The 273,661-nt window shown below is 55.2% G+C and overlaps 10 protein-coding genes across 28 annotated transcripts; 4 read left to right on the top strand and 6 right to left on the bottom strand.

Annotated features, from left to right (window-relative positions):
- Positions 1-2,182: 2,182 nt before the first annotated feature.
- On the top strand, positions 2,183-26,125 carry ONECUT3 (one cut homeobox 3). Its single transcript, XM_063358178.1, has 2 exons — positions 2,183-3,247; positions 25,745-26,125. Exons 1-2 carry the CDS (start codon positions 2,218-2,220, stop codon positions 26,035-26,037), a joined length of 1,323 nt encoding a protein of 440 aa, XP_063214248.1. The 5' UTR covers positions 2,183-2,217; the 3' UTR covers positions 26,038-26,125.
- Positions 26,126-35,966: 9,841 nt separating this feature from the next.
- Positions 35,967-59,882, bottom strand: ATP8B3 (ATPase phospholipid transporting 8B3). The gene is made up of 31 exons (XM_063358413.1): positions 59,683-59,882; positions 59,189-59,267; positions 58,789-58,905; positions 53,869-53,943; positions 53,398-53,452; positions 53,155-53,246; positions 52,492-52,605; positions 51,847-51,945; positions 51,314-51,375; positions 50,636-50,708; positions 50,461-50,531; positions 49,842-49,924; positions 49,116-49,274; positions 48,502-48,590; positions 46,053-46,246; positions 45,137-45,345; positions 44,716-44,897; positions 43,220-43,376; positions 42,618-42,806; positions 42,060-42,172; positions 41,504-41,668; positions 41,111-41,222; positions 40,715-40,790; positions 40,116-40,257; positions 39,391-39,658; positions 38,678-38,901; positions 37,998-38,081; positions 37,460-37,699; positions 37,112-37,250; positions 36,881-37,011; positions 35,967-36,203 (listed from the first exon to the last, which is right to left on the bottom strand). The coding sequence occupies exons 1-31, from the start codon at positions 59,880-59,882 to the stop codon at positions 35,967-35,969; spliced, it is 4,230 nt and encodes a 1,409-aa protein (XP_063214483.1).
- A 4,235-nt stretch (positions 59,883-64,117) lies between these two features.
- On the bottom strand, positions 64,118-107,314 carry REXO1 (RNA exonuclease 1 homolog). Of its 2 annotated transcripts, XM_063357849.1 has the most exons (16): positions 106,985-107,314; positions 90,676-92,453; positions 86,840-86,941; positions 84,250-84,442; positions 83,418-83,581; positions 81,370-81,507; positions 80,263-80,386; positions 79,055-79,168; positions 77,738-77,875; positions 75,631-75,744; positions 74,897-74,970; positions 71,272-71,382; positions 70,782-70,897; positions 70,461-70,599; positions 67,811-67,931; positions 64,118-67,074 (listed from the first exon to the last, which is right to left on the bottom strand). In XM_063357849.1, the coding sequence occupies exons 1-16, from the start codon at positions 107,160-107,162 to the stop codon at positions 66,986-66,988; spliced, it is 3,693 nt and encodes a 1,230-aa protein (XP_063213919.1). In that variant the 5' UTR covers positions 107,163-107,314; the 3' UTR covers positions 64,118-66,985. The 2 variants fall into 2 exon arrangements, 1 of the variants encoding a protein (XP_063213919.1); XR_010073914.1 differs by lacking the exons at positions 64,118-67,074; positions 67,811-67,931; positions 70,461-70,599; positions 74,897-74,970.
- A 7,916-nt stretch (positions 107,315-115,230) lies between these two features.
- On the bottom strand, positions 115,231-123,042 carry ABHD17A (abhydrolase domain containing 17A, depalmitoylase). Of its 2 annotated transcripts, none has more exons than XM_063358309.1 (5): positions 122,923-123,042; positions 120,006-120,475; positions 118,007-118,201; positions 117,135-117,314; positions 115,231-116,211 (listed from the first exon to the last, which is right to left on the bottom strand). In XM_063358309.1, exons 2-5 carry the CDS (start codon positions 120,317-120,319, stop codon positions 115,986-115,988), a joined length of 915 nt encoding a protein of 304 aa, XP_063214379.1. In that variant the 5' UTR covers positions 120,320-120,475; positions 122,923-123,042; the 3' UTR covers positions 115,231-115,985. The 2 variants fall into 2 exon arrangements, with proteins under 2 accessions (XP_063214379.1, XP_063214377.1); XM_063358307.1 differs by having other exon boundaries at positions 120,006-120,505.
- A 531-nt stretch (positions 123,043-123,573) lies between these two features.
- On the bottom strand, positions 123,574-134,374 carry LOC134526401 (AN1-type zinc finger protein 5-like). Of its 3 annotated transcripts, none has more exons than XM_063358249.1 (7): positions 134,238-134,374; positions 133,703-133,848; positions 132,282-132,455; positions 130,733-130,826; positions 129,883-130,001; positions 128,071-128,181; positions 123,574-126,211 (listed from the first exon to the last, which is right to left on the bottom strand). In XM_063358249.1, the coding sequence occupies exons 3-7, from the start codon at positions 132,430-132,432 to the stop codon at positions 126,063-126,065; spliced, it is 624 nt and encodes a 207-aa protein (XP_063214319.1). In that variant the 5' UTR covers positions 132,433-132,455; positions 133,703-133,848; positions 134,238-134,374; the 3' UTR covers positions 123,574-126,062. The 3 variants fall into 3 exon arrangements, with proteins under 3 accessions (XP_063214319.1, XP_063214317.1, XP_063214316.1); XM_063358247.1 differs by having other exon boundaries at positions 133,535-133,848; XM_063358246.1 differs by lacking the exons at positions 133,703-133,848; positions 134,238-134,374 and adding an exon at positions 131,669-131,846 and having other exon boundaries at positions 132,282-132,419.
- Positions 134,375-150,002: 15,628 nt separating this feature from the next.
- LOC134526387 (nuclear receptor ROR-beta-like) lies at positions 150,003-166,565 on the top strand. 3 transcript variants are annotated; one of them, XM_063358220.1, is made up of 10 exons: positions 150,003-150,194; positions 157,627-157,712; positions 157,813-157,954; positions 158,306-158,719; positions 160,049-160,170; positions 160,499-160,631; positions 161,662-161,769; positions 162,083-162,193; positions 162,560-162,672; positions 163,218-166,565. In XM_063358220.1, the coding sequence occupies exons 1-10, from the start codon at positions 150,188-150,190 to the stop codon at positions 163,377-163,379; spliced, it is 1,398 nt and encodes a 465-aa protein (XP_063214290.1). In that variant the 5' UTR covers positions 150,003-150,187; the 3' UTR covers positions 163,380-166,565. The 3 variants fall into 3 exon arrangements, with proteins under 3 accessions (XP_063214290.1, XP_063214291.1, XP_063214289.1); XM_063358221.1 differs by lacking the exon at positions 150,003-150,194 and adding an exon at positions 153,125-153,137; XM_063358219.1 differs by lacking the exon at positions 150,003-150,194 and having other exon boundaries at positions 157,572-157,712.
- A 7-nt stretch (positions 166,566-166,572) lies between these two features.
- On the bottom strand, positions 166,573-170,357 carry LOC134526389 (uncharacterized). Of its 2 annotated transcripts, XR_010073953.1 has the most exons (4): positions 170,190-170,357; positions 169,123-169,274; positions 167,427-167,501; positions 166,838-167,298 (listed from the first exon to the last, which is right to left on the bottom strand). XR_010073953.1 is itself a non-coding variant. In XM_063358222.1 (3 exons), the coding sequence occupies exons 1-3, from the start codon at positions 169,555-169,557 to the stop codon at positions 167,176-167,178; spliced, it is 633 nt and encodes a 210-aa protein (XP_063214292.1). In that variant the 5' UTR covers positions 169,558-170,357; the 3' UTR covers positions 166,573-167,175. The 2 variants fall into 2 exon arrangements, 1 of the variants encoding a protein (XP_063214292.1); XM_063358222.1 differs by having other exon boundaries at positions 166,573-167,298; positions 169,123-170,357.
- A 150-nt stretch (positions 170,358-170,507) lies between these two features.
- Positions 170,508-192,513, top strand: SCAMP4 (secretory carrier membrane protein 4). Of its 8 annotated transcripts, none has more exons than XM_063357803.1 (8): positions 170,508-170,596; positions 176,160-176,227; positions 176,666-176,721; positions 179,514-179,642; positions 182,623-182,779; positions 187,349-187,450; positions 188,404-188,521; positions 189,254-192,513. In XM_063357803.1, exons 3-8 carry the CDS (start codon positions 176,715-176,717, stop codon positions 189,428-189,430), a joined length of 690 nt encoding a protein of 229 aa, XP_063213873.1. In that variant the 5' UTR covers positions 170,508-170,596; positions 176,160-176,227; positions 176,666-176,714; the 3' UTR covers positions 189,431-192,513. The 8 variants fall into 8 exon arrangements, with proteins under 8 accessions (XP_063213873.1, XP_063213881.1, XP_063213874.1 ...); XM_063357804.1 differs by having other exon boundaries at positions 170,528-170,596; positions 176,157-176,227; XM_063357806.1 differs by having other exon boundaries at positions 170,551-170,605; positions 176,157-176,227.
- Positions 192,514-195,560: 3,047 nt separating this feature from the next.
- Positions 195,561-242,636, top strand: CSNK1G2 (casein kinase 1 gamma 2). 4 transcript variants are annotated; one of them, XM_063357711.1, is made up of 14 exons: positions 195,561-195,758; positions 219,086-219,477; positions 225,299-225,795; positions 233,550-233,590; positions 234,134-234,203; positions 234,630-234,778; positions 235,270-235,504; positions 235,726-235,811; positions 236,258-236,342; positions 236,449-236,597; positions 237,080-237,166; positions 238,919-239,023; positions 240,755-240,861; positions 241,411-242,636. In XM_063357711.1, exons 3-14 carry the CDS (start codon positions 225,609-225,611, stop codon positions 241,463-241,465), a joined length of 1,356 nt encoding a protein of 451 aa, XP_063213781.1. In that variant the 5' UTR covers positions 195,561-195,758; positions 219,086-219,477; positions 225,299-225,608; the 3' UTR covers positions 241,466-242,636. The 4 variants fall into 4 exon arrangements, with proteins under 4 accessions (XP_063213781.1, XP_063213780.1, XP_063213783.1 ...); XM_063357710.1 differs by lacking the exon at positions 219,086-219,477; XM_063357712.1 differs by lacking the exons at positions 195,561-195,758; positions 219,086-219,477 and adding an exon at positions 195,940-195,957.
- Positions 242,637-244,993: 2,357 nt separating this feature from the next.
- BTBD2 (BTB domain containing 2) lies at positions 244,994-269,827 on the bottom strand. Of its 2 annotated transcripts, none has more exons than XM_063358427.1 (9): positions 269,206-269,827; positions 262,966-263,085; positions 259,574-259,730; positions 255,824-255,929; positions 254,830-255,027; positions 251,431-251,623; positions 249,665-249,752; positions 248,461-248,607; positions 244,994-247,907 (listed from the first exon to the last, which is right to left on the bottom strand). In XM_063358427.1, exons 1-9 carry the CDS (start codon positions 269,805-269,807, stop codon positions 247,746-247,748), a joined length of 1,773 nt encoding a protein of 590 aa, XP_063214497.1. In that variant the 5' UTR covers positions 269,808-269,827; the 3' UTR covers positions 244,994-247,745. The 2 variants fall into 2 exon arrangements, 1 of the variants encoding a protein (XP_063214497.1); XR_010073988.1 differs by having other exon boundaries at positions 247,768-247,907; positions 251,475-251,623.
- Positions 269,828-273,661: the final 3,834 nt, after the last annotated feature.

A 273,661-nucleotide genomic window follows, 5' to 3' on the forward strand; every position in this document is an offset into this window, starting at 1 on the left:
GGATGGGTTGGAATGGGAGGGATGGGATGGGACAGATGGGTTGTGGTGGACTGGGTTTGGATGGGCGGGATGGATGGGATGGGGTGGATGGCGTGGGAATGGATGGGTTGGGTTAGATGCACTGAGTTTGGATGGGCTGTTAGTTTTGCTTGAATTATTCACTGCGAAGCCGGGTGGCGGGTGACACCCTCAGCACCGGCTCGCGGCTCCCCCCGCTCCGAGAGAGCGGGGACCCTCTGTGCCGCGGCTGCTGCCCCGCACCCGGCGCCTCTCGGCCGTGGGCCCGGCGGGAGCCCGGCAGGGCCGGGGAACCGAGCAGCTCACGGGAGGCCGGCGGGGCCCACCCGCGGGAAACGATGGATTGGATTTTTATTTTTCCGGTGTGTTCAATAAAATTTGGGAAACGGGCGCGGCCCGGCCTGGAGCACCGGGCACAGCCGGGAAACGCCGGAGCCGCTCCAGCGGGGGCTGCCCCGGACCCGACGCCCCTCGTCGGGGGGATCCCGGCCCGGTGCGGCGGGGCCGGGGGCGGCTGGAAACGCGTCTGGGAAGGACACCGAATCCCAGCCCGTCCGGTGGCCTAAACCCGGCTCTGCGGTGTATGAAGGCACGGACTCCGGCTGTGATGAGCACGAAATCGTTTATTGCTTCTCAGGCCTCGGCTTTTATACCCGAGCTCTAAAACTTTCCATGCAGCTGCTAGGCAAGTAAATGCATATTTCAGATCACTAACCCGGCCGCCTTATTCAGTTCCCACCAAGATAAGCACGCGAAGCTGTTTTCTTGTTCCACGTTTATATTGAACCAGTTCCTCTTCGTTCCATCTGTATCGATATCTGCGCTCCTGTTTCTGTGTGCTCTGCTCACCGTGTCCTTGGCCGTACGCAGGCCTCTGCTCGTAGATCTGCCACACGGCTCGTGTCGTCTCTTCATCCTCTCTTCCTCCCCTTTCCCTTTCCTTTTCCGTTCTCCCTTCCCATTTTACATTTCCCTTTCCATTTTCCCTTTCCATTTTGCCATTCCCTTTGCATTTTCCCTTTCCCTTTCCATTTTGCCATTCCCTTTGCATTTTCCCTTTCCATTTTCCATTTTCCCTTTCCCTTTCTCTTTGCCTTTCCCCTGCCCATTTTCCCTTTCCCTTTACCCATTTCCCCTTCTCCACCACCGCTGCCCAGGGCCCTGCAGCACAGCGCCGGGAGCCGCCTGTCCCTGTCACCCCCTCCCGCCCCCCCTCGTGCCAAGGCGACCCCCCCCCCCATCTCCCGATAGCCCCCGCTGCCCGGGAACGGGAGGCAGTGCCCACCGGGGGGTGGGAGGGGGGGGCATTCTGGGGAGACGCGTGGGGAAATACGGGTGTGTGGGAACAGGAGGGTTTGGGGGGGACAGGGAGGAGGTCCGGGGGGTGTTGGGGGGCGCTGGGGACAGGCACATCCGGGGGTGGGGGGGTGGGGGCAGCCAGGTGTGTGCGCGGGGGGGTTGGGGTCAGCCAGATGTGCGGGGCACAGGTGGGCGCCGTCGCGCAGCGCTGCCAGATGCGCGCTGGGTGGAGGGGGTCACCTCGGTGCGGGGGAGGTCACTCCGTTGCTGGGGGGGTGGTGGTGACACCCGGTCCGGGGGGGGTCACCTCGGTGCGAGGAGACCACCCCAGTGGGGGGGTGTCACACCCCGGCGGCGGTTGGGGGTGCCGGCTGTTCTCCGCGCTCCCCCCGCCTCCTGTGTGTCCCCCCCTGCCCGCACCGGGGGGGGGGGGGGGGGGGGGGGGCGGCGCGGCTCGGTTCTGCGGGGGGGGGAGGGGGGGCGGGGCAGCGCTGACGTCACGCCGCGGCCCAGAGCGAGGCTGCCGGGAGCCGGCGGCCGAGGCGCGCCGCAGCCGCCCCGAGCGCACGCACAGCACCGCACCGCACCGCGCACCGCTCCGCTCCGCTCCGCACCCGGCCCCGCTCCCCGCTCCCCGCCGCAGCGTACCCGGGCGGGCTGGGGCGGGCGGGCGCGGCGCACGATGCTGGCCTGACCGCGGGGTGCGGGAGATCGATCCCCCGAGCGCGGAGTCTGAATTAATCCGGGCAGCCGGCGCGGGGAGGGAGGGAGGGAGGGAGGGAGGAAGGGGGGGCGGTGGAGGAGGAGGAGGAGGAGGAGGAGGCGGCGGCGGCGGCGGCGGGAGGGGGGAGGAAGGCAGCCAGCGAGCGGGCGAAGCAGCGGCAGAGCCCGGCGGCCACCATGGAGCTGGCGATGGAGAACCTGGGCAGCCTGCACGGCGTCCCGCACTCGCAGCCCGCCGAGCTGCTGAGCCCGGCTCACGGGCGACAAGGCTCGCACCGCAACCTGGTACCGCACGGCCGGCCCGCCATGGTCTCGGGCATGGCCTCCATCCTGGAGGGGGGCGACTACCGCGCCGAGCACAGCCTGGCCGCCCCGCTGCACCCCGCCATGAGCATGTCCTGCGAGTCCCCCTCCGGCATGAGCCTCAGCAGCACCTACACCACGCTGACCCCCCTGCAGCACCTGCCGCCCATCTCCACCGTCTCGGAGAAGTTCCACCACCCGCACCACCACCACCACCACCACCACCCGCACCAGCGCCTGGCCGGCAACGTGAGCGGCAGCTTCACCCTCATGCGCGACGAGCGGAGCCTGGCCTCCATGGGCAACCTCTACAGCCACTACCCCAAGGACATGCCGGCCATGGGGCAGCCCCTCTCGCCGCTGCCCAACGGGCTGGGCAGCCTGCACAACGCCCAGCAGCCGCTGACCCCCTACGGCCCCGGGGGCCACTTGCCCAACGAGAAGATGCTCTCGCCCAACGGCTTCGATTCGCACGCCGCGATGCTGTCCCGGGGCGAGGAGCACTTGGCGCGGGGCTTGGCGGCCCCCAGCTCGGCCATGATGCCGCCGCTCAACGGGATGCACCCGCACGGCCACCCGCACGCCCAGCCCGGTGGCTCCCTCCTCGGCGAGCGGGAACGCCAGGCCTCGGCCACCGGTTCCCAACCCGGTGGCTCCGGGCAGGTGGAGGAGATCAACACCAAGGAGGTGGCCCAGCGGATCACGGCCGAGCTGAAGCGTTACAGCATCCCGCAGGCGATCTTCGCCCAGAGGATCTTGTGCCGCTCCCAGGGGACCCTCTCGGACCTGCTGCGGAACCCCAAGCCTTGGAGTAAGCTCAAGTCGGGCCGGGAGACTTTCCGGAGGATGTGGAAATGGTTGCAGGAGCCGGAATTTCAGAGGATGTCGGCGCTCAGGCTGGCAGGTAGGTAGGGCACGGCAAGGTCTGCTGCCACGGCCCCGTACCTCCGGCCGGGGGGGGCGGGGGGGGGGCCAGGGGGGGCTGCTAACGGGGAGCCATCGTGGGGCGGGTGTTACCGAGCCGATCTGAAGCCTTCAGATGAAAGGGAATGAAGGAAATCGTATTTAAGGGGAATTGTGTCTAAGGCGAATCATATTTAAGGCGAATCATATTTAAGGCGAATTATATTTTAGGCGAATTATATTTAAGGTGAATTATATTCAAAGGGATTCCCCCCCTACCCGGGCCTGGTCCTGCCAGCGGGAGAGGAGGGATCGCGGGAGCCGGGAGTTGCCCGCCGCTCCCCGCCGCTCCCCGCCGCCGGTTCGGCCGCCGCTAGTCCCGGCGGTGATTTCCCCACCGAACCGGCCCCTCGTCCCACCCGGGCGGACCCCGGAGAGCCGCCGGCATCCCCCGGCCCACGCTCCCGGCCGTCCGTGGGTGCGGGCTGAGCCGCGGCCGGTGGCGGAGCTCCTTCGCCGTCCGCTCGGCCCCGCCGCTCGGTACCGGCGCCGCGCTCGGGAGAAGCACCGGTTCGCCCCCGCCGGGAACTCGCTGTGGAGCCGGGGAGGGGCGGGCAGCGCCGGGGCTGCGCTCCGCTCCCTCCGGGGCACCGGGAGAAAGAGGGATCCCCCAACCCGTTGCCCCGGTTCCCGAGCTGAGTGGGGGCCGGCTGCCGCCCCGCAGCACCGCGGGTGCGGAGCGCAGCGGTGGCTCGTTCGGCCTCAGGCCGAGGGTTTGGTGGAAAGAAGCGGTTTTCCTGCGCTGTGGTGGGGAGGGAGGGGCGGGCGGGGGTCGCGGCTCCCCGCTCCTCCGCGCTGCGCGGAGCCTCCGCGGGGGAAAGGGCCGAGGGGTCAGCGCCGGGCGGGGACGTGCCCGGCCCGACCCGCCACCCCCCGGCTCCCGGAACCTCTCCGGCCCTTCCTTCCCCCGGCTCCTCCGCGCCGGCCCTCCGCGGGGTGAAAAACACGCGTGTATAATTTATTTTTTTCTAAATAAATCCGAGCTCCCCGTGGGGCCGGGCAGAGTCCGGGCCGCCGGGCGCTCGGCACGGCGAGGAACCCGCCGTTATTTATGGAGGAGAGCAGCGTTCATATGTATTTAGTGTAATTCAGTTGCTCTTTAATTAGGGCAGGGTAGTGGCATCTTTTAGTTCCAGTCGATGCCCTATTGAAAAGCAGTTAATAGAATGCAAATTGTTCCTGGCTTTACAAGGTTCTGGTAAATAAAGATTTAAACACTGCCGCGATCGGCCGTTTAATGCCCCCGCTGTTCGGGCTAATTGAGCAGCGGGTGGCTGGTTTCCGACTCGCCAAAATTTGAAATAATAACCGTGATGGTGATGATAAAAACGCAGCCGCGGCTGGGGGAGCTCGGGGCGGTCCCTGCCCGCGGCCCGGCCCGGGCTCTGTCCCCGCTGCCACCGCTCCGCTCCTCCCGCCGCCTCGGGGGAGCTTCGTTCTCCCCAAAATGTTTTTTTTTTTTTTTTTTACTCCCCAGCGCCGACTTTCCCGCGGCCCCAGGGGCGCCTTGGGAGCATTATTTACGGAAATTAAACCCCAGATTTTCTGGGTTTCTGGGTTTAATTCTTTGCGAAGACAGGGGGAAAAAAAAAAAAAAACAACAACAAAAAAACCAAACAAAAAAAAAACAGGGAAAAACCACACCAAAACAACAAACCACCATAAATGCGCCCGCGTTCAGCCCCGGTTCCCCACTCGGGACCGGGCCGGGGCCGCCCCACGCCGCCCGTGGTGGTGGATCCGCCAGGCCCTGGCCCCGGTGTGGGGGACCCTCCCCCCTTTCCCCGCGGCCTCCCCCGGCCCGGCCGCTTTTTTCCCGGCCCGGCTGCCGCCCCACAGGGACCCGCTTTCGTTTCTCTCCCCTGGCTGTTTCCTCCACCCGGGCCAGGGCGTGGGGGCAGGTTGAAGATCCGCCCCCGCCCCCCGCCCCGGCTGCCCCCGAGAAACGGGGATCTACGAGAGGGGGTCGCACTGGGCGGGGGGGGGGGGCGGGCCGTGCCCGGCTCCTCGGTGGAGGCAGGCGATTCCCCCCGACACAGCCCGGGGCCGCCCGTCGAACCTACTCGTCCTTTCAGGCCCCCCCGGGCTGGGGGGCTGGAAGAGACCGGAGGGCTGTGACCCCCCTCGGCAAGCAGGGAAGGGATCCCTTCCCCGCCTGGGCAGCGAGTGCTTTTTTTTCCCTCCCAGTTCAAGCCAAAAAAACGAGTGTTAAACGTGGAGCACGTCCGGGGCGAGGGCTGGGGCTGGTCCTGGTCCCTGTCCCGATCTCGGTGCCGGTGCCGGTCCCCCTCGGCTGCAGGAGCCCGTCTGATGGATTAGTCCGAGTCAGTAAATCGCGGATCAATAAACACGCCGGGCCCCTATAAATGGCAATTGCCGCTTTTCTCCTCTTTCCACTCCAGTTCCCCCTCTCGCCGCCCCGTCCGCAGATGAACCATTAATTATTCAGCCGGGACCCGGCCAGCGCCACAGCCGGGGGGGGCTGCAGTTCCCTCCGGCTCCGTTCCCCCCGTGGGGCTCCGCAAAATAAGGGGGTCCCACGGGGGAACATCTGGGCAGCAGCTGGCGATGCCCGGCCCATCCCCTCGGGCCATCTATCTCTGCGACCCGCTGTCACGGCCGCAGTCCGTGTCCCCCCCCCTCCAGATACAGCTCTACAAACTTCGTGAACCCCCTCACGAAGCCCCACGGGTGGCGGGGAGCCCCCACCGTAGTACCGTTGCGGGTCCCCGCACGACGGAGCGGGGCTCCGAGCCCTCCCCCGTGAACCCTCCACACGCCATCCTGGTCCCTTGGTGCCCTGGGGGCGAAAAAGGCATCGGCTTCGTTCTCGTGGGATCGTGGGGGAAGCGCCCCCGTCCCCGCGTGTCCGCGCAGGACGGTGGGTGACCCCCCAGCGTGAGTGTCCCTGGGTGCCCTCCCACCACGCGTGTCTGTGGGTGCGCTCCCGCCCTGTCGCTGCCCCCGCCAGTGGAAACCCCCTCACTGCCACGGATTTATCCCGACACTCAGGACCAGAAAATTCTCTCGCGATTATTTCTCGGGAGGGCGACAGCGTCGTTGTGTCCCTTTGGCGACACGGCGGCTCCCGCCTCCCTTCGTCCGTAACTCGAACCGGGCTGATTCCTCCTCCCGTGCTTTTCCCGGGACGCCCTTGGGCCGCGGGCGCGGTGTGAGGCCGGCCCGGAGGAACGGGCTCCGCGGGAACCCGGGGTCGGCTCTTTCTGCCCCAAAGTGTTTCCCGTGGTGCGGAGACGGGCACCGCGGCCGCGCTGGGCAGCGCTCCCCCAGCGCGTCCCTTTCCTTCGCCTGCTTTTACATTTTCTTTTCCCTTTCCCTCTCTCACCGTTCTTTTCCTTTTTCCTTTAGCCTTTTCTCCCTCCGTTTTTCGTTTTCCCCTTTCCTTTTTTTTGTTTTCGTTTTCACCTTTCCTTTCCTTTCCTTTCCTTTCCTTTCCTTTCCTTTCCTTTCCTTTCCTTTCCTTTCCTTTCCTTTCCTTTCCTTTCCTTTCCTTTCCTTTCCTTTCCTTTCCTTTCCTTTCCTTTCCTTTCCTTTCCTTTCCTTTCCTTTCCTTTCCTTTCCTTTCCTTTCCTTTCCTTTCCCTTCCTTTCCTTTCTCCTTTCCTTTCTCTTTTCTTTTCTTTTCTTTTCTTTTCTTTTCTTTTCTTTTCTTTTCTTTTCTTTTCTTTTCTTTTCTTTTCTTTTCTTTTCTTTTCTTTTCTTTTCTTTTCTTTTCTTTTCTTTTCTTTTCTTTTCTTTTCTTTTTTCTTTCTTTTCCTTTCCTTTCTTTCCTTTCCTTTCTTTTCTTTCCCATTATTTTTCTTTCCATGCTTTTCTTTTTCTTCCCTCTCCTCCTCGGACTTTCTCTCCCGATCAAATCTCCGCCGTAGCGCGAACGGTCATTATAAAAAAAAAAACAAACAAAAAACCCCCAACAAACCAAAAAACAAAACCACCCCAAAACTACGAGCACGATCGCAGCACGATCGCGGGACTGGGCCAAGGCAAATAATTAATGCCGCTAATTAAAACTTCCAACTAAGACACAGAATGGCCGGAATCAGGGACAAGATTGCGCTGCGTAAAAACTAGGGAAACATAATTTTTTTAATTTTTTTTTTCACGAATTTTGTTTCAATTTCAGCCTCTTTCAAACGACTTTTGCCCAACGACGGCTCCTCTCGGGCACCGGCCGCGGCTCCGGCCCGGAAGAGCGGCGGAAAATCGCGGCCGGTTTCGCCGCTTTCGATCCGCGCGTGTCCGCGGGGCGACGGGGAAACGGCGCCTCGGCGGCGGGGGAGGTTTGTAGGTTGGGGGGAGAATTATTTCGCCACCGTAAAATGTGGGAAAAAGAGAATTTGGGGCTGCGGGCGCCCAGCGCTTCCCCCTCGGCACGGGCGAGATTCCCACTCGGGAAAATACAAAGAAAGCGAGAGAGAAAGGAGGGAAACGCGTTTTCCCCGTTGGAAAAAAAAATATAATTTTTTTTTCTTAATTTTCTTAAATTTTCTTTTAAATTTTCTTATTTTTTCTTTAATTATTTTTTTCCTTTTTTTTCTTAAATTATTATTTTCTTTTATATATATATATTAATGTGGTTTTTTTAGCATGTTAATAACAGGAAACTTCTCCGCCGGCGCGTAGCCGCCCGCCTGGAGCAGCCACCGCCGGCTCCGCGGGGGCGGCCGCTCCGCGCCCCGCTCCGCGCCCGCCGCCCTTATCAGCCTCGCTCCGCCCGCGGCTGTTTTTCTGTTTGCTCCTAATCTGCGCCTCAGAAGGGGCCCATAAACCGCCCGTCGGTTAAATATTAAATGGGGTTTTTCCCCCCCCCGCCCCCGCCCCCGGGAGGAAACAACCCCCGTCTCGCTGCGGGGCGGCAGCTCCGGCTACAACCCACGCGTGGCCGTGGGGTCCTGCCCCCCACCCCCCTCCCACCCCCAGACCCCCCCTCCCCGGGAGCTCCCCTTATCCCCTGCTCCCCCCGAGCCCACCGCGGAGCCAGCGCCGGGGGCCAAACCCTGCACCTTTCTTGCCGCCTCCATATTTTTAGGTGCACGTTTTGGGTGGGTTTCGGTTGGTTTTATTCTTTTTCTGGGCATACAACGTGGGGGTGATATTTTTTTTTTTTATTTTTTTTTTCTCTGTCCTGTCAATCGCCACTGAAACCATAAGGGAGAGATAACAGAGAAGAGAAAACTCTCGGAGTGACCTTTGAATCAATTTGAAAAACCTCATTTAACTGATAAGTCTTGAAAGGCCCAGAACTAATTTGAAAATACATCTATTAAAATCTCATTGCCGCTGCCCGGGAGCTGCTGGGAAGGGTGTGCGAGGCGACTTCCCGGGGTCGGGGGAGCCGGGAGAGCAGGTTTAAGCCCTGGTCAACAAAGAGATTGCGGAGCCACCTGCAAAATGATGGGGCTTAAACCAGAAGAGAAAATAAGAATATTAAAAGAAAATTGGTCTTTCTTCCCCAGCTGGTGGGGAAAGGGGAGATTTACAGCATTTTCCTGCCATAACCAGCGCGGAGTCTGGATTGCAGACAGAATATTGGATTTTTTTTTTTTTTTTTTTTTTTCCTTCTCCAGAAAACAAATCCAATATTTTCTCATTCTGCTCAGATGCGGTTGCGGGGCTGGGGAGCCTGCGCCGGGGGGGGAGAAGGCGGCCGTGTCCCCCCCCCGCCACCACCAAAGAGCGTCCGTGGGGGAGGCTCTGCCTGCGCTCCCATCGCGGGGGGTTCTGCCCGGCTTCCTCGGTACCGGGGAGTGAATCCCAAAACCGGGGACAAAGGGGGGCTGCCAGAGCAGAGGGAGGGGAGGGATGGGGGAGAGCAGAGGCAGGGCCCAGGTGCCGGTTTTCCTGCCCTAGGAGTGTCCACCCCGGGCATGGCATCTCGTCCCCCCCACCTTGGCATCCCCCCGGCATCGCCTGGCTGCGGAGGAACCAGATACTCCCCTATGGAAAACCTTGGGGGTCCTCATGCGAAGCCTTTGCAGGACTCACGGCAGGGTGGCGGTGGCCAACTTGCAACAGCAAGAAAAAAATAAGAGGAAAAATTAAAAATAAAAAAAACAACCCAAACCCCAAACCACCGCAGCCTGGCTCGAAAGGGCTGGGGCTTTGCAGCTCACGGGGGGGGATTTGGGGACCCAGCCTGTCCCCCTGCTCCAGACCTTGGGGTGCAGTTTGGGATGCCGTTGCCTTCGGACTGGCTGTTTCCCAGTGGGAATCGCTGCCTCCCCGGCCGTGGCAGAAGCCGGACCTGTCACCTTCCAGCCCCAGCACCTTGTTGGCTGGGGAGGAGGGAAGAGTTTTCCCCCTTGTTGCCTGATTCCCTGAGGTTTCACAGAAAAGCTTGGGCAGAGGGAGCCCGGCACCCCCGAGTACGGACGGGGACATCAGGCAGCTTCGATCTGCCCTCTCCCCACGTCCACTCACCTTCCCTTTTTGGAGCTGAACCGAGATGCACAAATCCTGTGGCTCAGCATCGAGCTGAGGCTTCAATCAACCCGGGATGTGTCCCATAGACTCGGGATGTGTCCCATAAACTCGGGATGTGTCCCACCAACCCGGGATGGATGCGTCCAACCAACCCGGGATGTGCTCATGGCCATTGCCCTGCTCCCGCGCAGCACCAGTGGTGCTGACCCCAGCCCCCGGCTTTGAAAACTGGGCGAAAAAGGGAAGTTGGAGTCCCAGATTTTCTCCTCCAGCCCAATCATCTGCAGCCAAAAGCGATGCTGGGTGGATGCATCGGGAGCGATGCTGTGCCGGAGCGGCGAGGGGCTGGCGAGGAGCCGGCAGCAGGTTTTGGCAGCTGAGTGCCTTTATTGCTGGCTCCGCGCAGGACCGTGGCCATCGAGTAGCAAGGTTTTGCTGATGAAACGAAAATGCAAAAATCTCGTTAATACCTCAAACGATACAGAGCATCTCCAGCAAGATTTAAGCCAAGGCGGGGTTGGACAGGCAAAACGGATGATGGATTTTAAAAACGTTTGGGGGTTGTTAAAAATAGCGCAAGAAAAGGCAAAGTGGCCTCCTCCGGTGCCGGCAAGAGGAGCCAGGACATTTGAAAAAATAAAGACCCAGTACTAAAATTGAGACACGTTTGCGCAGGCATGGGTAGGATTTCAAGAATGACCTGAATAACTTTATCTTAACATATATATATACACATATATATACATATATATATATATGCGCACCATCTCCTCCCGGGGGTTTTGCCCCTGAGCTCTGCACTGCAGGACCTTGTCGCTCCAACCATGGTTTCCTCCATGCAGAGGACTCGGCGTCACCGTGAGCTGATTTTGGGGAGCTTGGAGGGGAGGATTTTGCTTCTTGGCCTCTCTCCTGGGGAGTGGCAGATGCCACCACCACTGTGTTGGACAATGTCCCTGTCAGGAGAGCTGGAGCCACCATCCTGTTCTGTATCGCTGTGATTCTCCCTCTTCTTTCTCTCTTCCCAAATCCAAGAGATAAACATCCCTTCAGGATCCGGGAAACCTCCTTTCCCCCTGGCAGGCTCGGGGGCACCCCGGCTCTGCCCATCTCGGGAGAAGGAGCCAGAAAATCCCCGTGCGGTAGCCTGCGCTGGGGAAAGCCGGGGCTGTTTGTGGGAAAGCACTGGCTGGGACCGGCCGTCGGCTCCTTGCTTGCAGAGCAGAGAGGAAAAACCCGACATCTTGACCAAAAAAAAAAAAAAAACAAAACCCCGAAGGAAAAGCAAATTGCAGCTTTTTCTTCTGCTGGTGGCACGGGCGGCGGCGGCCGACCCAGCTCTGCTGAGGCCAGGGCTCGGCAGGAGGGGCAGCAGGGGGCTGCTGGTCTCCCACCATTGTGGGAGGAGAATTGAGGTCTCCTGCTGTTGACACGGAGCGAGGGAGCCCTAAATATTGGGGCCTGCGGGGGGGGTCGGGGTGTGCTGGGAGGGCTCAGTGCGCCGCATGGCTCCGCAGGGCACAGCCGGGAACAGGACGCAGCAGGTTTGGCTGGCAGGGACTCTTTAAAAACTAAAAATGGGCCAAAATCAGTGGAAAATCAGCAGCCTTCAAAGGTGTCCCCAAGGAGTCCCTGCAGTGGTGCCCGGTGCGGGGACGGCGCAGCCCAGGGAAGCCGAGAGCCATGGCAAGGCTGGCTCTGGCCATGGGAAATGTCCCAAAGCCTCGTGTCCCTTCCCCATGCCAAGTGCCACTGCGTGGCTGAAGGGACACGAGTGGTGACTTGGCCGTGGGTTGGCAGGTTGAGCATCTGCGAATCCCTCCGTGCCTCAGTTTCCCCGTGTGTAAGGGTGGGGGTGGCAGTACTTTTACAGAGGGTATGAAGAGGCCAGTGCCGGGTTATCAAAGCCGGGAAACTCGGTGATGCCACGAGAAAAGCCAAACCTTTAAGCCGGGAGATGAGCTCCGGAGCCCGATGGCCCTTTGTGGGAGTTGCGCTGCCCTCGGCCGATAAAGAGCAGGTGACGAGCAAAGTCTCTCCATTAGGGATGAAATTGCGAACGCATCGGGAGCTGCTGACGGGCGATGCTATCGGGGGCTGACAGAGATATCAACGGCTCGGCTCTGCTGCCGGCAAAGGCTGCTCCCGCTGCAGAGCACCGCAGACCCCAGCGCTCAGCGCCTGTCGCGGGGCCGGGGGGCGCAGCAGTGTGTGACAATGACCCCGCAAGCAGCATCCCATTCCCCACCTGTGGCAGGCCCCTGGAGATCTGGCCATATTTTGTATTTTTTCCCATCTTTCGAGGGTCCCTGCTCTTCCCCGGACCCAGCATCCCCCAAGGTGGTTGTTTGGTGGATGGACCAGCAGGATCCAGGGCAGCATTTGGCCCAGTTTGTCTCAAATGTGATGCTACAAAAATCACAGGGGTCGCCACCGCGGTGGTTTGTGCTTCCGAAGCCCCCCTGGGATGGAGGGGGGTCCCTTCCCCACCTGCCTCCCATATTGCAGGGGGCGAGGAGGAGGAGGGAGGGTGGGATGGTGGCACTGTGCTGACGGGCTTCGGAGTCACCCGGAGGGACCCAAGGCTTCTGGAAATGGATCCGCGGATCAATGCCCCACCTTTAGTTCCCTTTTTGGGGCCAAACTTCAGGATTCTGATGACATTTCTCACGCAGAAGGCAGGGAACTGCTACCCTGATGTTCCCAGGGGGGTTCCTGCCAGCCCCCCCCCCCCCCCCCGAAAAGCCCCTCAGGCCGCCAGAAGCGGGACCACGCTTCGTTCAGGGCATTTAATTTGCTTTCTGTGGGGTGTTTAGGGTGAGGGGGGTGTTGGCACCTGCCTCCGCGTTGCGGCCGGTTTCAGTCTGGGTGGGTCAGAAACGGGGCGAAAGGAGACGAGTCAGAGAGGGGGCGAAGGGGGGGGCTGTCGTCGGGTGCTTTGCAAACCAAAAGAAAAAAAAAAAAAAAAAACAACCAGAAATTGTCAAATAAGTCATCCAAATCGGGGCATTGATTCAAAATAACGCCGATTTCAAACCAACCTGCTTTTCCCGGAGAAAATTTGAAAGCGCATCCCCGAAACTGAAACGGCCTTTTCCGCCCCAAATTGGTGATCCCCAGCCCTTCCTCTGCCTTCACCACCTCCAAGAAAAACCCCAAATTTTATTTCTTTGGTGTTTTGGCGCCGTCGCGAGGCAGGTGCCCGGAGGTGGAGGAGGATCGGCCCCGCGCTCGGTGCGAGAAGATGCTGCTTGATGGATACAGGCAGAGCCGGGATCTTCAGCCCCGGGATGACATTACAGCCCCGTCCTCTCCCCTGCAAAAGGGACCTCGGGGGGGGGACATTTGGTGAATCGGGGGGCTCAGACATCCCCCTCGGCCTCCTGCTCGGGAGCTTTTCTAGTGGCGTTTATGGAGGGTTTAGACTTTCTCTGGATGAGGATTTCATTCCGCCCGTCGCTCTGATGCTCCTGAAGGTGCCGGAGCCCAGACCAGGTGCTTGGGGGGTGCTGACACTGGGAGGGGGCGACCCCCCAGGCAGTGTCACTGTCACCTGGCACAGACCCCCCCTTGGCTGTCTCCTGTTCTGCAAAACCAGGAGGAAATGGACACGAAAGGAAAGGGGGACGGAATGCGGGGAAACAAAGGGGCTGCTGGGCTCTGGGCTTGGATGGAGCCGTGACAGCAGCTGGGATCCTCGCGCTCCGCTCCTTCCCAGCCCTCTTCTCTTTCTTCTTCTCTTTATCTTTTTCTTTTTTTAAAAAAAATTTTTTCTTCTTTTTTCTTGTTACTTTTTTCTTTTTCTCATTTTCTTTTCTTAGTTTTCGTTTTCTTCTTTTTTCTTTCACCACTTCTTTTTTCTTTTTCTTTTTCTTTTTTCTTTTTCTTTTTCTTTTTCTTTTTCTTTTTCTTTTTCTTTTTCTTTTTCTTTTTCTTTTTCTTTTTCTTTTTCTTTTCCTTTTTCTTTTCCTTTTTCTTTTCCTTTTTCTTTTCCTTTTTCTTTTCCTTTTCCTTTTTCTTTTCCTTTTTCTTTTCCTTTTTCTTTTTCTTTTCCTTTTTCTTTTCCTTTTTCTTTTCCTTTTTCTTTTTCTTTTCCTTTTCCTTTTCCTTTTCCTTTTCCTTTTCCTTTTTCTTTTTCTTTTCCTTTTCCTTTTTCTTTTCCTTTTCCTTTTTCTTTTCCTTTTTCTTTTCCTTTTTCTTTTTCTTTTCCTTTTTCTTTTTCTTTTCCTATTCCTTTTTCTTTTTTCTTTTCCTATTCCTTTTTCTTTCTTCTTTCTTCTCCTTCTCCTCTTTCTTCTTCCTTTTTTCGCTTTTTCTTCTCCTTTTCCTCCTTTTTCTTTTCCTCCTCTTCCTCTTCGTCTCCCTCTTCGTCTCCCTCTCCCCCTTCCTCTTTCCCTTTTCCCCTTTCCCTTTTTTCTTTCTCCTTTCTTCTCCCCCCCCCACCCCCACTTTCTTTCTTGGCCCATGTTGCCCCCCCCCCAGCCCCTTTCCCAGCCAGAGGTGAAATTTGGCCAAGAGAAACCACCCCCTTTAACCACCCCCCCGGTTGCTGCCCCTCCAGCCATGCCATCACCTCTCAGTGGGAGAACAGCCCCGGGGACGGGGCAGAATCACCCTGGATTATATATCGGGATCAATTCCGCCCCCCCCCCCCCCCGCTTCGCCTCCCTCCCTTGCAAACCCGCCGGTCACGTAACCATCAAACTGATGTGCCAGCAATATCCAACGCGCGGTTAAAGCCACTCGTGGGACTTTCAATAAAATCGATCGGGCAGGATCAATGGGCTCTGCCAGCCCCATCCCCGCACACACGCACACACGCGGGGAGGGGGGGGGACAGGAAAAATACCCAGGACTGAGAAATGGGGGTGGTGGGAGCAGGGGCGGGGGGAGCTGATTATAAATCCATCCCATACTTGCCGTGATTAATTGCTGCTTTACCAGAAGGAACAGCGCTGCATGGGGGTCATTTTTAAAGGTAATGTTGAGGTGTGTGGGGGGGAAGTTTCTCCGCTGTGTTCGGATGGGAGGAAGCAAAAGCCCTTTTCCAGCCAGAGTTTCCCTCCTGGCAGGACGGGGTCGGAGAGGGGCAGGGAGCAGGACTGGGGGGACAGTGGCAGCGAGCACAGCCCAGGCTGGTCCTGTGTCGTGTCCCGTCCCCCCCCAAGCAGTGATTTGGAAGTTGGGAAGGGCCTTCCCCAGACACTCGGGAGCATCCCCGGCTGCTTCACAGCCATGGGGGGATGCTGAAGCCTGGCCAGCCGGGATCACCGGCGTGCCGGCACCGGGAGCCCATTATGTAGCATCTCCTGGCCCAGTTCCCAGGCAGGGAATGGCCTGGCATTCGTCACCCTTACCCAAAACCGCCCTCCCCGGCACGGCTGCCTGTGCCCGGGCAGCCCCTTCATCCCACGCCAGCAGCGAGGGCGTCCGGCGGGGCTCCTGCATCCTCCAGGGTCGTGGTCCCTGCCCTGCCCTCCCGGGGGGTGCCCGGCTCGAATTAAAACATCATCCATCGTTGCGGCGGCAGCGTGTAATCCCTGGCAGATCAGTGCAATTACTGCGGGAAATACCTTGGGAGCTGAACTAATAACGCCGGAGCGGTGTATTAAGAGTCAGTGGCTTAGCGCTGGCTGCAGCCGCCCCAGCCCCACACATGTTGGGGGGGATGAGCTGAGGCCCCCCCCCCCAGGGGGCAGCAGGTCGCGGGGGGGGTTTATGGCCTGGGTGGAGGGCAATGGGGCAGTGATGGGGCAGCGTGTGGGGCAGCAGTGGGGCAGTGATGCGACGGTGATGGGGGAGCGACAGGGCAGCAGCGGGACAGCAATGGGGCGGCCTGTGGGGTATCAATGGGGCAGTGATCGGGCACGGAAGGGGTGATGATGGGGCAGCGATGGGGCAGCCATGGGGCAGCTGTTGGGGCAGTTGTTGGGCAGCGATAGGGCACAAAGGGGTGATGATGGGGGAGCAGTGGGGCGGCAGTGGGGCAGTGATAAGCCACTATAGGGGTGATGATGGGGCAGTGGTGGGGCAGCCGTTGGGCAGTGATGGGGCAGCGATGGGGCACTACGGGGGTGCCGACGGGGCAGCCGTGGGGCAGGCGGAGGTTTCCCGCCGGGCGGTGCTACTCCTGCGGCCGCGGGGCTGCCCGGCCCCGTCCCCCCCCTCCCGGACACGAATGGACCGCTCCAGCCCGGCGCACCCTTCGTGCTCCGGAACGGCCCATAGCGCCGCGCGGGGAGGGGCGGGAACGGCCCTTGGCCCTCGCGGTGGGGGGGCGGCCGCAACGCTCCATTGGGCAGCGGCGGGGGGGGGCGGGGCGAGCTGTACCACTGCCCCGCCCCCGGTGGGGGGGAATGCGCTCGTCCATCCGCGGGGGGGCGCCAGCGCGGCGGGGACGATCCATTGTGGCTGTGGAGGAGGGGAGCGGAACAAACCATTCCCCGCCGCACGGGGGGGCACCGGGCGGGACCCGCGCTCCAAAATGGCGCCGGGGCTGAGGGGGTGGCGTCGGTGGTCTTGCACCTGGTCGGGCCAACCCCCAGCACAAACCCGGGGAGCGGCTGGAGAGCGGCCCTGAGGAGAAGGACTTGGGGGGTGTTGGTGGGGGAGAAGCTCCACACGCCCCGGCACCGTGCGCTGGCAGCCCAGAAACCCCCCGCAGCCTGGGCTGCATCCCCAGCAGCGTGGGCAGCAGGGCGAGGGGGGGATTCTGCCCCTCTGCTCCGCTCGGGGGAGACCCCCCTGCAGTGCTGCCTCCAGCGCTGGGGCACCGACAGCAGAAGGACACGGAGCTGTTGGAGCGGGGCCAGAGGAGGCCCCGGAGATGCTGGGAGGGCTGGAGCCCCTCTGCTGGGAGGACAGGCTGAGAGAGCTGGGGGGGTTCAGCCTGGAGAAGAGAAGGCTCCGCGGAGACCTTCCAGCCCCTTCCAGTCCCTAAAGGGGCTCCAGGAAAGCTGGGGAGGGACTCTGGAGCAGGGAGGGGAGCCATGGGACGAGGGGGAAGGGTTTGAAACTGGAAGAGGGGGGATTGAGATGAGATGTGAGGCAGAAATTGTTTGCTGTGAGGGGGGTGAGCCCCTGGCCCAGGTTGCCCAGAGAAGCTGTGGCTGCCCCATCCCTGGAGGGCTTCAAGGCCATGTTTGAGGAGCCTGGGCTGGTGGGAGATGTCCCTGCCCATGGCGGGGGGAGGTTGCAACTATGTAATTTTTAAGACCCCTTCCCAGCCAAACCATTCTGTGATTGTCTGGAATTGCCTCAGAGCAGTGGGGCCACCCCGAGCGGGGCCTGGTGGCAGGGAAGGGCTCACATCTGGAAGGTCCCTCCTGGGCTGCGCTGCTGGAGCTCAGGGGTAACCTGAGAGCAACCCGTGTCCCTGCTCAGGCCCTCCTGCTGCCTTCAGAGGGTCCCAAACCCTGGTGAAGCGAACCTCGAATGCCCCAGCCCGGAGGATTACAGATTTCCCTGTGTTCCACAGCACCGCACAGCAAGAGAGCCAGCAGCTGTCTGAGAATTGACTTGGCCAAACCCCGAGGGAGCTTCCCATCTCACACCCGATAAATCCACCTGAGACCAGATTTAATCAGGAAAGGCAGAAAACTGTTGGGTTTTTATCCCCCCATTGCTTTTCCGCTTTCTCCAGCCACTGTTCCTTGGCTGATAACGGCTCTGGGCCCTCTCTGGACACCATCCCTCCACTGAGAGCGTCTCGGGAGCAACGCGTGCTCCGATAAAATACACTTTATTGATTACTGAATTTGTGTATCAGTCATCCCCGCTCGGAGAGCCAGGTCTGGGAGCTGCTGAAGGCAGCAGGAGTTTGGCAGGAGGAGCCCGTCAGGAAGGGGCTGATGAGAGCCACTTAGCAGTAGCCCGTGCTGATGCCAAAGCGAGATCCTGGCGGCTCCTTTCCTGCGTGAAGGAGTGAGGATGGAGGAGGACTGTGCAGGACCCACAGCCGCGTGGGTGACAGGGATGTCACTTGTCCCAGATTCCTGGGGCAGGCTCCTTACCCGGCATTCTCCTTGTTGTGCTGGCACAAATTGAACCCCAAACTCCCTTTTTCCCCCCTGGATTCTGCATCTGGGGCTCTTGTGCCAAAAACGAGCATGAGCGAGTGTCGCTGACTCCAAGGAAAACTTATTTCAGGGACTTGAGGGTTTCCATCTGTCGTCCCCACGTCCTCCCTCTCTCCCAGAAGGCGATGACCTTCCCTTGCTGCTGCCATCCCTCGCGGCGCTGCTGGCTTCTGCCTGCCACCCTGCCGGACTCCCGCACTTCATTAGCACCAATTTGCTCGTGTCACACTAAGTGGCAGTGACTCGGGAGAAGAGTAGGGAGAACGGAGCAGCCGGGAAGACTCCGGGCACCTCTGCCCGGCCTTGCCTCGCACCAGGCAGCTGGGCCGGCCCCGCACTGTGCCGGCAGCGTGAGCACTAAGCAGCTCCTGATGGCAGTGGTCTTCACTGGGACAATAAGAAACAAAGGGTCCAAAAAAAGGCCGAGAAAGGAAGGAGATGGGACAAACGGGGGAAGCAGCTTTGCCAGCAGATGTGATGGCAAAGCTGGGGGCTGAGCCCAGTTTATCCGGGCGCTGGGGAGAGCGGAGCAGGGCACCAGGTGTCCCTTTACAAAAGTCTCTGAAAAAGCAAGTGAGAAATCAAACCTCTGCGGAAAGGAGATGCTTTTAACAAAACCCCCATATTTTTAAGTCATCGGAAACTGGTTGTTTCTGCGTCCATGAGAGGGGTCTGATGCCGCCGGCTCAACCCAAGGCTGTCTGTGATGAGGCCAGTGGCAGCTTACCTGGAAAGGACAAGGACAAAAATAGGGCAAACGTGGAGGGATGGAGCCAGGCACACCTGCAGCTGCCACTGCTTCTTTGTGTCCCTTCACCCGCCCTCAGACCAGACCAGCTCGTCTGCTTCAGCGCTGGAAAAGCTGGAAATGCCACCCTGTGAAAAACCAGACAAAGCTTGAGAAGTGCAGGAGAGGCAAAGCCAGGCGTCCCACGGGGCTGGCGTTGCCGCTCTGCAGCAGGTTTGGGTGGCTCTGCTGGTCTCCTCCAGCCTCCACTGGTCCCAGCCCTCTCTCAGGAGGGACCCTCGTCACCAGAGCAGAGGACCGAGGACTTGGTGCTTTCATTTCCAGTCCCTTCCCTCCACCTGATGGCCTGCACTGCTCTGGAAGCCCCTGGGCTGTTGGGGAACGGGCCAGGGACGTTGGCTGGTGATGCCTCACAGCCCCGTGCAGGTCGATCGGAGCTGCCGGCTGGAACGAGTCACCGAAACCCTTCGCAAGGGAAGGAAAATGCAGCCGGCAACGCAGAGGCGAGCGCTTTGTCTCATCTCATCTCCTCATTTGCAGCATTCAGAGGAAGATTTAATTTGCTGGGGTTGGGGAAGCGTCTCACCCTGCAGCGCGCTGGCTGCAGACCAATGACCAGGGGCTGTCCCCGGCCTCGGGACTCATCCTCCGGCAGCTCCCAGGGACACCATCGGGGAAGCCTGTCCCCACCGAGGCAGGGCCACGTGTCACAGGGACACGCATGGGGCCGGGAGTTGTGCCCAGACTGTGTCACTCCGATCCAGCAGGCCCATGAGGCTGCAGCTCTCAGACACATCGCAGCTCCCAGCTGCATCCCTTGGCCTCTGGATGGATTCTGGAGCGTGTCCAGAGACGGGCACCGGAGCTGGTGCGGGGTCTGGAGCACAAGTGCTGTGAGGAGCGGCTGAGGGAGCTGGGGGGGTTCAGCCTGGAGAAGAGGAGGCTGAGGGGAGACCTTCTCGCTCTCTGCAACTGCCTGAAAGGAGGGGGCAGCCGGGGGGGGTCGGTCTCTTCTCCCAAGGAACAGGCGATGGGACAAGAGGAAACGGCCTCAAGTTGTACCAGGGGCGGTTTAGGATGGATATTAGGAAAAACTTCTTCCTCAAAAGTGTTATCAAGCATTGGACCAGGCTGCCCAGGGCAGTGGTGGAGTCGCCATCCCTGGAGGGATTGAAAAGCCGGGCAGACGTGGTGCTGAGGGACATGGGTCAGTGGTGGGTTTGGCGGTGTTGGGTTGATGGTTGGACTCGATGATCTGAAAGGTCCCTTCCAACCTTGATGATTCCATGATTCTATGATCCTATGCATGGTTTTCCAAAGCTGTGGGTTTCTAGAGTGGGGCAGTTTTTACTATGGCGTGTCGGATGCTGCAGGACCACAGCGGTGAAAACCCTGCAGGTTTTGGAGCCTGGAAGGTTGTTTTTTTTTTATCTCGTGCTGCTGCAGCCTGGGGGATCGCAGGGTCGCAGCGCTGCAGGGTGGCACTCGCAGGGATGTGCAGCGCGGGGCAGGCTCTGCCCCAGCCGCCGTGTGGTTGACGCTGCATCCCCTTTGCCTGTGCATTTGTTAGTTTTCAGGATCAAAGGGGGTTTCAGAAAAAAAAAAAAAAAAGGGCAAAAAGAAAGTTGGGGTTTGGTTTTTGAGCACTCTTTCTTCCTGCGTTGTACACTACTGACTCTCCTGTCGGCACTGAGTCTTCAGAGATCGAGAATAACTGAATTTCCCATGGAGAAGCCTATTTGTGACAAATTGTTTTGGGCTTTTTTCCTACAATGTAAAGGAATGTCAGACAAACCTCTCGCCGTTACTAAGTTGCCCCAGCTCCGAGCATCCCGGCCGGCCCAGCCACGGACCAAAGGGTTTCTGTTTTGCAGAAGCAGCACCCTGGTCTCTGGTCCAGACTCTGCTCCAGCTTTGGGGGAGCAGATGCCCCATCCCTGGAGGGGTTCAAGGCCAGGCTGGACGGGGCTTTGAACAACCTGCTCTAGTGGGAGGCGTCCCTGCCCAGGGCAGGGGGTGGCACTGGGTGATCTTTAAGATTGCTTCCAACCCAAACCATTCTATGGTTCTAATTCAGCTCAGGATCAGACACCGCTCTGTTCTGGGAGGTGCTGGGCTCGTCCCAGTTTGCTCAGAGCTGCAGCTCCTGAAACCTTCCGAAATATCCGGGCAGAGTCTGAACCAGCAACACCCATTGCACAACCCTCCACCCAGCCCTCCCCCCTTCTCTGTGAAAGAGGTTGAGATCCCTCTGCTCCGTCAAGGAGAGGGAGAGCCTGAGGCAGCCGAGGGGCTAGACCCATCCTCAGGGCGTGGAGAGAAGCCAGCTTTGCTCAGGGCCATTTCCCACCCGGTGCCCACCAGTGCCAGAGCCCGTCCCACCTCTGCACTTAAGAAACCTGTCCCAACCTGGCCGACCTTGTCCACGTCCTCCTCTCCATCCCTTCCTCCACCTCCCCTTGAGTCCCTAAACGCTCCTTGCTCCCCTTGCGCCGATGCGAGGCAGATTTGACAGGGAGAAAAAGAGAAAAGCCGGTGGGTTTTATTTTTTTCCCCCCTAACCTCGCTTACAGCCAGCATGCTGGCTCTGAAAGCCCCTGGCTGTCTTTTGTGATTTCAACAAATCACCAGCACTTAAGCAAAGTGGGCAGAAAATTACAGGTTGTATTGCAAGTGAATGGAGAGGGAGAGCACGCTGGGGCTGAGAAAACAGAGGTTTGCGGGTATAATAGAGAAACCAGTGTCTGGCAGGCTGCGGAAGCCTGCAAAGCCATCAGGTATTAGTTAAATGCTTCGTGGAGTTCACGCTGCGAGGCATAATCGCAGCTTCTGAACAGCAGCCATTTGATTGTCTCTATTATGTCCCTTTAGAAATGATTTGGGAGATATTTTGCTTTGAGCTGTCAAGGTTAAGTCAAGGAAAACGCGCTCCCTCTGACATAAGTCTCCAGGGAGGCAGAAACCCTCGGCAGAAATCCTCCGAGGGAAGCGGGTGGGATGCCTCTGCTTCCAGAGCTCTTTCCTCCTGCTTTTCCCCCCGAGGTTCCTCCTTCCCTTTGCTCCCTGTGGTTTTTCCACAGCCAGGTCAGCAACCTTAAGGATGAAATACTGCTAGGATTGTGTGCCCAGGGTCTGGAAGGACGGGGCTCTGTGCAATCACCCCGTCCCACTGCATCTGGCCTTGTCACTTCTGCACTCATTGGCTGGTTTCAGCCAAGCCTGGCAGAGCTGTGGTGGTCTCGGAGGTGCAGGAGTTGTGAAATCAGAGAACCACAGACTGCTTTGGGTTGGAAGGGACCCTAAAGCCCACCCAGTGGCACCTCCTGCCCTGGGCAGGGACACCTCCCACCAGCCCAGGTTGCTCCAAGCCCCGGCCAACCTGGCCTTGAACCCCTCCAGGGATGGGGCAGCCACAGCTTCTCTGGGCAACCTGGGCCAGGGGCTTGCACCTCCAGGGATGAGAATGAGCTGAGAGAATGGAGAGAGGAGAGAAAGACCCCCATTGTGCGTGAGCTCAACCCCTTCCTGGCCACCAGAGTATCCCCCCTGACCACGGGGGACCCCAATCCATCTCCCCCACTGTTGGTCCTGGTACCACCAGGGTCTCCTGTGCCCCAGGAGGAGCAAGACAAGCCAGGGAATAAATCCCATGCTTTTGAGGAGTGCTGGAGAGATAACGTAGAGGCAGGGGTGGAAGCACCCTGAAGTGTGTCCCCATCCCCACGGACCGTGGCCAGTCCCAGAGACCTTGGAGGGACGTGACCAAAGAACATCATTAAGCCAAGGGTGCGTAATTTGGAGCTCGTGACTTGGAAAAAAGGGATTTTGAAGCACAAAGAAAAACCCTCATCCTGTGCTGACCTGGGTGGGAGTCAGAGCTGTGCCCCTGGCTGCCTCCCCATCCCCGGCTCCCACTGCCTGCGGGGACACGGGGACGGCCACCGCCAGCCAGCCTGGGAAAGCAGCGCCCGGGGGATGGGGAATAGGAAAAAGATCCTCCTTTGGGGGGGTTGATGGCCGCCGTAAATAGATCTGACCAGCGTCACTATCGATTTCTGTTGTGCGGAGCTGTAATTAGATTGAACTGGGGAAGAGGGGTGTTGGGCTGCGTCAGCAGAAAAAGAAATTAATAAATAAACAAACGAGCACAGGAAATGTGGGATGTGGCCGCCACCAGCATCGCCTGCCAAAAATAATGCGGGGATCAAGGGGTGCGGAGCGGGGTGTCACCTCTGTCTAAGCAATACTCGGCGCTGGTTTTAATGCTGGATCACAGCTTTGCCAGCACGACCCGGATGGTGAGCATTTGCCTCGGAGCTTTGAGTTATTAATGGGTGACTGGTCTGTAATAATTACTCCTAAAAATAGGAGCGGCAGGAGCCGGGGCAGGGTTGGGGTTAAAAAGCTGAAACGTTGGGTCTTGGTCTGGCCGTGCAGCACTGTTGGTGGGAATGGGTGCCGAGAGGCAGGAGAGCAAGAGGACAGCCTGGATCCCAGGTTAAAGCTGGGTGAGCACGGCACCCGGCGCGTCCTGGGGGCGGGTCTGGATGTATTTGCACATACCCACACACATTTCTGTCTACCTGGTGTATATATGGTAGCGGGCTATAGTATAAGTGCCATCTGCGCAGAGCAAAAGCTGTGCTCGCAGGGAGCATGCGAGGTGCCCGCCATGGACACGGGGTCCCAATGGGGCCACCGGAACCGAGCATGCCAGGGGGACACGGGGGGGACACCGGGAGGGCACACGGTGGGTGGGCGAGGGGTCTGCAGGGTGAAGACGCGCTGCTCCGAATGTGCACGTATGGTGTGTGTGTGGGGGACTTTTTCTTTCTGTTCGTTGTTTGGTTTGGGGGGAGTTTGGGAGGGTCTTTTTTATTTTTTTTTTAAATTCATGTCTGGAAAAAAGTCACGTTTTCTATAAAGACTTTTTTTTTGTTTGTTTTTTTTTGCAAGCATCTGATGGTCATAGGGTAGGTTTCCACTAAACCATTCTCTGCTGGCTGTTTGAGTAAGGTACCCCTGGGACAGGGTCCCCCCCCCGGCACCACAGGCCTCAGACTGTCCCTTGTCCCTAAGGATGCTGGTTTGCAGCCAGACCTGCCCTGGGGGGGGAGAAGGGGAGGGGAAGGCTCTCCACTAACCATCTTTACCAGGGATTTTGGCTGAGTGCGGTTGGTTGTGCTGAGCTTGGTGCCTCCTGTCCCCTGCCCCAGGAGGAGCAGAACCGATGGTTCCCACCACCCGCATGGGGACAGGGCGAGGACCGAGCCCAACAGCCGGGGAAACAAGGCTAAATTTTTTGGATAAAGTGTCTGCTTCACTGAGCTCTAGATCTCCCCAGCTTTGGGTGGAAGGGGTGGAAATCATCCTTCTCTGTTAGTTCAAGGTGACGTAAAGAGCACCCATAGCGCAGGCCAGCTGAAGAAAAATCAGAGGAAGACCTTGCTTGTTCTCTAGTGAGGAAGAAATGACTTCAGACACCCTCCCGTTACTCCTAGGCTACGTAGCTTCCTACCCTTTACTCAGCCTGGCCGCGGAGGTGAGTTTGTGTAGCAGGAAGGTAGTGAGCCCAAGGGGAATACCTCCGTGGACCCAAGATGCAATCCGTGGACCCAAGATGCCATCCCATCGCTGCAGCAGCGGCTTTCAGCCCCGGCTTCTGGCCCCTCCAAGGTGCGTGCACCAGGTCGAAGAGGCTCCTGGGAGTGCCTGAGAGAAGCAAGCTGAAATCTGTCGTCCAGCAACAGTCCAACAGCAAATGACTCGGAGGACCTGTGCCCTCCCTGCAAAATCCTTTGGAAGATCATAGAATCATAGAATCATAGGGTTGGAAGGGACCTCTGGAGATCACCCAGTCCAACCCCCGGCCACAGCAGGGTCACCCAGAGCAGGTGGCACAGGAACGCGTCCAGGCGGGGTTGGAATGTCTCCAGAGACGGAGACTCCCCCACCTCTCTGGGCAGCCTGTGCCAGGGCTCTGCCACCCTCACAGCAAAGAAGTTCCTCCTTGTGTTTAGGTGGAACTTCCTGAGGAAGTTCCTGAGGCCACGTCTGGCCAAGTCCTGAGCAGCCAAGTGCCCGAGCACCCTGATCTGACCTTGACAGCTTCAAGGTCAGCCCTTTTTTGAGTAGGGACTAGACCAGCAGCCTCCACCAACCTCAGTTATCCTATAATTTTCTAGAAAAATGTCATAGCAAAGGGCACCTTTTCTCACCACTTCCACCAACAGTGCACTTGATATTCCTGTGATTAAAATTCATATATTTAACAAAAAGGTGTATACTCGCCTCCCTCCCTCCCTTGTGTGCAGCGTGGTTGTGTCACAGGGGCTTTCCTGCCCCCTGGCAGCCCCTCCCCGTGTGACAGCACCTCTGTGCTGGCCTTTGGCTCAAGCCAAACCCGTAGGGAAGGCTTTTAATTCGGCATTGGGTCAACCTGACACACGTGCTAAAGAATCCAGTAGCAGGGGCATGCCGAGGAGACTGAATTTTCTGGAGTTTCAGGTGGCTCCGGCTGTTCCACAGCCTCTGGAAGCAGGAAAAACTCTTCCCAGAGCAGGTGAAACCATGAATGGTCCTTCCAGGCTGTCTGCCATGGGACATGGTGGCTGCAGACCAGCCTTTTCATAACGTCCCTGTCCCCAGCTCTTCTCTGCATTTTGGAGCTGGCAGCTGGACGCAACGGCCAAGAGTCGCTGGTTCCCTGAGCCCTCCAGTGAGATCCACAGAGGTGATGAGGAGGTGAGGGAGACCACACCAGAGTGCAGCAAGGGAGGGAGGCTGACGGATGACCCCCAAAATTGAGGGATGGAGCAGGTCCCAATAGCCAGGCTGTGGGAGCAGAATCAGCCCGGGAGTTTTCTCGGTCTGGAGTTCCAGGGTCAGCTGGAGATGCTGAGACTCGGGCTTTTTCCTGGGCATCTGAGGAGGTGATGGGCTTCACCCAGGTTTTGCTCATACTGATGGCACAAGAGACTGTTGTCTCACAGACGCTCAGGAGGCACAGGGAGGAAGAGGAGGGCGGTAGCCTAGGGAGTGGTGGGCAACAAGCCAGCAGGTTTACTGGAGGGAAGGACCTGGTTTTTGGGAGGCAGCCAGGCAACCTACAAGCGGGCCAGGGTGGTGAGCACCAATTAATGGCCCTGTTCTCTCTTTTGAACATCTAGCTTGCAAACGCAAAGAGCAAGAGCAGCAGAAAGACCGGAGCCTGCAGCCCAAGAAGCAGCGGCTGGTCTTCACGGACCTCCAGCGCCGCACCCTGATTGCCATCTTCAAGGAGAACAAGCGCCCATCCAAGGAGATGCAGATGACCATCTCGCAGCAGCTGGGCTTGGAGCTCAACACCGTCAGCAACTTCTTCATGAACGCCCGCCGGCGGTGTATGAACCGCTGGCAGGAGGAGCCAGGCACCAACCCCGGAGTCCCCTCTTCTTCTACAAGCACTTTCTCCAAAGCATGATGTCCCCCAGCACTCCCTGCCCCTTCCCGGACATCCTCCTCATGACAAAGCCAACCCCAGACTCACACGCATGTCCCGAGCCAACTGGGGTGGGTGCTTTTGGATGCTGCGGGTCCATCAGTGTCCCAAACCCTCAGCCGGGCATCATCCCTGGACATGGGCCTCGTGCCGCATCCTGCTGCCACGTCCTCCCAGCTCGTGGAGCAGGGAAAGGGTTTGCAACTAGGTCAGCTCCGTCCCCGGGAGGGCTCGGAGGAATCCCGTGTGGAGTGAGGGATGACGTGGGATGGAGGGAGAGGGCAAGGTGCTGTTTGGGAGCATCCCTGGTCCACGGGGACCACAGAACCTTGTCTTCACCTGCCCAGCAGGGTCTCTGGGGAGAGGGGCATGCCCTGGCCCCCCCACCAACCTCAGTCTCTGCCACAGCCACCCTTACGGCTCCCGCAGTGGAGGGGTAAAGGTGGGGGAGATACAAGAAGTGGAGTCACGGGGCTGGGCTCTGGCACAACCCCACCGAACCAGGGCCGAACCCCCTGTGGTTCAAAGGGGGTTCCTGCTCCCCCCATGCCCGGAGGGTGACTGGGCTCTTGCCCAGGTCTCTGGCAGCTGGAGCTCCCCCCACTCCCTGAGGTGCAGCGGAGTTCCCCACGGCAGCCAGACCCTCTCTGCCATTGACACGTGGGCGTTTCTCTCCCTAGAAGGTTTTGAAAACCTGGTTGAGGGCATTCCTGTAGCCCCGGTCTCCTCCACAGGCATCTTCCTCCGACCCCCCCCCGCCTGGACACCCCCAAGAGCACCCCCAGCCCCCTCCTGCACACACGCACCCCGACCCACGAGAGCACCCGTCCCCGGATCCCTCCCAGAGAAACTCCATGGCAAAGGAGACGCCTCGCCGTGGCTGCCCGCCTCCATGCACCCGAGCATCCCCCAGCGCCACGGCCGGAGGGGGACCGCGGCTGCACCGCGTCGCCTGGCGCCCGAGCAGGTCAAAGAAGCACATTTAACTACAGAAATCGGGTATTTAATAATTGTTCGAAAGGAGACGGGAGGAGAGACTTGGAGCGAAGGATCTGATCTTTCCTGGTGACTGGCTCCACCATTCACCGCTGGATTTCTGGTTCACTTTGCGGTTGAGGAACGGACACAGACAAAACAGATTTGTTGGCTTTGTGTCTCGCCCCATCCACCCCTCGACATACACTATTGCCCCCTCCCGTCCTCCCTCTTCATCTCTGTTACCAAAGAAATTACAAAACCAAAAACGGAACAACCACAACAAAAAATTTCCCTCCTGGGAACCAACATCGGCGTACGGTGGGAAAAGAAAAATCCGAGGGATCTGGTGGCGAAATCCAGCCCTGGGTGTGAGAAGGGGGGAAACTCCCCGAGGAGATCGAAAGGGAAAAAAAAACAACCCCCTCCCAAAAAAGGAATAACAGCAGAAACCGCAACCAAACAAGCTCAACGCAAAGACCGGCAACTTACCAAAAAGACGACAGATTATTTTTTTTTTTTTTTTGTGCCAATTAACAACCTGCCTTAAAACGCAAATTTCTGGAGCAATGGTACTAGCTTCAAAACGATCGTTTCCTCCGAGCTCTCGATGGTGACTTGTGCCATATGAAAAAGCAATCACGAGGCCAAACCCTTACAATCAGCCCTCGTCCCAGCCGCTCCGCGGGCTCCTTGCCAGCCTGGGGTGTCCTCGGGAGGAGCAGGAGGTGCCACCGAGGCCAGGGGAGGGCTGGGAGAGGCTTGGGGACGGAAGGGGAGGCAAGGTCCCCTCCTTCCCCCACCACTTGGGGAAGAAAAAAAAAAAGAAAAAAAAAAGAAAAAAAAAAAGAAAAAAAATCCTCCAAAACCAACCGTCAACCAAAAAAACAAACAAAAAAAGGGACACTATTGAATTTATGCGGGTAAAATAGTACCATCTGTGTTCTAGCGCTATGGTTTCTTCGATTCACTTTACTTTGAGAGCGATCTGTTGTGTAACAGGAAGGCACCTTGTTGAAAAGAAGGAAAAAAGAAAGAAAAAAAAAAACCAAAAAAAAAAAAGTGTATGTGTTCACCAAAAAAAGAAAAACAACCAAAAAAGCACGCCACCCCCCCCCACCCCCCCCCCCCAAAAAAAAAAAAAGAGGAAAGAAAGGACAAAAGAATGAAAGAGAGAAAGAACGAACCCCTGCACACGAAGCCCTGACCGGCCGCGGCCGCCGGCGGGGTTAGAGGACGTCTTTAACCAAAGAGCTCCCGGGGTAGGTGGGCGGCGGAGGGGCTGGGGGTGTCACGCTGGACACGGTCACACCAAACGAAACCAGTTTCTTGCTGGGGAGAGAGGGAAGGAGCAGGAAGGGGCAGGTGCCGCAGCGTATTTTGCCAACCACAACCCCCAAAAACTAACGGCAAAGCGAATCTCATCCCCCCCAGGACCCCGCTCCCCGCCACTGATTTTTTTTCCCCTAACGTTGTTTCTTCTTGTCTTGTCGTGACGTGGTGACGATGGTGGTGGATTCCTGAACCCCATCGAGTAGTATTCAAGGGCTGAAAAGCCAGGAAGGGGGCCTTGGTTTGGGAAGCGAAAAAAAAACACACAGGAAAGAAAAAAAAAAAAAAAAAAGGGAAAAAAAGGAAAAGAAAGAAAAAGAAAAAAAAAAAAGAAAAGAAACAAAAAAGAGTAAATGCCACAGGCCCTCAAGGATGCAAAGACATTTCTAGTGAGAACCCGAGAATAAAGGCTACCTCACTTGAGTTTTCAATTTTTGTGATTTGAAAATCACGTCTGATACCAAAGATTTTGTTGCCTTGTCTGGTCTGTGCTGGAAACGCCACTTTCCCTGCTCCCCGCCGACGGGCCGGCCGAGAGCCCCCCATCCCGGCCGAGAGCCCCTCGCCAACCCCCCCCACCCCCGCCCCAGCCCAGCCCCGTCGTGTCCCCAGAGAGTGAGGGAGAAGGCAAGCGAGCGACTCCGGGATGGCAGCGTGGTAGATGAGTGCCTTTTTCTTGTACCAAAGGTGTGTGGCCATTTCTTTGCTCCTCTGCTTTGATCCTAAAGACTCACTATTACCTCAGCTCTCCAAAGGGACAGATTCTGGCAACTTGTAGTCTTTGGGTGTTAGGGTGAAGGAGAGAAACCCAACCCTTGTCCTAACTGAAGAGAAAGCATCCCCCTCGCCGCCCGCTGCGGGAAAGGTGCTGGTTCCCTGGCGTGTCCCCCCTCTCAGATGTCCCCGTGTCCCCCAACCTGGCGTGGTGCCCAGGGTCCCCCCATCCAGCCCGTCTTGCCCCAGGAGCACTGACCTGGTGTCTGGGTTCCTTCTCGTGGGGCGTCGCTCCCGGGGAAAGGCTTTGCTCCGTGTCCTCCGCCAGCCCAGCTCGGCGCTGGGACGCCGCGAGGTGAAGCCATGGGTTTCGTCACGGGGTGTTTCTTCCTCGCTCAGCTCAGACTCGGGCTTCGGTTTCCCTTTTTGGTAGCGCAGGGTGGGTTCGTGGCCTTTCTGTCTGGAAAGCCGAAGGTAGAGCAGTGGAAAGTCTCGCCTTGGGGTTTCTCCAAACCCTTCCTTTAGGGAACGGTTTGGAGCTGTGAAGCCTTTCAACAGGAACCCTTTCCATTCCCCAGAGGGGCATTTTTGGCTCATTGCGGGAGACGGGCGCAGCTGGGTCCTCTCCCTCCGCCGCCTGGCTTTAGCAAAAGGCGACGGGAGGACCCGCTGGAGAAGCTGCTCCTCTGCAGCCATCTCCAGAATGCCTAGTTTAGGAAAATCTTGGGTCGAATTGCACCTGCTTGGTTCAGGCTCCGGCCGAGGCGGCTCCTTTCGAGTTGGACTAAACTTGCCGGCCCTCCATCCCGCTGGGCAACCTGAGAGAGCAGGGCAGAGCATCCCCGACCCCATGGCTGCCCTGTCCCCCCAGCTCCCCCCACGCTACTGCCTTGGCCAGATCTTGCCCAACCCCGTGGCCGCGCCACCCCACTTCTACCTGACACCCACGTGGCTTGTGATACCAAAGACGTTCTCTATGCAGGAGAAAGCCTTCTTTTCCACCCAGCACAGACCTTACAAGCCTTTGACAATGTTCTCTGAAATACCTCAAAATATTTAATGTATAGTTTATGTGATAAAAAAAAAAAAAATTACTTAGCTAGTTTTTGGAATTTGTGACTTGAAGCTTTATACTGTTAAATTATAATTTTGCAGAAGACGGCATGTTCTTATTTCTTTGACGCGTTCAATGGGAGACATATTGAATGTTAAGGAAATGAAAGCTGGATAGTTTCACGATTTAAAAAAAAAAAAAGAGAGAGAAAGAGAGAGAGAAAGAGAGCGAGAAAGATTAAAAAAAGGACCCTTGGAGTTTACAGATTTCATATTTAAACAAGTCCTTTTAAAAAAAAAAAGAAAAAAAAAAGAAAAACTAATAATGATGACGATACCTTTGCGTTCAGATGTGTTACTTTTCTCTGAGTCATGTCGTACAAGAGTATTTATTATATGTGTTCTGTGTTCAAATGTAATTTAAAGAAGACAAAAAAAAAGACAAAAAAAAAAAGACAAGATGAGAATTTGATTTATGCATGAAAAAAATATACTCTTTCTTGAAGTAATGTAATAATTATTCGGGGAGGGGCGGTCGGGTGGGAGCGGGAGGGGACAAACTGTGCTTTTTTTGTCCACGAGTTTTTGGTTGCTGAGGACTTCTCTGCATGGATCACCTTTTGTTCCAACTCACACAACCACGGGAGAGTCGTTGTTTCCCCCCCTCGCTTTCTTCCTTTGTCTCTTTTCTTCCTTTCCTCACCCCGAAAAGGGGGCGGCAGCGGCGGGGGGGGTGGCAGGGGGCAGCTCCCAGGACCCCAGGGGAGGACGGGGCGCACGGCGCGGCCCCGTGCCCAGCAAACAGGGTAAGGGTATCTGGGGCGCGGGACCGCGGCGTGCGCACCCACCCGTCCTACCCCCTCGCCGTGCTTTGGGTTTGGTTTTGTTGGGGTTTTTGGGGGGGATTTTTTTTTGTTTTTTTTTTTCTTTTTTTGCTCTATCCAGCTCTGTGGGTCAAATCCCAAGTGCAGACGAGAGAAGGAGAGACAATCAGCCGCCACCACCAGAGCCGGCAAAGCCGCGGGGCTCCTCGTGTCCTCTGAGACAAGGGAAACGGCCCCCGGGCGCCCCAAACCTCCCCCCAGGGCTGAGACCTTTCCAGGTGATGCTCCAAAGTCCCTGTCCCTTGGGGTGACCTCACAGACCTGCCTCTGCCCTTACCCTGCATGGAAAGAGGCGCTGAAGATGGCGCTGGATCAACGCCCAACTGGACCCAGGGATGGACCGGAATGACCCATTTCTAAAGTTTTTCACCCCAAGGATGTGGTTTGGGTCATAGGCACCACCCCACACACAATGTCTGCCCCTGCCAGGCTTTCCAGTGCCACCCAGCCCGGCTCTCGCTCTGCACGGAGACACCCGCTCTGGTTGAAGGGGGCAGAAGAAGAAGAAGAAGAAGAAGAAGAAGAAGAAGAAGAAGAAGAAGAAGGAGGAGGAGGAGGAGGAGGAGGAGGGGGAGCAGGAGGAGTCCAGCCAGTGGAAGAAGTCCTGGAGGACCCCAACCCACCGGCAGGTCTCAGGGGACTTTGGAAGGTCTCCCTGCCTGCCCTAGACAGCCAGGGAGCTTTCTGCAAATGATCCCCACCTGAACGGGGCTGAATCCCCTGCTCCTTCCTCCCCCAGCTCCTCCTCCTCTCCTTGCTTAAAGACATGAGGAGACTAGCAGTAGGGAGTCATGTCTTTGGAGGTCAGGAAGATGATGGGGCCCTGGAGGCAGCAGTGGTACTGACTTCTTTCTGCTTCCCCACCATTATCAGAGAAATTACCTTAAAACGCTGATTCCTCAGCCCTCTCCAGCCACTTCACCACTCCATCCTTCGCCTCTGTCACTAGAGGTGGCCCCAAAGCTCATCCCACTGCGAGGAAAGAAACCTCAGCTTCTTCAGGCCCCACCAAAGTGATGCCCAAAGGCAATGTAGGTTTGTTTTTTTTTTTAATCTGCATCTCTTGCCTAATGTGGTGTCCCTGCAGCCTTCACCTTCTTCATGGCCAGCACTGAGATGCTCAGTACCACGTGGGATCCATGTGAGCCACTGACCGAGGACCTGGGTTTTGGGAAGAGATGGTATTTATTCCAGCAGCACCATTCACCTCCTAACCAACCCCCCTGCCCTCTGGGGAGCTCTGCAGCCCACCCTGTGTCCCATTTCCTCCAATGGGACCTTTTCCAGCAAGAGAAGCTTTGGTGCTTGGAGGCCAAGACCTGGTTTACATCCGCACGAAAGTCTCACCAGGCTTGAATGCAACCCATAGCCACAAGTCCTTGGGCCTTGCAGAGACCATCCAGTTTCCATCATGGGGCATGAACCAAGTGGCTTGGGAAACCCCGGAGAAGCCAAGAGCTGAGTGCCCTCCCCTGTCCTTCAGCCCACCAGGATGCCGGATCTGGCCGTCCCTGCTGCCCACACCAACGAAAACGCCTTGAGGAGCAACTTGCCATGATGCCAAAGATTTTTTTTTTTCCCTGCAGGTAATGACAATCCGAGCTCTGTCCTTAAGACAATTCTCTCGACCAAGGTTGCCCCCAAAGGGTGTTTTTGTGTTGTGGGGAGCAGGAGCAAACCCGGGGCCCCAGTGGCACCTCCAAGGGCGATGGAGAGCGGCCGGCCAGAGGGTGAAGAAGAGGACGGGACCTGGGATCTCCCACTGAGACCTGCTGGTTCAGCCTGGCCATCATGTCCTACTTCAGCTGTGAAAGTTTTCGGGGATTCGGGACATTTCATTACCCATGACGCCCCCCCAGGCACTGTGGTTCTACCTTGGGTGGAAGTTTTCCACTGATGGCTTTGGCGTTTGAGCTTTGACACCCTTCCGTTGGCAGCGTCGACCCGTCCCGCCGGGCGAGCAGGAGGAGCGTGTGCTCCCGGGGACGCCCGGATGGGTTTGAGCCATTGTCACCCCGCTACGGCACAGCCAGAGCCGGGCTTTTCCAGCTCTAACGATGGCTCCGCTGGTGGGATGTCGGCACAGAGCGGCCCAGGAGCTGGCGTTTCGCTCTGCTGAGAAATGGCTTTGCAAAAAAAAATAATAAAAATCAACATTTGTCCCTTTTCCGGAACATCCAAAATGTGTGTGGGGAAGACAATTGGCTCCTCGTTACCTCTCTCCCCCACCCACTTTGGGCACCGTGAAGATGCTGCTGGGCTGGGTTGGCCACCGCATGTCCCTGGCGTTAAACTGTCCCCTTTTCCCTTGTCTCAGAAGACACGCGCGGCGCTGGCAGCCGGCAGCGGGGCTGGACCTGCAGACGCTGCCCCGCCGAATCCGGTTCCTTTTGCGTCTTTCTTTGTTAGGGGTTTTTTAAAAAAGAGGAAATTAAAAAATGCAAAGAACAAAATTCATGTTTTGTGGGGTTTTTTTGTTGTGTTTTTTTTTTTTTTTTCTCCTTTTTCCCCTTAAATTTCTAAAGGAAAAAAAGGAAGTCAGACAGAATTAATCCCGGCCCTTGGGTTTGCCAGTCCAGCCACCTCCAGAAAACATTGCTCATTTTTCTGTATAGCAATAGGCGATGCTTGTCCTCGTCCCGGACGGTCCGAGGGCTGCATCTCTGAGTTTTGAAACGACTTTTTCCTTCTAATTAAACTGAAATTTTTTTTTTTTTTTTTTTTTTTTTGCTGCTGCTTCATTGTTACTCTCATGGGATAGATTTTACTCTACAGCGAAATGCAATTGTTACTCCTCTGTGTCTTGCAACTATATTTGTTTAAGCTATTTACAAGCGTTAAAAAAGAAAAAAAAAATAATTAAAAAAAAAAAGAGTCTTATGTGTCAGGCACTTTATCCAAACTGTGCTGTGTACTCTGGAGTTCGTTCCTTGTTCTTTGCAATGGCTCATGCAGGGGAAATTACCAGGAAACTTAACTCCAGCCTGTCAACAGGTTTTAAAAGAGAAAAAAAAAAAAAATTAATTAATCTCTATTTGTTCATCCTCTACTGGTCATGACTGTGTTGTATTTCTGCAGCTTTCTGTTTCTTCAATAAATTATTTTCTAGTCATTCACCCTGGCGTGCGTGTGTCCCGCAGCGATGCTGGTGGGGGGTTCTCGGGGCAGGGGGGGAGCAGCCCCGTTTCAACCACCTCAACTCGTCGCCCCAGACCTGGCCCGGGACATCGGGGGTTGGGGGGGGGATGTTTGGGGACCATGCCCAGGCAGCTGGGGAAGGTTTCTCCCCGCCCCGAGTTTTCCCCCTCGTAGCTGCCGGGCTGAGAGCTTTCCCAGATGAAGCCTCACATGATTTTATTTCTTGGCAACACCTGTCTTCTGGCCAGAGCCCAAAGAAAACACTTTAATTCTCACAAACTCGGTGCAGATGAGGCCAAAGCCCTTGTTAAACAAACCCATCAAGCTGCGCGTGCTGCAGGCAGGTCCAAACCCCCGTGGCGGATTTAATTATTTATCTTTTTACCTGAACATCTCATTCTACTGCGTGCTTTGCCATAGAACCACAGACTGGTTTGGGTGGGAAGGGACCTTAAAGCCCAACCAGTTCGACCCCCCCTGCCCTGGGCAGGGACACCTCCCACCAGCCGAGGTTGCTCCAAGCCCTGTCCAACCTGGCCTTGAACCCCTCCAGGGATGGGGCATGACAAGAGCATTGCAGGTGGCAAAGAGCTGGTGACGCACATGGAGGAACCGCAGGACATTTCTGTGCAGCTTTCTCCCTTGGTGGCGTAGCAGAGATTTACAGGAGAGGAGAGAAAAGCGAAAGTCCTTTTAATTAAAAAATGAAAACAGTAAAAAGGGTGATCCAGTCACCAGTCAGCTGTTGACACACAACTTCTCCAGCTGATGTCCCCAAAGCGCGGCTCTGCAGGACGTCTGCTCCCGTGCCTGCTGGGCAGAGGTGGTGCTCCTCACCCCCAGGCTTTGCCTTCCCCCCAGAAGTACTTTTCAGGGCTGTCCCCAAAGCTGGGGACATCAGTCCTGGGGGAGTGGGAGGTGGCTGCTGTGGAGATGGGGCATGGCACGTAGCAGCCGCCCCCACTGTGTGCAGGGGTGGCAGAGAGGGGGAGGTGGAGATGGCGGGGGGTGACGAGGGGAGGCTGCGAGAAGCCGGGCTGGTTTGGCTGTAGCAGAAAAACCCACAGGTAATCCATGATCCATAGACCCCCCCCTCCAGAAAATAGGGGGCATTTTAAAATTATGCCTTTAGAGCCTGATCTGTTGGGGCGACGCACGTGAAAGCCGTGGGGGCCAGATCCAGCCCCACGCAGGGACCGCGGGCAGCTCTGAGGGTAATGGGGGGGGTGTCTCGTTACTGCTGAGAAAGAGAAATGAGATGGGGGTCTTTGCGCAGCTGCTGCAGCTCGGACCCCGGTATGGGAGGCAGCGAGCAGGGGCGAGGGGCTGCGCCCACTACCCAGCCCTGCCGCTGGCCTTCCACCAGGGCGTTTAATTAATTCCGAGGGGGAATTAAATTAAAAAGGCAGGGCAGCAGTGTTTGGGGGTCCAGCCTGGAGCAGGATCAGCCCCGGGCAGGAGGGAGCCCCTGGCTCGGAGGGGGCTCAGCGGAGGGAAGGGTGCAGGGCAGGGGGTCGCAGGGCGAGGGGCCGAGTGTGGAGGCAGAGGGTGGCAGCTCTTCATGGCTCTACGGGCTCCCGCAAAGCCCACGCACGCACTGCAAGTGGGGAGACGGAGCCACTGGTGGGACATGGCCCGGAGCAGCAGCCCCCCCCCGGCTGGACCAGCCCCTCCGCAGCCACGGGAGCTGCCCAGGCTTCAAACCCATCCAAAACAGATTTTAAAAAAATGCCCATAAAGGAGGGAGCCAGCCAGTCCTGCGCCTTGACGGCACCTCCCCTGTCCTGGCGTGGTGGGACGTTGATGCCAGGGTAGCTACGCTGAGGGGCTGCGGGGGCAGGACAAATCTGGGGGTGTCTCTGGGCGCAGGAGAGCGGGGGCAGTGCTGCGGGTGGCCCCCGCACGCAGGCTGTCCCCACGCGTGATGAGGCCGGCGTAGCCTTCCTGGTGGGAGAAGGCGTAGCTGGAGCGGCGGCGGAAGGAGCCACGAGGGACGTGGGCACGTAGCTCCACCGAGGGCTCCGGCTCCCGCCTGGCCTTCAAGCAGATCTTCTGCAAGGAGATGGGGAGATGAGGGCTGTGGACACCTCCCAGGCAAGCCCTTGCCCCAAGGAGGGGACACACAAGGAGAGCGTGCCCTCCAATAAGACACAGTTTGGCTCCCAGCTCCGCCATGACCTGAGTTGATGTGATAGGATGCGTAACGTGGGGACTCGCAGGGGGGGGTCTTCAAAGCTCTCGGAGCTCTGTAGCACAACCACCACCCCTGCGCTCACCTAGGACCTCTTTGTACCACTGGCAAAGTATGACCCACCACCCAGATGGGGGTGAGCTCTACCAGGGCTGGGGTGGTACCAAGGCCTGCAGCAGACGCCAGGGCCTCCTAAGCGGCAGCTCCAGGGAGTCCTGGAGGGCAGTTCCTTGCCGCAGCCAAAAGCCGCCCCTCTCCAAGAGCTGGAGCAGGTCTCTTGCCTCAGGGCCTCCCATCGGGCCATGAACTGATTTGGGAAGAGGGCCTTGGAGCCAGACTTGGACACCAATGCCATGAGAGACCATCACCAGCTGAGCGGTACCTCCAAGGAGGGGTGACGTCCCACCGCTACAGCCCAGGCAGTGGGTTCCCTGGGGAACCTCACCCTTCCCATCACCAGCAGCGCCTTGGCCAGCCCCAGACATGGACGCTGGCAGGAGGCAGAGCCCTCCCCATGCCAGCCCCAGGCAGCCCTCACCTGCTGGATGGTGGTTTTGCCCACGATGGTGCGGTACAAGCGGATGGTGAGTGAGGGGATGGTGTTCACCACCAACGACAGCAGGACCACGAGCAGGATGTAGGGGTCAGTCAGGGCATTCTGGCTGGCATCTGCCAATGCAAGGTGGGAAACAGCTCGTATCACAAAGCCCAGGTTGGGCTCTCCTGGCTGGGGAAGGGAGAGACCATGGGAATGCCCGGGGCATCTCACCTGGGAAGTGGAAGATGGCAGGGGCTATCCTGAAGGCTTCAAAGCTTTGGGTCAGGAAGGAGAAGAGGCAGAAGAGCAGCAGGCTGGCTGTGACCATCAGGAAGGACAACGCTGTCCAGAACTTGGTGTCCAGGATGATCTGCAGGGGCAAGGGCAGAGCACACAGAGGCTGCGGGGACCTGTTTCCTTACAGCCACCCATCCCTAATTCCCCCCCTGCCCCAACAGAGATCATCCCCCAGCCACAAAGCTGCTGGGGATCGTGTCAGAGAGCCCAGGGCTGAGCCTGGCTGCAGTCCCTGAACATCTGCCCCAGGGCCAGCATGGGGGAGGACAGAGCAGCACTCACCTCCATGAGGACCGATAGCAATGCTGATGTGGCCACCGTGATGGCAAAGGACTCATAGTCGCCAACAGCCCTGCTGCCGATGCGGTCCTGGAAGGCCCAGAGTGCGATGTAGAAGCTGGCGAGCGACGTGCTGACCCCATGTAGGAGGGTGACGCTGAAAACGCGGTAGTTGAAGAGCTCGTCTTGCTGCCCGATCACATAGAGCTCAGGGAACTCCAGGCTCTTCTTGGCACTGACGTCCTACCGGGTGGACACCAAGCATCATCCTCCCCACCCACACCGGAAAGCAGGATTGGGCCCTCCCCCCCACCCAACACACCCTCTGGGAAAGCTGCAGCGAGTCCCTCCACCCGCTTGCTGTGGGGTGAGAGGGAACAGAGGCCCCCCAGGACTAGTGGTAACATCCAAATGCCCATTAAGCTGCTTGGTACCACAAAGAGCCACAGGAATGGGGTGCAACGGCCGCCGGGCTGATTCACCCCCGCCGAGGACGCAGCCTCCAGGCGCAGGGGCTGGATGCAGCCCGGTGAACCCGTACCTGCTCCAGAAGACCCATGGACAGCACGGGGTAGGTGGTGTAGAAAATGTTGTAGAGCGCGAGGAACCAGCCCTCGTAGAGAGGCTAGAAGGGAGAAGAGAGCAGCTGTGGGCTAAGCTGGGCTTTGGAAAAACTCCGAAAGGATACCCAGGCACCAGGGCATCCAAACACCCTCACTTGTGAGGGCACTCACGTCCAAACACTGGGGAAAGCCCCATGGACTTGCCCCAGGCTCTGCATCACCCATCGTTGTCTGCAGCGATGGGTGGGCTGTGGGGCAGTGCTGCAGACGGAGATGGGAAGCTGGAGCCACACGCTGGGGGTCCAGTCACACTGATGGCCCTGGGGATAAAAGCTCCCATTTGGGGCGAAACCAGCTTAATGCGCGTGGGATCTTTCCCTGAGTCTGTCCGAGACTGAGCTGCAGCTCACAAGGACGTCCCAAATCTCCCCAGGGTGCTTTTCCCAATCCAGCCAGGTGAAATAATCAGTTGCATCTCAGCCAGGCAGCCTCCCCCCGCAAAAAATCGGACAGCCCAGACCCAGGACAAGGGAGAAAGGAGAGCAGGGCGGTGATGTGGCCACACGCCCATCAGGCAGTACCAGCAGAGGGGTCACAGCACCCACGTGCAAACCTCCACGGGATGGATGCGACCACTGCTAACGGCAGCGTCCCTCACCTGAGCCGTGAATCCGCTGTGGAAAGCGAACCAGACCTGGGCCATAAGGCCGGCAAAGGTCTTGTAGAAGAAGTAGCGGAGGAACTTGCAGATGCGCAGATACGCCCAGCGGCCGTGGACGAGCAGGAGGCGCTGGAGGTACGAGAACTGCGCCAGGGCATAGTCGCTGCACTGCACGGCTTGCATGCCCTCCAGCCCGCTGATGCCCACACCGATGTCAGCGGCTGCGGGGGACAGGAGGGCGTGAAACGCAGGTGGTGGGGGGTTTGGGGACCCGGGTGCTTGATTTCCCAGTGGATTGCCCCAACACTGACGGGAAGAGGGCGAATCCACAGTGATGGGCAAAGGGAAGAAACTCCCTCCATCACGGCTGGGGGAGGGAGATGCTGGGCAAGGCTGGGCACACGAAGAGCACAGCCATGTGGTCAGGGCTGCTGGAGAGGGGCAGGGAGGCCTCTGCCAGCTGCCTGGGTTGGAGCTTGAAGTTTCATCAAGTTTCATCCCCGCTGCTAAAGCAAGTGGTCCCCCCTGCTCCTGGCCCAGGCTGGTCCCGGTCCTCTCGCTCCCCTCCCAGCACAGCAACGCGGGGAACTGGGCTGGGGGTTCCCCTCCCAGCTCCTCACCTCGAAGGACAGGATGATGGGCCACCACCACTCCCCAACAGTGGAACATGCCGGCCAAAACCCCACACTCCCGCCTGCCCTGAGCCTCACTTTTGATCATGTTAACATCGTTGGCCCCGTCCCCGATGGCCAGCGTGATGGCCTTCTTGTGCTTCTTCACCAGCTGCACGATGAGGGCTTTCTGCTTGGGGGTCACTCTGCAGCAGATCACCGCCTGGCAGCCGGTGGCCAAGTCCACGAAGGCCTTCTCCACCAGACTGCCCTGCTCCTGTGAGCCTGTAGCCCTGAAGCAGTCCAGCCGCCGCCACAGCCGCCCCTTCTTCTCCTTCAGCACCTCTCCCGTGTGGAGGATTTTGTCCTTAGGGGAGAGTACACGTGGTTGGGACCTCACCCATAGACTTCATAGCATGAGGGCCCCCATCTCCTCAACGATCCTCTTAAATCTTGTCAGTGCTACAAAAAAGTGACCCCAGTTTTCTCCAAGCTCATCACGCAGCAGGCACTGTGACCATGAGACCAGTTTGCCCCGGTGTGACCAGAAGAGCATGTGATTACCCACCAGCCTGCACCACCCCAAAAGACCAGTTGGGCAGGTTTGGTCAAATCCTCCAACATCAAATGATTGGTTCAAGCTTGTCCCCCTCTCCACTCTTCATTCCCTAGCCCAAAAATGGACTTTTCCCACCCCTTGGGCAGGAGGGGCATCACCTCCTCCACACGCTGGTGCCACCCAGGACTTTGATAGCACCAGGGCAGAAAGAGCCATCTGCCAGCCCAGGCAGGGAGCAGAGAAGAGCATCCAAGTGCCACCTTACCAGGAAGTCCCCGCTGATGATGAGAGCTCTCTTCTTGTTGCGCAAAGCCTCTGGGCGCTGCTGGGAGAGGTGGCCGCTGCACAGGGCTTCTCCACTGCTGCTGAGGTTGTTGTTGCTCACCCAGTAAGCCTCGAGGATCTCGCTGTGCGAGGAAGGGGTGGTTGGAGCCGAGCTGGGGACAGTGGGCACACTGCCTGGCTTCAGCTGAGACCTACAGTTGGCCACTGCCATCTCAAAGCCAGCTGCAGGGAGATGGGGCTGGTACCCAGTGGTGGGAACAGACGGGACAGAGAAGGAGCCTCAAGGACTCACTGATATAAAAAATCAGCCCCTGGCCCTGTGGTTTAGAGTCTGAAGACACGGCTTAAGCACTTTCTGGTCAAAGCCTGCCAAGGAAGAGACTGCTGTAGGGGGACAAACAGATGGGGAGGCCTGGAAGAGCATCAGCAGACGAGGGACACAGACATCCAGGCTGGGACCAGGAAGGAAAAGCGTCTCTGGCAGAGTTGAGCTCTGCCCACCCTGCACAGGTTCCTATGCCCTCGGGTGCCTTCAGTTGGGACAACAATGTCCTGAACCAGAAGGTCGCGATTCCTCACCTGATCTCCTTCTCCTCCAGGATCTCCATGTCATCCGTGAGCAGCTTGCACGCGTAGCCAATGTTCATTGCAGTCTCTGCAACACGCAGGTGTCAACGGCTGATGGCCACATGGTGCTTCCCCCCCATGCCAGGGCAGCCCCCAGCCCTCGGGTCCAAGAGCCCTCGGTGGGCAGCAGCTGCTGGGGGCTCTGCCCCAGCTCTGTGCCATCGCGCAGATGGCTTCCCCTGCTTCACCGCATGGGTGACATGATCTGTGGGACAGGCTATTATTTTATATTAAAGAGAAGATCACAACTTAGTTGTTGCCCACTCCCAGGGTCTGCTGTCTCTTCTCTGGTCTTGGTTAGGGAGAAGCTGAAATGTGTTGGTGGGATCTGGGGTTGCCTCCACTGACCTTGTTTGTCTCCTGTCAGCACCCACACTTTAATGTTGCCCAGTTTCAGCAGCTGGATGGTCTCAGGGACTCCATCTTGCAACTTGTCCTCAATAGCCGTGGCCCCAAGCAACTGGAAGGAGGGTGAGTGGGTGGCATGACATGGGGCAGGGCAAGATGCAGAGGTAGGAATTACCCCTGGATTCAACCAGGGGTCCTTGCCCATGGGTGGACATGACCTGACAGGTATCTAACCCAGTGTCTACTGGCATATCACAAAGTCACCCCAGGGCGGGAGGGAGCTGCACCTGCCCTCCCACCCAAGGGATGGGTGTTGGGTTGGACACTTCACCACCTCATCCCAGAGAGCCAAACCCCACACTTCTGTCCTTCTAAACGCCAGCTTCATCCCACCTGCAGGTTCTGCTCCATCTCCTCGTACAGCTTGTCCAGCTCCCGCGCGCGGTCCTGCAGCAGGACGCTGGCCTCGCGGTGCCTCCTGCCCCACACGCTGTACTCCACCTCGCTCACCTCCTTGCTGGCCAGGCATAAAGTCCTCAGTGTCTCCTGTGCAAAGCGCTGCAGAGATGAGACATCAGGTCTCCCTTCCCTCGACCAGGATGACTCTGATGGTGGACCAGGGTATCATGTCAGCCAGCCACAATGCTCCCACGGGCAGAACCAGAGAACCTCCAGGATCTGGGGGTCTCCTTCCGGGTGCTGACTCCCGCCCCCCTCCTACAGCATCCCCATGAGCAGCCTTGCAATGCTACTGGTCCATGCAGAACACCGAAGGTGGATTTGATGCCCTCTTAGCCCCTCTCCCATATGCAGGTGAGGCTCCTGGAGCAGAAGGAAGAAAGGAGGACCAAAATCCTGAAGCCTGAGGGAGAAAGAGCAGCGGAGGACTCCAGGACACCCAGCCCAACGCCAGCAGTAGGGACACCATCCCTTTCCGCCCCAGACTCACATCCAGCGCCATCTCGGTGAAGGTCTCGTTGGGCCCTCGGCTCTGCAGTCTCTCCAGGATGACCGTGTCAGCCCCCTTGGTGTAGAGCCGGATCCTGCCCTGGGGGTCTCGCACTGGGAGGGAAGGAAGGGAAGGACAGCTTAGGTACCTGGAGAGATGGCCCCCACTCATCATTGTCCCCATGCAATGGCCACGCTGCAGAAGGCACCACAAGGGACACCAGTGCTTTTCTACTCGCAGTCACAGGAAACACAGCAATGTCCCCAGATCTACACCACCACGAGGCAGGATCAGGCCTCAAGGACTGTCAGTTCCTCACACATCTCCTCTGAGCCCTTGATCTACTCGCTCTCTCTTGGCTGCTCAAACCCTTCTCAGCTCCCTTCACCAAGGTATTGGGGTGAGCAAAACTGCGGGGATGACCAGGACGAGCCCCAGGAGCCTCTGTGCCAGCTGTGGTCAATTGCAGACATCCTGGTGCCATCCGTTGTAGGGCTGAGTATGGAAGGGACGCTCTCTGTTCTTGTAGGGCCCCCAGAGACACCCCGTCCCACTCACCCAGGACAGACATTCTCTTGCGATCACTGGTGAAGTCCAGCATGGCCAGTACTTTGTACGTCGTCTTCACCCCCAGCTCACTGATGGTGATGGTGTCTTGCGTTCGGGCCAGAAAGACATACCCCAAGTTCCTGGCTGCCAACACCAGTGCTTCTTCGTCTGGTGAAGCTGCCTGATAAACCAGCTGGTCTGCAGAAGAGGAGGAGGAGTTAGACAAGGAGTCTCCCAGCCAAGCAACCCTTGGATGTCTGAAACACCCTGTTCTTTCCCAGCACCAACATTATCTATGGAGACCCTAAAGTCCAAGCCACCAGGCTAGAGAAACTCAGTCCTACTTGTCTCATCTCTTCTGCTCAAGTGCCCAGCCAGGGATGGATTATCCCCTCTGTGCTCCTGTTCCAGCTAATTAGCTTTAAAACAACCCCGAATGTACACATCCATGATGCTAGGACAGTGGTCCAAAGCATCCCTGGGCTCTCACACCACCTGCACCCCCACAGCAGAGCTTTGCTGGGCGAGATGGAAAAAGCCATCACAGCCTCAGTGCCTTGAGTGGCAGCTCGACCCCGCTCTGAGCACGTCAACCAGCGTGGCCAACCCACCGCCCTTCTCCTCCACCATGACAGTGTGGCAGAGGGCCAGCAGCCTCAGGAACTCCCTCAGCACGGGGTCGCTGTCCCGACGGGTGGCTTCCAGCAGCGTCGCGTCACAAAAGTCCAACTTCTCCTCGCCGTGGTGGCTCCAGGTCAACCCTGACCCCTGCAAGAGACACGGGCGGGCTGCAGGCACCCCAGAGAGAGACCGAGCACAGGGCTCTGCTCCGGGGGTGCCGCCAGGTCGCAATGCAGCCACCCTGTGCTGGCATGGCCCGAGCCCCGTCAGAGTGCGTGAGCCGAGCTCTGCGTTGGGGGTGAGTATAAAAAGGTTGGGAATCATAAAAAAAACCAAACCAAACAAACAAAAAAAAAACCACATAAAAAAATCAGAGCTGGACGATTTTATAAACCTGGTTCCCCTGTCCTTAACTGGCAGCTGAGAACTGGCAAACTCGCCAGCCCGAGGAAGCACACGCCTCTCTCTTAGCGCACGGGAGCCCGAGCTGTGCTCCCAGACAAAGGCTGGTCCTGCTGCCGGCAGAATCAATAACTGCTACGGCTTTGGCCCCGGCGAGGAGCAGCGTCCGGCCCCACGCCGCACGGGGGAGGGGAGTTACGCACCGATGGCTGCTTGTTGTCACGGCCTGTGCCAGCACCTGCCAAAATAAAAATAATTCAATTAATCGAGAGCCGGCGGGGGCGGGGGGGCGCATCGCTAGCAGGGGCTTCAAGTAGTTTCTCTAGAAGGGGCTGCTGCTTTTGCCAGCCAAAAGGCTGGCAAAAAGAGACAGGTTTCCAGTACCTGCTCGGTGTCAGCCATGAGCCAAGCTCTGTTAGGATGTCCAGGTCTGACTCATTTGACTCTTGGACTCTTCGGACTTTCCACACGTTTTTAATGTTAAAAATTCAGGACTAGCCCTCCCCCACGTTTCCTGGGAGACTCTGCAGTTCGCCAGAGACGGGCAGGATTGCGGCGATGCTGCTCTCACAGAGGTGCCGTACGGTACCTCAGGGTTAAATTGGGTTCATTCCTGCTTAAAAACTTTGCCAGGTATTTTTTTCTCCTCTTTGCTTTTGCCACTGTCCATTTGTCCCAAGTGCCGGATACTTATCTCGGGAAGAAGGAGCTCCGCGCTAAAGCTCTGGCCTGCCCCACTTGCTGAATTTCACTAATTAAGCACTGAGCTCAAAAAGCCAGCCGAGAGCTCGAGTAAATGTAGCAACAAGGAAAGGAATGGCTTGGCAATTCTCAGGTTTCTAAGGGGAAAACCAAGCAGAATCTTAAAAAAAAGAAAAAAAATAAAGAGCAATGACATGCATTCATTGTGAAGAAACAACATCAGGGAAAGGATAATTTCTTTGCCTCCTCCATAGGTCACAAGAAAATGACACAAAACGGAAAAGCAAAACCTCCTTTTTCTCTCCAACAACTTCATAGAAAATAAAAATCCATGGGCTTTACTGGCCCATCACACCATGGCCCCTCTGCCTGCCCTGGACACCTGGGCCAGCACCAGCTGATTACTCCAGATGGGCTCCACCTCACTCAGACCACGGGTTTGCCACGTGTTTGCTTTTGTATTGGGGAAGACCAAGCTGATCTCAGCCGAGTTTGGGGCCTGACACATCTCCCGAAAGGCAGGAGCGCATTTTAGGAGGCAGAACTGTGCCCTGACTCCATGCACTGGGAGCACAAGACAAATGTGACCGCAGGGGTGGTGGCCCCTGCAGAGCACCGATAACACGGGACATGAAAACAAGCTGAATTCCTAAAGGTTCTGCCTACACACTGGACCACCGAGATCAATCCATATGCCCCAAGCTTCCTAGCAAGCCAGGAGGAGTGGAAAGAACCAAAGTGGCCTGAATTCAAGGTCTACCTCGCTCGTGAGTCTCTGCAAACTTGCATCCAACAAAAGTTACCATAGATGGTCCCATTGATGCAGCATTTCTTGAAGCTCATAACATTTTGTGTCAAGGTGCCAGTCTTGTCTGAGAAGATATATTCGATCTGGCCAAGCTGATCGTTGAGGCTGGTGCTTCTGGCTTTTGCTGGAATGTCTTTGACAGCGTAATACATTTCCAGATCCCAGTTGATAAAAAAGCTGTTCACCAGATAGATGAATTCAAACCTAGGGAGTCCGATAGAAGAAAACTCACACCGGGGAAGGAGATGGCATTGCTCACATCCCAGGGGGTCTTGGGGATCTGACACGGGATGAAAGGGCAGAGGGGAACTCCCCACCTGGATCCTATTGCTCTGAGCTTGTGGCAACCAAGAGGCTTTTCATTGTTCGTGGCCAGTTTTGCAGAAGGCTCATCATACCAGACTGAGAGCCCACTGGGTCCCAGGCAACTGGGCTCCCCTTTGGAAAGCCGGCCCTTGATGACAAAATTCATAGATCTGGAGATTCAGCGAAGGGCCGAAAAATTTGGAAACCGCCTCTTCCAGCACAAATTGTGATTATTGCCCACTCACAGCGCCTCTGCCCTTCTCTTCCCCACCCTGCTGCTGCGCAGTGGGGAGAACACCACCTTCACCAGTCTCATCCTCGGCCTGCCCACCATTTCCCACCTCAGTACGTCAGTCTTTGCATCTCTTTTCTGGCTTTCCTCTGAGAAGATCTCAAAGCACATCATCAATGTCTGTAAGACATCTGCCCCATCCACCCTTACCCTCTCATGGCTAAGGGAACACACGGGAATGACTTGCTCAGGGTCACAGCTGGATCTTTTGTGCAGCCTCATTTTGTGGCCATAAACCAAGGTGTCAGCTGATGGCCAAGGACAGGGGGTGGGCTACTGATCTCTGATCACTTCCAAGCTCTGTTGTTCTTACGTTATATACATGGACATGGGTATGATGATGCTCAGGAGGATCGTGAAGCCCCAGAAGTTGAAGAAGGCCTGCTGGGCAGGAGTTGTGTGCTTGTAGAGAGCAGAGAGGTAGCTGTGCTTCTCCTGGAACATCTTGGCCCAGAACCCAGAGGCAATGGCGAGGCACAGTGATGTGACCAACAGCATCAGGAAGATCTGAGATGGGAAGCCAGGATGAGAATGTGCCATCACACAGAGCCCACCAGAATCTTTTCTACGACCAACCATTGCCCCTTCCAGACTGTTTGTCTCATTTAGCTGTAAGCTTGTGGAAAAGTGTCCTTGTGCCTGAAGTTGGTTCTCAGAGCTCAACCTGGATCAAGATGAAGGATTGCAGCACGTATTTCAGCTCAACACCTCCGCAACATACACACCAAACCCCAACTTTCCCGCCCTCCTAATTGCCTCAGACACCATCTCCCTGGACAAGGGTGTCCTGCAGCCTTCCTGATGAAGTGCCAAGAAACAGAGCAATGCTGGTGGACAGGCTGAGAGGTGATGACACTCAAACACCAGGAACAGGAGTAAGAGTCATCCAATTCCTTGTTATGCCCATGCTGTTTTGGTTCCCACAGAGGAAAAGCTCCTTGCGCCAGGGGAGGTTTAGGATGGATATTAGGAAAAATTTTTACACTGAAAGGGGTATCAAGCATTGGAAGAGGCTGCCCAGGGAAGTCGTGGAGTCACCATCCCTGGAGGTACTTAAAAGGTGGGTAGCCGTGGTGCTTAGAGAATCATAGAATCTTCATGGTTGGCAAAGACCTTTGAGATCATCGAGTTCAACCATACACACACAAAAACCCCCACCAACCTACAATCTCTGCCCTTCAGAGCATGCCCTGAAGTGCCACATCTAGATGTTTCTTAAACACCTCTAGGGATGGTGACTCAACCCCCTCCCTGGGCAGGCTGTTCCAGTGCCTGACCACTCTGTCAGTAAAGTCATTCTTCCTGATATCTAATCTAAACCTCCCCTGCCGCAGCTTCAGACCATTTCCTCTGGTCCTGTCATTATTCACCTGGGAGAAGAGCCCAACACCCACCTCTCTGCACCCTCCTTTCAGGGAGTTGTAGAGGGCAAGGAGGTCTCCCCTCAGCCTCCTCTTCTCCAAGCTGAACATGCCCAGCTCCCTCAGCCTCTCCTCACATGCCCTGGTCTCCAGACCCCTCCCCAGCCTGGTCGCTCTCCTCTGGACACGCTCCAGCACCTCAATGTCCCTCTTGTCCAGAGGGGCCCAGAACTGAACACAGCGCTCGAGGTGAGGCCTCACCAGCGCCGAGCACAGCGGCACCATCACTTCCCTGCTCCTGCTGGCCACGCTATTCCTGATACAAGCCAGGATGCTGTTGGCCTTCTTGGCCACCTGGGCACACTGCTGGCTCATGTTAAGCTGGCCATCCACCAGCACCCCCAGGTCCTGTTCTGCTGGGCAGCTTTCCGGCCACTCTGCCCCAAGCCTGTAGCGTCGCTTGGGGTTGTTGTGACCAAAAGTGCAGGACCCGGCACTTGGCCTTATTAAACCTCGTACAGTTGGCCTTGGCCCATGGATCCAGCCTGTCCAGAGCCCTCTGTAGAGCCTTCCTACCCTCAAGCAGATCAGCTCTCCCACCTAGTTTGGTGTCATCTGCAAATTTACTGAGGGCGCACTCAGTCCCCTCATCCAGATCATTGACAAAGATATTAAACAAAACTGGCCCCAAAACTGAGCCCTGAGGGACACCACTGGTGACCGGCTGCCAAGAGGATTTCACCCCATTAATCACAACTCTCTGGGCATGGCCATCCAGCCAGTTTTCAACCCAACAAAGAGTACACTTGTCTCTGCCATGATTCGCCAGCTTCTCCAGGAGAATGCTGTGGGGGACAGTGTCAAAGGCCTTGCCAAAGTCCAGATGAGAGATATGGTTTAGTGATGGTTTTTGTCAGTGTTAGGTTGATGGTTGGACTTGATGATCTGAAAGGTCCTTTCCAATCTTGGAAATTCTAAAGTACTAGATGAAAAATACTCCTCCTTTGTCCATCTACTCTGATGAGCCACAGCCTGCATGTCCCTCAGCACAAAATGTCTCCTTGGACCTGCACAGTTAAGGGTTAGTAAAGCAGGCCAGGAGGGATTGGAGCTCCTGAATCCTCCAGCTCCCTGGTCCAAGGGGCTGCTGTGCAGCTGAGGACTCAGAGCTGTCAGCATCCACAACCACCATGCAGACTGCTCCAGACCCAGCAACTGCCGCTTCCTGACAACATCACTTGGTATTTGCCCATTACATGTTAAACCCAAGATAATTTTGAGTAAAATATTGCAAGCTTAAGAAAATCAGCATCACCCAAGCAAGCAGCCTCTCAGAGAAGACCTGTGAGCAACCCCAGGAGGCCTGTGGACCAGGGCAGGAGGTGTTTGCACCACACTCACTATGATCACCAGCCGGTCCATCATGCGGTCCAGCTTGGTTTTCTTCCGCTTGATCTTTCCGCAGTTCCTCATAATTTTGGAATCAAATCCTGGATGAGAAACATTTTAGAAGTGAAAACGCAAGTCCACAGCACCCAGAAGGTTGACTTGCAGTTAAGTGATGCTGGCTTCCTCCATAACAACATCTCCCCACCTCTGAAGACTTCAGAGGATTGCATCCCTTGATCAGTGGTTAATTAAGCCATGGCTGCACACAAGGAAAAGCGCTGCTTACACCAGGTCGTACCCCTCCCCTCTACCCACAGCTACTCATGGCCAAGCTCTCAGCTGCACTGAGCCACAAAGTGCAAGAGGCCACAACGAGGAGTAGGTCCAGGACGTGATGCAGGTGAAATATAACCTGGGATGAGTAGAGGTTTGGTACCACCACGTCGTCTCCCTGCCAGCGAGCCCAACACCAGCAAAGCTTAGGACAAACTTCTAGGGGCTTGGTCACAGTGGTGGGTCCTCCCGCTTTGCATCAGCTGAGAATGGGACCTGCTGATGCCAGAAGCGCTTGGGCAGCTTAAAACCCCCGGGGACCTGGGTGTTTTCTGCCCTTCCTGGGCACTCACCTGCGTAGATAACCAAGCCGTAGCAAACGTCGGTGTTGCGAAGCTTGCAGCCTCGCAGCAAGATCCTTTCACTGTCAAGCGGGTAGGTCTCGCCCCTCCACTCCAGCGTGCCGGTGAAGCTGTGCATGCGGCTGTTGGGCTCCTCGCAGGTCACTCTCCCTTCAGCAGACGGCACCATTCAGGTGATGGCTTTGGGGTAAACGAGAGGACCTTCCTCTCCCCTCACCCCCCACGTCTGCCCCCTCCAAAAAGGGGTGCTGGGGGCTTCTTGGGGAGATTCAGGTTTTGTCAGGGCATCTCCAGGTCCAGCTCAGATATGAATGGCTCAAATTAAGGCTAAGTGGAGGGCCACCCTGCAGAGCTGGGAGGGCGCTCAGTCCAGGAACCGCCCTGGGCTGTAAAACTGGAGAAAGTAGAAACTCAGAGCCTCTGAGAGGGGAGTCTGCATCCTATGGAGGACCAAAGGGGAAAAAATCCAGGGTCTGAGTCAGGTTGGGGGGCCAAGCACTTGATTCCAGGACAGAGGGAAGGTGCACAACCTTGATGGACCCATCACAGAGCCGTTCTGCTGGGGAAGGGCCTCCACACAAGGTCTGTGGCTCCTTGCAGGCAGGAGCAAGTGCAACTCCTGTCGGACTGATGGCACTTGGTGCCTGAGAACTCCCAAGGTTGAACCCATCCCACCCCGGTGGGATGGCCACGTCCTTGCCTGTCCGGGAGACTCACCATCAAAGGCAGCCATGCTCTCCTCGCTCACCAGCTCCTGGTGGGTGACCAGAAGGGCTTGTCTGAACTTCAGGTTTGTTTCCCTGTGAACAAGAGCCAGGGAGGGAAAAATAAAACAACCCTGTGGGGTGATAGAGCTGTTGGACCCATGGGACAGAGACAGTCATTAGTTATCAGGTGATTACGAAAGTGGTGGCAATGAAAAGCGAGACAGAGACGCCTCCTGCCACACACTGAGCACTCATGCAGGGAGAGAGCCCTGGCCCGGAGACCCTGCCATTAAATCATCCCGCAGACCGTGGCGGGAAGGACGGGCAGCTGCTGTCCTCGGAGAGGAAGAGAGATGCCCGAGGTCACCAGTTGCTCTATGGAAGCCTCAAAAGTGTTTTTGGACTCCCGTTTTCAAGATTTGGGGCTCCAATCCCATTTCTGGGGTGTCTGTAAGTTTAGCTTTCAGAGGTTCCCCCAAATCCCATGGTTTCTGCTGGACTTGCAGCCCTCCCAGTTGCCTGACCTAATGGAGGGGGGGGCCTCAAGACTTGGAGGCTCCAGCCGTTGGCTGGGATGTCTCTGCCCCTCTCCTCCCACTGCAGCAGCGTTCCCCTGCCCCTCTCCTCACCCATCGATGTCGGCAGTCTCCACGTAGCACAGGCTGCTGGGCTCCGAGCTGCACAGCAAGAGCATGTCGGCCTTGAAGAGCAAAAAATGGGGAGAGAGCCCCCGGCTGAGCCCCTCCTCGCTGAAACTGCCCCCCGCCACCCCCGGCACGCAGCCAGCTCCGGGGCACCGCTCACCGGGACGAAGCTCTCCTTACGCAGGCGGACGATGTCCCCGACGCAGATGTCGCGCCATTTCTGCCAGCGGAAGCTGCAGGAGAATTAGGGGAGAAATTTTTATCCTCACGGAACAGGGGGAATGGGGGCCGCGGCTGTTTCTGTCCTCTGGGCCAGCCTGTGTCTGTCCCAGCTTCTTGCATGGGTTCTCCAGATTGTTGGTTCCTTTGCCACCATGGTGGCCTCCCATCTGCATGACCAAAGGACAGCTGAGCACTGAGGATGGCACAAGTACCCGTTTGTCACATCCATATCCCCCGTACCTACGGGTGGCAGGGACTTGCGGCCCCCTGGACACGGGTGGGAAATGTTGGTCCTTCCCAGTGTTTAGTAGGAATATGACTCCATGGGTTAGATATGAAGACCTGAGGAAATTCTGTGGCCTGAAAACCGTCCTCCCACAGTGTATCACAGCAAATCAGGGCTTTTTTTTAGCCTGTGACCAGGGTATGATCATCCCCACAAGGGAACGGCTGGACCAGCAGGAGATTTTGGGAGGTGATGGGAGTTTGCAGAGTCAGGGACGTTCCCACCAAAACCCTTCTCAGCTGCTATGCTCAAGGATGCTCAGCACTTCAGATGATCCATCATTCCACACAGGCCTGGAAAATACGGGTACAGCTTCCCAAAGCCCCTCACCTCTTCCCAGACAGGATTTCACATGGCCTGCTGTTGATGTTTCTGTCACTTTGGTGACGGCCCTGCACAGAGGAGAGACAAAAAGAGGCCAAAAGAAAGGGATGAGACATGCCAGACTGCCTTGTCCCGTGAAAAGAACCTTCTTAATGCCACAATCTGCCTCCTCAGCCCCAGGGCAAGATCTGCTTTCCGAAGCAATTGGAAGATGTATTCTGATGAATAAAGAGGCAAAATTCCCCCAAGGTATTTCTGGGGACCAACCTGGGAATACAGCCATTGGTCAAGATATTAAAGATGACAGAGATGGGGGGGTCTAGACCCCAAGGAAAGCAAGACCCCAAGGTCACATCCTTCCCAAGGGGAGATACAAAGTGTTTTGGACATGGTAGAGTTGATGGTACCTCAGGAACGACAAATGACAGCAGCTCCCAAGATTTTGGGTTCACCCCACAGCAAAGGGGCCCTTTCTGTTGATTGTCCCACCCAGGACCTACACCCAACACTCACAGCCTTTTCCTCCAACTCGTACTCACAATGTCATCAATCAGGTCTCGTAGACCCCGGATGGTGAGAAGGCAGCTCAGAGGGAAGAGCAGAGTGAACCAGGGCAGCGTGGAGATCTCAGGGAAGGTCTGGAGAAAGAGAATTTTAGACCACGGACACAATTTTCATCCCACCTCAGGGCACTTGAGGTGATTCCTTACTTCCGGCTCCCCTCCCCAGCCAGCACGTGAGGACCTAGTTGAAGATGTCCCTGCTCACTGCAGGGAGGTTGGACTAGATGACCTTTAAAGGTCCCTTCCAACCCAACACGTTCTATGATTCTATGATGGCAGGAGCCTGTCTTAAGACAAATCAAATCACCATCTCTGTCTACAGAGAACTGTTTTGTTGAATTTCCACCTCTTTTTAAAGCGGGTGTGTGAAATGCCTGTGAGTCCCTGAATTTGGAGGGTAGGAATTCTATTTTCAGGTGTGGTCTACATCCAAACCCAATCACTTTAAAGTAACCAGACTTAACATAGGATAAACCTTTCGGAGTTCACAAAAGACAATGAACACCACTGAAAAGCAGCATCCTTAACGCCACCTTAGACCAAAGTCCCCTGCTCCAAACACCAGACAACCCTCCTTTGCTAGACAGTCTCACACGCGCTTGCTCTTGGTGTCCATCTCACCTGTAGGAGGATGACAAAGACGAAGTAGACGTTGGCCATTCGGTGGAACTGCTCGTAGAGGTTTAGTGGCAGGAAGGTAAAGATGTTGTACTTGGCTGTCTTAATGGCATTGCCCTGCAAGAGAAAGGCAGCGGGAGCTCAGCCACATGAAATCAAGGATGCGTTTTGAAAATATCAAAAAAATCGGGTGTTTTTATGACTTTTCATTGCGTAAGAGATGACTTTAAAAATTTACCAAAGCCATAAGAAAAAAAAAAGATTTATTAGAGCAAAGGGCCATATAAAATTGAAACAAAATAATTTGCTTCTGATCATCTAAAGCATATGTAACGGACCCCCTCAGCTAGATGGTCATTATTTAGCTGTAAAAAAATAATGTGTTTTTGTTCAACCAAAACTTTTTCAAAAATCTTTCTTTTGATTTGACCATCAGACTAAAAAGTATCCTTCGTACAGTTCTGCTCCTTGTCTGACAGCTTCAGAAGGCACCTGGGGCACCAGGCAGGGAGCAGCCCTTCCTCTTCCCTGAGGATTATGTATGTGACGCTCCATCCTACTGGAACGTCTCTGCAGCTTCTCTGTCATGTCGCCCCCGACCACCGCCAGCTCAGGAATCAGGGGCTGGGTAAAGAAACGGCCCAGGGCTGGCCCAGGCTGACTCACCGCGTACTTCTTCTTCGTCAGACAGAAGGCAAATTTCTTCTTGAACTGCATGTGGTAGTTTCGGTTGTTGGCCCTCACCTCCCAGGTGAAAGCTGGAAAAGCAAGTGGATGTCCACCAGCTCTCGTTAGAGCCAGGCCCTGGCCACCAGCCTCTGGTCTCCAAGGACACAAGGACCAGTGATGGTGCCATTGGGCTCATGGTGACCCACTGCTGGCAAGGTGGGCTTTCCATCCTGCACCTACAGCTTGAGAGGAGCTGGAGGAACAAACTGGGACAGAGCTGGATCTTTGGGGTCCGCTGGGTCACAGAATGGACAGAGGACGCAGGAGGCCAGAAGCTTCCAGAGACTACTCCCAGAGACCGCTGCGCACACTTCCCCTCCCAGCCTCAGGCTAACCGTTTGGGCTCAGGTTTTGATTGAACAGTAAAATCAGGCCAGGTGAAGGATGACTCCTCCTTCTTTGCTATTCTGAAGGCTGGTCGTTCCTCTCCCGATTCGTTTTTTTGTTATCTCAGTGCAGATACCACCAAGCAAGGGACATCCTGGCCATGTTCCCCAACTGCTGCACCCCAGCTGACAGCCAATCCTTCCAGATCATTTCACCCCAAATCTGCTTCTTCCCCATCTCAAAACTCTGTCCCACAGTCAACTTTCTCATAAACTCTCTAAAAAAGGGGAAAAAAAACCCAAAACAGACTTATTGCTCACTGACCTGGCAGTTGCTTCTTTCCATGCAGGCAGCCCAAGGCTGGGTCTTGCGCAGCCATGCCAGCACCGCTGCCAGGATCTAGGGACAAGGACAACCAAAAGTATTTGCAACGCCGAGCAATGACAGTGTGATCCCACCGGGACGCTCCCACATCCCAAAGCTGGGCCCTCCACCTCTCCAGGGCAGGACAGCATGCAGAAGGGACACTTGTGAGCACAGCTGGGGATGAGTGTCTTCCCTGGAGCCACAAACTAACTTAGACCTTTTTAATACCCTGGAGATGTAAAAGCCCACATTGGCAGGAAGTCCTCTGTAGCCATCAGATCAGGGACGTCAGGCTGAATATTTGTCATCAGAAAATGTCTTTCTCCCTTTGGTGCCTGATGTTTTTTTCTCCACCTTTTGCGGGACCATCCACAGGTCAGATGTGAATTGAAATCCACTTCGCCCTGGCATTTTTGTCCAACAGTCACAGATTTGCCCTTTGCAGGTGCCTTACGCTACTCAAACCTTGCCCTGGGCGCTGGGGGTTGCCAGGACAGATCCCTTCTCAGTGTCCTCAGGGATGCTCAACGGCTTCGGCGTGGGTCATCTTTCAGACCCACCTTCGCCCAGTCCCAGCTGGCCATGACAACTAAAAGACATTCTTCCTCTCTGGGGAAGTTATGGGAAATCATTTGAAGTCATCAGCGAGGAACAGAAACTCTCCCCGTCCTGCCATCACACCCGAGCACCCGTCATGCCTAGAGAGCCGCCACCTTCATCAATGACAAGACTTCCCTTACGCTCAGTAGCTCAGTGACCTTCCCTGCAGGGATGTTAGGGAAGATTAATTAATGTTTGTGAAGCGCTTTGTGATCCTTACATGAAAGGAGTCAGTGAGGTATAAAGCATTAATTACCTTATTATTAAATAATCCCACACAGAAGTCTGTCCCTGCCATTATTTTTTATCTCACTCCTTTGATCACTTCTTTTTTCCCATTCTTTCACCAAAGTGTCTACTTCTCGCCCTACTGTTCCTCGTGGTACAAGGCAATTTCATACCGGTTTGCCCCGACACATGACGCTGCCCCGAGATGCTCACGGATGCCACCAGCCGGGCCAGAGCTGTCACCTCCTCCCAGGTCAAAGAGACCCTTGGCCGCTGCGTCCAAGAGCTTGCCCCCCAAAAAAGCTTTGACCCACAACATCGTCCGTCTTTACCACTGAGGACTCAGCATTTGTCACTGTAGTTGGGTCCTAAGTGTCACCCATGAAGTCAGCACATTTGGGGCCCCCCTGTATGTTCACAGCAGGGCTGAGAAGGAAAGAAGGGTGGCAGGGAGCTGCTGCGCGTGGTGGGACACTCGTGCTACATCCCACGGCTCCAGCTACTGTTTGTCCCACAGGTAAGAGGGAGGGGGAAGAGCAGGGGTACCCGGAAGGACGAGATTTCCTCCATCCCCAGCTGCACAGAAGCCCCTTGATGCCCAGACTGGCTGTTCCCACTTTGTTTGGGCAAAATGAGGTGGCAAAGGATTTCACACAGAGAAATGCAAATCTCCCATCTTCCTCCCTGCTGCGACCCCTCTCCTGTCCTCGGCTCAGTGAAGCCGTCACCTGGGACCAGCTTTCTCTGCAGACTGACAATTCTGGGCTGCATCTGGTTGCAGAGGGACAAGGAGGGGACACCAAACTGCCCTCCGTCTCCTGCTCCTGGCAGACACGTTTCCCAGCCCCCTCCCAACAGAGGGGTGGGCTCCCCCGGCCACACAGGGGTACCTGCTCCTCGTGGACCACAAATGGGCCAAGGGATATGGGCTAAATGGAGGTACCCGCACGGTAGGGAACATCCAACAGGAGACAAAATGAACGTCAGGGTATTCAGAATGGGGAAAACTGAGCCACCTGCTCCCATCCCTCTAACCCAGCCAGTGCCCCTTGGCTCGGAGCGGTGGAGGTAACCATCCCTGCCGTGACTCCATCCCCAGCACTGGGCCAGGGCACAGCAAGGTCCTCACCAGCCCATCCATCCTGCAGTCCCCAGCCATGGGCAGGCAGGGCAGAGCCAGGGAGGGCAGCCAGGGTCAACCCCGAGCCCAGATCTCCAGTCAGGCTTGTGATGATGAGGTAGGTCGAGATTCAAGCCAAGAACTCAACACGCAGGTCAAGATCAGGTCTGGTGACAAAGGCCGAGGTGAGACATGGTCCACTGGTTGCTGAGCAGGTCCACTGGGACAAGACAGCTCCAAGGCCAAGCCAGAAAGTCGGTCCATGGGTAGGGGGCTGGGGCCATGGCCAAGCTGGAGACAGACCCACCTACAGTAAAGCTTAGGCTAGGACTGAGCCCCATGGCCATGGGAAGGTGTGGGAGAGGTCCCATATGAGGCTGCTCGGGGCCGTTAATGCCCTCAGGGCCCCGACCCGGTCCTCAAAGCACCTTCTGACCTTGCTCCTCGTTCCAGGGCATTAATATTAAAGCTGAGGCCGACAGCGATGCGTGCCAAGATGTTTGCTTGAGCTCATTGCTTCCAAACCAGCTTCAATCAAAGGGTCGAAGCCCGCCCTGCCCTGAGTCTCCTCAGGATACACTGGAAGACCTTAGAGTTCTTTGTGGTCATCCTTTCAGAAGGTCCCCCTTACCCTCAAGATCTGGCCTGAAGTTGAATATCCATCAATCCCCGCTGCGCTTGGCGTCTCTCAGCCCCATTGTACCCAGTAACGACGGCCATTACCCCCTTGGTGCCACTCATCTGCTCCAAAGCACGATGCCAGGCAAAACCGCAGCTCATTAAGCACCTGCAGTTGGCAGATGCAGGACCCTCCGTGGAGCTGAGCCCTTGCCAGAGCCCAGGAGCAGGGGAAAAAAAAGGGGAAAAAAAGAGTGATTCAGAGCACTGGAGAAATCCTTCCAAGGAGGCATCCAAGAAACTTCAGTTCCAAGAAACTTCTCTACAAACCTCATGCGTTCGCCTTCGATAATTCGCAAAAAAAAAAATTGTACTTCGGATAGGCGGGAACAGGCTGGAGGCGGGTGCCAGGGCACCCTGCCAGCCCCAGCCGGGGGGGCGGGGGTAGGCGGCCAAACCCCACACTTGCCCCACCCCGGGGCTTCCTGGGGCCGAGAATGGGCCAGTGATGGCCAAAGGCACGGGCCATCCTCTGACTCCGCACCACATCTTAAACCAACAGTGATTTATTAACCTACGGGATGTTCCTCCAAGTCGATGCCTGGGATGAACCGGTCGGTCCACCCGGCCCAGCAGGGAACGTCCCGTCCCACCGGTCCCCGGCTGTAGAGCAGCCGTGCGCTGCTGCCAGGTGCTAACAAGACCCAAAGCGGGGCTTTCTCACCCCAAAAATGTAGTTTTAGGCTAGCAGAGGTTTGCATGGCCGAATGCAAATAGAGCGGTTTTAAGCAGGAACTGGCACCGCGCCACGAAGGCTTTGGCTGGGGTTAGTGAAACACGCGGAGATTTATGTCGGTCGCTGATCCCACCCGCTGCCACGGGGGTTTGTTCCTGAAATCTCCGGATAAATGGTGAGTTGTTGGTCAGTACAGGAATTAATGCCTTGGGCTCCCTGGGAGCTCCCAGCAGACCCGGCGCAGCCAGAGCCGGCGGCTGGGGGTTTCTGGTCACCTTTCTGCCCCTCCTGCACACAGAAAAGGTGGGGACGGGACCAGCCTGACCCCCACGTCCCCTGCCCGGGGCTGGTGGGCGCTGCTGCAAGCGGCCCTGTGAGCGCTGACGTTGTTTACCTGCTCGCAGCATCCCCGGGGACCGGTGCCCCGCCACCCTGAGGACCCCCCGCCACCGCCAACCCCCGGCCGCCACGGGCCCCGGTGTCGCCCCAGGCTGGGCCCGGCAGTGGCAGCCCTGGGTGACAGCGGGCGATGAGTGGGCAGCGGTTGGCGCCGGCTCATGGCTTCCTCCTGCCCTCGTCACGCCGGAAACGCCCCCGCACCCCAGCCGGGTGGGTCACGGCTCGTTCAAGCCTCTCGGGTGGGGGGGGTGTGTTTTTGGAGCCCAGCTCCAAGGACGTGCCCGGGGCCGCGAGTTTCCCTCCGCTCACCCTGTTTTTTTCCCACCCGTTTTGATGGCAGCCCGGGTGAAAAGGATTCCCCGTCCCCATCTCCTTTTGGAGAGCTTTTTAGCTTCTCCATGCCCAGCATCCAACCGCAGTGTTGCGAGAGGCGGGGGGGGGGCTCCCCCCACCTCCCTGGGGCCCACAGGGATGCAGCCCCCGGGAGAGCCCCCAGGGACCCACCCCACTCAGGGGGGGTCGGCACCCATGGGTGCCCTGAAGGGAAGGAGAGGATGAGGATGGCAGCTCCTGCTGCCCTGAGGAGGGGGACACCGTGCCACGCTCCCTGCCCCCCACCCCCCGCGCCGTGTCCCCGTACCTGCACCGATCCTGCCCGCAGCCGCCGAGCTCCTGCCCGCGCCGTGGCAAGCGGGACTGCTGCCACCCGTCCTGCCCCGGGCGGGGGCCGTGGGGACGGCCCGTGACACACCTCCGGCCCTGCCTGCGCCCGTCCTGGCGGCCTGCCGCTCCCTGCCTGCTGCCGGGGCGCCCTCCCTGCGCCCCCCCCGGCTCCCCTCCCTGCCTGGCAGCCGGCCACGGGCTCAAAACCGGCCCTGATTTATCGTCTCGCCGCGGCTCGGCTCGAAACAACCCGGAGCTGCTGCCGCAGGAGCCGTTCCCGTGGGATCTGCTGGGGAATGGGGACACGGTGTCACGGCCGGGGCGTCCCTGCCACTGTCCCGGTGGGCAGGCAGGTGGTCCCAGACTGGGACCGCAGGTGGGCATGAGCATCGCCGGGGCGGTGTTTAGGCAGAAAACAGGCAGATTTGGGCCGCACCGGCACTGAACTGGTTTCACTGGGGAGCGCTCGGTTTCCCCTCCCCAGAGCCGCCGGGATCAGGGGCTGAGGCTGTGCCTTGGAGATGGAGGAAGGTGGGAGCAGGGGCCAGCTGAGGAAGAGGAGGCCGAAGGCGCAAAGGAACCGCGCCGCCTCCAAGCACTCCCGAGGTGACAGCGGGGACTGCAAACCCAGCTGGGGACAGAGGCCACCTCGTTAGTGACGGCAGCTAACGAGACCAGAGCCAGCCTGGTGTCACCCAGCTCTCCCATCCCGCCCTGCACGCCGAGAGGCCCCACTGTAGTGGTCCTGCCTCAGCCACCATTAGATTAATTGCTCGCTGCAATTAACCACAGAAACCCGGAGGCAATTAACCAAGCGCTGGCCCAACAGTCCATAAAGAATTTACTACGCAGCCATGAATAACTCATTGGAGGTCCATAAACAAGGCGGTTGCGCTGTGTCCCCACGTCCCCACGGGGCGCTGGGTGACAGCGGCCAGCACCCGACCTGCGGTGGGGGCGGATTTGGGTGCATCCCCGTCCCAGGGGCTGCTCCTGAAAAGAGAGGGGAAAACCTCACGCAGGCCCTGGCCCAAGGGGCTGGTGCTGCGAGATAAAGCCAAATCAACGAGTTATGGGTAATTCTCACGCAAAGTTGGTGACCGGTGGCACGTGTTCATTATGAAATCAAAGCCGGCGGCCACCGAGAGGGGTTCAGCTGGAGGGGAGAGCCCTGGGTGGCAGCGGGCAGGACGGGAGGTTTCGGTTTGATGCTCTGAGCAAACGCCAGTGGGGAGAGCAGGCAGACACCGGGGCTTCTCCACCCTCGACCGCGGCGGGGTCCAGCCAGCCCCGCTGGCAGTGATTTTTTGGATTTTCCCATCCCCGGATTGTAACCGTTAACGTGAACACAACCCCTATCCCCAAACACAAGCGGGGTTTCTCCCTTCCTGCTCCCCGAGCCCATCACCTGCCTCTCGCGCCTGCACTGCCCCAGCAGCTCCTCCGCCACGGCAGCGAGCCCTGGCAGCTCCCAGCCCTGCAGCAGCAGTCGTGAAGAAACTCAGCGTTCCGGCCCTCGTCTGCCATCTTCTCCCCTCTGCCGCTCCCTCTGCCCCGCAGCACGTGCAGCGCCGGAGCCTCGTGAAGACGCTCGGACGAAGGTGGCATCGTCACCGCCGGGACGGGCCAGCGGCCACCAGGGCATGGCAGGGACACAGCCCGGCCCCAAACTTCCCCGTTCCCCCCGGCTTTCGCAGCCGCTCGCTGCTTCCGACAGCAGCGGGACAGATACGGAGGAAGGAAAAGGATTTCCACATCCCGCCCCGGCGTCCCCCCGACACGGACACGCGGCGGGTGGCTTTGGGCACCCAGGAACCGATAACGCTGGCCGAGACCGGCCGAGGTCACCCTGGCAACCACAGCCAGCCAAGATGACATTTTTACCAATCAATCGCCCCCTGCAATTAGCTGAACGCCCCCCCTCCCCCCAGTGCAATTAAGTGAGCACCGGGAGGCCGCGCACAGCCCTGTGCCAGGACAGAGGATGCTCCTCCGGGTGCCGCAATGACCGTCCCAGCGTGTCCCCTCTGCGGGCACAGGAGACCCCCGTGGGGCTGCCCCATGGCAGCGGCCGGGCCCTCCTGCGCTTGCAGGGAAGAGTTAAACCTCGGAGCCTGGTTTTTACCTTCGCCCGGGGACCGAGCAGCTCCAGGTGCCCCGTTCCAACCGGGCGAGCAGCTACAAAGCCCCGTTTGTTCGGAGAAAATAATAATAATTTAGAAGCCTTTCCCTGTGGGGCAGGGGTTGTTTCTCAGCCTGGGAACAGCCCCAGGTGCAGCCCCCGGCCTCGAGCCGGCACCTCCCCGGGTTCCCGTTAATGCTCCAATTTTTGGTCCTGGCTCGGCTGCTGGCAGACACGACGGTGATGGCCGTGATGGCGCGATGGACAGACAGTGCTGCCTCCGGTCAACGCTGCTGCCTCCCACGAGCCCCCGGACCAGAGCTGCGGTGCCCTCGGCACCTCCAATGCCCAAAAACTCACCCCCTCCCCCACAAAACCAGCACAACCAGTCTGCAGCCGCCCTCCTTCCTGCCCGGCACCCGCACCCTCCTCTTCCTCTTCCTCCTCCTCGGCTCCCGGCCACCCTGCAGCCACCCCAGGGCCAGGGGCCAGTGCTGGGGAGGAGACAGGGCTGGTCACCCAGTTTCTCAGCCACCGCCAGCCCCTGCTCCCCAGTCTGGCCAGTTTCCCTCTCTCACTGGTGGCGGGAGGATCCCGGTACCCACGGTGACATCGGTGTCACCCACCTCCCCCTGCTGCAGGTTTAGGGTTGGGAACAGGGACCCCCATGTCTGGGGAGTCCCACAGCCCCCCCCTGCACTGCAGGGCACTGTGGGGGTCCGGGGCCATGAGGGGGACATGGGCATCCCCTGCTGTCACCCTGGGGGAAACTGAGGCACGGGGCAGAGCAGCTGAGGACTGACCACGGGTCCGGACAGGGAAAAGGCTGGAGCGAGGAAGAGTGTGGAGGGAGCGGATGCGTGGGGGCCACCACGAGGTCCCTGTCCCCATCAACTGTGGCAGAAAGGGCCTCACACCACTGATGTCACCAGGTAAGGGGCTCTCCTGCCCTCACGCATGAGCCACGGGACCCCTGATATGTGATGGACACTTGCCCCCCTGCCTCAGCCCTGGCCCTCACATCCCTGGGGGGGTCCGGGCAAACCATGATAAAAAGCTTTTTAAAGAGAGGATCGATGACCGCGGTCTCCTCTGAGCCGTGCCGGGTGGCTCGGTGGCAGGGGGTGACATACAGACGCCCCGTGGATGCCCCTCCTCGGGGGATGATGCTGCAGGACAAGATGGGCCACAGCACAAACCCTGGCGGCATCTGCAAACATGGGGTTCCGTGTGATGAGCTGCCCAGTCTCAGGTGCAGAAGAGGGACACGTAATGACCCCCACGTAATGGCCCGACCGGGCCCCGGGCTGCCCAAGCCCTTGCAAAGGGGCAGATTCGGGGCCGAGGCTGCGTTGCTTCAGGTTTGGGAATTCCCTCCCTGCTTGGGAAAGGGAAGCTGGAGGCAGGAGGGAGCAGCAGCCGGCGCAGCAGAGACAGGAGCAGGGCAGGGCCCCCCCGTCCCCGCTGCCCCCGCGCAGGGCCAGAACGGGCTCCGACAGCGCCGTCAGGGACGCAGCGGGTCCCGCATCCATGACAGCTGGGAGGACGCAGCCAGCCCAGTGTCCCCGATTCACTGGTCAAGAGCTTCGACTGGGATGGAGGGGCCAGAGGCTGTTTCCACAGATCGATACGGGTACAGTGTGCGGGGATGGGAAAGGGGGGGGACAAAGTGGGGGGATTTGTGATGCACCGGCACCTCCGAACTCGCCCCTCTCCTTCTGCTGGGCTGGAAAAGGGGCCTTTTTTTTTTCCCTTTTTCACCTCCTCAGGCTTCAGCTCGCCCCAAAGGAGCTGCCTGCGCCCGGGCAGCCTCCGCGGGGGTTTCGGGAGGCGAGAGACCGGGGTTACGGGGGTCTCCCTGCTCGTTTCCTTCCCCAGATTCAGCTCCAGCATCCGAAAGCCAGGGTGGTGGCGGGGGGGGGGGACAGGCAGCGCCAAGCCCCGGGGCTCTGCTTTGACTCAGAGGTGAAGCACCCCAATGGGGCAAAGCTTTCAGAGAGCAGCAAAGCCCCTCACTGCGGTTTCTGTCGGCGATGCCCCGGCTCCGGCAGTGCCCAGTTTTCCAGGGCAAAAGGAGGGTCTCAGACCCCCAAGCCAGACATTGAACATGCACCTGCAGGACCGGTGTCCATCTGTCCATCCACGTGTCCATCCGTGCACCCGAGGCCGCGCTCACCTGCGACCAGGGCTAAAATGCTGCCGACCTTGCAGCGGTGACCTGCAGGAGGGGGACACGGCGGGACTGGAGGGACCAGCCACCCCGCAGGGGACCGATGGCACCCTGGGAGGTCACTGCTGGCGCTCAGCGCACCCAGAACCACGAAGGCCCATAAAGGTGGCTGAGAACACGGTTCAGCCGTGACTTTTATAGCATCCTAAGTAACCGCTGCCATCGCCAAGCCATCACCAGCATGTTAAATAAAACACATTGCCAGTGAGGTCATCTAATAGCCTATTATTTTTTTATTTGAACTTTTTACCTTCACCTCTTCCTCTGTGCTGAATCAGCTCCTTCGCTTGGCACTTTAATTCCTGCCCCATTTGCGAGATTGATACGGGCTCTCCCGGGGAGCCTGCTCAGGCGGCGGGAGGATGCTGAGGTGGGCGCTGGCGCTGCTGGGATCCTGCCCCAGCTCCGGGATGGAAACAAGAGGAGCCAGGACCTGCCCTGCTGCTGCCCAGAGTTCAGGGCACGCTGTGGGGGGAGAGAATCATGGAATCACAGACTGGTTTGTGTGGGAAGGGACCCTAAAGCCCACCCAGTGGCACCCCCTGCCCTGGGCAGGGACACCTCCCACCAGCCCAGGTTGCTCCAAGCCCCGTCCAACCTGGCCTTGAACCCCTCCAGGGATGGGGCAGCCACAGCTTCTCTGGGCAACCTGGGCCAGGGGCTCACCCCCCTCACACCAAACAATTTCTGCCTCACATCTCACCTCAATCTCCCCTCTTCCAGTTTCAAACCCTTCCCCCTCGTCCCGTGGCTCCCCTCCCTGCTCCAGAGTCCCTCCCCAGCTTTCCTGGAGCCCCTTTAGGGCCTGGAAGGGGCTGGAAGGTCTCCGCGGAGCCTTCTCTTCTCCAGGCTGAACCCCCCCAGCTCTCTCAGCCTGTCCTCCCAGCAGAGGGGCTCCAGCCCTCCCAGCATCTCCGGGGCCTCCTCTGGCCCCGCTCCAACAGCTCCGTGTCCTTCTGCTGTCGGTGCCCCAGCGCTGGAGGCAGCACTGCAGGGGGGTCTCCCCCGAGCGGAGCAGAGGGGCAGAATCCCCCCCTCGCCCCCCTGCCCACGCTGCTGGGGATGCAGCCCAGGCTGTGGGGGGTTTCTGGGCTGCCAGCGCACGGTGCCGGGGAGTGTGGAGCTTCTCCCCGCCACTGACACCCAAGAAGAAAGAGGTTTGCACTGAGCGAGGACACGGCCCACACCACCCCAGGCACCGCAGCCGTCACCTCATCTCGCACTCCCAGGGTGTTGGGTTGGATTTTTGCAGCCACCGAGTGGCACTGGGTTTGACCCCTTTCCTCCCGCTCCTGGGCTCGCCCTGGCAGGCTGGGAAGGCCAGGCCCCGCTGCAGAGCCACCCCGGGAGGACACAGAGGAAATAACAGCGGCTGCAAGTCGAGGGGATGCTCCGGGGGAGGCTGCCCAGGCCCTCCCCGCCTCCGGGATGGCTCCAGCACCCACTGTTTTCGACGCGGCCGCAGGCAGAGCAGACCCAGACTCAGGAGCATGCGTCTAGTCAACACTCTTTTATTAAAAACAATTACAAAAAAGTTACAGGTTACAATAGTTATGTACAACCCCAAAACCTCTTACCAACCACAAACCTCTGGTTTTACAGTGTTACGGGTCCCAGGGGGTGGAGGCGATTGCAGCCCGTGGGTCCGATGCTTGCTCTGACCCACACCGACAGCACGGGTGGAAGCGGTCCGTTCTCCCACCAAGACCCCACAAGACAGGCAGCCTCCCCCCAGAAAAACACCTCATTTTAAGGGGTCCCGGCCGAACCGTAGGGAAAGGAAGGGGGAATGGCCGTGGTCCCCTGGCCTGGCAGGACTCACGCCTGGAGGAATGCACCCTGCAGCCGTGTTCTGCTGTGCCCAAGCCCAGGCGCTGGGATGAAGCCATGCAACCAGCTCCCCAAGCAGGACACAGCACTCCGGGTCCACATTAGAAATGGGACGGCTTTTCCAGGGAAGGCAGCTGCTGTGGGAGAGGGCCGGGGAGCTGGAATTGCCTGTCGAGTAACAGGGGAACCCCGGGGCAAGAGCCAGCTTTGAAATCTAACGGTAGACACGGGTGGGCTGCTCCGGGTACGCTCCGTTGCTGCAGCCAGGGGTGAAGAGAAACGGGGGGATAAACAAGGGAAAGAGGCAGAAGCAAGAACAAACCTTCCCTCCCTGGTTAGGAAGCACTGAACTCTCTCTCCGTCTCTCCCACAGCCTGGGCAGGAACAGCACCGTTCCCTGCAGGCGACGGGAGAGGGGGACAGGACAGGGTGTCCCGAGGCTGCTTCACCTGGAAGCCCCACGGCAGGGAAGGAGGCGGCTGCAGCGCTTGGCAAAGGCGGGCTGCAAGGAGAGCGGGATGCGACGTACCCCACGGAGCGCTGGGGCCGGCAGGGAGCTGCGTGGCCTAAAATCTGGGGTAACGCTGGGAGCCCGTGCCACTGCCTGCCGGAGGCAACACAGAAGGGCTCAGCTATAACAGGAGCCTTCACAGTCCCCACTTCTCCTGGTGGCTTCAGGAGAGCCTGGCAGAGGTCTGGCGCTGGAAGCCACCTCCTCGCCTCTGAGGACAGCAGTGGGACGGGGACAGCCCCCCAGGGCTTGTGCTGTACCAGCACCCTCTGGCCCAGGCAGAGGGGCCCGAGCAGGACACCCCTGCCCGTGGCACACAGCCCAGTCCCACGTTCCCCACCACCATGCTGGGCACAGAGCGGGGACAGGTCACCAGGACATGCCGGGGGCGTCCCCAGACTCTGAGCCCAGCGCTGGCGGTGGGTTACAGAGGAGCGAGCCAGACCCAGCTCCGACAGGAACCAAAACGCAGCAGCTCCCCTGCCCCACTGCCACTGGAGCAACACAACCAGCCCGTGCCGGGGATGCGGGGCTGGCACCACCAGCACCGCGGGAAGCTGTGTCCGTCCCGCCTTGGGGGGGGCGAGGCGATCGCTGCTCTAACAAGGGGGCAAAGCTGCTGCCTGGACCTCAGCGAAGAGACCTCGTTTCTCAGGGGCTGTTTCCATCAGCTCTCTTGTTCCCCCGACAGCAAGGGAGCCTGGGCAGAGAGCGGCCACCAGAGCCACCCTGGCTGCCCGTGCTCCTGCCCCAGCCACCACCAGTGTGACAGGGACACTCCCGACATTGCTTTTGTCCAGGGCCCAGACAGACAGTAACTGGGTCTGTCAACGCGTAAACACCCAACGCGTAAACTAGTTTAAAATAGTAATTTCTGCCTATTGCTTTTGCTCTTGCCTGCATCAAGTCCCTGCCGCCAGGGACAGAGCGGTGGGGAGTCCCGCAGAGCGCCAGGGGCCACCCTTAGGCGCAATCTGAGCTGCACCTGGGTCCCCCCAAAAAACCTTGATCCCTACATACGAGCTTGCTGGAGACATGCTGGAAGCTCAGGGTGAGGGGATGGACAGCTTGTCCTAACCCGCAGAGACACAATGCCAGCTCTTCCCACTGTCCTCCCCTGGAAGGCTGCAATTTGCCGCTCGGCTCTGGGAGCCCAGCTCGTCCCAGTCCCGCTGTCCCTTGCCTCACCGCAGCTCCCTGAGGTCTGGGCAAGGACCGACATCGTGGTTTCCCCCTTTTGCAGAGGCTGCAGAACCAGGATGCCGGCCCTCACTGAAGAGATCACCTGGGTCGCAGCAGGCGGTAATTCCCCAACCCCATCTCATTCCTCTCCGACCTGCTGCTCCCACTACGTGCTCTCGGAGATGGCCTCCCTCTCCCGCAGCTCTGGCTTTCCCCTCTGCAGCAGAACTGCACTAGGATCTCCTCCCTGATGGCTTCAGCCTCCGCTCTGGCCACCCCTCGCTTGCCATTCACACACCAGCTCCGCAATCCACTCGCTCTACAGCTTCCTGCCCAACTTTCTGCCATTTCCCCCCCCATCGCCAAACTCTGCGGGAATCTACCAGCCTTGGAGGACAGAGGCAATTTAAGTTACATTTGGGGAAAAAAAAAAAAAAAAGAAAGAAAAAGATCTACCTTTAACTGAACCAGAAAGATCCTTCTGCACGTATCCAACCTACCTCTAAAAGCTTCTCCTAGGAGCCAAGAAGTTCTCTCTGGTTGCGCTACTCAAAACCACCTTGCCGTGCCTACAAGGCAAGTGTTGTACCACAGAATATCCCTCGGGTGGAGTCAAGAGGATCTGAGAGCCACTACCTGGCCACAGGGACCTGCAAGCAGTGAGCTGGTGCCGTTCAGCTGCGCCAGCAGCAGTCCTGAAGTCCCATAGATACCTGCGAGTGCCCGGGGAGCCTGGGGTAGCATGCTGCTGCGTACGGGTGGACAGTGTTACTCTGAGCATTTATTGCACTGCTTCAAAGAGGTGGAGGAGGAAGAGGAGAGAGAGAAAGCGCAAGTCATCGTTTCACTTTAGCATCTTCTTTGATCTTCCAGACCATCAGCTCCATGCAAGCTCTGGCATCCTCACTGGAGTCGTGCCCTTCCACTGGGGACAGAAAGACAAGGACGGCCGTTACCACCCGGGCCCCGGCAGCCCCTCTGCTGCAGGGCGGCTGCCCGCCCAGCACGACGCTCAGAGGAAGGCTTCCCGAGAGCAGCTCCTGCCTGACGCTGCTGGCCCTGCTGCTCACTGCCCTCTGCCACAGCAGCCACAGGTCCCTCGGTGATCACCGTGAACCACAATGATGGATTTTAAGTAGAATTTCCACCAAACACATTTTTTGCTGGACTTCAGCCCGATGCTGTTCCCTTGTTTAAATTAAGGGCTGAAGTCCTGCTAGCTTGAGGGCCTCAGGCTACGGAGCAGCTGGTTAGAGAGGCCTCCATTTCCCCAGCAGTATGTTTACACCGTACTCGAAGACGGAAAGGAACACGCCATGCTTCAAACAGGAAGGCCAATCTCAGTTTGCCAGAGAGAGAAGGGAGGGCATGGCATGGCCCTGACAGAGCTACCTCTGGCCTTCTCACACCACTTCTCTGGTCCCCACTTCGCACAGAGAGGGCAGAAGCAAGCGCTGCTGGCCCTCAGAGCAGGGTTCAGACTGAGACTGTCTGTGGCAGAGACTTCACGTGTTGGCCCCTTCACAGCTACTGCCAGACACTGTGCAGGGAGGAAAGATGAGGAGCAAGAGGAGGGGCCTTGGGGAAAGCAGGTCCAAGGAGCCCACCTCCAGGTGGGACAGGACACCAGACCCTCACTCTCAGCTCCTCCTTGCTCTCACCGTTGTCCTGGATGATGCGCTTGAGGTAGTCTGCCATCAGCGTCCGGAGAGCCCGTTTGTAAGGCAAACCCAGCCGGTGGGGAAAGACGATCGCAGTATCCACCACTGTGCCATGGATAAGCTGGAGGGAGGGAGCCAGAAAGGAAGGTAGTTATTTTCCCTCTCCCACAGGGACGGACACTCCTTAGGATTAACCACGCTAAAGCAATCTTCCGGTCAGGCTCTGTGTAATGCTATCACCAAGCTCCAACCCAACCAGTCTTGCAAGAGGCTCTGGCTGAATTAAAGGTGACTCTCCCTTAAAGTGCGTGTGCACGCTGGCTTCCCAAAGCTCTGCCAGCCAACATCCCTGCCCTCAAAGCCCCGCCTAACTGCACCTTCAAAGCAGCAGAAATTCAGGGTTAATTCGGTTTGTAAAACTCAAACTACAGGACAGGTGTTTCCGTAATCCCCTGGCCTGGAGAAGCTGGCACACCTCTGAGAGTGTCTTTCACAATGGGAAACTCAGCCGAGGAACCAGTTGACCCCACAAAGCTTCTAATAGCTTTTCAACTGCTTCTCAAGATGTGAACTCAAGCGGGAAGGATGTGCAAGTCAAAACTGTACCTAAGCCATCGTACGCCACGCTGCCTCTATGGAAAAGGCTTAACCTTCAAGGCGCAACCCACCCTGAAAACCTCCAGTCCGTCAGCAATGAGTCAACAGGAAGCTTTTAACCAGCACCGGCTTAACAGGGATGGAACGGGACAAGAAGATCTTGTGCTTCTGGGGATAAGGAACTACCCAGCGGATGGGGAGGCAGGCCCTGGCTGGTCCCATGTTCAGGTCAAAGTGCCTGGGCACACAGGAGAGGCAAGAGGCTTGCCGTCCTCCAGGTCTGAAGTGTCATCGTGCCGGAGGAACTGAAGCTGCTGATCAGGTCAACGTGCTGCCTACGCCGCACATCTGGCAGAGTCCATGAACACAGGGTAAGCTGTCTTCTTTTAAATACCCATTTTTTTTTACTCTCGGGCTAAAACAAGATTAATCCTCTGTTGCGAAGAATACATGTTCAGTGAGAGCTAAAGGAACACGGACGAAGGTTCTACAGGAGTAAAATGCAAGGTCTAAGAGATAAACCCGAATGCCTGACCAAAAGACGGCTCTGCAAGTCTTGACACAGGATGACTCAGGCAGGACCCTGATAATCCCATCTCATCTGCCTCAACTCTTCCTAGGCACCAGCTAATGTCGCGTGACAATCCGTAACTTCCTCATTAATAGTTTCATAGCCCAGCTCCGTGAATGCCTGAGAACAGCTGCAGTTTAACAGAAACAACCTGCTACGCTCTTGGGAGTATAAAACTGCCAACATTATGGATAATCCCTCGTAGGGCGCAGTCAAGTTTGGCACCCACCCAGGCACAATGATAATTACTTATGTAGATCAGGAAGACTGAGGAAACAGGATAATATAGCTTTAAATAAAAATTGAAATGCTATCACCATTTGGAGCTTGCCATGGCCATTAGCGAGATGTCGACTTTACTGCCAGAGCCTGCAGACGTTACAGCTTGACATGCCACTGCCTGTCACCCTCTGCTATATTGCTCTCGGGTTCGTTCTCTTGGCAGTGTCTGCGACACTAAGAGAAAATCATGCCTCTAAGAGGCCAACGCAGTCATCCTCTGCTGATAAAACTGTAAATAATTTTTTTATGATGATGATGAACTCCCTGAGAGGCTGGGATAAAGGGTGCCATGGAGAGGTAAAGCGCTTTGCAGGCATTAAAACCTCCTGCTTCCAAACCACCGCCGTGAGTTGGCAGACGCAGCTTCTTCATCGAAGGAGCTGCATGATAAAGAATGGCTGCAGGAAGTTCTGGGCTGTGAGCACCGACTAAAGACTGAGCTCCTGCCAGCCACACGCTTTCTTGGTGACCCTGGACAATGCCCTGGGGATCTACGTTCAGAGTGCAAGGGGAGAGGACAGCCCTCCCTCGCAGGAGAGCAGAGACGTGCAGCTCAGACTGATGAGGGCCAGGCAGGAAACAAGACAGCTGAAAGGTCAAAACAGCTTGATCAAAGTAACACCACAAATCACAGCAAACCAGGCAGAGAACCCCACTCACAGAAAACACACATCTTAACATTAGAAGAGAAAGCATGAGAATTATCTCCAGTGGCAGAGACAACCAAGAGGCTTTGCCTGTTTCTAAAATACCTACTGGGGACACCCAGAGGGCGCAGGGGACCCTGAGCCTCCCCTCTTCATGCCCTGACCCTGGCTGAGCACATCTTCAAGCCAGTCAAAGGAGGCTGACACCAAGCGAGGATTCTTGACCACATGGCAGGGATGAAAGGCCAATAATTTGAGATGTGTCCTTCCAACCAGCCCTGCTCTGTTCACCCTCCCCAGTCACCTCTAGAGATCTGTCACCCTGGGCAGCACCAGTCACTAAGAGCTGGGGTGACAGCACGAGTGACACACGCGACCCACACTCTTGCTCCTCCAACACAGTCAGCTTCTCACTGGCTCAGAGACAAGACGGATCTACTGTGTCCTCCTGCTTCTTGGAAATAAAGAGATCCTAAATTTAAAGGAGATGTGTAACACACACCAGGGTGGGAAAGAACCAGAGAGAGATGTACGTGCAAGACATGCAAGTTACCTTTAGTGCAAATAAGTCACTTTCCAAGCTGTGGCCTATCAATATGGTATCTGCACTGAACATGTTCAGTAGGACAGCTTGGACATCCCGCAGGGTGATACTAGTGTTCTCCAGGTCCTCTTCTGTCACACCTGAGAATCTGCAGAGCAAGAGCAGAAAGGAAGCCTTCCTTCGCTAAAGGAACACCTCAAGACCCCAAGCGTCTCAGCCATTAGGGAGCGGTGGTCAATGCAGGTTCAACAAGTGCTCCCAGCCATTCCCCCCAAGTTCCTGATTCTGAGCACAGACTCTGACCCAGGGAAGATCCTCCTCCATCCTTACCTGGTGTTATAGTCCACCACCTTGGAGTCTGGTTTGACGAAGGTGTCGTATACCACTTTCAGGTCAGAATTGATCACCGTTACTCTTGTCAGCTCCAGTCCTTGCTTGGTGTAGCACTGCAAGCAACAGAGCAGACGTGAAGACACATGCAAGCCCACCACGGCGTGGTATCAGTGGAGCCATTCACCAGAGTGCCGCAGCTCCCAAAATGCAGCACCTCTAGCGTAGCAAGGCCAGCCAGCAAACACTGCTCAATATCGGCCAGCTAGCTACAGGGTGCACGCAGTCCCCAAATGAAACAGGTGTTGCTAGAACTAATTAATAAGAGCTAATTTAAACGTATGGGACCAATATGATTTAGAGCCTGGAGCAGAAAGGAAAGAAGATGGTCGGGAAACAAAGCTTTCCTTCAGCCACTGGTATCACACCTTTGGTCTTCCCCAAAAAGCTTTATTTTGCTTCTGCGTTGCCCCTATCACTAGGGACCCACCATTTCACAGTCTAACGCGTAGATTCCAGGGTAGCCATCAGTCGTAGGCAGCTTCTCAAAAGTCTTCACAAAACCATCAAGGCTCTCCTTTCGCCCATCATGGACATGTTGCTTAAAGAAAAAAAAAAAAAAAGAAAGAAAGAGAGGGACAACAGTTTGTTGATGGTAGGAACAAGAATCCAAAAAGTCAACTTCAACAGAACCTCCCACTTAAACAAAAATAATTTTTTTTTTATCTTTTCTGAAGTTTAATAAGGTGTATGTTTTACCTACCAGTCGTTCTGGGAAGGTCACCGCAAGAGCAAACGTAGCCATGTACAACCCCAATTCCAAAGCCAGATCGGAGCTAGCGGCATCATACTGCCAGCTCCTGTTGGAGCAACACATCACACATCTGGGGACAAGTAGCTTTTAACTTTCAATTTGGAGCAGAATTACTCAGAAAGGGTCACAATGGGGTCTTATAACTCCAGCTGCTGGTTCCTGGTTTAGCTTGCGGCAGAGACATGCCCAGGTGCAGGATTCTAATCCCAGACATCCCTGTTTGCGCATTAGCACCAGGTGTGTCACAGCCCATAGACGGCATGAGAAACCAGGGTAATGAAGTACCAGCAAATGTCAACGTGTGCATACAAATAAAAGCCACTGTGTTCCAAAACCAGAGAGTTTGCAGACAAACAGGAGCTACTGCCTACCAGCACTCGAGGCAATAAACAGAGAGTATTTCCAACTGCTCTTCATTATCCCCAGATAAAGCTCTGGGGTCAAGAAGATCCAGCAGAGAAGAGCTCCCCGAGCCAGCAGGAAAACTCAGGGAGTCATTTCGCAAGTGGCTTAAGCCAATGCGAGACTAAGCCGCCGTTGCAACAGGGACTCCCACTCTCCTCTCCTCCCCAGCCACACATCCCACCCTACCTGGGTCAGCCTGGAACCCTTCTTTGCAGGGCGAGTTTTAAACTGGATGATCGCACTGATGCGGTTACCCGCAGCGCTGCGCCAGTGGGGAGGCAGGAACACGCAATCGAGGGCAAGGCAGAGACTGGGACTGCCCTTTTGCCCACTACCGTGGTTTTAGGTCAAACTAAACTGCCGTGCCACACCCAGAGGTGACACCCTCTCTCCCTTATTCCTCAGTAGGGTTTTTTGTTTTGTTTAAGTCTCGTCTATCCCCTAAACCTCAATGGATTTGCGCCCAATCGCAGCCGCCTGCGTACACCCTCCTTCATCGCGCTTCTCACAGATCTCACCCTGCAAGGAAGCGGACTGTACTTGTTCATCTGAGGACGGAAAGGCTGCAGAGACGAGGACCTGAGGCACTTGTAAAGCTGAAACCTGCAGGCAGAGGGATAACCAAAGCGAGGATTTGCACGTTTTCCTGCTCAGGTTATTACCGCAGGTGCAGCCAGAGTGCACAGAACTGCATCATTAGAGTCTAACGGGGCAGCTGGGCCAACACCGAGTCCAATCTCTTCCTGTACCCAGAGCCAGCACTGCTCAAAGGTGGCATGGTTTGTTGCTTCCTAGGAGCAGGAGGCCACACTTGTCCCTTCTGCATCTGACAGTTTTGCTACAGAAACAAGTACGGCAGATTACCAGGCCAACGGACAGTAAACGTTTTTCTCCCTTGCAGCTTGATCCCTTCCCTCCCTCTGGGATACAATATAACCGGGCAGTGAAGGAAAGAAAAAAAATAAATATAAATTGGGTGTTTTTCTAGACTAGATGCTCTGCAACTGCGCAATTCTCCCTTGCTGAGAGGCGGGCAGAAAAGTTGCTTCTGTTTTTCAGACCGGCAAAAGAAGCCGACTCGGTTATCACAAAGAAGAGCAGCTCCAGCCTCCTCCGCTCCCGGGGAGCAGTGGGTACGAGCACAGCTCCATCCTGCCATCTCCCGCCACGCCGGCCAACTGCAGCGGAATCCAGACAGGCACATGTCAAACGTATTTGGAAGGAAGACACAGACATGCTTTTCCAACCAGCTACGGATCTAGTTACTCCGAACAGCTTCTTATTACAAATATTTGCTGTTTTCAGTGCCCTCCTTCAAAGCTGAAAGATACCGTGCTCCCCAGCAGCGCAAACATCCCGATATCTCACTCCTGAGCGGGCCATGGACTCCAATCTGCCATCTACCAAAGGATGCCGTGAAACTCGCACGTTTGGATGAGAAAACCAAGAAAGCTGTTGTAGCAGCACAACAACCAGGAGGCTGACGCAAAAGGATGCCTGAGCCCTGAAGCACTGGTGGCACGCTTCATTGGGTAAGAGGCTATTAGAGAGATTGTATGTTTCTCAAAAGGCCATGAGGGTTTATGGTCTACAACAGCCACGCAAAAACATGCAGAGAAGTCGTGTTTTTACAGCCCCATCAATTTCTCTAGACTTCCCTGCTGGATGCTTTTTTGGAACACTGATTAAAAAGAGATCCTAATTTCACACATAAAAAGAAACAGGAGAAGCGGTGCCTGCCCGATCCCCTCCGCGCTTCAGGCTGCGCAGGGCAGCTTTCAGGGTGCCCATCCAGACAATACCTCCTGTTTTGACCAGCCTTGAATTTTGCCCCAGAATTCACTTCCTAGCTCTAGCTTTTGGTCTGAACAAGAACAAGAAGGGCACCCACCTCTCCAGAACCTACAGCCAGCCTCGCTGGCCCTGTATCGCTTGAGGTCTTTCAGACAGTGGGACAAGACGCCGCCTTTTAACAGATAAGCTCTGGGAGCCCCTTCCACTGGACATGAGCCTTTTAGATCCCCTCTCTCTTGGCTCTGCATCACACTCCTCCGCCCCGCAGGGCGGCCAGATATAAAAATGCCACTGAAACAAGAGACAAGGAGAATCCGCAGAGACCCAAAGAAAGGCAAAAGACAGATTGCTCCCTTCAGTCAATGGTTTGAGGACCAGTAATGCCAGGCTGGGAAGCCAACTCTCCCGTTGGCTAAGGGAAAAAAAAAAAAAAAAGAAAAAAAAAAAAAAGGCAAGCACCTGTGCAAAGCTATCCCAAACAGCGTTCAGCTCTATCAAAGTGCCAAAACTCCATTCCTGAGCAGGTTTTACATTCTGCTTTCCAGTGGTGGGATCCCTTCCCTGCCCCCTCACCCCAAGAGAAGTAATATTTATGAGTTACAACAGCCTCCTTGGGTAGATTCCTCCTCTTAATACAACAAAGATCATGCAATAAACGGAAAACTAAGAAAAGATTTGGTCTACAGCAGAAAGTGACCTTAGCACAGCCGTCTGGGAAAGGAAAAAATGGGAAAAAGGTTCTTACACACTGTTGCCAAGGCCCCGAGACTGCTTTTTAGAAGGAAATGCCTTATTTCTCACTTCCTCAATGTTTTCCTAAAGACGACTGCATCTGAGCTTTTGCTGGGCAGCTTAATCCATTGGCATTTGCTTAAAACAAATGAAACCACCTCACTTCAGACAGCCGAGTCTCCTCCTTCCTGCCAAACACTGCATTCTTCTACCTTTACAGAGCAAAACATATTTGAGAAGTACTTGTTTTTCCCCCTTAAGGAAAGCCACCACTCTTCTAAAGTGCTTAAGCAACGATTACACAGCCATCACCACTGCAAGCAAAGGACAAATGTCATTGAGAATAAAAAGGTGTTGCTCAATGTCTTACTTTAGCAACCTGGCAGCCTGGTGAACCCACAGCTCCTGAGCAGCAGCTGTAATGAGTTTCCCATCCACCTGGCACTGAAAGAACAAGAAAGAAGAGTCAAAGAGAAGAGTCCTGTTAACAAGAGACCTAAATTTTAGCTCTCACATGCAGAGATACCCTGGATGAGCACAGCAACAATAATGTGTCAAATAAAGGGGAAAAATAAGTACGGATTCGCACGCAGCAATCTAAAGAGTTTAAGTCTCAGCCAGACAAACTCCAGAAGCCACCTGGATGCTCTGATGGAGAACCACAGCAGAGCTCAAACTAGGTTAGTGTCTTGCTACCAATGAATTCAGCCAAGACCGGTAAACTCTCCTGGGCAGTGACAGACATCTAGTGCTCCCAAGTTAGCCTCCTAAAAAGACTGATTTCTTCAAAAGGCACAGGAAGGTTTGCTTTTTCTTTTTTTTTTTTTTTTTTTTGTAAACAAAGATGAACAACCTCTGCTCCAGCCCCAGCGTCACGTTTTTCAGGGCCGTTCCACTACTCACCAGCAGCTCTTTGCAAGACTATTTCAGCAGCAGCAGCAGCAGGGCCACCCAGTGACAAAACTAGGAACTGTCACAACCTGTGAGCACGACGAGCCCCAAAAGCCACAGAATATTCCACAGCACGTCAAACCCGAGGTAACCCCTGTGTTCGGAGCTAGAGCACAGCCAGCACATGACTAAGCCCTCTTTGACGCGATATACCTCTCTGCTTGCGTAGCCTTCCCCAGTGATGGACACACTCCTCTTTGCGAATGCAGTTTCCAGAGGCCGAGACCATGTACTCCGTGCCACAGCGACAACAAATCCGGCAGGAGGCTTTAAGAAAAGAGAGAAGCCAGAGTCACATCACTAGAAATCCTTCACCTGTTAAACTTGGCCAAAGCACAAGGAAATCAGAATCACTCAAGCCCCAAACACCGGTGAAACAACTTTTCCCGTTACAAAGGATTCCAAATGTGGTTTTAAACTCCCGTAAAGACGCAGCAACCCCTCTGAAAACACAGGCCTGTGGCATTTGCCCCCAAACACTTCTCACAGGCAAACATAAGACTCCCCACTGTTTTTGGTGTGCAACATTGGCTCTGACACAGTTCACATCAACATTTGCCACCCGTTTCTCCAGCCACAGCAAATTACGTTGTACTCTAACACAGTTATTTTAAGACACAGGATAAATAAGTCATTCATTGGACATCAGAGCTAATGAAGCCCCGTTTCCGGGGATCTGTGCCTTGACACTTCTAAATGACGTTCCCGTTCTTCCTGGGCACAGCTTTTCTGTACGGATTCTCCAGCATCTAAAGATGGCAACGTTTACAACAGCACATCCTGGCCCACCGCGGGGGCAGTTACGGACTTCTCGCTCCTGCCACCTCCGCTCGTACTGCTCACAATTCAGAGGAGAGAGATACAAAAAGCCACAATAAAGGAGTCAACTGCCATGCTTCTGATGTCCACCCAATTCCCCGTGTTCTAGTGCGAGCATTTAAGCTGCCAGCACATTCCCAGCTCTGCGTAACACCAGTCTGGACCATTTTTGTCCACTGACCACGGCTGCAGCATTGACAGACTAGCAACAGCTTTACTTAAATTAGAACAAATTCAAAGATCCTGCAACATCTGCAGGAAAATACAGAAACCGAATCAGGAACACGATCTCAGAATCGTATAAAGGAGCTGGCTGGTTCGCTGGAGAAAAGGGCTCTAACAAATACAGTACTTGACAGTGTTAATGCAAGAGAGCTTTCGTACAGGTTGCTTCAGCAACCACAGGACAAATGTAGACACAAGGTGTTAACACGGATGAGCACTTAACACACTTTAGCAAGCTCTCTCCCAAGAGATGCTCAAAGGAGCGTGGCACAGCACCTCAAAGTACACCCTAAGTATGTTTCACCCCTGCTGCACCACAGCCTGCTCTCACCAGCATCTGAGAAGCATAAATCCTGCTACAGGGATCCAGAAAATTCAGACAGAAGAGGCCCCCACCCCGTCCTGAGGAAACCTGGGCGATCGCTCTGTACAGTTGCAAAACGGACTTTGGGGAACTGCTTGGCCCAGAGCTCTCAAGAGACCAAGCAGAAAACTGTGCAATCCAAAGCGGCAAGGCAGGACCCACCGCAAAACCAGCCTGGCCCAATGCCGGTCCGTATCCCAACCATAACAGCAGCTCACATGCAGAGACACACAGACACACAGACACAAAATCCTTCCCCTGGAAGAGGGGAGCGACACCAGATGCTAAACAGGAGCTTCTCTCCAACAGATTCTCTTGCAACAGCAGCAGGCAGCCTCCAGGTTACTGCAATGAAGCTGGAGTCGAAACCTGTGCCCTCACTGACAAAACACGTGCCCTCACAGGGGTGGCCGAAGGCAGCTTGTCCCAGGAGAGGCAGCCTGACCCTTCTGTGATTCTAATTCATATTCTTTGGCAGCAATTAGAAACCTCCCTCAGCCTCACAGCCCCACATGCCACCAACTATAAACCTTGTGTCAAAAATAACTTTCTCCTGACACGCAGGCTGAAGAAATCCACCCCCTAGAAAGGCAGCGGACTCCTGCAGCCACGCTCCTCTCCTCCGCGACCGGCTGGCCTGCAGAGACAGAGTTCACAGCCAAGGAGACACACTGCAACAGGAGCTCCCGTTGTTGGCTTCACGCTTAAGCAGGAGCCTGTTGTTGGCTCATGCTGAGACCAAGAACATCTTTAGGCAAAAAGACTATTTGCAAGCAGGACAGGCGTCTCCATGTATCTAGTATCTAATGTATCTAGCAAACCTTGCAGAATGAAAGAGCCAGCAGAGCTTACAGTCAGATGTTTTCTTCTCCTCTGCAGTGAAGAGGACAGCGCGACCAGGCTTCTCCGGGTGAGGCATTGGGTAACCATTTTCCTTCAGCTGCTCCTCAGTCATGAGATACTCCTTCAGTCGCCGGTACAAGGCGGCTCCTGCACACAAAGACAACGCTGAAGCCAGATCACTTAAGTAGAGGCTGTTTCTCTCCCCGTTTTTTGCTTTATCAAGCCTCCTGGCAGAGACTCACACTGTTTTGAACTTGCTTCCACCGCCTTTGTTCAGGATCGGCGTGGAAATAGGTGTTGGGGCAGTATTTTTTTTAAACTCTCATCATTGGTGCATAAGCTGATTTTTAACCTCTTCGATAATCAGCATTAAGTTTGGAAAACACAACCGAAACACAATTCCTCCAAAGAGTCCATCCATCTTCAGGCCTTTCTGTTACCAATGTGAGACTTCTCCCATTTTAATGTTTTAAGTGCCTTAACCGATAATTTCTAACCCAGCCCAAAGAACACCCCTCAAAGGCCACCCACAGCTAGCTAAAAAATTCGTTATCCGAAGCTTTCTTCCTGCTGTTGATTTCAGGCTGTTCGTTTCATTTCACAGAATAATGATAACTTCTTGCACCCTGCTCAATATTTCTGCTTTCGCTGCTACGTTAAACCCTTCCAATATTGCTGTGTACCCTTTGATGTTGCTTAGCTGAGCTATACAGGCCCTTTTAAGCTTTCTCCATGTCAATTCCTTCTGCTCCGTGGCTTCCCCGTCTCTTCTCTGATCTTCTCAACAATTTGCCTACCTCTCTTGGCAACCAAAATACCCATAACCGATTTGAGCCAACACGAATAATGCTTGTGGCACAACCCTTTGGCTACAATGTGACCTTATTATGACATTCATAAAGGTGAAAACGAGCCCTGCAGAGAAGACGGAGATATTTGGAAGTTCGCCTTTTAATCTGACAGGCACATTGTCAAGTACTGCTTCAGGGCAAGAAAGTTAAAGTAAAATCCAGACAAAAATAAAAGACCAAAAGTCAGTAATACCCAAAACACAAGAGGCAGCTCCGAACGGTTACTGATGCTACATCAAAGCCACGCGGACCACATCAGAGAACTCACAGCCCAGAGCGGGGAAGCGAGGAAGGCGCTGATCATTCACCGAGCGACTCTGCCGCGCTGGGCTGCAGTTGGGTAATAACTCATAACACTGGCCCGCAGATAAATCACAGCACTTCACGCATCAGCAAGATCCTGCTCTCCCCAGTCAGAGCGTTACACCTCCAGCTATAATTTACGGGTTACGGCCTTGCAGGAGCAGGGTCTTACCTGTTAAATCCTCTGCTCTCAAGCTCCCTGACCGGTTTAGAGTAAAGCTTGTCTTAGCAGCAAGCTTCCCTCCCAGAACAGCTTCATGGGACACCACTTTCTTGTTACTTGTCTCTGCAGCGAGAAGAGGGGAGAAGCAAAACAAGACAGACATCAGGGACCCAGCTGAGTAAGAGTAAGTGACTCCGGTCCTAGAGTTCAGGCCACTACGTATCGGCAAAAGGAGAACTGCATTTATCCTCTTGAATTCTCGCTCTGCTCCAGAATTGGCACGTGTAAGGACGCAGACTAGCATTTTCGTTCCAGCACTATGGGGATCTTTCTGTTTGCACTCTCAGCCCACACCAACTTCTTTTAAGGGCAGCAAGGACATTTTTACAGTTCCCCTGTAAATTCTGGGAGCTCTACCTGCTTCCTCTGCACAGCAAACCCTCCTCCTGACCAAAAGCAAGAAAGGACTAAGCACAGAAGCAACTTGACCCAGTCACGTGCTGCGTGGTGGGCTCACCCACCCACAGTAAGCAGCTTTGCTGTTTAGCTCCCTGCAGACCAGACTCCCACATCGAATCTTTCAGCTTCCTTCAGAAAGGAGCTTCAGAGCTCTAGAATATCCTCAGCACACCAGACAATGGCAGATAGGTGCTTTTTACTAATCATTAACTGGCAGCCCTCTCCTAAAGGCCAGCCTCCCAAGTTCAGCCGCTCCGACTAATGGCCATGAAGGTAATGAAGACAGAGGGGAGAAAAGGGAAGAGACCAGGAAAAAAAAAATTCACAAGAACAGCACAAATTGATTGTTTAATGTACCCTCTCGAGAGCCAATAATGAAATGTCTTAACCCTCTTCGTTTCTCTCTTGAAGCTTAATGTGTGTAACAGATTTCTGCGGTGATGGACGAGTCTATCACTTTGAAGGCATCATGTGAAAGTTACTCCATTAGCGGGGCTTTTCATTTTAAAGAACTTGTGCTAAAAAAAAAAATCCATGTGGCATTATCTCCATTTAGGTTCAGACAGCCAACAAAGCATTGCAGGACTTGCCTCTTGAAGGCCCATTAAAGCTTGCCAGACTATAAAAAGCTAACTGGAGTTGTTTGCCTTTCAGCATAATGCTTCTGAGAAATGGGTCTGGTCTTTTCAACAAGTTCCTCTCCATGGCTTCTAATCCAAGCAGGGCTCCGATTAGTAAACCACAAACGTGGTACGTACTGTTCGTACTGGACGGGGAATTGGGCACTAGGCTTCGGAGCTTCTTTAAGGTGTTCACTGCCACATTCAGGTAGATGTTGCGACTGGTGCTACGTTCATAAGCCACCTTCTCTTCTGACAGAGCCTGCAAACAAGGCAATTCATTACTACATACTCTCTTTTCCACTACTTCTTTGGGAGAAAAGAAACGTTTGGCTCTTAAAAGTACAGAATCCAAGTGTGATAGCAAAAAAAAAAAACAAAAAAAAAAACAAAAATTGCCTGTCAAGGAATCGAGTAATAAAGTGGAACATGGCACAAATATATACTGGTTCTGGGGCCTGCTCTGGAGAGCAAGAGGGGAAAAAAAAATAATTGTATTTTAAACCAAGCGACGGAAGAAGCATTATCACGTGAAACCTTCCCCAACAGATTAACAAAGCAGTCTTGGGACTGCCTGGGCACGGCTGTTTTCCTCACTTCGGTGGCAGTGCAAGATCTTAACTGGCAAGAAAAGGAAGTCTGGGAAATGGTCACTCCTTGGATGCAACAGGAACATTCCCTCTAGGGAGCCGTGAAGGTGAAATTCCACAAAAGAAATCCTCATGGCATCTGTTTTAGTTACAAACCACACCACGCAATGTCCCATATTTACCCAACTAACGTTAACGGCGCAAGTCTTACCACAAAACACGTTACTTTTTAACTCTGCCTTTGGAAATCCTACTATACTATTTCCTGCTGCTAGAAAGCTCCTTAAAAGCCCCGCAGTTTGCAAGCAGCGAGTTTTACCAGTTATATCTATCTCAAACACTTACCTCTGCTGAACACTTAAGATTCCAGGAGGTGTTTGCTGCTATACCTGAGCAAAAGGCCCTTTTGTCCAGCTCCCCTAAGTCCCTCTTGTGGGGTTACTGAAAAGATTGTGCAAGCTTTCCGAATGCAGGGATTTGCTACTGGAAACCCCCACTGGAATTACACCTTCCATTGTCCAGTCTGGAATTACCGAATGCCAGTCTCCTCCACAGAATTGTATGGGGATGGGAGAGTTTTCCGGGTTTGCTGTGATTTTAGGAGGCTATTGTTCGCCGCGGACTCTATTCCTAAGAAGCAAGCACCAGTACAGACCTTGTCAAATGCTTCCTGGGAGGAGGAGCAGAATTTCAGGCACTCATCAATGAAGAGGTTGAGATATCTTTGACGAATGTTTGTTGGGACTTTAGCACCAAATTCTGTGGGAATAACAGGCCTCTGTAAGGTGGCGCTCTAGAGATGAGACAGAGAGAAAGAGGCTATTCAGGTTTAAGAAGTATGCTGCTTTGAGACTCTCACAGTTCCTGCTGTTATTAATAGCGGCATGACTTCCTTTCTGAAAACCTGCCCAAAGCTAAACATAACATGCATCATTTTTGGTACTAAAAATGCCACTTGAAGTTTTTGTGCCACCTTCAGTATTTGAATTGCTTCAAAAAACCAGCCATGGTTCATTATGCAACGCACCTGGCAGCCAAGGACTCCCGGGGGCATTACTCACAACACCACAGTCACACATACAAGCATTCCAGACCATGAAAATGATGACGTTTACATTAAGGGAGCCAAGATTAGGTTGGTACCAAGCGCCACGCTTGGAATTGCAGACGTGAACACATGACACCAGTTACGTGGACACCGGACACCGTTTTCTCTTCAGCGCTCCGGGTGGGACGAGAGAACGGGTGGCCCACTCCTGCCAGGCTGGTTGCCAGCTAAATCACCACGTTCACGGGACGGTTTCCACATTCGCTACATCGGATTCCTGTAACTTTACTGCACTGGGTTTTTTCTTCCTTTTTTAATGCCAATCATGATGCTCCTGAAAGGATTTCTCCCTTAAATTGAATTACATCTTCTTCATGCATAAAAACTGCGCATTGGACCAAGTTATGACCTACCACGGCAGTTTTCTATTTAACACCAGGTTTATCTGCCAAATCAACACAATTTGCCTCTTTTTCAGACAAGAAACTGTACGTTCACCTCTAAAGCAGCCAATTGTTTTTTGTCAGTCTTTCTCCATCCCACCCAAGAAGTATCCATAAACCAAACCATCTGCTGCAATAAAAGAGCTGTAATGAAGAGAGCTCTACAGAAGATATGGGCACGTCCAGCGGGGAGCGGCCAGTCCTGTCCCACTGGGAAGAGTGCTCACTTTCCTCGTGAAACTTCCGCTTTGATGCTCTGTTCAAGGGGATTTGGTCCCTTTCATTACATATATCTATTTTCTCAACCTCCGATATGATACCCTCAAGCACCTCTGTTAACACTGGTAAATATTTTATCCTTTCAGTTGTTTCTTTTATTTTTAAACAGCTTCAAGTTATACGTTACTACGGTGGCTTTTGGGGTGGGGAAAGGATGAAAATGACTTTTCGCTCCTCCAGAGATAATCAGCGCCTGTTATGACACATCTTGACACAAGATATCATCAATAAAGACATCTTTAATCAGGTCCTGGCATCAATCACATTCCTTGCCATCCGCTCCAGCAAACACCTTCTTATGCCATTCACGCGCTGCTACCCGAGGAACTCTGTTCTGAATATTCTCAGCGAGTAACACGTTCCCCAGTGCTCACGGGGAAAGGAGGGACTTCTATGCTAAGCAACTCACAGCACAACTACCCCAAGGCTGGGCAGGTATCCCAGGAAAAAAAAATAAAATTAAAAGAAGAAGAAAAAAAATAATTTGTTTTTTCCTCAAATATTAACAGCAGCATGAAGTTTAAATGATCACATTTTAACTGTACAGGTCACTGCGGGACATTCCTCGGTATGGCCCACAAAGGCCGTTAATCCAGCCATGCCTTCTGAAAACAAGGGGCTCGGAGTCCCTGACACAAACAGCTCCACACCAAGACCAGACAGCACAACGGAAGACTCAAACTGAAGATGCGGGATCGATATTCAAAGAGATCAGAGCAGCACTTAAGTATTTCTACCTTTTTAAGCTCCTACCCCTCAAGTGTTTAATTTTTTATACAGTGCTATCGAGGAAAACCACAGGAAGAAATAAACCCATTTAATCAACCTAATCAAAACGTCGCCCTTCAGAGAGCACTAAGTTTGGAGCAGCGTGGTTAAACAACACACCACCCGCGACGGGGAACGACCAGAGAGATTTCAAATTTCACTTACCTGTAAGGAGGGAACATGCGCTACCCTTTTCGGCACGATGGTGCTGGTGGTCTTCGAAGCCATCCCAGCTAAGGTGCAAGCCTTCAGAGACAGGGTGGGTGCTTCAGAGTCATTGGAAGGTGCGACGCTCCTGCCAGCAACCGCTGTCTTACTACTCACCAGGCCTGCAAGAAACAGAAAACACATTTAGGTAGAAATCCTACCACTGGGCTTCAAGTTGCCAGAATGAACTTTCTATAAAAGGCCTGCGCTGCAAGCTGTGATTTTTTTCAAATGGAAGCCTCCAAAGGAATACAAATTGGGTAATTTTACCACCTTCCAGGCACGGATGAAGGAACCTTCTGCCAGGAAACGTACCTAATTTCTGTTTGTTTGGGGGTAACTGAGTCAGCAGAGGTTAAAGAGGTAACCCTGTCAGCAACAACACACAAACTGCCCCTCACGTCAGCTCCGAGTCCTTCCAACTACAAAGGGATACCAATGAGTGTTAATTAGTACTTCCCTCCTGTTCGCACCACCTCTGAAGGCTTGAATGGAAGAGGGAACGAGCAACCACGCTCCAAGGAAGGAAGAGAAAAAGAACGGGCTGAAGCGAGTGCGGCTGGGTGAGACAGACGGGAGAACGCGGCTGTACGTCGCTTTTCAGAACACGATGTAATTTCTCAGGGGAAAAACATTCCACTGGTCACTATCAGTAAAGATTCAAGTCATGGCCAACGCTACACATCTCCTGATAGTTTCACAACTGCTCGGGAGAAGTTCAAAGAGAAGGCAGTGTCTTCTAACAGGGGGGAGGACAGGACAGGGACCACAGATAACGCTGCTGGCTTACTTTGTTTGGCTGCTGCGGAAAGGGCTACGTTTGGCACATGAGCAATCCTCCTCTTTTCTCCTGGCAAAGAAAGAGAGGCCTTTTGAACCAGCTGTGCCGCCTGCTGCTGAGCCAGCTGGATCCTCTGGTAACAGACCTCCTGAGCGGTGGGGGGACGGTACGGCCGGATTATGGGCTTGCTCGGGACCTCCGCCTGCACAGACAAAAAGGTTTTAGAGGCAGCACACTCGCCTGCTCAGTCCCTTCCCTCTGCCTTCCATTCACCCAAGAAAGGTCTCTTTCCTCAACCCCTCTCTGTCAGCAAATACAGGTTTTTGAGAGGAGAAGATCCCAACTGTCTTCCAGAACAAAATATTTAGAGTCACCCACCAAAAAACATGGCATCAATGATTCGCCCTGCGGCAAAGGCTCCCAGCACTTTGACGTGTTCCTAAATTGGTAGGTGGCATTTGAGCTGCCTGTTTAATGGCGCGCTGTTGCCCACCACTGTGCCTAAGCCACGCCGGGACTCCGTCAGTGCTCCCAGCTCTACAGTCCTGCGCCAGAAAACCACTCTGCCCCCGTGCTGCCTACTGCGTGCTGCTTCAGTTTATATCGCGATGGAAAAGTGACCAACTGTTCTCCATTCCCCTTCGCTACACAACGCAGAGTTTTACAGCTCTCCCTCTGTCTCTCCCACGCTGGAGAACCAGTGCCAGCGTTACAGCAGCTCCCCACCTCTCACAGCCTTGTGTCAGCTCTCTAGTTCCTGTAGCTACTTAAAAGTCTCACAAATACGTAGTTACGGGATTAGAACATTACATTAACTGAGCCCTGAATTTTAAACAGGCTCTGCCCCTGCCTCCTTCCGGAGGCATTCCACTGCTTCAGCCGCTGCTAGCCCAAACAAGTTACACGGGCATTTTCTTTGATGTTCAAATTTAGGTTGCAGGGAAGGAGCCAGAAATTATGTCAGCAAAGAGAAGTTTTCTAGCAGCAGAAGCACAAGAGAAGCAGCAGCAGTGCAAACTTCTCCGCCATACTTAGCAACCTTTGAAATCTGAGAAACAGGCCTTGCCTGCCGAAATCTCTTCAGAGGAGGGTGCGCTCGCACAGCCCGGGCGTAACCTGGCGTTTCTGAGACCGCAAATTGGGGGCAAGCTGGCACCTCCTGCATTCCTGGCCTCTGATGCTGACACCAGCTTCTGGATACCAACCTGAGCGCAGTCAGCCATTAAATGATAATTACAGACTTCCGAGCAGGACAGGACACTCATTTTCCGACTCACCTTCAATTCCTTTGGCCCACCATTTCCCCCGGCAACTAAAGTAGAACTCGGCTCCCTCCCCTTCTGCTTGCTCAGTCCCTGAGCTATAAATCACAAGCCAGGACTGAGCAAATATTCGACTTGGAGGGACAGGGCAAAGCACGAGCCTCAACTCTGCATGTAAAAGCAGCAGTTCAGGTCTTACGGCCCCCCCTGCGCGGAGCTGGCAGCAGCGCCGAGCCGCGATACCCCGGGGAAGGCACGTCCCGCTGCGTGCTGAAGGCGGCTGCCACTGAACACACCGGATCGGCTCTGTTTGCCCAGGCAATGGCTGCGCCAGGGCACGCATCTTTGGAAAAGCATTTTGGGATCAGCTGTCACATTAAGAAAACGCATTTAAGGATTTGTACATGTCTAAAAGGTGCCTATTTACAATAAATATTTGAGTTAATGAATTTCCAACCCATTTGCTTCAGCCTCTTATCTCTTCACTTTGGAAGAAAGGGCCCTTATCAAAACACGCGAACTGGCTGAAGATATGTAGTTAAATAAAATGCATTGTATTGACCTCAGGGCTTCAAGTTATTAAAAGCAAAGAAACCTTTTCTAGGCAGACAGGAAAGGAAGAACAATTAATTTGGACGGTAGCTCAAATCAGCACGTAAGTCTCCACTCTCACCCCGCTGGAACATAAAACTGACTAATCTGTGCCCAGCACCTGGAGGGAAACACATTAAACCCTCAGAGAAAACATGAATTAAAATCCCAGTGAGAAAAATAAAAAAATCAGATTGTCTTCCTTGCCTTTTTTTTTTTTCCCATTCTTCTCTGTATTTAAAGTGTTTTCACAACTGCGGAAGAAGAGTATCAAACAAGATACTGTTGATGTATTGGCTGATTCAGAACAGATACATGGTAATGGTTTTAAACATCTGACAAAATTCCTACAGCTTTTAGGTCCATGAGACAAAGAAAAGCACAATCAGACACAGACTGACTTCGCGTCCAGCTAATTTTCATCTAAGTGATTGGATGAAGCCGTACTGTAGAAAAACGAACAGCTCCATCAATCCCAGTGAGTTACGAGGGGCAGAATCCATTTCTCTTCCACAGCTTACCCGTGGTTTTATGAAAGTTTATTGTCTGCCATTTCTAGCAGACACCTCACCACGTTTTTCAGAAATCAGAAAGGGGAGGAAACAAACCTGACAGAGGGATTCCAGTGCCAACAACTCATACGCTACTGCCTGAACCTGGGTCTGCATCATTTTCCAGTGCTGTAACAGGACAGAAAATCCTCACTGCAAAGAAACTAAACTTTTGCTTCTAAAAGCTGCACTTACATTTCCTTGTTTGACAAGATGAGAGATCCTTCTTTTCTGGCCAGGAAACAAGGTAGTTAGATTATCTTCTGTCTTTTCTTCATTTCCTTCCTCTTTGGATAGCTGGAAAACAAAAGAACAAGCTTCCAAAATTGAATAGACTTGAAGATCCCTCTCAATAAGAAGGTCTGAAAAGTCTCCTTTCGGGTTAACAGAAAGTCCTCGCAAGTGAGAAGAAGATGTGGTCAGCAGCCGAATTACTAAAACAAACCTTGTTTTGAACCCAAGAGCCGCCAACGAAGCCAAGGAACAGCAGCATTACAGTTGCCACCCAGGGAGTCGCTCCACCAGCTGTGCCCTAGGCAGCACTGGCATGAGTCAGGCCAGCCCCTGCCCACCACCAGAGACCTGAACACCCTTCTCCCGCCAGCTGCTCACACACCTCACCTTTCGTGGCATTCGGAAAATCCAGGCGGTTTGGTTTGGGGGGTTGTTTTTGGGTTGTTTGGTTTTGGTTTGGTTTTTTTTTTTTTCCTAAGAAACTGGGAGCTGACTCATTTCTGGCCTTGTATAACGTGCTGCCAGAGCAGGTCCTGGAAACCTGCTCGATGCCAAACCACGGTGTCCCCAATCCCCGCGTTGGGACACGTTTCCCTGCCGTTTTATCCACAACCGTACCTGCAGAGAGACTGCAGTGACAGATCCCCCGGTGACACATTTGTATGGCCAGAGACCCAAGAGGAAATAGCAGCACCTCTCCAGCTAAAGCTACTTCCGAGCCAACACCTCAGACTTGCTCGCAGGGGCCGGGGGAACCACTTTAAAACCTTCTTTGAATTTGACCCGGCTGTTCATTTACACAAAACACAAGTTTATTTTTCAAAACTCTAGCTGCTCTCTAGTCAACCTTGCTTTCAGTTTTCCAACCCAGCCCCTGGCCAAGCTCTGAGCAGAGACGAGCCTGACGGTCCCTTAGAAACCCAGCAGCCGAGCTGAAGGCCGGATTTGGGGATGAGCCTCATCCCAGGTGGCGGAGGCTGAGCGTGTCCATCGCCACGAGGGCGCTCTGGGTGAGCACTTCCCACTGAATCGCTTCGCTCTCTAGGAACTCGGTAAATCTGTTACTCCAGTGACGTCCCTAATAAACTCTCACAAAGTGATCCTTCCTGGTGGAAAAGTCCCACAATGCCCACACATACCTTCCCTCCGGACTGGCACATTACTGAGACCAAACCACACGGGCTCCAGCTACAAAATTATTCTATAAACAAACAAAAAAACCTCCCAGTGACCAATCCCACCCGCCAGAAACGCAGCGGGGAAGCAGGCACCCACTTACAAACCCCCAGCTCCCAACGAAGGACCCCTCTGCTGCGACGCCTGTTCTTTCCTTTCCGAAACAGGGCAGAAATTAAATTTCAGGGCAGGGAACGAAGGTAAAGCACGCGCAAAGGAAAGACACGCGTCTGTTGACAGCCGAACATCGCCACTCCATGCCAGAATTAACTGTTTGCAGTGAGTAGCAGCCCCTGGTTCAGCACTTTCTGAATTCAGCCCATTTGGAATCATCCCGTAGTTGGAAAGCTCTAAACGGATCAGTATATCAGGGGGTTGGAACTAGATGATCCGTAAGTTCCCTTCCAACCTCAACCGCTCCATGATTCTATTTCCCACTATAGGTTGTGTGCCCTTGTACTATTTTCACTTAAAGCAGGCAATTTGAAGAAACAAAGCCAAAAATAAAGTGCCGATTCCTAGCTGGGAATTATATTAAATACTGAAGAAAGAACAGCTGAGTTTTAAACAAGCAAAATCAAGTAATGCTTAACAGTTCAGAAGAAAATCATTACGCTCAATTGTTTTATATAGTTTCTTCTACCAAGGCGTTTCATGAGTCTAAAAAGGTCTTTACTTGTCCGCAACACAGACCTCTCTCCGAACAGATCGGGGACATTATTGCAACGGAGAGTTCAGCAAAAAGCTTTAATAGCCCAGCTATTCTTTCCAAAAGATGAGCTCTCCTCCCCGCGCCGCAGATCCTGCCTCACTTTGTCCTCCACATACAGATGGGTCACCAAGGGAAGAATTTTGTTGACGGCCACTTCACCCGCCCGACTAACAAAAGCCTGAAAACCAGCACCCATTTCTGATGCCGTTTTTAGAATAAAAGCCAACAAACAATCACACCGGGTGAAAAGGCCTTTCCACCACGCGGTCGTGTGGTTCCTGCTGCACTCCCCTGCCCCTCCTTCAGATCGATAATCCCAACAGGGGTCTTGCTGTGTTCGAAGGGGTCTAACCTGGAACACACTGGAAGCCCTGATGGCGTCCCAGTATCTCTGTGACCTTTGGGATGCAGGATAGCTGCAGCTGATGCCACTCAGTAATTAATTCCTTGGATAGACACACTCAGCCTTCGGTACCCCCTGTCCCCCAGCACACAGAGGGCACCGGATTTTGTCACCTTGCCCCATTAAAGCCTCCCAGGTGATACAGCTGACTCAGCGATCCCAATACCTCCGCACTGCGCTCAGATGTGCCAGATGGGTAACGCCAGATAGAAGTTCGGGGTGTTTTCTCAACATTGCCAAATCAGTCATTGTCCTTTTTTTAAAGCTCTTCCCAATCCAAATCCCTGAACGCCTGCTCTGTGCACAGGCAAAATCATGCCAACAGAAAACCTGGCTGTGCTGGGATGGACAGCAAGGCATTGTCAATCCTGCCCATGCAACGGCAGCCACTGCCGGGATCCAGGGTTTGCTCCCGCTGCCCAGTTAAACTCAGACGTTGGAAGACAAAGGAGTTTTGTCTGCTCCTACTTCCCTGCCTCAGGGGCCGTCAGAGGATCGCTGCCAGCAGCTGCTTTCCAGCCTTTTACACTCATAGAATCACAGACTGGTTTGGGTGGGAAGGGACCTTAAAGCCCACCCAGTGCCACCCCCTGCCCTGGGCAGGGACACCTCCCACCAGCCCAGGTTGCTCCAAGCCCCGGCCAACCTGGCCTTGAACCCCTCCAGGGATGGGGCAGCCACAGCTTCTCTGGGCAACCTGGGCCAGGGGCTCACCCCCCTCACACCAAACAATTTCTGCCTCACATCTCATCTCAATCCCCCCTCTTCCAGTTCGAGCCACTCGCCCTGTTCTGTTTTAATCTTTGAAAACAAGGGCCTTGCACCCTCTGGGGACCACCTCACAGCCACTGGCACAAGCCTTTTTTTGTAAATGCTGTCTTTTTACCTTCTTATTCTGAAACCCTTTTTGCCTTTTGAAGAAATTTTACCCTCCATTTCTTATTTGGGCCACCTACAAGGTATCCAGAGATCCTCATAAAATATCTGCAGTGTGCATTTAAAATGGGAAACAGTAATCTGGGGAGTCTCTGAAGTGTCCAGTGCCAACTACATTGACTGACTTACGCCAACACATTGTCCTGGTTCTACCTGCCACTATGTTCCTTAAACTCTGCTGCAACAAAGCGGCATAACCCAGATTAGCAAACTTGGATTAGCTTTGAAATACCCACAACATACTCTCTCTGAAGCCTTTTCTCCAGCCATCCAGGCCACCATGGTTCTTAGGGCAGATGGAGACAGAAGTAACTGATAACCCTGAAAGATAAAGGCCTTCCAGACAAAAGGCAACTGAAACCTTACATTTCACAGCAGCTTTCAATTCAATGGGTAAACTCTTCAAACTCTTCAAAGCACTCAGTCATGACACGGACGAGAGTCTTCCAACACATGGAGTCTCCCTCCATAGCCCTCTTCAGCAACTTGGAATAAGCAACACCACTAAACTAAACCGGAATCCTCTCACATTTAGATATGCAAGAACCAACCCACCCAAACCAGCATTACCTGTTTCCCCAGCCTTCCCTTGTCTTCAGTTTTCACATCTGTAGATTCATTAAAAATCCTGAGACACTCTTCCATTGGGTCTGACTCAAAGTCCAAGTCTTTCTCAAGGATGGAATAATCAATGTCATCAGATGTTGAGGAAGACGATGACGACTTTGACAACTTAGAGCGCTTCACTTTCTTTGTCCCTTCATTTTCACTCTCAGAGTCTGAACCACAGTCATCACCGTCTGAATTCGAGCTCACGTCAAGAAACGTGGATGCCAAAGGCCGGCTTTTGTCATCATCATCCCCACTCTCATCGCCAAACAGGTCAACGTGACTCAAACTCCGCTGCTTCCGACTCTTCTTTGGATCTCCTTTTTCAGTAGAACTGACCTTTTCTTTCTTGCGTTCCAGTGCTGGAGTCTTGGTCCCTTTCTCTTTGTTTTTACGACCAGAGCTTTCCTTACCATTTTTCAAGTCAGTTGCTTTTAGTTTGGAGTCTTTCTTGCTGCTCCCCAGCTTCTCTGTACTAGAGCCTTTGATGGCATCCTCACTCTTGCTTTTCCCTGAACTACTGCTGGAGGACTTGGATTTTTCTTTTTTAAGCCCATCTACTTTTTCTGACTTTTGTTTTTCAGGTTTCTTTGAATTCCCATCAGTTTTTACTTTGACACTTTTATCTTTACAGTTTTTCTCATCATTCTTAGTTTTTAATTTTTCTTCTTTCTTGAGCCCTTTGTCTTTTTCTGTATTTTTACTTTTCTCCTTCTTGCCAACCTCACTGAGGCCAGGTGTTTTACTAACATCTGACTTCTTCCTTTTTGTTTTGTCTTTTGAGTCTTTGTTTTTATTTTCAATTTCCCGGTCATTCTTACCAGAACACAATTTTGCTGCTTTTGCATTCTTGTCTGGTAAGTTTTTGGCAAGATTTTTCTGCGAACTTGTAAGGTCCTCCGTGCCATATTGCGCTGCTGCTTCTTTGCTATCCCAGGAAGCAAAGTCATCCAGTTTGGTGCTCTGCTCTTTGTTGGATAACCTGTCACTTGATTCACTTTCAGAACCAGCTTTTGATTGTGAACTAACAGAAGTTGTCTTATAATCCGCATCGGTCTCATCTTCAGAGGACGAGAACCTGGCTTCATAGTCATCGGGTACTTCACAGAGCTTCTTTCGCGATGGAGAATAAGATTCCTCATAACTAGAGACCCTACCCCTTTTAGACCCCTTGGGCTCCTTTGTTGTGGCTTTGCTCAAAAGCCTGGCTGAGTAATTTGAAAGCGGGTCATATTCCAAGTCTGTAGAAGGCTTAGAGTCATCAATCACATATTTATTGTTAGTGACAGTGCTGCTGTATTTTTTATTCTGTACTATAGCCTTGGGGACATATTCCAGCGAGCTACCTTTACATCGGGAACTATCTAAAGTGTATTTACTTGACTGGCTAGCAGCAGCGAGAGGAGTAGGGTTGTAGTCTGAGTTATTATTAAAGTTGTAGCTACCTGGATTATATTCTAAGGAGGTCAATGAATCATTTTGCGTCCCAGCAGCTGACACGGGTGTATTTGAAATGAGCGAGGAGGCCTCTGAAGCACTGAGCTCCTTTGTCGTTTCTAGCAGCTCCTCATACTTTTTCTGCTCTCTCTCAACTTCGTTTTTGACTGCTTCAATGGCCTTGTTGACCAGTTCCAGCTCCAGAATACCAGGTGTCACATCCGTAATGTCAGCCAGAGCGCCATCCTCCGCCTCCAGCGAGGGCCTTGGAAGCTCTGGATTGTAGGGATCATAGCCCCGCTCTGTAAAAGAGGAGGAGAAAAATAATCAATTTAGGTAAATGTAACAGCAATTTAGGTAAAATTTTCTTTGGAGAAAAATTTTAAAAAGGTATTTTTACGGTCTGCTGTCTTCGAAACCCAATACTGAAAGACACTACCAAAAGTCATGCTCTCAGCACCACAGAATAGACGTCTGATACCAAAAGCCACCAGTGACATTCTCTGGTGTGTGGCTAGACTGGATTTTACAAACTACTCACAGGCCTTAAGGACTAAAGATCTATTAACAAAGGCCTTTTATTACTCATGGAAAAGCTCTATAAATTAAGTATTCTTCAGGGCACTAAAAATAATCACTGAATTAGGACCAAGAGGAACTGAGTATGCACAGCATATCTGCTTAATTCAATGAAGTGAGCAAGGGAGGAGAGAGGATTCCAGTATGAAGACTCTGGATTATGTTCTCATTTGTCGATGCCAATGCTCAAAACCTACTGAAAGCCACCAATATTCCTCAAAGCCCGGTATTTCTCATGGCAGCTGCAGGAAAACCAGTCTTGTTTGGATGGAAAAACTGCTAATAAGAAGGTGCAAAGGCAACACAACCCAACCCGCCCAGAACAGCCACCAAGAGAGGATCACTAAACGCCCAGAACCCCAACCTGACGTTTCTCTTTTCAGCCGACTCCCTTCGGTGGCCTCTCTTACGCAGGCGTTTCTAGGATGACGAGCAGAGGATACGCTTTGACCATGCTGCACGGCTCTTCCCACCACAGCTCCCCAGGACAGCTTTGGGTGAGTGACAGTCCACCCTATGGAACTGTATGGAAATGCCAAAGCAACCTCTCCATGGGAAAACTTGCAACTGGAGTCTGTTAAAGCTCGTCTTGTACCATTCATCTTGAAAAGGCCATGGGAGCAGTTATCGCAAGCATAAACGCTCTCTACTTCCTGCCACGGTATCCCAAACTCTCCCACCCACCTTTCCCAAGGCAGGGAAAAGGCCATCACTCCCGCACGTGTGCGGAATGACAGGCACCCAGCTTGCCAAAGAATAGGCAGGAAAAGAACCTCACCTCGAAAAATCAGAATAGTAATGGAGGAACCAGCGATAAAGATGCAAGCTAACAGAATTAGCAAGCTAACAGAAGTTAGGGACAAGGTAATGGCTGGTTTTTCGACTTTGAAGAGTCTTCAATCCTTGTTTTATCATAGTGTCTCTGGCTGCTGCTATTCCAGAGGAACTTTTTGTTCTTTGCTACAAGGACAGTAGTAAAACTGGCTTTCCAACATGAATACACAGAAGAACAAAACAGTAAGCAGAGAGATAAAAGACGGGGGGGGGGGGGAACCCAAACCCAACTCTCAGGTCTAACAGGGGTGAAAGAATTTCTTATAACAGCCAGAAATGAACTGCGTTTACAGGAGTCGTTTCCACCATTCTCACAAAATTGAGTTTTTTCTTGGGGGGTTTTGGGGGTCGTGGTGGTTTTTTTTGTTGTTTTGTTTTGTTGTTTTGTTTTTGAGAGAGGCTCCATGAATGCACAGCGCTCTCTGGTAATCAGAAAAGAACCCATCTAGCAGTTGGCAGAACGAACCTCCGAGCAAGCAGAGTTAACAGAGACTGGGTTAAAATAAAGGCAGTGGTTTCATAAAACACTTTTTACCCCCTTGGGCTTGCGCAGTTTTTTTCCAAACCAATTAGCTCCTGATTGAGGAGGGACTCCGGGCAATCGCAGCATGATGTCACTATCTTCCAAAGGACAGTCAGAGCTGAGCTCAGGATCAGAAATGTGGGGAAAAAAGAACACGGGGATATATTCCTATACCAAGCTCACCCTCCACCTATTGCAGTGTTTTATAACCAAGCCACAAAGAGGGTTTCCAAAACTAGTGTCTGCTCTTCCCCATCACGACACCCAGCACAGCTCACACCCTGCGGGAGAGAAGAGGCAGAAGGTGGCAAAGCAGAACATCTCAGCAGACGGTGTACACGGAACAGACCGATATCCCCAGCCCAGCTACAAAAAGAAACCACAAAGAAATGCAGGGAACAAGGGAAAAACAGGAACAAACCTGCAAGCAGCAGCAGCAGCAAGGCTACTACGTGTAAACAGATTAACAAAATAACGAGGTATAAATATTAGCCTAAAAACTGATAAAGAACAGAGCCCTCCATACCCACCACCTCATTTCCCACCACCACAGTGGTAGAGAAGGCCGGTGCAGTGATGTCTGGAAGGGTCAGCTATTACCCTCCAACTCAAGATGGAGACTTAAAATTTAGCCCAAGCATCGTCAGGGGGAGAGCTGACAGCCTGGTAGCCTGGGCAGAGATAAGTATTAGGTGGCCTATAAACAAACAGAGGTGAGAACACAGAGTCTGGATCTAAAGACTCGCCAAAATAATAAAAAAAACCCAAACCAACAAACACTACCACACCAAAAAAACCCAACCCAAACTACACGAAAGACATTTTGTCCATGCAGAAAAACAAACGATTTTAAATATATCAGGATACAGGGAAAGTAGAAGACAACCTAAGCACTGACCTGGTGTCTGACTCTCTGCTGTTCATCTACAGTATAAAGCTAATTTGCACATTTTCTTTCAATGGAATGATCAGATATAAAAATACATTATGATCTCTAAGAATGCCAGGAGGCTTTGAGATATCGTCATGAAAGAGCTCTTTTGTAGGTGTGTAGAGGCCTGATGGATTACCCAAGCGACGCTGATCAAAGGCTACCTTTGCCATGAAAGACACTTGTGTAAGTGGGCTCCGCGATACTCATCAGGAGCGTCACCTTTGGCCACGATGCATTTGCCGATACTGTAGTGGAAACGCCAGCAGAAGGGGATTTTTTTATATATATATATATATCTCTCTCTCTACACACGCACATACATACACACACACATTGTGTGAGCTGACGCAGGCAGGACACGGGAACAACCACAAAACCACAGATGAAATGCAAGGGGTAAATTTAATCTCGATACTTTACGAACCGGGGGATCCCCGAAGCAGCACCCGGGCAGAGGCACACAAGGGGGAACACAGGCACCATGGAGCAAGACAGTCCTTGCTACAGAGTTTTTCCTTGTCAGTGAGAGAGAGACCCAACCTGTTGTTGTCGCCAGTATTTGAGGGATTCAAGCAGGCATAGTTTTCCACCGTGCTTCGATCTCTCCAACAGCAGGGCAGGAATCTCAGGCACGTTCGATAAGGTGCCTCCAAGTCCATCACAGGCCTGCGTTATCTAAACACAGATGTTCTACTTGTCAAGCACATAAGACTAAACAACAGTTAGTGTGATATATGTGTTTTCCAACACCCCAGGTGCGAGTCACTTGAGCGTATTTACAATCCTCCTCACCAATCTTCCGCTATTTCCCCCCTATATATATACGCACATATATACACACAAGTTTTTAAAGTCAGAGAAATTAAATACGCTACCTGAAATCAGGCCACTTTTTCAGGTGTCTAATTGTACTCCCAGGTAGCAAGGAGAGGAAAGGGTCTGTGGGACAGCTGAGCCCCCTCCCAGGCAGGCATCCAGCTGCACCCACACCCCCCTTCTTACAACCTGGACGCAGGATTCAAAGGAGTTGTCTTCAGCTTTTCCATTTATTCCTCTGCATTTCAAACACTAACAGGAGTATCCCTGGTGTAAAGGAAGATTACTACAAGGTGAACTACGCTGGTTTTGCTGTTCTGATATACAAGACGCCTGCGGTATTTCTGCTGCAGGAAAACGAGCGAGAAGCACCATGCAGTGAAATAACTCTTTTTGGATGGATGTAAAATTGAGAGGCTACACTGTCCTTTGGGAATCATGAGATAATGAGACTTGAGATGACAACTCCTTACAGGATTGTGAACTAAACTGCTGTCAGGACACTCTTTAAAATGCAAACTATTTTAATAAATTAATGTACCTCAGACATATGCAATAATCCTTCTGAGACACAAAAACACAGTGTAACATCAACACTATACAAAACAAGTTATTAATAATTTACGTAGGACCTCAGGGAACAATTTATTTAACCTAGAACTACTTTACAATACACCAAGATGAGCTGCACTTACATCAGCCATTTTGGCACAGAGTACGTAGAAGCGTAAAAGAAGATTCTTCCAAAAAACCCCAAGGTTGATTGGGTTTTTTCCTAGTTACAGTCATGTTGGTTCTGGGAAATGAGGCCTCAGTTCTGAGGTGGAGCTGTTTTATTACAGAGCTTCTACAAGCCCGCGACTACTTGCCATGCACTGGTCCTTCTAGTTTGTGCGACAGGCAAAGGCAGTAAACAAAGGCTGACATTAAAGGAATAATGGGCGTACAAGGTCACCTGTTTGATGACAAAACTTATTTTACGGTGAATCATTCTGCAGAAAAAGATGTCTTTTTTCCCCCCAAGCACCCTACCAAAACACATACTTCAGATGCTTTAAATACAGAAAAGCCCGAATGTATGACGGGTACCAGTCGCTGTCAACCTGCAGGTTTTGGAAGGAGTCAAAGTCTGGGATACAGGTGGGACACAGATGACAACTACCTTCCTTCCAGATGTAACACAAAGCTGCTAAGCAGCAGCAGCTGCTGCTAAGCAAGAGGGAGGCAAAAATTAGAAACTTTCAAATTGACGGTAATTAGGATCTCAGAAGGGAAGGGTTTGCTGGGCAAGCTGCAAGGGACCAGCGCAAGCCAAAAGACGGCCAACGTTTTCAAGATCTGCCACTGCTGAAGTCACCCATTTTCCTGGGTCACCTGGAGCTGTCAACAAAAGGCACATTCATCGGGAGATGGGGAAGGTGAAAGCTGCTGGGAGACCTCTTCGTAGGAAGGAAAAAAAAAAAGGGGGGGGGGGGGCATTTTTATTTTAACGTCAGCAGAACGCCTTTGTTAGCTTAACAGCTTGCCCGTGTTTACAGTGCCAGTACTTAGTAAATGGACAACCTTTGCGATTACAGAAGAATTATCACCATTGGAAAATTATTTTAAGCTTTTCATTTAATGCTTCACAGAAGAGACGTCGGTTCTCAAGAACAAAATGTTTCCAAAAGGCTTTACCAGCAGCCTGAGTTTTGCTGCTCTGCAGAATTAAACAGCGCAAAAGAAATGGCAGTTTTTGGCACAGACCTCATTTGCAAGTACCCAAAGCAAATTTGTAACAATTAACAATAATATCCAACCACTTGGACATAATTAACACTGAGATTTAAAATAGTACATTTCAAATAATTATCCCGAGTAAATGGGTTAGGAGGGCAGGTAAGAGGAGGTAAGAGAAATGTTTCTTCAAGTTTAACCCTAGTCCTAATGATTATTTTTGCTCTTTCTCTTTTTAAATCATAACTTTAATTATTAAGTATTAAAGGCATAGATAAACTTGTGCTGGTCTAAGAACACCAGAGCAGCAAGGTTTGAGGTATTACAGCCAGTCTAGCCCACACTGGCCTCTCCCAGCGTACCCCGCTCCTTGCATTTATCACTGCACGAGAGGTATCTGATGCCACAACGTCGAGTACATCATGAACCAACACGGTCATTTCTTTAGTGGAAAAAAGGAAGCAAATATGAGAAAAGAAAGTCTTATATTAGCAAGTCTGAAAAAAGTTTGAACAGTCGTCCATCACACTGCAGTATTTTTAAACCTGCTGTGACAAAGCCTGCTCAAGGTCAGGCTACGGTTTCACCAGATGTTGGCAGCCCACGTAAGCGCTCGGTGCCACCGAAGGACCATCTCGGTGGGCTTGAACTTGAACAGGGGGTTCCCCGGAGCATGTCACAACCAGCACAGGGAGGGGTGGATCACACTGAGGGACAAGAGCATCCAGGACATCATCCTCGTACAAGCCATAAGCCATTTTCTCAGCTCAAGCTGCCCGACACTGCTGTCACGCTGTGGCCAGAGAGGAGACAGGGACCTGCCTGAGTGGGTTCAATCCTGCAAGGGAGCAGCTCCACCGTGGGCCAAGCCACCCCCCGGCAGGCAGCGACATCAGGGATTGACTCACTCAGGTAGGAAACTCCCTCTGACCAGAGAACATTAGGGCACAACCCTCAAAGCAGCTCAGAAAGCAACGTCCAGGGAAACAGTACGCACCTTGTTTAATTCAAGAAAAAACAACTTTTTACCCCTGGCACAGCAGAAGAGGCAGCTAAAAGGTTCTCAAGCCCGCTAAATACGGCAGCTACCCCCTCTTGATGGCCTCCCAGCCCGTCCTGGAGCGCAGCTGGGACCGCCACTGCTTCACACGACAACACTAGTTAAATCCGAGGATGCAAAAGCCAAAACTAGATGGTCTGGCCCATGCAAAAGCCATCATTTACATTCCTCTATTGCCACAGTGATTTACAGTCCCATCCGCGCTGGTGCGAGAACACCAGCGGCAGGCAACGAGCATCAGAGACGCATGAAGATCTGCGACTGACGTTTTCCTATAGGGAAATCGCACCATTGGCACATTTCTCCCATAACCAGGGAGGGAAGGTGGGAAAGATAACTGGTGTATTTGCCAGGAGAGGGGCAGAAAGCAAAGGCTGGCACCCCAAATGTCACAATTGCTCCCCAGGCTGCTACCCCAACCCCACAGCCTGTCATCGCGCAGGCTAGAAGGCGTCTCACCGTTTTAAAATCGATGATACATTAATCTGGGTATTCAATGTTTGGATTCTTTGGAGATCTTTCCATTCCCTCTCTCATTTTACTTTAAAGTTATTCCTCAATATACAAGAAAAGTTGAAATTCTGTTTGGGAAAAAAAAATAATAAAAAATTAACAGACATTTGTTTTTTCTGTTTCCAAGAAAAAGACAGACCAGAAAACATTTCCACATCTCCTGTATAAGTGCTAGGTAAAACTAAGCATCTGCTCCAAAACTTCATTAGTAGAGCACATCTTCATTTCAAAAAAGCAGAAGAAAAAAAAAAAAAAGAAACTATTTCAAGTATTCTAGTGTCTTCTTTTCTCTCTATTCAACTCCGCCTTGAAAACTTAGTTTGACCAGCACGGTGACAGGCAGTAACACTGCTCCTCACCCACCAGTCCCTTAATTTTCCAGCCTTTCTCCGGCTTGCTCAAGATAAGCTATCTTCTCAACACCTGTCTTATTTGTTTAACCATTTCAGGTGAAGAATTCCCATATAAGAAAAAAACCAAAAACCAACAGTATTTCAAATACAGGCAGAAACTGCAGACTTTGAAAAACAAAGTTAAAAACTAAAGAAAAGCACCTTTCAAGCTAAATTACATTTAAAAACTTCAGCTGTGGCTTATGAAGGACTGAAACCAAAACTTAAACTGGTTTTAAAACCTGTCTGGCTTTAGTTAACTCAAAAGCTGGAATTAATACTTTGCAGCTCCTTTACGACTCAGACACCTGCAGTTCCGCAGACTCTTCTAACCAGCAAACCCAACATACTCCCCAGTTCTCAGCCCGGATCTTCTCTTTAAGAAAAAGGCTAGATCTCACAGAGAAATTAAAAATCCGTGCGCAATTAAACCCTCCAAAGCAGAGCCGAGTTTTTTGCATAGTCCATATATTTCAGAGGCAGATGCAACCCTGAGGACCAAAGGCTCGCATTAAACGAACGGCTAACACGTGAAAGCCTCTCTGGAGAAGGCAATGCTCTCGCCTCTGCTTCTTCACGTACTGCAACCCACACAAAAACACAAGTTCGCTCCACAGCAAGTCAAAAACTTCAAAGAATTACCTGAGCTCCCCGCGGTTAATAAATATTGCAGATATTTGTTCATGCTGTACTTGAGGCTTTTAATATCTGCTTGGTACTGCTAAGACACTCCGGCAAAGCTTATGGCACGCCACCACTGACCATGTGCTGACACAGCACTTTCTGGGCTGCAGAGATAATTAGGGCAGGACTTACCAACCCAAAGTCCCGCCTTCACTCTCATTTACTCCCAAGTCAGACTGCGTTTTACTCGAGTGTCTGCGGGGGCTTTTTGCCTGGTTTCTTCTTTCCTAGCGCTACTGCCATCACCTTGGGGGATTTTTTTGACATTGTACTTTCCCCAACTGTACACATCGCTTTTTACTTGATTTGAGCGACCAAACTGGCGAGCACAGTGGTTTCCCAAACGGTGGGTGATCCGCAGGGTCACACGAAGAGGTCTCCCCGTCCCAGGAGCCCAAGGCAACTCCCCTTTTCCAGCCCCGCAGCCCACGCTCGGTGCCGGCAGGGCAGGGAGACAACCCGGCGCTGCCTGTCGCTGCCTGCCCACCGCCCAGCGCTGCCGCCTCGCCGGGATTACATGAGCTGACAACGCCATCCCGGCGCCTCTGAACCACCTTGCCCAGCCCGGGGAGAGCGGTTTGGGAATCCCAGGACTAGCGAATTGTGCTTTCCACTTCTCCAGCACTAACGCAGCACTGCGGCATTCAACTAGAGGAGAAAAAAATAAAATATCAGAGTAAGGCAAGATATTCCCAACGGGAGAGAGAAATCCTGGAAGAGCAAAGGGTTCCCGTGGTGGGTGGAGAAAAGCCCAGGGAGCTCTCAAACACTGGCACAACTCTAGTGCCTTCGACACCGAGGCAGGTCGCTGCACCTTTAGCCTTCAAAATCCTTCCGGCTCGAGAGAGATTTGCTCCCACCTCCTGATTTTCACACGTCTAACTGGAGCGAGGAAGAGCTGCCTGCAAGCCCAGGGCCGAGCCTCCCCACAGCCACACTCCTGCTTGCAGAAAGACCAAAAATCAGCAGTGCCCCGCCAGCCCACACTGAAATCCCGACACATAAAGCAGCTGCACCTGCCCACCCACAGGAAAACTGCTGTAACTGACAGTTTAGTTAAATGACACGAACTCCCTAACAGCTGGAAAGCTGTGACTTTGATTTACACGAGAAGACACATCCTGACCTTACTGTCAAGTGGGTTTTCTATTCTTCATTTCAAAACTCAGTTTAAAAAAAAAAAAAAAAAAATCCACCGGTGGCATTTTGGTAATTACTGTCCTAAACACAAATGTGGAGAAAAAAAAAAAAAAAGTAGTTTTAGCAATGCCCCCCCACACACAGTTCACGGACTAGAGCACCCAACACCAAACCACCCGATTTCTTCTCTCGGTGTAGAAATACCAAAGGCAGTTCATAAGTTTCCATTTCTGCTCAATTCAATCTCCCTGTAGCAAATACGATATTAAAAGCTCTTTCCTACAAGAAGCTGATCTTGCACAACATCAACTACAGGAAGGAAAAACATCTGTTAAAGGCTTTTTTTCATCCTTTCTACACATGGCGCGAACTGCACTGCGATGTAAGTAGTACAAATGCAAGCCCAGGCAGGGCAGAGGCTGCTCCCACCAAACACGGAGGGGTTTGATGCGCAGCAGCATGCCGCCTGAGGAACCTCAGCGGTGGAGAATGGCCTCAAGCCGAGCGAGATCCTACGGTCACGCATGGGCTGAGGATGATTAAAGCTAGGTTTTAACATTTGAAGAGACACTTTAGGTTTTACCAAGTATCATTTTGCACAGCGTTTCATATGCAAGTCACAGCCATCCCATGTGGTCGCTTTTCAGCTGAAGACTTGGAAGAAGGGCGAGGTGAAATGCCTTCCTGCAGCAGTGACAGGATCAATAGAGTTAAAGCTGGGGAGATAATAAGCCTGAGGATTTCTCCACACCTGACCTCCGCAAACAGGAGCCAAACAGTGTTAGAGCGGCTTACTTGTGGGCTGGGTACCATAAATCAGAGAGAGATGAAAATCCTCCATCGCTGGACGGTACCACACAAACCCATCCAAGTCACCTTTCGAAGATGCTATCTAGATCTGTCCTGCTTTGAGGTAAAACAGAACCAATTTTCTCATTTGTACTTTTACTTTTTAGCTGGGCCTCTTCTAACTGACTAAAGTCTGAAATTAACAGCATCTTGTTCAGAAACTGTTCACTCTCAGAGGGGTAAGACCTGATTGTACCAAGGAACGGTGCGCACAGAGGCTCTTGCTTACACTTATTGCTGTACCAACCAAGGGCAGCAAACTTCGCCGTTTGCCCCGTTAGAGGGTCGGAAGCGGAGAAGCGCAGAGGGGTCCCACCTGCAGGGAGGAGCAGACAGGACAGGGGACCCCAAACCGACCATCAGGGTATTCCATCCCATCTGCACCACGCTCGGTGTAAAAGCTGAGGGATCAAAGGGGCAAGGGGGCTCTGGCTCGTTCCTTCTTCAATGGCCGACGTCTGAGGAGGACCCTGTCTGTCCGTCTGCCTTTGATCCCGATCCCAGCATTCCTGACTTTAGTTCCGGAATTCAGCTCCCATCCTTCGCTGACTCCAGTCTGGGACTTTCCCTGTGTCTGCTGGTGACGCGATCGCCATCCTGGGAGCTGGATACAGTTTTGTATATATTGTATACTTTTTTTCTTTAATTTTTATTATTCTATTATTATTTACTATTTTCTTATTTATTATTATTTTCATTAAAGTAGCTTAGTTCTTCTTCTAAACTCATAAATCTCCTTATCTCTTCCTCTCCTCTCTGAGGACGGGGGTGGGGGGCATCTGTCGCTCTGATTGGCCAAGCCGGCCAAAACCACGACAAGATCTAACCTGCAAAGCCTTGCCCATCCAAACAGAAAATCCACACAGCAGGAAAACCGCTCCACAAGCTTTGGGCCAGACCAGAGAACTGCCGAGCAACTGTCAGCATGCACTGCTCCAGAATAAAGTATTTGAAGGCGGGGTGCTGAAAGCCTTGCTCTTCCCATCTCACGCTAACACAAGGATCAGAGCAGACAAAGAGGAACTCAGACCTCCAGACCTGGATGCAGCTTTCTGCTCTGGGTTCAAAAAACATCCACCTCTTAAGCATCTCCTGACAGCTACTATCAAACCCAGCAAACCAAAGAGCTGGTTTCCTTAAGACATTTATGAAGAGATGTATTACGCTTCTTTTATGTCTTTCAGCATACTAAGGACCTAGACTTTAAAGAGAGACCTATTTTTCTCCTCTACAGCTCTTGAAGAGATGCTTTTAGGACTGAAGGCAGTTCTCCCCTACTTACACAGCACGCTTTCAAAGCACTTCACGCGCATTCAATAACCTTTTCATCTGAAGCAGGTGGGTTTTAGCCATTTTGTAGATGGAAAAAGCACTTCAGTCAAGTCAGGATTAGAATTTGCAATCTCCAGATTCCCAGTCCTGCACAGGCTCATGTCCCATTTCTCAGCCCACCAACAGCACCGTGAAAATCCCACATCGGTGCATGCCTCCACCCCAGCACCTTCCTCAGCTTTCAGCCAGTACTGAATTTCCACAAGCCTCCAGGTAGTCACACTCTTTTACCACGCAGACAGATACCTGCGGTAAGAGACACCATGGGGGAAATCGATTCCGAAGTATCACACATTTCAGAACCCAGATCAAACGCGCCCTATGGACCAGAGGCATCACCCCAGTTCCCTCCTCACCCCACAAGTTTCTGTTTACTGAGCTGCTGTCAGAGGGGAAGCAAAGGGAACTGCAACACGCAAATAGCAGCGGACGGGGAAAACTCAGCCCCCCTGCTGCTGCTGACCCCCTAACAGGCATGGAGGCCTCTTCACCACTGTCTCCCAGTGGTTGGGACCATGAGAGCACTGTATGAAAAATAAGGGTCATCTACTACAAACATTTGAATGCTACACCCTCGGGAAGGCTGGGACAGTGAGGGGGGCAAAGAAAAGAGGAACAGTGCTACGTCCCACTAATTCCTCTTTTCACCTCCCCGCTGCTCCATCGGGCACATGTCCACAGCTTCCTCCCACCACGGCCTGGTAAGGCCAGCTCCACGCCTCAGTTTTTACCTACTTTCAAGGCTACAGAAGATCTGCTAAGAGTTTTGGGGTTACTGCCAGTCCCACAGTGATACAGAAACATCAAAGTCAACATCGGCATTGAATCAATATGTTTAGCAGGCTGATTCTTTAGATGTTATCCTTTTTTCTAGGCACTATCCCAGAAAACACAGATCTTGTTGCTCTTAGTGTAGGTACCCAACTGCTTTGGCAAAAAAATATTATGCTTTTAAAGCTTATTTATTGAGAGACATGATTAAATAGATCAAATATGCCCCAGCGCACTGTTAGAAGGCTACTTAAGAACAAGACAGGCAGTTTCACTGACAGGGAGCAACTCATGTTGGACCTGTTTTCAAGATGGTTGCCTGGTCGCTTGCTAAACTACTACACCCTCTAGCGTAAACCTTAAATACATCCTTCCAGGCTAGGCAAGCTTCAGACAGACAGAGGAAAAGACAGGAGCACTTCAACCTGAACCCTTCGGATGAAGCTAAGCCATAGATAGCACTGCTTAAAAAATAACTGCAAAAGCGTCTTCCGCTCCTATAGCGATCAGGCACCTCATGCAACCTCGCTGAAGTCCCTTCCAAAAGGCAGCGTTTTACAGCAGGCTCATCATTCATTTTCCATTCCTGAAACGAAATCAACGTAGAAAAAATGGCTGAAGTCCAACACTAAGCTGAGGCAGAATTTACAGATCCTTGGTTATGACAGCCGTGCCACACATGAGATGCCAAAGGTTTGGGAAAGAGGGCAGGAGCAGGCGCTGAGCCGGCTGGCGGGAGTGGGAGGCAGCGGGCTGGAAGTTAAGCCTCAGGATCCTGCTTCTTTTGCAAGCGGCAGACACTTCACACCAAGGAAAACTACACACGTGCTTACACCTTTTGTTTTACAAAAGACAGAGCTTCTCTAAGAGCCATAATACAGTAAGCAAACCGCTCTCACTCCCCAAAACACTATTTTTTTCTCCTGGGTCACTAATACAACCAAACCAGGCCTAACAAGATTAGTACTGGAATAATTTCTTTTTTGTCATTCACACTCAGCTCTTACATTAACGCTTTTCAGCCAGTATTAGAAGCTGCACAGACTTTCCAGGTGCACCAGTAAAACCAGGAGGTTTTACTAAAGACCAACATTCACTTCCCCATTTCGAAAATCGAAACCAGCACCAGCATTTATTTAGTACAGCCACAGCTGTTTCAGGTGGCCGACCAAAATGAGGAAATCTAGTCCCAAAACTGACACTCTACAGATATTTAAAGACAAACAGGAATTGTAGACTGAAAGATAACTATAATATCAAGCATCTAGCGGACCATCCTAAAGGGTTCTAGGGAGCTTTTCAAATTCAATCCAACATGGAAAGAGGCAAAGCTTTTGTCTTTCTAATATGGGATCTCTCTGCCCGTGCCAGCCCTGAGTAACATTCCTTTACTTTAAACTAAACCACAGTTGGGCTAAGTTGACTTGCTAACCAGGAGACATGAAAAATTAATCATCTTCCAAACTTGTGAATAACCCATGGTTAAGCAAGCACAGAAAAAACACAAGTTGTGCTTTATTTTGACAACTTTTGCTTCAGGTTGTTAGAGACCATACACACTATCAAGTGTACCTAACTGAAATAAAGCTTTAACAACAAGAAAACAAGCAGCATTCTACTAGGGAGAAGAATGAAGGTTTTTCTCTCAAAATAAAATAAGCAGATCAGCAAATAATGTAAGCATTACAACAGGTTCATCGCGTTTACGTAAGTAAAATGACAAGAGTTGCTGGAAGAACAGAGAACAATAGCTCAACATCTTTTTTTATAGCCAAGCTTCATTTGAGAAACCTGGCAGCGCTCCATGCCTTGACAAATTCCTCACTGGGAGGGGGCTCGGCTTATCTCAACCCCCCTGGCGACACCCCAGCAGCAGGACCTGCCCCCAGGACTGGACTAGGGAACACATCACCTCCAGCTCCCCAAACCCAAGCACTTCCTGAAGGGTTGTGACAGCACAGCAACTCCTCGCACAGGTCTGAAAGGCTGCCCTGACACCTCACCGCCAGTGAGCCAGGGTGCCTGGAGGGACAAAGGAAGGGATCAGAACAGAGCGGCCCTTCTGCAGGCTTGATCCCGGTGACGAGAGACAGGCTGTCTTCAGGCGATCAGACATGTTGGAAAGCTGCTCCCCACCACCCCTGTGTCAGATGGCAACTGTGGGATCCGACAGACGACGATGAGGAGGAGACACCCATCTCTCAGCCAGTGGGGCACAAACGGCCCTTCAGACCCTTCTTCGGAGGCAACAGAGGTGACAACCAAGGGCCCAGAGCTTGTGCAGGGCTGACCACAAGCAGACGCGACAGCTCAGAGGCAAGGGGGACCAACCTGCTTGGCCTGGATGATGCTGACAGACCCCCGTGGGGACATCCCACTGGAGAAGGGCTGGAGCGGGGGGGGCAACACCGGAGGGGGAACAATGGCGGGGGATGAGGGGCAGTACCTGAGCCCTGGGAGCAGGTGGGATTTACAGGAGTCGGAGGCAGACTCAGGCCCTGAAGGGTGGGCAGGCGTGAGAGGAGGAAGGACACAGGCCTGTCCTTGCAAGGGGGAGGACACGCGGCGGCTGGGGGCGGCAGAGCTGGGGCGGGGGGCGGCAGGGCCGGGAACAGCCACAGCCCGGGGAGGGAGAGAGACGGGGGAAGGAGGTACCGCGACCCGCCGGGCCGGGCCGACCGGGGCCGTACCTGCGCCGTGGCCGCCGGAGACTCCGCACCGCGCCGCCGCCGCCGCCGCCGCCGCCGCCGCCACCGGGGGGTGCCGGAAGTGGCAGTAGGGCCGGCGGCAGGGCGGGCCCCCGCCCGGCCCCCCGGCGTTGAGGAAGGGGCAGTCGATGCCGCGGAAGTAGCCGGTGGATCTCAGCATCCCGCCGGCTGCGGGGCGGGGAGCGGGGCCGGGGCGCGGAGGGAGACGGCGGGAGGGAGAAGAGGAGGCGCGGGCGGGCAGCCGGCGACACACTCCCACCTCACACCGCCGGCCCCGCCGCCATCTTGGAACCGCCAGGCCCGGCGGCGAGGCCCCCGCGAGGCCGCTGCCCGCACAGGGCTGCCCGCGGCGCGCCTGAGCCGAGCGCGGGGCGGGGCCGGGGGCGGGGCCAAGGGAGAGGGTGGGAGCGCGAGGAAAATGGCGGCCGCCCTGAGGCGGGTCTGAGCTGCTGCTGCGCTTCTCCCGGGGTGCCGGGGTCCGCCTGGCTTCTGCCCGGCGGCTGCAGGGACGAGGGCAGCGGTGTGCCCGCGGGAGGAGCCCGGCAAGGGCCTCTCCCTCAGGAAGGGAGCTGGGGTGGTCCTGGGGCTGGAGGTCAGTTGCCTGTCGTCCTCCCGGCGCCACTACTGGCATATGACGGGTTTGTAGGAGGTGCCGTCGAGAATATCTCGCACGTTCAGGTGGACCCGCTCCTCCCCAAAGTGGCCGCAGAGCGAGGGGAAGGAGCGTGCAGGCCCTGACTCTCGGGGACCCCAAAATCCAGCACCCAACCCCTGGGGACCCTCTCATCCAGCTCCCCGAGGCTGAGGGAGCTGGGGCTGTTCAGCCTGGAGAAAAGGAGGCTGAGGGGAGGCCTCGCTCTCTGGTTTTTGGTCTCTTCTCCCAGGGAACAGGCAATAGGACAAGAGGAAACGGCCTCAAGTTGCCCCAGGGGAGGTTTAGGATGGATATGAGGAAAAATATCTTCCTCCAAAAGGGTTGTCAAGCATTGGACCAGGCTGCCCAGGGCAGTGGTGGAGTCGCCATCCCTGGAGGGATTGAAAAGCCGGGCAGATGTGGTGCTGAGGGACACGGGTCAGTGGTGGGTTTGGCAGAGTTAGATTTACGGTTGGACTTGGTGATCCTGAGGGTCTTTTCCAACATAAGTGATTCCATCATTCCTTGTGCTGTGGACCGCCGTCCCCAGCGCAGCCTCAGCTTTCTGGAAAGCAGCAGACGCCAGCCAGGCTGTGGTGGAGGGACCCGAGGCAGAAATAGCTCACCTGAGGCCACACGGAGGAGGGAACTTGCTGTGTGCTGCTCCCCACCATGAAGCCCTCCCTTCTTTGCCCAGGCAATTGTCACACCCGCATTTACCAGTGGGGAAACTGAGGCACATGGTAAGAGCCATTTGTCTGTGACTGGAAGCTGGCCCTGCGGGGCTCGAGCAGGCAAGGGGTGTTCGCAGTGCCTGGGACGCTTCCCCTACCATGAGTTGGTAGGGGAGGGAGTCTCCTTCAGTAAATGAGGCTGTTTGGGGATGACAGTGAGCGATCAAGCCCTTTGAGGGCAAATCCCATTAAATGGGGCCAGAAGCCCCAGCCCAGAGAGGAGGGATGGTCCGGGAAAGCCTCATCACTGGTGAAAGGGAGATGGGAGAGAGGGTGGGAAGTGCTGGGGCAGTGCAGGGAGCCAGCTGGATGGTGGTGCGTGAGGAGTCGTCGTCCTTGGCCCCAAGGAAGGACAAAGGAGGGATCACAGAAGTCATGTTTCATAGTACTGTTTTTAAAAAAAAACAGCAACCAACCACTTTATTTTCAAATATGGCACTGCAGCAAGGCGAAGATTTTGCCTCCTCCCCACCCATCGCTCCCCGACGGTGTCCCAGTAGAGCGAGTCCAGGAGCTGAAGGTGTCAGGAGAGGAACCCACCACCGTGCCTGGCCAGTGCCCAGAGGAGCGAGCAGGAGACCGATGCCCCAGCACTGCTGAGGTTTGGGGGCAGCAGCTGCCAGCTGGGAAACCTGAATAATCCATAAAAAGCTTTTAAAAAGCAGGAAACACCAGGAGATCAACAGCCTTCCCTGTGGCAGAACCATGCCACCGACACGAGGTGCTATACAAGGTACCTGGGGAGGGCTCACGCCAAGCGTCCCCACACACGCTCCTGCCAGCCACCTCCTTGCCTCCCACCGGTGCTAGCAAAGCAAGTTATTCTTTCCCAGAAAAAAAAAAGGCATTTTTATGTGATAGATAAATCTATTTTATATATCTTCAGCAGTAATAGAGAGGACTCTGTAGAAAGACATATGCTGAATAACGTTATTTCCCTTCCTTATAATTCTCACCCCATGCTTACTCAACTCACAGGCTGGCAAAATGAAGTAAAATAATATACAATAAACCATGTGGAGGACCCTACGAGGAAAAACTGCCTGAAATTGATTCAGGCCAATCCTGGCTACGCTTCCGCTTCCCCCCGACATGGGAAGGGGCAGCCCAGTAAACTGGGATGCCCACTCGGCTCCCAGTTAGCAGCACTGGAAAAGGTCCTGAGGGTCGCTGCACACACTGAGGCAGCCCCACTGAGAACAGGGACCCCCAAATTCACCCATCCTGGTGGGTCTGACCCTGCCAAGGACCTGAACCCCCCACCAAAGCGTCCCAGATTGACTAATGGATCCCCAAGACTGACCTTAATCTCCCCCAAAAAAGCTCCTGACCCCTCTGCAGAGAAATGAGGGGATTTCCCTGATTGTCCTCGGGACACCGGGCTGATGCTCACTCTGCCTCCCGGCACAGTGGCGAAATGTCCAATTTAAGTTAAGGACGGGAACAACTTCAGGACAGGTTTTGGGTCCGTGGCAGGGTTGTCACAGCACCTTGGGTCCCCGTGTGGGCACGTCCCTCCGCTCCCCAGTTTGCTTCGCAGGGCAGGAGGTCCTGGGGTGGCTGGGGCTCAGAGGTGTCCCCAAAACATCACCCCCACCCACCAGCCCGGGCCCAGCCACAGGTGAAGCAGCTCCTGTGGGCAGTGGGTTCCTGCCGATCCCCACCCTGTGATAAACGTGTGGCTGGGTGAATTGGAATTGGTTTTTTTGGGGAAAAGAGCCAAAAAAAAAAGCGTCAGGGCAACCCGTAGCACAAACCCGGGCTGGGCAGAGAATGGCTGGAGAGCAGCCCCGAGAAGAAGGACTTGGGGGTGTCGGTGGGGGAGAAGCTTCACACGCCCCGGCACCGTGCGCTGGCAGCCCAGAAACCCCCCGCAGCCTGGGCTGCATCCCCAGCAGCGTGGGCAGCAGGGCGAGGGGGGGATTCTGCCCCTCTGCTCCGCTCTGTGAGACCCCCCTGCAGTGCTGCCTCCAGCGCTGGGGCACCGACAGCAGAAGGACACGGAGCTGTTGGAGCGGGGCTGGAGGAGGCCCCGGAGATGCTGGGAGGGCTGGAGCCCCTCTGCTGGGAGGACAGGCTGAGAGAGCTGGGGGGGTTCAGCCTGGAGAAGAGAAGGCTCCGCGGAGACCTTCCAGCCCCTGCCAGGCCCTAAAGGGGCTCCAGGAAAGCTGGGGAGGGGCTCTGGAGCAGGGAGGGGAGCCATGGGACGAGGGGGAAGGGTTTGAAACTGGAAGAGGGGAGATTGAGGTGAGATGTGAGGCAGAAATTGTTTGGTGTGAGGGGGGTGAGCCCCTGGCCCAGGTTGCCCAGAGAAGCTGTGGCTGCCCCGTCCCTGGAGGGGTTCAAGGCCAGGTTGGCCGGGGCTTGGAGCAACCTGGGCTGGTGGGAGGTGTCCCTGCCCAGGGCAGGGGGTGGCACTAGGTGGGCTTTAAGGTCCCTTACAACTCTAACTATTCCATGATTCTCTGATTCTATGAATAAGCCGGAGATGTGAGGTGGGAGCCTCCCACCTTGACAACCTTTGCTCTGTGCATCTTATTTTGCATCACCATAAAAAAGCACCCCCCTGGGCAAGTTTTTGCTCCCCACAGTGGAGGGGTTACAGCTTTTCTCTGCACCCACTTTCCCCTTTTCCCGGCACGTCCCTGGCACGAGGTGCCAGCCAGGAGTTTGGAAAGCTGGAGAAAGTCCCGGGGTGGTAGGAGAACGGGGGCTCCCCCTGAGCTGCTGAAACATCCGCACACAGGGTCGTCTCTTCGCAGGGTGCAGGGGGTGATACCCGTCCCGGGACTCCTGATTCCCTGTCCTGGTACCGCCCCACGTGTGTCCTGCCATGGTCCCTGTCCCTGTGGGAGACCCCTCCTGCCCCTGCTCCGCCATGGACAGGGGTGCTCTGTGACCCCCTGTCACCCCATTCCCATCCGGGGGCAACGGCCCAGCTGCTGCATCCCACGCTGCCCAGCACCAACCCTCTGGGTATCGCCCAGCCCGGGGAGGCTGCTCTGGACCCCCAAGGATGCTTCTGACCCCCCAGAGTGTTGCTCCAGCCCCACAGAAGTCCTCCCAGCCCCCCAGCGTCCTCTTGGCCCCCAAAGGGGAGACTCCAGCCCCCCGAGAGTGCTTCCTTCCCCAGGGGGATGCTCCAGCTCCCCAGAGTGTGGCTCCAGCCCCCCAAAGGTGCTCTCAGCCCCCCAAGGATGCTCCTTGGCCCCCCAAGGGGAGGTTCTGCCCCCCCAGGGGGACGTTCCAGCCCCCCAAGAGTGCTCCCAGCCCCCTCAGGACTCAGGCCCCAGGTGCGTGGTCCCGCGTGTGCTCTCCAGGCGTCGTCGCCGCAGGGCTGTGGCAGCCCGTGGGCCTCCCTTCACCATCCCAGCCTCCAGGCATCGCTCAGGCATAGGATGACAAAGGGAAGCTCACAGGGGGCAGGGGGCCGGGGCCCCGCAATCCTCCCGCCGAGCGCTCCTGCAGACGGGGGAGAGATGGCAGCCAGGAGGGGAGGGAAGGGGGCAGGAGCCCAGGGGACCCCCAGCCCGCGCCCCACCTGCAGCGGGTGAAACCCAGCCCGGGGACGCGCCCGGCGCTGCTTCTGCCGCCTGGGGACAGGCTGGGACATGGCGGGTGTGCAGGGTGCGAGCGGGGCTTTTTGGGGGGGTGCAGGTGGATGTGTGGGTTCACATGTGCAAACATGAGGGGGTGCGCATGTACACGCGTGTGGGGGTGTGCACATGGATGTGTGCAGCACAGGGCTGCCCAGGCCCATCCCGCGGTTGCCCACCCGCAGAGCCCAGGCCCAGGCGCCCTTCCTGGGACCCGACCCGGCACGGGGGGACCCCGGGGACCGCCGGGCACCCACCACCCTGGGTGTCTCCCTGCACCGTGCGCTCCCTGCTCCCCGTGCCGCAGTGCCACACTCGCCACCTCTCACTAGGGAAGTGCCGGCTGGTGTCAGAGCACGCTGGGATGCTGACAGCATCTGTGCTGCTCGAGGAGCAGACGGGCTCTGCGCCCCCAGACCTGCCGGCGTCCCTGTCCCCAGCTGTCCCCCGCTGGCCCCAGGTCACTGCCTCACTCACCTGGCAGGGCAGAGCCAGGGGCTGCTGCCAGCGCGTCCTCTCCTCATCCTCTCCTGTCCCCTTCCCTCCATCTTAGCCAGCGCCGTGCGGAGCCCCTCACCCTGGCATCCCTCCTCCGGTGCCCTCCCCTCTCCTCAGCCTGACCATGGATGGGATCCTTCCCCTCTGCCCTTTTATACCATCTTTGTTCATATGACAAGCACGTGAAAAACCAGAGCAGAGCTTGGAAAAAAGCCCCTTAAGACGCTTTAATTCAGTTTCCTGGATCCCATGACTGAGCTCGGCCTGTGAACGGGGTCTCATGACTGTGGCACGCAGGCCCTGGACATCAAAAGCCTCATTTATGCCCCAAAAGAGACGTAAACCCCTCTTGGCCAGTCACCTGGTGAGCCCGACGTCCCTCTTGCCCGGCCTTGGCCACAGCCCTGTCCGCACCGGCATCGCGCCTCTGCCGAGGGCTTGTCGCAGTGGGTATCCCGTCCTTTCTCCTGCGGGATGCCTGGGTGGCCGGTTGTCCCTTTCACCACCATTACACGCAGACACAGGCATGTACACACACGTACACACACGTACACCCCCACACAGACACCCCGCAGCCCAGCCGTGTGCCTGTGACTCCACAGCAACGGGAGCCGGAGCCGCCTGTGCCCCGGCTCATCTGTCTGAGGACTTCAAAACGACCAGGGGGACGCCTGTGCTGTGCCCCCTCTGCTGTGGCTGCGGGAGGGACTTTGGGGACACTATGAGGCTTGACTCTGCCTTTCCCCTCCTCCCCGCCCTGCTGAGACTGCGGTTTCAGCAGAGTACCCCCTCCAGGCGCCAAACCCCGTCCAGGTGCAGCCCCAACCCATCCCCTCCCGGTGCTCCCAAACCGTGGCACCGGCGGTGGGGCCACAAAGTGCCATCCCGGTGGCTTGTGGCCCAGTTTGGTCCCACTGGGGGGGGACGCTGCGCCCAGGACCTCTGGGGCAGGCCTGGCTCATGCCTTCTGGGGATCCTGCAGCTGGCGTATGGCTTGAAGCTGCTCCATCTCTCCCTCCTCGCTCCGGCTGCTCCTGCCCGGGGGAGGACACAGCCTGGGCCCTCTTGGGCCAGGAGCAGTGAAGGATCCAGACCCAAAAAGCCCCAACCCCTGATGGTGACAGATCACAGCCCTTCCCGGGTCACAGCTTCCCGTTACGGTGGCAGCAGCGGAGACGCCCGTCTCATCGGGATCCCACATACCCCAGCTGGGTCTAAATTTTGGGAAGCCGGCTGAACTTTCCTGACCTTTCACCTTCTTTTTTTTTTTAAATCAAGACACAGTAATGACAAACTCAAGCCACCCCGACATCCCCCTGAACCCAACCGCCATCCCTGAGACATCCTGCCGGCCACGCAGCTCGAAAGCATCCGCAGCTCAACAGGAAACAGGCAGCAGTAAGAGGATAAAAATACCCTTGGCGCAAACAAAACGTCTCTGTGTCGGGATTAGGGGCTGCTCCAGCCCCGTTAATCGGGGCCGGGAGAGGAGGGGAGCCGGGCTGGGTGACAGCGGGGGCTTTGGCTTCCAGCACACGTGTGAGATAAAGACTCTAAACCCGGCCGGCAGCTGCCTGCGGGGAGCTGGGGAAGGGAGGGGAGGGCTGGGGGGATGCTCGGGGAGAAGCCAGACATCCCGACCCCCAACCCCTGGAAAAGGGGCAAGACCACCCAGAGCCCCGACACCCAAATCCTCTTCCATCTCCTGCAGAGCCCCAGCCCCAAGGAAGCGTCCCCCCATCGCTGCGGAGGATCCTGCCCTGGTCCTGTGGGGATGCAAGGGATGTGTGGGGAGCAGGGGGTCCCATACCCTCCACCTCCCCCCCCCACCAGCTCCCAGCCCCAAACAATAGATGCATTTGAGTGCTCCGAGCGTGGGGCTGTGGCGAGGCCCCACCACGAGGCCCCTGAGCCCCCCCGAGAGCTGCGTAAGGAGATTATCACTCCTCACATGAGCGCGCCAGGGCCCTGCACTGGGGAGGAGGGGACACGAGGGTGACGGGGACACTGAGGGGGGAACCAGTGCCTGGGAACCCCATGGGGGTCCCTGTGGGCACGGGAAGGGGCAGAGTGGTGCTTTGCTGTTCAGGTTGGGGCGAGGGGTGCCCCGAGGGCAGGAAAACCCACAGGGGCTTTGAACAGCTCTTCCCAGGGCCATTTCAGAGCAGGCGCTGACCCAAAAAGCACAAACCCCAGCGCTCAGTGGGGTGCCCCCCGCGCCTGCCGCCCCGGCCAGCACACGCCAGGCACCGCAGCGGTGCCCCTGCAGACAGGGACAGGGCTGGGGGGCGGAGCGGGTCAAAATAAGATTTGGTCCCCCCCGGGGCGACCCTGCCTGCTTGGGACCATGCTGCAGGCCATGGGGACGTCCCCGGTCCCCCGCAGCACACCCAAGCCCCCCATGCCACCACTCGAGGGAGGCTGAGGCCATCCTCCACCTCTGGCCCCATGATCCCATGGGATCCTCAGTCAAATGGGACAGGGGTTGGCGGGGCAATGGGCCCCCGATGTCCCCCATGGCCCGATTTGAAGCGACAGACCTTTGCAGCCGTCCTGGGGGGACAATGGCTCCTTCCCCATCTGCTGGCACCTCAAGTCTACCCAGTCCCCAGCAGAGGGTGACAAGTGTTGGGGATCCGGCCAGGTACAATTCAGCCAAGGCATCGGCCAGCCGGGAAAGCTGAGGGGCTGAAACCCCCAGGGGCTGGGGCGGGTCCCCCCGGCGGGGTGACAGGGAGGCAGCCCCAGGGAAAGGGCGCACACGGCTAAAACGTTAAACCTCTGCTCTTTATTCAGTGCCTGGTTTCCTCGTCCCGTTTCCCGAGCGCACCGCGAGCAAGCGGTACGGAGGAGGTTTTCCAGGGGTGACCTGAATACAGGGAGCGCTCTGAGAAGGCAGAGCGGGGCCAGACCAGGAGGGGTGTGGGGCAGGGGGACACCTCCTCCACCCATCCCCAAACTCCCCCTGGGGACACAGCTCTGCCCCAGCCACGGGGCGAACACCAGGCACCCTGATGCCACCAGCGCCGACCCCGGGAAAGCTCCACTGAGGGCAGGAACTGCCACCTCCTCTCCTGCCCCACAGCGATGCCAGGGAGGGCCCCGGGCCCCCAGCCCCTCTCCAACTTGCCTTATTGCTATAGTCAGAGCAGCAGAGAGGCCAGGAGGAATTCAGGGATGCGCTGTTTTAGGAGAGGGGACGAGGACATGCCCGAAGCCAAGGATTTGCCATCAAGAGGGTGGGCTCTCGTCTTTCTGGGGAAGGGGAGGGAGGGAGCTGCCATCTCTTGCCAGCCCGGCTGGTGGTGCCAGCAGCGCCAGGGCTGCCACCGGGAGGGAGGAGAGTTGTGCTCGTGTCCAAGAGGAAACGCACCGTCCGCTCCGGGGCTTCCTGCCCTCTCCCGGGGCTGGAGCTGAGGCTGTACGAACTCATTGCACCTCCAGCAGCAGGGACTGGGGAAGGACACTGGGAAAACTGGAGACACAGGCAGAAACCCCCTGCCTGTCCCCCGACCCTGCAGCTAGTTGCGTTGGCTGGCCAGCTCCTGGGAGATGAATTTCCGAAGGCGCTCGAGGTACTGGCTGTAGAGTTCAATGTCATTGTGCCCGGCCCCGTCCACCCACAGCGGCTCCACAGCCTTGGGGCAGCGTTCAAAGAGCGCCAGGCCATGGGAGAAATCGATGACTTCGTCCTCCGTGCCGTGGATGATGAGGACGGGAGAGGTGATTTTGGAGATCTTCTCAATGCTGCCAAGAAGGTGGGTGGGGAAGAGGCAAGAGAGGGGGGGTAAGTACAAGGATCAAGGCACCCCCATTTCTCCTGCCCCCCAAAACACATCCCCTTCTGGAGAGGGACCAGGAAATGCTCTTTGAGCACAGTGGAGCATGGGGCACGGAGCTTCTGCCGAGGATGAGCTGCAGGACGCGATCACCCCTGGGCGTGACAGACAAGGACCAGACAGCGGTGACAACAGCCCCATGGGACCTAGGCAGGGCTGATGGAAACCGCTGCAGGACAGCGTGAGCCCAGGCCCTCCCCCCGTCGGGATGAGCCGTGCCAGGCTTTGAGGAGTGGAAGCACAGCCATTCTCAGCCCGGCCCCAAAGGCCACACGAGGCCATCGGGATGCAGAGCGTGGGCTGGTGGCTCCCGGTCACAGCTTCCGGCTTGGGGACGGTCCCTTGGGCCCCGCTGGCCTGGCTGCGAGGGAGAGGCGAAGCAAGAGCTCGTCCCACCTCAGGCATGAGGCTCCACGACTGCCTTTCTGTCCCACTGCCCCTGCCCTCTGCAGAGGGGAAGAAAAGCCCAAGAGATTACCCTTGGGGAACAGAGGGGTCCTGGGGACCTCCAGGGTTTGTGATACCTGACAAGGGGACAGTGGCACAGCCCCAAAGCTAATGGCCAAGATGCTGGGATAGAATGGCCAGGAGGTGATGCCACCGGGGGACGTGGGGTGGACACATGGCATGGCCCTCAAGAGGGGGCACAGGCAGGGTTACGATCCCCCGGTGGGGACCGAATGCGAGGCAAGAGGATGCCGATGGGCACGTTTCAGCCCATCATGGGAAAGAGGTCCACAGTTTTCACCACATCCCCTCTTCGTGGCCAGGGCTGGTCTGGGTGCTGCCCCTCCAGAGCTGACCCCTGTCCCTCCTCCCCAGGCCACTCACTTGGGGAAGGCATCGAACCAGTAGGTCTTCTTGGTCTCGGGGAAGGCAACTCTCATGCCAGAGGTGAGTGGGGAGTGGAGCACGATGGCAGCGCACTCGTAGCGGGAGGCCAGATCAACCGTGGGCACCGTGCCGATGCTTTGTCCATATAAAATAATGTTCTCCGGGCTGATTCCATACCTGGGAGAGGAGAGAGAACGTTAGCGCCCAAGCACCAGAGTCATATCGCCAGGAGATACAGCCCAGGGTGTCACCCTGCTCTGGCCACAGCACCTGGTAAGGTTTCTCAGGGTGGGGTGGGGGGGAATGGGGCTCTGTACCCCCTGCTTTCCCCCAGCTCCTCACGGCTGGGCCCAAAGCAGCTGCCCTGCACCCCCGTCAGGACCTGGCAGCAGCCGGGGCTGAGCTGCCAGGTGAGCTGGGGGGGTGTCAAGGCCCACCCTTGCCAGGAGCAGGGCTACAGAGGGGTTTGTGGACCCCGGATCGCAGCCGCATGGGGCAGCCCCCGGATCCTTGGGGCACACTGCGAGCTGGGCCTGGCTGCAGGCAGGGCAGAGGAGGCAGAGCCCATCATGGAGCTGCACCCTGAGCCTGGCCAGGGAAGCGGGGCTGAGCACAGCCAGGGGAGAGCCTGGGAACAGCAACATGGGGCGCGCAGCTTGTGCCAGCATCCCCAGGCAAGGTCATACCCCCGGCAGCATCCCTGCCCTCCAGGTCCCCCAGCTCGCTCCCCCTGCAGCTGTTTTCCGGCCACCCCTTCCCATTAGGAACAGCCCGGGTTCCCTCTCCGGGAGATTTCCTGTTTTCCAGACTGCCGGACCGCAGGGTTTTCCTGGACGTCCTCCCTTCCCCCTGCCTGGCGCCCCACTCACCGTGTCCGCAGCGCCTGCCATGCAGCGTCGATGTCGGAGTAGAGGTTCCTCTCCGAGGGCTTGCCCGTGCTCACGCCGTAGCCCGAGTAGTCGTAGGAGAAGATGTTGCAGTTGATGCGGGTGCCCAGCCCAACGTAGAAGCTGCTCATCTGCCCCAGGTCCACGGCGTTGCCGTGCGAGAAAAGCACTGTGTACCTGCAGTGCCGGGGAGAGACGGGCACAGCGGGTTAACGGGGGACTCTGCCACGGTGCCACCGCGCTGCCCGGCCCCGCCAGCGGCTCAGGGACAGATGTGCCTGGGCAACACCAGCCAGGACGGCCACTTTGGAGGCCAAAAGCCAAACGCCAGGACGTGAAGGGCCAACACCCCTCTGGCCACCAAGGAAGGTCCTCGTGACACCCCCGGTCCAACCCCAGAGGTACGCAGACCCTCCTCACCGCCCGGGGCTGGGGGCTCGCTCCCAGCAGAAACAGGCAGCCCAAAGGCAGGATGATTCTGTTCAAGCTTTTGAGTCTATTTTTGGTAAAAAGCTCAGGATTTGGGGCCGTTTGCCCAATGGGGATTTCAAGTAAGAATTCTGACAGTGGATTTTTCTCTCCCCTGAGTCTGGCAAGACACCAGACACTGGGAAGAGAAGTGAATTGTGGGAGTGACAAGGCACAAGAAATTTCCACCATAAGGGGAAAAACAATGTTAATCATAAAAATTAACACTAATAGCGCATTGATGGAAGCTTGGCTCTCTTCTGCCAGAGGGAAGGAGCAGGACCCGCTCCCTGCTGAGCCCCACAGTTGGTGCGAGAGCTCTGTGGCCAGGTCGAGCCTCCCCGTCCCAGCCTGGATGGTCCAAAAAGGCCCAGCAGGAAGGTGGTGGCACGACGAGCTGCGGGGAGGACAGATGGCAAGCAAGATGTCCTGGGGGATTTGGGAGGGCTGACACATGCAGGGATAGAGCAGACATCCCCACCGGTCCTCCTGTAACGCAGCTCTGCGACCCCTGCGAGAGCCATCTGCCCTCACCCCAAGCCCACCTGCTGGCTTCGAAGCCCTTGGCAAGCCGAGGGCAGATCGGGGCTGCGTTCCCCTGCACAGAGGTCTCTGCGGACGCCGTTCCTCGGAGGGCACGTTCTCCGGGTGCATGGGGCCAGGCGGGGTGCTGACGGCTGTGGGAGCTGGCCTCCCTCTGCACCCCAACCCCCGCGCCGTGCCACCGGCTCAGGGAGCAGCTGCCGAGCCCCCTCCCGTCCCTGTGCCATCCCCTGGTGCCAGCCACCAGTAGCCAGGAGGGGGTCTCCGTCCCGCACCCCGGGCTGTCCCTCTCCAGCTTCCCAGTTTGTGGACCCATGGGGGTGACCAGTAGCGGGTTGTGCCTCAACCCCTCCTGGCTTTTGCTCCCGTCGCTCTTCTTGAGGGATCAAACACACCTGTGAATTAGACTAAACGTGCAGACCCAGTTCACCGCAGGCGTCTCCTGGTTGGCCCAGGCTCTTGCCCATCCCCGTGGTCGCCACGGGGCTGGGGACAGAGGGTGAGCCGCTGGCACAGACCCCCCCCGACGCTCACCAAGAGCCTCGCACAGATGCTCCCTTCACAACTGGAGCTTTATGTCACCGGGACATCAGGTGACGTCAGGGTGACTGGTGTCATCAGGAGAGATATGGGTGACTGGTGACATCAGGGGAAATCTGCGGGACAGCCTAGGGAATCCCTACATCCCTGTAGCCTCCGGCTTTGCCTCCGCTCCCTGTTTAACCCCATTCCCAGCTGCAGCCACAAGCCAGACCGGTCCCGGGAGCCGAGCTCGCCCGCCCCACAGGATGCCTCCAACCCCTGTGGCGGCTCCTTCAGCAAGGCTGGGGCAAGGAGGTGGCACTGGGCTGAAGGAGAGGAGGGACAGGACGGCACTGTGCCCGCCAGCACTGCGCCAGCCCGACATCAGGCAGGCCAGGGTCAAACCACCAGCAGCAGCACCGGGCCGGCACGTCCACGGGCGACTCACCTGGCGCCTGGCACGCAGCGGACATACATGCAGCCAACGCGGTTCCCTCGGCTGCTTTTGGTGACAAAGACCTCAATGTTGTCCAGCTCCCGCTGGGAGTACTGGAAATCTGCCCGGTCCTTCAAGTGCAGCTTCCATCGCCCCGCGGCGCCGCCACGCAGGGAGCCGGTGCTGGTGCTGCCAACGGGCTCCGGCTCCGGGACCACGGCGTAGGTGGGCTCCGGGGGCAGGAAGGCCAGTTTGGCAGCGATGCGGCTGGGGCAGGGAGGGCAGCAGAAGAGGCAGCAGAGTTGGCTGATGGACAGCCCGTTCATGACGGCGGCGAGGGGGATCCAAATTGGGGAGAGGCCAGGAACAACGACGGCCCGGAGAGGCCCGGTCCTCAGCTGGCCATCAGCACGGTGGCCACCGGCAGTCCACCGCGGGCCGGGGTGGCCGCCATCCGTCCGTCTGTAGGCAGCAGTGGTGGCCTGCGGGCAGGTCAGGCAGCAGTGAGGGCCCTGCAACGGGCACCCCCCAGTCACACATGACCCATGGCTGGGGACACACATGCACCTCCCCGACACACTGAGGGGACACCGTGTGTCCCCCCCCAGCACACAGCCACCGCTCCCAGCCCCCACGTTCGCATGGAACCCACGCACTCCCCCGAAAACCAAACCTCCCTCCACACTTCCCAGCACCCCACCCCCACCCCCCACGCACCACAGCCCCACGCCGGGGAGGCGAGGGCGGCAGGCGCACAATCGCACACATACACACACTCCACAACAGCCGCACGCTCGGCGGTACAAAGGACACAGCCCCTCCAGGACCCCTCTAGACGCCGGCACAGGCGTGCAGCCGGAGTGCTGAGCTCCCAAAAAAAAAAAAGGGGGGAGTGGGGAGAAAAGGGGGGGGGGAAAAAACACAACTATTTTCTGCAAGTTTGGGCACAGGCTTGCGCTGAGGAATGTCAAACCAGCCCACACCCCGAGGAATTCGCTCCATCTGCTTCCGAAGGGCTGGGAAAGGGGAGGAAAGGGTGGAGGGGGGAGGCCTCCCGCCTGGCTGGGAGGGGAAGGCCGTGGCACCGGAATATGCCAAAATATTCAGAGTGAAGGGATGCCCCGTGCCCTGGCCCTGCCTCAGGCCCTGCGCTTCGGGGGCCGGGGCTGAATCCGGGTCCCCCTCTGGCTGGTGACCGTCCACAGCGGTGGCGGGGCTGGCGTGGCACCCAGCAGCCCCGTCCCTCCCGGGTTTGGCACCCGCGTGCCGGCGGGACCGTGGGCAGCTGCGGCGGCCGAGGGTGTCCGGCGGCCACAGACCTGCACGGGCACGTCGGGGCGTGGGTCCGCGCGGGCAGGGCTGCGGCCGCCGGCGGCGCAGGCGGCGGGTGTCACACTCACGCCATGTGTCACACTCACACCAGGTGTCACGCTTGCACCGGGCCGAACCCCGGCACTGGCCCGGGACACGGGCCCTGCCTGCCCTCGCCCCGCGGCCAGCACGGGGGCCGGATCCCCACATCCACCCTGACCCCCCCCAACACACCCCAGGGCCAGAGTGGGGGGATCCACACTGCACCCACTCACTGACCCGAGTGGGACCCCCCCCACACACACACACTGGCCCCTGTGGGACCCCCCCCACTGACCAGTGGGACTCCACACACACACTGACCAGTGTGGGCCCCCCCACTGACAGGCATGGGACCCCCCCACTCCCCCCACACTGACCAGCATGGGCCTCTCACCCCCCACAGGATGGTGTGGGGGGGTCCCCCAGGCACTTTGACCTGTGTGGGTCCTCCCCGACACTGACTGCTGTGGGGCTCCCCACCCCCACACGCACACTGACCCATGTGAGGCCCCCCCCCCCCCCACTGACCAGTGGGCCTCCCCCTCCCACTGACAGGCATGGGCCCCCCTCGACTGCTGTGGGACCCCCCCCCAGACACACATTGACACACATGGGACCCCCACTGACTGGTGTGAGCCTTTCATTCGCCACTGACAGGTGTGGGGGGGTCCCCCACACACCCCAACCCATCTGGGACACTCTCCCACTGACCAGCGTGGCCCTCTCCGCCCCCGCCCACCCCAACAGGCATGGGACCCCCCCACACCCTGGCCAGTGTGGCCCCCCCACTGACTGCTGTGGGCTCCCCCCTCCCCAACCACACACTGACCACTGGGACCCCCTCCATGATCACTGCGGGCCCCCACTCCCCCACTGACCGGTGTGGGCCTCCCCACATGCTGACGATTGCGGGACCGCCCCCCCCCGACCACTGTGGGCCTCCCACGCACATAGACGGTTATGGGACCCCCCCCCCCCACTGTGGGCCTCCCCACACACTGACCAGTATGGGACCCCTCCCAACCGACCCGCATGCCCCCACAGACACTGACCCGTGTGGGCCCCCTCCCCCACACAAAGCGCTGTAGAACCCCCCAGTTCACCCGTTTGGGCCCCCCCCCCCCCCGCCCCCGCCCCCACACTGACCTGCGTGGGTCCCCCACTGCCTGCTGCTGGCCTCCCCACACACTGACCGGTGTGGGACACCCCTCCCCCCGCGACTCACCCGCGTGTCCCCACACACACACAGACCCGTGAGGGCCCCCCCCACGACCGTTGTGAGCGCCCCCCCCGCCACCGACCCGGTTGGGCCCCCCCGCTGCCTGCTGCGGGCCTCCCCACACACTGACCCTTGTGGGGCCCTCCCGCAACTGCCCCGTGTGTCCCCACACACTGACCCGTGTGCCCCCCCCCCCGCCACTAACCAGTGTGGGTCCCCCCCCACGACCGCTCTGCCCCCCCCCACCAACGGCTGTGGGCCCCCCCCACTGACCTGTGCATGGTTCCCCCCCCCAGCACCCACTCGTGCCTCCCCCTCACTCTCACGCCGAGGTGACACCCCCCCCGCCCCCAGTACCTGGACATGCTCCGGTCCGGCCCCCACCGCCCCCCCCCCGCGCCCGGGGCTGCCGAAGGGACGGGCGGCCGGTGGGGTCCTCCGAGGCGGGGGCGGCGCTGCACTGCTTGGCCCCGCCCCTTCGCCTCCCGGAAGTGGCGCCAACGCCCCGCCCCCACGTTGCCAAGGGAACGGCGCGGCCTTCACCGGGGGCCGCCTCATCCCCCCCCCCAGCCTCAGGGCTGCCGGCGCCGAGGGACGGAGAGCGGGAACGAACCCCCGCACGGAGCTCACGCGTGGCCACGACCGCCCCCCCTTCATCCAGATGCCAAACCCTTAAAATGGACCCCGGGGTGTGTGGGGGCGGTTGAGCCCGGGCCTAGGCCCCGGTGGGACCATAGGCCCGGGCTCAACCCCGCCACCCATCCCGGCTTCACAAGCACCGTGGGGTCCCACTCCCGCCCTGAAAACGCGGGTGGAGATGGCAGCTCCCCCACCAAGAAGGAATTCTGGTCCCTCAGGAGTGCTGGATACGGCCCCAGGATGCCAGGTGCCAGCACCGGGCACCATTAGTTACCTAGCCGTGGGGAAACTGAGGCACAGAGCCCCACAGGAGCCCAGTGCTGAGACGCTGCGTGACACATGCGTGCCCGTAATGAACCATCCACAGCAGCCAAGCAAACTAGACTGTATTAATATTTACACTTCTGAAGAGGAAAAAAAAATAAAAGGGAAAAAGGTAGGTGGTGGAAAAGCAGGCGGCTGCCCCTTTTGGTTCCCGTTGCATCCGCGGGAGCCGATTTCCCTCCCCAGGGACTCGCGCCCTTCGTGTGAATGCAAGGCAAGGGGCAGTGGCAATTTCTCACAACTCTTCCCCTCCAGAGCGACGGCTCGTTCTCAGCCAAAACCTCAATGGCGAAATCCAGCCTCGCCATGCACCACCGGCACTGCACGTACGGCCCAGGTGCGTCCCAGCACTGAAACGTGCCACCACTCGCGTGCTCCGGACGTGACGCTTATATTGCCCAGAAGCACAAACCTGAGGAAAAGGCTGGCAGGACCCAGCCTCGCCTCTGCTCCGCGCTGCCAGGAGATTTGCATCATTTTTGGAGGTCCGAATCCTCCCAGCAACACCATATGATGATAGCTGCCGCAAGGCACACACCGCTTTGGCTGAAATCAGACAGGAAAACTAAAGCCTTCGGAACAATCCCCCTGCAATCACTGGGGCAGAATTGCCATAAACCAGGGAACAAACTCACACTTGGAAGGAGCTGCCGTGACTTCTCCTGGCTGCTGCTTCAGCCCCTGCAGCACCGCTCCCCGACGCCCTTATACGAGCTGATGCAGAGGGAAACGCTTCCAAAGCGTGGGATGGCCAGAAGTGGGGCAGAGGCCGCTGCTTTTCCCTCAGGACCTGTCCGTGTTTCTCTGTTTGCGAGACCGCCAGGAGCACCATGGCTGCAGCCCCACTCCTGGCGTTCCCAGAGAGGAGAATCCTCCCCGGCAAGGTGGGCACAGACCCTGCGTGGTGTGGAGGAGGCTTTCAGTGTGGGAGCCTCTGCCTGCCTTGCGCTGTGTACCTGAGCCCCGCGTTATCCTTTCTAACAGCCTCAGAGACCTCCACGTTTTTTCTGGAGTGCTCCCAAGCCTGGCATTTGGCTTTCCCTGCACCCCAAAGCCCTCCACGTGTGTGTGCACACCCCAGAGCACTCCAAGTGCCTTTTAGGGCACCCAAGCGCTTTCAGTGTACCCCAAAGCTCTCCTTTCACCTCCTCTTCTACCCCAGAGCCCTCCCTGAGTCTTCCAGAAACCCTGAGACCTCTATGAGTGTTTCAGAGGGCCCAGAGCCCTCCCAAGTGCCTCTCGCTGCTCCCCGGGGCTCTCCACAGGCCTTTCTGAAAGCCCTTGCCTGTGCTTATGGGCACCCCAGGATCCTCCTCCTGACTTTCCATGCACCCTGCAGCCCTCCATGTGCCTTTACCTGTGTCCCACATCCCTCTGTCCATCTTTTGGAGCGTTTTGCATCTGGCTCTGCCTCTCCTCCCATGGGGACAAGCAGGGAGACAGGAGAGCAGGGCAGCTGGGTGGGCTTCCCGAGCCAACGTGCTCACAGGGAGAAAAGCTGTCACCGAGTATCAGCGAGGCCCACGGGGGAGGAAGGGTCCCCGCCATCTGCCTGCATGCAGGGACAGGAAAGGAAGCGGAGGTTTGGCGATCTGAGCTTTGTGCACAACCCTGATGAGAAAGACTCGTGTAAGGCAGAAGGCAGGGAGTGGAGGGGAGAGGAGAGGCGCAGGCGCTGCTGTGTTACAACAAACCTCGCTTGGGAAGGGGCCAGCAGTTATTCAGGGGGTGTTGAAGCACAGGAGGCTGGTGCAAGGGTGTCCAGCCACATCCCTGGCCGCAGCAAGCCTGGCCGGCTCCCTCCCTGTGGCAAGAGGCAGCGAGTGGTACCTTCCTAAAGGCCTTGACCTGCGCCTGGAGCGTGTCTACATTGCTTCAAGCCACAAAATAACTTTACTGTGCTGGTGCCCTGCTGCCTAACCATCGCGGTGCTTCAACAACAGCGTCTCAAAGGGAGGGGTATTTGGGGCGTTAAAACTACAGAATCCTCTTTTCTGCATCTGAGACCAAACACCTCTCGGGAGCAGAGGGCAGCCTTGCTGCCGGGATTCCCCGGCTCCCGGTTTTACATCCGCCACAAAGAAATGGAAGGGCAGAGGGAACAAAGTCCAGCAGCAGCTGACAGGCTCCAGCCACGAGTCCTGGGTGGTTTCACAGGACTCGGAGCTGCTGGATGAAGGGAAAGGCTGCCTGGAAGAGCCTGGCTGCCCGCGCCACGCAAACTGCGCCGGCAGAAGACAAGTCCAAAGGTCTCAGCACTGGAGCAGCAGGGCAGGACAGTCCCTTTTCCCTTGGGAAGCTGGTCAAGAAGGGATCGGCTGGGCTGTGGCTGTCAGACAGGCAGGAAGGGAAAGAAGGAACAGCAAGTGTCTGCCAAGGAGGTGCGAGAAGTCCCTATGTCCGGGTGCTGGTTGCTGTGTGCTGTTGGAATCCCCATTGCACCACTGATGGGGCTGGGAGGAAGAGCAGGAAGGCTGGGAAGAAGGAGAGGAGCACCAGGCCACCTGTCTGCAGTTTGAGCGGCTCAGCCCCCTTCACAACTTCTGGATCTTCTCAGCGATAACGATGGGGTTCTCCTTACGAATCTTCTCGGCGGCTTCTGCCTTGTAGTCGTAGGGGCAGGCGTGCATGTCGGAGTACCGGTGAATGGCACAGAACAGGTTCCCGCAGCGGCAGTCGAAGCCTGAAGGGAGGAAGAGCAGAGAAACAAAGCTGCGTTAATCCCTGTCCAGCTGGACGGGAAGGCAGCAGGGCCCCCGCTCCTTCCTGCCAGGCCAGGAAACTCCACTAACACAGAAAAAGGGTCAGACAAGGGAGGGGGCCGCTGTCCCCGACAGGCGAAAGGGAGTGTCAGCGTGGGGGAAGACCATGGGTTGCTCTTCAGTTTCCCCAGGCTTAGCTGCTCCCGTGAGCACACGCATGCTCTGGGCAGCCCCAGCTGTCATGGCAGTGGGAAACGCTCCCACAGCAGCTGCTCTCCGCGCTCCCCGGGGACAAGGGACATGCTGGGGACCGCAGAGTGCCAGATTGGTAATCCAGACCAGGCTCCCCAGGCAGCGAGCAGGCAGCCTGAGCTGGAGCTCAGCCCTCCGAGCCAGGCTGGCTCCCCACGCGTCACACAGCAGCATCTGGACCGACCAGCAGTAAGCCAGCAAACAGCAAAACCTTCACCTCGTTAGGATCACTTTTGAGCTATTTAGGCTTCAAAATTCATCATTTAGCACTTCACTTGGAGACAATGCTGTTCAGAAGCGCAAGCTTATCACAGCACATGGGGAAACTGAGGCAGGGAGCAGGGAAGGGTTTTGCTGCAGGCCAACAGATCAGCTCCCATCACACTGGCAGTGAATCACGCCCTCCCCTTTCACACCTTTCCAACTACAGGCTGTAAAGACCACAAACACCTTGCTACAAGGTGCCAGTTTACTCTATTTGAGAAAACTCATTTTACCCTAAATGCCCTGAATTCACAGGAGTTCTCGGCAAGTTCACAGCAAGTTGATCCCCAAAGGAGACGAAAACTTCTCACAGTTTGAAGCTCTTAAGGAAACACCCATCCAGGAAAACAACCCTCCCTGCAGTTCTGAAGGCCAGGCACAGAGTACCCTGCCCAGTCCCAGGCTTATAAACCCACATTTCTTCTATGACAGCACCCTCAAATCTCCTGGCAAGCTCAGGCTCCACGGGGCCAGACACCGGGCAAACCTCCTGGGGGCCAGACTCTGACAAAGCAGCCTACATGCGACGAACACGGAAGCGTGTGTGCAGTCCCTGGCTGCTGGATGCACCAAGGAGGCTAAAGAAGCGAGCGCCTCGCTACAACAGCGTGACCTGCACAGCTCTGGAGTTAACTTTTTCCAGGGAAACACTAAACACCAGAGTCAATTTAGGGGAATGATGTTTTTATGAACAAACCACAGCCAAGCTAATTGCTTCACTTTCCAGGGGCAGTTTTCCCACTGATACCAGTCACCTGACACCACCTCAGTACCTCTCTCTCTTCAGCTTTACAGGCTGAACGCTGAGCACCGTCCCGCTCTCGGGAAGCTAAACGCAGAAGCCAAGCAACGTTAACAAATGGGACGAGTCTTGGAGTGGGATTTCCTAGTTTGGGTCTAACTCAGTTCATGTCACTATTATGAAAGCTTTACCACTGACTTGAACAGGAGCAGAATTAGATCCACAGCGAGCACTGCCTTTGCTTCTACAAGCAGCTTTTGCTGAGCAGGCAGAAATAACTTGAGAGGCACTGCTCCATCCAGTTCCGCGATCCTGCATCCAAGAGCTGGCAGGGACCCTGGCAGCGAGCGGCACATTCTCTGCCTCGGACAGCACTGCTGGCAGGTCGGAGCTCCCCTCCTACCTCCCCTGCAGCACCTGTCTTGCGGATGTAAAGAGACGTTTTGGAGGGTACTTCCAACCACTGACCCACACCAACCTCTGAACGCAGGCAGCATCACAGCACAAGGAGATCCGCCCGCAGGGCTACGAAACCAGACTACTTAAGCCACAGGCAAGCTTTCCCCACAGCCAGGGTCTTACCAGTTAGCCCTATCTTCTTCCGGCAAGTGAAGCAGCGATTCTTCTTCTGTTTGGGTTTTTCTGAAGCTGCCTTGCCCTCAGCTGTGTTCTGGGATATTTCAAGCAGGGTACCTGAAACAGACACAAGAGTTTTACTATACTTCTTGATAAACCAAGCGACACATTTGTTTTATTGCAGGAGTTTCTTGGTGCCCTGTGATTCTGGGCCTCTGCCAGACACCTCTGTGTGCACCTTGCCCTGGCCGACATCCCCCAGGCTGTGAGATTTGCCTTGTTCCACAGAGACCCACACCTCGCACAGCCTCATGTTTTCTCTCCGTTTCAAGTTCCTTAAGTCCAAGGCCCAGAAACACCAAGGAGATATTACGGTTTAGTTAAGGCACACATAAGGTAACGTGATGCCATTTAGCTCCGGCTGAGAAAAGGTAATAAGTAGAATTACCTGGTGCTTGCCATAGGTTAAGCATGCATCTGGATAGTCACTACAGCTTAGCTGATGTACAGTAACTCAACTGCACAGCTGAGCCTGGAGTTAATCTTCACAGGAAAAAAAAAAGTTAACCCCTTGTAAGTACTACTAATTATTTTTGCTGACTCTTATGTAAGTGTTCCTCATATGTAGGTCTCAGAACGCTTTACACAGATACTCATCGCTGCCTCTAATCTACCAAAAGGAAAACTGAGCTCTGAAAGCCAGATTGTTAAAGGTCACTGATGCTTAGCGGGATTTCCTACAGTACCCAAGCAGGCTAGAGAAGTCAACAGGAGGGAGGAGCTCCAGCTGCCAGCAGATACACACCTGCAGCGCACGCGGCTCTGAAAATCGGGCTAAGGAGACAGTCAGAGTCAGAGAGAGGACAGAGGAGGACTGTCAGACAGGAGGCAGAGGCAGCGACAGCTTTGTGGACCTGACCCTAAACAGCTTTCTAAATCAGAAGAAAGGGGCAGTCTCTCCCACCCCTCTCTTTCACCAAACAGTCTCTCACCTGGCTGTTAAAAATTGTCTCCTGGGCTTGCAGGCCAGGGATTACCAAATCCAAAATGCGCAGTCATGTGCGGTGACTACAGCCTGTTTTTTTAGCAACCAACAATTCAGGGTTATTTTTTTAGCTTTGAAGGCAAGCGAACTGTCAGTTGAACTAAAGGAGGGCGTCTCCAATGCAGTGTCACTTGGTTACGGCTCGGCTGCAACACAACAGCTCACCCTGTAACTCATCAACTGCAGGATGCACCCTGCTGGGCAACGACACCCGAGCTCCTCTATCACTTTGAGGTACCCACTTTGCAAACACAGCGACAGCAGTAACACTCCCCTCTGAGGGGCAGGTATGCCTCCCATCACACAGGACGACAACCATCAGGCCAGCAGCTGTCCCTGGGCACCATCACAAACACGTCTCTCTCTCCCCAGACTACACTGGATCCATCTCCTTTCCTCCCTCCAGAGATGGCAGGGAAATGCAGCCAACAACAGCCGTGCAGGAGACTGTGGGACGCTCCGGGCTTTCTGCCATTCGCTAGGATAGGCGTCATGGAAGATTATCCTCCTGCCAGCGAGTGAGGGCTGGCAGCTACTCAGCCCTCAACCCACAAAGCAATCTCTATCGGCCTGCCCTCAGGCACAGCATTTTCTCTCCTCCCTGTTTCAGAATCAGACAAACCGTTTTCTCCTCAGCTCTCCTGCTAGGTGTATCTTTACTGCTGGGAGGTAACAATCGTCCCCCGGAGTTAGTGGCCAGTATCGTACTTGCTGCTCCAACCGACTTGCGAGACCGGCGTCATTCAGACTTGCGCAAAGGCCAAACCATCTACCTGATGAGGAGGATGCTGCCGAGGCTTCTTCTGTCTTGATGAATTCTTCTGTCTCGCTGCTGTTTTCTTCTCTGGATATGCTCATGGCTGTCATCTGATGGGTCACAGGAGTTTGGGCGCTGGGAGCATTTGCAACAAACAAACAAACCACCCATAGATTAAACACAAGTATTTTCTTTTGATGAACAGTTATGTGGGAGAGATCTTCAGCCCATAAAGTTAATTTCATTATACCCAGAGGTAGCTCAGGAGTACAGCAGGCCAATTCCCCTTGAGATTTGGGATCAAAGTTCTTCATAGACATAAATGGAATGAATCCGTGATGATCTCAGTTTCCTTTTCCACCCAATTATATCGCAAAGCCAAGGCAACAGCCCATCCAAACAAGTCCAAGGACAGGGAAACAGAGTTATGAGTCAGGACTGTAATGCGATGGTAGAGCTCAATGCAGCACTATCTTCCTTCCCATCAAACGTGACCAAGGTCCCTAATCCTGCTGTCACAGCTCCCAGGCTGGATCATCACCAGATTCTTTCACTTAGTTGAAGCCCAGCAATTTTAGACAGCTCATGACAGACAAGGTGCGCTGGCTCCACGAGAACCAGGATGCCACTTAGTTTACTACAGGTTTTAATTTACTACCCACCCACTGGTACCTGACTCTACACAGTCACCATCATCAGGGACATCTCAGTCTTCCAGATAAACCAGGGTCACAACGAAGAGTGTTTGATGCAGCCCGATTTACAGATCCCCTTGGCCATACGAAGGATGAGAGCCTGCCCCTTGAGTCCCAGGGCTGGTTTTTAGCACAGCTCCAGATCCCCCACCCCATAGACTACGCCCCTACCTGGCTTTCGTGTCCTCAGGCGTGGAGTCTCCCTCTGCACGCTGCCCTGCAATTGAATCTGAAGCCATGGGGCTGCCGTTGGGACCACTGGGGGCTACAAAACAAGAACACAGACTTGGTAAACACTTGAAAATGTCAGCAAGTTCCTCGGGTGCTTGACAGCCAAGAAGAAAGCAGGATAAGCACTTTCAGCTCCCTACCAGGAGCTGGGAGGGTGCACTCTGGTCGGGATGGCTCCTAGATCCCCGTTCTTATACTCTCCCCTCCAAATTTGTGTGTAGGTCTCTGTGGGGACAACACATCATAGCTGGATGGACCTCACTGTGACCCAATGCAGCCATTCTTACAGGAGATCAGGAATGACTGATCTATGTTACCAGGATCGTAACACCCCTGCTCATCCTCCTGAGAGCTGCAGGCCTCGTTTACAGAGACCTGTTCAGCTCCCGGGATCTGCGAGCTCCCTTTTGAGGGATGCGGGTTTATTCGCAGGAGTTATTGTGCTGAATCCCTTCCATTACTGCGTGGTTTTTTTAACATCTGGTAAAATCTGACTTCGGTCACCCATGACACCTCCCTCCTTCTTTGCTTTCCCTTCTTTTCCTCAGCATCGCAAAGCAAACTCTGCATCGGCATAAATATTCTCCTGTCGGTATAAACAAAAGTGCTGCAGTTACCAACGTACCTTGAACTCAATGTTACTTTGCAGCTTCTCCAAGGTCTAAGAACCAGATCCTCATGTGCTGAAAGGAACTGGCTTTGATAGTGACATCTTAGTTTATTATGTCAGCTGAGGATCTAAGTCAGGGTCTTTAGAAAACCCCTTTGTCAGGACAGGCTGTGTTTCTAATATATATTTTAGGTGGGTAATTCAAGGAAAACCATTATTACACTCGGGAACAAAGCTGCGGAAGATCTCTAGAAGGCGTTTCTCACCAGTATAGCAAAGGCTGCACATGCGGCATCTGCACAAACTCTCAGCAAAAGAAAATCCTGCTAACGATGGAAAGAGCATCCTTTCTGTGCACCTAGCTGCCTCCCAGCTCGGTGCTATGTCAGCTCTGTTTAGCTGCAAGAAACAGACCTTTGATTTCATTGCTTTTAATTGTCAACCCTGTCAAGATAAAAAAAAAAAAAAAAATCATGCAAACCCAAAAGGCCAAATTCTTCCCAAATAAAATTTCATTTCAGGAATCTAGTGTGGTTCCCAGCAGTCAGCACCTAACTCAGGGAGCAGGTAATAGCTAAAAACCTGGGCCACTGTTAGTGCGAGTGAAGTTTTACAGCTTCCTGGAAGGTGCCGGCTGGGTCAGGGAAGTCAGTCATCTGGGACCGGGAAGACAACTGACCCCTCACAGGGAACAGAAACGTCCAAAGGCTCAGGGGTCTTTGATTTAGAGGCTTGGGTCTACACAAGAAGGGAAAGACAGGAGTTTTCCAGGAGGGAGTAAATGTGTCAGTACCAGTACCGTGCTCTATCCCAGTTGCCTAACACAGTTTGCATCCAGGCACCCATTTAAGAGAGATTTCATGGACAAAAATCCTCTACCTGGGGGGCTTATCCGGTCACTGCTCTGCTGTCTCTGCAGAAACTCCTTATAGCAAACGGAGCACATCCCGTTGGTGCGGGGGCTGCCATAAAATCCACAGCCCGTGGTACAGAGCAGAGGCACCTGGGTTTGGTTCGTCTCCTGAGCCATCCTCTCTCCTCCAAGGCACCAAGCTACAAACAGGAACCAAATGGAGACAGCTGTTAGGGCCAGAGCGCTCGCTCGTTGTCGGCTGCATCTGATCAGGAAGGAGCACAAAGGATCCCAAGGGAGGCCAAATCCTGCACGTGCACAACAACGCGATCTGGGTCCCTTCAGTGGGACGCAGGGCTCATAAGCAGCCGGGGGACCCGGGTCCTGGGGCCACCCAGGGCTCAGCTGCCAGGAGGAGGAAACATCAACAGGAGCCCCCGGTGTCCCCTCCTCGCACCACGAGGCTCCCTAAGCACCCAGTGAGGACACACATGCTACACCCCAGCGATCGTCTCACCAACGGTAACAAGAAGGGCCATCGCAGCGCCACTAATGACTCCTGCAAACACCGAAACAAAGCACACCACTCAAACAGCTAGCGTCCAGCCTTGTTAGTCACAGTTTGCACTTAGCAGCATTTTTTTTCATTTCAAGCCTGTTTTACTTTTTTAGTTCTCAGGAAGATGATGTAAGTGATGCAAAAAGAACTCACTGACTCTCAGTTTTGACCGACTCCTGTATTTCCTGACATATGCTGGCAGACAAAGGGAACGTTAGCATAGTTAGGCTGGATAAGGTTTCTTTCCAGCAGTAAGATGCGATTCTGGAACACCTTCCCAGGGGAAGCAGCAGGCACAGTGAAACCTACTTTTAAAATTAATCTTAATAACTTATCTCTGGATCACACGCAGTCACCTCCAGACCCGGGAAGTGGCCCCTTCCAGCCACACATGGTGTAGCATTTTCATGGTCAAACTGCACCACACCCCTTTAAACCAGAACCGTAAGCAGTAACTCCCGGCAACAACCAACACCAATTCAGATGTGTGTGATCAACGCAGCTGCAGCTGATCCAGCTTCGACAGAGGACAAGGGGAGAGGACGTTCAGGGGACTGCAGCGGGCACAGGTGGTTCCAGCTCAAAGACTGGGAGCACCACAAGCGATCCCCTTTGTGGGACGCACAAAGCATCCACCACTTCACAGACAAACTCTGCCGCTTTCTTTCATGCTCCTACAGGACTTGCTCCAATAAAACAAGAGGAACAAGAAATAATTACCCTCCCGAGAGCACTCCCGTGGGATGGAGGTGGATCAGCTCTGGTTTGTTCCTCCTTGTCCTCAGCTGGGCGATAGGAATCTCCACTCCGCACTCGGGGCTCCCCTTGCAGAGCTCAGGCTGGTGTTCCCATTACCAGATCAGAAATCCTTTCCCAGCCCAAACTGACCTCTCTGTTGGCACCAGCAGCCACAGGAGCCGCCTCCACGCTGGGCCCACTGGGAGCAGACCTGTCAGGCTGGATCCCTGCGGAGGGAACCGGATGGATGGTAGCCACCACAGATTTTCAGGAGTTGCTTCTGCTTTGGAGCGTCCCTGGAGAGAGAAGGCGACGGGTGCTGAGACTTGGGACCAGTTCAGCTCTCCCTTAGCCGGTAGCCCATGGGCAACCTGCAGCAGGAGCCGAGCGGCACACGCACAGCTTTACCCCAAAACCAGCTGGAATGAAGAACGGCGGGGGAACTGCACCGCTCCCTCCGCCCTAAGGCTAACCCACCGCCCGGCCAGGGCAGGCCACGGGCCGCCCGCCCGCCCCGCCACCCTTCGGCCGCGCTGCCCGCTGGAAGGCCGGCCTCGCCCCCCCCGCCGCGGCCGGGCCCCGCGCCCCGCCGGCGCTGGAAATCGAGGTCGAGGCTTTGCGGCCTAACGCGGCGGCGTCGGGCGGGCCCGGGCCGGGGCTCTGGGCCGCGCCGGGCCCCACTCACCAGCGGCGGAGGCAGGCAGGCGGGCGGGCGGCCGCCGGGCCGGGCCGGGCCGGGGCGGCCGCCGGGAGGCTCAGGCGGGCGGCGGACAGGGCGGGCTGCCGGGAAACATGGCGGGCGGTGCCGGCGGGACCGCGGCCCCCGAGCGCCCTCCCCCGGGGAGGGGGGGACGGGGGGGATGGGACGGGGACCCGCGGGCAGCCGGGGACGCAGGGGCCTGGCTATAGGGGCTGGGGTATAGATGCGGTGTAGGTGTGCCCCGGCCACAGGGGAGGGGGCTGTGACACCCCCAATATAGGGGCTGGGGTACAGGTGTGCCCCGGGTATAGGGGAAGGGCTGTGACCCCCCCCTAGCTATAGGGGCTGGTGTATAGGTGTGCCCCAGGTACGAGGGAGGGGGCTGTGACATCCCCCCCCATGTAGGGGCTGGCGTGCCCCAACTATAGGGGAGGGATTTGTGGTCCCCCTGGCTATATGGGCAGGGGTATAGGTGTGCCCCAGCTATAGGGGAGGTGGCTGAGCCTCCCCTATGGGTATAAGGGGTGGGACACGGCCAGGCCCTACTATAGAGAGGGGGATCTGGGAGACCCCGCTATAGGGGCTGGGACACAGTCGGACCCAGGCTATAGGAGACAGGGTGAGACCCCTGTCTCCCCAAGCTATAGGGGCTGGGACATAGATATTCCCTGACTACGGGGGGGAGCTGGGACCTTCCTCCCCGGCTGTAGGGGCTGAGACGTTGGCTGGACCCCAGCTATAGGGCAGAGGACTAGGGCCATCCCATCTATAGGTGCTGGTGGGAGAAGGTGGGCAGCGCTCTTCCCCCCCCAGCTACAGGGACCAGGGTTCAGCTGGATCTGCCCCAGCTGTAGGAGAGGGGCCGGGAATACACACACACACACACCCCCAGCTCTCAGGGCTGGGCTGTACCCCATCTATGGGGGCTAGCCGATTTATTCAAAGACAGTGGTACATCTTGGTGATGTACCTTGTGCATTTCTGTTGCAATACAGAATTAACTCAGAATTAATCGCCTGCAGCCCCAGACCCCGCTGACCTGGGACTCAGCCCTGTCACCCCAAACAGAGAGGGAGGCTGGGACGATTGGGGGTCTCCGTCTGGAAGGGCTTCCTGCCTGCAAACCCTTCCTGCTGCTCTTCTCTAAGCCATGGATGATGGGTTTTGATGTTTTGGTTGTTTTTTTTTTCAATCGAAGCTTTGCTCGGGTGTTGTTGTGACCCAACTTGTCACAGGGCCGTGCCCAGGATTGGTAGCCGTAGGGCTCCCGGGGAAGATCCCTGCAAGATAAAGTCCCCATTTCCCAGCCGTGCTGGGGCTGGAGAAACTCCTGGGAGCAAAATCTCCGGGAAGCCACAGTCAGGCTCTGCTCGGGTGTCTCCCCACCGTCTCCCTGGCCCTGGGGGCTTCTAAAAACTTTGTGCGTAAGCCCCTGGGCAGGCTGTCGATGCGGGGTTTCTGCTGGTCTTTGGCACAGACGAGGCTCTGCTCCTGCGGCACCTTTCGGGGCCGGGTCCGGCTGCGCAAAGGCATCCATTGGTGCGGTTTGAATTATTTGCAGAAATGGGAAATAAAGCCAGCTGAGGGGCTGGGCAGGTCGCTGCCCGGACACCCCCAGCTCCCCCAGCACCCCCGGCTCCCGTGGAGCCAGCACCGGCGGGGGCCGCACGCCGCGGGTCGTGGCCACCAGGTGGCACCAGGCTCCCACGGAAAGGTGGGCACACGCCGACCCACCCACCCCGCACCCAGGTGCCCCTCGCCCATGTACCCCTGCACCCCCCATGTACCCTCTCCCCCCCCCGGACACCCCTCGCTCGCCCAGCCCCACGCTGCAGCCAGCCCCGCAGAGCGGAGCGGGTCCCTCTCTGGCACTGGAGCCCACTTGGCTATTGAGGGTCACTTAGCTAACGAGGGTTACATAGCTAACAAGGGTCACTTGGCTATTGTGGACCAGGAGCCCTGGGGCCACCAGTACCAGCCCGGGGTGTCCCTGGTGCTCTCTGTGCATCCTTTGGCGCTGCCGTCCTGCTCTCCAGCCAAATCCCTTTGGCTTTACGGAGCCCAGTGGGGCGGGAGCGGGGTCGGGGCGGCTTTTTGGGGTGCAGAGCCCCCGGCAGCCCCAGCTGGGTGGGTGAAGCCCAGGGGCTGCTCTGCAAGGGCGGTTGTAAGGAGACCAGGAGCTGCCTGACTTTGCAGGCTCCGAGACCCTGGCTGCAGCTTGCCAGGGGAAAGAGGGCACGGGGCGAAGGTGGTGGTAGGGCACGGGGAGCAGGGCAGGCCGAGCTGCAGGGCTATAAATACACATTTTCCTGTGATGCTCCAGAAGAATTTTCAGAGCCAAAGCTGGAGGGAGTTCCTGGCTGATGCAATTTGGTTTTGGGTTTGTCCCTTCCCTGCTCCGCTCTCCCTTCATCCCCAGACCCGCTGCAGTCACCCACCGCTGTCGCTCCCACAGCACCGGCAGCATCGTTTCCATCTGCCCTTGAGCTGCGGTAGCAGAGAGGGGAGCTGCCTCCATCTCTGCCCGCTGCTGGGCTGCATCAGCCCTCTCCTAAGCAGCGCCGTCTCTGCCTGGGTTATCTAATGGCAATGGCAGAGCATTTAAATGTCACTCCACTAAAGGGAGCACGGTGTCCAGGGAGGGGAGGGGGACAGAGGACGGGAAAAACAGGAGCAAAACAGTATCGATTTCTAGCCAATTATCACTGTTATCAAAGCGGCGCAATTAAAGGATGAGGACACATTTCCAATATCCTGCCTGCCCCTCCGAGGCCAGATGCTGGTTCCTCAGCTCGGCCGAATGCACACATCTGCATGCACACAAGCACCGACCCTCCGCACATGCGTGCCCATGTATGCTTGTAGCACATGCGTGTGCATGCAAACGCACACGCGCAGCCACGCAGGCGTCCTCAGCTCGGCAGCGTCTGCTGAGCTTGTTTTCCCTGCAGAGTTAATCTCCCCAGCCCGCTCGGCCCCCTCGTTTTTCTGCGCAGCCAAGATGTGTCTCCATCTGGCTCTGGCTGAGCCCAGGGAGGGTGGAGGGCTCTGGGGATGGCCGGCAAAGCACTGCCCGGGGCTCTCGCCCGGAAAGGAGCCAGGAAGTTGGCCCGTTTCTCATCCTCAGGGTCCTCTGTCAAATGTTTTCTCAGCATGCACCCATCCTCCCCCCTGCTCTCCGCTGCCCCGGCAGGCAGGGGCTGGGTCCCACCCCGCTGCACCCCGGGCTCTCCCAGGCTGCCAGCTGGATGCTTGCCGTACAGGTATTGTGTTTCTTTTCCTCTTGCAGGATGAGCTTGGGGGTCACACAGCTCTGAATTACACTATTTACATCCTGCCGCTGGCCGATGACATTCGGGAACACCGAAGGTGCCAGCAGGGAGCAGACCCCCCGCTCAAAACGTGTGCCGAGGCCCAGTGCGGTAACGTGGGTTTCAGGCAGAGAATCTCCGCAGTGTGGGCCTTGGGATGTGGCTTTGCCTGCGGTTTCCAGCGTCGGGAGGGTCAGACGCCTCCACCCCGAGGAGGAAACCAAAGCCAGGATCAATCCCTGGTTGAGCAGACCCCAAATCTCCCCCCCCATCCCAGCCTCGCCCCCGGGGGCTGTGCTACCCGACGTTCAGAGGCACAGCTTGAGAGCAGCGTCTCCAGCAGCCCCCCCGGGAGATGCTCCTGGAGCCGTGGGGATCAAGGGGCGTCCAGGGGACCGAGGGCGTCCAGGCTCAGGTTGTAGTGCCTGGGAGGGAGTTTAAATGGAAAACCACGGAGGCTGACAGCAGCGGGAGCTCTGTGCTTCCCACTCAGCCGGCCACCCTCCTCCCGCACCTCGGGAGCCCCGTGCCGGCTCCTTCCCCAGGGCAAAAGCAGGACCTGAGCCCCATCGCCACCTCCCTCTGCCCCAGCACCCTGCTCTGGTCCAACCTTGCACAGCTAACACATTAACCCAGTGCTGCGCCAGCCCCCGGCCCCAGCGCCCCGCGCTCCCTGCCTGCGTGATACACATCTGGGGAAGAAGAGGTGGTGGTGGGGGTAAAATCCTTTTAATAGGCTCAGTGGGTTAGAAACCCCCTTGCAATTACCACCTTCTCCTTGTCCGGCACACACAAAGGACTCTCCGGGGCACTGGGCATGTTCCCGACAAACCCAATGCAGCCACAGGAGCCAGGAGGAAAGAACGGATGCGGGAGCCCTTTCAGATGTTGCTATTTGGTTGCAAACTGCTTAATTTCCTGAACAAAATGATATTTTTGTTGTTGTTGTTGTTTTGATGGAAGGACGGCACTTTTTTGGCATGGTACAATCCCAGGGCTATTCATCCGTCGCCACAGCAACGAGCTCCATCAATGGCCATCCGAGATTGCAGATGATTAGAGACAACATGTAAAAGGTGGAAGACGCTGGGCACCTCGCAAACCTCATCTTCCCAAATGACTTGAATTATCCTCATTATTTCTCCTCGGCCAATTCTCTCCCTGGTCCGCGGGAGACATCGCTGTTATATAAACATGGGAAGAGCGGAGTTATGAGAGTGGAGGAGAAGGGAATGGTCCCTTCTGGTGGGGACTGACCTGGAAAGCTCATGACATGGAGTACGAAACCTTTGAGATGTTCAGGGAGCTGCAAACCTCTTCTCGCACCCGGGACGGGTGTCGCTCAGGGCTGTGGAAGAGTGAGGCCGCGCTGCCATTGGGGCAGCGGGGAGCGCGGCTGAGCTTTGGGGTGGGGAGGCCATGTCCCCTGCTTGTCCCTGGTCCTGCAGGACCTCGCACTCTCCTGCGGCTCTGTCTTGAGTTGTGCTGCTCCTTCCCAGGGACACGGTGGGGTTGGTTTGCTCTTGGAGTGGTTCAGGGCCCGAGCCCATCATCATAACCTGTTTTGGGGGTAAACCAGAGGAAAACGGGTTGCCAGAGCCTGGTGAAGGCACGATGCGTCCTGTCAGAGGGACTTCCCACGGTAACGGTGTCCGCAGGGCTGCACCGAAGTCTGGCAGCCGTGAAACTTTAATGCCCACCTGCAATATTCATGGTGCTTTCGACGGTGAGGTGGGAACCGCACTGAACAGCCTGAATATTTCATGGGTGGCTCCACGCCAGGATTTCGGGGAGGGTTTCCTCTGCTGATGCCGCATCCCCACCCTGCTGCGAAGTCTGAGCCATCCGGTGTGGGAAAAGGGTGACGACACCCCAATTTGCAGCCAAAGAATCCCACAAAACTAATGCGGGAGCATTTGGGTCCCTGCCTGCAACAGGAGGAGCAGACGTGTCCTTCTGGGCATCTCTCTGCTCCTGGGGGGGAATGGGAGACCCCAGCAGCAGGGCTGGGGGTCTCCAGTGCGACTTCCCAAACTGCCTTTGGCGGATGCCCCCCACCCCATCTCCCAAAACATCATTTGGGTGGTCTGGACTGGCCACCCCCCCCCACCCCCCGCCTAGGAGCTGGCCTGTCCTGGGGCCACTGTGAGGGATGGGGACCACAGCCATCCCCAGTCCTGTCCTCCCCAACCATCACAGGGCTGTCCCCCACGCTGGAAGTCTCCCCCAGGGGCATGTGGTGGCACAAGAGGTGACGGCTGCCAGGGTGGCTGGGATCCAGGTCAGCTCTACGGTGGTGCATCCCTGCCATGATCCGGGGCGCTCGCAGCTGGCGTTATGCGGGATCCTGATCCGAGCCGAGTCAGACCAGCTGGGCGCGAGGTCCCCAGACCCCGCAGCCATCCCGTGACATGGCAGTGATGGGGGAGGTGACGGTGAGGACGTGCTGCTCTGGCACAGCCCCCTCTCCTCCAGCCCCCTTGGCCAGAGACCTTCCCCGAGCAGCTCCCTGCCTGCTCTCCTGCAGCTGCGGGGGCTGCTGGGGGGCTGGCTGCCTCTGAAGCCCCCTTAGGTGGAGACCTGGAGGGCAGCAGAGCCCACAGGTCCCATGGCAGGGTCAGGGATGCTGTAGCCTGATGGGGCTCAAGCACCCATGATGCCCCAGAGCCCCCGGCAGACCCCAGCATGGTGCACGCCCCTGCCTAGCTCCATGCCTCAGTTTCCCTGCTGTACCCTTAGGATGAGCCATCCCTCCAGGCATTTTGCAGGGAATCGTGGCCACGCTCCAGGGCCAAACCTTTCTCCAGGAGCCAAGTCTGTCCTCCTGGCCTTTGGGCAAGCCCCGATGGTGGCCCCAGCTGTGGCTGTGCTCAGGAGAACCTCCCTGGCCGGAGCCTGGCAAGGAGCAGGATCTGGCCCTGTTGTGGCTGGTGACCGGCTGCCCCTGGGGACACAGGAGGGATCCTGATCCCCCATATCAGCTTTGCCTCCGGTCTCTGGAAGGATGCTGGGGCCTGTCCTTGCAGCAGGGGACCAAGGACTGCTGTCACCTCCCCTGAGCGGCTCCAGCGGAGCAGGGACACGAGGGAAAGCTCTGTCCTGGTGTGGGAAGGTGGCTGTCCTTGGGGCAGGGCTCTGTCCCAGAGAGTGAACCCTGCGCTGCGTTTTCACCGTCAGCCAGCTCTGGAGCTGGCTGCCACCGCCGAGCCGCCACCACTGTCCCCCCCAGCACAGTGTCATATCGGATGTGAAACACTGACACCTCCGGGCTGGGACATCCATGCCCTTGGGGGGGACACGTGCCGGCTCCCAGCCAGGGCTCATCCCCCTGCCATTGATCCCCGCCACGTCCCAGGATCCCCCACTTGGGGACCACCCCCCGGCTGGGATGCTCACCCCAAACCCCCACCTGCGCCCAGCTCCCCGGGCTCCCCTTTTGGCCCCATCCACTGGCCAGCAGCCCCAGCGCACCACAGGGATGGCCAAAACCGAGACAGGCCCTTTGCAGGGAGCCGAGGCTCTGATCAGGCTAAATTGGAGGTGCTAATTAACAGCAGGAGAGGAGATCAATAAGGGAAGCGGCTGGCGCTGCAGCCAGGGCTGGGCTGCCTGGGCTGGGGCCTCTCCTGCCAGCCGGGGGGGGCCCATGGAGCCCCGCTCTAGCACCCTCCAGCACAGCAATGCCGTGTCTCTGCTCTCATCCCACATCCTCAGAGGAGGAGGATGCTGCAGGTGCAAGGGGCCCACGGGGAGCCCAACACCAAGCTGGGAGTAATGACGAGGGGGAACCCCCCCCCCCATCCCACAGACCCCAGGCCATGCGGGTGATGGAGACAGAGCCGACGCTGCAGGCCGGGGAGCTCCAGGGTGGGAGAAGGAGTTAACTCCTACACCGAAAAGCTCTTTGCCGGCATCTCATCTCTAATGGAAGAGTCATGTCAAATTAGCGGGCGGCCGTGCGAGGCGCCGAGCGAGCGCCCTGCCTGCCGGCGCCCGGCCCCGGGGAGAGCCAGGGAAGCCATGCGGAATGGCAGATCTGGGCCACTGTGCCAGCGCCGGCGGGGGACGTACTGCGGCGGGGACCGCGGCCGAGGACGGGCACGAGGAGTCTGCCACAGCGAGCTTTCACACCAGTTTTTGTCCCCGTTGCGGTGTCTCAGCATCCAGCCGTGATGCACCCACAGTGTCTGGGGATGCTTTTCCGCTATTCCCAACCAGCCCAGAGAAAATGGGGTTCAGCAGCAAGGACACCCCAAAGCCTCACAGCTCGGTGGCTCTGGAGAGCTCTCTGTGCTCCCTGTGCCTCCGCCGCTGCAATCCAATAGCCGAGGGCGAGTGATGCCCGGGCGCTGGAAAAGTGGGTCAGGCACATTGGACACCATGTGCTTCGCCTCCCCTTTCGCACTCCTTATCGCAGCCCTGATGGTAAATAAACCAGCCCGTCTCCCCAGCAACCCAGCCTGTCGCCGGGCTGTGCCGGGAGCGGAGTCCAAGGTGATCCGTGGTGCCGGCGATGGGAGCCAGCCCGGCCCGCCGGGACCCGGAGGATGAGCACTAACCCCCAGCCCATCGGCAAGGCACGGGGTGGGAAACGCGGGGAAGACCCATTTCTTGGTGGGATGCTGCCTCTGGAGAGGGCACCGAGATCCCCAAAGCCGCTCGCCGGTTCCGGCAGAGCCCAAGGTGGGAAAACTCTGGAAAATGGGAATACTTGCCACTGAAAAACACAGTGAGATGTTCAGGGCACCTTTAGGGTGCGTGTGCCTCCAAGCTGGGCTCCCTCCAGTCCCCGGCGGCAGGAGCGGTGGCTGAAAGCATCGCAGCATCCCTGACCCACTGACCCATAAAAGCCCGGCATCCCAGAGGGGCGGCACCCTGTATCATCCGGCCAAGCATCCCCCTCCGCAGGTAACCCCGGCGGCTCCCCCGGGCAGGGCCGGACCACTCTCACCCCCCCCGCCTCCAGCTGCTTAAATCAAGCAGAGCCCTTTGTTTTCTGCTTTCATATTATTTAATTCTCCTCTCCTCACTTGCACTGCAGGGGCAGCGGCTAAGCCCGGGGCTTTGCTAAGCCGGGATTGTATTAAAAGAACAGAGAGGAAGAGAGTTTCTGGTGCTTAAGCTGCTTCCCGTAACAGAGATGGATTTAAGGAAACTGCTCCCATAGGGATATTATTGCCCAAAAACACCCAGCCCAGGGGAAGGCGGATGGGGATGCAGGGAAAAGCCCCGGGCTGGTCCCCGTGGGGATGCAATGCCACCGCTACCAGCACCGCAGGGCTGGGGGGGTCTTGCTTGAGGCCACCCAGTGACCACCCCCCCGCCAGCGCTGGGACCCGCAGCTGGGGCTGGGACAGGCCCTTGTGGTGCCGGGCGGCAGCGGTGGGTGGCTCACCTGGGCTTTGGCTGTATTAAAAGCTAAGTCCTCCGGCACGGCTTTTTCCAGAGCAGCAGCCAAAAAGGTGCTTACGGGGCTGAGGCGGGAGCCTGCCAAGCCCTAATTAGAGCCGCTCAGCAGTGCAGCGTGCTAATGCGCAACCTCTCGCCTCTGGAGGCCGGGATTTAAACCTCAGCGAAATCGTCTCGGGGCCGCCAGTGCTGGGGTTGGGTTTGGTGGGGTGAGAGGGGAAAAACCTCCCTTCCCATTCCAAACCGCAGCAACCCCGGAGCTGCCGGGACTCCCTGGCTCAGCGATGCAAGGCGTCCCCAAAACCTCTCCCCAGCAGGATGCAGGGTGACCTGAGCCCGGCCAGGGGGACAAGCCAGAACAGATCCACGGGCAGCGGGCGCTTTCCTCTCCCCTGCTCTTGCTCTCGCCCTGTCTCCGCATTAACATGTTAACTTTGGCCAAGAGCTTTTCCCACTGACCTACTGATCTTTCCTATTTCGGTCCCTGGAATTAAGGGATTGCTGGGATTAACTTGCGCTAAAGCCTCCAGATCGGCTCTGGAGGGGGACGCCCAGGTACGGGCACAGCGGGCAGCCGGGGGCACTGGCCGGCAGGAGGAGGAAGCCGAGCGGTGCCGATGGCTCAAGCGCGGGTGGGTGCGTGCGGCACCCCACGCTCGAGCAGCTCGGGTGCTCTCGCCTCCTGCTTCTGCCCTCACGGGGGTTTTGGACCCGCTGCGGCCAGCACAGAGCACCCGCTCAGGCGATGGGGAGGGTGAAGATGCCCAGAAGCTTCCATGGGTGCTTTGAGGACCACCCCGCACCCAGCCGGGGCTGGTCGACGGCAGCAGGGGTGCCATCGAGGGTCTGGAGCCGGCCGGCGCTGTGCGAGGCTGCAAACGCGGCTGTGGCGCCTCCTGAGCCCTTTTCCCGGGAAGCAGCCAGTTCCCGCTGCAGGGCCCCGAGTGGGCGGCCGGGATGGGACCCTCGGCCAGCACTGTCCTCCCGCCCTGGGGTCCCACGGTGGTCCCCGGCCGAGCCCCGGCGGGGGGATGCTCCCAGCACCCCCACGGCTGCTCTGCTGCCAGCTCGGCCCTGCAGACCTGCCGGGCAGCCGCCTGCACCCAGGTCCCCTGCCTGTCCCCTGGGGTGACACCCCGGTGTCACCCGGCCCCCACAGCCCTTGCTGTTGGCGGCAAAGAGGGGTCCAGCCACCAGCTCGGCTGAGCCGAGGGATATTTTTTTGCAGTATGTCCACAATATTCTACTTTAGGGGAGGAAAAAAAAAAATCCCCAAATACCCCCTTTTCACCCCACTTTGGAAACTCCCCACAAAGACAGGCTGCCTGGAGACATTCCCCCGGGGAGTCCCCATCCCACGTCCCTGCCCCAGCCCTGGGGACCGTGTTCCCCCCCATCTGCCCCGGGTCCCCCGCGCTTGCCGCCAGGCGCGGGAGAAGCGGCATCACAGGAAACTTGGCAATTTTGTGGCTGGGAAGTTCAAAAAGATGGAAGCGAGGTTGTGGGGAGGACACACACAGGGTGGGGGTCCAGGAACAACCCGGCTTTGAAGGTGCCTGGAGATTAACTCAAGGCCACGGTGGAGGCTCGGAGACTTTTACAGCAAAACCTCATTAAGGCGGGAGCTGGGGGGGGTGGGGGGGGGGGCGAGCAGGGAAATCTTCTAAGCAGGAGGAAAAATGTTTGATTCAGCAGAAACAAGTGGGAAAAAAGCCCCCTTGTGTCCCCCCACTCCGCTTTTATCTGTCTCAGAGGGATCAGGGCGGAATATGAAATCTGCCCCTTTCCTCTTTCCTGTTTATCTCCTAATTATTACGCTGGAGATTCGGCAGCTCTGCGCCGTGCCTGGGCCGGTGCCGAACGCTGCCCGAGCCGGGGGAAACCGCCCGGGGAGCCCCTCTGCACCCTCACACCGCTGGGCTGAGCCCCCAGGGCAGCGCGGAGGGAGGGGGGGGACGTGGGGGGTCCTATTTAGGAGCTATTTAGGCATCATTTGTGCAGCGAGCTGTGTCAGGCCTCTGCAGTCCGTCTCCAGGAGGTGCTAACTCTGTCCCCCTCCCTGGGGAAGCTGGAGCCCGGCGGGGTGAGCGGGGTGATGGGCTTGGCGGGGTGGAGGGTGAGCTCCCCCCCCCCGGAGCGAGCGAACCCCCCTGGGGAGGATGCTGCGGTGCCTGCGGTCGCCTGGCACCTCGGCCCAGTGACCTACTTTGAGCATCACGGTGCCGCGGGCGTACGGGGACGGGGATGGGGACAAGGACAGGGATGGGGACAGGGGTGGGGATGCCACACTCCAGCCCAGCAGCGAGCAGATGCTCTGTCCCACCCCATGGGCACCCACCGCCCGGGGCACAGTGGGGTCCAGCTCGGCCACCCCCAGTCCCTAACGAAGGCTCAGCAGCCACTAATTGCTTGGGGGCCCCCCTCAGGGCGCAGGGTCAGACCGAATGCCCCTTCCCCAGCCCGCCGGCAGCTCTGCCAGCCGCGGTTCCAATTAGCCTCGTTATCCTGCGTTGCCGCTGATTAAGGGCCGGGTAATTGCTGCGGCGTTGGATGTCCCTTGCAGCCGCGCGGCAGCGGTTATTGCATAAGCGCCGGGCAGGCGTTACGTGAGCGGGTCAGGCCAGCTTGGGGCTCCGCTGGGGACAGGGACAGCCCCGCACAGGCCGCGGGGCTCGGGGACGCACCCAACACTGCCTCAGTTTCCCCCTTCTCCATGCTGCCATCACACCCGCCACCCGCCCTGCTGTCCCCGACCGCTGCCCCACACCGTGGCCCCATGCCACTGCCCCACACCATGGCCCCACACCACTGCCCCACGCCACAGTGCCACACCACTGCCCTACACCAGTGCCCCATGCCACTGCCCCATGCCACGACCTCATGCCACAGCCACACAGCACTGCCCCATGGCGCAGCTCCGTGCCATGGCCCCACGCCACAGCCCCACGCCACAGCCTCATGCCACCACTGCCCTATGCCACTGCCCCACTCCATGGCCCCACGCCCCAGCCCCATGCCAGCCTTTGCATAAGGAGCGCCGTGGGGCACTGACTCACGCCGCTTCAGCAGGGCCACGTGCCCAGCGCCATGCTGGATCCGGGCCGGCTGCTGGGGGCTGGCACGGGCGGCAAAGCGGGGTCTGGTCCCTGTGGTCTGAGGGCACCAGCCTCACCTGGCGCAGTGGGGGGACCCTCGTCCCGCACCGCCAGAGCGCTTCGGCAGTGGGGTTGGCAGGAAGGGTGACACTGATGCCACGGAGGGGACAAAGCGGTTGGCGCCTGTCCCTGAGCGTGAGTTCTCCATGGCATTAACCCCACAGCCGGGGGGGGGACATTAAGGGTCTGTGATTGCAAGTGCTGCGACTCCTCTTGTAGCCGCCCTGTCCCTGCTGCCCACACCCACCCCCAGCATGGAACCAGGGGCCGGACCCCCACCCAGATTGGGGCTGCACCCATGCCAGCACCCAAGGACGAGATCTGGGGACACCGACACCACAGCCCCCGGCAGCGGGTTCACCCCGTGACCCGCTCCCCGCCGGGCAGGTCAGCCATTCCAGACGGGAAACTGAGTCACGGGGAGACGAAGCCACCCGGCAGTGTCCTCGGTGGGGAACCCACGGCAGAGCCACCGCGGGGGCCAGCTCTGCTGGCCAGCTGTGCCGGGGCTTGGCGACACGGGGCAGCCTGGCACAGCCCCGGCGGGGGCTCAGCAGTCCCGAGGCCGGGTGAGGGGCTGGGGGTGGCCGGGGCGATGCTGCCGGGCGGGAGCGGAGGGTTCCCCTCTCGCTGGGTGGGGCGCGGGCGAGAGCAAACAGTGATTAAGGTGTGGTGGTGTCATCCCAAATTCCTGCTCACCTCCAGGCCAGCCGAGGGCCGATTGGGCCGATCCTGGCGGTGGAGCTGTGCCGGCAGTTGCCGCTTAGACGCAGCCACGGGCTGGCAGCGCCCCGGCATCCGTCCTGGCCCTGACCACAAAGAGCCGGTGGCGAGGCCGGGCCGGGGAGGAGGGGAAGGAGAAGGGCTGGACGATGGCGGGGTGGAAGAGGCTTTGCTTCTAATCCATTCCCACTGGCCGTCTCCTCCCCGTGCCGCTGATGCCCGGCGCTGCTGGTGCTGTCTGTGATGGGCAGGATCCAGCCCCACAGGACGCGTCCTACGGCATCTCCCGGTTGGGTGCAGCTCCCCAGCGCTGAGCCCGGCTCCGGCAGCAGCTGGGCAGCGGCTGGCAGCTCCGGCCTCCCCGGCCCCGCTCCTTCCCTGTCTCTGAGGATGGCACCAGTCGATGCCGGGGTCAGCGTCTCTGCGTCCACCGGCGGCCAGCGGAGTGGCACCAGGCTCCGCGTCACAGCGTGGAGGGGGAGATGGTTTTCTGGGGAGGTTCAGTGACCTCCAGTGCTGCCACATCCAAACCAGGGGAAGGGCGAGGGGAGCGGAGGTGGTTCCTCTCTGGGGGGCAAATATTACCCCAGGGGCTCAACTGTCACCACTGGTGAACCGGCTCCGCCTTGGTTCTGGCTTGGCTGGGACCAAGACCCCGGGTTAAGCCCAGCCATGTGCGCAGGGCGAGGCCCCAGCCAGGGTGAAAAGTGACCCCGGCTGGGTTCTGCCCCGGCGTGACCTCCTCCCCCGCGGCCCCAGAATCACGGGGCTGAGTCCCACACCTGCAACGGGACGTCCCCTCTCAGGTGGCCCCACCGCATCTCCCTGTCCTCCGGGACTTTCCCTGCGCCAACGCCATCAGTGTTGGAGGTCGGCCGCCGCGCACAAAGGGTTAAGGAGAGGGTGTTGGTGGCGGTGGCGGTGCGTGGGTCCGGCGTTGCTCACAGCAGGTGTGGTGCTGCTTGTGTAACCTCATACTTTTGGGTTGCGCCGCGGCTCTCGGGGAGTATTGTCGCTCTCGCTCCGGCGCGATTTGGCCACCATGGTCCCAAAGGCAGCAATTGGGGACACGCCAGGCCGGCTGGCGACCGCCTTTTGGGAGGGGTGAGTTCGCTGGGGCCGGACCCTGCGTGCCCCAAAGAGTCACCGCGTTGCTCCCAGTCTCAGTTTCCCCATCTGTGAAATGGGCCTAATGAGGCTGACCTCCTTCGGGCAGTGCCCATGACCTTCGGGGATGGGCAATAGCCACACTGTGCATGCTGCTAGCCGGGGCCGGTGGACATGTGTGTTGGGGTGGGATTTCAGGGGCTGGGATTGCAGAAGCCCTGCTGGAAGTGGAGCTTGTAAAGACCGAGGCGAGACGTCGCCCTGCGTCCCATCTGCGTGCCCATCCATGCGGAGAGCGGTGGGGAGGAGGGATGAAAGCCGGGAGGAAGGAGTGAATGCGACCAGCGAGAGCAGCCAACCCATTCCCCATCGCCATCAGCAAAATCATGTCAGACAGCAGCACTGGAGCGCGGCAGGCAGCTTGGCCCCCCACAGCTCCCGCACTCCCCTGCCCAGCCGCCGGCATCCCCCTTCCCGGCCGCAGCCACTCCTGCGCCGGAGCCGAGCCGGGCGGTAACTTGGCACACGGGTGGGAGCACACCAAGTGCCTCCATGGCTCAGCCCCGCTGTCCGCCTGCCGCTGCCACCCATGCCGCTGCCGGGAGTGGGGTGGGGGGACCCCCTCTGCCATGGGCCCAGCAGCATCCCTGCGACCCCAGCTCAGCCCCGGGCTTTGGGGTGGATGGGGGTTGAAACCGCACTCTTCAGCTGTGCTTAAATGGTTTAATTGAAGGGTTTGGGGACCATGGTGCCCCCCTGCAGGGCCCAACCATGAGGGCAGGGGGGTCCAGGGAGGAGGCAGTGATGCCGCGTGTGGGACAGTGGTGGCGGCTGCATCTGTGCCTGTGGTGGATGCCACCTCCATGGCCATGGCTGGTGTGGTGTCCAAGCCCATGCCATGCCCCTGGCCATGGCTGATGGCTTGCTTATGCCCATGGCAGATACCACATCCATGCCTGTGGTGGATGCCATGTCCATGTCCGTGGTGGATGCTGTGTCTATGGGGGATGCCATGTCCATGGTGGACACCATGCCCGTGTCCATGGTGGATGCTGTGTCCTTGGGTGATGCCGTGTCCATAGTGAATGGCACGTTCGTGCCCATGGTAGGTGCCATCTCTGCACACAGCAGGTCTCCAGGCCAGTGCCCCTGGACCCAGGTGTCCCTGGGCGCTGTTGAGCACTGCATCCCTCACACCCTGACCCCCAGCCTGGCTGTGACATGGACCAACCGTCTCCACCCCTGTGACGTGGCACCACGGGGATTCTGGTGACCTGGTGCAAGAGTCACACTGCAAACCCCGGCCGTGGGGCTTTGGCCCGTGCCGACACCTCTGGCGCTGCACCATGCGTGGCGTCGTGTGGTCCAGAGCCAGCGTTTCTTTGCAATAGCTACGGCAGCGCGTTGGAGCACCCGGCTATCCAGGATACCACCCCGGGCCCCAAAGCCCTCTGTGTGGGTCGCAGTGTGAAGGATGGGGTGGGAATGGCTCCCTGTCACCTCCAAAGCTCCCTGCTGCTTCCCGCACGTGCCTCCCGAACCGCAGGTCTCCCAGCCGGGATGTCCCCTCGCACTGTGGCATCTGCCCTGTGGCATTGGCACACAGCGGGGGCTGCTCGGGGCACCCCACGCTTCCTACATCTCCCCCCAGCGCTGGGTGTCTGCACCTTCTCCAGAGTCCCCCCCCCCCCAACCCCTGTCCTGCCGGGGGGTCCCTGTGCCAAGGCGGGGGGGGGAGAGCGGGGTGACGCCGGGAGCCGCGGTGATTCAGCGGGACACGCAGCGGGCCCCGTGCCCGGGCGAGCCGGGACAGGCCGGGCAGCGGCAGGACCCTCCCCGGGGCGGGCGGAGCCGGGGGTGCAGCGCCGAGCACCCCGCGGCAGAGCCGGGCCGCCCCCGCCCCGCGGCACGACAACCCCCGGCACCGAGGAGGCACCGGGCACCGGCCCGGCGGGGACGGAGGAGGAGGAGGAGGAGGAGGAGGAAGGGCAGGAGGTGGGGCTGGAAGTGAAACCGATTTGGGGGGGGCGGAGCGGGGCGGGCTCGTCATGTGAACGGCCGCATGCTCGGGCAGAAGTGGGTCAGCGGCGGAGGGGCAGGTGCCAGAGCCGCCCGGTGCCTCCCGGTGCCGCCCGGTGCCTCCCGGTGCCGCCGCTCCCCGCCCCGCCGTAGGGACCCCCGCGCCCCCCCCATGCGCCCCCCGGCGCGCTCCTGAGCGCCGCCGGCCACCATGCGAGGTGAGTGCGGGAGGGGGGGGCTGCGGGGAGCGGGGGGACCCCCCGGCTGCGGGGGGGGGGGGGGGTAGCGGGAAAAGTTGTCCCCGGGGGAGGACTGGGGCGGGGGGGGACCCGGCATCAGCCCCGCCCGTGACACGGGGGGACCCGCATCAGCCCTGCCGGGGACGGGGGGGGGGGGACCCCGGCATCAGCCCCGCCGGGTCGGTCTGGCCCCTCCGGCTCCCCCCTTCATTCGGAATGAAATTCTTGTTTATTTTGCTTCGCTTTGCGATGCCGGCTTAGACCCGCTCTTAAGCTTTTCCTCGCACTAAACCCCTTAATCTCCTCTTCAATATGTTGCTCCCACCAGGGCTGGATTTACTGTGTTTATTTTCCCCCTTTTCACCCTCCCTTTGGTTTCGGGGGGTGCTTTGGGGCCAGAGGGAAGCTCCTGGGGGGAGAGGAGAGGGACCAGCCGCGATTTCGGGTGCCCCTTATCCAGGGAAGGGTCCGAGTCTCGCCAGTGCCTGCCTGATTTTATCCGTTGTTAAAGGTGATTCCTACTTTTCACCCCTCTGCTCCGCAAAGCAGGCGGTTGGGAGGAGGATGGAGGGAGGAAGGCTCCAGTGGGACCATCCAGCGGGGCCCGGTGATGGTGACGCAGCGGTGGCCAGACCAAGCTGTCCCTGTGTCTGTCCCTGGCGGAGCTGCTGGGAGCACGGCTGGGACCCGACACCCCGGGGTGGGATTTTTATCCCCCTTTAAAGCAGTTTTCCATCATCGTCTGCCATGCTGGAGCCCTTCACCCCCTTGTGCACGTCTTTAGGTGTGGTTCTTGGGGTGCTTGTATTCAGGTGTATTTTTGGGTGCAATATTTAGATGTCTTTTGGGGTGTACCCACGGGGACGTACATCTTTGAGCTCTTCAAATCAGTTTTCCTCCCTTGCCGTTGCGGCTGCGGGTGCTGCGGCTCTGCCGCCCGCCGCACTCTTGTGTAACGGTGGGGCCGGGGCTGGACGATGGGAGCCCCCCGCGTTCCCTTCCTGCCCTGCGACGTCCCAGCATTTCACCTTTATTAGTACGGAGGGAAGCATTAACATCTGCCTAATTAATAACACCGCCTGGCTCTTGCGTAGCTCTTGCACAGCTGGCACCGGGCTTAATTAGCAGCTGGATGAACTTTTTCTTTTAAATTTTTTTTTTCCCTTTTTTCCCCCCTCAATTACTGTGTATTGGCCCTAATTAAGGGCCAGCCCCCCTGATAGTACATCATTTTCCCCCGTCGGGTGTTTTTCCTACAGCCCTGCCCGGCGCAGGGTCCCCATCTCTCGCCAAAGCCCAAGTGCCGCATGGCGACACTAAATTCTCCATTTTCCTCCAAACCTCCGTTTTCTTCCCCAAAACCACCACCGCTCTGCCCCTTTCCCTGGGGGCCACAGCGGCTCCTTGCTCCTGTCCTTCCCCGCGCTGCGGCTGTGCCGGGGCCGGGCAAGAGGCTTTGCCTTGTATAATCCTATAGGGTTTCCAGCCCTCCCGCTCGCTTGTTTTGCAAGCGGCGTGGCGAGGAGCGTGCGGTGGCTCGGCAGCCTTTCCGACTTGTCCTAGTGACCTAGATCTGTCATTGGAAAAAATCAGAGAGGGCGGAGGAGGAGCTTCCCTGCCCGTTTCGGCGGTGCGCGCACGCTGGCGAGGGCGAAGGCAGCCGGCACCCACCGGCCCTCCCGCACGACAGCTGCGCCCCGACCCGGGTACCGCGGGATGGGGACGGATGGTCATGCCCTTCACCTCCCAAAAATAAGGTTGGAGGAGGAAGGGAAGGTGCCCACCGGCAGCGTGGGGTCCTGAAGGATCCCGGCAGAATTTGTGATCCTCAACCCTGATAACCCCGGGGAGCGGCAGCACCCGGAGGGGGAAAGCGCAGTGATGGGGAGACATTGGTCCCCGTCCCCACGGGTGGCAGCGGGTTAAACCCACAGCCCGGCCAGAGCCGCGCTGGCAGCGTCCCCTGCCCATCCTGCCCGTCCCTCCTCCCTGTCACATTCAACTTTGAACTCGGCAGCAGCTATTTAAAGAGCCGCTAATGTCTAAATCGCGCGCGGTTTATTGGATGTGGTGAGCGGAGCCGCTCTCACTGCCTTTATTTAGTCCCACGGAGATAATTCTCCCCCCGATTTATCCGCGGGGCCGGAGGGGTTCTCCCACCCTGGTTTCTCCCCACCCCGGGCCGGTGGCAGGTCCCCCTCCCCACCGCCCCACCTTTGCCACCCTCCTGCACCAGCCAAAGTGCAAAGGGCTGCGTCCCGCGCTGGCGGGGCTGGCCTTGGCGCGGTGCCGCATGGCGTGGAGCCGGTGATCCGGCGCAGCTGGGGCAGGGTGGCCGTCGGGGAGCCTCAGCGCCCACCCGTCCGCTGCTGCTGGGGGGGTGAACTGCTTGCTGCCATTTCCACGTTGGGGACATGCACTGTGCCACAGGACAGGGGAAAATGGCACCTCACCGGGGATCGGGGCGGCTGCGAGGCCACCATCCACGTGGCCACAAGGAAAAGTGGCCGGGGGCTGCCACGGGGCAGGGGGAGAGCGGCTGAGCCCCTTTCTGGTCCAAAGTTTCCAGGAAATCTCTGCTAATCAGTTAAAAAAACGTTTCCCACCTCCAGCACTGCAGCCCACCGTGGAGCTGGAGTTGTGTAATTTCAATTTTCCTTATCAAGCCGATGGGTTGCCTGCACGGCCCCGATGCTGCCGGTGACCCTGTGGCCCGGAGCCGGAGCTTTGCGCATCGCACTGGGGCCACGTCAGCTGCGTGCTGCAAATCACCCATTTCGCGCGGCCCGGGCACATCTGGGGATAGCCACGGGCTGGACGGACGGGGATGGGGTTTGCCGGCGGTGACAGCCAAAATGCCGGGGGGACCCTGGGGCGCCGCAGCGTGGGAGCCTGTTAAAAAGCAAAACCAGATGTAAAAGGGTGACCATTCCCTTGATTTACTTATTTCTTCCTCCTCCGCCACCCCTACCCCATGGGCACCTTCCCAAAATACAACAGCCGCTAATTGCTGTGGTGGTTCCTGGAGGTGGATGCAGCCGGGAGCAGTGCCGGGCCCTGGGATCAGAGGTTGCCGCAGGGAACGAGGGAGTGGAGCCAGGTTTTGGGGCAGGGATGGGCAGGTGGGGTGGCATCGTGGGTCCCCGCGTGTCCCCGTGCAGCCTGGACTCATCCTCCTCCCCCTGCTCCGGGTGCACCGGGGGGGTGCTGAGACGGAGTGGGGAGGACGGGGGCAGAGCATCAGGGGTGGTGGCAGAGCGCCGGAGCATCTCTGAGCCCTGGCTGGGGCAGGGGAGGTGAGGGAGGGCCGCGGGGCTGCCGTTAATTACCGGAGGTGCCTGTCCTGCGGCATCGATCGTGGCAGCGGGATGGGGCACAGACCTACTTTCCCAGCAGGTTCGCTGGGTAATGAGACAGGGCACCGGGTAAGCCACCCGCCCCGGCTCCCTCCCCGGCAGCCGAGGGGGTATTTGGGGCAGGGACGGCCACCGGGGCACGGAGCCACCTCCGAAACACACAGGGCTGGGCCGCTGCCCCCTCCCCAGCAAGGGGCGTCCAGGACCTGGGCGTGGGTTTGTTCCTGTCGCCCACCCAGGGGATGGGGTGGCCAAATCGATCCTGACCCCAGCCCCGTGGGGGAGTGGTACGTGGGCTCGTCCCGGGGGGTGTCTGCACCAAGGGCTTTGCAGGGACCTGCCAGTGTCCCCCAAAACACCCTCTCCCCCTCCCCGGGAGTCCTCACCCCTCAGCTGGGGGCACCCAGCCCCATCGGGCCAGTTCAGGGGAGGGGCAGCTCCAAAAATCATCTGCGGGGTTGCAGCGTGTCCCGGGGCGGAGTGGGATGCTGAGGGTTTTGGGGTGATCCCCCCCACCAGCAAGAAAATATTGCCAAGGGGAGGGGTGGGGAGGAGGAGGAGGAGGTTGGGGCCACCTGTGGCCCCTGCGCCACAGAGCGGGGGGTGCAGACGCCCATGGCCAGATCCTGCGGGATCTGCCTTGTTTTGGGGTGCAAGAGGGATGCCCGCCCTCGGGGTGGAGGTGACGGAGAGGAGGGTGTTGCCGGCGCGGGAGGAAGGACGAGTCTTGCTCTGGGGAGGGCGGCTCAGGCTCTGCCGAAACCACCAGAGGTACCTGCCCCGATCGGGCCAAGCGGTGCTGGGCTGGAGGGGACACACGTGGGGCCGGGGGGCGACTCGGGACCCGTGTCCTGGGGAACACGCAGGGAAGGACCTGCGTCCCCTACAGAGAGCTGCGGCTTGGGGAGGCAAACGGGTGTCCCTGGGGCTGGCGCTAGGTATCGCCCCAAAATACCCCCGCGGCAGGTCGGGGTGCAGCTGTGGCGGCGGCCGTGGGAAGGGTTAACGGCAGCGGCGTTTCACAGGCAGCGCAAAGTGTGTCAGTGGGACAGGATGGCTCCAGCCACGGGGCCACGCGCTGCCACTGGACGGGGGGCAACCACTGCCGGCATGGCCGAGCCCCGTGGCTGGACCGTGCTGCGGTGCCGCTTACATAAAGGCCAGCGAGTGGCAGCGGGACGGGAGTTGGGCAAGAAGTATTTATGTTGGGAGGAGAGCAAATACCGCAGCTGGGACATTTTAATTGCTGGCTGGAGAGTATTATTTAATTTTTAACACACCCCCCCCCCTTTTTTTTTTTTCCTGTCCCCTATTTAAGTCGTGCTGGACCCGGGGGGGCGGAAGTTTTGCTGTCTGCACCGTCCGTCCCCCCACCGCGGTATCTAAATAACCCTCCTTTTACACAGCGTGGCCGATGCTGGCAGGGTTGTGGTGGGAGGAGGAGGAGCCCAGCATCTCGATGGGGAAACTGAGGCACGGCGGGGGGGGCGGGCCATGCCCTGGGGCATGGGGTCTGCTGTGGTGTTTCCCCCCCATTGCGGTGGGATTTTGGGGGCTGCGGGGTGCTGCTGCGGCCACCCCACCGGCACCCATGTCCCGCTGGGTTTGCCCCGGGGGGATGTTCGGCCCCGGGGACACACGTCCGCGGCACAAGGGGACGCCAAAGGAGCCGGCACCGTGATTCACCTGGGGCTTATGAACAGAGTGGCAATTAAATGCTGTTCTGGGCTGTAATTGCCATCGCACCGGGGTTACGGCCGTATCTCTACGTCAGTTATTTGTGGCGAACGTCTTACGAGCGGGTCAGGTGCCGGCGGTGGGCACGGCTGTTTAATTAGCAGGATGCTAATTAGAGCCCCAAGATGCTGTGGGTGAGTGGTCAGGTCTCCTCCTTCGCGGCGCGCAGGGGTGACGGCTGGCTCCGGAGGAGCTGGGAGAGAGCGTCGTCCCCACGTCCCCTTAGCACTGCCCACGCCAGCTGGGGAGGGGGGGGGTGTCCCCTCAGCCTGGGCCCTGGGGTGCGGGGGCAGGCGTTGGCCATCGCCGTCACGTGAAGCCACTGCTGTCGTCGCGAGCTGCCGAGTGGCGGGTGCCGGCGGGCGCGCTCAGCCTGGCTGTTTTGCCGGTAATTGCGGGGCAGCGGGAGTATCGGCCGCAGGCGTGAGGGTGCGGCGCGACGGCGATGCATCACCCGGTGGCTGCAATTACGTTGCATAACGAAGCGACGTGGCTTCCTGCCGGGGGTGGCACCACCTCCCTGTGCCCCCCGTGGTGCCACCACCTCTGTCCCATCCCCAGGCGATAGGGACAGAGCATCGGGGCGGGGAGGGGACCCCACGGTTTGCAGGTTCACCCCTCTCTGGCAGCACGGGTGAAGGTGCCGGGAAATTGGAGGGGTGTCTTGGTCATTGGAGCCGGCTGGTGAGATGGGGGTGGCCACATGTCACCCTGTTGCCCACCAAAGGGGTGACCCCGGGGCTGGGATGCCAGTGCACCTGGGGGGGGCTGGGACTGGTGTTGCTGTGAGGATGCCCTGGACGTCCCTGCCTGCTCCCTGCCCACCCTGCGGGGGGGTCAGCGCTGCTGCCCCAGTACCCAAAACTACAGCGGAGGCAGAGGCTTTGGGGAGGGGCAGGGGTGGGACGTGGGGGACACAACTCACAGCCCTGGGAAAAGCCTGGCTCAGCAGGCTCGGGAAGGAAGGGTGAGCCCCAAAATCACCTCGTGCATTTGGGGCAGGATCTGAGCAGCGAGTCAATGGACGCAGGAGGGATCCATCCCTCCGCCTGCACCCAGACGTGGGGCGAGTCCTTCCCCACTACGGCTGGGAGCAAAGCTAACCGGGGGTGGGGGGGGGACCAATGGCAGCCCCGAGATCTGATGGCAGCCCCGGGAAGGGGACCGATGGCAGCCCCAGGGGACCGATGGCATCCCTGGGGGACCGATGGCAGCCCAGCTGCCCCACCGCGTGGTGAGGCTCGTGTTGACCCAGCCTCACCCAAAGCAGTGAGGGACCCCGTGGCACTGCCAGGTGTCGGGGTGCAGGCGGCGCTGGCCGAGCACTGGGACCGTCACCCGCAGAGGTGGCCCCGGCTGACACCAACCCATCAAACATGTCCCTCGACCAGAACTGGTCGCTCCCAGGGGAGAGGAGAGGCAGAAGGAAATTACCCGAGCTGGGGATTTGCGCGGGCCCAGGAGATTTGAAATAACCATAATCTGGCTGCGGGGGTTATTTTGGCGCGGCAGCGGCTGCCCAGCACCCTCGCGAGTGATGCCCGGCTGAGCCTGGCTGGGGGGCTGAAGCGGGGATTAGAGGGTGCAGAGATGCCGGGAGGCACGTACGAGTCCCGGGGGTGCCCCACGTCCCCCCCGCCCCCGGTGCACACGGGGCGGGCAGAGACAGCCCAGATCTGGGGCAGCTGGAAAATGAGGAGGACGAAGCCTATTAGCAGCTCAGTGCCAGCGAAGCAGAAGCGGGGAGGGAAGCGGATTTACAGGGAGAAGTGGGCCAGGACCTTGAGCCAGCAATGGCTATATCGGTCCTGGGTTTTCTAAGGAGCTGCCGGGGGGTGGGGGGGGTCAGGGAGCCCCCGCACCCTCCGCTTGGGCTGGACCTCCAGCAGGAGAGCGTCTGTGCTGCAGGGATGGTCCCTGTGCCGAGGATGCCTCTGTCTGTGGTGCCCCCCCCCAGCTGAAAAATAAGGGAAATGCTTTCAAAATGGGCTCCAGGGTGGGCTGGTGCACAGACGAGCTGCACCCTCGTGGCTCAGAGGGCTTTTCTGCCCATCTCTGGGCGATGGAGGGTGGGGGTGGGGGTACCTCACGCCCTGCGTGGGCCTTTTCGGGGGCCTCTCTGAGGCTCAAGCATCCCTGTGGGGTCTGCGGGGAGGGCTGAGCTGCCAGCGCGTCCAGATCTCGTGCCTCAGTTTCCCCAGCTGCCAAGCAGGGCTGCGGCCGTCGCGGAGGAGGGGGCCCATCTCCCTCGTTGGGTTCAGCGATGCCCATCACTGACCACTACAGCTTTCCTGCCCCCTTTTTCTCCTCCGCCACAGCCCAAATTGAAGTGATCCCGTGCAAGATCTGCGGAGACAAGTCCTCGGGGATCCACTACGGCGTTATCACCTGCGAAGGCTGCAAGGTGAGCCTGGGGACACCTGGGGACGGGTGCCAGCAGGTGGGTGGCTGCCGGGGCTGGCGTCCCGCCAGGCACTTTCCCAACACCTCCCCATCCTGCGCAGGGATTTTTTCGGCGGAGCCAGCAGAACAATGCCAGCTACTCCTGCTCCCGGCAGAGGAACTGCCTGATCGACCGCACCAACCGCAACCGCTGCCAGCACTGCCGCCTGCAGAAATGCCTGGCGCTGGGCATGTCCCGCGACGGTGAGTCTCACCCGGGGTCCCTTCCGCTCCTCCTTGGAACGAGTTGGGCCACCGGGGCTGAAGTTTCTTCCCCAGTGGGGACAGCCCAAGGAAAGGAGGGTTTGGGGAAGCGAGAAATGCGTTTGAGTTTTTCATGGGAAAATTGAATTCGTTTCCGTTCCATTCGATCCAGTGTTGGTCCGGGGTGGGAGGGTGCATCCGAGGGGGCCCCTGCCCGGCTCGGGGCTCATACAGCCCCAAACCACACACTCCCCCGGGAGCCAGGACCCTTCCCGGGGCAGGCGGAGGCCACGGCTGCCGCTTGGCGGGGCGAAGCTGCCCTGATGTAGCCACCCTCTCCTCCCTGGGCAGCCGTGAAGTTCGGCCGCATGTCGAAGAAGCAGCGGGACAGCCTTTACGCCGAGGTGCAGAAGCACCAGCAGAGCCAGGAGCAGAGCGGCGGCACCAAGGATGAGCCCGAGCCCCTGAGCCGCGTCTACACCACCAGCATCAGCAGCGGGCTCTCGGACCTGGACGACATCTCCACGCTGTCGGACGGGCTCCTCTTCGACTTCCCTCTCACCCCCGACGGCAGCAGCACCTACTACAACCTTGACCTGCTCGCCTCGGCGCAGCCCTCGCCCGACCAGTCCAGCCTGGACGTGGCTGATGCCACGCTCATCAAGCAGGAGTCCATCTACGAGCTGATGCTGGAGCCGGCCCTCTTTGCACACGGTGGGCTGGAGGGCGGCCAGCTGGCTCCCGACATCTCTGTCCTCGAGATTGGTGAGCATTGGTGTGGTCCCGGCGCGATGCCAGGCACGCTCAGGGTGTGCAGCCCTGGGGACGGTGCTCGGTGCAGTACCTGGTCTAGTGGGAGGTGTCCCTGCCCATGGCAGGGGGTTGGAACAAGATGATCTTTAAGGTCCCTTCCAACCCAAACCAGTCTATGATTCTACGATCCAGCCCTGGGTGCCCACAGAGCACCGGGCACACTCACAGCAAGGGACTGACCCAGCCTCAGCTCTCGGAGCAGCCCCAAACCCATCCCCTTGCAGAATCACAGAGGCAGAGGTTGGAAGGGACCTCTGGAGGTCATCTGGTCCAACCCACCTGCTCAAAGGGGGCCACCCAAAGCCAGCGGCCCAGGACTGCGTCCAGACGGCTTTTGTGGAGTCTCCAGCAGTGGAGATACTCAGTCTCTCTGGGCAACCTGTGCAGTGCTCGGTCACCCTCACGTTAAAACGTGTTTCCTGATCATAGAATCACAGAATGGTTAGAGTTGGAAGGGACCTTGAAGATCATCTAGTTCCCACCCCGCTGCCATCAGAGGGAACCTCCCATGTTTCAGTTTCTGCTCAAAGTTATATATAAATGTTATACGTATGTTGTGGCACAGCATTAGGGCATGTGCAGGGCAGTGTCATGGTATAGTCCTAAGTGACTTTTGTCAAAGCTATGGCCTCAGTAGACACTGGAACAAAGTATTTATCAACAAGAATCTCCTCTTGCAAGGTAGGAGTGGCTTCCTTTAGAAAAAGCAAGCAGTAATCTCATCAATGCTGATCAATATCTAAAGGGTGGTGGCAAGAGGATGGGGCCAGACTTCTCGGTGGTGCCTGGGGACAGGACAAGGGGCAACGGGCACAAGCTGGAACATGGGAAATTCCGTCTGAACATGAGGAGTATCTTCTTTCCTGTGAGGGCGGCAGAGTCCTGGCACAGGCTGCCCAGGGAGGTGGTGGAGTCTCCATCTCTGGAGACATCCCAAACCCACCTGGACGCGTTCCTGTCCAACTGCTCTGGGTGACCCTGCTCTGGCCGGGGGTTGGAGATGATCTCCAAGAGGTCCCTTCCAACCCCGACATTCTCTTACTCTCTGATTCTGTAAACCAATAATACTCCAGGCTGAGCACTGACGGAGCTCGGTGCACCTGAGGTTGTGCAGAGCATCCCCCACTCTGCCCCAGCGAAAGTCCCCGACGCCCCATCTGTCCTCAGATCCCCGTGACACCACGTGTGAGCCCCCCTGCAGCCCCCAGCCGCCCCCCAGGACACCCAGGAGGGGACGGCGGGGTCCCCGGGGGTTCACCACCCGCTGTCCTCACCTTGCAGACCGGGTGGCCCAGAACGTGGTGAAGTCACACCTGGAGACGTGCCAGTACACGACGGAGGAGCTCAAGCGCCTGGCGTGGAGCCTCTACTCCCCCGAGGAGGTCCGCGCCTTGCAGAGCAAGGTGAGTGCTGCTGCCCCCGCCCCCCCCGGCTCCCCACCACCGCCAGAGCCACCGCAGCAAGGGCCACCGGTGCTGTCCTGCGGCAGGGGTGAAGGCGAGGAGGATGAGGAGGGTCTTTCAGTGCTTTGGGAGCTGCAAAAGCCCAGTATTGGGCAGGGCGGGGGTGGTGGTGGCAGGTCACATCCCAGATGTCCTAGTGCCACCACCTCCCTGTGGATGACATGGCACCTGGGTCCCCTCCCTACCCCGTGCAATGGGGCCGGGGGGGGACGGGACAGGGCGACGGGGTGGCGGCGAGCCCTAAGGGACGTCCCCGCTGTGCTGGCAGAGCTGCGAGGCCATGTGGCAGCAGTGCTCGCTGCAGATCTCCAACGCCATCCAGTACGTGGTGGAGTTTGCCAAGCGCATCGACGGCTTCATGGAGCTCTGCCAGAACGACCAAATCATCCTCCTGAAAGCCGGTAAGAGTAGGGGACCCTGCCGTCCCCGCTGTCCCCCTCGCGTCCCCAACTCCTCTCCTGAGCAGCAGCCGCGGTGCCGAAGGCAAATCCCATCTTTTCTCTCGGCTGGCGCTTTCCTTTTGGGATCTCCCCTCCCTCGCTGCTCCAGTTGCCCCCGGGCTCAGCATCGGTGCCCGGGGAGCAGGTTCAGGGCTGGAAGGAGCGGAAGGTCGTGTTTAAAAGGCGATGGAATAGAGAGGGAAGCGGGGAGTGGCTGCCCCAGGCCATGGTCCCCCTCAACCAAATGGCACCGGGAACCGGGATGGAAGGGAGCACAGGGGGTCTTCCCCCAGGAAAAGGGGTGCCAAACCCAAAGGGGAGCAGGGAGGAAAGGATTGGCCTCTTCTCCCAGCAAAAGACTGGGATGAGAGGACAAGAGCAGCACACGCATGTCCCCAGCCTGTGTGTCTGCCCGAGCCGGTGACGCTGCGCCCAGGTGAGGGAGCTGGATGTGCAAAAGCCGCAAAATGCCAAAAAAGATGGAAAAACTGCCCAGTTTGTAAACTTTCAGGACTGGGGAGCCGAGAGCCTCACCCAGCATGGGGGACGTGCGCTGGCGTCCCGCAGGGTGCCAGACCCCGAAGTCAGAGCTGGCTGTGCCCGATATGCTGGAGTTTAACTCATTCTTTCATTTCTTCCTTCCATTTTCTTTTTATTTATTTTGTTTTCACCCTCTCCTCTCTCGGTGCTCCACCATGACCTTGATTGATCCCTGCGTCCGGTTGCAAATACCTGGATGATATTTCCCTTTGGTGAAATATTGTGGTCGCAATTGGAAACCTTAAAAAAAACCAAAAAAACCCAAAACAAAACAACAAAAAACCCCAAACCCAAATTGGATGCATTGGAATAACCATTCTGCTCTTGGGAATGAACAATCTGGACCTTAAACTTGCACTGGGGGCTTTCCTCTTTCGTACGTTTGGTCCTGGGATGATGGAACCCCCCTGCCCTGCCCTGCCCTGGTCTGCGCTCTCTCTGCCTACGTCAGGTTGCCTCGAGGTGCTCCTGATCCGCATGATCCGGGCGTTCAACCCCTTGAACAACACCATCCTCTTCGAGGGCAAGTTCGGTGGCATGCAGATGTTCAAGTCGCTCGGTAAGAGCTGCTTGGCTGCTCTCGGGGCTCTCCTTTCGATGCCTGGACGGGGCCGGGATTTGCAGCCAGGGGAAACGTGGCTGGGCTAAATCCCTGGGGGGCAGCAGGGGGTGACGCCTTTGCTCCCGCTCCCGTTGGGATCGGGTTGATGTGTGCCGTGGTTGGGACCCGCTTTCTGCCCAGCGATGCTGGGCATCCTCTGCCAGGACCCCCCTTCACCCATCCCGTCTCGGCAAGCTTTCTGAGCCCTGGGTGCCACCGGGCAGTGCAGAGTTGTGACGTCCCCTTCTTGTCCCCGCTGTCCCCCCATCAGGCTGTGACGACCTCATTGGCGCCGTCTTCGAGCTGGCGAGGACCCTGTGCCGCCTGCAGCTGTCGGACGAGGAGCTCGCCCTCTTCACCGCCGCCGTCCTGCTCTCCCCGGGTACAGGGGGTCTCGGGGTGGGGGAGGGGGACACGACACAACACACTGCAGCCAGGACCAGCTGGCGGGGGGGGGGTGTCTCATGCCAAAGCTGGGGAGAGCTGACCCCTAAATGTCAGCGCTGCTTCCTTGGTGGATGATTTAAGTTATACCCAGGAAAGGAGGTTTGGGGGAAAAATTGCATCTGAAAATGCATCTGTCAAAACTCCACGGTGGGAGGAGGAGCTGCACCCACCGCAGTGGGGTGGGGGGGTTGGAGAGGGGCCACTCGGCCCTGCCACCATCCCCAAAAACATCCTGAGAGCAGGAAGGGTTAAAAGAGCAAGGGGAGATGGCACTGACTCGGCCAGTGGCCATCTCTCGTAGATCGCCCGTGGCTGACGGAGTCCAAGAAGGTGCAGAAGCTCCAGGACAAGATCTACGTGGCCCTGCAGCACGAGATCCAGAAGAAACACTCTGCCGAGGACAAGCTCTCAAAGGTAGCGGTCCCGGCTACGTGCGGCGTGGGGGGCCCGGTACATGTGCCACGGGGAGATACCTGAATCGGTAGTTGTGCTGGAGCTCGATAGCGACGCACGGGCGTTTTCTGGGGGGCAAACCCTGGGACCTGTTGAAGAATTTCTCTTTCCAAGGGCCAGGCATCTCCATCGTGGTGCAGGCAGAGGCAGCCATGCCACTGGCAGCCCCACGCCGCTGAGCCCGGTAGTTCATGGGGCAGTGGGGGTCTGGGGAGCTGTTTCAGGAAGGCTTTGGGCAGGATGGAGCTGGGATGGGGGGGCACCGGGGGGGCTCCTCACACCCTCCCAGGTGCTGGTTGTCCTGTGGAAAGCCATGGGCTTGAAGACAAGGCCACGATGCCGCCAGGCTGCCCGAAGCTGGGGGGTGTCAGCTGGTGCCCCCAGCACCGGACGGAGCCAGTGGTCCCCAAGTCCCCCCGCTTGTCCCCAGGGGAGGGGGAACAGCGGCGCTGAGGGATGCTGGCTGGGCCCCCCGCGGTCACCAGCTCTGGCTTCTTTCCCTGCAGATGGTTTCCAAGCTGCCCTTGATGAAGACCATTTGCAACCTGCACTTGGACAAGCTGGAATTTTTCCGTCTCCTGCACCCAGAGACCGCCATGAACTTCCCACCCCTCTATAAGGAGGTTTTCAACTCGGAGCTTCAGTACAGCGACCCACGGGAGAGCTAAGGCTGGGAGCCGCTGGCCCCCTTCGAGTCCCCCAAAATTTGGAGACGAACTAAACTTCAGAAGTTCGGGGCAGTTTATTTAAATCAAATAATCAAACTCAAGAGAAGCCGGCAGGCTGGGGTACCTCCCCGGCCCCGTTTCCTCGCTGTGGATTGCAATAGCTCTTGAATGTAAAGCACCTTGAAGGAAGAAGCAAACAGACTTTGCCATACCAGTGAAATGAATGTGAAATCTCCGCTCGGGAGAGGAGATGCTCCCGGCAGCGGTAAGGGACCAACTCCCCCCCGCAGTGCACAGATCCAGGGGAGCGCATGCCACGCACGTGCCGCCGCGCCCGCGGCATGGCCCTTCCCACCGTCCCGGCTGTACTCTCCATCTCTGATTTTTTTTTTTTTAAGAATTATTTTTATTTTCTTTTTTTTTTTTTTTCTTCACCCAAACTGAAGGAATGGGATAAAGAAGGGGCAATGCAGACTCGGCCGGATAGGGGCGAGCCGGGCTGGTGGGGGCAGCTTTGGGCTCCCAGCTGGAGCCAAGGAGAGGGTGAAGGCAGAGCCTTTGCTTTATTCCTTCTCCCATGGGACACAGGGTGACCTCAGGAGCTTGGCCAAGAAAGACCTGGCTGTGGCCGGGGGAGGATTCAGCACAGGATTTCCCCATGGAGGAGGCTGGTTCTAGGGGAAAGGATGCCCAGCGCAGTGGGGGAGAAGCTCTGCAGCGTCTCCATGCCCTCTGTTGCGGCATTTTCCCAAATGCCTGGCCAATTCCCCATCCAGCTGGCCAGCTGCCTGGCTTTTCAGAGCCGATTCAGCAGGTCTGCCCACCTCATGCCACCTTTCCGCCTCCCGAGCGCTTTCTGAAGAGGGACTTTGCCCTTGTGACTGTGGCCAAATCCCTGGTTGAGTTGGATCCAGGCTTTTCCCCCGCAAGGAGCTCTTTAGAACTGTTATTTTGGGGTTTGTTCTCTATTTAGCAGGACCTGGGAGCTTTTTATGGAGAGAAACTGCCCATTGGGGTGAAGGGGAAGTGAAAGGTCTGTACTCCTTCCCCGGGAAGCCGTGCTGTGGTTGGGACCTGCTGCTCTGAGCTTGGGAGGCTCAAAAGGCAAAGAAGGGATGGATTTGTGGGGCGATGTGGCGATAGCCTGCAGCCGGCAGGGCTGCTCGAGGGACTCTCCGGCCAGGCTCTGCAGATGGTTTTTCCATCCCTATTCCTGCAGAGAATGCCAAAAAGCTACAAGGGAAAAACCTGCTCCGAGGCAGCCCCAGTTTCTGCTGACAAAGGGCTAAAATCCCAAGCCCCGTCCCGCTTCGTGTTGATTTTTCGTGTGTCCAACCCCGTCCTCTGTCTGTTCGGATCATCCCCAAGCATAAGCTGAAGACCTTTAATTCCATAATTGCACCCCTTAAACTTAACGAGCAGCTTTCTTAGCTACGGTAGAGGATTTCCATGCTGTCGGTTAAAAGACCTCCTAGGAAAGACCATGGACCAGCCTTGACCAGGGAAGACTCACCAGGAAGCCGATGGGATTTCTGCTTCGGTATAAGGCTGAGGAAAAACTTGGGACCGTGCTCTTCCCCGGCAGCTGCCGTCTGCTGTGTCCCGGCGTGCGCTTTCTGGTTTTGCTAACTGCTGTCTGAACTGCTTCTCGGAGCATGTCGGAGTTCCTCAGCCTTGTTCCTCTCCCCCGACGGCGTTAGAGCCCAGGTCCGCAGCGAAGGCTGCCGACCCTCCCGGCGGCCCCACGCGATGTCGAGTGCCAATGCGTCGCTCTCCGGGGTGGGGATGCGCCATGCTCGTTTCCTGCCCTCTCGGCTCCTAAAGCTTGTGTGAAGTGAGAAGTCAGTACTGCCTTTTTCATCTAGAGGGTTGTGCCTTTTTTTTTTTCTTTTTTTTTTTTTTTTTTTTTGAAGCATCATTTCCAACAGCACCGTTCGCTTCCCAGCTCCTCGCTGTGGCGGAAAAGCACTTGAGAAAACGAATGTGCTTTGCGGAGTGGGCTCTCGCCCTCCATTTCTGCAGGACAGCAGCACTCCTTTTCTCGGAGGAAACAGCCGCGGGTGTTTTGAAATGTTTTGGCGGGGGCGGGGGGGGAGAAAAAAAGCACACACCTTTCTTTATGTCCTTGGTATTCGTCAGCCAACACGCAGCAATTGTCAACGTCACCGTTTTCATTTCATCCGGCAAAGAAACCAAGAAAGCACCTTAAATCAGGAAAAGACTGAGCCCTTGCCCCTGGTTGCATTTTTCCGGCTTACGACACAGCGTCCACCTCATGGGAGAGATTTTGGATTCTGAGCAATAAAAGCCCCCATGGGAATCTAGGGAAGACTGGAAGTATTAAACACGTGTAACTCAACCTGCCAAACTGCGGGAACCTGCACTTTTAAGTTCTCTTTAAAGGAACCAACCTGTCGATTAAATGATTTCTTGGGAGGGGATAAATGATTAAATGTCAATTAAATGATTTCTTGCCTGGGACGGGTGGCGTGCATCGAAACGGACGGGCAAGGGCGCGCCGAACCCCTCCCACGGCACCTCTGGGGGCTGCAGCTGCTGCTCTCGGCTCACCCGGAGGCGGCAGTGGCAGTGCCAAGGTCCCTCGCGCTCCCTCTGTGCCACCAAGAGACAGCGGCTTGGCAGAGCCAGGCATCGAGCTTGCAGGGAAAGGGCGAGCAAAAAAAACCCGGGTCGAAATGCCTGAAAAAAGGGAGATTTCCGCTCTCCCCTGCGCCGGAGCTGCGTGTGGCCGGCGGAGTTGACTCACGGGAATCCTGAGAGCCCTGACTCGCTTCGATGCTCGGTCCTTGGCGTCTTGCAGACATTTCCGTCCCACCGGCCACGAGACATTTTGCCGCTTTATTTTTAAACAGACCTCGGCAGTGGGTCCCTTGAGCAGGGCAACCTCAGCCGCCAGGGATTGCTCTTTTCCAGATGAAGATTAATTTTTGTGTTTGTTTGCTCTGGCAGTTTAGCTGAGTGTGCATTTCCACCTCCAGAACCCTCACACTGTGTATAAAAATGGATAAAATATATATATAATATATATTCTTGTGAATGTTGGTGCAAAAAGAGAAAAATATATAACGTTTCAGTCGGTTTTATGTTATTTTTTATCTATATGAATGAAAGGAAGAAAATGGAAAACATTTTTTTTCCATTTACCACCCTCCACACCCCCCCACACACCTGTAGATACCGACAGGTTTTATGGAAATGTTTTACTTTTTAGATTTAGGAACCTGCTTCTGTTCTCATTGAATGTTCTGTCTTGTAAGATTGTAATTTCTATTTTTTTAAAGAAAAGAAAATAACTAAATAAAATTTCCTCTTTCGGACCAGTCAGCTAGGAAGGGAGGGCAGGGGAGGGAGAAATGTTTATTTAAGGACAAAAGCGTTGTCTGAATTTTTCATGACATTAAATAAAAAGTAATATAATGTATGGACAAAAAACTTTTTATTGAGGTGTATTCTACAGGTATATAGATGTCTATTGCACAAACTTTACAGGAAGAAAAATAAAGTCTGTTTTACACGGTAAAAAAAATTAGTAATGTTGACGAGAGTGACTGTGATTCCAAATTTTAGCAAAGGGTGAGACTGGAAAGGGAACCCCTCAAAGTCATGGAAAAGCCTGTCGTTTCTGGAGCGGGCTCAGGACCTGCTGCACCAGAAGCCCTGACGCAGGGCAGGGTTTGGACACAAGGCTAGATTTTACCTTGTGTAAGGTATCATTGGGCACACGCTGGGAAGGATCCCAAGATCTAGGAAGGGGCTTCATCTGGGAAACCTCTGCTCAAACGCCACCAAGCTGAGGACAGTGACCGCACCCGGCGTACTGGGGACGCATTTCGGGGCAGGAGGTACGTGGATTCATTTTCAAACAGTACCCAGGAGGGAAGGAAAGAAGATGCATGCCCTGGAGACAAGAAGGATGCAAGGACTGGGATGCAAGGTCTCCTCTCCATCAGGATGCAGTCAGCTCAAAGGTATCGCTGTGTGCAAATCTCACCCTCGTTTCCCTCTGCTTCCCCTGAAAAATCTCACCTGGTGTATGCTCCCTGCTGCCTCCGCAAATCCAGAGCTGTGTCCCTCGGCAGCAGCAGTTGAACTGCCCGGGAGCTGTGGAGCAGAGGAAAATAATGAAAAGGGATCCTTGTACCAGCGGGGTCAGTAAATCCCAGGGTCTCGCCTCACCGGCTCCCCGACCGCTTCCCCATCTGTCTCCCTGGAGGCAGCACGCGTTCCCACCCGCAGTTTTTATATTGCAGGATAAAGCCTGGCTGCTACTGAGTGTCGGGAAAAGCCAGAAACAGGGCACGGCTCGTGGATGCAAGGGGAAGGGTTGGGACAAGGAGGGAGCGGGGCTGGGGTGGCCGGGACTGCAGGGAGCACGTAGGGACCAGCCGGAGCTGCGGCAGCGGTGTGGGTGTCAGCCCATGGCGCCAACCAGCTGCTGCACACCGGCACTTTTATTTGGTTTTCATTTTTAAAAAGATGTCTTTTTCCACCAAAATCATGTTTCTTCATTATTTTTTAAAAAATAAATAATAAAATTAAATCATAGGAAATCTGTTTTAAAAATACATTGCGAAGAACTACTCTTTAAACAAACCATGTTTATGAAAAAAGGCCTTTCAGTTCCAGGGGAGATGCTGGGAATGACCGAGAGGAGTGTTAACATCCGCAGCCCGTGGGAGCCAGCAGAGGACGGGTCCAGGTGGCCCCCACAAGCCCAAACACCTCCAGCAAGAGGCAGCAGGACGGGACGCCCCGAGCGGTGTCTGTCCCAGGGGGACACAGCGAGGAGCTGCCGGGACCAGGGTGACCGGGATGCCCGGTGTCCCCGTCCCCACTGCCCATCCCTCCTTTCCCCAGTAAGCTCTCCCTTTCTCTTACTGGTGGCCAAACGCCTCCAGTAGCACTGGATTTACTGGGGCGGAGTGACCTCTACTGGTTTATAGCTAAAATATTTCCTGCATTTCTGTGATGCTTCTAGATCAATGGTGGCCTGATCCTTCCCTCCCCAAAAATATTTGCCCAGCTGGCAGATACTGCCTGTGCCCGCTTTGGGGAGCAGTCCCCAGCGGAAGGGGGGCAGCCTGCCTAGAAATGAACCCCCAAACCCACATTTTAGGGAAACTTTGCAGACTAGAGGTGCGAAGGCCCCAGCATTTGCTCAGCTAAATGTTAGGGGGGTGAGCCTGAGTCACACAGCTCAGAGCTGGGAGTGCTGCGTTCACAGAAGCCACAGCCCCTGGGCTTGTAAGTATTTTTTAGAGTAGGGTTTATATATAGCCAAATTAACAGCATTTATGTAGAGCTGGTACCTTGGAGATGGATTGGTACCTGTGTTAGGGAGTATAATGCAGTGCAAATAAGGAGTTAAGGAGCTACAGAACCAAACAAAAGTGTATAAATCCAGAAAGTGTGCAAGGCCAGCTGTCGGTATGGCTGGGTAGGGACTTCCCAGTGCACCGCTGTGCGGCTGCATCCATCAGCACAAAAATTTCAGAGTGATTTGTCTGTTCAACCCTCCCCACCCCGATTTGCTGAACTGCAGAAGGAGGGAAGTCACACAAGCACCGGGCACCAGCTCCATTGCCGCTGATAATGATTTCCCCGACTTATTCAGAAGTGAAATCAGCACTTAATGGAGTAAGTTATAAACAGCAAACTCTTCCATGACCACACAGCCCTGGTTCCCAAATCCAGCCTTCACCTATCGACTATTGGAACTAACCCTGGAACCAAAAGTTTGTCGAGAGCCGGCAGCTGGATGCCGTAATGCTGTTTGGAGATGGAGCCCGCGGGTGCCCCCGGAGCGGCTCCTCTGCAGGGCGCCGACAGGAAGGGCAAGGCACAAACGCCCTCTCCCAAACCCGCTCTGTCTACCTGAAAATAAAACGATACCAACACTCAGAGCACAGTACCTCCTCACGCTGAGGGGTGCGGCTGCCTCACTGCTGGGGTTTTTAACAGCCATGAAGGGGTCATGGCGATGGGGGCCCAGGCCCGTGCAGGGCTGGGCCTTGCCCAGCTGCAGCTCCCCTCCCCCCACCCGCCATGGTGGCCTCTCCTCGGCCCTCAGCCACTGTGGAGGCTTCCCTACCCCTTGGGGGCCATCCATGCACCCGTCTGGTGAATGGGCTGTGACAAACCCACCCCCCAGGGACATGGACCATGTCCTGGCACAACCCACACCCCTCCTGCCCCCTGACAATTCATAGAATCACAGACTGGTTTGGGTGGGAAGGGACCTTAAAAATCACCCAGTGCCACCCCCTGCCCTGGGCAGGGACACCTCCCACCAGCCCAGGTTGCTCCAAGCCCCGGCCAACCTGGCCTTGAACCCCTCCAGGGATGGGACAGCCAGAGCTTCTCCGGGCAACCTGGGCCAGGGGCTCACCACCCTCACAGCAAACAATTTCTTCCCGATATGCAAGCTAAATCTACCGTCTTTTGGTTTGAAACCCTTCCCCCTCATACTATCATTAGATTCCCTGCTCCAGAGTCCCTCCCCAGCTTTCCTGGAGCCCCTTTAGGGACTGGAAGGGGCTGGAAGGTCTCCGCGGAGCCTTCTCTTCTCCAGGCTGAACCCCCCCAGCTCTCTCAGCCTGTCCTCCCAGCAGAGGGGCTCCAGCCCTCCCAGCATCTCCGGGGCCTCCTCTGGCCCCGCTCCAACAGCTCCGTGTCCTTCTGCTGTCGGTGCCCCGGGGCTGGAGGCAGCACTGCAGGGGGAGGACCTGCAGGACCTCCAGGACCCTGCACTTGGCCTGGTTGAACTCCATGATGTCCGCACGGCCCCACCCCTCCAGCCTGTCCCGGCCCCTCTGGGTGGCATCCCGTCCCTCCAACGCGTCGACCCGTCCGCTCAGCTTGGTGTCGTCGGCAGAATCCCTCAGGGTGCCCTCGATCGCACCGTCTATGTCGCCGACAGCGATATCAGACAGCGCCGCCCCAATCCCGACCCACGACGAACACCGCCCCCCGCTGCCGCCCACATTTCTGTCCCTCCCGGCCGCCGTAGCGGACTCAACTCCCCGCCCCACGGTCGGTGGCCCCCCTCACGTGACGAGGGCTTACCGCGGGGCACGCTGGGAAGTGTAGTCCGCGGTGGCGGGAGCACGGCGGCGGCCGCCATTGTCCGGACTCTATTTCCCAGCGCACCCCGCGACGGGCCTGGGGGAGCGGGGCTGCGGCCGCTGCGCCTAGAGGTGGGTACGGTGAGTGCCGGGGGATGGGGACAGGGATGGGGGGGACAGCGAGGCTGGGTTGGGGGACGACGACGACGACGACGACGACGACGGCGGCGGCGGCGGGGAGGGGGGAGAGCTGCGGGCCCGTGAGGGAGTGCGGCGGGCCCGGCCCCGGGGGTGACAGGGCCAGCTCGGCCCTGGGGGTGTAACGGGGCCTGCTCGGGGAGGGGGCTCGGGGGTGTGACGGGGACAGCCCTGGGGACAGCGAGGGAGTGTCGGGGAGGTTTTGGGGACAGGTCTAGGGGGGCGGCGTGGGTGTGGGGAGGAATCGGGGCCAGCACCCGGCGGGGCCGGGATTGGGGTCAGCCCCGTTGGGAACCGCTGTCGGGGGCAGCGTGTGCCGGCGGGGGGGGAGGGGGGTCCGTGCCCCCCCCGGAGCGCGATGGCGGGTGTATCGGGGCTGATCCGAGCACTCCGGCTGTGCCACTCGCCCCCCTCCATCCCCCTCTGTCCCCACTGTCCCCATCACGGGGGCTGCCCGGGGAGCGCAGGGCAAGCCGAGGGGCTGAGGCCGGGGCAGGGGGACACAGGGCGGCTGCACGGCTCCTGCTGGGGGAGTCCATGGAAGTGATCGTCCAGGAGCTGTGAGGAGCGAGGATGAAGCTTCTGGACGTGGGTGGTTTGCGTACCAGTGCTTTCACATACTGCCCTCAATACATCGCGGACATTATCATTGTAAAGAGGGTAGATTTAGATTACTAGATCGATTTCCTCATTGTAAATGGGGGAGAGTGAGATGAGAGCTGAGGAAGAAATTGTTTGCTGTGAGGGGGGTGAGCCCCTGGCCCAGGTTGCCCGGAGAAGCTGTGGCTGCCCCGTCCCTGGAGGGGTTCAAGGCCAGGTTGGAGGGGGCTTGGAGCAACCTGGGCTGGTGGGAGGTGTCCCTGCCCAGGGCAGGGGGTGGCACTGGGTGATTTTTAAGGTCCCTTCCCACCCAAACCAGTCTGTGATCATTCTGTGATTAATTCTAATTTTATTTCCCCCTCTCTGGTCTTAGTTTTTTGTGAGCATTAACTAGCTCAAGAAACTCATCTGAGCTTGTGATGAAGAGAGCAGTGAGTTAGAAATTAGGTAGGTAATTGACAGATTAATTTATCTTCCTTTTAGTGTTATTCTGGGCCAACTAATGTTGTTGCTACTATTCGCAGCCCAGGTCTTCTATGAGGCCAATCCAAGTAGGTGACAAGTGGTGGAATAGGCTTGTGCCCTGAACATGCGTGTTTCTGTGCTTTCTCTTGAGCCTTCTGTGGTTCTGGCCTTGAGAGCCACGATTTACTTCTGGAAGCGGTCATACCAAAGTCAGCATTTGTCCGTAGTACCTAAATTAAGGCTTCTGCCCATCTGCTGTGGCAGTAGATGTGGCTGTGTAAACAGGCTGGGAGACACCTGAGGGCAATTGCTTCTGATTGTGCTTTCTCACCAGCTCCAGGATGGAGGAGGGGAGCAGCAAAATCCTCTGTACAGCCGGGTGTCCCCAGTGTCCGTTGGACTGACGTGGGAGGAGGCTAACCCTTGCTACCTTTATTGCTCCCTGTGCGTTTCTCAGCAGCAGTGCTGCCATAAACAGTTTCCTCATTCTCACTGGTCATGCTAGGCAGCTTTTGGAATTAATTTTTTGGCTGGTTTGGTCACCCCATGTAATTTGAAGCACGGCATTGCATTGCGCTGGCGTCGCTGGAGGGGCAGTGTCCTGCTCCGCTGGCTTGTCCATGCACGGTGTGGAGAGGAAACACTGTCAAAAGCAAACTGTATCAGCTATACAAAGTCTAGGTTCATAGTGCTGAGCTGAGCATTTTGGTGCCTTGCAGAGTGACCTCTGCTGCCTTGGGCTCTCTGGGAAGTTCCTGATAAGAGTTGGACGTCTGAATGAGACTCAAACCCATCATTTCCTCTTAAAACCAGTGCAGAGTCACCACTTTCTCTTTAAATGCAACTGGAGAGGCGTATGAGCAAGGCATTCGCTTGTCTCAGGAGCACTGGAGGACACGTTATTCCCTGCCAAGGCTGGTGGTTTCAAATCCAAGTCTCCTAGATCCCTGCGGGGTGTCCTTGCTTATAGGCCACTTGCTCTTCTGAAAGGTCTGGGGTCTGCTGGCTCGCAGCGTGAAGTGGTCTGAAAGCCTGGTCCCTGGTGATAGCCCTCACCGGAGGGGTGAGCTCAGACCACTTCCAGCAGTTGCGTGCTGTGCCCAGGTCTTCTCGTTCCACTTGTGCTCGAATCATGAAGTCATTGTCTTACGAGTGAGTGTTGGCAAGTTCTTCTGTCGTTGCCGTGACGTACGGATCCTGCCCCTCTATTTGCTTTCGGCAAAGTGCTCGAGATTAAACCCTTGAGTACAGATCTGCATGGAAGCTCTAGGCCTCGCTACAGTTATCGTAGCGGAATGAAGGTATAAAAGCGGTACAGAAAATACCCTAAAGCAAGACTTCAGAAGCTGGTGAATTTTGCTGGATGAAAAGCTTAGGATGTCGGATTCTTCTGGGTTTGGCTGGGACATCTGCAGATGACACGAGAGGAGCCGGTGTCCCGTGAATCTGGCGTTAGTGTGGGTTTATGGCAAAGCAGAAATGAGTCCAGCTCTCCCACCTCCGTGTCAGGACTCCTCCTTTGGCCTGTCCTTTATTTATTTCCCTTACCACCCTTCTCTCTTTTTGGAGAAGGAAGTAGTGAGAAATAACTGAAACTTTTAAAACTATTTACTGTAACCTAGGTAGAACAAATTTTATATCAAACAAGGGGCCAAAACAGTGACATACATGCAGTCATGCAGCGTGCCTCAAGCAGATTGACACAGGTATTTTTTCCCAAATTTTTCCCTAATCTGAGATGGTGAAACGTGTTTCACACCGAAGTCACATTGAAAGTAATCATGTTGTTGTCTGCCTAGAAAAAACAGCGCTGCTTGCATACGCGTCTTGGTTTAAAAGGAAAATGTCTCTTAAAATGACACAAGGCAGTTCTGTCTTTGAAACACTGGTGAAGAAAAGCTCCGACTGTCTCCAGTGGGCTCTTGTGAGTCATGTGTGTTGGACTGTAAACTTTGGAGTTATTCACTGACCGTGGATGACCACAGTGGAAAAAGGAAGTTCGCTTCACACCACGGTTTCCTTAGCTTGGGTGGTTTTTTCCTCCCTCCCCAAATACTGGATGATACATGAAGAAATCTCTGCAGTGGAGTGCGAGATGCTGGGTTTTATCTATTCCCAATTAAACTGCAAATGTTACGGTGAATAGCTTATTTTATGTGTTGTCATCTTGCACAAATTCTCACGTGGTTTGTTGATACCCATTTATGTACCCGTTTATTGGCACTTGCTGCAAATCTATTTCCTTATGCCAGGATCTCACTATTGGAGCCTGACTGGAGGATGTTTAGGCTGCACAGTGACGTTTTCCCCACTGACCATCCGAGCTGGGCAACGTCATCGCTTATTAGCCACAAGATTTTTTCCTTGACTGTACATCTGAGGCCTGTTATCCCAAGACCCTGCAATTAAAAAGAGTTTGCAGAAATCCTGCCCAAATTAAGCGGTGAGCTGGGGAGGTATGAATACAGCGACTCCTGTGCAAGTGGATCTCGGAGCACTGAACAAAAATAGCATTGGGTTGGATCCTGGAGTCTTAAATTCATGCCTGCGAAAGGTTCAAGCTTGCTGGTGTCGGTGTCCGTGGGGGAAAACTCCCTTTCCTTTCCCCGGGAGCTGGGCTGGGGTCTCAGTGCAGCTGAACCAGTGGAAGGTCAGTGATTCAGGAACTGATTATTCAGTGTAAAACTTGGTCACTTGTGCTTGTCTTTGCAAAAAGAAATATTCTTAATGCTGCTTTGCAGTTCCAAAACACATCTCTCTGTAGGGAAATGACAGTTGTTGTGCCAGGAACTTCTGTGAGGTTACTCATAAAAGCAAAGGTTGACGGAGAGAGAAATATTCAGTAGTTTCTGTCGTAGCTTCTTTCTGTGATAATGCACTTTGTCTTCAAAGCATTAAACCATGGCTGAGATTTATTAGGAAAGGAGCAGGTAAATGAGAACAACTGGGGAAGATGTGAAGGGAGTGGATCACCAGAATGCTGCTTTCTCTGTTTGTTTGTTTATTTACTTATTTATTTGAGTTGAAGCCACTCAGCTTCACCACAATTATTTTCTTGAGAAGGGGGGGCTCAGGAGAGCTACTGTTTGGCCACTATGGCCCCCTCAAGCCAAGGAAGGTGTCCCTTGGTTTTTCCTTCTGGTCCCTTTTCCAGTGGGATAGACTGACGCCTCCCACCGCTCTGCAGCTGCGAGACACTGGCACTGGAGTGCGTGAACTAAATATTCCTCTTCTGAAGGTGGATCTTACTCATCTGCTCGTCTTTCAGTGAGAGTCTGTTCTCTTAGTGCATTCGTGTAACTAGTGTTTGTGTGTCATTTGCTCTTGCCCCAAAATTTACAGATCTCAGCTGGGAGCAGCTGCAAATGGGTGGGGTGGAGTTTTAATTGTATTCTGAACCGTCTTCATACTTTATTTTCTATTCACACGTTTAAAAAAGGCAAAGCAAAATGCTTCCACTTCTAAATCATAGGTTATAAAACGCCTGTCAGAGACTGGGTAACGTCTGTGTTGTGGGAAAGCCCGGAGGCTTCAGCCGCGACGGGGCCCCTTGTGCGAGCCTTTAACCAGGGAGTCCCAGCCCTGAGCAGCTCAGGACTTTCCTGCCCCCACTCTGTTGCTTTCTTCAGTCTGGTACAAGCAAAATAATATGTTCTTCTCGATGTAGATGTATATAACTGCATCTCTACGTACAGCAAGAATAAGCTGCCTGTGCAGGTCGCGCTTATTAGAGTGCCGTTCTCTCCACCAAGGACTGTGCCAGTGTAGCTCGTTTAAAAGGGAAATTAAATGCAACCCCAACAAAATAATTGCACCAGTGTAAACTCTGCAACCTCCAGACCATACGCAGGGCGCGCGGGACGGCACAGAGGTGCAGAAAAGGGAAACGAGCTGCTGTAAATCCTGAGGGCTTTGGGTACAACGCAGCTATTCTGACCCGGGCACTGCGGTTGCTGTCGGTGCTGGCAGCAGCTTGTGGTATTTGTTGGGTTTTTGTCGGGGCAGTTTTTAGTCTAGACTTCCTTCGTCTTGATAACTTTTGTCAGACCCTGCAGTGGTGGTTTAAAGGGTTGTTTTGTGGTGTTCTGTTCTTGCATTGGGGGCACGGGGTGTTTTTATCCTTAACGGAAAAGAGGGTAGAATCAAAGCTGAGCACAGACATCTCTTTCATCTGTGTGATCGGTTCTGCCAAAATCAGCAACACGGCTGACGCTGAGTAAACTTTACAGGATTCGATTCTTCCAGAATTACGGTTGTTTTCAATGGTGGTAACAGAAAGAATGAACCTGCATTTTAAGAAGGGTTATGCACAATTATTAAAATAATGAGGGACACTGGGGTTTGTGTACCAGCTGATTGTTTTTATTTATTTATTTATTTTGAACAGCAGTTTACTTCCCAGCTAACAGTGCCCATCTCTTTGTTTCAGCAGCTGGGAAAGTCTGCAGAGAGCCAGAAGCCAACGAATCATCTCGGCACCTAAATGAGGCATTGAGTCTGGTGAGCTCCTACAAATTTCTCTTCCGATGCATGCCCTGTGCTGGGTCCCACCCAGACCTGGCTGCCTCGGCTTGTTTGGCTGCAGCTGGGAGGTCCCCGTGTTCTGGCAGCAGCTGCCTCCGCGTCCTCAGCCTTTGCCAGGTACCGCTACGAGCGCATTTGTTTGCTGCTGAATAATCCAAGCCTTAAAAGTGGTTGACAGTGGGGTTGTGCTGAATGAGATGCTACCAGGTGGAGATTTATATGAACAAGGAGAAACAGTGATCCCTTCTGAAAGGTTCCAGCGTGTCTACTTTGGGCAATTGGAGACAACTGGTTTGTAGTGGGAGCCTGGGCTTGTAGTCTGTCAAACGCTGTGCCAGAGAGAGTCCCGAACCCAGGAGGTTCTTGGGGCACTGGTTCGTGACATGTGCTGACCTGCTTTTCTTTCTCCACTAGATCTGTTGCAATCTGTCTGAACCTTCACCAGGGAACACTCCTAATAGAAATGGCAGGTAAGAGCACCTCAAAATACAGCGATGTAGGGAGACAGGTTTCAGAGAATGTTTTTTCAGCGTGCTGTGATGGCTGTAACGCATCAAGTATGTGACATGCATCCCATCCTGAGATCTTGGAGATCCCGAAAGCTCTTCAGCTACTTCTCTTTTCTTGCCTTGGTCACATTCACTTTTATGCTGCATCCACTGCAGATTTGTCAGCTGGGGTTACTGTTCTGCCCCTAAAGGTGTGACTCGTTTGAAAGCTCTGTGAGGATGGAATTTATTCACAAAAAAGTATATGAGAAGAATTCCTGCCTTACGGAGGCTAAACAGCTTTCCACAGCGTTCCTAGCTGTACTACTGATATTGATACATCTTAATTTTACCTTTGGTGACATTAGTAGCACAATTCCTCCCAACCTTTTTAAGATAAGAGAGGGCCAGGGACTTGCATACAGCTGCTGTTCGTTGGTAATACAGTTCAGTTTGTGAAAGCACGGGTTGTGCTTGCTGATCTACTGTGTTGATCCATGCCTCAACGGGAGTGCTGTAGCACTCCAAGCTATGCGGTCCGACATGAAAGGGGATATTTTCCTTTGATTTCTTTTGTCTGTTCTTGGAAGTAACCCAGAACAGTTGAAAACTACAGGGTCTCTGGGTGGGAAAAAGTGGTCATCTGGCTGCCTGCAGCTGGGCAGCCACAGAGAAGAGGTGTAATCCCGATCTTTGTGTACCTAGCAAACAAGTGTGGAAGTACTTGGAGCATGTTGTGAGCTTGAAAAATAACAAACTGCAGCGGCTTGTGCCCAGCTGGCCAGTTGGTTTTGGCCCCACCATTTGGGAACTTCTGCAGTAGAGGCTGGCAGCAGCTCTACTGCCCACGACAGAGCTGGACTGTAGGAGAGAGGAAAGAGAAGAGAACAGAACCGAAGTAACTACCTGCAGCTTCGGCTGTTGAAGAGGGACAGAACAAAATTTTCCTCATCCCTCAAATTCCACCCCCCCAGATTGTTAGAGAATCTGCTTTTACTGTGGTCGGTTAATCTTGGTCTTATTGACTTTCCTAGAGAGCTGTCTCGTTAGCTTTAAAAGCGGAGCCCTCTTCCCTTCCTTTGATCCAGCACTGTTATGTCCTTTTGTAGGCTGCTGAGACAGAGTGTCCAGCAGAAAGCTCCGGAGGTGTTTATAGCAAACAAAAAAATAAGTCCTAAGAAGTCCAAATTCCTATGGACTTTGAAAGCGGCAAGACATCGGAAGTACATGTGATGGGCTGTAGGTGTTATCCAGTAATGAATACCAGCTTTAAAGGGCACCTGAACTAATGTTAAATGCTTTTAGAGGAGATGGGCGAGGAGGGGCAGAAGACTTAATATTTGTTTTTATGAGGAAAAGTCTAATGAAACAACAAGTTGAGCTGGTGACTTCAGACATTATTCCATATTTAATTCTGGTGTACTCACAGTGGGTGTTATCCGCACCGTATTTTCTGTGTGAAAAGATGTCTTTCCTTTGCACGAAGTAAAGCCTTTTTTCTCCTAAAGCCTGGCTTACAGCTTTAGCTCCTTCCCTGCCAACCTTCAAATGAAGCTAGGAAGCTGCTCCTGCGAAATGTCTTCTCACAGGGAGATAATGGCAAGAGAAGGGGAACTCTTGCGCTGACAGTTCTTGTTCAGACATTTCCTCTCATCTTCTGTGCCATTTGGAGGTTTTCCCAGGACATTCTTCATCTCTTCCTCTGGTTGTTTTTAATTCTGTTTACTGGGGCTGAAGTAGACTAGAGACAATTAGTCACAATGCCCTGGAATCAAACTTTAATCAGCACTGGAAGGCAAGAGCAAACATTCCCAAACATGTAGAAACGCACATCCAGGCACACACAGATACACCGACAAATCTGCGCATCTGTTTAGAAGCTGACAGCAGCTTAAACACAGAGGATTTAGGCATTTAATTACTTGATTTATAAACACAATTTCTTACTAAGGTAAGGTTTTCTTCACCATGCCATGCTTTTGTCAGCATTTGCTGATTTATTGTATCTGAATGCGGTGGGTTTGGTTTTTTTTCTTTTTGCTGGGGCTTAACCTTACAGGAAAAACGTGTCTGTTAAAGAAAAAAGGGTACGTTCATGCGTCTTGTCACAACACAATCATGCCTGACATCTGATGTGCCTTCCCTGAACTGGATGATATCCAAGTACTAAATTCCAGTTTGGGAGGTGCTTTCCGAAGGCACCCTTCCTTACTGTGACAGGGACATCCCTGCCACCACGCGCCGGCGAGCCTGGCTGTGCAGAGCTTGTGTCTGTAGGTAAATCTGCTTGGCTGGATAATGGCCAGCCTTTCCTCTGGCTTTGGTTTTCGGAGAGGTTGTAATTAAAAACCTCCGTGCAGCCTGTCCCCCCCCGCCCCCAGATGTTGCTGGCCTCTCCCCACTTCCTGGGGAACTTCATCCTGGAGCTTACTTTCAGGTTTTTTTGTCTTGCAGTGCCTTTTGCACAGCTTCACACTGATGAGTAAAGGGATTGAATCCACGTGTTGCTCATTAGCTCGTTTCTATTCCTTGCTCTAAGCTTTGCATGTGCTAGTTTAAGTGTCCTCTCCGCTGCCGAGGAAGGAGAACGAGGTGTTTGGTGAGGATGGAGATGAATGGCCAGAGCTGGCGATGGGTTTCGCTTTTGATTCTTAGGAGTCCCCTCGACCCTGATGCCCGGGGGTGTGTGTGGGGAAGGTGTGGAGGGTATTACGCCTGCTCAGCCATATGGTAATGCTTCTGCGTTCAGCTAATGTCTGTGTTCTGCGTTGTAGAAAAGGTGAATAACTTCCCACCGCTCCCCAAGTTTATCCCTCTGAAACCATGTTTCTACCAGAATTTTGCTGATGAAATTCCCATCGATTATCAGTCTCTGGTGAAGAGAATCTACCACGTCTGGATCTGTAAGTTGAATAAGAAACCTGTGCTGGGAAAACATGTATGTGTGGTAGCAGACCATACATCTCAATGACTCATGTGCTTTAAAGTTGTGACTGCAATTAGTTGATGAGAAACAATATTCCTCATAGAATACTGTACTATAACTTTATGCCCAAATTTTAAGTTGTCACACCTTAAATCTTTGCCACAGAGCAGCTGTTGAAGAAAGAAGAGAGTAACAGTGCTAGAAAAGTCTATTAGTAAATCTGAGGGGGAAAAAAGCAGACCACATTTGAATCCTTTATTAATGCAAGTGACGTTTTACTCCCCAAAACGTAACTCTTAAAGTAATTCCCAATTGGCCTAAAATAAGATGAACAGGAGAATTTTAGGCAAGAAAATAAACGTGGCTTTTATGCTTGCTACCTGTCTCCCCACCTCGCTATAGGAAGGGTAGAATTCCCCCTTGTTTGTGCCATCCACAGATTTCCCTTCCCAATCGAAGCAGTGTCTTCTAGCCGTGTGCCGTCTCTTCTGCAGCTATCCGTAAGCCTGCAGAAGGTTCCCTGTCCTGCTGGAGAAGGCGCTGATCCTCTTGGTCACAGCTGGTGATTTGCCGATGCTCTGTATGAACAGACCTCCTGGCTCTGGGCTCGTGCCGGCTGGCTCAGCCGTTCAAAAAATCAGTAATGAATATTGACCATTCTTCTCCAAGGAATGAAGTCAGATGAAAAATGGTGCGGCAGGGCTAGAGAACCACAGGGAATGCTTTGGAAGATTAAAAATCTTTTTGCCTTGCTTATCTTTTTTCCCCCTAAATGCTTGTCATCCTATTTACCCTCCTCACTGAAGGAAAGCTTGTTTTCTGCCAGATATGCATTTGGTGGCATGGCTTTTCTTCCAGATGCATAGGATGTGTGTATGAGAGAGATTTGTGTGCATAAATAATAGCGTAATCTATCACTCCATTGTTCTTTTGTTATTTAGAGATGCTGAAATGAGCTCTGTAATTTTCTTGCCTGAAGAAACTGCTTGTCCCTTCAGACTAACTGGTTAAATGTTGCACGCTGTAAAGCTGCCTTTGTCTGCGGCTCTCCCCAAACAGAGCGTCCCTCAGTCAAGTTAATGGCAGGCTGGAAAGGTGCCAGCCATTTGGGCAACTAGTCAAGGCGTGGCTGGAGAAGACCTGGCATTTTCACCAGGAGTTTTAAAATTTCCGGCTGCCCACGCTTGCTTTTGGGCTCTCCCCGACTTTTTGGGATGGGATGGAGAGAGAGACACATATGGAGGGAAAGCGGTAAACAAGAAAAGGCCGGTGTTAAAAATAGAAACACCGAAGTCATCACTGGAAAGTTGAATGCTCATTACTTTAATTGGATGTTTTATTAAGGTGGATGATGGTTTGGGGAAACCTGTACCAGAGCTCCCACTACTGGAGAACGAACTCCTGCCTGACACGCAGGGAGAGCCAGAAGTTCCTCAAAACTTTATGGATGCTCCTGGCTTGGTGATTGGGGTGTTTTTGTAGAGAGTAAATGACTTCTGAAAAGAAAAATTAGAACTGCAGCTAATCACTGTATAAATTAAATTTAAATAATTAAAATTCTTTCTTCCCACCAATATTAAGATAGACCCAAACCATCGCGTATAAAGCCTTGTTGTTAGCTACTCGGAAGAAATTTTCTTTGTAGTAAAACAATCTTTTATTTTAACTCTCACGTAGTTTGTGTGTCAGAAGCAGCGGCTGGGCTCGCATGCTTTCCACGCTAAATTCTCCTGACTGTGTTGTCAATATTTTTTTATGACCACCCAACTTTGGAGCTGTTCAGCAGCGTGAAGGCAGGTGGGTCTGCGCCAAGAGTCGGGAGAGGCCAGGCTGGCGTCGGGCGTCAGAGGACCGAGGCAGTGATGTGCAGGCGTGCGGCAGAGCCACGGCGGGTAGTGAAGCAAGGAATGGGCAGGGCTTGTTCACTTACCACGGGCGAAGAGACATCCTGGGATGTAATTTTGACTGAATAAATGAGACCGGGGTCCAAAGTGGTGCTGTGAGCTCGTCACCAGGCAGGACTGAAGGGTCGTTTGTGTTTGGACCCTCTGCCTTCTGGTTTCTCTTTGTCTGTGCTAATTGGTACAGGTTACTGCAAAGTTTTTTTAAGAGCTGCCGACTGTTTTTCAAAGTATGAGCTTGTAACTGGCCTAAGCCTCTTCAACGCTGGCAGAGCCTGGGACGTGCAGGGAGTCCCTGGAGTATTGAGGGGAAAGCGGGGAGCCCCTGGCATGGGGGCTGAGCTCAGCCTGTGGACGCTAGGAAGTCTGCAGCCCCCCCTTTGCAGTGATGCTGAGCTCCAGGGAAAAGGGGGAGCAGCGTCGCTTCACGCACATCTCCTTGGCGCAGCACTGGTGTGCTCTGGGGGCTGTTGTCAATGGTTCCTTTTTATCCAAGTGGCAGGAACAGGGATGTGAAAGGGCCTTTAAGCCACCCCTGTGGTCCCGTGTTCTCAGCTTGATTGGAGTTTGCTTATCCCCTCGCTCGAGGCAGCACTTACAAGCCCTGAAGCTAACTCGCAGGCTTCCTCAGAGGCCCAGGGAAGCAGAGAGCGAGCCCGCAAGGCACTGAGCTGGCTCTGTAATAGCTCCCGAGGCAGCCTCAGCAAGCGGAGACCAAAGTCGTACGGAGGATGGGTGCAGGGCAGCGTTTTACACTGCTCTTCTCTCATAACGGGGTGTTGCTACAAATGGGAATTGAACCTTGCTTGTAATTCTTAATAATGCTGGCCTGAGTCTTGTATTGGTCGCATCGGTCGCTACCCAGCTCTCCATCCTTTGGTAGGTCCCAAAAGAGGGAGATGGATGTCCCCGTGCTGCTGGCCCCCGCGTTATTGGGCTCGAGTTTCCCACTGCAGCGTGGACCCTTCCTATTTGCAGGACCGGGCGTTTGTTTCCTTTTTGCGCACAGACGTGCAGCTGCACAGCCTCACGTTCTTTCCTCTGCCCTCTTAACAGTTTACTGCATGACGCTGGTAGTGAATATAATCGCCTGCCTGGCGTGGTGGATCGGAGGAGGCTACGGGGTCAATTTTGGTTTGGCCATCCTCTGGCTTATCCTCTTCAGCCCCTGCGGCTACGTCTGTTGGTTCCGACCTGCCTACAAAGCCTTTCGGTAAGTAGAAGCCCACGGGGAAGTTTTGTTTGGGTTTCCTGTGGGAGAGAGATGTGTTGTTACTGGGAAGTGCCCCTATGGAGATCTCTCTGTCTGGGATAAAGATTAAGGGCTTGATGTCTGAATGTCTTGTTTACTTTTGAGATGAAGAAGAATGCGGCTACTTTTAAATGTTAGATGTAGGACTGAGGGTCACCTGCCTAGGATTGGAGGTGAGCAGCAGCGAGTAGTTTGCTATGAGGATTTGTTTGAGGATGAAATTCACGTTTTACTTAAATATTTCAGGCTTAGCAGCACCCTCATATCAGTATAACATTAAGATAGATACTAATTTGGTAAAGCTTCATTGAGGCTTATTTTGATGGAAGACTATTAAGTTATTAGTTTTTGAGAACTCTTCTGGTTTTTTTGTCTCTAGATACTTGAGAGCTTGGCAGCTTTGCTTTTTAGATAAAAGCAGTTCCCTGGAGCGAGCCCTTCTTGAAACTCCACAAATATTTAAAGCCATCCTCCATTTTCACTTTAATTAATAAACATTTGCATTTGCTCATGCTTGCTGTGGATCACGAGGCGTTATTCAGACATTAATGCATAATGCTTGTCAGAGCCGTGAAGGTCCCGAGCAGTTTCCAGCCTGCCGCAGGGGGAGGAGGCACAGAGGAGGGGAGGGACCTGCCCGGCGTCACACTGCGTGTCACCAGCAGACCCCACGCACCAGTCAGGGGTGAAGGTGAAGCTCTTTCTGGTTCCCTGTTACCAGAACGCGCGGGATTTTTATTATTCACCAGATTCTGTGCTGAGTCGGGTTAGAGAACGGCAAAAGCAGTCGATAGAAGTGGGAGTTGGCAGGTGGGTGCTGTCTGTTTAGCACAGATTAAGTTAGTTGTTTAAATGCTCTTCCAAATTTACGCTTTGTATAATAACAACACTGGGCAGTTAATGGTGGTGCTTACAACGGCATCAGTGTTGTACAGACCCTAGTCCAACTAGGGGTTGAACTAGATGGCCTTTAGAGGTCCCTTCCAACCCAACACATTCTGTGATTCTACATCATGGAGTACAGAGAGGATTATTTCTGATGGAAACGGAAGGCCGCTGGGTCGGATTCATCTGAAAGTTTTAAAAGACGTGAAAGTACCAGCTCTGAACTCTTGCCCTCTGGGGCTGGGGTTTTGTCCCCATCCCTAGTGCAGAAGCCCGAGGGCCTCCAAGTGCCGGCCAGAGCTCTCTTCAAAGAGCAGTTTCCATTCTGAAGTCTGGGAAAAATTACTCCTCACCGTTGACCTCCTCTGGGCTTCACAAGGACCGTTTCTAATTATTTCTTTAATGTTGTTTGTATGTGTTTATGCAACTGAATACTGAAAGGTCCCTGAGGGTACCCTGTGTAAAGACTTCTACAGTTAAAAAAAGAATAAGCCGTAGGGAGAGACTGGCAAGCCCAGAGAGCGTTGACTTTGCCATCAGTTGTAGAAGAGGCTTGGAAAACATTGCAGTGGGGCAGCGCTGTTCCGTGGGGGATCGCAGCTAGTCGTGATTCAGGAAAGCCGGGTCAGACCCACTGGCTGTGCTGCTTCTGGGAAGGGGCAACCCTTCAACACTGGTATCATGTCCTGCGAGGATGCTTTCGTAAAACCTTCGTCATACATCTGCATCCAAAATTAAATTAGCTGCAGAGCTTTGGCGCTAGGGCAAAGCTGTTGCAAATCTGCACCAGAAAGCTGGATCAGAAATCACCTTTTCTGTGTATCCTCACTAATTCCCACATATCCTTTCAAATGAAGACTCCTCCAGCCCTTTCAGGTCGTAGTTGCGAAAGTCTGTTTGAAGGCTCAGCTTCGAGCTTAATCCTTGTTAATTGGATTATGACAGGCACTACTGTGAACAGCCCATGTTTAAAGTATTTCTTTCACATTGCTGTACTCTGAGGTGATATTTTAAGTGGCGGGGGGGAGGGTCGTGAGGATGCTCCAGGGATGGCACGTTTCTTTCACAGCATCTCTGTGGCCAGGGAAGATGGAAGGTAATGGAAGGTCGCAGCACGCGGCTCAGAGCGGCAGGGGTCTGGCTGGAGGCTTTTCCGCTTGTCCCAGACTAGCCAGGCTCCACAGCACTGACCTCTCCAGAGCCTGGGGGTCCTGCCTCCCTCATCTCTTCTGTAGGCATTAGGGGATAGAATTATAATACTGATAAACATTAAGATATTAATAATTCCAATAATAGCCGCTTAAATACTTCCAGGGTTTGAGCAGGAGCTGGAATGACTGGAGCTCTTCTGTAAACCCCCCCTTGCACCAAGCTGCCTCATAAGCAACTGAAGTGTTTTTTGTAAATCTGTTCTGTAAATCCTAGAATGTGTTGGGTTGGAAGGGACCTCTAAAGGCCATCTAGTCCAGCCCCCTGCAGTCAGCAGGGACATCTTGAACTAGACCAGGTCGCCCAGAGCCTCATCCAGCCTGGCCTTGAATGTCTCCAGGGATGGAGCCTCCACCCCCTCTCTGGGCAACCTGGGCCAGTGTCTCACCACCCTCAGCGTAAAGAACTTCTTCCTAATGTCTCATCTAAACCTGCCCTGCTCTAGTTTAAAACCATTTCCCCTCATCCTGTCGCTACATGCCCTTGCAAACAGCCCCTCCCCAGCTTTCTTTGAGCCCCTTTAGGGACTGGAAGGGGCTGGAAGGTCTCCCCAGAGCCTTCTCTTCTCCAGGCTGAACATCCCCACAACTGTCTCAGCCTGTCCTTGTAGGAGAGGTGCTCCAGCCCTCGGATCATCTTTGTGGCTTCCTCTGGCCCCGCTCCAACAGGTCCATGTCCTTCTTGTGCTGAGGGCTCCAGAGCTGGACACAGCACTCCAGGTGGGGTCTCACCAGAGCAGAGCAGAGGGGGAGAATCACCTCTCTGGATCTGCTGGCCACGGTTCTTTTGATGCAGCCCAGGATGCCATTGGCCTCTGGGCTGCAAGCACACATTGTTGGCTCATGTCCAGCTTTTCATCCACCAGTACCCCCAGGTCCTTTTCCGCAGGGCTGCTCTCTATCACGTCAGCCCCCAGCCTGTATTGATAACGAAGGATTGTCCTGACCCAAGTGTAGGACCTTGCACTCGGCCTTGTTGAACTTCATGAGGTTTGCTCGGGCCCACCTCTCTAGCTCGTCCAGGACCCTCTGGATGATGTCCCATCCCCCTGGCACATCAACTGCACCACTCAGCTTGGTGTCATTGGCAAACGTGCTGGGGATGCACTTGATCCCACTGTCTATGTCATTGATGAAGACATTGAACAGCACCGGTCCCGTACGGATCCCTGAGGGACACCACTTGTCACCCCTCTCCATCTGGACGTCAAACCCTTGACCACCAGCCTCTGGATGCGACCATCCAGACAGTTCCTTATCCACCCAACAGTCCACCCATCAAATCCATATCTCTCCAACTTAGAGAGAAGGATGTTGTGGGGGACCGTGTCAAAGGCCTTGCAGAAGTCCAGGTAGATGGTATCCCTAGCTCTCCCCTTGTGCACTGATGCTGTCACTCCATTGTAGAAAGCCACTAGGTTGGTCAGGCAGGACTTGTCCCTGGTGAAGCCGTGCTGGCTGTCTCGAATCACCTCCACGTCTTCAATGTGCCTTAGCATAGCTTCTAGGAGGATCTGGGCCCTTTGAGTTCCTGAGAGGATGGGAATCATTTGTAGCATTAAAAAACGATAATGTGGGGAGTTGTAGATGTGCCTGGGCTTACAGTGAGAGGCTGGCTCATCAGTGTAGCTGGTTTAATGGGATGAAGATGCTCTGCTGCAGTTCTATGGCAGAGCCAAAACTTGGGCAAGACTGTGCTGTGCACCCATGGCGGAGAGACCGTGAAGATACCTGTCAGCCGTCTTGTTTGGGATCATATTCGTGCTGCCTGTTATACCTGCATAGATTAAAGGACCTCACATATTCGGGACCCTCTCAACCTGTACGTCCTGAAGGTGTGGAGCCCGCAGTGGTGTGAAAGCATGCTCCTGCGTTTCCCCAGCCAGGGCACCACCCGCTTCTCATGTGGCTGATTCTCCTCCTGCCGTGTCCCAGTGCTGCATTATTGACCGTGGGTGTGTAAGTGTGATGACGAGCAGCTACTGAGACATTCCCAGCTGGAATTCTCATGCTCAATGGTCACTTTTAGCGTGTGGGCAAACTCTGCCTGCCGTTTTTCAGGCCCCCTTGTGCCTCCTTGCCAGTGCTGAGCTGCGCAGGTGTGAGGCTGTGCCGTCTTCAGATATTTGGTGAAAGAAACGATTTGGGCACTGTGTTCTGCAGGACATGGCCTCTCCTCGTGTGTCATCGTATATGCGATTACTTGGGTAGAGCAATTGCAGGAACCAGGCTTACTGGAAGAGATTCGGTGCTGATGATTGATGGATCTGTGTGCTCTCAACTGCCAGGGAAAGAGGAGTCGCCTTCAAAGTATGCAGCTGTAGAGGGATCTCTTCGGAGATACCACGTTTGAGGGTTTGTACGTGATGGGGTCACACATCAGCGTGAAGTAACACGAGGTGCCAGTCTCCCCCTAACTTCCTCTCTCCCTTCACAGGTCGGACAGCTCGTTCAATTTTATGGCCTTTTTCTTCGTCTTTGGCGCGCAGTTTATTCTGACGATCCTGCAGGCGATTGGTTTCTCTGGATGGGGAGCTTGGTAAGCAGGATGCTCCTACAGCCTTATACCTGAGCCCTCGGCTCCCGTTGCCTGAGAGCTTCAGGCTACGGGCTGTTTCTGTCAACTTTTGAGAAACTGGTGGGAGTCTGTGTGGGGTGGAGGGGAAGAAGCTTTCTGTTTTCCTCTGTGGCACAATTCTGGAGTGCACAATTCTGTTCCCATTGCTGGTTATTGCAAGAGTTCTTGTGTTGGCAGGAGCCGGGTACCTTCACTTGCTAGTTCTTTTTAGCACCTTCCTACAACGTCCATTTCTTCTTACCATTTAACCAGCCAGTTTCAAGATTCATCTGATCCTCCCTTAGCATTGCCCTCAAATTATTCGCAGCACATGGTGAGCAGTGTGTGATGACTCACTGTTGGCCTATAGAGCACGTATTGTGAGAGTCGTCCTAAAATAAATGGGAGCATTTTAGTGTCTGTCCCTGGTTATGTTATAATTGTTTGGCATTTTAACTTTCTGTCTCTAGAGACTTGGGAGCAATTCCTGCTGAAACTACAAATAATAGAAAGTCCCAGCACTCCATATAGCATTTTGTTTTCTTAAGTGCTCTGCTCTCCAGTTGCCCTACCTGGTTATTGCCATCAAAGGAATAGAGATGCAGTGGAAATCCTATTCCCTGGTCCCAGTCCCGGTCTCTAGACACTCGACCTCTGCACAACCAAAAGCACCTTGGGAATAAATCTTCTCTTCCCAAAGTCTGTGCAGTCCCCTAAAGGACTGAGACTGGATTAGCGAGGGATGCTGGCAAGCGAGATTTGAGGTCTTGGAGAAATACCTGTATTTAATTCTGTCCATTTTCTTCATTGTTCTTTTAATTTTCAAGAGCTTTAAAGCTGCCTGGTAATTTCTGGGTGTGAATAAACAGTTTTTCTTATAATAAGGACACTTATAAAGGGGGCTATATTGTTTTTTTTCTTTCTATTTCTTCCAGCGGATGGCTGGCAGCCATTACTTTCTTCAGCACCAATGTGGCAGCTGCTGTGTTCATGCTGTTTCCTGCCATTATGTTTACAATGTCGGCGGTCGCAATGCTCATCTGCATTTTAAGGGTAGGTGTTTCAGATGTCTCTCTGCCTTGGAGTATCCACAATTCATGCTGCAATAATGTGAACGGGCAGCTGAGCAGCCACCGTAAGCCATCCCTGCTTTTACAGGTTTTACAGTGTAGTCAGTTGGTGTCTCTCAGAGTATCTAGAGGACAAATCCGGATAACACAAGACAGCTGGGGCTGAGTGTCGTCACCATTTCATGTGGCGATGTTCCTTTACATCACTTGAAGCACTTCATTGCTCCTGGGGATGGTCATTGATGGTAAAGGTGAAGCATCTCGAGGTGGCCTGCAGTGGGGACTGTATGGCCGGATGGGAAGTGGTCCTCGGTTCTCTGCAGAAATAAAGATTTGGAAGTAGGACTGTCTGGAAAGCTTTGGTAGACTGGTGGCAGAGGAGGAGAGAAGACAGAAGCCCTGCTGAAGCAGCAGTGTCAGTGTTACAGAGGTTTCAGCCCGCTGGCCGGGGTTGGCTGCCTTGCTGTGGGATTCCCAACCTGAATCCCAGGAGTCCGGCTGAAATGGGTCGAAGTCTTGGGTTGATATTATCTATTTGCACCTCTGTTCACTATATTATTACCTTTTTAGTGCTTTTGTTCCTTAGAAATACAGTTCTTTACAGAGAGAGAGGAACAAACACACAATACAGTAACAAAGTGACTGTAGCTCTTCTAAGGAGGAGGTTTGGGTGCCTGTTACTGGTTTTTCTCTTGTTCTCTCTCTCATTCATTAGGTACATAAAATCTACCGAGGGGGTGGTGGAAGCTTTCAGAAAGCTCAGGACGAGTGGAACAGTGGCACGTGGAGGAACCCACCCAGCAGGGAGGCCCAGTACAACAATTTTTCTGGGAACAGCCTGCCAGAGTATCCCACAGTGCCCAACTATCCCCCGGGAAACCAATGGCCTTAAGCAGCAACAGCTGCAAACTGCCTGGATTCTCTTCTTTTTGGTCTTTTTATTATTGTTATTTGAAAAGATCATTTGCATTCCCGCCCCCGCCAAGCACCCCAGTCATCTTGGGGACTTTTTTGTTTTTTGTCTGCTCATCACCGCAGAAGATACGTGCTGTCAGCCCTCGCCACCTCCGGAGCTCTGCACGGCATATCGGAAAGTTTTTTGTTTGTGTTGAGTTACCAGTATTTGCCTCATCACAGACTGAGGAACCAACCATTCACTGCCCTGGCTTGAGGGAATCCTCTCATGACCAGATGTGGACAAGGCTGACTTCCCCACGACGATGAACACTACCGCGATTGCTCCTTCTCCTGCCTCCCTGCTTAGTTTTCATCACACACACAGGACGCTGCCAAGTCGTCTCTAATTGTAACTAACACAATCAGAGCGTTAGTAGCAACTGGTGTTTACTCTCCTGGATGAATAATCTGGAATTTTTCACTCTAAGGGAAATGCGACACCTAAATTATTTGGTACTAGTGATATCAAAGGTATTTGTAAAGTCCACAACCTCATTTGCTTGCACTCTCTGGTGAAGAATCCTTTAGATAGCGGTGCTTGCTGTGGGTGAGCGTTGTTCAGATGTGAAGTCCGCAAGAGTCCTCATTTGTCTGGCTAGGATTTTTGTTATGCTAGAAGCCTTGCTTTCTCTGCTACCAAAAGTTTTTGCTGGATCTGTGTGCTTCAAAGGTGCAGATTCATCTCGTTCGGTTAATGATTGCTCGCTAAAAGCCTGATTCAAAGCCCACGGGAAACTATTGGAAAGCTGGGCTTTGGAGCTGGCTACCTGGGGGATGTTCACCCTGTTAGAGGTAGGCAGCACGAGATCTCTACACCATCTAATTTCCATCCAGGTTTTGTGCTGACCCAACAAATGCTCTTTGGGACACACCTGGCCCCATTGGGACACCCTTTTTTCTGGGCTCCCAGCCAGTAGCCGGATGCAAGATAACTATTGATCTGGGGCCCCGATGTGGTTTGGGAGGAATTCCGTTACAATGAATAGTTTTAATTCTCCTTTCTGCTGATGTAGTTGAAATCCAGATGTTATGCAGTGGGGTCTGGTAGACCAAGGAAAGCTTGTTAGTCCTCGTAACTGATGCTAGCGGCGCAGACCAGGTCTGCGGCTGTGTAGCCAGCAGCGCTTTCCTTCCAGGTACAAGCAGGGAGAGAGAGATTTTTGCCTTTCTCCCAGAATCGGCTAGAGAGAGGATAAAGCTGTTGGGAGGGATTGTTTTCCCTGAGAGCTAGCATCCGTCTCGTCCTTCATCTCCATTCTGTGTGTGTACATCAGGACTCCTGTAGCCTGAGCCATCCAATTCCCCCGTGTCCTGCAGTGATCCAAGCAGCAAAGGCTGCAGTTTTTTCTTCTCCCTCAACGGCCTGCTGTGAATTTTTTCAAACCTGTCAAAACTGGGAGGTCAGTTCCCAATATTTTTATAAGGAGTGAGTGTTCAGAGTCTTTGGCTCTGAAAGTTTTAGCCAACGATCCTGTGAAGGACAGAGTGCTCCACCGCGGGGACTTGGGAGGTGTTGGGTACCCCCTGGGTCAGCCCCAGAGCCGGGAGGTGTTGGGCACCCCCTCGGTCAGCCCCAGAGCTTGGCCGGCTGGCGGATGGGATGCTGGAGATGTTATGGTGGAAGTGGAGTCACTCCAAATTCACACTGAGTAACTGGAAAACAAAATTGGCTCCTGGCAAGGGACAGGGAGGCTGTCCTGGCTAGGTGGAATTGATTTGCAAGTGATCTTTTGAAAACTGTCTCTATATGTGCCTTATCTAATAAAATAATAGTTCACGAAGGAGAACTCTTCCTTCTGCATCACCCCTGCAGAACTTCCCATTTGCTCTATTAACTTTTCCTGTGTCATACTGTAAATACTAAGTGAAGTACAGCTTGGAGTCTGCATGACACCTTTATTACTAGGGCCAAAGCGAAAGCAAACATGAATCAGAGGGCAGAGCCTCCCTGAATTTCAGTTTACAAGCAACACTGATGCCCTGCTGCAGAACCAGCCGTTTGCTGGGTCTGGGCTATTTAATGTGCTCCAAACACGAGGTTTTTTTTTTTTTCTTGCGAGTGTACAATGTGCTTGTAAGTACGAGCGGTTGAAGCCTTCTTAACAGAACACGACCTGATCGCGTTGTCAAGCTTTTAGGTGCCTTTGTCGCATGTGTGATTTTAAGTGTTCTTTGTCGCTTGCCATCAGAGAGTGATAAAAGAACTGCCTGTCGGTTAACTCCCTGGAAATACGATTGCACTACAGGGGAGCGAGGGGAGGTTAACGGGGCCAAACGCGATGTTGGCTGTGCCTGGAAACCAAAACATGGTGCACCCGTGTATCACGCTCCCTTCAGCCCTGCCCCTCGCTATCCTCAGCCTCTTGCCAAAATTTTTCAAAAGCAATTGGTATCTGTCTGGTTTTTTTTTTTTTTTTTTTTTTTTTTAGTGTGTCAGGTTGGACATTTCAAAGGAACCAAAAGAAGAAGCCTTGCCGGGGACTCCATGCTTGGCTTCTCTATTTTTTTTCTCCCCTTGGATAATCTGGGAGGCTGTTTTGCAGCACCCACGTTGAGTCATGTTGAAAATGCTTGATGCAAGCAGAAGGGTGATTAGGAGCCTGCCCGCCAAAATGGTTAGAGCTGGACACCAGAATCGCACCCCATTAGCAGTCACTGCTGGAGGTCTCTACAGAGCTCTGTCGAACCTCTCTGGGTGGGATCTGCCAGATCCCTCATCCCCCCTCCATCCTCTTTGATGCCAGAAACCGTAATTCCAGAAAGTTGACTCAACGCGCTGCCTGAACTACTGTGGCTTATTTTTTTGGACTCCTCTGTATGTTTTTAAATGTTTACATTAGATTTCTAAGACTTCTTAACACAATTAACCTGGACCTGGCTCCCGGTTTTGTTCGGCATCATGTGGCGTGTATGTGTGCGATGTTTCATGTCACTTGTGGAGCTCTGGGTTTTGTTTATGTTTTTCTCCTGATCACAAGACAATAAATGCTCATCCTGTGCTTGATGAGAAGAACTGGCCGCATTAGAGAAGTGTGTCTGTTCCTAGGTAACCAGAATTATCTGGCAGAGGGAAATGGTGAAATCTCTATTTTCCTCCAAAGTCTCCCCACCACATGTTTTTTTTTCCTTAAAAGAACAGCACGTTTACGGATGAAGCCCATCCTCTGCGTTGGCGACCGGCGTGAGAGTGGCACGCTGTGGTTTGTGCTCTTACAGATGCCTGATAAGCATTTACCAAAGGCGTTGCCATTATTCTCATTTGGTAACGAAGGGAAGGGAGAGCAGAGGCATGGGTGGCGGTGAGAAAGTTGCATCTCCCGAGGGTCGAGGTCTGTGTCCTGGCCTCTCCTTAGCGGTGCAGAGACTCGTGCCGGCTCCTTGCAGTGCTGGCTGCTGCCTTTTCCCGTTTGTTGCCCAGAAGGAGATCGTTACCCCTGGAGTAAACGGGCTGTTTGACAGCGAAGGTGAGTTGAATCACTCAGTTTAGTGTGTAGCTGAATTTATCGACCCAAACTACCATATTGTGGCTTCATACCCCAGTTCCGCTCTGTACCAGATATTTAATCCTAGAAGAGCTGTTTTCATCACAGCTGCTCGATACGACATCTGCTCATCTCAGTGTCCTCCTTATCTCCAAAGCCCTGTGCCAGGCACCCCCTGCCCAGCCATCAGCATCTCGCTTCCACCGGCGGTGGTTTCCCACAACTGCTCGCTGCTGTGCCAGTGATGTGTTGAGCATGAGGATGAAATGGCTTTTGCTCAAATTCTTTACTCCAGGCCCTCAAAAGTCTGAGCAGAAGGCACAGCTTTAAGCTCCTGGTCCAGCCGCTACTCGGGCAGGTCCTCAGCACTCAGGAGTGACGGGTTGTTCGCTCCCTAAAGGGCTCAGCATCCCCCGCGTGGGGTGGGGGCTCTTCGCCTGGGGTTTATTGGACGGGACACAGCGAGGGGCCTGGCTTTTTCTTTGTCCGGTTCTTGATGTGTTTCTCTCACTCTTCAGTTTCCCAGGCCCTGAACGCAAATGTTTCACTGCAGGAAGGTTTCGTCTGCCCGCCCCTGAGCAGCTCGTTCTCCCGTGCATGATCAAGAGTGGTTCGTTTTGCGTTGTCTGCTTGCAAATTAGCCCTAATTAACTCGTGCCCGCGGGAGGAGGGCAGGGTTCATAGCTGGATGCCTTCCCCACAGAAATTCCCTGGCTTTTCTTGCTAACTCGCCGGTGCTGAGCCAGTTCTGTAGCATGAGCTGTACAGGTCTCTGCAGACCATGCCTGGCACACTGCATGTTCACCGCTGGAGATTTGCCTTGAAATAAAATCAAAACTCTTTGCTTTTCCCTCTCCAGCTCCAGAGGATGGGTTAAATTCTCAAGCCAAATGTCTGAACATTTCTCATGCGTGTTCTCAAAGTGCTTGAAATTGCCTCTTTCTTTCATGGTGGTGGGATGGTGCGAAAAGGAAATGGGAGGACGGTTCTGCCGTCGGGTACTTCGGGGGCAATTTTATTCTCTCCAGCGGTGGGACATGGGTCACAGCCCCTGGCTGCTCTCCTGAGCCGGGAGCAGGAGTGCCGTGTCACAGCATGGGGCCAGGATAGCAACATCTGGGCTTTGCATGCAGAGAAGCTCATTTTATTTTCCCAATTCTCTACAATCATAGCATTTTCTTCCAGAAGCAAACACCTATAGGGGAAAAAAGTACTTTAGACAAATGCTGGGGGGAGAGCGTTTCCCTGGAACTGGGAGAGAATCCATTTAAGCAGCTGGAAACGCTGAAATGGGTGTTTAGGGTGATGCTGGTGGCTGAAGACTTGAGTCTCCCCCAAAGCCACACAAACTTATTTGCCCATTGCCTGAAAATATTTTTGGGGTGAGTCTGTCCCATGAAGAAGATGAGAGCAGCGGGATCGTACAGGGGTGCCTCCTCCCTCCAACGTTACCCTGAAAGGCTGCTCTCGTGCCACTGAGAGAAACGATTCTCCCAGCTGTGCCCTCCTTGGCCGAATGAGTGCAGGGAGAGAATTTTTATGGCCAAATGATTTATCAGAATAACCCCAAAACTGAAGGCGAAAGGCTTTTGGAGGTGGCACTGGGGTTGTGTGCCCGCCCAGCTCCTGTTCCAGCGGGTCCCACCAGCCTGGAGCTCTGTCCCCTGGGAGGCAGCAGGGACGGCGCTGACTTTGCTCGGCGCCACTGTCCCCCAAAAGGCTTCAACGTCTATAAAATCCCAGCCCCTGGCTTCACTCTGCTCCCACAGGGTGGGGTGGGACGGAGGAGTCTGTGGGGCTTTGCCCACCCATCCCGCAGCCGCACCCCCTCGGCAGGACCCCCCCAGACCCAGTTGCCCTCCCCGGAGATTGCCCTGCCAGGCCCTAGTGCCGTCTGGGCCCTATAGTGGGGCCGTATGTTGTATCGGGGGTTATCCCCTATGGGGGGGTGCACCCCATGGGGGAAGCTGTACTCTAATGGGGGGGCTCAGCCACGTATTAGGGGCTGTCCCCTGTAACCGGGTCGATATAACTGCACCGGGGCCTGCCCCCCATAGCGGGGCTGTGTGCCCTATGCTGGGGCCTGTTCCCCGCAGTGGGGCTGGCACCTCACCCTGAGAACGGTGCCCTACACGGGATGTCGGTTGCTCTGGCGATGCTCTCCCCTCTACCGGGGGCCACATCTTGCAGACGGACCCGTCCCCTGTAGAGAACTGCACCCCTATAGGATACCCTATAGCGGGGCCTGGCCCCTATGGGGAAGCTGTGCCCTATACCGGGGGCTGCGCCGCACAGGAGGATGTAAGCAACGTGGGGGCCTGTCCCCACAGCGGAGCTGGGCCCCGTACCAAGCCCCCGCGCCGGGCTGCAGGGAGTTAAGTGGGGGCCGCGCCGGTAGCCGCCAAGCGCGGCGCTGCCGTAAAGCGCCCCGAGCCGCCGCAAGCCCGCCCTCTTGCCGCTCGCCTCAAACCTCCTATTCTCGAACGCGCTTTACGCCAACGCCGTTGCGCCACCACCCTCCCGTCGGCTGCGCTTGCGCCGAGCTCCGCCGGGCCTCTCTGCTTCGGAGTTGGTATTCAGGAAAGGCGCTTGCGCCGGCGGCGTGGCGGGGGGCGCATGGGTGCGCGGGGAGCCTACGCCGGCGGCGTAGCGCTGTGGCTGGCTGGCCGCTGCCCGCGGAGTGGTGAGGGGAGGCGTGAGGAGAGCCGGGCCGGGGGCGCCGCCATGGGGAGGCGGCCGCGGGACAGCGGCAGCGCGGCCCGCCGCTGAGGGCCCGCCGAGGTAACCGGGGCCGCGCCGGGCTGCCCTGTTGCTGCGGTTCGCCCCAGCCGGGACCAGGCAGCGGCGGGGAAGGAGAGGAGGGGGGGGCCGGGCCGGGCGGCGCCTTAGGCGGGGGCGGCGGAGGCCGGGCCCGGGAGGGGGCTGTGGGGGCCGGGCAGGGCCTGGAGGGCGGAAGGCATCGTGGGGGCCACGGGGCGAGGTAGGTGCCGGGGGGAGGCCGAGCTTTGGCCTGGGAGGGGGGCTGAGAGGCCGGGGCGATGGTGGGGCTGAGGAGGGGGTCAGGTGGGGCTGGGTGGGTCAGGCTGGCCCCGGGGGGCTGAGGGGGCTGTGGGGGTAAGGCTGGGCCGTGGCGCTGGGGGCCCAGGGCCGCCTCGGTCCGTCTCCTCCCGGCGATGCCCGTTTCGTAGCCCTTGGGCGGGGGTCCGGGTCCGCCCGGGATCGCAATCCCCCCCCCAAGCCCGTTTGAGGCCGTGGCGGTGGCAAGGGGGGGGTCGGGCCTCCCCCGGTTGTGTCTTCCGGGCCTGCACCCAGCCCTGGCCTGCCCCTGGAGCTGGAGCCTCGCAGGATGTTGGCTCCTTTGTATGTGGCTTTCCTCTCTCTGGAGGGGTTGGGAAGTGTTTATTTGGGGAAAGGGACTGTGCTGAATCTGGTATTTAAAATAGCTTTGTCTTTTTCTTTAGCAAAGCTGGTGAGGATGAATGTGAGAAACAGGAAAAAATACCCTCCTCCTTCTGCCCCCACCAGACAGGAGCTGACTTTAGCTGTTCCTAAGGCAGCCAAGAGGAGAGCTTTGCAGATGAGAAGCAGCTCCTGTGGAGCTGGGCCACCAGAGGCCTGTGGTTCCTGTCTGGTGGCTGGCAGAGGGGAACCGAGTGAGGCTCTTGGAGCTAAGGGGACAAACAGTGTGAAGTTTTGGGGGTGTTTGAGAAAGGTGTCTTTTCTTTTGAGGAATGGCTTGTGGTCTGGGCGGCATGGGGACATGTTAGGTGTATTTCTGAAGTTAAAAAATGAAGTTTGTTAAACCTTTTCCAAGTTATCATGAAATTAGTCTGTTTTAAACAAGCTAGAGGTAACCGGGACCCAGGTTAAACCACGTGTAAAATGATTGCAAGCATGCAAGTGGTTTGCACCAATGTATTTGGAAGTTGCCTCATTAACTAATCAATTTGTTTTCCTTTTGTACAACAAGTGGTTGAATATCTGGGAATGAATTCTGAGGAGCGTGTAAGTTCATCTGCCAGCTGGACTGTCCCATCAGCGTGCCCCCATCTCCCCACTGCCCGCACAGAGGTTTAAAAATTGGGACTTTATGTAACAGATTGGAGAAAACGTTTGGTGTTTGCCAGTGCGTCTGAAAAAGAATTGCTGTAAATTAGGGCAGGAGGCCTCCATGGGGATCCTGTGGCGAGGCCTTCTCTGTGGCGGGGTAGGCTTGACTGCTGTGTGAGGAACTTGCCAAAGATTTGTTGGTTTTGTTTTAATTCAGCGTGTTACAGATAGGAATGTTGTTCGGTGATGACTTTATCGCCGCTTAGCACCTTTTGGGGCTCTGGATGGGTTGTAGTGTTGTGGTGCAGACAAGGATGGTCTAACCCCAGCTGCCTGGCAGCTGTGTGGCAGCTTCTGTCAGGTCTGTGGTGGTGTGCACGCTTGGGGAGCCCCCAGTTTCCTCCCTGGGGGGGGATTGTCTTGTTTGCTTGTAGAAACGGCTGCCTTCCCATGTCAGTCTGCCTCGGGATTTGATCTCCTCCTCGTTAGCTTACAAATCTGTAAGGCCTTACAAATCAGTTCTGTAGTTTCTTTGCAAAAACAGCTGCCGCTCTGGTCTGCGCGTGCATCAAAATGACTGGGGTGCAGTTGGTGGTGGTTTGCTGGGGATACTCTTTTTTCTGGGCAGTTTCTCTGGGCGCGCTGAATGGAGCTCTGTGTTCCTGCCCTTGCAGCGTGGTTTGTGTTTGGTTTTCTTGTTGCAGCACTCTTCAGAAGAGCGAGTGGAGAGGAGGAAGTTGGCACTTGCAGTTCAGCGGGTTTCTGGATTCTGCCCTGCGAGTGCTTCTCTCCACTGGTGTTGGTACATGGAGAGGCTTCGCCTTGCCTCTTGTTTTGTATTCTGTTTCCGAGCTCCTGTGCAGCCTGAGTGTTGTCAAAACTGTTAATACGGGAGTGACTCAGCGGATCAATGGGAATGACATGAGGGTTGTGCTCACGGACAATCAGTATTTTTCCCCCCACCCCCTCCAGCCCAGTGGGCTGGAAGAGACGGTGTCCGAGAGCAACTGCCAATAAACATGTTTACTGGATTCGGGCCAGATTGTGCTCTGTAGCCTTCTCTCCCCCCCACCGTGGTTTTCCTAGCTAAGAGGAGCTCTGATGAGCTGTGCTGGAACAGACCTTTCCTTTGGCTGGTCCATCCAGGTATGTGCCTAGCCTCTGGTCTGGGGGCGTTACAGGCTGCTAAAAGGACCAGTCCTCACATGAGCCAGTCTGGGTAGGACGCTGTTTATCTCTGCCTTTCGGATAGGGGAACTGCAGCACGACAGGTGCTACAGGCTTATCTGAGGTGCTGAGGAAGCCTTTGGTGAGCAGCAGCCCCTGCTGTGCTTTGGCTCCTTCCTGGGAGTGTGCAGGAGAGGTGCAGACCTCGGGGCTGTAGAAGAGACGCTCTCCTTTTGCTTGGCAGAGCTAGTCAACTTGGGGTTTGGTCCCAGCACGCAGCGGCCTGGTTTGCCTTGAGCTACTCCTGTGACTTCCGGCTGCATCAGGAGTCAAAGCCTCTTCCCCTCATAGTACTGCTGAGAAGGATAGAGACTCGGGTGCCAACGCAGGAGCTTCCTTTGTGTGCTTACAACGGCTTTTTGCTCAGAGCTTGTGGGAACAACTCTGCCCACAGCCCTGTAATTGGGCTTTGACTAGGCAGACTTGGCTTGTCCTGGGTGCGGTGAGAAGCTGTGAAACTGAGCCTCTTTCCTCCGGCCCAGCTGTGGCACAGCTCAGAGCCTGCTTCGGTCCTGCTGTACCCTGTGAGCCAGGATGGGAAGGAGGGGGAGCAGATCTTTCGGCAACTCTGGGATTCCGCTGGAGAACAAGTTATCTTCCCATTAGAAAAGCTATGTGCTTATAAATAGTCTTGGGGTTTTATTAGAATGGATGTTTATACCTCCTGCCGGCAGTCCGTGTCTCCGGTAGGTCCATCGCTGTAGTGATGAAGCAGGACTCGGTTGTGAGGAAAGTGTAAAGGTGACTTTCTGCTGGGGCAGCTGAACACAGAGTATTTGGGCTCTCCGTCTGGCTCCCAGATTCACTTTAACTGCCCTCCATCTCTTGGGGAATTCTCCTAAATCCCTGCACAGGCTGCAGCCCTTCCTGTTGACAGCCCCACCTTGCATGTTATGTTGCATTATTCCTAATAACTGGCTTAAATAAAAGCTTATTGCAGAGCATGCATTGAGCTGAGATGTTCCAGGATACCTCCTGCCACGGCTCTACTACACTGCCAGCTGCCGGATGTCTCTGGCAGCCGGCATGAGACATGGGTCTGCCCTTTCATGGCTTGTTTCAATGTGAGGTGCTCAGAACTGTGATCTCCATGGCTTGCGGGTTCCACCAGCCCTGCTGTGATGGGGAGGGTGAGGTGGTACAGCGCATGCTGGGTGCAAGTACAGTGCCTGTAAAACCACAGAAAGTCTATCTGTCTTCCGCTTGCTGCAATGGTAACGTTGCAGCAGATCAGCGCACTCTTAAGCTCTGAGGTGATCCCATGCTGTGCGATTTAGGAAATGGTGCTTCAGGTAAGCAGGTAAGCTGAAACTTGTAGGTCAGACTTTGCAGGGCGTTTTAAAATGCTACACGGAGCAAGATGTTCATGATTTCTTTCACAGCTCACAGTAAGGAGAGTTTGCTTCTGGAGTAGAGGAATTCAATTAGTCCTTGAAAGATTTTTAAATTGACTTCCTTTGTTCCAAAAAGGTGATGGTCAGAAGTGCACCCTGTGTCCAGGAAGATTTCCTAGTGCCCATGAAGTCTTCTGCTGGAAGATTGGTGACAGTCACGTTTTCCAAGTGATAACCTGCTGACATCTGCCCTCTCCACTGCAGTCAGCCCTGTGTCACTTAAAAAGTTGCAGCATAAACATTCTCACTTGTAGGAAATGAAGGTCTCTATGTCTTGAGGCTGGTTCACCTGTGACAGTAAAACCAAGTGCTTCCATGATCTCATCTGCTAAAAAGACTTGCACTAAGATGGTGACATGAAGGAAGCTGGAATTCTCTCCTGCAAGGTCTGGAGGAGCTGAGCCTCAGGCCTGCGAAGCGTTCCCTGTGCTGCAGGCTGAGATCTCGGCTTCCTCTACACCGTCAGACATTAGGCAGCAGAATACAGCTCCACCGCCGTCTGGTGGGGACAGTGCTTTGAAACGGAGCTGGGAAGTGCTGTGTTTTGTTTAGTGTCTGTGGGCAGCGGTGGCAGTAACTTGAACGCGAGAGCAGTGCTTGGGATGAGCCAAGATGCTGTTGCAGCCAGGTCTTGAAATAAGGTGCTCGTTGGGCTCCCAGGGTGTTTGAGACACTGAAAATCTGGAGGAAAGAAGCGTTAGTTTTTTAATCATTCACTTTTACATGTGCACCAACCAGAGAGTGTCCTGTAGCCCTTTGTTACTTAATGTTATGTAATGTTTTTTAATGAGGGAGGCCTGGCTTTTGCTTTCCAAGTGGTGAATTAGACAGTTGGCAGGTGATGCACAGGCTTTGTCAGCTTGAGAGGGATGTTCTTAAGTTAATAAACAGGGGTTAAGGTTGGTCTTGAACTTGGATTTTGTGAAGCTTTCCTTTGGAAGAGCTCTGCAGCCCCACCGGTCTGCAGCTGAGCAGACCTGTGCAGGAGGGAGCATGGTCACCTCTCTGGGGATTTGTTCCCCTCCCCAGTCTGGAGGCTGGAAAGTCTAAGTGGTATTGCCTGGGTGCGGGGGGCTCAACGATGGGCTCTGAAAGGTCTGCGGTAATCCAAGTTAAAACCGGGATGGAGGTGTAATGGTTTTGTACTACTCGGAAGCTCCATTCTTACAGACTCTTGTCATTGCCTGATGTTTTCTGGTAGAAAATCTTGCTCCTTTTTGCTTTTGAGATAGCACTGAGGTGTAAACAACAAAGCAAGAAACCCTTTTTCTTCTCCTTTTTTTAGCATGGGCTGTTGGCAGTGATGAAGTTTATACTCTCTGCCTGGTTTCCCCAGTGTGATGCAAGGAGAAGATGGTGCTTTCCAGCATCTTCTGTGCCGTATGTGTGGGCGAGGGGCAGGCGAAGGCTCTCCTGGAATCCCCCCACCCCCAGCTATCCCAATTCCTCTTATCCTGAAGGCGATGCAGGCTTGACTTGAAGCCTGGTTTTTGTGTTCCCAAGTATGGAGAATGTTAAGGACACGACTTAGAACAAGCGCTGGAAGAGGAGCTGCGGTCTGTATGTTGGAAGGGACCGCTTGCAGCTGGGACCCGAGGAGCAGCAGTCGCCTCTGGTGGGTGTGGGGTCAGAGTGCCACAGGACAGGCACCGGAGGTGTTGGTGCTGACAGGTACAGACTAGTCTCCGCTTTGAGCCTTGGGAATTCCTGCTCAAACTTGCTTGCTGGAGCTTGTCGCTCAGTGTGCTTCAGTGGCAGGGGAAGGAATAGGAAGTGCTTGGAGGGATGGAGCTTTAACATTTTCCTCCAGGGTAACTTGCAGCTGATTTTAAATGCATGCTGTTTTCATAGAGGTTTCTGCTTGATCAGGGGATCCCGAGAAGAGATTGTCAGAGTCCCCAGCAGATTCTCCAGCCTGAGGTACTAGGTATTTTGATGCAGGGAAGGGAGTAGAGAGGAATTCCAGCACAGCAGACTGTCACGGCTCTCCATCTCACGCGATAGCAGGGGATGTTGCCAGGGAGCAGCTCTCTGCAGCTCAGGCCCCTCTTCTTCCTCCCAGACCTGCTGCTTGGAGTGGGAAGAGCTGAGCCGGGTGCTCCTTGGGCTTACCAGGTCTGCAGGCACCAAGTTCAGAAGAGTGAAGGGGAAGCTCGTTTAACACACCATGCTGAATTCAGCTGACTATAGAATAAACACTGTGAATGTGAGTTACTGTGCAGCATGCTGTTCAGGCACACCTGTGCTGTGTTGCAGTAATCTTTCTCTAGCTAAAGCTCTCTGAGTAACTCTGTTGTGGCATTTTGCCATGGAGAAGTGGTGGGCAAACCCCTTGCATTGGAGCAAACTCGGATTTCAGGTGGTTTTTGGCAGGGGCTCCCTTCCCTCGGCTGTGAGGCGCAGAAGCGAGCCTGCCTTCAGCAGGAGGTGTGTGAGCAGCATGGTGACGGAGCAGCCCCGTCTGCCTATGGGTTTGGCTCAGCAGCAGCGGGGGCATCGCGGGGCTGCTTTGGGGTGAGACGAGGCCAGCGCTGCAGGGACTTCGGCAGCTCGGGCTGGCTGCAGAGTCACGGTGGGAGCTCTGCTCCCCTCCTCTGTGTGCAAAATGCCCACAGCATCCCAGATCCGCGGTGTAGCCGTGCTTCAGGTGTACTGACCTCACTGCATTAGTTTATTTTTTTTCTCCTTACCCTTCTCTCCCACTTATTATGCTGATTTCTTGGGCTCCTACCATGCCGAGATATTTTCTTGCAAGAGCTAGCACGTCTGTCAGGGAGCTGAGCTGCCTGCGTAGCAGGAACAGCCTAGAGCATCTTCTGCACCGGAGAGATCAGTTTGCCAGGCATGGCTGGATGGAAAGGTGGGCGCCTTTGAGAATGGAGGTGGTGCAGCCAGAGAGGGGAGGGCAACGCGTGCAAATGCCCTCACTGCAGTCTGGATGGCGCCCACGGCTCCCAGCAGGTCTCCTCTGTCTCTGTGTGTACATATAAGCACAGACCTGGAAAAGAGACGCAGAATAATCCTGTGCACAGCGCAGAGGATGCACTGCAGCGGGTTTGGCTCGGTGACAGTAGACACCTGAGGCGTGATAATGCACGAGCAGGGGACGGTTCCCACTGCTGGTTGTGGTCCTGGCAGGGGATGTGTGGAGCCTGAAATCCGACTTCTGGGAGGAGTGTAATACTCAGTGCTTTGCTCCTATTTTTGTTCAGAGCCAGAAATCAAAGTCCAGAGCAGTGATTCTCCAGCCAGAATCGTTTAAAGGCATTGCTGTTGTTTTAGGGACAATATTTAACTTGTGCCTGTGATGAGGAATGCCTGTTAGACTCTAAATATTTGCCTGAAGGAAGAAGTTTGAGGGAAGAATGTCCACTGCTGGGGAATTTCAGGAAATGAGTTTAAGTCTCTGTATTTACAGGTTTGTGTAAAAACGGCCTATGTTCCTGCTCCGGCAGGTACCGAGGCTGCTCTGTTGGAGCCGAAGCGCAGGAGTGGCCGGGAGGAAATGTTTGTGTGCTCCAGGGCTGGAGCAGGCAGCGGTGCAGGGTGTGTCTGCTCCAGCAGCCCCTGTCCTGCACTCCCGCTGCCAAGCAGGATTTAAAGGCACAGGTTTGGAGCTGCTTTCCAGCTGGGGATGGCGTGGGCAGCCAGGCTGAAGCATGCGTAAACTTCATGATAAAAGCAGTTTATCGGAAAAGAAATGCTCTGCTGCTTTTGCGCTCTCTGTGGTCTTTGGTGGTGAGAGTTCATTAGCTGTGAAATCCTCTGCAGTGCATCCTGCTAATGGCAGGATTTCCCATTCCCTGGACCTGCTCAGTGAGGTGTTTGTGGCTTATCCTGTCCTCTCGCACCTCTCTGTGTGGTCCTTCTCACAGTGTGCCACAAACACCGTCGCGTGGCCTCTGGTAAATGTGTCAGGGTGTTTGTCGCTGCTGGTCAGTGTTGAGCTTGTCCCATGTTTCTGGGCAGAGAGCGTCTGTGTGGAGCTGTGTGCTGGGACGCTTGTGGGGTACGTCAAAATTCAGGTCAGGTTATGCTGGCATCTCCTTAGGCTGTACGGACTGGTTGTGGTGTGTGAGGACATGATGGTAAGGTGGTGGAGGACATGGTTGTCTGTTCCCAGCTCCATAGGTGGCCTTAGGTAGGTGAGGCAGCCCCTTTCTGCGAAAAGGGCAGGTTAATAATTTTGGGTCTGGATGTGAAGTCTGGGCTTCTTAGCTACATGGTAACCCTCTGCCCCGACTTCTGCTCTGTGCTCTTGATTGCATGCTTTTGGCCATCCTTGACTACGTTAGCTGAATTTTGCTTGGATACAGAAAGAACGTGTTTGCTCTTGAAGCAAAATTAAAAGCATGCAGCTGTTTGTGAGCCGGCCCAAGGGGAAGGCTTTGCCTGGGCTCCTGTGTGCGGGGTTCATCCCAGTTCTGAAAGGTTGAGAACTTCCTCCTTTCGGTGTAGCAAAGGACTCGCAGACAGCCTGCGATCTCAGCCTGAAGCTTTGCTAAGGAGAGCCAAGTCCAGCTGGAGCACGGCTCTGGCTTTTAGTGATGGGGTTGGTGCTGGCGAAGCAAAGGCTTTTGCCGGAGCCCCATCCAGCTCAGAGGGTGGAGTGGTGCTGGAGTTTGGGGGGGGATCAAGGCCTGAATGAGAAGATGGAAAACTGACTTTTTCCCCCCTTTGTGTACTCTGCAAGTGCCTGGTACCACCTGTGGTGGTGGTGATAACTCAGCGGTGATAACTGAGCTGTGTCCACTCAACCCAAGGGCGCTGTCAGTGTCCACATCGCAGCCCAGAGCCCCTCTCTGTCTGTGTTCCCAGTTTGAAAGGCCGTAGGGGGGCTCATGTTTCAGAACGTGGCTAGCAGCCCCTCTGAGCACTCGCCCATGGGACTGGCTGCAGGTAGGCACCCAACAGCATCGTGGGAAGTCTTGGCCCGTTTCCATAATGAGCGTTGATGGGTTTAAGCCCACAAACTGGCTGCATGATGAATGAGGGAGCCAGGGGAGCTGTGTCCTGTCTGCAGGGACTGGAAGAGGGGACACGAACTAGAAACATGAGTAATTAACTCAAAAAAAAAAAAAAAAAAAGAGAAGGTTTGGGTTTTGGAAGGAAGTGTGTAGTAGAGAAGGATGAACGTGTGTTGGCTGCGGTTTCTGGGACAAAGCAGAGATGTGAGAGCCCAGAAATGAGGGAGAAGGGACAGTTTGTTCGGGTAAATAATGTTCCAGGTATTAATAGCAGCAAGATGAAGTGGGCTCTCCTGGGGGGGTGTATCCTGTGTGTGGGTGATCCCTCTGACTTTATAAATTATATATTTAATTATATATATAATTATATAGGATATATTATATTTTATATATAATATTATAATAGATATTATATTATATAATCATGTATTTAATACACACATTTATATATAACATATATCTATAATATTTATAAATCTGGGTCCTTGTGTAGGGCCCAGAGGAGCAGGTCTTGGGCAGGTAAGGTAAAGGGAGGAATCAGTGAGGTCACACTAGATCTGCCTGTTTGAGAGAGAGTAGTCTTTTGGATAAACCCCTTGAACAGTTTCCTTTCTCAGCCTTCAGCTACTTCTGTAGCCGTCTTTTCAGCTGTAGCCACTCCTGTGGCGTTCCTGTTTCAGTCCTGGCCTTCTGATCCCATGCAAAATACATGCAGGTGGGGAACAAGAGAAGGTGATAAACAACCTTCGGAAGGTGGCTTTCTGATGTGGAGGTTGGTGGCAAACCGGACGGAGTCCTTAATCCACAGAGCTGTCACGGTGCTTAGTAAAGGGTTGTGAATCTGATCCCTCTACGTGAGGGATGGAGGAGTGAAAAGATGCTGAACAAATCCTGAATTTGTGGCGTGACTAGGAATGGGATGTAGGTCTCCGGCCCCTCTGTTCTGAAGCTTATCCCTCCCTGCAAGCCAGGAGACTAGGGTATTTGTCTAGGTCTTAGGAATTTGTACCAGTTAGTCGCTGTTAGTTGAAAATCGCCCTCCTCTACCCCCCTTTTCTTCTGTGAGACCACAGATGCGTTAGATTTTCATCTTGCTTTGCTTCCCCATCTGTAAAATAAGCAGGTCGCTTCTCTACCTTTGAGAGAGGTTGCAAGGAAAAATGTGTAATGGATTGAGCTGCTTGGTCTTGTAATAGGGGGGGCGGGAAAATAAATGCCTCATGGATCGCTTGTTGCTTCTCTGAAGATGCTGCTGACGCTTGCATGTAAGCTGATGGATATTGTCATGCCACAGAGCATCCCTCTGCCCCAGTTACTCTGCAGGAAAGATTAACTGCACGGTGCTGCTCTTTCCTCCTCGCAGTCTGGGCTGTCGGTCCCGGAAGGCTGTCCCTGTTGGGGTGGAGACCTGGGAGCAGCATACGTAAGCCAGGGCAGCAGTGAGGCAGCTCCTGTGTGACTGCACTAGGGAAGTGATTCCGGCATCTCGGCACAAGGAGTTTGACAGCTCTTCAGGGAGAGGTTTCCCTGTGAACGCCCCCTGGAAGCCTTCTCTTCCCTCCCCCTCTTCTTTCCCCCTAACTCTTAAGGTTTGGCAGTAATTTGAGAGGAAACGTGTGGGGCTTCGAGCAGCCTGGGGAAGAAAGCAGAGAGGGAAATGGGTGTTTGCTTGAATGTGGGACAGCTCGGCTTGTCAGAGCTGCAGCTCTGCAACCCAGAAATGGAAGCAGCCCCTGTCACCAGTGGGAATGACACCCCCTCCGCCTACCCTGCTTGGGGGCTCTCCAGGGTGAAGGGCCCACTCTGGAGTGAAGTGACTGGGCTGGGACAGAGTAGAGCTGGCATTGGTCCCCCCCTTCCTTGCGACCCTGGGGGAGTTGGGAAAGTTGCAATTAGCTGTAGTTTGGTGATCGAAGAGATAACTGGATCCAGGTACCCCTTTTTCCGCTGCCTTATCTTGCAAAAGGCTACCCCAGATCTGCCGGTGCAGCTGCTTCGTAACCTGGTTCTGTCAAGAGGATATGGGTTAAGGGGAAAAAAAAATATCTTACTATTAAAAGTGCCTATGCCAACCCAGATCCTGCTGACAGAAAAGGGTTTGGTAGCGATACGCATGACAGGAGGCCAAGCAGATCTCTGCAGAGTGACAGTCCCCAGATGGGCTGAGGAGCGGGGGAACCCTGCTGTCACACATATCTCACCATTGCGGTGCACAAGCCTTTGGCAGCCAGGCTGGATGTACACTTGGAATCTGCTGAGTTGGAGTCCTGGTGGGTCTGTTTCCCTGCTGTGAACTGTGGCTGGCATGCGAGTGGCTTGTTAGTAACTCCTTCTGGAGACCCCTTCTAGCTGAAGGCCACAGTGTGCTCAACTTGCTCCCGTTCCCTGCGGGATGAGTAACTATCCCAAATCTTGGAGGTGGGAGATGAAACAGGCTGTGGTTTTCATTCCTCCAGTACTGTGTTGCTTTCATCTCTGCCGCTTCCTCCCCTGCCCTGGTCCCTAAGCAGAGTTGGGAAGAAGCCCTGTTGTTTGAGGTACCAGGCAAATCTGTATTACAGCAATTGCCCATGAGAAGTGTTGATGAAGGTGAGTGGGAAAAACCATCTGGTGTTTCAAAGCCGCCCAGATGGGCTTTGTGCTCTCCTGGCAGGAGCTGGTTGCTTTGCAGCACAGAGTTCCCGGCCCTGTCCCTCACTGGGGCAGTGGGGCTGCCCTGAGCTGCCTGGCTGATGGCCAGCGTCTCCTCCTGGCTTAGGCTGCACTGCTGAGCTTTCAGATCCACTGTGAGTGCTCCCAGCGGCTCCTTGGCTCTGCACTGAGTTTTCTGGGCAGTACAGAAAATACTCCCTCCCTCCCCAGTTGTCAGGGCTGGGAGCCCCTCCTTTCCCCCGCCGCTACCTGGTGAGAGCCCTGCAGTGGCAGAACCGGGGAGGGAAGCAGGAGATAATGCCTGCTGGTGTCCCTCTGTATCCCCTGACAGAAGGTTGATGGCTTTAAGAGGTGTGGCTGCCCAGGGTGGCTCCACTGGCAAGGAGGAGGGAGGCGCTGGCTTCAGGTGTCTGCTCTATCTGCCTCCTGGAAATGTGAACCAGGAGACAATTCTGAACCCAACCTGGCAAACGCTGCAGCCAGGCCTCTGACCCGCTCCTAGCACCCAGCGGGCAGTGCTGCACGAGGCCAGGTTACTGCCCTGGTCTGGAGAAAGGGACCCATGGTCAGGGCCGCCTTCTGCACAGGTGACATTAGAGAGCACAGCAGCCCACCGGGCTTTTCTCCCTCTTCTGCAGCTGCTTTCTCTGTGACATTAGGCAGTTATGTGCCTCCGCTCCCACTTCTGCAATGACACTCCCTTGGTGAACTACCTCAAGCCAGCTCCTGCAAGGAGTAGTGTAAGAACCAGGGGGCATTTATCGTTTGCACGAGGCGTATGGAAAGTCCCTGGAGCTTGTGACAAGGGACATCAGGAAGATAAGATGGCTAGTGCTGCTGCTTGTGTTCTTGCCCAGCTTGCTGGGAGAGAAGGAGGTGTGTGCCCGGCCCCTGGAGCCATATGGCATGGCTGCCAGCGCAGGGTCTTGGATGTCTCTTCTGGGGTGTCCCACCTGGCATGACAGTTGTGGTCAGGAGTGGCAATTACAGACTTTGAAATGGCAGTGTCCACACCTGGTATTGTCTAGAGCTCCCTGGTAGCCTGGACTCTGATGGGACAGAGGAGGTATCTCATGCCGGGACGCTTGGAAAGCTGCAGTTCAGAGAAGAGAAGAAAGTCGGCTGTGGACTGCAGTGTGGCTCCAGTTTGGGCAGCAGGGATGTCCTGCCCTCCAGAGATGGTGACGTCCAGGAGAAGAGTGAGCATCACGTGCTGTCAGAGCGGGTTTGTGCCCTGACACATAAATTGTCAGGCTGGTGCAATGTGCTGGTGATAGTCCTTGGGCTCCTTGTCTGCCCTGCTCCGAGGGAGCCTTTTCCCTCCCGGTTCCAGGGCACAGCCCCTGTGGGGCGCTGGGAACCCCTGTGCCTTGTACGTGAGGAGGCCGTACAGATGGCGAGCGGAGGGAGCACTTTTGCTCATTCTGTGGTTGCTTAGGGGCTGCAGGGAAGGAAGATGGAAGTACTGAGCGCTAGTGCTCTGCTAAACTTTGATCTCCCGCTCCCTGGAAGTTGTGAGCGAGTGGGGATACTCTGAACTGTTCGGTGATGCTGAGTCAGCTCCGGCCAGTTTCAAGCCATTTGTGTTGTGGGGAGACCAGTGGTGTGAGTGTCTGAGGGCAGCGCTCTGTTGCGAGTCTCCTGCTCCTGAGGTTATTTGGGAGCCTGTCCGAAGGCTGTGAGGACAGAGTGCTGGGTGTGTCACTCTGGTGTCCTGCTCTGTGGGGAGGAGAGTGCCTGGCTCACTCACGCTGGTGTTCAGTCGAGTTCCTCCCAGGGAGGAAATCTCCTCCAGGTGGATGAAAGGTTTTAAGACTGTCACCCAGCTTAGGCTTGCGGAATGAAAGGAAGGGGAGCCACATGCATCCAGGAATTTGTTTTTGTAATAGGAAGGGGGTTGGGAAAACGTCCTTATCCTTTGGAGAACAGATGTTGAGCCCCTCATCCTAGCTACAGTGGATCACTTGCAATGCTGGAAAGAAGTGCATGTGGGATTCAAGGCTGCTGGATCTCTGAGGACATCCTCAAAAGGATCGCGTTCTTCCTCTGCTCTTGAATGTCTCCCACCACTTGACAGCACTCCCTCTGCGGCCGTGCTTGGATGGCTGCATCTTCCCATGTCTTCTGCTGCCTGGCCCGTGGGATGCAGCCATGGTTTGTGCTCGAAGCGGAGCCAGGAGGAGCTCTCCCAGGGCGCGTGAGGGGAGGTCTTGTCCCACCATCTGGTTGGACCCTCTGACTCATCCACACCAAAACACCTCTGCCTGGGCTTTCTCTGGAGCCTCATCCTGTCGTGACAAGGCATGGATCATACCATGGGCAGCGTCCCCCTCCAATGATGCCCGTGATAGCAGCGCGGTGGCTCCTGCAGAAGAGGGGGGCGGATGAGAGGCAGGTGTTGGCAGTGGGAGAGCGGTTCGCCTGCAGTCTGGCAGCGTGGGGAAGCTGTGCTGCGCTTCACCAGCGAGCCCGTTTATCTCCATCAGACTCTCGTACAGAGCAATCCGTGACTCGGGGCTGCAGGGATGCACCCGTCCTCGGTGCCTGATTGAAAGCTGCTCTTGACCCCCTCATCTATGGGAACTGATAAAGGAGCTGTGTCACCAGCAAGCAGGGAGCTGTTGTGTTGTCCACCGGCTGCACAGATGGGTGTGGGTCTGGAGCTGCCTGCCATGGGCTGGGGTTTGTTCTGCAGCTTGTTGACAAGGAGTGAAGGTGGCACAGCAGCCCCTTGGTCGCGTGGGGTTCTCAGATTATGGTGAGGATAGCTGCTGTCATGTCCTGGTTTGTTTTCTGTCCTCAGGGGTCTGGGGTTGCATAAACAGGAGGAAGTTTTTGCTGTAGGTCTTTCTCAGTGGGGCCGTAGTGGGGGCTGCGGACCCAGCTCTGCCTTCGGGGGAGTGGAGAGAAGTGATGGCGCCATACACAGCATGACGTGTGTGATGAGGCTTTATTGATGGACAGGCCTCGTGGTGACGGTTGGACTGTGACAGGGCTGGGAGAGCAAGGCGCCTTTCCATCTCGCTGCTTTGGTCGGAAGAACTGATTTCACGGATTGGGATTCAGAGATCTCCGTGAGTTTGGTGTTTCAACCATCTGGCTTCAGGCTACTGTTTAAATACACGTGTGTGCGCTCATGCACAACTGCAAATTTGGGGAAGGGAGGGAAAACCCCAAAGTTTATTAGCAGCAAGCAATGTAAAGCAGCCCTGATGCTGGGCTGGGAAGCAGGCCCACCACAGCAGGGTGGGAAACGGACGGTCACTTGCCAGAACATCTGCTCTCCTGCTCTGGTGAGGTGTGTTAACAGCGCCGGCTGTTTCTGTGGGTCTCTGTGGCCACAGGCTCCAGAAGGTGACGAGCGGGTGGGCTCAGGACCGGCTCTCAGGTGGGCGCATCATGGCCTCGCAGCTGCTGCAGTGTTTCCCCTCCCTGCTTTGCTGGGCTATCGGCATGCTTCTCTCATGTTTCCTCTCCTGACTCCTGCTTTTGTACCTGCTGTTCCTCTGGGTTTGCTGACAAAGTCCTCTTGCAGCAGGCTGTCCCTAAACCTTTTCCTTTTGCTGGGCAGGGTGCGCAGCCCCTGCCTGGTGGCCTGGCAGGAGGCAGGGCGGCTCTCCGCTGCCGTGGCTGGTGCTGCGCAGCAAAGGTGCAGCACGTCTCCAGCTGCAGTGGAGGCAGGGAGAGAGCCTTTCTCCGTTCTGTCTGTGAAACCGATGGCAACTCTTGTTTCACATCCAGTCCTGTGCTTGCTGCTGGATGTGCACTAAGATCCGTTATCAAGAGAAAGGTGAGCAGCACTTTATCTTGCTTTTATGAAAAGTGTTAGCTTTTGAGGGCATGGGAGTATTCAGGGACAGGGCTGAGGAAGTAGCATGCTGGTAGATGGTCTTAACCTTATTTCAGGCTGCAGTGGCAGAAGGAGGTGTTCTAGCCTCAGATGTGAGATATGAAATGGAAGCGGTTGTTCCAAGCTGCTGGGTGAAAATTAGCTATTTGTCTAGAAGCCTTTTCTTTTTTCGCCACTGCCTGGTGACTGCGAAGCAGGCTGCGAGCTCTGGAGATGGGACAGAAGGAGGTGGACAGGGACCTTGCCTTACTTGGAAACCTGACATCTGAAGTGCTTTCCTGCCTTCTTCCTGGAGCATGGCCCAGCACAGGTACTGTCACAACCAGGCTGATGAACTGGGTTGCGGTGACAGTGAATTTGTGTGTTTGTGACAAATGTAGGATTATCCCTTTCACAGAAAGGCTTTGCAGGTGCCTCAGGCTCCACCACTGCTGCCTGCCTCTCGCCGCTGAACCAGCGTCGTTACCTGAGGTTAAACCTGCGCTTGAAGATTCCGCAGTGCTGGGGGAAGGATGGAGAGGGCACAGTGATGCCTGTTACAGACGTGCTTGTGCAGCTTCCGTTCCACATCTGTAGGCACTGCGCAGCTTTCGTGAGTCAGTCACCCTTCGTCTGGATCCCCACAGTGCTGCAAGCCTGGCAGTCGCTTGGGGCACGTCTGGATCTGTCCTTGTTCGGCCTCCCTTTCTGTATTGCATGCCAGGGCAATAAAAGGGTGGCTGAGCTGTCAGAGTTTCTTCCCTACAGCTGAAGCAAAAATGGTTAAAAAGGATCTCTGTCTGGTGGCAGAGGTTTCCATACAGAATGGGGCTGTCCACCCTGAAGAACACCTTTAGGCTCTGTCTCTGCAGTCTCTGCTCAACAGCTGTTTGAGCAGTAGCTGGCCTTGGGCTTCTCCGTTTCCCAGGGCACAAACATGACTCGGTGATTTGGGACACAGACAATTCTTTGGATACCTCTTTGCAGAGGGAGCCTGTTTTGCAAGGAGTCACCAGGCATGAAAGCAAACCTCAGGTTTTGCAGTAGACAAGCGTTAGGGACTTGACCTTTCCCAGTGTGTCAGTCAGATCTGTCTGGATTGTTCTGCTCTGAAGTTTCTTGGGGTCGATGTTGGCTGTACAGCTGAGAATTGGGCTTCATCCTCTGGGCGTGAGTGGGTAAATAGCAGTATCAGGTCTTGACTGTAGAAACAAAACCTTTGCAGGCTCTGTCCCAAGATGAGCGTGCTTGTGACAATGAAATCAGTGCAAGAACTGGGCGGGATGGAACTGGTTGGAAAAGAAGCAGGTTCTGCTCTTACGTCAACCTCAGTAAATGTGTGGAGGGGAGAGCAGGAGAAGGGGAAGGCATGGGACTAGTAAACAGGTCTTTGCTGGCCAAGTGCGATGCACTTTTGGAAGGCAGCTGGTTCCTTTGCAGCTCTGCTTTCTAGCAGCAGCATGGATTTAATTAGTATCCGGTGTCTAACTGGAGCTTGCTGCATTGTGGATGTATTATCTGGTTTAAATAGAAAACCCACTGGCAGAGCCGCAAAACCCAGCACATGTGAGGGGCTCGATGGCTGAGACCACTTGTTCAAGTAAGTGACTCTGTGTATGAAATGCCATATTGAATCCAGCTCCCGTGGTGCCGAGCGGGGGCTTGAAAGGCATCGTCAGCGTCTTGGCTGGGGTGCCTGTGTGCGTCCCGTAGAAACCGCTGGAGCATATGGGCTGTGGGAAGGGATGAAGAGCTGTGAGTTGGACTCTGACTACTGTCCTTTTAAGGTCTCCCAGCCAGAGACTCGGCTTTGTCTGTAGTGAACTTCCTTTCTTCCAGTACTACTAACTCTACGTTAGTAAAACTGAAACCACTTCAACATCCTAATTGGCTTTTTTTGTGCGGAATTGTTAAGATGTGATAGGTTCTGCAGAATTACAGCCTTGGGTAATTGACTTCATGCAGGGGCAGAAGGCGAGCCTGTGTCTTTTCTGTTGTTTTTCAGAACCGGGTTTACTGCTCTGGTTACCCATCTGCTACCTACAGTGTCCCTCATACAGCAATAGCGAAGGACGTTGCAGTTTCTCAGACAGAAATTGCTCCATCTGTGAGCAGGAACACCAAAGCGACACTAGTACAAGCAGCGGGGCAGCAGGCTGGAGCTGTAGTTGGGTCATTTGCCAATCTTGCTGTCTTCCAGCAGTGTGTTAGAACCTCTCCTGGCCCAGCAGCCATGAGGACAGCTGTTGCTGGTCTTGGAGAAGCAATACTGGAGTAGAGAGCAAGTAGAAGATGCTGGTAAGATCCCAGAGGTGCAACGGCAGGGCTGGATGGGAAGGTGGGCCAGCCCCAGCTGGGACCTCCGTTGGTCTCGGCATCTCTCGCTACCTGATTCATTCCTGCAGCCAGGGGTTTTGCATTCCCAACACCTCATGGTGGTTTGGCATTGCCGCTGTTTCCATGCGGTGTGGATCTGATGCGGGGACCGTGGGAATGGCTCATGAGATGGACGTGGCTCGAGAGCCAGGAGGTGGCTGCCCTGGGGCTTAATTGAGCCCAATCGCATGTCACACAAGGGGCAGGTCAAGGCATGTAGTGCAGACCTCTTTTGTGGGGTCTGTACAGTCAACCAAAAAGCTGCTTCCCTTCCAGTCTCTCTCATAAATTTCAGTGTGTTTTATGGTAGACTTTATGAGCTCTGTAGTTGGAAGTTTAAATTTGTGGCTGACGAACCCAAACAGGTGAATAGATTCTCTTAAGCATTTCGTTCTCAGATGGATTTGTCTGACTCGTGCTGTTTGATCTTTTCCAGTCTAGTTTTCAGACCTGATCTTATTTTAGCATGCGTGTATTTACTATTATTATTTTTCCTAGAGAAGTATTTTTAGCTTTTTGCTTGGTTCCTGTGCTGCTGCTGAAATTTCCATCATGGTATTTCCGGCTCCTTGGTAAAACATAGTTAATATTTTCCATCCAGGTGTAACTGCTTTGGACGGGGATCCAACGAAAAGAGTGAAATTCTGCATTCCGCTGGTTGCAGATTGCATAGCAGCTCACAGCAGTGGAGAGATGCAGTGTGAAGTTTTCATTGTGGCTGCGTGACTAAGAGACTTAGGAGTTTCCCTAGCAGAGCTCTTGGCCTCGACTTATACCAGGGGAGTTTTAGAGTGGATATGAGAAAAAATTTTTTTCCCCAAAGGGTTGTCAAGCATTGGACCAGGCTGCCCAGGGCAGGGGTGGAGTCGCCATCCCTGGAGGGATTTGAAAACCGGGCAGACGTGGTGCTCTGGGACATGGGGTAGTGGAGGGTTTGGCACTGTTAAGTTGATGGTTGGACTCGATGATCTTAAAGGCCCCTTCCAGCCTACACAATTCTACGATTCTTTGACTCTGTAAGCTTGTTTGTGTTAAAAAACATTGAGGATCTGGGTGGTTCTGAATTTGGACTGTCCAAACCACATTGATTTCCATTTCTGCTTATGCAACCGGGGCAAACACGCATCAAAACGGCCCCACTCCTGTTGGTTAAAGTGGGGCCTGTTTCCTCATTGGGTATTTCTGTGTGCAAAATAATAACTGCGGGCAGAGAGCTGACTCTTCAGTAAAGCTGATGCCGTACACCCGCATCCTTGCCTGCCTGCCCGCTCACTGCCAGGCAGGGAGTTCTCCTCCTCCTCCTCACTGAGCTGTGGTGTGAGTGGTCAAGACTTCAGGGTGAAGTCGTCCAGCTGCTAGTCCAGGGTTGTTCTCTCATAAGTGGCTTGTACGGCTCTTCTGTGCTCTTCTCAAAAAGGAGGCAACTGTTTTAAAATCACAGCAGCGTAGGGAATGTACACCTTCACGTGAGCTCCTGCCAGCTCTTCAGAGCGTTGCCTTCTGGGCTCCATCGGAAACTGAACACACCGCTACTAGTGGTTTTCCCTCTTTTTTACTACTTATTTAATATCATTATGTTTAGAGAACAGATTTCAGTTTTGTTCCTCCTCTCTTTTGGGGCTGTTGGGATGCTGGACTTGGATCAGCGGGATGCCGTGCACGCCCCAGCTTGGTGAGCACATACAGCTCCTTGGGCAGCAAGAGTCTGGGATGGATGGCCCATCCAGCACCAACTGCACCGTTAGCGGTGCTGGAGTTTTGAGGGACAGCTGAGATGTTGCTTTTAAAGCATCAGATGGTTTTGAATATGTCAGCTGGTATCCTCCAAAGATCTCAATGAAAATGAAATTACTGGGTTTGTGTTGTAAGAACTCGCTGTAGCCGGGCATCGGTGAGGCCTCTGACCTGTGGAGCAGGACACCTCTTGGGTAGAAGCAGTTCTCTGCTGCAATGTTGAAACTCTGCTCTTCTCATCATTATGGAGGGAGTGATGTGGCACAAACCTTCTCTCTTTAAAAAAAAAAAAAAAAAGAAAAAAAAAAAGAGAGAGAGGGGAAAAAAAGTAATAAATAGAAGATTCATAGGAATCCATTAAAAAGCTATATTTGTGTTTGGAAGCTGGGAGAAAATAACTTAGAAGTAATTTGGAGCTTGATTTGTCTTAGGTTAAGAGCTGACCAGAGTGCACAGCATCTCAAAATTCTCCTGGGGAAGGGAATAGCCAGGAACAACAGAACACTTCGAATTTAGAGAAAAGCTTAATAGACGTGAGTGCTGGAAGAGGAAGCCAGGAAGAAAAATCCGTCTTCTTCACAGCACAGCTCAACTCTGGGGAAAAACCCAAATGCTTTATTATTATTGTTATTATTTTTAGGATTATATTTTTTTAATCCTGGTGTTTTTCTGGCTTGGATATTTTTTTGGACGTGGCCAAGAGCCACGATTGGATACTGGGGTGAAACGCTGAGGTGCTCGGGCTGGCTGCTGGTCTGCGCTGGCAGCAGTAAATGCTTTAATCTCAGAGGCTCAACGCATTCCTGCTTCGTTTGCTAAAAGTCTTTTTTTCGTTTGTTTGTTCTGTGTTAACTATAGCTGGAGGTGATGGTGTGTCTGATTATTTCCTCTATTAGTGGTTGGGGTTTTTTTGGTTTTTTTTTTAATTATGGTGCTAAGACAAGGGGCAGCCATGTCGGACCCCTCGAGGAAGAGAGCCCGGCCATGGGGCGCAGCGAGTGGAAGCAGCAGGAGGACTCTGGCGAGGCTGACGCTGCCGGGAGTGCGTGGTGCCTGCTGCCCCAGGGGCTGATGCTGCCGGGAGCACCCAGTGCTGGGGGCTGCACTGTGCCGGGGCGTGCGGGTGCAGTCCTCCCTCCTCACCAACACAGCGTGTTCCCAGTGAAGAGCTTGGAAGCCAGGAAGGGAGGGGAGGTTTGGAACAAGGATGCTCGGATCATGTTGGATTAAAAGCTTTGCTGCCACAGTTTAGGGTTTTTTGTGGTGTTTTTGTTTTTTTCCCCTTGAACACTAGTAGAAATTCTGGTAGAAACATTAGCCTTGGCTTTTTTTTTTTTCTTTTCAAGAAACAACCTGGATGGGGAAAAAAACCATGTTTTGGACAAACTGCAAATTTCTAATTGTAAACGTTGCGGGGCCAAAAGTGAAACCGTGCTGTGGTGTCTCTGTTTGCTGGAGGGGGAAACCAGCCACAATCATCGCTGTGTCGAAGGGGAAACTGCGCTTCAAACGCTCCTGGTGCAGTGCCCATGGTGATAGGACTGTGTCTGCCATGTAATTGATGACTCAGGCTGATAGCACTGTACAGACCTGAACCTGTGGCCGTGTTTGTGTGATGAGGGATGCAACGGCTTGTAAGGAAGCAGTTGAGGAGATGGGCTGCAGGGCTTTGGACGAGGGCTGCTCTTGGGGACCAGCAGGCTGGCGGGCTTGATGTGAGGATCCAAAAAGTAGATTTGTGACCGTTGGGTGTTCCCCCCCGCTGGGCTGATGACCTGGCACGTGGGCAACGGGAGTGCAGGTATGGTGGGATTTCACGGGATGGTGTTGCTGTTCGGTGGGAGAATTTCTTCAGCCAGTTACTGCCTTTTCCCTGAAGGATGCCTTGGAGGAGGCAAGGGGGACGGTTGCTGAGCTCTTAGCACTGTTCAAAAGCTGAGAAAGAGCCAAGCATCTCCCTGGGGACCTCAGATGGACAAGGCAGATGCGGGGGAGCTGTTATCCCAGTGTAACGGCTGGGATGTGAAGGGCCAGGAGGTCAGTACGTGCCCAAATCAGCAGGCAGGCGGTGGCAGAGCCGAGAGCTCTCAAATCCCAGCCCTGAACCTGAGCTGCGAGGCTCCCCCACCTCTCCAAACGTGCTTCATGTTACGCCTGGGTTCCCCGGTGGCTTCTGCATCAGCAGTTAAGTAACAAACTATTTAACAAGAGCTTCCTGTTGTGCTGACACCAACATGAACGCACAAAGGAGGAAACGGAGTAAACAGAGCTGTGCTGGCTCCTGCCTCACTGTAAGCTGGGAAAAGCGTTGGATGTTGTGAGGAGGCCTGGATGCCATCTCCGCTTAACCCGACCCTGCTGGGGTCAGGGAATGATGTTCTTGTGGCTGCGAGTAGCAGAAACTGTACAGGCATCGTGCCTTGCTGGGAAAGTGGCTGCTTTCAGGACTTACTGATTTTTAAGGGATTTCCCAGGATGGCTAAAGGTCCCTTCACCCCTGCTCTGCTGCTCCTACTCCTCCACAGGGGCTGTCCCCTGTGAATCAACACCGGTCCTCTGTCCTGATGGGGTTGGCACAACTCTCTGGGCCATGGCAAGTGAGATGCTTGTATCCAGAACTCTCTTTGCTGCCGGGTGCCTTGAAATCCTCAGTTGAAACACTCAGTCTCCTCTTTTCCTGAGGGACTGGGAGGATATTGGGCCAGAACAAGACAATCTGCCTTTGCCATAAGGAATATTCTGCTGCACCGATAGGTTTGCTTGGGTCTCCCGTAACTGGAGCTGTAGGTGGTAGAGGCACAAGGTGGAGCGAGCTCCAAGCGCTGCACAGCCTCATTGCCTCTCCAGCCCATGGAAATTGCCCTGGGTGGGGGGCAGGGTGGGTTTTTCTCCAAACAGCAAGGTTTCCCACTTCCTCCTGGGGAAGCAGCTGCGGACAGCCCACCCCGCGGACCCGAGCTTCTTCAGCATGTCTGCTGCTGTGGGAAGGAGCTGATGGTGAGCTGCCATGTCTGGCTTGGAGAAGAGACACGTGCCTAGGAGCAGAGGAAGCTCAGGAGATCCCTCTGGAGCCCGTTGCATTGCCTGAGCCCGACAGCACAAGGCAGGGAGAGGAACTTACGCTTCCAGTGTACGATTTTCCTGTTGCCCAAGCAAAGGCTGCTGTAAACAGACCATGTCCAAGTCTTGGAAGGACTCTTCATTTAAAAGAAAAAAACCCACCACACCCCCCCCCCCCAGTTCTCTTGTTTCCTCAAAAATCCACCCAGTGTGGATTTTTCTCATAAATGTTAAGGCTTGGGTTGCAGGGAGCTCAGCAGCACGCTCTGGAGCACGATGCCACCTCTCCAAGGTAGAAGCAGGAGCAGGGCTTATCATGGGGTCTGATGCGGCCGTCTCAAGCCAGGCTTTCTCCTGCAGCCCTGGTGTCGGTGTGCGCAGAGAGAAAAGGGAAGGGAAGTGGTGGGGAGCGGGTTCCTGGTACTGCTGCGGGTCTGGGAGTGAGTCACCCCCCAGCTTTACAGTGCTCTGTCAGTTGTGGAAGAGAGGAATTTTGAGCTGGTGAAGTTAAATTGGTGCCGAAGGTGGTGAATGCTCCCACCTCAGTTTAAAGGTCGCCTAGTTCCAGTTTGCTTGTATTTGTTCTTAAACGTCGATTAAATAACGGTGGGTCAAGCTGGGTCTTTATACATGTCTATGTGCTTGCTGTCGCTGCAGTACAGGTTGTCTGGTTGTGCTGATCATGTTGGCTGTCCCGCAAGAGGTGCTAGTCTTGGGCTTGGACAAATACGGTTTGGACACGGAATTTCCAGAATAAGAGAAGTAGTTGTATTATTTTTACATGCTGGAAAATCCACTGAATTTCCCATTTTGTGTTAGCTGTATGGACAGGCTTTTCCTCGAAGCTTTCAGCTGTTGAAAGAGCAGAAGTGAGGAGCTTCAGCCCAGAGGGAAGATCTCAGCCAGCTTTGTGGAACACAGGACACCGCAGACCCAGCGGGACAGGTTTCTGCTGCACTGGGATGCTCCAGAAGGTTTCCTCTCTGTCCAGAGCGAAGTTGGTGGGAGAAGGTGACTTCGTGGCCAGTTCCCATCCTTTGGAGCAGCCGGAACATCCTTTGTCCGCAAGCTGCGGTCCTCTTCCTCCAGCCTGTGTTGGCCTCTGCTCCACATGGGAATGGTGACCCCATGGAGGATGCAAGTGTGGGCCCAAACCTCTATCTCAGGAGGACCCTGTGTATCTTCTGTACCACTACAGTTCATAGCATAAGGTTAGAATGAATTCTGGGGGTGTTTTACCTACCCCCCCTGCTTCAGCATCTGCAGCTGCTCACCCCCCAGATGAGTTGTTCCCCTCCTGACTCTGCTCAGTCTGGAAGGCCCCTTGCCAGAGCCATGTCTGAGTACCAAGAGTTGTCCTGCTTGTCTGGGATCTCTGGGGGCCTCATGTGGGGTGTGGGGCAGATGGAGAGGGCCCCGGCAGCGCTGTGCTGGTGCCTGGAGGCTGGTCTCCATGTGCTCGCACATCTGCAGGCTGCTCAAATGCTGGAGCCTTCCAGCCTTTCTGCTGCGTTAGCTCTTGGGGTGCCTGCATAGGGGTGCCCTGATCCTCCTGCCCGCCCGCAGGAGGAGGGAGCTGCCCCGCGTCCCTCCGGTGCCTCCACTCCCACCTCTGCCTTGACTGTACCCATTACAGGGGTCTCCTGGGGAAGCCTGAGGAGGCTTTCTGTGACCCCTTGTTTTGGGAAGCCTCTGTGTCATGGCACAGCTTTTCCCCGTTTTGTCATGAGCAGGGTTGGCTGCCGGCACTGAAGACTGGAATACATTTTGAACTACAAACCTTTGTAGACATCATCTGGGACTGTCTGCAGCTTGCTTTAAAGATGTCGGATCTTGCTTTGTTTTAAGACTTTTGATTTCCTAAGACTTCATCTGCCTCTTAAACTTTTAAAATTTATTGAGTTTTGGTTTCAGCTGTGTAAGGCCACCAGTTGCTTTTTGGTCTGGATTTTTGTATTGGGAGCCAGCTGATGGGTCGTCCTTTGGGACATCAGGGTATTTGTGATTATTTTTAGCTTTTAATTGGCCGTGATCTGTACTTGGAGCTGCGTAGTGTCAAGAGCTTTTCTTTTTTGTGCTCTCAGGAAGCTTTCCTTTCTCTTTCATCTGGATGCAGCTGCATTTCTCTTTTGCTCGCAAAGTGTAGAGTACACGGGGAAACCAGCTTCAAGTAACTATCCCGAAGGCGGGAGGAGATCAGGGCTCGGTGCAGTCAGGCCACTGTGGCAGGTAGCAGCGTTGCACCCACCCGGGGGTGCCACCTGGTCCAGGACACCTGGACTCCGTTCCGAGAAGCACCACGGACCCGCTCCCTGACCTTCACCAGTCACTTCCCTGCTCTGGGTCGCTATTTTTTTCCTCTTCTTCCCTTCTTTTGTCTTGCCCCGTTTAATTGTAACCTCTTTCGGGCAGGAACACTGTGTATAAAGGGCCCAGAACAATGTGCCCCAGATGGTATTGTACAAGTGCTTTCTTGGCAGCCACGAGGTTTCGCTATACAGGAAAGAAATTTTTTTAAAATACAACTTTTCAGCATTTTATACTTGCAAATGTGGCCAGGAACTTCCTGGGCCTTGATATATGAGTTCAAATCACAGGTCTTAGAGACAAGGGCTAGCCCTAGAATTGCAGCTTTTTATTCTTTTTTTCTTTTTAAGGAAACAACAAGCAATTCCCCACCCCCAATCCTTTTTTCTCACCTTCATGGCTGCAGGGAAAAGTTTGTAAATGTGACTGGAGCAGGCCTGGCATGCTCAAAACCAGATGGCAAATAAAAAGAACCCAATATTTCAACAAAACCCAACATAAAACCCCTTCTTTGGGTTTCAGATTGTCGCTTGAGTGTGTTTTTTGCCCCCTTTATGGTACTTTCAGTGTTTGTGCGGTTCTGTTTTGGGGAGATGCTGAAGTCACTTGCACTTGTCTGCAGTTTATTTCACTTTCAGGTTCCCTGGCTTGGAGCACTTGCATTGCAAACGCTGCAGGCCAGTGCTTATTTGTTTTAAGACCACAGCTTGTTTTGGAATTTATTCTACTGAACTTCAGGCCGATCTTTTTTTTTTTTTTTTTTTAATTCCACCTCCCCCCTCCTTTTCCCCCCAAAGAGAGAAAGAAGTTTTCTTAGTCTCATCTTGCATCAGATTTGATACCAGGCCAACAAATCCAGCCTAGAAGGTGCTTTTATGAGGCGGCTTGCATCGATGTGACGACCTGGCTGATGAGGATTCCTGTTCGTAATGCAACAATGTGCCACCAGTTTTATCGGGGGCGTCTTGCCTGCGGTGCTGCTGCCCTGGGTGGAGGGACGGGGCAGGTCTGGGTCCCTGTTGCCCATCCAGAGGCTGCTGTGTTTTAACAAACACAGGTTTTGTAGGGCTGTTCGCTCCAGAGCAGTGGGAGTCCTGGGATTTTACCAAAGCTTTCTGTTTCTAATTAGGTTGTTCTCAATTTTAAAGGCCAGAGATCTCTTTATGGCACAGAGTGGAAAACCTGACCAGTCACTGACACCGCAGAGAGAGGTGGGTTCTGCTTTTGTACCGAGGTGGAGCGAGCTGTTGCCTCTCCTTGGCGCTCTTTGGATGCGAAAATAGATTCTTCAGCTCCCCATGGCTCATCCATGGGGGAGGCTGGTGGGCAGAGTTTGGAGGAGCATCACTTGCTCTGGCGTGAGTCACACGGACATGGTTCAGTGACTTCTCTGACTGCCTGGCTTTGGGAAAGGGGGAATTGCAGCACGGCAGCTGGCTGTCATGCAGCCCCAGCTCAGTGGTCGGTGCCGTGGCCTTGTCGGTTGTTGCTCTGTCCCAGCTGCTTGAAATCGGGCTTTGGAGCCAGGCTCTTTCAGGGCTCCCAAGAGCCTTGGGCTGCTCCCAAGACAGAGTCACGCTACGCTGCTGCCTGTGTTTGGGCTGGGGGAAGACAGTCTCCCAGTGCTTGTAGGAAACCGTATTTATTTTTTCCCTTCTGTTAGGGCTCTGTCTTGCTCCATTGTCTGAAATTCCTTTGCAGAGACTGACCCATAACTCTTCCAAAAAAAAAAATAATCCCAAGTGTGGGGCTGGAGCTCCCTCTGCTCTGGCTGTTGGCCGCCTGACTCTGTGCAAACAGTCTGGGCCTGAAATCCCTTGGGACTGAACATAAAGGTCTGATTCAAAATGAAAATGGGGTATGAAGCATCATTGCCTGCACATTGCCACCTGCCTCCCCTTCCCCGCTGTGTGACTGGAACCATGTCTGGGGAAGGTGGGTCCCGAAAAGCCCTGGAAGGGCTGTGCCGCGCTGTCTGCTGCAGGAGCTGGGAGGTCACAGGGGAAATGGCTCCCTGGTGCCCTTGTGCGAGGCCAGCAGAGGTGGGAGAAACGTGAGACGGGCAGGAGGGCACCGCCATGTGCTGAACCCGGAGCGGAAATTATTGGGAGCGCAAAGAATGAGCAGGATATCACGTGTCGGCTGTGTGTGCTCGGGGCTGGGGGAGAACAAAGCGCAGGGAAGCCCTGCTCCGCTGCCGCTCCCACCCCGCTTCCTGCTGGCACGGGACGGAGACCGCTGGCTGCCGGAGGGAAGGGAGCGTCAGGGCAGGAGCTGGCTCGTGGCTGCCTGCCTTTGGGAAAGCTGGAAGGCTCTGTGTGCCTCAGTTTCCCTCATCCGAGGTGTGCTGGGTGCAGCAGGATGGTCCCCAGGTGTTGGCCTGCTGCGGGTGGCCTTGGAGGGCCAGGCTGTGCTGGGGCTGCTGTGCTCTGGGGATGCTTCGGAGGTGCTGGCCTGGAGGTCGGAGCCTGCGGGGGAAGGAGCGGGCTCCCATTCCACGTGAAAGCCTTGTTCCCCAGTACTGGAACAAGCAGGTCCCACAGGTGGGTGTTGTGCACCCACAACAATGTCAAGGTGCTGGCCCTGCACCCTTAGTGCCTGCTGCTCTGGTCCCTCCTGGAGAGCAGCAGCATTTTGCTGGGATGCTGGGGACAGTGTGGTGGACCCTGGCCAGGATTCGGTGTCAGATGAGGACTGGGAGCGGGGCAGCCCCAGGGATCAGCTCCCCTGCCCACGGACCCTTACACAGTGGTCCTTCTCCCATGCTGAGCTCCGGCTTGGGTGTCTCTTTCCTTCTGTTGCTCTTAGACCCTCCCCCATTTCCCCCCATGCACCCTTTAGTACAAGAAGCCTTTTTTTGTTATTAATAGCTATTGAGCGCCAATAAAAAGTTTTATAGGGTTTGGCTAAGTGTCAGGACTTGCAGTGTGCTCATTTCCTGGAGTCTGAGTGCTGGAGGGGTGTGGGTTTGGTTGTTTAACCCACAGGTAATGAGGCCACGGCAGTGCGGGCTCTTGGTGGGCATCACAGGAGCCCAGAGGGGAGCGGAGGAAGGTGGTGAGAGGTGGAGCAGGGCTGAGGGGGCAGCCAGGGAGGAGTGGGGGCTGCCTCCCAGCTCGGCTCGCTCAAAACGCAGCAAGGGCTGAGCTGGGAGCAAAACCAGAGCTGATGAAAGCTGGGGGGAAAGCAGGATGTGCGTGCGTGTGTCGGTCAGTCTGTCTGTCTGTCTCTCACGTGGCCTCCCAGCGTGCACCCGGCTCCTGCTTGACCCTCTGTGCTTTCTAGCCCGTGTTTAGCTTCCCGGCTGTCCTGCTCCTGGCACGCTCCATCCGCCTCCCTCATGGGTCTCCCTGTGAGGAGAAGCCAAGGATGACCTCCCCTCGGGCAGCTCCGGTGGGAGTCCTGGATGGAGGGAGAGCGTGGCTCCCTCTTGGGAACCTGGTTCCCTGAGCGTGGAGCTGGTCGATGATACTCGTCATCCCACCCCTCCGGAAGGGAGCAAGGGGCCCATTTGGCCTCGGTGGTGGGCTGTACCCATGTGAACGCTGCACGGGGGGGAGCTTGTGCGGAGCTGATGTCATAGATTCTTTGAATAGTTTGGGTTGGAAGGGACTTGCAAAGGTCATCTAGTGCAGCCCCCCTGCAATGGGCTCCCAGGTTCAAGGGGCTGAGCTGAGGAGCCCTGGCTGTTTGCGGGGCTGAGTCCCTGGGGCTTCCCACCAGTCTCACTGGGAAGTGCTGGGAGCTGCGCACGTGAGGTAGGTGAGGTGCTGCAGGACCGCCGAGCAAATGAGCATCCACAGCCATCAGTTACTGCCCGTGAGTGTCACAGCAGCTTTTGCCCAGGCGGTGGCTAGCAGCCCTGTTGCCCACCATGCCTCGCTCTGAGCTTTGCAATTAAAATCAAGGTTCGTTAGTGAGAGCAGAGGAAGCGGCGGCAATCGGGAGCTCGCCTCCACGATTGTTACTCAGTCCTGCCTTCCCATTCTGGTGTGTGTTTTACCCCAGCCCAGCAGGCCTGGGAGGGCTGTCGTGGGAGCTCTGAGCGTGGTCATTCCCCACATGCCCCTTAGAAACCCTGTCCTCTCCCGCATGTCCTGGCGCAGGATCGCTGGGCACGAAAGTCCCATTCCAGACGCAATGGAGGCTGGTGCTGGGGGAAGCGCTCTGACTCAGCTGGCCACAGCCTCTGGACCCGCAGGGACCGTCCCGGCAAGCAGCCGCATGGGGAGAATATCCTCTTTTCACTTCATAGGAAACTGCATGCCTGGCGTGGTTTGCCCCGTAACACGGTGCTTTACGTGTGTCCTCTGCTCCTGGGGACTCTGGGGTCTGGCCAGCAGCAGCCTGGCCTCCAGCGCCTTGACAGGTGCGTCCGAAGGGCTCCCTGCTGCCAGCAGCCCTTCCCCGTGGGGACATTGTTCTCCTCAGCTGACTCTCTGCTGGCTCCAACATGGAGACACTCATCAAGCAGTTCGCCTGCTGCTGTGGCCAGATTTTTATTTATTTTTTTATGCCAGCATCTTAGACATGGGGCACCCTGCAACAGTCCTGGTACCCCAGCTTCTCCCACCCCTCAGTTGCGGCACCCTTCATTGTAGTGGGAGTTATTTGTAATGCAGGGAAGGTGTTGGAGGGGTTCTGCAGAGCCCGGAACCTGCAACCCCCTGTTGTCTTCTGCCTCCTTGTTTCCTGGTGCTAATTTTCTCCTTCTCCTTTCCACAGCTGGGAGACCAAGGAGCCACGCTGGGAGAACCCTCTCCGCAGGATGTTTTCTCCACCAAAGAACTCCCTGTAACAGGCGACGATGACAATCCCGGCGGGACCTTGGAAAGCACTAACATTTCAGTAGCCCAGCACCTGTGGGCGGCCGCTTATCCCTCCTTCTCCACACCCTGCCCTCCCACTGCTCACCGTGATGGTGTATTAACCAAGAAGAACCCTGCTTCTTTTCTCCTCACCCCTCAATTTTCGGCAGCTCTGGGATTTGTATGGCAGCAGCGTAACCGTGGAGAGGCCGGGGTATCACAAACTTATGGATTTTGATAAGAGAGGAGGGAAAGGGGACCTGGAGGAAGGTAAAAGGATGTCCAAGACAGGTGGAGGAAGGAGCAGTCATGGAAGCCGAAGTGCTGGAACCAACTCGGGAGTCTTAATGGTGGGTCCCAACTTCCGGGTCGGCAAGAAGATTGGATGCGGCAATTTTGGGGAGCTTCGTCTAGGTGAGAAGGGCCTTCTTCTGTCCTCGCTATAACTCCCTGTGCAGGGATTGCCCCGGCATCTGCCTCCTGCAGCAGGAGGAGCGGGCACGTGCCTGTGACTGTCGGCACCAAGGGTGTTGACTGGCCATATGGTGTTTCCTTTTCGCAGTTTCCTTTTCCTCAGCCCCTTCACGCTGTGCTTGATCTTTCAAAGCCCATCGCAGCCTGAAGGACTGATTGCAGAGGTGTTTTGCATCTCCTCCCCATACCTATTGCTCTGCAGGTTTGTCAGGGAGAGCGTTACAGTTCAGTCCTGTCTGTTGGAAGTGGCAGTGGCCCACACAGGCCTGGGTGTCCCCCCCCAGTCCAGGAGCGCTTAGTGAGTAGTGTTTCACGAGATGCCACCGTGCGCTCGCCAGATCTTGCCCTACTTGTGCAAGGGGTGCTGCCCTCCCACTGCTCCGCATGCCTCAGGACAGCGGATGGAGAGTGGGGGCTTGTGGGATGTTGGCTCTGCCAGGGCGAGCATCTGGAGAAGAGAGTCAGTATTTAATCCTGGGTGAATTCTCTGGTTGTTGAAACTGTTTGTTTCAGAGACTCCTAAAAACTTACCTGGGGGAGAGAGAGAGGGCTAAATAAAACCCAAACACTTTCCATGGTCACTTTCCATTTTGAACCAAGTTTATCACGAAATGGTTCAAGCAGACTCTTGTTTAGAGGGTGGGTAGGCTGCTCCTCTCCCAAGGACGCTGTGTCCAGGAGGCTTTCAGCAAGCTGTTAACTCTTCGGTTGGCATCAGGCAGCTGTGAGAGGCCCGGCAGTGCCAGGCACTGCTGTGCCAGCAGTGCAGTCTGGATGTCTCCAGGAATGCGTGTTGGACATGTTGATGGAGTCTCTGTCAGGCGGAGCCTTGGCCTTGGCTGCGAGTGCCTTGGGAAAGGGCTCGTGCGCTAGGAAGAGGGAAGAGAGCCTGTCCCCAGAGCAGGCTGGGAGCCTGTGATGGCTGTAGGCCTTGTTGCTCCGTGATATTTTAAGCAGCGCCTTTTCAAACCAAGCTCTGAGCTAAACCTGCAGTAAATGTGGTCATCTCGGCAGGCTCTTTGTGTGCAAAAGGAGCAGGAGGTGGGAGGCTGTCGGGAGGTGCCGCTGGCAGCCCCGGCTCAGGCACCCGCGTGGAGGGTGGGGTGAGTTTACCCACCTCGCTGTGCCGCCTCTGTCTGTGGGGAGTTAATGTTAGCTCTTCCCAGCATGACAGACTGGCTGGTGCCAGGCTAAACCGTCCTGTTCCTGAACTCGCCAGTGGGATCGCCACTTAATTGCAGAGCTTGGGAAAAATGCTCTATTTAAAATCCAGCCAAGTGGTTCCCGCGTTCAGCAGCGGAGGGTCTGTCTCTCCCAGTGTTGTGAAGAGCTCTGTTCCTTCCTCCAGACCCAGGTGTTGTGGAAGGAGAGGTATTTAGGGACTTTGCCGCGCCAAATGCTGCTTTCACTACCCAGATGGATCTGGACAGCCCCTGGGGATGCTGCCAGTGCCTCCCTGCAGGGCTGTCTGGGAGCGGGTGGACGGAGGGCTCCAAGCTGTGCAGCGCCTACCTGTGTCCTTCCACTTCCTTTTCCCTGTTTGTCAGTGAACATCTTACAATGGGGATGTGTTTCTGGGGGAGATCTTCCAAAATCCTGCTCTAAGCAGGAGTCTGAAACAATCAGGGCCATGGCTGTCGCTTTGCCTGCTGTGCTCAGCGCTGAGGGATGGCATGATCCCCTGCCACGGCCTTCCCCTCACGTTTTAGGGACAGCATCAAGGTGGACACGAGTCTCGCGTGGATCCAAGGAGCACCTGTGAAACAGGCAGTCTGAGCTGCTCAGAGCAGAGCCTCTGCAGGGAACAGTCGGGCTCAGTTTGCTCATGGTCGAAGGGACAAGCAGAGAGCTCTTGCTCTGGGCTCTGCAACGGTCGATTCTCGCTGCGAGAATTTGTCCTTGCCACCAGCAAGAGAAGCTTCTGGTCCCTTTGTGCAGTTTTGCCGCCCCGGCACACCCTGTAGTGCCCGGCTGTAACGTGCTAATGGCCTGAGCACAAGATCTCACAGCAGTGGAAGCCACAGCTATGTGGCTTTTCTCCTCAAATCGCATCTCTTCCTTAGGTGTGCCTCTGAGCTGCGTCAGGGCTCAGGAATGCTTTCAGGATTTCACTGAAAATAGGGATTCCTCCAGCTGCAGACAAATGGCAAAGGACCAGAGGGATCGTGCTGTGAAGTGGTGGCATGAGTAGGGATGTTTCCCGGTGCTTGCTGTGGACACTCAGTTTTCCCCTGGGAATGGATTTTTCAGTCCTCGAGGCAGGCTGGTTGCAGAGGCCAAAGTGTAGCTCAGTGTTTAAAAGCTCCCGAATCTTCTTTGGACTTTTTCCTTTAGTGAAAAAACCCAGGAGATCTTGCAAGAGCGTGCTGGGAGGTGACTCCTCCAGCTCCCAGCGCTGGGGGATGGAGGAAGATGAAGTTGTCTTCCTGGAACAGGTAACGCTTTGCCCAGTTTCACCACTGCGCCGAGGCAGGTCCCGTTCTGTCCTTGCGGGTGCCTCAGCTCAGCTGCCCCAGGTGGGGACAGGTGTCTTCCCAGCTACGGAGGCATCCAAACTCAAAAGTGATTTGTTTAAAAATAAAACTGAAAAAAAAAAAAAATTGGCGTAAGGCGTTTGTGGGAAGCCAGAAGGGGAATGACTTGGGCTGGAGTTCCTGGCTGCTAGAGCCATGCTTGGATCCAGCCCCTCCCCGTTCATGCTGGTCTTGGCATCCCAGGCCGTACACAAACGTAGTGCCAGTCCCCGTCCCAGTCAGGCAGCGCTGCTGGCCGGTTCCTCGCTGTATGAGCACAACTGGGCACCCCATCCTGCCGCTTCACCCTGGGCTGAGCAGGACGCTGTGCCCTGGCCAGCACATCTGACGTGCTCATTCTTCCCCCTGCCAGCTTGCAGCCGTGGGCAAGTGCCAGCCCAGCTCCTCCTGGGGTTTTCCAAAGGCATCCCAGGGCAGCACCCGCTGCCTACAGCCCCCCAGCTCCCCCCTGCCCTGGTTGAGCAGCCCCCCTACACCTCTGCTGCCTGCAGCCAGCCCTGTTCCATGCCGGGGGTGAATGCTGCCCTCTGAAACACAAGGCAGGAGGGGTGGCTGGAGCGTGGCTGGTGGCTTGTGTGCCCTGGCATCAGGCTATGGCCACTGCCTCTGCCAGCTCCCTGCACCCCCTGGAGCGAGGCCAGCAAATACTGCTCGCAGGGAGGCTTTGTTGGAGCAGATGCCTCTTGGCAGTTGGTGGTGCTTTGGGGTGGGGTGGGATAGGGGAGAGGAGAGGAGGAAAACCGAGACGTTCACCAGAAAGGTCAAAATTGAGTCCAGAGCAGTTGGGTGATATGCAAGCTCCCCTTCCCTGAGCTCTGCCTGATGCTGGGCTGCCTCGGAGCCGTACTTTGCAACCAGGAGCTGCTGTTTGTCTTGCCCGGGCAGGGGTTTCCCTGATGGCCCTCTCCTGAGCCTGGCCCGAGGCTGTGCCATGGAGCTGCCCTGGGGCAGCCTCAGGCCGGGAGTGGGATGTGGGGAGGGAGAGGGACCCGGCGAAGGTTTCTGCTTCTGTTCTTCCTACAATGAGCTTCTGTAAATGTGCTTTCTGCAACTTTCCCATGCTCACCCCTCTCCCCGAGCCTGGTGCATTCATTTCTAATGGCAGCTTGGAAACATGGCAGCTGTTTTCCTTCGAAGTTAAAGGCTGGAAATTAACTTGTTTTTAAAAAGTAAAACCAGTGTTTTGGAGGGAGGAAAATAAGGGGGGTGGGTCCTTGTGGGTGTATGAGTAACAGCAGGTCACTACTACAGCTGGGCTGGGGCCATGTCCCAGCTGAATGGTCACGTGTGAGCGCTGGGGACGTTCCCAAGCTCTCCTGAGCTGTGTCTCTTGCCCCTGGCCTGCATCTTCCTGGCTACTCACAGATGGTAACTTGTCGGGGTCCACAAAAGGTACCTTCAGAAAACGCGGGCTGGGGTCAGCACGCTGCATGTGACACCCTTCTGTCTTCGGCTCCATGGAGACCTCCACACATGTGTACGTATGGCGAAGGGCTCAGCCATGCTGGCTGGTTGGAGCCACAGACCCACCCTGTGCCAGAGGCGGCTCTTGGGTGTTTTGGGAAGAGGCTGTGGGAGAAAAGAGCCCACGCTCTGACTGCTCCTCTTGTCTCCCTTGCTCATAGCTCGTGGTTGTTTTTCCTCTTGGTCTTTCAGAACCTCCTCTAGAGGAAGGTCAAACTCTAAAATAACTTAAAACCCACTGCTCCAAGGAACTGTCATTGCTTGGGCTGATGCAGCTTGTCTCGCCGCGGCTGCAGTGCTTGCAGTGCTGGGCTGGTGCCTGGATGCCTTTGCACCGAGCTGACGCCTTCCCCCGCGCTCCTCAACTGCATCCCCTGGGGACCAGAGAAGCCAAACTGCCAGTCCTAGTGCCCAGGCACAACTCCCTGCTCCTGCTGCAGGCCGGGCCGTAGCATGCAGAGGCTCCCAGTGCCATCAGTGTGGTGCTGTGCCCCGTGCCGTGCCACAACCGAGTGGCAGTGCCAGGTGGAGGGGCCGGCACTGGATGGGGACCCAGTTGGGAACCTGGCGCAGAGCCTGGCTCCTCCTCAGGCCGCCGTGATGTGCAGGAGCAGGTGCTGGATCCCCGTGCTGCCAGATCCGCCTCTGGGAGGGGGATGATTTGGGTGTTAGCACAGGGTTAAGAGAAAGCCATGTCTGACTTTTAAATGGGATACAGAGCCCGGATCTGGCCGCCTCCTCCGATGGGTGGCTTTGGCTTGGCTCTGATCGGACACGCTGTGTCTTGCAGGTGCTGGCAGCTGGATTCGGAGGCGCCGCCAGCACTGAGCTGGGCAAAGGCCTCTCTGCAAGCGCAAATATTTGCTTTCTGCTGCTCGTCTTGCCACTTTTCTCTTTTTTTCCTCTTTCAAAAGCACCTTTTTTTCTGTGAATCCTGCCTGCAGTGCTGCCTGCTTGGGTCCCCCGCTGGGGCAGTCTGTGGACTCCAACACGTTTCAGGCGTTAAGGTTATCATTGTTAGTGAGCGCTCGGCAGAGCGGGCAGCGTGGGGGCGGCTGCAGGACCTGCTCCGGGAGCTGGAGCGAGGAATTCCCTGCCATGGGCCAGGCCCTGCTGGGGGAAGGACCCTGCAGCCCTGCCTCCTTGCTCTTTTGCTTTTTCATCCCTGTTGCTTTTTTTTCCCTCATGATAGGCCGGTTGTGCTCTTCACACCTTTTTATTTATCGGGGAAGGGGAAGAGAATGGTGGTGGTTAGACAGCAGCAGTGGTCCGTGCTCTCTCTGCTCCCCCATCTTCTCCAGCAGCTTTGTCCAAGCCCTCCAAGTGTCACAGGAAGGAATGAACCATGGGGGTATCAAATGATTTGGACCCATTTGTTGGGCTGGGAGAGGACTGCCAGCTCCCAGAGTGTTTTTCCTGATCGCATTCTGTACCGGCGAGCCACAGGGTCACTAGCGCGGTGGGAACAGGACAGATGCCACGTAACAGGGACAGGGGTGGACCTCTCCAAGCACAGCCCTGCTGGGGATGCTCCTGCCTCCTTCCCTTCTCCCTCCTTGCTGCGCTGGGCCAGTTTTGCAGTGCACCTCTGGCACGGTGGCAGGCATCCTGCCGTGTTATTTTTTTTCCCTCTTCAGACCCAGCCTAACCTCAGGAAAAATCCACCTGTGAGTTTTCTGGTTGCATGTTACTGCACTGAAGGCAGCAGTGATTTTTTCTTTTGGACTGAACTGTATGGCCCCAAGGCTGGAGGCCACCGTAGCTGGGGAGCATGTGGGGACGCTGTGCCGTTGTCACAGGCAGGGCCATGCCTGCCTGCCTGCCTGGGCTCTGCCTGCCCCTACATCCCAGCCGATGTGTGGGGCTGTTTTGCTCTCCCTTGCGATTGTTTGAAAAACACAGAGGTCCCGGTGCATGGAAGATAAGCTGCCTGCATGTGCATCTCCTCCCTGCCGGCTTGCTGCCTTCTCTCCCCATTAAGTCATTGAGAGGTGACTGTGCTCATGGCAGGGGCAAGGGGGCTGCACTGGGGTCCATCAGGATTTCAGTTCTTCACTGACCCAGTCAAGTTCCCAATGAACTGAGAGTTTCCTCTCTGGAGCCATGGATGGCTCTGGGGGATGTCCCACCTCCTCCCCAGGAAATGTGGGTCCATGATGGGCCAGAAACCCTGGGTCTGGTATATGCTTGTGTTAGCCAGACGTTTTTCCCTCCCTAATCACCTACTTCCTAATTGCTCTGAAGGCATTTGGTTTTGCAGAGGCAGGAGACAAATTGGCTTGGCAGAGGTCCCTTGGGATGGGAGAGGGTCAGCGAGGCAGCAGGATTGAACCCCTCCTTGGCTGCAGAGCCTGTTCGTCCGAGGAGCCGCTCCATTAATATCTCCCATTCATCCCTCTTCCCGTAATCCTGCTGCCGACTCTGGCACTCAGCAGCTGGCTCTGATGTCACCCGGCGAGGATTTATTGCTGCTTCAGGTGGAGCGCAGCCGTTGGAGCAGATGAAATCTTATGCCAGGAGGAGCTTGTTCCCTGAGCAAATTGCTTGGAGAAAATCCGAGAAGACAAATGCAGCTCCATCAGATACGCACATGCCAGGCAGTGGGGTTGCGCGTCTGCTGGCTCTGCTTGCCATGGGGGGGAACCTGCTGCGGGTAACTCCCCTCTCCTCGGTGTCCTGGGGGCTCTGGCAGAAGGGCGCTCAGATATTTCTGCAAACCTCTTTAATCTTTGCCTTTATGGACCTGGGGCGGAGGTTGTACTGACACTTCCCAGGTGTAACACCTTCCTCCTGCCCTCCTGGCTCTCTGGGGTGAGGAGGGAGATGCGCAGACACCGTTAGTTCTGTACGCCTTTCTGTAGTGTGAAAACTCCCATAACTCTAGGAAGTCGTTTGCAGGGGTTTGGGGTGGCACAGCTGCCCTTTCATCTCTCCTGGGCACTTGGGGACAGTTGTCTGGCCCTCCCCACGGCACATCGGGGCCTTCAGCTCCTCCTCGTTCGGTCTGGGCCGTGCTTGGGTCTGCTCCTGGCTTCCCCTGCACCCTCGGGTGGGTGGGAGCATCCTGAAGGATGAGGTTGAGCCTCACGCATGTGCACACACACACGTGTGTGCCAACCCCAGGAGTGACCCCAGCCCTGGGGAAGGGATTTCCACCTACCTGCGGTGTCTTCAATGCCTCAAGCTGCCCCAGTGCTCCTGGGGGCCTTTCCTCCCTGCCACCCTCTTCGTGGTCCCACTGCCCACAAAGCAGCGTCCCACTGCCCACAAAGCAGCATCCCCCAACTCTGGGCAGCCCTCCCAGAGCAGTGTGGCGCCTCTCCATGCAGGGATGTGGCTGGGAGAAGCAGCAAGTCCCAGCCTTGTTCCTGCCTTGGCCAGTCCCATCCCTGCAGGCCCGGACTGGGATGCTGCCCCCTCCCAGCAGACTTGGCTCCAGCCCCCCAGCAGCCTGCCCATCCCAGAGGAATCCACGTACCCCATCTTGGGGTAATTAACAGGCATGTTGTAACTCCCCACAGTGGGTTCCTGCTCCTGCTCATGCCTCGAGGACTGTTTATGTGTTGTGGGAGCCACCGAACCTGTTCGGGATGTTCTGCAGCCCAGGAGCCCTCAGGGGACTGTGGCGGGTGCGACGTGGGGTTAATGCAAAGGCTCACTTGCTTTCAATTGCCTTTTTCGTGTCTCTCCCTGCAGGAAAGAACCTCTACACGAACGAATACGTAGCTATCAAATTGGTGAGTCCCTCCGTGCTCAGGGTGGTGATTGTTCAGGCCACCTGGGAAGGAGATTGTTTGCCCTTCTGTTAGAGTGGGTTGCGGTAGGTAATGGATGGGTGGCTGCGTGGGGGGCTGTGCTCGCTGCTAGGAATTGAGGGCAGGCAAAGAAACACACGTCACTGCAGGTGGGGTGATCTGGGCCTGGGGAGAGAAGAGCTGGGTCTTTGCTTCTCCAGGACCTCTCTGCGGCCTGTGCTGAGCTCAGACGGTGCCGGAGGCAGAGAGACCTCCAGGCGAGAGTGGTCCCCACTGATACCTGCTCCCATTAATGTCTACCTCAGCGCCCCGATCTCTCTGGAGGGGGTGGATCTGGCTCCCTTATGGGCTGGTTTTCTCTCATTGTCCCCTGAGGCTTCATCTCCATTTTATACTAGTTTTTGTCAACTCCAACTGCTCTCAGTCCAGCTGCTGCCAGCATGTGAAGGAGGTGTCTGACACCCAGACCTCCTTAACATCCTGCTCTCTACAACAGCCTTAACCGTTCTCCTTCTCTCCTCCAAGGAACCCATAAAATCCCGGGCCCCCCAGCTGCACCTGGAGTATCGGTTCTACAAACAGCTCGGCAATGCAGGTATGGGGCTGGGCTGAGCTGCCGCAGGGAGCTGCCCGCCCAGGCAACAGGGCTGGGAAAGGGAGGCTTCCTATAAATGTGACGCCGCAAATTTGCTTCCCGGCACAAGGGACTCCTGCCCATCTGCTTGGCTGGGAGAAGCTGATTTTAACACGGAGCCACGTCTAATCTTTAATCCCTTTTTATTTAGTTCTTTCCCCCCACCGCCCCCACAGCAGTCAGGGATGCAGATGGAGCTCCCTCGTTCTCCCTCCTGCCAACAGCAGAGCCAGGCTGGCTGCGGCGCGGAGGGAGGGCAGTGCAGAGACATCCCCCCCATCTGCAGCCCCCCATCCTGGCTCCAGCAATGGCATGACCATGGCAGCATGGCTGTGTGCTGTTCAGCCCTGTGGGAAGCCCTGACAGCCCCTGCTCCGTTTCTTGCAGAAGGAATTCCTCAGGTTTACTACTTTGGCCCCTGCGGGAAGTACAACGCCATGGTGTTGGAGCTGCTGGGACCCAGCCTAGAAGATCTCTTTGATCTGTGTGATCGGACCTTCACGCTCAAGACCGTCCTGATGATCGCGATCCAGCTGGTGAGCGCAGCACCTCGGCTTTGCCTGCAGCTCTGCGTGGCTCATCCCGGCACGGTGATCTGGCTGTTGTGGGGATCCGCAGGGAAGGAGAGGGGAAGAAGGGATGTGCCCGGCAGTCTGCAGGGGATGCTGCTGGCAAATCCCAGTCCGTCCGCCTCCCTCCATACATCTCCCTCTCCCTGATGTAGGAGGACTCTCCCTCACCCTCACACAGCCCCTCTCTGAGCACAACCAAGCATCTCTCGCTGTGACGAGATGCGGCCAGACCGAGGGTGTCTTCCAGGGCTGGAGGACTTGTTGTCCCCATCCTTTCAACCCAGGGTGACGGGTCCCCGTCCTTTCAACCCAGGTACGGGCTGAGAGGAGCAGGGTTGCTGGCTGGGGACAAGGCAATCAGAGCAGAGCTGGGCCCAGGGCAGGAGGGTGCAGGGATGCATGCAGGATGCATGGTGCATCTCTGCCATGGTGCTGATGTCTCCTTCTGCCCCCAGATCACACGGATGGAGTACGTCCACACCAAAAGCCTGATCTACAGAGACGTCAAGCCAGAGAACTTCCTGGTGGGGCGGCCGGGCAGCAAGCGGCAGCACACCATCCACATCATTGATTTTGGCCTGGCCAAAGAGTATATTGACCCCGAGACCAAAAAACACATCCCCTACCGAGAGCACAAGAGCCTGACAGGGACAGCACGCTACATGAGCATCAACACCCACCTCGGGAAAGGTGTGTGCACACTGTGCCCTGCCTCTTGGCTGAAAGGGAAAGGGAAGGGGACTGCAGAGTGCGAGCTCCCCCGTGCCAGAGGTGGGACTGGAGACAAACTGCCTCTACTGCTCTTCAGCCCGTGATGTTGTCCAGGGGACTTGGGGTGCTGCAGGGTCTGGCAGGGACAGAGAAGGTAGCTGTAGTGGAAACATGCCCATATCTTTTTTTTTTCCACACAGAACAAAGCCGCAGGGATGACCTGGAAGCATTAGGGCACATGTTTATGTACTTCCTCCGCGGGAGCCTCCCTTGGCAAGGCCTCAAGGTAACCGCCAGCTCCCACTGTCCCTGGGCACAGCTGCCCCGTGAGTCTGGCTCTGCCCTGGCATGGGCAGCATCAGGGTTTGGGTAGGGGAAAGTTTTGGCCTCCGGGGTGTTGGAGGGTTGGCAGCCCACCAGATACAGGGGCTGTTGCTCTGAGTTCTGTGCCAGGCCCTCGCTGTGCTGAGCGGCTGTAAGTGTCCCCCTCTCTGTGTCCCTCCCACTTTGCGGGTATCCCAGCTGCTCTCGTGGTGGGTGTCCTGGAACTGTACTGCCTGGCATTTGTCCTCCAGACCTGCCCTGGGTAAGGGGATTCCCTGGCAATGAGCTCTCCCTTATACCTGGAAAAGGGGGACCAAGAAACCGTTCATAGTCTGGTGGCACCCAGTGCCTTCCCCCTCCCAGGGACATGCCTGGCCCTCATGCTGACCTGCTGCTTGTCTCTGCCAGGCTGACACGCTAAAGGAGCGGTATCAGAAGATCGGCGACACCAAAAGAGCCACTCCAGTGGAGGTGCTCTGTGAGAACTTCCCAGGTGAGGGCACTCTGCATGGCCTGTCCCTGGCCCGCGCCTGGCCCCAGAGCCTGCTGGCCTGGCACCTTGTCCCCCTGCCCCAACTGAGCCCCCTGTGTCCCCACAGAGGAGATGGCCACATACTTGCGCTATGTGCGGCGGCTGGATTTCTTTGAGAAGCCAGACTACGACTACCTGCGGAAGCTCTTCACAGACTTGTTCGAGAGGAACGGTTACGTGTTCGACTATGAATACGACTGGGCAGGAAAACCCTTGGTGAGTGGCGAGGGAGCGGGGACAGGCGAAGTGGCAGACGGTGCCCAGGGAGCAGTGGGCAGCGCGGTGGGGGAGTCAGCGTGGTCTGCGGCAGCAGCCAGGGAGGATGCAGGTCGGCAGTCATCCCTGCAGCGCACATCCATGCCCAAGAGATCAGCTCCACCAGTCCTCACCAGACACTGAGAGCCAGTTCCAAGCTGGGGCTGTTGTGCCAATGAGTTAAAGCTGTGACACAGAAATTTGAAGCTGCTGGAGCTAAGGGGAACCCAGCAGTCGAGTTGCCACCTCGCTTTCTGCCATTGGTACCCTCCGGGTGCTCGCTGCAGACAAACGCCACGCACGAAGCTGCTGGGTGGGGGAAAGGGCTGGGATCAGGCCCTGATTCTGGGGTGTTTTGCGTATTTGGCCAGATGTTGGATCAGGGAGTGTGGGGTGGCAGGAGGGATGCTGTGCCGTGGCTGATGTTGTCCTTGTGTTCCCAGCCCACGCCCATCGGCACGATGCACAGTGAGGTGCAGGTGCAGCCCCCGAACAGAGGAGACAAAGCACAGCCACACACCAAACACCAGGTGAGCGGTGGCACTGCCCCAGCCGGGGCACGGCATCGCGGTCGTGCACAGCTCGGGCTTCTGCTCCACGGACCCATGGAGCCCAGTGGGGCCTCTGGATGGTGGCAGGGACTGGAGCATCCTTTTTTCCCCAGTGCTGTCTGTGGGAGGGCGTCCTCCCTGCAGGTCTGAGCCCGTGCTAGCAGGGGGACCAGGGCGGCATCCCTGGAGCCAGGTGGCCTGGCAGAAGCGGGAGGAAGCAGCCGTGGGAGGCTGTGGCACGGCAGGGAAGAGCCAGGCCTGGGCTTCAGCTGGCAAGCTCCAGGGTTTAGCACTGGCCAGTGGGTGTGGGCATGGTACGGGCTGAGCCACCGTGTGCTAAGGACAATGTCTTGGGTGCTGCATCCTCGAGGGAGTAAGTTGCTGCTCTGTTCGCGGTGCCACTTTCATCAATAAGGTGGGGACACGGGACATGGGAGGGAGTTGCCTGGGCCGCAGGGGTGGATTTGTGGGGCAGCTTGGGCAGTGTGTGGCCCCGTGCTGGAGAGAGGGGCTGGCTTTGCCCTGGGAACCAGTAGGGCACATGGGGCTGAGCTGGGAGCAGCCCAGGGCAGGGAAGGGAGACGGACAGAGCTGTGCAGGCAGCTCCCTGCCTGGGTCTCTGTGGGAAAGAAGCTGAGCTGCCCGGCAGTTCTCCGGTGAGGTGATCTGTCCTACCCTGGTGCAGGAAACATGGCTTTGGGACTGCTGCCGTCAAGAGCAAACCTCACGCGTTTCCCCAGCGGTCCCCATACAGACCCTCATCCTCTTGCCTTGAACCTCCACAGGGAGCAGGGCACCTGCAAAGGGGCTGGAGCTGAGGGTGCAGCACCCTCTCTTCCCTCACCCACGTGTCGGCCCAGCCCCTTGCTGCTGTGGGCTGAGCAGGAGGAGCCTGGGACAGCCCTGGCTCTCGCTGGGCAGCACTTCCTTAGGGGGAGGGTGACATCTTCAAAGCGTCTCTGGTTCATTCCTGGGAAGATCTTAATCTGCTTTCGGCCTCCATCCTCCAAGAAATGTTTGACATCCCTTCTCGAGGGCAGTGGGAAAAGCACAAAAAACTCCCACAGCGTGGGAGCAGTTTCCAACACGGGGATGAGGAGGGGCTGTGCCACACTCACCGCGGCGAGGGTTTGGCAGCCGGGTGCTCCTCCGCTGTTGGGAGAGCCGAGGAGCCTGGTACCCTTGAGGAGCAGCACAGCTCGCTTACTCAATCGCCCTGCAAAGATCTGCGTCAGCCTCAGAACATTGCGCTCGCAGGATAGCGGCCGGCGGCATCTCCTCGGCCCAACTGCATCTCCCCGCGCAGCGAGCGGCACTGCTGTCCCAGCACACTCTGAAACGCAGCCGCCGGCCCTGCGCGGGGCTGGCTGTGCTCCGCAGGGCGGTGTGTCCTCAGCCGCCCGGAGAGGACGTGCCCGGTGCGGGGGGAGAGCCCAGCTCCATTGCTGGGGCGTGTGTGTGTGTCTGTGGCAGGGAGGATGCAGACCCACGGTGTCACCGCAGGGATGGCTCTTGGGGAGCTGCCAGGATGGTGCTGCGCGAGTGCCCTCTGCAATCACAAACTCGAGCTGCTCCGGTCATGTTTTTGCTTTTGCATGTCTTATTTTCTCAACTCCCTTTGCCACTCTTCTCCCTGCCCCTTCCCTCCACCTCTCCCTTCTCTTCCCCATTCTTCCTCTATTCTTTTCTTTTGTTTCTTTTCATTCTGTTCCTCCTGCCTGTCGCGAGCAGCCGCCCGAGGGGACGGAGTTGTGGGATCCTCAGGCCAGTGGGCAGCCTGCCGAGGAGCCTTTGGGAGCTCACCTGGCAGCCGGCAGGCTCGGGGGGTCCGTCCAGGTACATGCAACCATGCGCCGAGGGCAGGGGCGGGAGGGAGCAGAGCCAACCTGCGCCACGCGACCTGCCTGTACAGCCGGGCACAAGCCAACGTTTGTCTGCCAGCCATGCCAGGGGATGAGCCCCGCTCCGCTGCCACAGGGCAGCATCGGGGCCGCGCATGCCCAAGGTCTTGCCGAGGCTGCAGCACGTGGACTGTGCTGCCCTGTCCCCATGGTGCGTGACGCTCGGGGCTCGCAGACGAGGCTGGCGCCGCTTCCCAGGGGCTGCCGGGCTCCCTTGGCGCTGCCAGTGGGACTCAGAGGGCGATTAGAGATGGATGAAGCGCTGGCTGTGTGCCACGCAGCAGCACGAGCAACCATCTGGACACCGAGCTCTGCCCCCCAGTGCCGCTCATCCCAGCAGAGCCGGACACCGCGGCCTTATCCCACGTGGGGACTTCCCTCTGCCTCCTTGTTTGACTGGAGCGACGACTTCGAGCCCTTTCCCTGAGCACTCCTCGCCCTCATCTCCCCGCTCAGTCCTGCGCTCGTGCTGTCGGCCGCGTGCTCGCTGCCCTCGCAGCCCTCTGCCCTCTGCCGCTTGGCCCCCTTGGGCTGGTGGGGTCCAGCCCACGCGGATGGCAGGGCATCCATGGTGGGCTGCCCCCGGCTGGACCTGCGCTGCTTCCTCCGACTCTGCTTCCATCCCCGCCGCTGCTGCTCGTTCCTGCTGCTCCACGGTGAAGCTCTGCCAGTGCTCGGTCCTGGGCTTGGTCCCAGCTGCCATCACAGGGCTGGGGCAGACCATCCTCACGCTCTGCCCAGCTCCTCCTGTGCCATGTCCCCTCCCTGCCACAGCGGCTGCTCCCTGCTCTTGCTCTGCAAACCCCCCCCCCGTCCTCTGCCTGCGCCCAGTACTGCAGGGGGGTGTTGGTGACGCACAGGGGTCTCTGGGCTTGTTTCGGGGGGCTGTAGCTTGACGTAGCTCTGCCGGCTGGGCACTGTGGCTGTCGGATGGCAGCTCCACCACGAGTCTGGGTAAGGCCGAGCCTCCTCGCCAGGGACGAGCAGCTAGGCGATCCTTTGGCCTGCGCATCCCCAGGGAGCTCCTGGCTGTGCCTGGGGGCGGTGGGCGCAGGAGAGGGCTTCAGGCAATTCCCCATTGCCTGTGCCAACCCCGTCCTTGCTTTGGTGACTTGGATCCTTGGCACCACGAATGGTCCCGCTGCCCGGATGAGCGGGCAGGAGCCCAGGGGCACCTCGATGCCGGCGGGAGCCTGCAGGGTGGGCGCTGGGCTGAGTCCCACAGGGCCCGGCGGCGTTGGGGTTTGGGGACGGGGAGCAGGAGCTGTCACTCGGCCATGGCAGGGTCTCCTCGGAGCTAACAGCTTTGCGGGCTTGTGTCTCCTGGGCACGTTGGAGCTGGCTGCCACTAAGCCCCTCTCCCGGTGGCGTGTGCAGGGGTTCCTGGGAGCCGGAATCCTCCCAGAGACACCGAGGGGATCAAACCCCTCTGTGCGATGGGGCTGCTCGGGAGAGCTCAGCGCCGAGGCCGAGCACTTGTGTCTGGGCGAGGGCCTTGTCCTGCTGCCCTGCGTGGGGACCTCGGTGCTCCCGGCACGGGGGGGGGGTCTGTGCCACCTCCTGGGTCTGCACCTCTCCGGGATGCAGCTGCTGTGGGTGGGGGACGAGGCCAAGGACCGGCCCGTGCCCCGTGGGCTGCCCCGCGCTGACGCTCGCCTCTCCCCAGGTGATGAGCTCCACCAACGGAGAGCTGAACACAGACGACCCGACGGCAGGACATTCAAACGCCCCCATCACAGCCCCCACCGAGGTGGAGGTGACAGACGATACAAAGTAAGGACACGGCCCCGCTGTCCCTCGCGCTGGGTCAGGACAGATGAGGGTTTCGGCAGCTGCCGTGGGATGCCTTGTCCCGTCCCCTCTGGGGAGGAGCAGCTGGGCTCTAGAGCAACGACTGCTCTCCCTGGGACCCTCCCAGGGCCACCACCACCCCCAGCCCCTTCCCACCTCCCCCTGCCCGGCCCCAGGGCTCAGGCGTCCTGCCCAGAGCCAGCGCAGGTGGCCACGCACAAATCCGGGGCTATTCCCTCACCAGGAGCCCCTGCCTGACCCCAGCTCTGTTGCCTGGCGTTTGCCGTGGCCGGCGCTGTGTGCCGTGGCCAGTGTCCCTTGTCCTGGTCAGTGTCACTCACTGTGGCCATCGTGGTGCTTCCTGTCCAGCCCCTGCCGTGTGCTGGGGACATTCCTGCAACGTTCTGCCCGCATGGGGCTCACCAAGATGCCGAGGGGTTTCCGTGTGTCCCCCCCGGCTCTGCCCTCACCGTGGGGGTGCTGACCCCGTCCGCATCCAGCGGGCGCTGATGGCGTCCCCTCCGTCCCCAGGTGCTGCTGTTTCTTCAAGAGAAGGAAGAGGAAAACCACCAAGCGTCGCAAGTGAGCTGCCGGGCCGGGTGGAGCAGCGAGTGCGATGCCTCCTCTCCCTCCGGCCGCGGCTGGATCTTGACCTGCGGAGCTGGCGGCGGCGGCCCCTCGGTTTGGCCGGGGACAGGGGGGGGCCGAGCCGGACGGCCTCCCCCAGCGCCCCACGCGCAGGCGGGGAGCGGGGCCTCCCCAAACTGCTTGTCCTTTCCTCCGCCACCCGCCTGGCGCGTGGCCGTTTACTCGAACCAAGCCCAACTTCGCTGAAGTTCCTGCGTCTGTCAAAAAGAGAAAAAAGAAAAAAAAAAAAAAAAAAAGAAAAAAAAGGAAACAAATCCACAGCGTCACTTGCTTTTGAGTCTATACCTAGTTTGAAAATGGGGATCAACTCTACAGACTCTGAACCATCGCTGTCAGAAGAAGCAGAAGACAATTTCGAGAGCAGTGGGCTAAGGAGGAATTTTTTTTTTTTTTTTTCTGTTGCTTCTTTGTCTCTTAAGTTAATTTAAAGTGAGTCTCAGTGCAGAGTGCTGAGTTGTCAGTCTTTGACCGTCATCTTCAGTGTTACTGAATTCTGCTCTTCCTTTAGGCTCCCCTGCTCCACGTCCCTCGTTGGCCCCCCCCCTTCCCCTTCGTTAACGCCTTCAGTGACGGAGCGGTGCGGCCTCCGGTACGGTGAGCGGTGCTGGGGCGTGCGCGGGGGGAGCCAGGGAGGAGATGCGTTTACAGTTCATTTTTCCGATGCACTTTTGCTAGCAATACAGGCCGTATTTGGTCCTGCCGGGAACGGGTCGGTGACTCCCAGGGGCTGGGGGACGCGGTGTCCTGGCTTGAGGACGGTCTGGCTGAGACCCGTGCGCGTCGGGGGCAGAGCAGGGTGGGAAAGCAGAGCAGGCTCGTCGCTGGCGCTGGGATGCCCGAGGGCTGCGTGTGTTTCCGCCGCATCTTTAGGTGTTTGCAGGGGCAGCGTTTCTGTCGGCTCTTTGGTTTTACAGACCATTTGCCGCGTGTCCGAGCCCCCCCCGGGGTGGCCGCGGGCATGGCGGGGGGCGGTGGCCGGGGTGGGTGGCACTGTGGGTGGCGGAGGCGCGCAGTGAGCGCGGCGAAGGGTGTCAGGGTGGTCCGGCGCTGCAGGCGCTGCTGGCGTGGCGTCCTCCCAGCTGTGCCAGCGCCCGGCCTGATGCGGGAGGCGGGGGGGGAACGGGGCGGGAGGGACAGGGACGACTGGAGTTTTTGCAACTTAGACACAAACACACGGACACACAGACACAGACACCCCACACCCCCCACCCCCCCCCACCCCCCCCCCCCCAACACAGACACCACCCCCCCCCACTGCCCCCATTTCTCACCCCCCCAGGGCACTGCAGCTTCCCCACGACTGAACCCCTGCGCTGTTGTGTGTATTGGTCATGGCATATTTGGGGGTGGGGGGGGGCACACTTATCTTTACCAAAACCCTGTTGTTCTGCCCCAAGAGAGGGGCTGAGGCTTTGGGGGGGGGGGGGGGGGGGGGGGGCGGGGAACGGAACCATCTGTGGCTGCTTTGAAACATTTGTCCAAACTGACCGTCTCTGGTGGGGCAAGGCTGGAGGCCCTGAACCGGGGGGGTTGGGGGGGGATGTCACCATGCCCTGCCTTGGCACCCGTGGGGGCACGTGGGGACCTGGGGAGAGCTCTGTGCCGCAGCCCCTCCTCCTCCGAAATTCGGGATCGACCCCGGCTTTGGCTTCTCCTGGGCTGCAGCGGGGGGGGGGGCAGGGCAGCCCCCCCCGTGTCCCGCAGCCGCTGGGGGGGAGGGTGGGGGGGGTGGGGGGTTGTGTGATGTGCAACGTTTGACCCTGTTTTCCCCAACGAGGCAAACAAAACAAAAAAATGTTTAAAAAAAAAAAAAAAAATCGCCTTAAATTTCCACTGGAAGCGGCGCCTGTTCTGAGCATCGGCTCCGAGGGGCCCGAGCGGAGGCCGAAGAGGAGCCGCGGTGGGGGGCGGGGGGGGGACGGGACACGGACGGGCTGCCTTTGCCCGGCTCTGTCTGCAGCCTGCGGGGCCGGGGGGGGCACCAAGGAGGCAGCAGGGCCCCTGGAATTCCTGTCCTTCCAGCGAGGAGTCCAAATACTGAGATTGTACGGGGAGGGCGTTTGTTCCACAGCGAGTTTAGTTACTGCTTTAAAACAAAGTGTACAGAAACGGCATTTAAATGTCTCTGATGCTTCCTGGAAGCCATAGAATTTAGGGGCTTTTTTTTTTTTTTTTCTAATAAAACAAGTAAAAAATAATAAAAAAAAAAATCTTTAAAACCCTATGCATTCTTCCATGCTTGATTGTAGAGCCCTGAGGGTGGGGACACTGCTGGCACCCCCCTTTCCAGCTGGGGCTGGACCAGCAGCAGGTTCCCCGGCCCTGGGCAGGAGCTGCATTGGCCCCTCGGTGCCCGGCCCCGGCCCCGCGCTGGCCTGTGCTGCTGCCAAACGGCCCGGAGCGAAGAACCCAGCCCTCCTTCCCCTCTGCTGTGAGGAGCGGCCGGGGGAGGCCGGGACCGCAGCAGGGAAGCCGACGGCTGCGGGCATCCCCTGCCCAGCCCGATTCTCCCCAGGGCTCCTGGTGGATGTTCCTGTAAGAAGCCGATGGGTTTGGGAAGTCGGTGGCTCAGGAGGCCAATTCCCAGCCACGACCCAGCACCCCCCACACCAGCCGGCTCCGAATGGGGCTCCAGCCTGAAGGCCCACGGCCCCGCTGCGGGTCTGTGAGCCCTTGGCCTCGTGGCTGAGGAGCAGGAAGGACCGGACGGACACAATCCCTCATCCCTCCTCGAGCACAGCGCCAATGCATATGCGGAGGGCGAAAGCAGAGGGACAAGGGTGAGGTCCCTGCTTCTCCTGACACTCCCGTGTCCCCCATGCAAGTGCTCTAGCAGAGGCCGAGGGCTGGCAGCTCCCACAGCCTGGCCCAGGGGATCACCGTCACCAGGCAGCTCCGGTGTTCCCTGGCTGAGGGCAGAGCCCCGGCGCCACCACGGTGCTGAGTGATGCACCTGGGAGCTGCTGGAAGGGGCTTTGCCTGGGCACTGCAGCGGATCCAGGGGAGGCAGAGCCCACCCCTGGTCCTGCGCCATCACCCACCACTTGCAGCCTCTCGCTGCCAGCCCTGCCTGCACGGGCAGGGCAGGGGAACGGCCCTTTACGTGCCCTCCCAGCTTTCAGGGAGCCAGACCGACCCCTGCAAAGGCCAGGGCTGCTTTTAGTGAGTGTTTGTCAAAAAACCCTTCCATCAAGGTGGAAGAAATTCAGTCATAAAATGACAGGCTAAACCCATCACAGACACAGACAGGAAAACACACACACGGCCCCCCCCCCCAGCTCTGCCCCCAGAGAGACACAGGCTCTGTGACAACCTCAGTCCCCAGAAGGTTTGACTCGCCCTTCTCCAAGGACTCTTGAGGAGTCCGGCTCATCCCACGCACCACAGAGGAACCAGCTTGACCCACGTGTCCCCCCCCCGACGCACCAGCAGCCACCAGCTCTCCAAGTCATGAAGAAACTTTTGTAAAGACAACCTGAATGTCTTTATTGATTTCCTATTTACAAATCACAAAGCTGGCCAAAAGCGGAGTGTGAACACTGAACGAGAGCATCGGATACATTCATCAACACAGCACTGGAGTCAAGACAGTCCCAGCTCTGCTCAAAAGGTGACGCGGTACAACAGGATGTCTCATACTTTTGGAAACAGGCATGTCCAACAATTAATTACATTCATCTATCTACAAAAGCCAGAAATTGCATCAAACTGCAGAAAAGCCGTAAGAACAGAAGTTGCTCAGGTGTAGCCAAGGTCGGTGCCCGGCCTCCCCCAGCAGGACAAGCCACCAGAGCTGCCACGTGGGGCAAGGGCAGGAGGGGGGAAGAGAACAGTAGTAAAACCAGACGCTTCCAGGGAAGAGGCAGCGAGGAGGCGCCCGCCTGGGACAAGCCAGGGCCGCCCGCCCGTCCCCCTTCTTCCACAGCCCCCCGCGCAGCTTTGCTTCTTTCAAATCCCAGTTATTTCCGCTATTGCCACCTCTGTACAGCGACACCCCAAGGTGGCGAATCATGGAATCACAGACTGGTCTGGGTGGGAAGGGACCTTTAAAGCCCCCCCAGTGGCACCCCCTGCCCTGGGCAGGGACACCTCCCACCAGCCCAGGTTGCTCCAAGCCCCGTCCAACCTGGCCCTGAACCCCTCCAGGGACGGGGCAGGCCCCGACACAGTCCTTGGGGGCGCGTAGTGAAGCTCCCACAACCCTGGAAGGACGGAGGCCGGAGTGCTCACCACTACGGACAGACCGAGGGGCTGCCTCCCACAGGGGCAGGAGCCTGCCGGGTCCGTCAAATCCATCTCACAGCACCCTCTGCATCGCAGAGAGTCGGGTTCAATAACTAAGTCATGGACCCACCTCTTTTTTTTTTTTTTTTTTTTTTTAATCTCTTTTTGTTTTTAGTACTGGCCATATTAAAAACATCCTACCTCGAAGCAGGCTTACAATATACACATCTTACACCGTCTTCCTAGAGAACGTAACACACTATTGACATCTCTAATAGCTACTGGTTAGGAGGTGCACCACGGGGAGCAAGAGGAGGAGACATCCTTTCCCCAGCGAGGGAGCAGGCACCGAGCTGCCCGCTCCAGCGAAGGATGACCAGGTTTCGACTTCCAGCAGTTAAACATGGTGGTAAGCGCTGCCCGGCGAGTTACAAGGGCTCCGCGTGCCTGGAGCCGAGGTTGGCAAAAGGGGAAGCTCAGCTTTGGGGCAGCTCCACCCCTGCCAGCGAGTCCCGCACAGGCTTGGGAAGGCTCCGGCCCCGCTGCCGAGCGGTGCTTTAATTACAAGCTGCCGAGGAGGGGGAGGAAACAGTCTCGTCGTCTTCGTGGTGGGCAGCGAGCGTCGCACTGGTCAGGCAGCCGCAGGTACAAACCCCCCACCTCCTCCCCGGCAGGACAAACCTTTCCGGCTCAGCTAAAGTTGTACCTGCTCCTGGGGAAAAGCAACCGGCCCTCAACCAGGTAAGAAGGGGGCGACTGCAAGATGACCATGCTCAAAGCCAGGCGATATTTGTAAATCTTCCTCCCGCGCCTGTCCAAACAGGCAGACTGGGCAAACGTACACAGGCAAAGAGAACAATCTTTAATGTTTCCTAAACTGTTCCATAAATCCGCATCTGTCTGCTGCGGTACCAGGTACCGGGCAGCTGCACATCAAACCTTTCTCCCTACTTGGTCTGAAGGGGCCCCGGGGGGGGGGGGTAGCAATGCACGGAAAGGACCGAAGAGAAAATGCATTGAAACGTGCATGAAAACAGCAGCAGCGCACGGGAACGGGGGGAGGCAAGTTCCCTTCCTTGCTGCAACTGCTAAACCCCGGCACTAGCCGCGAAGGATTTGATTAGCGCAGTCACAATTAGCAGGGGTTCCCTGCTGCTGAAAGCTGCCCGGGGCTTATCTGAGATCACCCATCTTTTGAAACGCGCTACGGAGCCCGAAACAAGCACCAACCACCCGGCCGGCCCCGTCCCGGCAGCCGGCACACAGGGGAGGAGGAAAGAACTTGCCCAGCGAGAGCTGCTGCCCCTGCCCAGCTCCGCAGGTTGCCATCACCAGCTGCCCCAGGTAAAGGATTGTCGCAAATTAGTGAGAACAGCACGAAAACGCCGCAGTCTCTCCAGAGGCGCTCTAGTTTTGAGGTCTTCCCTCAAGACCGCGTCGCGCTGAAACAGCGAAGCCTCAGGGAAAAGGCCACTTTCCGTAATTTTTGCTGAAGGCAGCCACACGTGCCGTGGCGGGCGGGAGGCGCCGGGCACAGGCCGGCCAAGCCCCACTGTGGCAGCCCTTCTCCCCTCCGCTGCTGAGCGAGAGCAGAAGAGGACGCGCCACACAGCCCGGGGCTGTCTTCTGCAGGCTTATCTCCTCACAGCAAGTATAACCACGACCAGAGCCACTCGTTTCCATGCTTCTGACCGGTGGAAAATCATCTACATTCATTACAGTCAAAAAAACGCATGTTGTTAGATAGGATTAATCAGTAAAGTGAAAAATGACTAGCCACAGACAACCTACAAATGATACCGGTATACCAGTTAGTCTGGTACGTGATAGCAGCAGAATCACTAGCACAAGGCAAAACATGAGCTTTGAAATGATTTTACTGAGACCTTTGGCTAGTGTGGCTCCAATCGGTGTGGTCAAACTCAGCCAGAAATTTAGTTTGGAAGGTCACGGGGAAGAGAACAGGAAAGTCCAGAGCCAGCTCCGCGGCCGCACTATGTGTAGAAGATGATCTCTGGGATTTGTCCATCCTCCACCGAAGTGCCGTTGTTATTCCCAGCCGCGTAACAGAACGTAAAGCAGGTTTTGGCTCCTGTTGTTGGTGATTCATGGATCACTTTGCGCAGTCCTTTGGTTCCATAGTGGGAATCTGGACCCTGCGATGGCCACAGAAACAAGCACAGGTCAAGACAGGGGCCGCAGCCCCACGGGACTGTGCCGCCCGGGCCCACTCTGGGAGGTTTGGCCGCACAGCCCGCCCTGAAGCGACGAGCTCTGGAGACCTCACAGCACCTCCCTTTGCTTTCTGGTTCTCGCACCTCAGGTATTTTGAGCAAAGTCCTCGTCTCTGCCGGAACGTAACGCCACGTTTAACCAGATCTCAACAGTTAAACATCAACTTTTTTGAGGCACTGCAGGCAGGCCCTGGGTTACACACCCGCAGAACTGACCGTTCATCTGTATGCACCAAAACAAATCCCGTCACTTCATCACTGATGTAGCCTGTTAATTACTGTACGCTTGCAAGACAAGTTAAAAACCAGCTCTGAATGCTGGGGGTGAACCATTCATCGCTCCACCAGGTGAAGGACAACAAGAGCAGACCTTCCAGATTATACTACAGGCCTTGAAAAACGCAGAGCAAGAACCTGCCTGCTTCAACCCATCCTTATAAGCCTCCCCTCCCCCCGCGCCACCCCGGGATGGTACCTTTAGAGTAGCACATGCCGTATAGTTGACGTTGGGTAAAATCTCAACAGGCTCCTTGAACATGACCCGGAAAGTGTTTGATGATCCGTCGCAGCTGAACCCCGTGTCGTTCTGCCCCAGGACCGTGTTACTGTCTGTGTGGATGATCTGCGAGACACGCGGTAACTTTTAATCAGCACCGTTAGTTGAACGCTGCCCTGTGCCAGCGCAGGTGTGCGTCCCCTGAACTGGACCGACTCTGAGGGACTCGGGGTTTGACCAGCCCCGTTACGACTGCACTACCCCGCTGATTCTGTCCGTCTTCGCTGCTGTGATCACGGCGAGTAACTGTGGGTTGGGGTCCCAGACAGCCCAAGGCACTCGCCGCTTACCCTGAAGCCTGGCAGGGGACAGACAGCAGGCCGACGTCCTGCACTTGGGTCTTTGCTTGCCCTTCTCCTCCAAGAGCTCAGGGGCACCAGGAGGAGACCCTGACAACTGAGGAAGGGGTGCTGACAGACTGTGCTCATCACATCAGCCGTGCTGTGCTGGAATAACCTTCCTGGGGACGGTTCTTCCCAAGTGATCCAGACCAGGGTTACGTACGCGCACCCAGAACAAGGCACACAAGATTTCCATAAGCCACCCTGGTCTTTGAACAAGATCACGATGGACTTCAGACAACTGAGTCTCCCTCAGTCCTACTCGTCATTGCAAATGTGACACTGACAACACGAGGCCACCCATCAGCAGCGCACAGGCCCAGCACAGGCCCAGCAATTGCCTTCTTCTCGTCCCTTGCTGGATCATGGCTGCTCCACTGCATTTGTACAGCTCAGAGCAAGGGACGGCCCAGGCACCATCGCAGCACCCAACCGCTGCCGCAGCACCTGCAGGGCAGAACTGGCCTGGCCTGCTCGGTGTGGGAAAACACGCGTGGCTTCTTCTCAAACTGCGTCACAACTCTCCGAGACGCGTTTTCAAAGGCTGCGAGCGGACTCGGGGAGATACTGCAGTGACGCATGCAACGGGAGGTTGCATAAAATCGAGAGCAATAATCCCTCTTATCCCCGGTAACCCATCTGGCCCTCACTACATCTGCCAACCACCCTATCTAGAGAACAAGTACAGTCCCTTCTGACTTAAGATTTTGTTGCATGTTCACTAAAGTGTGTAAATTAGTCCCTACAGCAGCAAGTATTTTTAACATAGCAGAGAGAATTACCTGTATATTTACTTGGTAATCTGTTGGCCCGTGTATGGATCCGTATAATCCAAACCCAACTACAAATATCCTTTTGTTTACTGAGAACCTGCGGGAACAGATCAGGAAAGTCAGACCAACTTGCCACTCCTGTACTGTTTTCATACAAGGATGACACACAAATATCTTCACTCGCTTTAATATTACACCTATGACTTAGTCAAACATACTACAGTTTTAGGGCAACTCTTACTAATAGCTGAAATCCTTTACAGAAACCATCGTGTGTAAACTTACACCTTCCACTGTCCTAATGGGCCAGCAGTAATTTTATTTGCTCACGTAAAATACAGAGCTGCACAATCCCCTCACTGAACTTCAGAGCCCAGGCTCAGAAAGCGTTTTCGAGGTTGCGGTACGAAGTCGGCATCCGAAAAAGCCAGCCAGGCAAAGGCCTGCGGCACGTGGAGTAGCGCCCACCCTCACGGCAGCAGCAGCCGTTCCAGCAAGGTAACAGCAAGAAGTGTCATTAGGTATTTCACTGCTGAGCGCTGGAGGAGAATCGTTAATGTGCTTCTGAGTATTTGCTGCAGAGTGGCTGCACTCAAGATTTAGCCAAGAGCAGAAAATACGACTCAACAGCTCCTTAACACAGCAACCCCTGCTGCCCACAGCAGCAAGGGGAGGACATTCACCCCGCTGCCCCGCTACAGCTCCATCTGCCCAGGCAGCAGAAAGCCTCAGTGCCTGCCAAACTGCCCCCATCATTTCTTCACCGATCCGCCAACATTTTCGGTCCTGCCTTTTTGAAGGCCAGACACCTGCGGCAGGCTGGAGACCACTGCTCTGCAGCCAGCATAAAACATTCAGTGTTGAAACTGCACACAAGCTTCGCTGGAGACTGACCCCGACCCCGCCAGCAGTTGCGGCTAAAGTCAACTACAAGCTCCAAAACGTCTCTGAATGTGAGAGCAGGAAGTGTTTGGAGCTGGCAGCTCCACCGATTACCATCTCCTGTAAGAGGATGAATGGACAAAAGATCCGACCGACAGCTCTATCGATATGCAAGAGAACCACTGATGAAAAATCTTGACAATTTTGAAGAACTGTATTAACCTAAGTCCTCCTTCCACCCAAGACAAAGAGGAAACAGGAAATAACCAAGGCTTTCCGATTACCTCCTGTCTTGCTCTAACTTGGCCACTCAAAGCCTGCAACACCCCCCCCAACACTAGCCACGCCACTGTCACCATGACTGGGCTTTACTGTTTCTCTACAAGCTTAGGTCTAAACAAACTAGAGGCTCACAGAAAAGTAAGCGCAGCAAACATTTTATCCTAATCCTTCCCTCAAATAGGCAAGATTAAGGGGCTTCAACAAGCCACATTTACAATAGCGCAGGGAACTGACCTGATGGAGTCGGCACACCCAGGCCCAGGAGGAAGCCAGGAGCTGCCTGGTGACTCCAACCGCTACGTGCCCGTACAGCTGCAGGAACCCACTTGAAAAGGAGCGAACCAATCCCACAGCAGGCCTGCGCTGGAGGGCCACATTTGCTGGAAACTTTTGCCAATACCGAAGCGAAGTGGCAGCCCGCAGCTGCACGTGCAGGTTAACGCATCAGGCGATGCTTTTGCCCAGCAAAATGCCTTCCCTTCAGGCTTCGCACTACGTTTATATGGTGGAAGTCAGGGTCTAGCACGTAACCTTGCAGATTTGGGTCTAGGGTAGGCTCAAAGCTCAGTAAACATGAATCTATCAGCAGCAGAATTAGCAGAGAAGCTGACCTTATCCTGTCACTAGTCCCACTGTACCCCCAGCGGCTCTCCACCTGCTGGAATCGGCTGATGCTGCACTCCTTCCCCCGCAGGCAGCAGCGCGGTCTGTCGATGAACTCCACCCGCGGCTTCGGGTTGACTGTGAAGTGGAGGAACAGGCTCACCACTTCCCGGTCCGTGAGGATTCCCGACTGGGCAGGCCCTGCAGAGGAGCACGAAAGCAGCGATGCCGTCAGAAACCAGAAGGGATCCTTTGGGGATTTACGTGGGGAGGCAAACTCGACTCGCAGCTAAGAGTGGGCCAAACCCACATCACACACGGGATCTCGCTGGTGTGCCGGGAAGTCAAACCCCAGGCAGAAACGTGCTGCCTGCCATCTATCAGCACGCCGGTCATGGACTGCGGAGCCACTGTACGCAGCACGTATGTGAAATGATGGTTAAGCGTGCGGCTCTGCAGAGCACTGGGCTAAAAACCTAAAAACATGCAGCTAATCCTTTCCCCACTCCCTCGGGAGATGATAATACTGGTAAGAGACAGGGATTTTCATACATCTGCACCTGTATTTCGTAACATTACTGTCGAGGCATCACCAAAAGCCCATGAGGGGTAGTGGGAGGGAACGTCACCTGGTTACCATCAACTCAGAAAGTATAGGAGTATTTTTCCATCAAGACAAAGGTGGTTCAGCTTGTGCCACCTTTGACTCCCTCCTTCCCTCAGGCATTTAATCCCCGCTTGGGGTTTGTTTGGTTGGGTTTTTTTTTTTTTTTTTTTTTTTAATACCTTTATTGTAGAATCTAGGGGAAAAAAAGCTAGCAATTTTCGAAGAATTAAAACACATTCTCATCTTTTCTCTGGTAATTAGATGTTTTTTTCCTGAAGCGATGCTGAACTCAAGCTTTGGAAACTACTCTAAATACTTTCAAAAGTGGAACCGGGTGTCTTTTAGCTTAAGAGTCAAAAGCTGCTCTGCATCTCTATTTGCAAAAGGACTTTAACAGAAACAAGACTACTGCATACCCGAGAAACAATAGCATTAAGTGCTCGTTAGTGTGGGAAGCAAATGCCTAGCTACTTGTTGGTCCAAAACGACTTGTAGTTGGTTAAATTCAGCACAGCGTTATGCAGACATAATGTGGTCCAAGGCTGCAATGGGTAGAGATGAAAGAATTTAAGGACTGCGAACAGATAAATGAGCTTACAGATACTTTGCTCAGCAAAAATTAGCTGTCATTGATCATGTCTAAACTTATCCCGTGTTGCTGCAATTCAATTCTCAAATGTTTCAAATTACTTGCTCTAAGGGAGGGGAGGGACATATTTGCCAGTTAAAACATCTTCATGCAAAACTCCCATGTTTCACACCAGATTATACAATAAACTGGTGAAACCACTGTCTGTAAAAATCCTTTTTCTTTTGGGAGAGGAGGGGGCTGCGGGGAACGGTTTCCGTCTCCTACCTCTGCTGTGACAGGCTGCAGAGATGGGGCCCGGGCCAACCTCATGGAGTTCACCCAGACCAAGTGCAGGGTCCTGCACCTGGGTCGGGGCAACCCCCAGCACAAACCCAGGCTGGGGGATGAGGGGATGGAGAGCAGCCCTGAGGAGAAGGACTTGGGGGTGTCGGTCGGGGAGAAGCTCCACACGCCCCGGCACCGTGCACTGGCAGCCCAGAAACCCCCCGCAGCCTGGGCTGCATCCCCAGCAGCGTGGGCAGGGGGGCGAGGGGGGGATTCTGCCCCTCTGCTCCGCTCGGGGGAGACCCCCCTGCAGTGCTGCCTCCAGCGCTGGGGCACCGACAGCAGAAGGACACGGAGCTGTTGGAGCGGGGCCGGAGGAGGCCCCGGAGATGCTGGGAGGGCTGGAGCCCCTCTGCTGGGAGGACAGGCTGAGAGAGCTGGGGGGGTTCAGCCTGGAGAAGAGAAGGCTCCGCGGAGACCTTCCAGCCCCTGCCAGTCCCTAAAGGGGCTCCAGGAAAGCTGGGGAGGGACTCTGGGACAAGGGGGAATGGTTTGAAACTGGAAGAGGGGAGATTGAGGTGAGATGTGAGGCAGAAATTGTTTGCTGTGAGGGGGGTGAGCCCCTGGCCCAGGTTGCCCCGAGAAGCTGTGGCTGCCCCATCCCTGGAGGGGTTCAAGGTCAGGTTGGACGGGGCTTGGAGCAACCTGGGCTGGTGGGAGGTGTCCCTGCCCAGGGCAGGGGGGGTCGAACTGGGTGATTTTTAAGGTCCCTTCCAACCCAAACCATTCTATGCTTGTATGATCACAAGGCTGTGATCTGCTCAGAGCTGCTGTTTGGCACGGTGCACACCGAGGAACAGCATGTGCCGTGTTTTCACCCAGTGCCAACACAAAGGAAAGTTACCCAGTTCAGATGAATGAATCTCTGCCTCCCTGACCAAGCTGTTTCTGAAGAGATTCACGTCCCTAAGACCACACTGCTGCTGTGACGGGCAAAATAGAAAGCGGGTACCAAGTTTTAACCACAGATTTACTTCTTACTAATATCCATCTTCATCTTGAAATATGTACATTAACTGTTGATACGCTGACGCCATCTCTGCCTTGAGATGTGATGTGCAAAGGAAGTGGTGTCAATGACCCTTTTTGCTCCTTTGCAGCCTAAAACAAGTTTCAGTTTTGAAAATGGCTCCACAGTGTCTTTTAGCATGAAAACTATTTGAGCCAATTGCCAGTTTTCAGTCCCTGGAGAACCACCAGAGTACAAAATCAAAGACAACAGGCCATGAAAACAAAACAAAAAAATCTTTAGTCAAAACTGTTAAATGATTTAGACATCTTTGTAGATGAAGATCTTAATGTAAACTTGAAAAACGTTTTGAGACGCAGACTAAACAATGCCAACCCTACATCTCAAAGAACATTTTGAAAGTTTTTTCTGCTATGGGGCTCTGCTCTGAAGGGCATCAGCAAGACATGGCCAATGCTGCCACTGGATCACAGGCGGCAGCAAATAGAGGATGGGGAGAAACATTCTCATTTCTCTTCAGGAGCAGGGTACAACCAACACCAATTATCTGCAAGTCATTAGCTTCATGTAGTTTAAACACTTGGAATAGTAAGAAAGGAAAGCATGCGAACCCCTGTGTGGATCTTTGCTCTCAGCTGAATGAGAAAGTAACCATCTAAACATACTATGAGTACAAACAGCTATGATCTGACTTGCTCCTACCCAATGGAGCACCGTAGTCTTTAAAAGAGTGAATGATTATGGATGAAAGTAGTGTTTACACAGTACATTTTGTAGATCAGTGGGAACGGAGGATAATCTCAAATTTAAGTTACTACAGGGTACACAGAGAAAATCCATTTTCATGTACTTGATCCTCTGTAGTTCAGAGAAAGCAAAGACCAGGGTTGCCAGAAATGCCTTTGTTCAGTTACCTGCTGCAAACTCCTCAATAGTCATCAATGGGAAGCGGATAAGAGAAAGCGCTTTGCCCAGTACTTTCCGCTTGTTCTCTGGAATCACCTGAAGTTGCTGCCGTTGACACTCAGCCTCCGACCAGCGAACCACTGCATTAAACAAACGAACCTCCCGGATCCCCAGGGTGTCCCTCTCCAGCACCGCAACCAGGGTGTCTGCAAGGCAGGACAGACAGTGACAACTTTAGGCACTAACCCAAATCACCTGATTTTACCTTGCCAGAAGTACCCTACGTACAGCCAAGATAAATAAAAGAGAAGCAATTGGAAAAACAGGGTCTCCCAAAAGCGCTGCCTGCAGCCTCTGAGGAAGGTATATCTGCATATTCCATAAGCGAGTAACTCGCTGGAGCAGCAAACAGTGCCCACTTAATTGGCATGTTAATGGCAGTGCAGTAGAAGGAGTTGCAACTTACTTGACGTCAAGTTTGGATGAAGCAAGCAGCATGAAAGCCAGAAGGTTACCCGTGCCTTACCTCCACGGTCCATCTCATTAGAAGAAGGTTAAAGTCTGAATTTTAATGTTTATTAACTGTGCCCAGCAAGTTTGGAAACTGCATATGATAATTAAAATAGCCAGTTCTCGCTTCCAAAAACGCAACACCTTTTTAACTCCAAAACCTGACAAAGACTCATGAAACAATGCCAACTCCACAAAAAGAAGGCAAGTTACAGCCACCCAAAACCTGCCAACATCAACAGAGGAAACAGGCTTTGTATCATGCCCAGAAAACTCAAGTTGCACCAAAGTAAGTAGATTCCAGGATATTTCTGCAAGCAAGCATGATCTTTTGCAAATGCCTTGTCTGTAGCCACTTGGTGCCAGACCGTTCAACAGATTGCTCCAGAACAGCAAAGCCACAAAAGAGAAGTGCCAAGTATTAACCTGTAATAACTTTCGAGGCCAGCTTGTTATGAAAGCATGGAGAGGGAGGAGGGGAAAAAAGCTTACCCAGATCAATGTCTGTAAACCCCTCTGCATTGATGGCATCTGATGTGTTCTTGTCTATGTTCTCCAGGCAAAGGCTGGCCAGCTGAGGCTCATCAAAAAGTCTTGCCTAGTAACGAAGAAGCAGTCGTTAACACAAAAGGTATTTTAAAGTTTACACTAAGGACCCCCCCCTTCCCTCCCAGAGCCCATCTTCATTAGCAATACTATGCCTGACTGCATGATGAATTCGCTGGGCTGCAGCAGTCTTTCACAAGCAGTTAAGCATGACAAGGCAAACACTAGAAAAATCTGCGCTTGGCATCAGTTCTGGTTGAGCTGTACATGTCTTCAGGCACGTCTTTGTTTTAGCATCACACCAGTTAACGTGGCCATAGTGCTTTCTGGCGCCATACCGGCCATGTCAGCCCAGCACAAGTAATTTTTACTACAGCGTTTTTATATTTAGACCAAAGCTTTGCCCAACGACTCCAGGCCTGCGCGCTCTAGGGATATGCAGAGACAGCTTATTCTATAAGAATATAGTCACCCTGACCTCACGTATTAGCAAAACCGCCTTAGCAGGCACACTGCTTGTGTCCCATTGAGATGCGCAAAACCCTGCAGGGTACACAGCCTGCTTAGTGCATTCGCATGTTTTGCACAGAAACAGCTACTCTAATCTAGTTACCTTGAAGAACTCCCCCCCAAAATAGGTTACTATTCCAAACAAAGCCTGCACACAGCTTGGAGAGTGGCTCAGAATCTCTCTGCCCAAGGTAACTGCAGTCTTGTAACAATTTCACTACCATTTCAGGTGCCCCCAGACTGCCAAGACATAGAATCATAGAATTGTTCAGGTTGGAAAGGCAGTGGGAACACACAAGAGTCACTAGGATGACCTCTTATTTCCAATGCTTTGGTTTTGCTATTTAGGGAGGAACTCCCTTAACATCACACTTCATACTTGCTAACGGGCTGTAGAGCTCAGCAAGGCCCACCTTCGACGCCGAGAGCTGAAACAGCTCCCCATTTTCTCAGGGAGCAGGGAAGCTTCAGCAGTCATCACCTGCTCCTGGGGCTGGAGCCCTGCCAGCACCTTGCACTCTTGGCATCCAAGAGCTGCGACTGACTCAGACTTTACTACTGTAGTGGCTCCCTTTCGACACGTGAGGAACCTACATTACACTCGCAGAGTTCTCACCGCACAGTGGCTTTTGGCAAGCTATTATTTCTTTGTTGATCAAAGTGACATTTGCATGTATGTCTGGCATGAAAGAGGATCACGGTTTACTATGAGGCACAATCAATCCGGAGAGCTATTTGCCACTGATATTTCTGCCAGAGATTAGCAGTTGCTTGAAACGCTGTCGATGACACGGCTGCTGGACCAGCAGGATTCAGTAATGATACACGCAAAGGAGGTTTGCGGCTCTACGGTCTTAGGTCCACAATCTGAAGCCTGTTGGGAAATGTTTTGTACAAGATGCATCTCAGGTCTGCAACTGACTGCGCAAATTGTCAATTTGTTGCAGTAAAAGCAGGAAACAGAGTCCAATTTTCACACTGAAGGACCAGAACCAAGAGCATTTTGAGAACAGATCCACTGAGATGCCTTATGCAGCCCAAGACACAGATAGGTTTCTCAAAGAACACCAGCCTCAACCATTTTAGAGACTTGATATACTGCAATATACGACATAAACTGGAACACGTCTAGTTTACAAAACTAGAACATAAGCTAGATACAAATCACGACTCACAACTAATCATAATGGATAAGCCGCAAACAAAAGGAACCAGGAAAGCCTGTCTCCATCTGTCATTTCAGCTGCCCCAGTGCAGCTGATGGAGTGCCAGGCAGTAGTATCTTGTTTTTGATACCTGAAAAACTAGGAACACCTTCCCCTTTGGTCAAAGAAGGACCTTTGTAAGGAAGTCACCATGAACCTAAGTGTTACCTTGCGAAAGCTGCAGTCAGGTTGCAGAGACGTAGCATGCCGCAAAAATCCCTGCATAAAACAGTACCACCATAAAGCTGACACCGCTAATCCTCATGAGGTGATGGCTCATTAAGATGCCTCTTCAAAACCGCAGCCTACAGGAAAGATCTCTTCTCGGCCCTTGGATAACGGCTCCTGAGCTTTCAGCTTGCAGGCTGCTGAACCCAAAGAACAGGAGCGCTGCAGTCAGAGAGTTACAATTGTCCTGCCACGCATCTGAGGGAGTGCGGATCTGGCTACCATCACCCAAGTGAGGATCTTTAAGTCTGGAATCTTCCCCAGGGAAATGCAGTGTGGTTCCCCCTGTGTCTCAGAGGCTGCCTTGCTTGTTTACGGCATGTGGAAAAGGGCCAAGTTAAAAAGAGGATGTGTAAAGAGGGACACAGTATTTTGCAGCACTAGCTGAATCCTAGCAGCGAAGAGCGTCTACAAGAGCAATGGAACGTGGAACTACTTTAAGAACCTGATCCAAATATTTAAACTTAAATAATATCCCAGCCTATCTGCAGCAAACAAACAAAGTGCTCAGCAGCGACTGCTTCAGGCCAATGCTGCTTCAATTTCTGCGAAAACTGCTGGTGTAGACACTGCCACAGATGCGATAGCTAGAGTCAGACCCTGAAAGATGCCTGTACTCCTGACAAGGAGGAAAAAAGCCAGCAGCCAGATACGCTGGGCAAGGCAGGACAACCCCCCAGAGCCAGGCCACCTCAGTGCACAGGGTCCCAAGTCAGGGCAGCTGTGAAAACTCCTCTGCAAGGTTTGTTTAACACCAGAAATCATGGCAGCTTTCCTGAGCTGGCTGATCAGAAATACCCTCCAGAGCTAGTATTGCCCATTCTCTAAAGGAAAGAAGCTCGCACACACAATGCCTATTTGTTTCTCGTTCCTATACCACCCAGAGCAGGGCGTCCCTGGCAACACTACACACTGCGCTGTGGAAGTCACTGGTATGTCACCAACTGTCAGCAGAGAGGGTGGCAGGGACCAGAAACAAACAATGGGGCTAGAAAACGGAAAGGATAGCGATGCTAATTTAATCAACCTGCATGCAAAGTCTGATCATCTCCAAAATAAGCAGAAATTGTAAACACTGTCTTCTAGTTTGCTGCTTAGAAGAGACAGATGGAATATGGAGTAGTCTGGCCCTTACAGATTGGATCAGACAGAGGGGCACAAGGATGCGCAACCGACCCCACCGAGAGTCAAGAAACGCAGCTGCACTGGAACTGCAGGTTTGCGTGCCTTCAGTACAGTGGGAGGGTGAGCTGGAACAGGCTTTGTTCCTCTCCAAAGAAAATAAACTGAAGCACTCATGAAAAAGCTGCATCTTCTGTCTTTCACCCCCATTTCAGGGAAACTATTGCAAAAATTCCTTCAAAGAACGTCTGACTGGCTAGGTGTAGCAAGCAGAGAAAGCTTATTATATCACTCCTGAATCTGAACAAGCAAAAATCCTCTCATTTCACTTTTCCTCTTGGCAGATGAAATTTTTCCACCCTGTTAATTTCTTCCCCAGCTCACACTATGGAAGGAATCACCTGCCACCCCAAAACAGAAAGCAGATCTGAAACGGCAGCAACAGTTGCTGTATTTCATTGTTCTTTGTAAGAATCTGCTCATCGGCCCTAGACTTCTGTAAGGAAGAATGCAAAATGACACAGAACTGCTCCATTTCGGATGATCAACTCCGTAACACTCAAAAAACTTCTGTTTTCCTACCGTGATGGACCTTGCTCAAGGGACTTCATGCAAATGATTGCAAACTCACCTGTGTTAACAGCATGAATGCATTGTCTGCTCGGAGGTTTTTTTTCAGAAACTCCACACAATGAGCTTCAAGGGCTGGAACTGCATATTTTTTAGCTGTGTAAAGTGTTGTCATAACAGTCTCTGGTCCAATCTGAACTTCGTCTGAATAAAGAAATCTGAAAGCATGCAAACAAACATTGCTCTAGTGAAGCCAAGAAGATAACAGGGTAAAAACCCTGGCAGTGCATAAAAAAACATGTTTGTCTGCTCATCATCCTGGCCCCATTTCCTATACTTGAGAGATGGAACAGTTTTCACATCCTTTCCACTGACTCTGGTTTACCAAGGAGAAGCGTTTTTTTTTGTTGGTTTTTTTTTTTTTTTTAAACACACTCTTTATGGTACAACTTTTAATGAATGAAATAGCTGGAATATCTGTTGAAGCACCTCAAACTGCTTAGCATCCCACAACCAGAGAGCTGTTTATTCTGCCACTTACGCTAGCCTAGAACACTCTCTGGCCAAGGGCACCCCTTAAAATTAACGGTTTTGGCTGTTTGATTAGACTAAACAAGGACAAAAATTCAACCCTGCCTACTTCAGAAGGGAAGCTCCATTTTACGTACTATTTCAAAAGCGATCAGCTCAAACATATATATCCACTGCAGATGAGGTGTTTTATCCATACCCCACTTTCCCCTCGTCTCTTCACTTTATATACCGTGCTGTTTCATTTCATTGTATAGATGTTCAAGTACAGCACACAATATAATTTCAGCATAAAGCAAGAGTTAATTGCAATGAAAAACAAGGACTGCCATGCTGCTAGCAAAGCATCAGCCGTCACCGTTAGGCCAAAACAAGGAAGTACATTCATACCGCATGGAAAAACAAAGGTCTTCATAGGAAGCCTGACCGAGCCGCCTCATACCCAAGCATGCTGATTAGAGACAGCAGGAACTGACAGGCTGAGCCCAGTAAAACCAGTTACACACTTGATGTTAGTCCTAATCCCATGCAGAGGTTTTTGTTTACTGTTTTTCCTTTAACCAGTCGAGCGTTTGCCAATCAAGATCTGAAAGGCACAAAGCACAGCAACAAAAGCACAGCAACGTGTGGTGTGGCTGCTGTTCCTGGAGGCTTCACGCAGCAGCAGGGACAGAGCCAGGCAGCGTCCCCGTCTGGAGGGACCTGCAGTGGAGCTCCTGGTCCTCCAGCCAGAGAGGGCCAGGATGCGATTCAGAGGAGCATAGACAGGGGGATTCAGAGGAAGGGAAGCGCTCTCGTCGCTGTTGAAAGCGGGCTTTTGTGCCGCTCTAGAGCATCTGTTAATAACAGCATCAAGCCACAGGCTCAAGAACGTATTTTGCACACATCCCCCTTCACCAGTCCTACTTTCACTACGTAATCCTTTTTATTACGAGATTAAAAGAAAACATTTGCTCTAAAAACAACTAGTTCTATTTACTGCAATGACTACGTTAGTATTTATTTTTACAATAGTCCAAACAGCGTGCTCTAAGAGGGATAACAAGAGAGGCTCGAACTGAAAAAGTGTAGTATCAATTTAAAAGAACATTTAGATTATAACCCCATACAATCAAAAATGTTCTTTGTGTTATCATGAAAATGACAATAATAACAAAAAAGGATCTTTTAAGGAATTATAGCAGACCTATTAAAGGCAGATAAATACAATCATGATCTAGTGTCCAGAAGGGACCTTCTGCTGAACATTCAGGACGGGCACTTCGTCCCTTGATAAGCTCCTGGTCCTACAACATTAGGTCAGGGCTTGGATCAAGCCCAGTACACATGTAAGGATCAGCTGCCATTTCAGATCAGTGTTTGGAGGGATTGGTTTTACTCTAGGAAGGTTCGGTTCTACTCTAGGAAGGTTCATACCACGTTCTTGGTAAGCTTCCTACTGGAACGCAGCACCCAAACTTCCTTTGGCACATTTAAGCTCTGAGCATTTTAGAAGTGACAGTTTGATTCTAGATTTAAGCATCTAAGATATCACTGGACCATGTGCACGGCTACTGTAGCATAACTGCAAACTTTAGAGGCACTGTTATAATCCACACACAATTTCTCCTATACAAAATATAAATGTGTCTGTTGAAATCCACCTAAACTCATCACCTTAGTCTTTTCAATTATCATATTGTTTATACAAGTGCTGAAATCTCAGCACTGGCAGGGAAACCACATGACTTTGCCTCTAATTCACTCGGTATTTTAGCTTCACTAAGTTTTAAAGACAGATACTAGCTCTGCACTCCAGAGAGATTTGCCTGGCTGATAGAGAGTCATGTGCCAATTACAGGGATTCCCCATGTGCTGGTGCCTGGTTTAAAATGAGCCAAAAGGGAGGGGGCTAGGGGCTCCCTATTATTTCTGGTCTTTCGTTCCAGTGAAGATCAATTGTAAAATCTAAGATAGCACAGTCACGACTAAAGCACTTTTTAAAGGTAAAGCAAAAAGTGTGCCAAAGCTATATATAGACACTGCTCCTGATAGGAGGCAAACAGGGAACATGTCAAGAGCACAGGGCTGGAAACCCCTGGAAGTAGGTTACAGAAATCCTATAGAAATGGGACAATGACTTTTCAGCATACATTCAGGATTGCTGCTGGGTGTTACACAGCACCAGCCGAGCTTAAAGAAATTGGTGAATAGCATCTTACAGCCCCTTCCTCCTCCTTCCCCCAGCACGCAGACTTACAATGCACGCTGTAAATGTAAATTCAAAAGCAGTTCTCCAAGAGAGGAATAAAACAGGCACAAGGAGAGATACCACACAGAATGGCTGACACTGATTTCACACCCTTGCTTACCTGTTATAACTTGCTCATTTGCCCATAACCTAAATGAGCTCCAAGTATTTGTAACTTCCAGAGCTTTAAGAGGATCGCCTTTCCCCACTTCTCTCAAACAGCATTTGGATCAAATCAAACCAGTTCACGAATGAGAATTTATGAGACAATGTCTGAACAAGTGAGTATCAACTTAACTACAAAGGCCAGCACATGCACTTACTCCGATTGCTAACCAGAACACCTCCCTGTTGGGGCATTTGCATGGTGTAACTACATATAACTACATATTTATAAAATTATAAACTCTCCAGTACGGTTTTGCCCATACTGCAGAGCAGCAGCAGGAGGGCATATTCACTGAACTATTGCTAAACTAAAACATGGAGCGAGTCAAATGTTTTTGAGCTAGACTTTTACCCAGGAAAAGAGGGGTTTAACACCAGCCCTTGAACAGATCAACAAAGAGGCATTTTATTTAGAAACTTAATGACCTCCGCTTCACCAAACGGTTTGCTGCTTTCATTAAAAATATTCATCTCCACAAACAATTTGTTCATTCCAGTTATACTGTACATCAGAAAAGTCTTACTTCAGCAGAGCTAGGAAGGCAGCAGGCTCCACATCAGGCAGCTCGATCTCTGTAGAAGTTGTGGCCATTCCACCATTAAACATCGCATCGAAGACTGCGCTGCCCACAGCCAGCACAAACCTAACGTTAAAAAACAAACAAGGAAAAAAAAACCAAAACAACAAAAACTTACGTTAAACCATATTCACTTCCCAAAAAAATCCCAGGCTAGTTACTATTCCCCAAGGCCAACCCCAAGGGAAAGCAAATTCCTAGCATTAAAGCAAAAGTGCTTTGCAACAGAAGGGAGTGTCAGGCTTTCTGCTCGTTTACTGCAAAAACACCAGAGGTTCAAGTGACTTCACTCTGAGCCCGTCCCAGTATACAACGCAGTGATGGTTCCCCAAAGACAAGATTTCGTGCATTATGGAACAGAATATATGCAGCTGCTTTGCAAAGTCCTTGTACAAATCTATGGACCATTCACGAGGTTGAGAAGCTAAGAAAGGACAAAGTTAAGGAATTTAAGTTCTTCCATTGAACAGAGCTCAAGTCTTGGTGCAACTCCCCACTGTCAGGCACTGAAAACGCTTATGGAAAACTTGTGAATACACACTACCCATCCTCCTCCCTTCTCCCCATATGCCAGGACGACATCCTTGGGGACAGCAGGGCAAGCTCTCAAAACATGCGAAGTGCCCCGGCAGCATCACCGGGAGCTGTGGACACCAGCACCTCCCGCAGCAGCTGGCACAGGAGCTGCCTTCCCCAGGCACGCTGCTGTCTCCTTCCGTTCCAAACCTGCTTTCGGCTTAACCTAGAAGGCAGAGAAAATCTCACCCAGAGCAAACTAGCACTGCTAGGTGCACACAAACCCTTTTCGCGCTGCTGTGAGTTTATGTGGTAATTAACGGCAAGAAGCATGTTATCGGCCCTAAAGAAAGAGGAAGCCAGAATTCCCACAAACCAGGTTTGAGACCAAAAATAATATTCCAGCACTCCCATGTAAACAAGATGATTTCCCTCACTGATAAACACCAACTCCTATTTTAGGAGGAGGCAAAGGCCTGCGCTGCTGAGAGGCCTGTGTATATTTAAGCTGCTGTACCTGCCTTATGCCTTGAAAAAGACATTTTGAGAACTGTCATTGTTTGAAAACGCAGAACTGAGTTTTTCCCAGTAAAGCAATCTTGTCCCTGGTGTCATAAAGCACAGGCCACACAGGTGACAGCTCAGCAGCGTGGGGAAGCGGAGGAGACCAGGCTGCAGAAGCGATTACTGCAGCCACTTCTCCAACCCACTGCAAAAAGGAAGAAGCTGGAAAATTCAGGGGCCCTTGCTGCAGCGGAGTTTGACGCACACTTCCACAGAGAGAAGCATCAGGAACTGCAAGCAGAAAACCGTACAGGACAGAAAACACGAGACAAATCTCCAGTAGTTGGACCCCAAGGAAAGCCCATCACTAAAGGGGAATTTCAGTTAGATTTCACTGCAGCAGGAAGTGACACAGAAGCCTTTTTCTTTTCTTTTTAAACAAAATTTGTCATTTTCTCACTTTTCACTCCCCTCCCATCCAGAGGAGGTCTTCCATAGATACAATACAGCAAAGCGCCGTGGACATGCCAGGCTTGTTTGCCATGACAGACTGCTGGGCTGACAAGCCGGGTTGTATTGTTTCTGATCAGTTAAAGAGAGCTACGGGCAAACCACAGTGATTTTTAAAAAAAAACCCAAAGTACGCACATGCCTATTTCGATCAAATAATTCTGAAGAAAAATGTCTAGAACAAACAAACAAAACCAAACTCGTTCACAATACTAGAATTGCTAGATGAAACAAAAATCTCTGTTCCTACAGAAGCAGTGATGGTGGCGAGACAATAGCAGGCATTATCTCTGAGTATACATCCTCGATGAGCAGACAGCCTTCAAAAACAATTTGAAAAGGGCATTAATTAAAAAAACACCTCTCAAATTTTTGCTTCCATTTCACTCGGGGACAAGTCAGCCTGATTATTTTAAACTGCTGAGCCCGAAAGGGATCCCAGTAGGTGCCAGAGATACACAGGACTCTGAATTTTAAGTTTCCTTAAAACATTAACAGAACAACTAAGAAAACCCCTCTCCCTTCGTGGTGTCTTCTTACTCTTGCTAAACGAACACTTAAAGCTATTCTAAAGACCCCCCAGGAAAAGCAGGGATGTGCATCATTTCTCTTACACAGTCTAACAGTTTTCCCCAACTGCTCAGGTCTGCAAAAGGAAGAAACGGGGTTTGTTTCAGATGGGAGAAACACGACTATTAAGCCAAACTGGCAGAGTAACAGGACTTTCTTTTGTTTTCCCCTCCTATTTTCTGAAGCGCTGTAGCGGCCACGGCACAGCAAGCCTCTCTCCTAACCCCAGGGTGCACCGCCTGATGCAAACATGCAACTCTCAAAAGGGAAATGCAGGTACCCTAAGCTCAGCATAGTAACCCACCTTTGTCACAGGAAGAATTCAAACAGAGGGTTACTTTTAAACAACGGCACGGTGCACATAATAATGCAGACTACTGAAAAGATGCAGAGAAATCAGCAGAAGCAAAGCAAAAGAACTAAGAAAGCAACACTTGATTTCTCATCATTCCCTCTGCACGTCTAAGAATCAAAGTGAACTGACTTTCAGCAACAAGTCACAGGAACTTCCACGAGCTTAATAATTTGATTTGTCTTCACGAGGATCCAAAGTTGACTCTGAAGGCTTTTGAAGGCCTGCAAGAAAACGTCTTTCATTACACTACCGATAGCTTCCTACCCACCAGTTTTCACTGCTTCCTTGTTCACCTTGGCATCTCCACCTTTCACCTAGTTTAATTTGTATACCCAACAGCCCTGCTCCCTTTCCAGGCACTATGGTAATACCAATAATAAAATAAACCACTCAAGAACCACGACTATCCCACCGCTGCACACCACCTCCCTCCTCCACCCGCTCCACTGTGGAGAAATCTTAAAATGTCTATTCCAGAAGAGCTGGCACAGGAACAGAGCAAGATGTGATGTGCTGGAGCTCGGTGAAACCATAGATGACAAGAAGGTAATGAATGAGGATCGTTTTCTTGCTGCATCCTTCAGCACAAGGACCAGAGACAGCAGGTGAAACAAGCAGGAGGCAGGTTCAGAGACCCCCAGGAGAAGCCCCTCACATGCAACCCCAGGAGTCGAGCGCTGGGACACCTCGGCACACAACACTGCAGGTACTGCAAGTTAATACACATCCAAAAAAAAGACAGGACAAGCTCAGAAGAGAGACGCCCGGAAACAGCAGCCAAAAACCTACTCAGACTGTCCCTGAGCTCCAGATCTCCCAGGCTGGAATACCCAGGGGTGTACCGCCACACGCTTGTCCTGTTCCCTTTTGGGCCATGTTTTCTGGCCGATTAACAAGGTTAATTATCACACCCATGCAGCTCCTGGCTCATGAAGTTTAGATGCTTCTAATCTCATTGATGTTGTGCTTGATGAAGCAGATCTGAAAAAAGACCAAAAAAACCCCTTCCCTGTTACTGCTCAGCCGAATCAATGCGTTGACCTTGGCCACGTTAGCATTGTGAAGCTTCGAGGCAGCCTGCTCCGTCCAGAGTTTATTAGCCTTGACATCAAAAAAAACTTAAGGCTGTTCCATCTTCTTCATGGCTGATTCAGCAGCAAGAGGGAACACACTCAAGGATGGAGCTTGCTCCAGGGTAGGCAAGCAACTTCCACAGGGTCTGGAGCCTCATGAAGGTGGAAAACATCTGATTTTCTCAGGGCTGCAGATGCCTCACAGGACAGTTGCTTGGATAGGTGAACCTTCAGTTGAACCCAGCACAGCCACTCATGCTATTTATCTACTAACAGGGCTTTCACACACAAAATGAATATTTGCTCTTAGTCGCTATGTGAGATATCTATTGTCTGCTTTATACAAACTGAACTTGCCAGACTCTCTTAGAAACGCACCTGAACCTACAGCTATCTCACACTCAGAAACCTCCTCCCAGCACCACCACCACATGTGGACAATATCAACCATGATCGCTCGACATATACACCATTTAGCTACCTCAGCCTACAAATACACCACCTCTGCTATGCTCCTTCCCAAGGAGCCTGACCAGGGAGCAGCTGCACTATCACTTCCAGCTCCTGCAGGACTGCAACTCTCAGATTATTTGTGCTAACCAGTTTGCCGCCAAAACTGGCAATTTCTAACACACCACGCAACCATAGCCAAGGAGACAAGTAAGATATCGCAGACCACTCCTCGCGGCACCACTAGCTGCTGTCCAAGAACCCTATTTAGGATGTGCTCCTACTGCAGCCAGGCTTTATACCTGGGCTGGTCTGAAAATTTAACACAATAAAACCAGAGAGTAGAGAAATACTTACCTGTTAACTGTGCATTATTTCAGACACCTAGCATCGAAGTACGAACATCTGCCCCGGTCGCTGAAGCAATACAGTGCCTCTCAAATGAAGCTCATGGCTGCTTTGAGATTCTATTCCAGCGCAAAATATCTTCTGCTGTCAGGCTGCTGTGGGAGAACTGAGCACAGAAGGGGTCTGGGTGGTTTTATTTTAAGCTCCCTGCTTCTGAAATAACCACGGTACTTCATGAATCATCAGGATATCCCAACTGTAATATCATACAGGCAACTTTTACTAAAATCTATATAATCCGTAAGTGGGATGTCACAGCGTGACACACTGTATTCTATCTTTACCACCCAGAGCACCAGATGGATTTCAGAGCAATTAAGCAGCATTTCACTTTGGGGCTATTTTTTTAAAAGCTTCATTTATTTTCTATTTATTTCTGGGCTGAACATCGCCCCTCCCCACCTAGGAAGCCTAGTTCTCAGGACAGGGACAAGCTTACTCAAATACTAATTAAGCTTCAAATTACAAAAGAACAGAACTGACACCCTAAATGCTCAAAGCAGCCTAGAAGAAGTGTGTTTCATTCAGAAAGTGAGAGAAAAGAGGAAATCTGAAGGGGAAAATTCCAGCAGCGCAAGCACTTAGGAGCAAAGCAATAGTTCAAAATAGTTTGGAGTGAGGCTCCCTTTGCCGAGCGCTCAGGACGCCAAATAAGCCTTCCCCCACCCCAATTAAAACAGGTCCCATCTTTGAGCGAAAGGCTCTTGCATTCACTGTCGGCAGAGCCGAGCAGCCCAGGAGGCCCTTCCCGGAGCGGTGGGTTGAGTGGCATGCATCCATTCACCGGAGCTGCCCCAAGAAGCAGTTGAACATCCATCGGCCACATCGGGTTTGCGCTTTCCAGGTGGAGGAAATTCCGAGCAGCTCAGAGCTGCAAACTCTTAAATGGCAGCTCGGCCTTTAACCTTGACCAGTTACCACATGCCCAGATGTCATTCTCAATACAGCTCTTCCAGAATCGTGGGGTTTGGTTCATAGTAGCGGGTTACCCCTCCAAAACACAGGGCTTCAGAAAAGATTCAGTAAAGGTTATTTTCAAAAGAAAATGTTGTGGCAGAAATTTGGCTTCTAAAATCATCGCTCTTTCCTTTCCATCCCCAGTGCTCTCACCAATCCCTGTATCTGTCAGCAAAAATCAGGCAGCCTTGGAGACTATTCCTCCTCTGCTCCACTACCCACAAAACCAAAGGTTGCTTTTGAGCAAGATCCAGGGATCTGGGGTTTTTCCCCACAGCGCTTGCCCCAGTCGCACCCACCCTCCAGGGAAATCACTCCCAGCCGAAAACTGGACCCCGTCACCCAGGTTGGCAACCGCAAGAAGAAACACAGTATCGATCGAGGGTTAGGGCAGATTTGAGACGACAGCAATGGTCATCACAGACCAAACTGGGGGGACCCCGGTGCTGGTGCCTCCCACCATCCCGCTGGGAGCGGAGCTGGGCCTCGCCGAGGCCGCGCATCCCCCGGAGCTCCAGGTAGAACATGGGGTGAAGTTACCCAAACCACCTTTCTCCTTCCATAAGGGAGGCACGGAAGCCTGAACCCTGTACCACCCCCTCCGCCCCGCATCACCCCCCAAACTGGGGGGACCCCCAGACACCCCACAGCACCTCCACGGCCTGGCCCGAGGCCCGGGACCCCCGACCACCTCGCAGCACGGCCTACGGGCCACCCCCACGGCCTGGCCAGGCCACCACAGGGCTCCACAGCCCGCCTGTCCCCCACAGCCCACCTCGGACGCCCGGGTCCCCATCCGTGGGGCACCCCACGTTCCCTCCCCGCCTCCTCGGCGGGGCCCACCTGTGCGCCGGGATGCGCTGGGAGCCGCGGCCCTTCCCCACCAGGAAGTGGACGTCGCTGAGCACCTCGTTGTTGAAGAGGAAGGCGAACCGCTCCTGCACCGTCGGCTTCGTCGCCTGCCAGTTATACACCGGCTCCCGCTGCAGCGCCCCGCCGGGGCCGCCCGCCCCCCCGCCGGCCCCCGCCGCCCCCACAGCCGCCGCCGCCGCCGCCGGGCCCCCCGCGCCGCCGCTCGCCGCCGGGTTGGCGGCGCCGCACTGGTTGTAGGTGAGGCCGGGAGGCGAGGGGGGAGCGCCGTTGGTGCAGGCAGCGGCGGCGGCAGCACCGTTGCCCGGCGGCGGCGGCGGCGGCTGCGGGCAGGAGGAGGAGAGGCCCCCGGGGCCCCCGCCGCTCCCACCGGCCGCCATCTTGTGCGGCGGAGGCGCAGGAGCGCGCGGCGCGGGGCGGCGCTGCAGCAGCACCAGCACCAGGAGCGGCGGGCGGGACACGGCGGCGGGCGGGAGGGGGGCGGCGATGGCGATGGCTGCGGGGCGGGCGGCGGCGGCGGGGCGGCGGGCGGCGGGGCGGGTGGTGATGCAGAGAGCCGGGCAGCAGCGGCGCATGGAGCACGGCGCGGCGCCGCCGCCGGCCGGGCCAAGGGGGGAGCGGCGGCGGCGGGGCGGGGAGAAGGCGTGGGGCGGCGGGCGGGCGGGGCCGGGGTGCGGGGCCGTGAGGGGAGCGGGGCCATCCCTGAGCGGGGTGAGGGGGCGACCCCCGAGGGGAAAGAGGGGACATCTCTGAGGAGGATGAGGGGGCGATCCCCGAGGGGCGGCTGGGGGGATGAAGGGGCGATTCCTGAGGGGCAGTGTGAGGGATCGCAGAGGGGGCTATCCCTGAGGCGGTGATCCCTGAGGAGGATGAGGAGCGATCTCTGAAGAGCAATTTGGGGGACGAGGGGGCGATCCCTGAAGAGCAGTTTGGGGGATGATGGGGCGATCCCCTAAGGAGCAATTTGGGAGGGGGGCAAGGGGAGCGATCCCTGAGGGGCAGTTTTGGCGGGTGAAGGGGCCATCCCATGAGGGGGGTCATTCTCGGGGGGATGAGGGGCGGGGGGGAGCAATTAATGGAGGGGAGAGTGAGGGTTGTGGTGACGAAGGGTGTTGGTGCTGGGGGCTGAGGAGCGAGGGAGGTTTGGGCCAGGGAGAGGAGCCGTCGGGGGCTGAAGGTAGGGTCGGGGGACGGGAGGATGTGGAGGGGACAAGGGTCGCTCCCTTCCCGCTCTGACAAAGCAGCTTTTCCTCTAAAGCCTCGGCCATCCCCAGGACACCCTGATCTGTGTCACCCAGCAATTCCTCAGAATAATTAGCTCAGGCCAACAGGCCACCATTGCTGACACTGGGCCTGGAGCACCACCTTACCGAGAGCACTATGGGTGTTACCCTGCGCATAGCAGGGAGCCGCAGCTCTCCTCGGGGACAGGCAGATCCGCGCTGGCCTGATCCCTCACCTGATCGTGCCCTGCTGTGACGGAGATCCTGTGAGATCCGCTCAGCGGAAAGGCACTGGCCAGTGGGTCCCCACCGATGGCCATCTCACCATCCAGCGTGAGGTGGAAAATGGCGGGGGGGGACGGGCAGGACGAGCCTGAAAAGCAGAAGGTTAATTAAGAGGCTGTGCCAGTGCCTTGCTGTGATCTCAGTAACTGAACTGTTAAAGTGATTTATTCTTCATGGGGTAATTACATTCCCCCTTTCGCTGTTATCTGTCCCCTCATCTGTGTTTAGCTCTTGGAGGTGCGTTTGGGAGCAAACGTGTAGTCCTTGATTCAGCAAGGAGATGTCCCGTCTGCCCTTTCTGTTTTCTGTGCCTTTGTGTTACGGTTTCTGTGATACACAAAGATGTGCTATCTGTATTGATTCAAAGCCTCCAGACCCTCGTATGGCTCGGGGATCTCACCGATTAACCGCTATGGCCAGACGCTGACGTGGCACATGGCAGCAGTGGTGTTACACCACTGATTTTGATCGAGAGCTTCTGACCTGGTTTTGTATCATGTTATCAAATACCTGTTTCTGCTGCCTTACCTGCTGGCAGGTTTCTGCTGCATTTTTTAAGGCTGTGTTACCCTTCAGGAGGACAAGTTTGGGAAGCTCCTGTAGCCACAGCTATGCTGGGGTTCAGAGCTGGCCGTCCTAAGAGTCCCTTTTGGCATCCGGTCTGTGCATGCAGGAATGAGTAGGAACAGTTCTTTTTCCTGTGAAATCTTTCTTATGTTAGTAATAACCGAGCATTAAATACAGACTTATTCTCTTTTAAAAACACAACATCCTTTTGTCTTCCACGCCATTTGCTCGGCACATCGCGCACTCACACCCTCTTGCTGGCCGAGCTGCTTCCATGCATGTCAGCGTCACACTTTTTACCCACAAACGTGATATCTGGATGCCTGCCCGGTCCCTGCTCAGTCCTGTTCAGCTTTCAGAGGCTTCTTTCGGGCCGTAGACGTTAGAGGGAGCTAAAGACTGCTGCGTGCGCCCACCTGGGCGGGTGGACACTTCTCATTTCTGGCAGGGGGGGCCCGGACCCTGGTCCCAGGGCAGGGGGGCACCGGGTGGATGGTCCCACAGCCCTTCAGCTCCAGGAGTGCTACTAGGAGGGTCACCAAGAGCCCCCTGCCCTGCTCGGGAGGTGCAGGAACCTCCAGGCCAGCCCATGCTGGTGGGGATGGAGGCGGTGAAAGCTGAAGCCTCTCAGCCGTAGCGTTCCCTGCTCCCAAATCCCAGCAAATCCACGGCTGGGCCACCCTTGAGAAACAGTGGTGTCTCCGGGGGCTTGATGTGCCAGGGAGGATTTATGGTTCTCCATCATGTGGGGAGGAGGTTTGATGCCCACCAGAGCTCTCCGGCTGACCTGGGCTCCAGCAAGCGTTGCAGCACTGTGATCCCTCCCCATTCAAGGCCAATCTCTCTGGCACCACCACCATTCTCTGTGCCTCACCATGCCAGCCCTGCTGCGGCTTGTTAGACAGACCCTATTTATTGGGCGCATGGTGACATAAAGAAGGATGAATCGTATTGTGGCGGCAGCCAGAGGCTCAGCTCAGGACCCATGTAAAGGAACAAGAAGGGACAACGTGGATAGCGCAGAAATCTGCGTGGGACACTTGCCACCTTGGCTTTGTGGGATGGGGCAAGGTGTTTGCTACGGTGTCGCCGGGCCAACACAGCAGTGATCAGCGGTGTATTAGACAAAAGAAATACAGCCCAAGAATAGTGCCATATGGGAGACTTTAACATCCCCAAAATAAATCTGAGAACAAACGCTCCTAAAAATGGCACGGCACCGTTATTTCTGGATCTGATAGCCAACAGATTTCTTCACAAACTAGGCACTCAGCAAAAGGCAGTGCTGTTTTAGATGGGGTAATCGCAAGATGATAAAAAGCCTAACTACAGCAATAACTCTGGGTGGGGGGATCAGCGTGAGTCGGGTGGTGTCAGATGAAGGCTGACCAAATACAGGTCTGGAAATAAAGGGTCTTGGTTGCACAAGGGCAAGCTGTGAGCAGCTGGAACGAAACCAGTGGGACTGGAGCACTCAGCGTTCAATGGCAGAGGATACGTGGCCTTTCTTTACCTCGTAGAGGCAAAAACCCTCACACATTTGGAATATGTAGTCCAAGCAAAAGCTGGGAGTGCAGAGGTAGCTCTTACCTGACTAAGCAGCTCATCTCAGAGGAGTTATGTTAAGACAAACCAAAGCTCCAAGGAGGACTACGTGGCAAAGACAGACACGTCTTGGGTGTCAGCCAGAGGAGGGCTACAGTGGGACTTGCCAACCCCCATGCTTTAGCAACAAGCCTTTATTTAAGCCTTCAGCCAGCTGAGAAAATGAATCGCGAGGCCCATGACCCACTCCAGCCATGGGCAGCAGCGGAGTCTCTGAGGGGCATAGCCAGAGATGCTTTCCCGGGCTTTGGGAAAACCCAGCACTGCTCCACTCCTGCTGACTGACTGCAGATCCCAGGGCCTCTGCAATTCCACCTGGAGCTGAAATCCTGTGGGAAAGCAGAACCTGTGACTCTCCAAAAGCCACACTTCACCATCTTGAGCCCCCAAACACCAGACTGACCAAGGCCTTTTCCAGACGGCGGTGGAGGTGGCCATGCCGTGCGGTGCCACCAAGGCTCGTCCTGGTGCAGAGGGACCGGCCCATCACAGGGCGTTCAGAGCAGTGACTGACTGCAGGCAGTGTGGGCAGGGCCAGACCCGGGGTCTGCCAGGGCGCACGTCCCTCCCTGGGATGGCCACAGAGGGAGAACCTGCACACCAGCCACAAAATTACACCAAAATGGCACATTCTAACAAAAAAACCCAGCCCAAATCGGTTTGTTTATTGCCTGGACAGGAGTGGGGATTCACTGCAAAATGCACAGCGTTTTGCCCCATCCTGTGAAACATTTTAAAAGCACAAAAAG

The sequence above is a fragment of the Chroicocephalus ridibundus genome, chromosome 22, assembly GCF_963924245.1.
Source record: "Chroicocephalus ridibundus chromosome 22, bChrRid1.1, whole genome shotgun sequence".
In the NCBI taxonomy this organism is placed as follows: domain Eukaryota; kingdom Metazoa; phylum Chordata; class Aves; order Charadriiformes; family Laridae; genus Chroicocephalus; species Chroicocephalus ridibundus.

Coding starts and splice junctions, on each gene's coding strand:
- LOC134526401 (XM_063358246.1), bottom strand. CDS start 131,828: ATGAAATCAAAGGTCTGTTTCTTGCAGCTAAACAGAGCTGACATAGCA. Junction 130,002..130,732: donor CCTGAGGACACGAAAGCCAG/GTAGGGGCGTAG, acceptor AAATGCTCCCAG/CGCCCAAACTCCTGTGACCC. Junction 128,182..129,882: donor GGCAGCATCCTCCTCATCAG/GTAGATGGTTTG, acceptor TGTCTGTTTCAG/GTACCCTGCTTGAAATATCC.
- BTBD2 (XM_063358427.1), bottom strand. CDS start 269,807: ATGCGCCGCTGCTGCCCGGCTCTCTGCATCACCACCCGCCCCGCCGCC. Junction 263,086..269,205: donor CAGCGCATCCCGGCGCACAG/GTGGGCCCCGCC, acceptor TTTTAACGTTAG/GTTTGTGCTGGCTGTGGGCA. Junction 251,624..254,829: donor TATTGAGGAGTTTGCAGCAG/GTAACTGAACAA, acceptor GCTCCTCTGCAG/GGCCTGCCCAGTCGGGAATC.
- ONECUT3 (XM_063358178.1), top strand. CDS start 2,218: ATGGAGCTGGCGATGGAGAACCTGGGCAGCCTGCACGGCGTCCCGCAC. Junction 3,248..25,744: donor GTCGGCGCTCAGGCTGGCAG/GTAGGTAGGGCA, acceptor TTGAACATCTAG/CTTGCAAACGCAAAGAGCAA.
- REXO1 (XM_063357849.1), bottom strand. CDS start 107,162: ATGCTGAGATCCACCGGCTACTTCCGCGGCATCGACTGCCCCTTCCTC. Junction 84,443..86,839: donor ATCTTGTCAAACAAGGAAAT/GTAAGTGCAGCT, acceptor TTGTCTGTGCAG/GCGGAGGTCCCGAGCAAGCC. Junction 80,387..81,369: donor CCCAGGAAGCATTTGACAAG/GTCTGTACTGGT, acceptor CCTTGTTTGCAG/GCTCTGTCAGAAGAGAAGGT.
- LOC134526389 (XM_063358222.1), bottom strand. CDS start 169,557: ATGTCCCTGGGGGGTGGGTTTGTCACAGCCCATTCACCAGACGGGTGC. Junction 167,502..169,122: donor GACAAACTTTTGGTTCCAGG/GTTAGTTCCAAT, acceptor TCTGCTCCACAG/CTCCCGGGCAGTTCAACTGC. Junction 167,299..167,426: donor CAGCAGGGAGCATACACCAG/GTGAGATTTTTC, acceptor TCTTGTCTCCAG/GGCATGCATCTTCTTTCCTT.
- ATP8B3 (XM_063358413.1), bottom strand. CDS start 59,882: ATGCCACCTTCGTCCGAGCGTCTTCACGAGGCTCCGGCGCTGCACGTG. Junction 49,275..49,841: donor GAGCATGGCTGCCTTTGATG/GTGAGTCTCCCG, acceptor CGTCTGCTGAAG/GGAGAGTGACCTGCGAGGAG. Junction 43,377..44,715: donor ATCAGCTGGTGCTGGCCCAG/GTGTCCAGGGCA, acceptor TGTCTCTTGCAG/GGGTCAGGGTTGACCTGGAG.
- ABHD17A (XM_063358309.1), bottom strand. CDS start 120,319: ATGAACGGGCTGTCCATCAGCCAACTCTGCTGCCTCTTCTGCTGCCCT. Junction 118,202..120,005: donor CGCTGCGTGCCAGGCGCCAG/GTGAGTCGCCCG, acceptor CCGGCACTGCAG/GTACACAGTGCTTTTCTCGC. Junction 117,315..118,006: donor TGGCAGGCGCTGCGGACACG/GTGAGTGGGGCG, acceptor CTCCTCTCCCAG/GTATGGAATCAGCCCGGAGA.
- CSNK1G2 (XM_063357711.1), top strand. CDS start 225,609: ATGGATTTTGATAAGAGAGGAGGGAAAGGGGACCTGGAGGAAGGTAAA. Junction 225,796..233,549: donor TTTTGGGGAGCTTCGTCTAG/GTGAGAAGGGCC, acceptor CTCTCCCTGCAG/GAAAGAACCTCTACACGAAC. Junction 239,024..240,754: donor GGCTCGGGGGGTCCGTCCAG/GTACATGCAACC, acceptor GCCTCTCCCCAG/GTGATGAGCTCCACCAACGG.
- LOC134526387 (XM_063358219.1), top strand. CDS start 157,572: ATGCCCATCACTGACCACTACAGCTTTCCTGCCCCCTTTTTCTCCTCC. Junction 160,632..161,661: donor AATCATCCTCCTGAAAGCCG/GTAAGAGTAGGG, acceptor TGCCTACGTCAG/GTTGCCTCGAGGTGCTCCTG. Junction 161,770..162,082: donor GCAGATGTTCAAGTCGCTCG/GTAAGAGCTGCT, acceptor TCCCCCCATCAG/GCTGTGACGACCTCATTGGC.
- SCAMP4 (XM_063357803.1), top strand. Junction 187,451..188,403: donor TTCTCTGGATGGGGAGCTTG/GTAAGCAGGATG, acceptor TATTTCTTCCAG/CGGATGGCTGGCAGCCATTA. Junction 188,522..189,253: donor TGCTCATCTGCATTTTAAGG/GTAGGTGTTTCA, acceptor CTCATTCATTAG/GTACATAAAATCTACCGAGG.